Genomic DNA, 288,358 nt, shown 5'->3' on the forward strand with positions numbered 1-288,358 from the left:
TATTACACGTCAATCTTAACATTTGAGTTTCATGTAATTTTCCCAAAGTCACCTATACTTTGATCATGACTGTTTGACATACAAATCTTAGGAAATCTTAAAAATTAAACATGCTCCCATTATTCACTTTGAGCTTGTCATGAGTTCCTGGAACATTTAAACCTGGCAAATCAATAATTACAAACACTCTCTTTATGATATTCAATTAGCAGCCTGATCCCCCCCCCACACACAGCTATTCTTCTGCATTACTTTTTTAAGAGTCATTGTTTCTGGTTCACTTTAAAAAACAAAAAACAAAACAAACAAACAACAACAACAACAACAAAACAAAAAAATCTTCAAGTTTTCAATCTAGTGAAACATCTACAAATATTTACGGGTATCATTTCAAAAGGGGTACCTAACCTCATACAGCCGTGTGACTACTTTGAGATAGGTAAGGAAGGCAAAGAAAATGAACATAAGATTGAATGTTCCCAACATAAAGGCAGTCACAGACATGATACCAAAACTCTTCATAACGCACCCTCTCACCACCAGGTTCTCACAGGCTCTTCTTTCAAGACATGCAGAATGCATGCTAGATGAGCAATGTCTGCTATTCAGTTTTCTGAAAGGCTGCCTTCCATGTGAGGAAGTGACTAATTTTTCATTTCACACTAAAAAGGGCGTGAAGAGGCAAAACAAAAGAAGGCAAAGGGTTTTGCGTTCCAAGAAGGAAAGGTGAGTTCAGCTCCAACAGGCAGGAAACATACCATACGTCCGCAGAGGGAAAGTCAAATTGGAAACATTTGAAAGTGCTAACAAAATACGAAAAATGTTTATGTTAATGCTGTGAGTTCGGTTTCTTTACATGCATTAGGCTTATTTATTATTAAATTACTAAAACAATGCTACTTGAATTACAGCATACAATCTCAGGAAATGCAAAAAGATTGTGTGAAGAAAAGATGTCAAAGAGTTAATTTAACCCTTTCCGTTGTCAACATTTTTGCATTTGTTCTATTACTCAACAAATATATATCCCCGCTCCCCACCTCTGTTGTCTACCTAATTCTATCTCTCTATATATGTATATTCACTCAAATAAAATCCAATAATCCAATATTCAGGAGAGAATAAAGGCAGTAAATGGAAATAATTTACAGAGTATAATGAAATTTTAGAAAAAGAGAGAGGAAGTACTACTGAAGTCCCATTGGTTGTAAATAAATTTGTGTTCATTCTTCCCATGATCTTTTAGAAAATTTACTTTTCCTCAGACTTTCGCTAGCAGTTTGTTATAAGGTAGAATTTTTTTAACAGATGGATTACAAATTGGCAGCTACTCATACTCTAGTGAATAAAGCTACATAACATTTTGCCCAGTTTATTTGTGATCGTTCTTCCTTTTTATGGGGATCTGAGTTTTCCCCAAAGCCAGAATTTATGGCTGTCTTTCTTTCTGTCTCTTAACAAATTCCATCTGCATGCCTTCCCATCAGGACGCAGTATACATCATGGTGTTTCCCTTATTAAAATGTTTTCTCATATATTATTAAAATATTTATGAAACGTTCTGTCCCTGTAAAGCTCAGCGTATATTCTAAAAACACATAACCGAGTACCAACTTCTCTCTGTGAACCTGTTACTCTTGACAAGTCATAAGGAATCCTGGGAGGAGCATTTACATCCTTCAGTATATCACACCGCAGTACACCGAATGTAACCTCTGGGGTCTGAAATAATGCACCTCTCCAAATTCCTAAACCCTGCACCAAGAGTGAAGGGATCCCTGGGAAAGTTCCTGCTGATAGTGTGAGCTGTACGAATTTGTGTCTTCTCTCCAAATCCTACCACAAGGGAGCGAGTTCTAGAGTGGAATGATGTATCTGTTCCTAAGAACACATATATAGCACAACTGCATGGTCAAGTCTGTGCTTAATGGCCATACAAGGGAAATAAAGCACCTTATTGTAATATCAAATTGTAATATCAAATTTGATGCTCGCTCAGCTCAATTATTTACATGACATAATAAATTCAAAAACTCAGCACATCAAACATTTACAAATGTAAAGCCCCAATTTTGAGGATAATTCTGATACTTTGCAGGTACGTGTTTAGTTCTTGGAAAACTGGTCCAGATGAATTAGTTGCCCTTACTATGCCATATTCACCATATATAGTCTTAATCAGATCACTGTTCTTGTGTTCTTTGCCTTAGCAAAACTCCATGGAAAGCTCTTATGAGTTAGTATACGGGGTGTACAAAACAGAAGACGGTATTTTTGCAGGTAAAGAATTCCTTTCTTTAAATTAAACAGACAGCTACGTGTCCATGGCTTTAGGAAGCTCGTCCAGGTCTCTGTGATGTCTTCGATTTCGTTTCTTCTTCATTTCCTGCATGTGCTTCCACTTGGGGCCGCCCTTGTTTCGCTGTCTCCGCTTCTCCCGGTACCACATCTGTTCACAGTACTGGTCGAGGCTGAAGTTTGGGCTGCTAAGGATTTGGATGTAGTCTTTGTATCTCAACCGTGACTCTGCCAACAGATCCTTGACCTGCCCCTCCTCGTGCTCTGCCCTCTGGGTATTTGCCATCTGTTCATTCTCAATGACATTCAAAGTCAGCTTCACTATGGTGTGGATAAAAGTGTGTTCCTGTGCTTTGCAGTAATACATCCCAGCGTCCTTCTTCTGCAGACTTCGAATCAGTAGCCCGTACTCTGTTTTGATGATCCTTTCATCAGGTTTCAACTGCAGAATTGGAAAAATGTAGGTAATAAATGAAAAACAGAGAGGGCCGTGAGCAAATGAACAGAGGCCACATAGTTTTACTTAGATGAACCTAAGAGATCAATCCCCATCTCTGTCATCGAGCACAATATTATCAGCCATAGATGAAGAGAGTAAAAAAAAATTCCACTAAAGTAACAGCCCCCAAACATGCATGTTTGCCTCTCATTATTATCTAACTAAACCTTTGGAATATAGTTAATTTTTCTCCGAGTCTACAGATTGGAATGAAAAGCTAGAAAAACCACTGAAGTAAAACCAGAAACTATCAACTAAACGTCTTTACAGAGATTTCAGATACCAAGTAGTATACTAAGAACACCAACTGGTATTTAAATTTCAGAGCTAGAACTGGACATGGACAGCCTTTGTGCAGAAAGAGAGCTTTTAGGGCACGCTACTACCTGTAATGGAGAAATAGAACGATGATTGCAAAAGGAATTTACTCTCTTTTCTGGATATCTCCCAATAAGCGAGCTGAATAGCATATGGAGACTGTAAGTTGTGACTTTTTAAAAGTCTAATGGAAAAGCATGGATCCAGCTTTTTGGATGTTTGAGCTGTAACTGAGTAGGACCATAGTCAGAAGGTTAGCAACATTTAAAGCTGAATTTCCCTTTTTACTATGGATTGAATGTTGATACTGTGTGTACATGTGATACTTGAGATGATGTCATTTGTGGAAATATTTGCCATACCTTGGTATACTATAACGTAGTAATGTGATTTCAAGTGTGAGAAAACTCAATGAACAAAAAGAACCCCTCCTGAAATGTGATGCTCTTTACCCTTTGAAGCAAGAGTACTGAAAGACAATTCAAACATTTGAGCTTGCCTGGCCCACAGGCTGGTGTGAAGAGCAAACCTATCTTCCATAAAGCTGGAGGCCTGTTTAGCCACACCAGAGCCCTGTTTCATGTGGGATATTGTTGAGTGTCTCGGCATTAAGTAGAATAACAACAACAACAACAACAAAGAAGTCTGGAAGATTTCCCAGTTTACACATCTGCCCCTGTATTGTAGACTTTCAGTCGATGGAAATCAAGGAGGCATAAAGACAGCTAAATTCAATTTATTCACAGTGGGTGGACTCCGCATCTTTATGTGAAAAATATGTAGGAAAAAATCCCTCCAATTCTGGAAATATGAGAAAAGGAAAAGAAACATCTCTGGCTACTGGCCCAGTTAACTAACCACCCTCTATGCCAGAGAAATGCAGCTGGTGGGGTACCACTCTAGGCCAAAGGCAGGTCACAGCACAGATCCTTGGTTAATGAGGCTGAATGGTCTCCAGCCTGCCTTCCTCCTAGGCTGAATCCACACCATCGGGGTTTTGTTTGTTTGTTTCCCTTAACTTTCCCCATTTTTTTTTTTTTAGAATGGATTTATTCTAAAGGCCCAAGCATTTTAAAATGCTGTTGTAATACACGCTAATGTTGAATTCACTTACATTCTCAGAGATTTGGGGACCCTCGTGCCTAAAATAAATGTGAACTGGAATTGGAGGATTCTCAAGGGCCAATCTTAAACAGAAATGTCAAACTCAAATTTAACACACTACATATACCTTTTCTTTTACATAATTTTATTGTACGAATTATTCTTTAAATTTTAAATACATCTTAGATCACAAAACTCTGACTCCACAGACAAGGATCTGGTCTTTATCGGCAGACTCTGCTTCCTATGATTACTCATTTATCTTCCCTGATTGGTCTTCCATTTATCAAGTTGGTGACATAGCATATGGTGTATTTGGGGGGTTAAAAGTAAAGCTCTTTGAAGGTTAAAGTGTGAAGTATTATTAGCAACATTATAGACTACTGCGTGTTGCGGGAGAGCTGGAGAGGCGATGTTCTGAAGCCTCTAATTTTTATTTATTTTTTTCAGTTCTTTATTTTTTTATTTTATTTTTTATTTTATTTTATTTTATTATGTTATATTAATCACCATACATTACATCATTAGTTTTTGATGTAGTGTTCCATGATTCGTTGAAGCCCTTATTTATAAGTCTCCTAATAGAAAATGGCGCATGGTTATTAGCATGACAATCAAAGTGGGTGATTTCAGTTGCAGTTCATCTCTAGATTTCCTTTCCAACACTGGGACTCTTGCTAATGCTTAAACTGCACTTCATGTGGCTTTTAGAGATTGTCACTGCTCTGACTCACTACTTTTTATTGTTTTCTTTAATCTCCTGACAGGAAGAAATTATGACTTTGATTTCGCACACATTATGTAACACTTCATCATTATCTTTGCATTCTCTTTCTGTATCCTGTGTATCTGTTTTACTCTGAAGTCCGGCTCCCCTCCCCTCCTTCCCAGACTATGTCCATCGCTACAGGACTCAGAGTTTCATAAACACCTAGCATCTCCTTACTCCCCTGCAGTCCTTCCCTTTTCCTTTCTTCCATGGAACGCTTAGTTTTTCTTTGTCTTTGGACCCATAGATATAAAACTTGCTTTAATAAATTTCTTTCTGGATTTATCTAATGTTTATTTGATCACTTCAGTGTTTTTTCTTTCTGAATCTTCAAAAACAGGTGTTGATTGAAATCATACCTCTAATAAAATACAGTTGAGATTGATATATTTTCCTAGGATTTTTATTTTTGCGATTTAGAGACAAGAATCTGTGCCGCCCAAATTAAGCGGCTGATTAACGTTGGCCTGCTTTACATTCCCATTCTCTGTGCTGCTTTCATTCCACGCTGGGAGAGGATGCATTATGCAGACTGTATCTGGACAGTGACATCTCAGCACAGTCCATTTAGAAAATTCAGCTCCTTTACAAAGAGATAATGTAATCTCTGGCCACTGATTTAAACTCACGGAATTTTCTCCACTCTAAAAGTGATAAGTAAAAACCGTTCAGCTAAATCAAAACCACGCTTGAACTGGGGTCGACTATTCATTTGCCTAATGTGAACAAGGATAATATATTTGGCATTATTAAATGTAGATCTTCAGTGAAGGGCAATTCATTTAAAATGAAAAGAGTAACGTGGAGAGGGACAAAGGACATTTAGGTACTAAGCAGCAGGTAAAGGTCGGGGACTCTGCTCTCCGATAATAGCAGCCTAATGGTAATTCCTTTGCAGATAATTCACCTGTCAGATCTCTCATAGCTAAAGCATTGCATGCGTCTTGGAAGTGACTAGGCCTTCAAGAATATCTCTTCTCTGCAACAAACATAGAAGGAAGACTTATTTAAAAATAGTGCAGAGGCAACTCCTTATTTAAAAGAAAAGAAAAATTGAATTTATACATATTTAACCCCTAGATTAATTTGGTATCCTCGAGTAAGTGTAAAAATGTAAACTGCAATGGTAATAATAACACGAAATACCTAGAAAAATACACATTTGCTGTTTCATCAGGAAAGGAGTTTCTAAGCATAATGAGTGAGAAATCATAGGGATATAAATCTATAGATTTGTCCATATAAAATATAAAACGCTTTTTTGTGAGGAACACAAAAAAATTTAGAGACATAAAACATAATAAGTTACTTCTAATATGTATAACATTAGATTGTTGACATCGATAATATATAAAAGGCTTGTGAAAATCATTTTTAAATGAATACTTCAATGTAAACTAAGCGAACAATGGGTAAAGCACTTCACTAAACACAACTGAAATCAACAGCCAAGAAACATGACAAGGTAAATTCACATCCACTAATTTTCAAAGAAATAGATATTTACAGGGGCACTTGGGTGGCACAGTTGGTTAAGTGTCCATCTCTTGCTCCGGCTCAGGTCGTGATCTGAGAGTTGTGAGATCAAGCCCTGTGTCGGGCCCCACACTCAGCACGGAGTCTGCTTAAGACACTCTCTCTCCCTCTGCCTTTCCCCTCCCCCTGCTCAAATAAATAAATAGATCTTTAAAAAAAATATTTACATAACATGTTTACATAGTATGACATTTTTCATATCAAACTAGTAAGGATATTCTTAAATTGTAATACACCATTTTGCCTCAGGAGTTCAGAAAAAAATACTAATATGGTGATTTTGATGAGAAATTAGCAACATACAGTTGTTTATCAAAAGCCATAAAGATAGTTAAAGCCTTTCACTCAGTTATTTTATCTCAAAAGATTTGTCCTAAGAAAGCATGTAGGAAAGCAGAGGAAGATTTAGATATCAAGAAGTTCACTACTTGTTTTTAAGATGAAACCTGCTATTTAAATAACATGGACTAATCATGGATGACTGTGGCATCAAGGTAGCGAGTGTTAAGGGACAGGAAAAGTATGGTATTACAATTGAATGATAAGGAAAATGCTCACAGTGTAATCGTTAGGGGAAAAAAAGCTAGAGAATAGCCATCATTAGAGGCCTCATAATCCTTTATGTGTCACTATATTTTCCAAAACTATTTATATTGCTTTTATAATAGAAAGAACAACAATAAAACAAGGACCTACAGAGATTAAAATACAAATATTTGAAGATGTTTTAAAAATAATTGTTAAAAGCCACACACACACACAAATACTACCACAATGGTATAAGATATTGCCTCTTCTAGTCATTCAGACCCCAAAAGTACAACAGAAGCCCAGGGACTGCCAATTAACTCGCTACTTACAGCATAAGCACCATCAATTTCAAGAATAGCTTTATAAGGAAGTCAGCAGATAAGTGACTCATGACCTCTCCAATAGCACCCAACTGTGAAACAGCTCAGTAAGGAAATGATCTCCTCCTGGCAGAGAATAAGCTGGTGACAGGCTCTGTGCCACAGGAGATTCTAGTCCCTCCCACAGGCTTTTTTTCAGTGGGGTAAAGATTCCAAACTGTGACCTTCTTGGTAAGGAGCAGAAGGTAGCCTGCTGAGAAAAGTGCTTCAAATCTAGTCTGGATCTTGCCCCTTTCCTCAGCTCAGGAAGCAGGATCGCATATCCTGGACAATGTGTAACTACCTACTTACAAAGGTAGATGAAAATACCAGTTGGAATATTATAGCTAGGATGCTTTGAAGTAAAATACACTATTTCTGCTCCATTAAAATTCATGGAGCATGGTACCACCATGACTGGGTGATACACTCTTAAAAGGTACATTAAAGTAATTCATTGCCTTTTCAGGAAGATAAAAGATGTGAACACAAACATGAATAGGCAAATGTGTATACCTATAACTTGGGGTAAGAGATTACCCCAAGCAGAGTACCATATATTTTTTAAAAGTCATATTAAACTTGCCATGGAAGAAACATAATTATTAAAGAATAATGTTTAGCTGAGGAGAGGTTATCAAAATTTATTGACTATAAAATTAAAATAATAGTTTGGGGCGTTTAAATGTAAAATATTGCAATGTAACTAAATATTTGCATGTTAAAAAATTCAGAAAACATTCCTCCTGTATTTCTTTGATAAAAGGTTAATGCTTTATGTTTCAAAGTTACATAATTACTTCCAGGTCAGATAATACTTTAATATACACTGGGAACAACGGGGCCCGTAAAATAAATCCATATTTAGCATAAATATGGATATGCCATAATCTTAGAATTTATGGATGTTAGTAATGATGAAGAATCAAGTTTTATTGGAGAAATCTGACATAACAAACATTGGAGTATTCCCTTGGTATTAACTATGTAAACAGTCAATATTTTATTTTATTTTTTTAAGGCTTTATTTATTTATTTGACAGAGAGAGACACAGCGAGAGAGGGAACACAAGCAGGGGGAGTGGGAGAGGGAGAAGCAGGCCTCCCGCGGAGCAGGGAGCCCGATGCGGGGCTCGATCCCAGGACCCTGGGATCATGACCTGAGCCGAAGGCAGACGCTTAACTGGCTGAGCCACCCAGGTATCCCTTAAATGTTTATAGACTTATCAAGGAGGTTGTATTTTAGAGCATTTGGACGGCCTGTTTATATGACAGAGAAACTGAGTGTTAGAGAAGTTACAACCTGTTCATAAATCCTCAGAAATCAACTGAACACGTGATCAGTGCTAATTTGAATTTCACACATCTTCCTGATAGAGTATCTGCAATTTTATATACGTATTTTACATTTGTGAATAATCCTCTGCTTTGAAATTCACATTTTCATCTGTATTTTCTCATTTTATTTTCATAGTAACTTTTGTATTTATTTTGTTCACATTAGAAAATTCTGGCCCATGCGGACTCAGTGATATTATCGAAGGACCTAGGACTGGGATTCAGTTGAACATCTAATTCCGAATCCTGAGTTCATTGGATTACTCATTACAGTGTCCTCAGTTTAATACTGGGAATATTAGAACTCTATACTGAGTTTCGCTGGTTTCTCTTAGGCACCGAAAGAGAAAAATAAAAACCCTGCCAATTACCCTTTGTTTCATGGCAGTCAAATAATAAATACAGGATTTCTCAGGCTACCCAAAATTGTCCCATTAAGTTCAGTAACATACTTAACCTATCTACCTCACAAAATTTCTGATTGTTTCGACCCCTATGTATGTCCTAGAAAGACTGAAACAGAAAAAGTCAAAAGATGAAGGGAACATCTACGTTACTTTTCCCTCTGTTGATTTAATTTCAATACATAAGAGTGAAAAGGTACATGTCCAGCTAGTTATCCAACTTGTTCATATGATATGATAAAGATAGATCTTTCTGTTGATATACATATTCAACCTGTTTTATGATATAAGTTAAACACAATATGAGTTAAAATTTAGTCCTTATCCACTGTGGGGGAAAATATTGTGTTCTTATTTTTTGATCAGGGAATTGTTCTAAAATATAGACAATCTATGAGAATGAAAATTTGAAAAAAAAATGTAAATTTCCTTTAAAAATGCAATCTGCTTTTAAATATACTTTATTAATGTATCTGTAATAAGTTGTCCTATTTTTATCTCAAATGCATTAAGTTTCATGTTAGTGAGTATAAATTGTTATTTTCCTTTTTATCAGATAGTGATGAGAGCACTGTATGGCACTGAACATTGGACATCTCTCGCAACCAAAACTTGATTTAACTTTTACACTATTTCCCTCAAGGTGGTCGTTCTTTGATGACTATAACTCACCTCCTCTCGATGCTCATCTCCTGACCGCTGGATATACCACTTAATAGATGCTTGTTGGGATTTAGGTATACATTCCAGAAAGGTTGAATTAAATTCAATGCCAAAAATCACCTTTTCATCAGCAGTTTCATGACTAATGCCTGGAATGCAAACATGGGATAGAAGATTAACCTTGACCTTATTTTAAAAGCAATGGGAAAATAGACTGATTTAGAACAGATGCTATTGGGGAAAGATTCATTTTACATTATTAAAGAGAGAGGAAATTCATGATATGATATTGTTACCTAAGAGTCAAATATTATCTAATAGATTGATTTTTAAAACTCTATCCCTGCATTGCAATTTTTACCCTTTCATGATATATTAACTATTTGCAACTGTTTTTTTTTTTTTAATAAGAATTCATAAGACCTAACTCTAAACATTGAATCTCTTTCTCTGAGCTGAAATGAATAAAACTTTAGTGTCTTTTAATGCTTCACACGTTTTAATTTGTATAAAATATAATGAATTTAGTGGATAGTTCCAGAAGAGGAGTTTACTTCATCTTTTAAGAGAAATTCTATCATGAATCGATCCACAGAGTTGACCATATAACATTAAGACATTTTATACCCACAAAGTACAATGGTCTGTACTTGATAAAATTCTATAAAGATGATATTGAGCTAGATGCTCTAATACTCTAAATGTGGAACTTATCTGTATTATCTACCAAAAAACAGTTCTCTTTTATTCAAAGAGTGGTACTTAAGCCCAACATGCATTTGCTATAAGATAGTTAATGGGATGCTAAAGGAACAGTGTCTCAGACACCTTATTCTCGTAAATCAACTGCAGCATCTGAAATACATTCCATCCAGAGTAGCCAAAGGCTGTGTCCCATGTGTGATCTAAGATCTGTAGCTCAAATTTGATCAAATAAAAAATGTCGGCTGTTCAGCCTGGCCCGAACATGCACTTTTTCATCATATATTCAGATGTCTCAATTCTGCAGATGGGTCTACTTAGCATGTTAGGCATAAACGAAGAGTAAGGCTTAAGGGACCTTTGTGAATCCTAAATGTAAGCACACAAAATTATCAGCAAATGGCATGAATGCACATTTATCCAATAGTTAGACTTTCCTTTGAAGAAACTTCTTTTGAACTTGTTTGGGTCTTACCAGCAATGATTAAGTCAGGCGTGCTGACACCATTATGAATTAACCTCATCTAACTTTCAAAATGTGTGAATTCCATTTGAAACTTGTAAGATATCCACTATCCTTGCCAATTCAACAGATTATATCTGTGATTTTCACAGTTAATAAATTCCTAATACACAGAAAGATCACCAGTACCAATCATGGAAGAGAAAGACACACATTATTTCATAGTAACAGATGCCATTCTCCTGAGAAAAAGGAGTTCATGAACAAAGCAGGGAGCTTGCAGGCTGATTGTTAGGTGATGGGGCAAGGGCTGGGGAGAAGCTCAGTTAGACTGATTTAACCGAAGAATCGGTCAAGTTAGTAAAAGATAAATTAGCAAAATACACGAGAAAAGTGAAATAGCTTATTGTACAGAATCCTTTTTCAAATCAGTAAAAACAGTGACCTTTGACACAAAGTCATTCCTATGTCAGTTTGGCAGGAAATTAATTTATTGTTGTCACCAATAATTTTTGTTTCATTTCTGAGTTTTAAATTTCCCATTTTTTAACAATTTAATTTACAATTGTATCATAAAGAATGAATACCTAGGAATAAACTTAACTAAGGAGGCAAAACACCTGCACACTAAGAACTATAAGGAATTCATGAAAGAAACTGAATAAGGCACAAGTAAATGAAAAGGTATTTCATGCTCATGGATTAAAAGAATTAATATTGTCAAATGTCCATACTACTCAAAGCAATCTACAGATTCAATGCAATCACGATCAAAATTCCAATGACATTTTTCACCGAAAAATAAACAATCCTAAAATTTGTATGGAACCAAAAAAGACTCCAAATAGCCAAAGCCATCTTTAAGAAAGAAGAACAAAGTTGGAGGCATCACACTTCCTGATTTCAAACCATATTATAAAACTATAGTAATTAAAACAGTATGGTATTGGCATAAAAATAGACACAGATCAATGGAACATAACAGAGAGCCCAGGAATCAACCCACACATAGATAGTCAATTATTTCACAACAAAGGAGTCAAAAATATACAATAGGGAAAGGACAGTCTCTTTCACAAATGGTGTTGGGAAAACTGGACAGCCACATGTCAAAAAATGAAACTGGACCACTATCTTACACCATACACAAAAATTAACTCAAAATGGATTTTAGTCTTAAATGTAAGACTTGAAACCATAAAACTCCTAGAAGAAAACACAGGCAGTAAGCTCCTTGACATCGATCTTACTGACAATATTTTTAATTTGATGCCAGAGCACAAGCAACACAAACAAAAATAAACAAGTAGGACTACATCAAACTAAAAAGCTTTGGCACAACAAAGAATGCTATCAACAAAATGAAATGTAAACCTACTAAGTGGGAGAAGATACTTGCAAATCATATAAGGGCTTAATATCAAAAACATATAAACAATTCACACAACTCAATAGCAAAACTCCCTAAGTAATCTAATTAAAAAATGAGCAGGGGAACTGAATAAACATTTTTCCAAAGAACACATAACAGATGGCTAACAGGTACATGAAAAGATGCTCAATATCACTCGTCATCAGGGAAATGCAAATCAAAATCACAGTGAGATATGACCTTGTATCTGTCAGACTGGCTATTGTCTAAAAGATAAGAAATAACAAGTGTTGGCGAGGATGTAGAGAAAAGGAAACACTTGTGCACTGTTGGTGGGAATGTAAATTAGTGCACCCACTATGGAAAACAGTTTAGACGTTTCTCAAAAAATTATAAATGTAACTAACATATGATCTAGCAATTCCATTTCTAGGTATTTACCTGAAAAAAAAAATAAAAACACTAACTTGAAAAGCTATATCGCCCCATGTTCACTGCAGCGTTATTTACAATAGCCAAGATATGAAAACAATGGAAGGTGCCATCAAGGATGAATGGATAAAGAAGATGTGGTATATATCTACACAATGGAATATTTTTCGGTCATGAAAAAGAAGAAAATCTTGCTTTTTTTGTGACAACATGGATGGGTCTTGAGGACATTAGGCTAAGTGAAGTAAGTCACAGAGAGAAAAATACCACATGATTTCCCTTATATGCAGAATCTTAAAAAAAGCAAAAAAACAAGCTCAAAAATACAGAGAACAGATTGGTGGATACCCAAGGTGGGAGGTGGAAGGTGGGTAAAATGGGTGAAGGGGGTCAAAAAGTACAAACTTCCAGTTCTAAATAAGTCCCAGAGATGTAATATACAGCACGATGACTGTACTTAATTATACGGTATTGCACATATGAAAGATGCAAAGAGAGTACCTCTTAAAGGTTCTCATCACAAGAAAACATGTTTTTTTTGCAATTATGTGTTGTGATGTATGCTAATTATACCTACTGTGATTGTTTCACAATGTATACAAATATCGAATCATTATTGTTATGTACTTAAAACTAATATAATGTTACATGTCAATTATAACTTAACAAAAAAATTCCTTAAGATTGCAAATACTTTAGTTTGTAAATACCCTCATAACTTCTACTTGAATTCCCACAGTTGATTCTCTGTCTCTGGCTTTTCCTATACAGTGTGAATTCTATTTTTTTAAAAATGATTTGTCTTAGAAATACGAACTAACTCCTTATAACCTGCAGGACAAACACAAACTCACAAACTTAGCCCAATGTATGTGAGGTCTTTCTGATTTTAATTATTGGTGCTTCATCTACTTTTAAAAGTTGCCTTTCCCTCTTAGTGCAGCTCGAATGCTATCCAGCTAAGTATCCTTCCCTTTACCCATGCATTACACAAACATTCTTGTGTGCCTACAACACAGTATACATTCTAGTGACAGAGACAAAGTCATCAAGTGAATGAAATAGATAAAGAATATAGTATTTGGCATTGTTGTGCACTACAAATAAGAATAAAGCCGATTAGAAAGTAAGAGGTAGAACGGGGAGAAAGGTATTTCAGATAGGATGGTCAAAATAGGTGTCTCTGAGAAATTAACATGTTAAACATGAAATTAAATGGTGTGAAGATGGAACTACTTGCAGGAAAGAGTTTTTTAGGTACAGAGGAAACAAATGGAAACCTAACTGCCGCAGGAACCAGCCTGGGGCTTTTGAAAAAGAGAAAGCCAGTGAGTGAGCCATATGACTGTGACGAGAGAGAGGCTCAGGGCATGTACCAGATCAAGCAGTCTGTGGGCCATGGTAAATGCTGTGGATTTTTTTCTAACTGTTCTCAGAAGCTAGTGAGAGATTTTGAGTACGGGAATGATATGATCTAGCTGAAGTCTTTGAAAAGGTTATTCAGGCTACCAAGTGGGACAGAGATTGACCAGGGACAAGCATGGAAGCAGGAGAACCACATAAACAGCTCCCGGAGAGGTATGGTGGTGGCTTCAGTTAAGTGGACATGCACGGAGGGATAAGGAGTAGGTGCGGTTGTGGCCATAGAGCCATAAGGACTTATTGAGAGGTTGGTACTAGGATGTGAAAGGAAGAGAAAAATAAAAAAGATGACGCCTAGCTGTTTTTTTCCCCTAAACAGTTGGGTGAATAGGGGTGCTATTTATTAATATGGGAAAGGCTGCAGAACAATGAAGTCTGCAGGAAAAGACACCACAAATTCTTTCTCAGATATAATTTAGGATGCTTATTAGGCATTCTAAGAGAAGCCCTTGGCTTGGCATACAAGTCATACATATCTGGCACACTGGAGAAGGTTTGGAACTGGACTAAGAATTGGGGAGCGAATTGCCTCTGATTGTGTTGAAATTGATGGTGTTAGGCAGTGAAGAGGCAGAGGTTTTCTGTTTGGACGGCAGGATGGAAAGGACAGATGAAGAACGCTCAGAGGAGCAGCTGATAAAGTAAAGCCTGAAGGATGTGGGGCCATGAAGCCCACCGGTGCTGGGTCACCAACTCTTTGAAAACAAAAAGCCCTGATTTGTAGTGCTTGCTCATTTTCCTGGTGTAAAAACTCCCAATACAGCTGAAATCAAGCCACTGATGATTTAAAACCAGCTCACAAAATTTCTAAATAATAAGCAATCAGCTCTCATGGGGCCATAAGAACTGGGTCAAACAAATAATGTGTTTCAAGGAGGAGGGAGTTAGACATGAAGTAAAAAGGAGAACTGAAAATTGGCCATTGGATCCAGCAAGGAGGAAACTGCTGGAGACCTTAACAAAAAATGGATTGGGGGCAGTGATGCTGATGATGAGCAGAGCTGGGTGTGGTGGGTCAGAGCAGGAACAGGATATGGCGAGTAGCTGTCTCCACCCGAGGCAGGAATTGTTTTGTGTCACTTTCTTTACAACACTTATCACCATCTGACAGAGAATATATATATATTTTAATTAATTTTTTTGATGGAGTGTTCCGTGATTCATTGTTTGTGTATAACACCCAGTGCTCCATGCAGAACGTGCCCTCCTTAATACCCATCACCAGGCTAACCCATCCCCCCGCCCCCCTCCCCTCTAGAACCCTCAGTTTGTTTCTCAGAGTCCATAGTCTCTCATGGTTCATCTCCCCCTCCAATTCCCCCCTTCGTTTTTCCCTTTCTGCTATCTTCTTTTTTTTTTTTTAACCTATAATGTATTATTTGTTTCAGAGGTACAGGCCTGTGATTCAAAAGTCTTACACAATTCACAGCTTTCACCATAGCACATACCCTCCCCAATGTCTATCACCCAGCCGGCCCATCCCTCCCACCCCCCACCACTCATATCAGTGAGATCATATGATACATGTCTTTCTCTGATTGACCTATTTCGCTTAGCATAATAAAGAATCTATTTTTACTGGTTTTTAAGTTCACCGCTTGTTCCCTCCCCTAACACAACTTGAACAGAAGTTCCACGGATGCGTGGGTTTTCTTTCTTATTCACTTGTGTATCCTCAATACCTATAACGGTTTCTGATAAATCTCACGTGCACGAATGAAAAACCGTATCAGAGCACACGGTAACGATTGCTAAATAAAACCCTGGACGTGACAGGGAGTCTCCCACACATTTAGAACGGGAGTCAAACATACGATGTTGGACCCGAGCTTATTTTTCAGAAGAGTGAAATTATGAATGATAAATAATCGTTTTGTTTTTAAACTACAAAACTTTTAGGCCACCAGTTATAGACTATGAAGTTTGGGTTGTTTATTCAGTGTGGGGGCGGTCACTAATGGTGATAAGGCAGTTTCCTTCCTCCAGTTGTGTGCGCAAGCGCACAGGCATGCATATACACTTTCTGTCTGAAGGTAGAGCTTGGCAGTGGAACGCAAAAAAAGCTTTGGAATATATACTCTTACAGTTTCTTTTCTCTGTTATCAGACTCAACAGAAGTCCTCTCTATTCTCCACTCTGTCCCGTTCGTACTCAGGCTCCCAAGATCTTCCATGAAATTTTCTCTGAACAACACAGCCTCTGGTGATCACTCTCTTTGTTAAACTCCCATTTCACTAATTGTGCTTTATGACGTCTCCCCAAAGAATCATAAGCTCTCGAAGGAGTTGCTTCGTCCCAAAGTGTCCCCAGGACAATTATATGCACATGGAAGTCACTTATGAAACATTTACTGATTGAATGAAACCATGAATCAATACATGAATTCAAATAATGCATAGGCTAACTTTCTAACAAGTGCCTACTCGCTCATCAGACTTTTCTGGGAGGGTCTCCGAGTTTACCCTAAATGTCCAGATGTCTTGGACTATATCCTGTTTTATCTTTATTAGCATTTTTAAACTTTACAAGAATGGATAAGGCAGTAAAAAGTACCAAAAAAAGGACAGGAATTTTAAAAGACATATGAAACAAATAATGATATAACAAAGGATTATTCACTTAGGCATGTAGACAGGGGGTTGATTTATAAAATCTCCTGTTGCTTTTCCAGAACATACACATTATATAAAATAAGAGCTTCCTATATAATAGATATTTTAAGTCCTATAATAAAAAGACACACAAAGACTAGGCTTAAAATTTTAAATGGGAAAAAAACATATTAAAGCTATACTTACTGTCTTCTATGTCCCAGCATTGAGTGATTGGGTCTCCATACTTTACATCTTGCCGTCTAGCTCGCCTATGGAAAAGGGATTAAATGGTTTAGAACATCAAGCGTGAGAGCCGGATTATATAAAGTCTGCCTCTAACACTAATAACAGTGGCAGAAGCAGAACTGTTTGTCTTACTGCTTAGCTTAAATACAGGGCAATATTCCCATCACTCTAACTTAATTCAAATACTACTAACAACAGAGTCCTAACAGAGTGAATCCTGTTTTGGAAATAAGTTGACTTGAATTTTATTTAAGTCCTCTGACTCTTGACAAATTATTCAGTAGAACAGGTTGACTATAAATATAATCCGGGTTTCAGATCCATCCAACAGGGACAACTCTCCCTACCCTCTTTTTTTCAATCAGTCAGTGGCAAAGTAATAAGATGTAAGAGTGTTAGTTAGTGGGTAGGAAAGTAAACACAAACACACAACTCCTTACCATAGGAAGATTCATTATTAGATAGATTTGATTAAGCAACAAGCTAAATATTGTCACCACAAATGGAAGTACAAGTTTGATATGGCAGGAATGGCTCAAAGTCACTCCTGTCTGCTGAGAGCTTGTTCACATTGTTTTTCCGAGAGTAGAGATAATGATAATAATAAATAATGGTGTTGTGCATTATTGTCACATCTTTTCCTTAAGAGAAAACAGTAGCTATTGCTTAAAGAAAGAAAAAGCTGCCAGATCAAAATTGAAGAAGTTTTAAACTCTTATAGCATATTCTCATTCGCTTTGGCTATTTTATGTTGGCACTTCAGCAACTATAAAAGTCACAGTAAACTCTGCAATATCTAGGGTGTTCCTTAAGGGCAGTGCTGACCAGGTGATAACCCCAAACAAGATTCATCTATCATATACATTTTTTTGACCCACGTGCACGTTATGTTAAGGTAAGGGAAAATATCACAGTGGCATGTCTGCAAGATCAGAGATACAGTCTTGGGAAATATAAGAAAAAATTATGATGGTATAAGGTACATAAGGTCAAGAACGTTTTTAAATCGTGGCTTCTTAAGAAACAGGGTCAATTCATCAAACTGAAGGTTCATTACCAACTAATGAGCACTCTTGTTTTTTAGCTTCTAGAAAAGAAAAATATTCCCCAAGGACTCACTATCACAAGTATATCCTTAGCTAGAAACTATAATAAAAATATTGGGGTTTTTTTTACTTTCAACTTGTAATAATAGTATCTCTCCATTCATATCTAATGCAGGAATTTCAGGGAATATAAAATATCTCCTAATTTTAAGCAGTATCTGCTATTGTACTCTACGTTCAATCTGTGATTCCCGGATTTTGAAATTTGACTGATTTGTCAAACAAGAAACAAGTGTTGTATGCACTAGGGGGACTAAACTATATTCACCTGTTATCGTATTTTGTTAATACAGACCTAAAGATTAAAAAAAAAAAATACCATATACAATTTGCTGACATTTTACCTAGAGGAAAAATACACTTTAAACAGTACTACAGGAAAAAAAGTTACTTAAATACACATTTAAAATATTATCATTATAGATTTAGCCAGTATCAGTCATATTGATGGCATTCAGTTTCTTTCCAATTATTTCGCTATTGAAAACAGTGCTGAAACCGGATCAGTGCTTGAATGACTTTGTGGTGCTTTTGCCCATGTGTGTCTAGAAGAAATTTCTAGCTGGGTGTTGTTGGCTCAAAATAGGATGATTTTTAAGAGCACATAAAGCAATGAACAGCAAACAGCAGGGCAACATTTTGACATTTAAGTATATCTGAGTGGCAGAAGCTGACCAAGTTAGAGTTACTGTAGTAAAAATAAAATTTTACCAAGTCACTGGGATGTGCTGTGGGCTGTATATAATCCACACTTTTACAAACACATATATTCATACATTGTTTGCAAAACAGTAAGGCAAAGTATATACATATTTAAAAATAAGGGAAGAAGGGAGGAATGAAAGCAAGGGCAAAGTAGTCGAGGAAAACAAACCTGTAATAGTATTTAACATAGATAAGGGAAAAGAATATAAACAATTTATCCAAACTTTTAAAGTTCCCCATTTCAGAGCTTCAGAACACTCTATTTTAACCTCCTTCAACATTGAGTTTTATGTACACGTGTAAAACAACCCTGAATTGTAATAGTCTTACTGCAGACCATGGTTTGCAATCTATTTTCTCTTTAAACTCTGACAAGGTATTCGTGTGAGATATTCACTGTGTAGAAAAGAAGGCCCTTAACTCTGTGCCTCTTACCTCTTTGAAGTGGGTGCGTATCGAGAGCATGCATTTCCATCCCAGGCACAGTAGGGGTCTCTGGCCAGACAACAGTCTGCACAGGCTTTCCCATACGTGTCGCATCTGTGCAAGGAGAGTTGAACCAACCCATCGCGGGAGCCAACGTACAATTGTTGCTACAAATCAGGCAAGACAAATGAATTGGAAGCATCTTTCAGACTAGTCTTAAAAACTTCCCTTTCTTGAATACCACACCACAGACCTCAATCTGTCTAATCAAGTGTCCCTTATACAGAACATAAGCACTTGTGCAGAAACATAACAAAAAGTAATGTAAGTCAATCACTTCTACTCCTGGCAGGATGGTGGTTGGATGATGTTGACACTGAAATGGACAGTGCTCTAGAGCTAGAATAACCTTGGCCGTAATTTAAGAAGGTCAAAAACCAGCTGTTAGACTGAGGAATTAAGACATCAAATTCTTTCTCAATGGTTGAAAATATGCTTTGGTAGATTATATCAAGCACAGATGCTTTAGGCAACACTGATGGTCTTCCTCTGCTGTGGCTTCCTCCATCAGAGATGACTGAAAAAGGATTTATAAAACTTTCTTGTGGTTTGAACCATCTCACTTGCTAATGAAGTATTTACTGATCCCTGAAGGAAAATGGGTTATAAGAGGGAGAGAAAATATTTAGTATCGCTGTGAAAAAAGTATTAAGGAGGCTTGAAAGATGCCATATCACAAATGAAAGGCTGCAGGATAGCACATAAAATCCCGTTTTGAAAATGAGTCCTGAAAATAATGCACTGATCTTTAGATGCATTCACTGAAATGTATGTGCTGGAGGACGTAGGGAGAGGGATGATATAGTTGAAGAAGCCAGAGCCTGTGCCTTGGGGGAACTCATGGTTAACACTCCTGGACCATGTCAAACATTTAATGAAGGGGGAAAACTTGAGAAATAAATATTGACATAAACATCATACATGTACTCAGCCTACAGAAATCTGTCTTATACCTCTCTAGCCCATGACAACGTCAGTTAGGACTTCCCGGTTGCTAAATGCAATGTCCCCTGTTCAGTATTTGTTTTACTTAAATTCTCTGCGGTGTGTGATGCCAAGAATGACATCGTCTTTGAAACTCTCTTCACTTTTCCTCGTGCTCTGTCTTTATTCCTGCCTAAGACTTTGGTCTCCTTTGATGATTCCTTTCTTTGCATTAAATGTTAGGTGTCCCCTCTTTTCTATGCTCATTCCTTTGCCTTTCTTATTCTCCAAAGAGTCAGTGGCATCTTGAAAGCAGCACTGAGGTGGACATACTGAGTGCCCGCAATCTAGCCCTGCTACCCTGCCTCAGTGAGAGGCCCATCCCCAGTCACCCAGGACACAAAGGGGGCAGTTGTCCCTGAGTCCCCTCTCTCTCAGTTGGCCACCATATCTATTCCTTTCTCTTACACAGAGCTCTTGACTTCTTTCTCTTCCTCTCCACTGCTTCTGCCACTGTGACCACCTTAGTCTTAATCATTTCTGTCCTGGATTACTTGTAAGTGTCCTAATATTTCCGCTGGCTTCAGTCGTTTTCAACCCCAGGACTCAGCCCATTCTGCCACACTGCCACCACACGATATCGACCTTCCTAAGAGGAAAATCTTATCACAACACATTCCTGGTGAAAATATTTAAAAGTTTTCATTGTCCTCAGATAAAATTTTTAAACCCCTTAGGAGGACATAGAAGAACGCACCTAATCTTGCTCTGTCTTATAATCCCAGATTCGTTTCTAGCCTCCTTGTCTCCTGCATACACATATGCCCTTCGCTCTAAGTGTCCACAAACTTGTTAGAAGCAGCCATGGTCTCTCGCTCTTCACACCTTTCCAGATGTTCTCCTCCTCCCCTTGGCATAGGCTTCCTCATCCCACCCTCTTTGAATTTATCTGGTTAACTGAAACATCCTTCATAGTTTGGGTACATGGTCTTCTTTGTGCTGCTCTCCCTGGCTCCCTCTTAGACTCCCCTCTGTCCCCCAGTATGTGCTTCCATTATTGCTCTGCATTGTCACTGTGCTCCCTCTTCATCTCCTGGCTCCACTGTGAGCTTCTGGAAGTTAAGGGCTATGCCATTCATTCATTTCTGCACCCTCCAAGGGCAGTAGTAGGCCCTCAAGAACTAAATGTTGAGTGGACAAATTAATGGAAAAGACCAAAGAAGAAACCTGTTTAGATCTTTTCCCTAATAATCTCTGCATCATTACTAGGCATAGTAGATTAAGACAATGTTGGCAACACCTTACGGTTCAACACATTGTCCCATAACTTTCTTAGGCTAACGCAAGTCTGAACCTCTTGAATCAACTAGGATTTGGAGTATCATATCTGAGAACTGTGGAATCTAATAAATATTATTATTAGCTACCACTTAGTTTACACTCACAATGTACCAACTCTCTGTCTAGAATTTTGCATGCAGCATCCACTTATTAGGAGGTGGATTTTATTTCCCTAACTTCACTATTAAGGAAATTGATTCCAGGAGTCAGATACGAAGTGGAAGGATGGAGGTTGACTCTTGGGCTCTTCGCCACCACAGTCCGTAGTCTAACTTCTAGAGTCCCTGGTTAAAAATCATTTTTAGTGATTAGGGCTGGTATTCTACATGAATTTCTTATGGCCTTGACAGAAACACATCCTCAAGAGACAAAGAAAGTGAGCTCAGTTTTCAAGAGCCGAGGGAAGGGGAGAATATATCATTCACTTAATGGTACTTGGTTCTACTTCTCCTAAAACAAGACTGCCACAGTGGCCTCTAAGAGGTTATAAAAGAAACAAATAATCTAGAGCTTTTTATATTATTTATAGTTTAACTTCCAACTTCAATAGATTTTTCCTAAACTGAACTTGAATTCGAGGAACTTGTTGCTTCTGTAGCTAATATTTACACAAAAATTAGAAAGTACCTGCTTCAGAGACAACTCCATGTTCAAGATGATTGATGAGTGCTGAAAAAGGAAGTCAAATGTTAATAAAGATAATCATTAACAGTCTTTTATAGTAGCCGATATGTTGTTTTGTCATGTACCAAAGATCACTGAAGTAAACTTCAAGGGTCTGTTACACGGGGGAGGGGGAGAAAGGATATTAATGTTTGCTATTTCCTTCCAATGCGTTGTAATTCTACCTTAATAGAAATTATCAAAATAGTTATTTTAAAGTATCTTATTACAGAAAAATTACCTAAACGTATGAAGAAAGACTCTGCATTGAAAATCACTCCCAGTTACCCACAAGGCTTCTCCTTCTAAATCTGCTTATCTTAACTGCTTCCATATAATTCAAACTAGTGTTGACAAGAACATCTCCATAATTATTTATTACCTCGTTCTGCTCTTACTTAGATCAGTAGTTTAAAAACTTGTTCAAGTAGCAGAGTTCTGAAAAGTTATAGTGCTCCTTGTGGATGAGCATATTCTTTATGGGACACTGCAAGCTACTGATGCACATGATTTTGTGATGTGAACTAAGGCTAGCTTTATTTGTAGAAATTATGGCTTTGTGCATGCAATATAAAATTATAAATATGAACACAAAAGCTACCAAACTAAAGGATGGCATGCTTTAAAATTTTTTCATCTACTTATCATCTACCTATTTACTATTCATTCATTTCTCACTGGCCAATATTGTCAAACCAATGAACAGAAGCAGATATGAAAAGTTTAAGAAAATACATAAAAAATGAAAGGAAGATGTTAAAATGAGAAAGTTCTATCCAGTAACTTTTTTCTTAAATGAAGAAAACAGATTCATTATTTAATCTTAACAGTGGAATCCAAACAATTCCTCTTGATCACTAACAGTCAATAAGTAAACCTTATTCTAATGTGCCCTATGTATTGCGGGAGTTTTATTTTTGGCTTCTGGGTGCACACTTACATTTGACATCTACTTCTCCCTCAGGAACCACCCAAGACTGTTTTTGGTAGATGCCAGATAGCAGATCTTGTTCTAGTTAACTCCTTGACCACTATTATCATCACAATGTAAACAGGATCCTGTGGAACTCAGCATGTTAATTACCTTGCTTTCCTCCCCATGGAGGGCTCTACTCCATTTTAAGGCAATAGATGTTCACAGGGAAACAGCCCATTTTAATGAACCATCTCAACAAAAATGCTATGAAAGGAACAACATATTTTTTAAAGGCTCCTCTCAGAAATACAATTTTATTTCTAATGTTATTCTCAGAAAATAATTTTAAACTAAATGTCACTGAGCATCTACAAAGAACACCACAATTCAAATGTACTGTTAAAAGTCAGACATTCCCCAAATCCAGAAAACTATTATTTTAGATCTACTAACTCTTTAGGGGAATGTAGCATACATAAAGAATGAAGACTTACATATCATACAACCTTTAAAAAAAATTCCTTACAAAAAAGCAGGGACGTGTGATTTATATACTCTTCCAGTTTTCTCAAATTCAATTGAGGAAAAATTGAAAAGTAGAACTTATAAAGTAGAAAAGCATCTGGATAGTCAAAGAGACCCCAGGCTTTCATCTACTGTGGCGATTTGTCTGACCATATGCTTAGAGAATAAAGTAATGAGGGGCAATCCCAGGAGCCCTGAATTTAGTGGTATTCTACAGGGAAAGGGGAGTCCCATTCTCAGTTGCTTTTACAACTTTTTTTCCATTGCCTAAGGAGAAGGAAAGTAAAGAGCTAAGTGCACAGACATCTCCAGGAAAAGTGATGATGTGTTTCAACATACTGTTCTATACCAAGAGCTGTTAAGTTTCACCATTTCTTCTGGAACTATGGATTGTCTTACCTTGAATATCTGCAACTCCTCCAATACTACTTCTTCCATATTCCACTTCTCCTTTGAAATGCTGACCACTTTGAGGACTGTCCCAATGTCTGAAAAAATACATGACCTATGATCCTGCTCTTTCTACTTCAGTGTTTGGCTGTAAGTATATGCTTAGGAACATTGACATTGTTTCCCTCATTTTTCTTTCAATGCCTCTCAAGAAGTCAGATTAAATAAAGCATGCAAGAAGGGAAGCTTAGTGGATTGGATTCTCTCCTTCCAAAACATGACAGTTTTTAGCTCATAAAACATATTTATAAAGAAAATATTAAAAGACGTGTACTTGAAGTACATTGCTAGCAAAAGGAATATACATGTCTCATTTAAATATTGGTTGAAATTATAACTAAAGTGGAATGACCTTGTTGTAACTTAATTTGAAAGGTGAAAATATACTAAAATAAGTTTTTTTCTCTCTCAGTGTAAGAAGTATTTAGTTAGTACTTATATCCAACTTACCACGAAAAGTAGGATATATACATTTTTAAAGCATGTTAACAAATGATAGAGAAATCACTGAAGCCATCTACATGGGGAAAATTGTAGTGCACTCATCAAACATATTTTATTTACAGAAACCTTATTAATGGGCTAGAAACTGAAGTTTTGTTTAAAATTATTTTAGTTTAATTTAAAAGAGTAACCCAAATTTGAAAGACTATAAACCAAAAATTGACATTTAGTAAAGATGCCTTAAACACAGGATCTTCTACTGCAGTTTCCAAGGTGGCATGCTATTGCAGAAAGACAATCAAAAGAATGTTTTAGATAAAACAAAAAACAATAAAAGCCTCATTTGGAAATTAACTTATACAAAATAGATGCTTTTAAATTCTGGCACTGTGGTTGAAGAACATTCACATGTATGGTAATGATCCTATTTGCACAAAATAGTCTGAATTATTTAACTCTGTTTTTAAATGATTCTAGGATCTTTGAAAAATATTAAATATACATTTTCCAAATGTCATAATTGAAAATCTACCCATTTTATTTACCTTATAATTTTCTCAGCAAAAGTTAGGTAGTACCACCTAGTGGCTGAATGGCATTTACAACACTGGAAATGTTGACCTAGGAATGCTTTGGGTGGGTTCTGCAAATTAAGGGGCAAACTCCTTAGAATTCGTGAGAGATTCATTATTTCAAATTTTGTCACTTCAGTAGTAATCTCTACAGTCTTGAAAGCATCACTTCCTTTCCTGGGTCTTGGTATTGCCATCTGCAACATAATCAGGCTTGACAAATAGTATTCCAGAAAGCCCTCTAAGTGTGTGACACACACACTCCCTGACAAACACTACTTTTGTAAAACCACTATATTTAAAAAATAAATAAATAAAACTGTTCTGTAGTTCTGAAAACCTATTTCAATAAAAATGTCCATTTCTTGAAAACCCATTAATTTCTATTTTTTTATGCAAGGCCTGATTCACTAAATCATATAACATCCATGATGAAGTACTTTTGTCTAAATGATGCATGTTACCTTTACTGACATTTGAATTCACATGGTATTATTAAATGATACCTTTTTTTCTTTTTCTTTTTTTTTTTTTGAGACATACTAAATAAGCTATAATTTCTTTTTCTGGAAAAATATTTTTTAATCATTTTATAATTACTGAGTTGACAGACAAAAAAATTAAGTAAAATGGGCTCTAATAATGAAAGTTATACTTAATCCACAAAATTCAAAGACAGGAAAAATGATTTCCGAGTTTCTACTTAAAGACTTACAAACTGTTGCTTAATTTTTTGAAAAGCATCTTAACTCAGTCAGCGATTCTCAAAATTGGGTGAAGGGATCCTTTGAGGGGGCTTATCAAAAAGTCTCCCTAGAGAGAGGAAAATGTGAAGTTTGAAAAGAAACACTGCTTTGCCATACTTGTTTAATTTTAGTCCATAGTCAATCAACAAATATGTGTTGAGCACCTAATCTCAGCAGGTATTTTGTAGTCATAACATACAAATATATTTTGAAATCTCAAAAAATACCATAGGAGGTGGGGAGATATTTGTAACTGTCACTTAAAAGCATGTGTTATGTAATGGTAAGATATACTGACTAGATATTAGCTAATAATTGCTCAACTTGATTTTTACCAATAATCTTTTTGAAGTTTTGTTTTCTTTGTCTAATAGTGAAAAATTCTTTTGGAAGAAAGCATAATCTGGTTCTAGCATACCTGTTCCAAGGAACATTACATCGTATTGACCATCTTCTGCAACAACATGATCCACCACGATCTGCGTCAGTCTGTAATCCACATTGATCCTCTTGAATGTTGGTCCTCCCGCAACTGGGTATACTGATTTAAACATCACAGGGTGCCGCTTGATGAAACTGATGACATCATCTGGAAAATCTCGCGTGGATTTAATCAGTGGATCATAGGTTTTGCTTGGACACTGAAAAGAAATGTAGAGAGGAATAAAGACATTGTTCATGTACCTGAGGAATAAGGTTTTTAAGACTTACCATTGATAATATTAAAGGAATGATCAACAGGATCAATATGGAATCACATGTCCTTGTAAATAAAAGCAGTTTACCTTGAATATATTTTAATCCAGTTTCCTCTCTCAAAAATACTTAAATTTTTAAAATGGAATATTATTCAGCCATAAAAAAAAGAGCAGAATTTCGTCATTTGAGACAACAAGGATGGACCCAGGGGGCATTATGCTATGTGAGATGAGGCAGACAGAGAAAGGCAAATACTGTATGACCTCACTTACATGTGGCATCTTAAAAACAAAAACACCAAATTCAGATACAAAAAACAGATTGGTGGTTACCAGAGGCAGGGAGTGGGAGGACCAACAAAATGAGTGAAGGGGGTCAAAAGGTACAAATTTCCAGTTTTAAAATAATCACATGATGGGAATATAGTTGCTAGAATGGTGACTAGAGTTAATAACACTGTATTGCATATTTGAAAGTTGCTAAGAGAATATACTTAAAAGTCCTCATCACATGAAAAAGAATTCTGTAACTATGTATGGTGATGTATGTTAACTGAACTTACTGAATGTTTTTCAAGATATACAAATATCAAATCATCACTTTGCACATCTGAAACTAGTATGTCAATTATACCTCAATTCAAAATTGTATATATTTTAAGTCCTTTATGCCTATTTGGGATTTTGCTTTTGAAATACTCTTTTCAGTTACACTAGCACAAGTGAAAATTTATAATTTCAATCCCAAGGCAATTGTCTTTCCTTCCAAAAAGTCTGACCTCAGAAAGCTGACCATAAAACCCCATGCTACATGTTTCTGTTGTCTTTTGAACTGTTCTTTTCTTGAATTAACTTCGGATCCCAAAAGACAGCTGTCTCTGTTTGTTGGCAGGTGAAATGGCTAATGGTCATCAAAGAGAACCTAGTAAAACAGATTATCCTTGCTTATTCAGGCTTCCCAAGTTTCTCAAAAACTTTCTAAGTTATATATATTTTTCTGTATTTTCTAAAGTTCCCACAGTGAATTTGTTAGGAAGATTACTGTTTCCTAAAAAGATACATGAAATTTGAGTTGAAATAATTATGAAGAAAGTGATCTATAAACATAGGAATATATGAGAAGCCATTATTTTCAATTTCTTTTCATTCATTTATGACTGCAGTTTTAAATTAACCCATGATTATTAAAAATTAAATGGAACAAATCACCACATCATAAAAATTACTTTAAAAGAGCTTTAATAGTTTTACACTGTAATTAGTTTTTTTATAGCTGGTGTGAAAATTATGCTGTGAACAATTCAAAAGCTCTTTCCCTAAAGGATCTGTGCAGAAACCATTCAGGGAATTTTTCACTTCTGTCTGAAATTGCCTCTTGTGTGCTTTTTGTGTTCACTAATTCAATAGTTAGCATACCCTGCCCCCTGGTGGTAAAACACAAAAGTTCAAACTAGTACAAATTAAATGAATTTGATGTGCCTTTATCCAAAGAACAAGAATACAAAGAGAATTCTTTCATAATTTGATTTTGTTACCAAATATTTACCCTTCCACATACCAAATTTATTTTATTATTTCAAAATATTATAATTCAGAACGTTAAATTCAGAACAATTCTGTCATCACATTTGAATTCTTAATGGACTAATACATTCTTGTGGAATGGAAAACTTTGGCTCTATGTTGCAGGTGTAGAGAAGAAAATGAGTGACATCAAGGAAAGTCTATAAGAAAGCTCTGCTTTCTCCCTGTTTTCATATTTAGACAAGAAACATAATCTCCCCTGAACTGAGCCATTTATACCAGGCTCTAATTGGAATTTTGTCAAGGCTTCAAAGTATACTTCTCAGATCCTTGAACTCAAGAGGATCATTCTCAAGGAATTAAATATACTGGAATTAGTCGTAATATATGACCCTGACCTCCAATTTTATAGGAATAAAATCATAATGGGTCACTAAATTAGAAGAAATCTCAAAGAATTTGTACTAAAAACTGTTAATGATTTTCCATTTGTAATTTGAGAATATTTCTATCTTTTACAGAAATCTCACATGTCTGGTCTTAAAAAAAACTAAGGTTTTCCTGATATCTATTTATTTGTCCCAGGTCTGCACCAAAGAGGTATGGAATATTAGCCATTTGGTAATTACTTAGCATATTCTTAGCTGGCTGCTGGTCTAAAGATCTAAGTGTCTTTAGTCATTGTTTCTAGCACTTCGCCTCCAGCCAAGTGGAATCTGTCAACTCGATAATGGAAGGAACCCTATATTAAATAGATTAAGCTACAACTCAAAAGGATGTGGAGCTTAAATGATACAAAGCTCTTGCCCAATTACAGGCTGCACGTTTGAGGCTCCGTCAAAGGCGACTCAGAGTGGGCTTATGGCTTATACTGCCTGAGGTACAACCTGGTTGGTCTATCATTAAAATCAAAGCAAAAGCATGATTTTGCTTGCATTACATTTTTCAAATAGCCCTCCAGCTTAAGAAAATTTTTTTCTTTTGACCTTGCAGCTCTAGTTATGCAAGTAGCCAATTTCCAAAAGAAATATCATGACATTCAAGCCACAGTTTTTGATACCAAAGTTTTAAATAATTAGGAATTTTAATATGAGTAAAGTATAGAGGAATGAAGACATGAACAATTTAGCAAAGAAGCAAACATGACCATTTTCCTCCTTGCTCACCTCTGACAAGAAGGTTGAAGGGTAATAAAATCTAAGAAAAAAAGAAGAGAAGGAAAACCTGGTTTCTATTGACTATTATAAAATGATCTTTGGAAATGTATTTTTTTCTATGGCAGCTTTTCCATCTGGCATGCTGCCAGTGTTTGGATAAGATCTTTATCCTTTAGGTTGCTGTGCATGATCTCTGAGGTCCGCGTCTCCACTCTGCTTTCACAAACGAAAGTGATTTGGTAGAGTTGCTCCCTGAGGTTTAAGATAGTACAGTTTGAACTAAATATTGTTATTTTAGCACATTAAAAACAGTAGAATATTTCCTTTGATATCATACAGCTGTGTAGCACACAGATCTAAAAATAACGAGATGCCAAGCAACCTAAGCAGGTAAGACAGTAAAGAAGGAAAGAAAAATCCCATAAAGGAAAAAGAAAGTGTGGGCAAGGGGTGCCTGGGTGGCTCAGTCATGTGAGCATCCGACTCTTGGTTTCGGCTCAGGTTACCATCTCAGGGTCGAGAGATCGAGGCCTGCGTCGTGCTCTGTACTCAGTGAGGAGTCTGCTTGAGGGTCACTCTCTCCTTCTCCCTTTGCACCTCTCCCCACTTGTGCTCTCTCTAAATAAAATCTTTAAAAAAAAGAAGTGTGGGAAAATGTACATCTGAAGTAAATGATCCTATTAGTTTCCTCCAAAAACCCTAGGAAATGTTCCTACTGAAGCTCTACATCTCAGGTATTAAAAATCTCGTGAATTTTTGTCTGTGTGTATGTCCTCTTAATTTCTACCTAGTAACACAGTCCATCTGACTCTATGATAGAGAACCATTTATTTGCGGCGCCAGGTTTCTTAACATTTGCCTGAGTTCTACCACTTCAGTTCCTGTAGGAAATAAATCAGGGAACTTACCTGTGTCTCCACCTACTGTGTTGAAAAACTCTTAAGATAGTTTAAATTTTGAGGAGTAAAGAAAAAATCTATACCAAAATTTGAAAATGTGAGTATCTTGCTGGAAACAATAGCAGCACAAGAGCGTTCTAAAAAAGGGACCTGCCCAGGCGCACCATGAAAGGAAAGCGGGGAGCCCACCAGCAGCGAGCCCTGGTTCGGCACCTATCTTCCAGGGCTGGTTGCACGCACGGCTGGCGAGGTGTGACTGTGTTATGCTTGGCAGATCTGCCTGTTTGTATAGGGCCTTTAGCAGTGCAGTGGGAAGTGATGGATAAGAAGCGAAAAATAGGTTTTATCCAATGAGAGAACTTTGTCCCTTGGCAAGGCACCAGACAGCTGTTAAAAGTTTTCTCCCCCTGCTGCTTCAGGCTGTTCTCTACAGGTTGCACTTTCCTTTTAAACAGATCAGAGGATTGACTCGTGAGGGAAGAAAGGCGTGGCACAAGGGAAGACTAAACCCGGCTTTCATTTTTAGCAAGCTGAGAAAACTAAGCTACATATGTAAAGGAAGTCTGATTTTTATTTATATATATATAAAAAAAGGCGATTTCATAGGTGCCATCCTAACCCCTTGCTGATTCATCCAAAAGTCAGTTTATAACACGGATGGGGAAAGATCCTGTATTTAATGTCAGAGGCAGAAAGGCCAGGGGTGCAAATATACAGGTACATTCATCTCTTTCTCTATTTTTTTTTGCATTAAAAACCAGCTTTATTGTTGTTATATTTGAACCTTGAATATCCTGCTATGTTTAAAAGGTTAAAAAAAATCTCAAGTTTCCTCTTTATTGTTCAGTATCTAATAAAGCAATTATGTTTTCTAGCATTTGAAGAAATGAATTTCCTAGCTGCAAATATCCATTCAAAATTTTATTTAGTACTAGCAAATGAATTTTAACCTCTGGACCTAAAAATGTAATAGTAAGCTCCCCAGCTTGTACGAAGGTTGGATTCTGTCTACCCTAACTGGGTGGTAATTTAAAGACAACAATTAAGCCAACAATTTTGGACCATTTACTTTCTAAGTTAAATAGTTTTAAGCTGAATTTAATCTTGCAAGACATTTAACAAAATATGGCGGTAGCTCTCTCTCTTTTTTAAAGTTTCTTTTAGAGGAATTTCTATACAAGAAAAAGGAAAACACTACTGAACATAATAAGTGGCTTGGGATTTGGACAACTTCATTTTAAAAGAGAATGTTGGCCCCATGGAAAAGCTGAACGCTGGCTAAAAAGAGTAATTGAGAAATGTTAGAAATCGGTTGCCTCTCAGGGTTTCAGAGAAACACAGCCTGTTTACAGTTAATGGAAAATGAGTGTCATACGCCCTTGGTTAAGTATAGTCAAGATTTGGGAACTTAGAATCAGGAGGCCCAGATTGTACACCTGTCTTTGCTGCTCTCTTTTGGAATCAAAAAGCTGAAGGGATAGAATTAAAGATATCCCTGGTAATTTAGGGGTGGGGACATAGTAACAGTTTGTTATCCAATAAGAGGAAGGCTACACAGTGAACAGATGTTGGGAAGAAAATAAAACTGTGAATTTAATATAATTGAGGCCTCTACAAGCTAGTGGTGCATAAAATGAGATTTTCCCAAAGTTTCCCACAGATTTTTAATGAACTAGGAAAGTCTTACTTAAAACAAAAACAAACAACAACAAAATGTTAGCCATATTGTGCAGGTACCTAAATGGGAAGCTAGTGTGAGATGCTGTGAGGGAATTCTTCCACTATTTTTCAGTCCTGTTTGGTAAGACTATCACAGTCTAACACTGTACAAACCAAAAGGAAGTTTAGGATACTATTTTTTAATTAAGTTTGTAATTTTAATTCTAGTATAGTTAACATACAGTGTTATATTAGTTTCAGGTGTACAATATAGTGATTCAACAATTCTATAACTTACTCAGTGTTCATCATGATAAGTGTGCTCTTAATTCCCATCACCTAGTTCACCCATTCCCTACCCACCCTCGTAACCATCTGTTTGTTCTCTACAGTTAAGAGTCTGTTTTTTTTATTTGTCCCTATCTTTTTTTCCTTTGTTCGTTTGTTTTGTTTCTTAAATTCCACATAGGAGTGAAATCATATGGTATGTCTTTCTCTGATTTATTCTGCTTAGCATTATACTCTGTAGTTCCATCCTTGTTGTTGTAAATGGAAAGATTTCATTCTTTATTATGGCTGAATAATATTCCATTGTTTGTGTGTATATATATATATATTATATTATATATATATATATATATTATATATATATACATATATATATATATATCAATTATTATATAATATATATATAATGGAAGCACCCCAAGTGTCCATCAATAGATGAATGGATAAAGAACTTCTCCATTCATCTATTGATGGACACTTGGGCTGCTTCCATAGTTTGGCTATTGAAAATAATGCTGCAATAAACATAGGGGTCCATGTATCCAGTTGAATTCACATTTTTGTATTTTGGAGGGTAAATACCCAGTAGTGAGATTCCTGGATCATAGGGGTAGTTCTATTTTTAATTTTTTGAGGAACCTCCATACTGTTTTCCAGAGTGACTGCACCAGGTTGCATCCCACCAACAGTGCATGAGGGTTCCTTTTTCTCCACATCCTCACCAACCTTTGTTGTTTCTTGTGTTATTGATTTTAGCCATTCTGACAGGTATGAGGTGATAGAGGATACTATTTTTGAATTATGTATTTTTCTTTTTGCACACTATGTTTGAATTCAGCCTTCAAACATTTCTTTTCTACAAGAAGAAAATCCTTACTAACTTGCGCCAGCTTACATCACAACTCAGATCTAGTTTAGATTAATGAAGACATACAATTCTAACAATCATCAGCTGTATGAAAAAGAATGTATTACAAGAGTATGTCATTGCTCATGAGGGACAATTTTTGTAGATCAGGAAGATAAGATAGGGTGCCCACAGAGTTTTGAAACTTGTGGATTCCATGGTTATCACAGACCTCTTCTGTTGAGAACTTGGGCCAAAGTAAAAGTTGGAATGTCTAAGGAATCACTCTAGTTCTAGATGAAGTGCCATTGCATATACCCAGTCCGCTATATAGATCACGTTACTAAATATAGATCATTATTAACATTATGTGTTATTACTCTATGACAATTTCTCAGGGATTTGCTTTTCTCAAGCAAAATCACAAATCAATCTCAGTCAAGTCAGTGATGCTTTGACACATTAAAGTAAAAATGGCCTTCTTAGCCCAGGTGGATATGCCAGGACCCACAGCTGGTTCGTGGAAGCACATTTGATAAGACAGTGTTTCCAGCGGACCTGGAATCAAAAGAACTTTGTAACTTTTCAATGTCTTTTATAAGTTTAATAATTTGGTGGAAATAAATAAGGACTGTTAGACATATCCACACTCAATGGTGAGTGTAGGAGATTTTATCTGATAGCAGAGAAGAGAGCCAATAAGGGGCGTTGGGGTGGGAAACGTTTAGGCTTTACCTTTGATTTACTCTAGAGAAAAGCCCATATGAGGAGTTGTACACGTTGGGGCTTCTTGTTCAGACAAAGATTTGAAATGTTATAGAAAGGGAGAGGTTTCATTATTTTACATTTGGTGGTGGTAGTTGAAACATTACTTGACATTAAAACGTTAATGTTGGCATTTTGTAGTGGGTTGGTTAAATGAAATAGCTAGTTGATTAATCCATGCATACAAGGAAAAAAGGATGTTAAATTTTTCTAAAGATCTAAATGCCTAAAATAGAATTGAAGGGGGGGATGTTTACTCAGGGATTACTTGAGATTTAACAATTCTTAGTCAAGTTTTTACAGGTTATGAGGGCCAATAAATAGGAACAAGGAGGTTGGCTTAGTTGATTTGATATTTCACTTGACTTACATGCATCCATAGTATAATCAAATTATGGAATTAAAAGAGTGCCTATAACAACCTCTTTTTGCTCCCTAAGCAGTTGGGAAAATCATATGTAAATTTCGATCTCTGAAAGTAAAGCTAAAACATTTCATAGTAAAAGCAGTAGGTATTTAGGAGGAAATGGAATTTAAAAATGAAGTTAGTTTTACAAAATTAGAGGTTTAGAAATTGTCAAAATCTGTGGCAAAATGATTTGAGAATAGTGAAACACATTTCTTAAATATTTGAACTTCAAAAACAAGTCCTTTCCACATTTTGGCTACTGTCAATAGTGCTGCAGTGAACATGGGAATGCTAATCTCTTTTTAAGACCCTGATTTCAATTTGTGTGGATAAATTTCCAGAAGTGAGATTGCAGGATCATACGCCAGTTCTGTTTTTCACATTTTGAGTAACCTTCAGACTGTAGGTGGAAACAGTCTAAAGGTCCATCAACTGATGAATGGGTAAAAAAAATGTAATATGTACACACAAAAGAATATTACTCCATCTTAAAAAGGAGATCCTTCCATATGTGCCGTGTGGATGAATTTAGAGCACATTTTGATAAGTGAAGTAAGTTAGTCCAGAAGGTAAAAAAAAAAAACCCTGCATACTTCCGCTTACATACATAGTCAAACGCATAAAAGCAAAGGATAAAACTGGTTGCCTGGGGCTGCAGGGAGTGGAAAGTGGGATGTCATTCATGAATAGGTATACAATTTCAGTTACTCAACATGAATAAGTTCCAGAGATCTGTTGCACAACATTATCTACAGGCTACTGTGTATTGTGCACTCAAAAATCTGTTCAAAGTACAGATCTCACAGTAAGTGTTCTTACCACAATAAAAAAAAAAAAATTAAAGTACTCTCTTCTCACCTTTTTGATAAGAGAATGGTTTACAAACTGAAACTCACTCTCAAGCAAACATTTGTTAACATTTTACGCTCCAGCATAGATTACAAAATTCCTCATCAACAAAGAATAAAACCACCAAGTAAATCTTCTACAATAAATCAAATATCAAAAATGAAATTTTCTGTCTTTAAAAATCTTCCTGATTCTGAGTTTTCAAGCAGCCTGCTATTGTTGGCCTGACCTCAGTTTGGTTTCCATTTCTGACCTGTGCCGCTCATTGTGGATTCTTCCATATTTTATTTCACGTGGAACTTACTGTCAAGGCCTAAAATTCAATAATGATCGAAAAAGTCCATCTGAACAAAATACACTTTGTTCAGGGATTCAGTTTAGACACCAGAGGGCAGGAGAATCCCTGGAAGTGAAGGAATGGATCCTTGTCGTGGGTGAGTTTCCAGGCTGGTTGACGTTGTAATGATGTCATGGCAAGGCCAGGACTTTAGGTTAGACTTTTTGTCACAGGAAGTACAGAACTCTGTCAAAACTAGAAAACAAAAGTGGCACGTGGAGAGTCGTACTGTTTATTTCCCTCGGTGATAATGTCCGCAGAAGGCTCAGTGGGAGCACAACTTAAGAAGCAACCTTGATGAGAACATGAGTGGGGAAATGTAAATGCAAAGGAGGTTTTTAAAATAATCTATTTTAAAAATTTTAAGTTCAGTGTAAAATGGCTTTCAGTGGAGATTCGGACATTTAGTAGAAAGCAAATTAAAGTAAGACGTGTGCCCCAGAATTACAAGAAAAGAAATGACAAGCACAAGAAGTTTTCAAAACTGTGTTATTATTTGTGCAGAGAACAGATCAACCCCTGGGGAAACAATGTGGGGTTCTGTTTGGTTATTCACTTTGATCTCATTGAAGGTAGAGTGGTGCGGAGGTTAAGAGCATTTGATTTGGAGTCAAGTAGAGTTAAATTTAATCCCCGTTTTACCACTTCAGAACAAGAAAGAACCCTACCTTTAACCAAAAGTGTAAAGCAAAAATAAACAACTTCTGACGGTAACTAGGATTGTCATTTTTATGTCTCTAAATTCTATAAAAAGGACATAATCTTCCTGATCAAAGAGAGTGCTGTTCTGCTGGAGTTTTTCTGGAGTCTCTTTCTGTCTCCATTAGCAATACTGGCCCGAGTTCGGGCTATGAATAAAAGTTTACAGATCTTTCTCGACTTACAATGGGGTTACGTCCCAGTAGACAGTTGAAAATATCATAGGTCGAAGGTGCATTCACTACACCTAACCTGGTCAACATGATAGCTTAGCCTAGCCAAACTTAACCACGCTAGGAACACATACATTATTAGTCTATAGTTGGGCAAACTCCTGTAACACAAAGCCTGTTTTATAATAAACTGTTGAGTATCTCATGTAATGTATTGAATACTGTACTAAAGCGAAAAATACAGTGATTTTAAGTGCATGGATTGTTTACCCTTGTGATGGTGTGGCCGACTAAGAGCTACAGCTTGGTACCCTTCCCAGCTTCACCAGATTCTCGTACTACATATAACTAGCCCAGGAAAAGATCAAATTCAAAATTCTAGGTAAAGTTCCTACTGACTATGTATTGCTTTCTCACCATCATAAAGTCAAAAAATCAGAAGTCAAACCTTCAGCAACTGGGGACCATCTCTAGTAACAAGGCATAATTATCAAACTTTAGCTACAGATTTGAATGTGCTTACACATGTAAAAAAACATGGGAATTTCTTGAGAAATACTGATGTTTAGAAAGGATAAAGGAATAACTGTTAAATGACACTTTCTTATGCCTGATATTTTTCCTTTACTAAATTTTTAAAAAGAAAAAAAAAAGGCTAAGTATCTCTGTGATAGTGTGGATCCAGCCTATTCCCTGGATAATTTCAAACTCTAAGAAAATATGTACAGTGTAGACACTGTATATTTTGAGTACGAAGGAGCAAAAACTGGTGTGTTTACTGTGATGGGACGCTTCTTTTCTCATTGACGAAAAACTCTCCTCAGTGACTCTTATGCATGGCTCTTGGTGGGGAAAGGTCACCTATTCACATTTCAGAGAAGTGGCTGTGTTCTTATGAGGAGAGTACAGTGACATGTGATTTGTCTTTTTTTTTTAAGATTTTATTTATTTATGAGAGAAAGAGAGAGAGAGGCAGCAGGGAGGAACAAGGGACAAGCAGACTCCACACTGAGTGCAGAGCCCGACGCACCGCTCAATCTCACGACCCTGAGATCATGACCTGAGCCAAAACCGAGTCAGATGCTTAACCAACTGCGACACCCAGGCGCCCCAACACGTGATTAATCTTTAAGCCTCCTACGGCATTTCACAGCTCTTCAGGCAGGAGGAGGGAAGTGGTGACAACCCCCTCGGCGGCACCTCTAACCTACACTGTAATTGGAAAAAAATAGGTAATCTGGATGCACTGGCATGTGATCATTTCATGATTAATTTCAATTTTTTAGTATAAGAAAATTGTTTTCGGTAGGGGCGCCTGTGCGGCTCAGTTGGTCAAGCCACTCTTGATTTTGGCTCAGATCATGATCTCAGGGTCGTGAGATCGAGCCCTGCATGGAGCCTGCTTATGATTCTCTCCCTCTCCTTCTGCCCCTCCCCCCTCAAAAAAAATTTTTCTGCCGTTAAAATGTAGATGGTTTCAGTCCCAAATTCTCCAGTAACATCTAGATGATGGAAAATATTTTAATGGCCTCAATGGTCATAGTATTTTTAAAAATAAACTCATGTAGAAGCAGCTCCAAATGTGATAGTCCATGATACTTAACCCCATAATCCTAGTATGGTGAAATTTCCCCAACTAGAGTTCCCTCTGAATTTTAACTATCCTCCTCAAAAAAGCCCCAAATATATATAATGGAAGTTGAAATTCTACATATATTCATTATATATATATATGTACACTACAGTTCAGTATACACATATATAGAATATATATTCAGTAAAAGGTATTCTATCAAAGAGGAAAATAAACATAAATTAACATAAAATAATTTTAACATAGATAATAGTACAAAGACTAAAGGCTTGGATTTCCTTGGACTCTGCTGCCAGAGTATCTGGATTTAAAATGCAGGTGCACCACTCACTAGCTTTGTGACCTTGGGCAATTTACTGCACCTCTCTGTGCCGGAGATTGCTCACCTGTAAAATGGCGTTAATAACAATAGCACTTGCTTCTTAGAATCATTATGAAGCTAAGATTTGTAAAACCTTTAGAAGATTACCTGCACACCCTAACCTACACCTTACGTTACTGTTAAATAAATAAATAAGACAAGTAAGTACAACTTTGTTATTCAAAGAAAATGAAAAAGTGAATCCTGTAAAGAAGATGCCATACACACACACACACACACACACACACACACACACACACAATGGAATACTACTCAGCCATCAAAAAGAATGAAATCTTGCCATTCACAAGGACATGGATACAACTGGAGGGTATTTTGCTAAGCGAAATAGGTCAGTCAGAGAAAGACAAATACCATATGATTTCGCTCATATGTGGAATTCAAGAAACAAAACGGATGAACAAAGGGGAAGGGAAGGAAAAATAAAATAAGATGAAAACAGAGAGGGAAGCAAGCCATAAGAGACTCTTAACTATAGGAAACAAACTGAGGGCTGCTGGAGGGGAGGCAGGTGGGAGGGTGGGGTAACTGGGTGATGGGCATTAAGGGCACTTAAGGTAATGAGGAGAGGCTGTTGTATACAACTGATGAATCACAAAATTCTACCTCTGAAACTAATAATACAGTATATGTTAATAAAATATGTTAATAAAATTGAATTTAAATAAAAAAAATCTTTAAAAAGTGAATCCTGAAAGTCATATTATTGGCAATTGTTTTTCCACGGAAGTGTGATCACCTTATAGTCAGTCCAGAAAACATACCTGAAACGTATTTCTATTGAGGAGTTACGAAAGGGAAAATGGACATTGTTGTAAAGTGTGTCTCCCAAATTTAATTAGGTTATGTAACAGGAAGATGAAAAGAGAATTCAGAAAGCCTGGCTACCAACTGTTTCCTGTTTAAGAACAAACATATGAAAAGAAAAAATTCAGTAGAATTGGATGGATTAAGTTAATAGTTTTTCTCAGACATTTGGATGATTACTTTAGACCTCCTGGTAGAAATATTCATATTGAAACTTAAGTGAAAAAAAAGGCATTTATCCCTTTTTATTAGGTCAATTAGCCCATCCTAAAATATTTAAATAACTTAAACTGTTTTAATCACATCAACGAAAACAAAACACAAAAACTTTCTATTTAAAATGCAAATACAGATTTTACACAGCAAAGTGTTTTTTTTTTAACAGCTGCAATATAATAAAGAAATAAATGAACCATTGTAACTGATGTAGTCATTGAAAAGTAGAAATGAGGACCTGAAGACTCTAGTTATATACAGAGCTGTACGTGGGAAATAAATATTTATTTGGCATTTTCATTTAACTTGGAATATTTGTCATTCTAGATATCAAATCATCTTGATGTTTCTGTAGACTTACTGAAGATTGGCACGATATTTTCAGCATAGCCTGCTCCTTATTATATAATCCATTGTTTCCTGTAATACTTAAAGCTCTTACTCAAAAGAAAAAAAAATGTCAAGTTCCAGGAAAGTATGAAAATGCTAATACATCACCGTGAATAAATAATAGGTATTTTAAAAACCACAGTATATGTTGCTGTGGTGAACAGCATGGTTTATTATAATTGAATTAGGAAGAGGATATGGGCTTCAGAAAAGAATTTGATTATGAAATTGGATACATACTGTGCCAGGTCGGGGATAAGGAATTCTTCCATCATACTGCACCCAGCGATGGTCTGCACTTTCCTTATGAGCATATGGACCATTGAAAACTGCTCTGATGTCAGCCATGCTGTATACACAAACAGCTGAGCCTTTGAAGATGGAGCTGTAAAAAAGCAACATGATCCAATCATTCCCCATACAGCAGTCACTGTACATTTATTTATTGAGCACATATTATAACCAGGTGTGTGGACAAACTTGGGCAGCACATTCCATCCGATAGGTGCTGCAGATGAAATGTGTGGATGTCCTTAAGGAGCTTATAACCAAGTAATCCTGAAAAAGGTGTGACAACAGTTACATTACAGATAATTACAGTAACAAGCGAAGCAAGCACACAAATGGGTCCCCAGTACAGGGCTGTCTGGTAAGTTTTCAGAGAGTAGGTGGTGTCTACATTGACACCTGATGGATACATGGGAAATACCTAGAAAAACTGAAGGTCAGAAGGAAATATGCAGAAAAGAGTACCAAATTTATATACATGCTTTTGAATTTTATTTGAAGTTCTTACAGCATAATGCCTTCTAAAGAACTTATAAAAAAGTTACATTACCTATTTTTTTATAGAGGAACACTTTAGGTATATAAATAATAAATATCTCGTTTAGTTTTTTTTTTTAAGATTTTATTTATTTATTTGACAGAGAGAGACAGCAAGAGCAGGAACACAAGCAGGGGGAGTGGGAGAGGGAGAAGCAGGCTTCCCCGCTGAGCAGGGAGCCCGATGCGGGGCTCCATCCCAGGACCCCGGGATCACGACCTAAGCTGAAGGCAGACGCCTAACAACTGAGCCACCCAGGCACCCCTCATTTAGGTTTTCTTAAAGTGAGTGAATGTCCATAAACATTGACTATTAATAATTTCCTCATTCAATTTTTATTAACTCGAAAAAAATGTTGAAATTCTTTTGTGCTTCTCCCCAAATTTTCGAATTTCTTCTTGAATTTATGTATGTAACCTATGTGATACTTAAAATTAATCTTAATTGCACAGGACTGGAGGACACATAATCAAGAAGCAGAAAAGCTCCATGGGAATTTCACAAGTTTTTGCAAATTAGTGGTGAAAACTGTTAACACTATCATCAGATGTTTCATTTTTTTTTAATTTCTGGAAAATAAAAGACATTTTCTCTGCATCTAAAATTTTCAGTGATTTCTGTTCATAAAAACGAGATCACCCTTTATGATCTAAGAGACATATCATCTCAGTACTACACAAGTGAGCCAAGGATTCTCTAGTATGGGAAACTGAACCATTAATATTCTTGGAATGAGGGGAGCCTGGGTGGCACAGTCAGTTGGGTCTGCCTTAGGCTCAAGTCATGGTCCCGGAGTCCCAGAGTCCCAGGATCCAGCCCCGCATTGAGCTCCCTGCTCAGCGGGGAATCTGCTTCTCACCCTGCTCTCCTGCTCTCTCTCACTTTCTCTCCTTCTCAAATACATAAATAAAATCTTAAAAAAATATAATCTTGGAATGACATTAATGGGAGGCTGATGACAAACAGGCAGCTGGAAGAAAACTCTGCTAAGAAGGGAGGTGATGCTCCCATAAAGATCACATCCTCTGCCTAGGATATTTTAAAGGAATGATACATCACGCTTTACGGTGTTTCTATTGCTGCAGATTAATTACATCTTCTAAATGGACAACGGATGTGACACTGCTTCCCAGTATTACCTCAGTCCTCAGGGTGGCATTAAAAATAGAATAATAAAGTACACCAAGAACAAAGAGTTGACTTGTAACTTCACACTCTGGGTGGGCAGAGTACTTGGTAGGAGAAAAAAACATAACTATTTTGGGGCTGTATTTCCCTGGCACATGTCTATGCCTTGTGTTGGAACACACAGTGACTTCAAAGACAGTTCTGTGAATGGAAAGATGCCAAGAGAACTAGCTCTGAGATACTTAACTTGAGTAACTACAGGCACTCGCTTTTCTTGCATCTTTTTAGTTAAGATATAAATTAGCCAAAAAAATGGGGTCCAAATAGCAGCATTCTTAGGGAATCTTCTTTATTTTCACTGTAAATATTCACATTCTCTATCTTACAATGAACCAAGGAGCATTTTGTTTTCTGATATCGTCCGAACCACACTATTGGTACAAGGTGTAAGGTGAACTGAATGAAGGTAATTCCACATAAAACAAATTATAATTTGCCTACAGACTACTTTAATAATTTATTCAAAAGGAGGCAGTAAGATCATTTCTCTAATACCAATACTGCCAATTCTTCCAATACTAATATCAATATAAACAACGGTGATAGCAGAGCTGTGGAAAAAGTAAAAAAAGTAGTTCAAAGAAGGTGTTGCAGGGAGTAATATGTAACAGGAATAAAGCTGTCCCATGTTCAAATGTAAGTCTCTGAATTAAATGAAATTAATATTAGATAAAATTATGTAAGGTCCATATATTCTTTGAGAAAGCTTCATAGATGATAGGACAACTTTTAAGGAAGTCACGGAGTCTCGGTGACAAGTACAGGACAGTATTACACAGAATGAAGACAAAAACACAGGGGGGAAAATTAAGAAAACACCTTTGATTCTAGTCCCATTTTTACTACAACTTGGCCCATCTTCTTGGTGCAAGTCATACAAACCTCCTTTGCCTAAGTTAGCAGAGCAATAATGACATGCTGGTAACAGCCCAACTCCTATCTTTGTAGGGTAACGGAAGGGTATCTAAGATTGTACATGATGACACTTTAGAAGTCAAGAGTGTCGCATCTTATGACTGCAACCTAAGCAATGACTAAGGCATGTATTTCTTTCATACTACTTCTTTGTCATGCAGCTTAACCTATTTATTATGGTGAGTATATGCACACACCTTTGCATCCTGTAACTTTAGTCTGGGAATTTAACTCACAGAAGTACTTGCTTACTTGCTCACACAGAGAAACAGCCATATGTACAAGGTTAGTCGCTGAAGCGTTATGCGTACCACGGAAGACCTGGAAACAATGGAGATGTCTATGTATAGGAAACTGGCTAAATGAATTGTGGTAATTGATATAAGAGTACTCTGCTGGCATAAAAAGAACAAAGGACATTTTATGTCTTGATATTAAAAGAGTTCTAGGAAACACTATGTGAAAAAATAAAATGAAAAACGGGTATTTTTTTTTTTCACACAAAAGGAAGGGACCAAAAACATTTATTTCTTCTATAGAAGAATTACAAGCGTTGTTTTTGTTTTGTTTTGTTTTGTTTTTTAACTTACCTGGTTGTGGTAAAGACTCCATAGACTACAGGATTTCTTTCATCTCTTGTGGGGAGTAAGTAAATATCCTCTATTAATGGGAAAAAAAATAACAATTCAATATATTTTTATATTTCAGTATTACCTACTTGCCTTTTCTTTAAGAAACACAGTATTTCTGAGACTCTAATAGTATATAAAATTAACAATGAAAGTCATTACATTATGACATAAGAAATTAAGGGTAAAAGACTGGTTTTCTCACTAGTCATGTGACACTGAACTGGATATCTAACCTTTTAGGTGTCTACTTCAATCTGTAAATAGGATGATTCGCTTCATAATCTCCATGACTATTCCCAGTCAGAGGTATGTGATTCCTTACAGAATAGAAATTAAAAACACAGGGTGTTTTTACCTCCCAATGTAAAAAAATCTTGTCCTGTAATTGTGTCAACTTACTAATAATTCAATTATCTATTTGCTAACAATATAAAAATAGCTACACAATTAATTACTTGTGCAGTATTACTTGTGTAACTTGCTCAGTATTTTGTAACTACTTGAGCAGTATTGATACCAAAGTATGTGTAAATAATATTCATTAAAAGATTATTTAAGATGTGAGCATGCTTATATACAACATGAGGAATCACCCATGAATATTGAATATATACTTTAAATACTGTATGGCAAAATCGTTCAATGATAAAATCATTTTTACACTGTAAGGCAAAAAAAAATTCAAAAATAAGATTTGATGATGCTAACTTTATATTTAACTGAAAAAATTCCTTCTAGAATTAGCTTTGAGGGGGTAAAGAGGGGAAATGAAAGAGAATAATCCATCTAACACTTTTCTGAGTATTCTTTTTCTTAACAAGTCGGAGGGAGCGAGTTCACCCAATCTCTCGTGCTCTCCAGCAGAGGGCAGTCTCAGAATAAAGAACCCAAGTACTTGCTACTTCTAGACTGTTAACACATGTTTAGAGTTAATTTCTAATTTGCATACTTTGTTTAGAATTTGGGAGACATTTTTTGAAAGATAATTGTCAAATTATTGGAAATTTATTATAATGGATAAGACACTGTCATATAAAATTCATATTCACTTTTTACATCAGTTAGACACATTGTTGCACATGATTTGGCTTACGTTAATTTTGTTTCAATAATTAAAACAATGGTAAAACTTAAAAAAAGTAAAAGGCCACATGGAGAGTGGATGGGTTCTTGCTAGTAGCTTTTGGTCTCTTGCTGCAGCTTTGTTTCCTCATAACTATGAGGATGCTTACAAAGAGAGGAATTGCTTCGTTACAATATGCTCTGAAACCTAGAGCACCTCCATGTTCTTTGTGTGTGTGAATTAGTAATAATACTACTGCAAGCTGTCCTTGGTTATATTGGGGGCTAAAATAAAACAAATGCTGAATTTATTAGGCAGTAAGTAATTTTTAAGAAAAAAAGGAGCATGTGACTTACGAAGCTCATCAAAATGAGTATCTGCCCCATCATTTCCGGGAATGGAGCAAATCAATCTGGCTTTAAGAAAAGTCGTCCATTTGTTTATCAGGCTGCGTTGTCCTCCTACATCATTCTGGAAAAAGAAAAAAAAAAGGAAAATAACAAAGATACAGATTTAACGTAATTGTTTACAAAGACAGGAAACCTACATGTTTAAGGCCTTGAACTTTCAAATAAGGGAAAAGGCAGTTTGGTCCCTTAAGATTACATGCTTTTCTAATGGTTGAATGAATGCAATGTCTACAACATGGCTCTACTGAATGAGTAGATGCAGGCAGCGCTATCCAGTAAATGAGTGAGGCCTGGAATCAAATCTCACCTCTGCCACTTTTTGCTCCATGGCCTATAAAAGGCTATTTAACTCTCCAAGTCCCTGTTTCCTCGTTGAAAAAAATATGATTAATGCCTTGAAAGTGATTATTTTGCTAATTAAATGGAAAAATTTGTGTACAGTGCTTAGCACGGGGCAGACAACTTACGTTCAATAAATACTAGCACTGTCTTGTATATTATACACATGATGAAGATCGTGATTTACAGCCTTTAGAAATACGCTATAGACTTAAAAAACAGTCTTTTTCCAAAATCAGTGCCCTACTAATTAGGCAATAAGGCAACATAAACATAGATATAAAACCAATCTTGTTTTAAATGCTAATTGATGTTTTTCCATACTTTATTTGACTCTGAAATATTTTACTAAAATGTTCTTTAGACACTTACCAAACACAGGCATTTAAATCAATTCAGTAAAATAAATTCAAAAACTCACCATAAAAAGATCTGTTTCTTATTTTTAATTTAATATGTCCCTGTGAACACTAAATTCATACAATTTGTTATCTGACTGGACTAGATCAGCTATGTTTTAATAAGTAAGATGAGATTGTTTCATGGCATAAATACTGTAAGTACTTAAACCAAAGTTTCAAAAATTACTTTTGGAGTCACTATTTCCATTAATGTGCTTACATCTAAATGTAAATTATATGAAAATGCTTATCCTTCGTGCAATCTATGTTTTATAAAATTAATAAAGAGTTCACTATCAAATACTAACTCTGAATATTTAGGAACTGTATTCCCTGTGCTTCTTTTATCTCTGAAAATTAAATGAAATTAGAGAAAAGTATCTAAATGACTCCTCCAAAGAGGAGAATTCAAAGTCGGAGAAATAGCTGCTATTCTTCAAGAAAGGGGGGAGAAAGGAAGGGAAGGGGATGCAAGACAGAGATCCCTTTGAGTATTATCTTGGGTGATATGGAAACCCAAATTCCAGATGATATAATCTTAGTAACAGAGCAAAATCTCAGAAGGCTATAGATTTGTAGGAGAGCTCAGAAGGCAACGAGGTCCCTGAGACCAGGGACTGGAGCCATCTTATAGCCTTAGCACCTAGCACCAGGGGAGCACCAGGGCACCCAGAGTGATGAATCCCATTTTATTTTGCTTTGCTTAAAGATTTATTTATTTATTTGAGAGACAGAGAGAGAGCATTGAGAGGAGGGACAGAGGGAGAGGGAGAGAGAGAGTCTCAAGCAGACTCCCCACTGAGCACGGACCCAGATGCAGGGTTCGATGCCACGACACTGAGATCATGACCTGAGTCAAATTCAAGAGTCGGACGCTTAACCAACTGAGCCACGCAGGCGCCAGTGAATCCCATTTTATATACCCCTCTGCTAAACACCAGAATACTTTTCAGTAATAGCTCTGTATATATAAGTAATCATTTTTATTTTCTTGATTTGTTCTTTAGGTTTATAACAATGTAAAAAGAAAAATGTTGAAATTTAAAGACATTTAAATTCAATAAAATATTTCATATATGATTCACTTGAACAAAATATCGCACCTCACAGTTTGCACTACGTCTCGCTGTTTTAAATTTTAAATGATCCAAATCAGTGAATCAGTGTGCACTTAGTCTTGGAACACATGTGTAACTGAGTTCATGTGTGCTGGCAGATACAGAATATAAACTTCATGATAAGTACAGCAATTGTTTGGAAACTGGACCAACAGAAGACCTTTCTGGCAATAGTATTTTGACACTGATACTGTTTAGAATTGCTGACACATGGTGATAATACAAAGCAAAAAAACATTTAGTTGATTTTCTCATAATTTTTCATTCTTCCCAGAAAATGCACTCCCTATTCCTTTCATCCAACACCTACTGTATGTATGTCACTAATGCCCTGCTTATCAGGTGTTTAATAAGTAAATGTTTGATTATTAGTAGCTAAAAATACAAGATAAAATTGATAAATGTTCTTTGAAAGTATACCTCAATGCCGAAGAATTTAAGTCTCCTCTGAAATGTCCTTGTAGTGGAAAAAATGAGGACAGGCATTGCTGTAGAGTTAGATTCAATACGGTTCTTAAAATGAGAGGTGAGTTCAGACATGCAGAGATTGGAATACTCAGGAAATATCCTAGGTGCTAGAAATTAGAGGGAAAGGGCAATAGGTGGAACACTTCAGAACATGTATGGAGAACCAGGACAAATTTGGTTTAGATGAAGACTGAGATAAATGAAAATAGTGGAGGAAAATGTTATAAATTTGAGTACAATCCAGGAAGGCTTTAATACCAGACCAAAGCATTTATATGTCATTTAGTAATATGTTATTTAGTACAAAGAATTACTACAAAAACGTGAAAGAAAATGAATACATGATATCTTTCATATACTAACTCTCTAGAAACAAACGTGTTTATACTTGCTACAGAATTTATGTTTTGTATATGGTGCTTCTATAGTTGCAGTATCATTGCTCAATAATAAAAATAATATTTCAGCTAGCTATTGGATGATTAATGATGGCTGCAGCTGTGAAGACAGATTTATCTAGACATGACCTTTATTTTTACCACTAACATCCTCAGACCATTCAATAAATATAAATCCAGATGTTAATATGAATAGGCAAAAACACGGATACTTCCTTCTATTAATGATGAATTCTGTGCTAATGTTTAGTAGGATTCCAGTGAGAAAATATGTTATCTGGAATCACTCAGAAAGAAAGAGATTTTTAAATAAATTAAAAAAATAAAAATTAAGATATCTTCTCATCTTTCTCATGAACCCTGATTTATATCTTTTTAAATTCACATATGTGTTCTTTTATATTTTTATGATAGCAGAGCCTACTTGTACTAAGCCAAGCTCTAGTTAAAACCTTTCAATCTTAATGCACTCTTACATATTTATAATATTTAAAATTTTTCATTGCCCATATTCACATATTTTGAGTCAGCAATGAATACTAAAAATATTGTTAATTCAACATACGTGAGGAAATACATCAGCTATTGTGAATTTAATGCCAGGTACTATGTTTGGTTTACTGCTTTACTCCTAGCAGTGTAGGTGCTTAAATTATTTTGTGAATTGAATAAACAGATATATCAAATATTTGCTCCACGACATTCCTTTAACAGGTGTATACAACACTACTTCATAAAAATTAGCAATCACATTCCCTTTTAAACATTTTATGAGAAAAAATAACAATAAATGTCCCTTTTCAAACAGCATCCCCCTTTCTATTTGTGATTATCATCCATATTCAAGACAAACCATGAAACAATTCTAACTATTCTACTAGGTTCAAATTTGTTGGACAGGAAAGGGACTTACATTGTAGCCTGCATAATACATATATTTTAACCTGACAAATGGAAATTACAATCTTTTGAACAAAAGAATCCTTAAACGTTCTTGCGAATCCATCGAGCAGCCTTTCCTGGACCCTCAAGGAATCAAAAGATAAACAAGCAAAAAAACCCAAAATCCAGGTCAAAGATGAAAGCCATCTACTGTCAGCAGGGAAACAAGTATAATTTCTGGGATAATGGTTCTCAGGGCTAGATTATAAGCATTTAATGACTGGATAGTAACTCTTACAGACATCCAGAAGCATGACCTGGCATGGCAAAGTTCAATTCACAAGAAGTTGTATTTCTCCTGTAGGTAAGTGTCAGTTGACTGACTGTTGACCGGCTCTCAGTCCCTGGATTTGTTTGCAAATCCACAAAATCCCCCCTGAGAACTTTAAGCCCAGAGGAGGGCTGAAAGGGAGATAACCACACTAGTACTAAATTGTCACCTCCTTGCTTATTTTTGTGAAGTTCTAAAGAACACAACTATCTCACTAACACAATAGATTTATTATTGAGATGTCACAATCAGCAGCTTTTAGTCACCAGTCACTTCTATGCCTCCACTCTATCACAGCTTCTTTGTGGTCAGATTGCCAAAAGCCTTGACATTCTCTACACAAAGAAGCAGATGAAAGTAACAAAGAAATTAAATGTAAACAAGCGAGACTGCGTGGGTTCCATCTGGGTGGTGAACGCACAGGGTGACCGTTTCCTTATTCTCTGTAGCTTTGTATATGTTTGTGATAGTTCTTTTTTTTTTTAATTTTTTTATTGTTATGTTGTTTGTGATAGTTCTTAATTTTAAAAACAGAAAAGACAAAAGATGAAACAAAGCACAATTTAGAATCTTTCAGCAGCTTTAAAATAAACTCTCTCTGAGTCAGGTGGTTGAGTGATGGCTGCATATTATGAAATACTATGATTTCCACTCAGTCTTCTAATGGGTAGATCAGTCGGAAGGCAGGTTAATGGGGATTCCATTTTGCTTCTACTGTCCCAGCAGATTCAAGTCCTTATAAATCTTACACAGACATGTAGAGTAGCTACAAACTGTCACACATGAACTTTTATTGAGTATGTCTTTTGACCTTTGGGTCACTATGCTGGACTCATCTGCTAAACACAATTTTATCTGTACACATCGTCCTCTTCGAGGATCTCTTAGCACTTTATAAATACAGTCCTTTTCACCTATATCTTGGGAAAGAGAAACTCTTGGAAAATATAAGAATTGACTTTCAGCTCCTATGCTCTTAATGCCTGAAGACTTTATAAATCAATAAATCACCAAGACATCTTTGAACATGTTGTATTCCACTGAAATACGGATTTAAGTTGAAAGACACCAGGCTCTTTGAATCAACAAGCACTGAAGAATGACGCATCTTAAGCACTTAGAAAAAAGAAAAAGAAAAAAAAAAGGTTTGACGCAGGAGTCAGATTGGTTCATAAATTCTTCTTTGCTTAAAATCAGTTCTTTTGCCTAATGCTCTTCTGCATCCTCATGCAGGCAAAAGAATGGAATTCCCTGAAACACTTTGAAAACTATCGTCTGTGCATCTTTTATGCACACTTCTCCCCAGTTCTAGCCATTAATGACACTTAACCTCAGAGATTTTAGTTTGAATTAATACAACCTACTTCTTTTGAAGTGTAATCTAAACACCACAATATTGTAAATCAATAAACATATTTTTTTTTCCATAACTGAAACTGAGGCAAACACACAGGCTTCTCATTGACCCTTTTTACACAGTCAGTATAAGATTAGGGCAATTTAATACTTTGGCATTTTCAATGTAATGCCTGTTGTATTTCAATACATCATTCATATTCTTTATCTGATCTGTCATTTATGGTAACAGCTGTCCCTTGTGGGTTTTAAACAGTCTCGTGCTGAGATATGCCTCTGAATCGCTGAAGACCCATTACACCAGGAAATGCTGGAGATAGGACCCCAGCAACTGACCTTTCAGAGCAACTGTCCAACGTACTTCTCCCTGTGCTGCCTCAAGCTTCACACAGTTATTTCTAGGGATGGATTTTAGAATCTTTGTAAACTTAATACAGATGGTCTGTATGGGGCTGTGTAAGCAAATAAAAATGATAAGGATAATCCAAACAGAGAATGGCCTGTTTAGAAGCTGGAAACTATGATCATGATGTGATAGAAACAAAAAGTAAAATCTGGAATAAGAGGTTCCAAGAGCCTCACTAGGAAAGCATGCCATATACACCAAAATACAGTGTTATACTGAGAGCAAGAGCTTAAATGGGGACATTTTTAATACATTAAATAAACTAATGGAAGACAGTGAAGTTACATGGACTGAATCAAATGAGAGAACTATGTTGTACTTTCCATTTTAGCCTGGATCTTCCTTTGCAATGTGTTGTAACCACGTTTCATCTAACTGTTCCACTGAGATGAAAAAATAATAATAATAGTAATAAGGTTATGACCACTAAGAAATAAAAACAAAATAAGAAAATAAGGAGTCTTCTACTTCATCTACAAATAATCTTGAAATCCCTAATGGTAAAAGAAACAAAACTATACAAACTCAAACATCTCAGACAAAAAGGAGAGGAGAAGAACAAAATAAACAGAAAAACTTGTGTGGCAGGTGTTACACACAGTGATTTTTAAGGGATCTATTCTGAAGAGGCTTCCAAGACAACTAATATATATTTTTTTTTTCCTAAAAGGGACTCTCATGTTAGAGATAACTGTTTTCGATTTGCTATTGGAGAATCAAAATAGAGAACACGTTTTCCTAACTACTCCAAAAACTTGTAAAAATTATTAGAAACACAGGACCTGATAATACACTACACTAAAAAGTTCAGTTTCTAAGATTTAATAGGTTAAAATTAGGTAAATCTAGGCATGGTAAGCAGTTTTTTGTTTTTTCTTCTTTTTCTTTCAGGTAGGATCAGAGCTCAGCAAATTAAAAAAAAAAAAAAAGCTACAGCCAACAGTGTAAATCCTTGCTTAGGAATTTCGGACAGGAAAACAGATGGAAGTGAAGCAAAAGCACATCTGTAACTTGTGGCTCTAAATCTCTCATTTAGGTTGTAAGTGACACGTTGAAAGTAAGCAAAAAAAACCCACAACTGGGGGGAGATCAATAAACACGGAAGGTGTCATCGGCCTAAAAACACAAATCTTCAAAGGCAGTAATTGTCCAAATAGGACCATATATCAAGGTAGACAATGCAAGTGGAATCGAGGCAAAGGACTATTAATTAGACCCCCAGGCGAGTTATGTGAAAGGACCATCCAAACGGAATTCCTGGCATGGACCAAAGGAAATACTGCAAAACAAAAGGGAACTGGCACAACCTACAGCTGGAATCCAGAGGGGGCTAGCCTAAGGAGGCTAATGGACAATGCTTCCAAAAATGAATAGAATCCAAAAGTAATGGGAAACAGCCTTGAGGCGAAAAGTTGCAAGCCAGCCTCCCTGAAGTGACTGGTATTTCCACACTGTAACTTACAGGGTGGGTCTTGAAGGGACACACACACACACACACACACACACACACACACACACGTGCGGTAATAAACACCACACAGACATCAATAATAGCATCTGAAAGGACTATTCAGAAGGTTTATTTCAGGCTGTCTCACCTGTTCTTTCAGTTAGCATTCATTACCTCGCCATGGAGATCTGTGTAATTTACTATTTATGAGGGCAGCCTGGGGTGTGAGGTGCGCCATTTGGTGCTTGAAAATATTGACTGTACAACAGAATAAAGAATTATAAAGTCTGGCAAGGCTTTAGAAATCATCTAGGCTAAGCATCTTATTTTAAATATGAGAAAAATGGAGTAAGAAGTTTGACCGACAAGTAGGGATACCAATGAAAAATAATTCACGAGTAAATGTGCTCTGCCATATACAAAGATAAACATAACTGAGTGTGAAAGCGATTCTTTAGATGGAGGTACTTACTCTCCTGAGGCTGTTATTGAGCAATACTGTCCTATGAAATGATATGCTAATTCAGCTTCTTCACTACTTTTAGTGTCTCTCCCTGTCCACACCTCTTGTCTAAAGTTTGTATCGTTCAAATTGTTCACAAAATCTCCACCAGACATGTCTCCAAATTCTTTTGACTATGTCCAGAAATAAGATCCACCCTCCAAGTACAAATATTGCTAAAAATGAAGACAAAATAATAACCATCATTTCAAACATTAACACGAGTTAAGTATCATCTCTTCCCATTAACTTTTAGTAACTGACCTATTTCTAACCAGCCCCTGTCCCTAATACACACACATGACCACTCTTGCACTCCCAAGCACAGTTAGTTGATCTGGCTCCAAAAGTGTGAGTGTGTATGCATGATATGTTGTGTGTGTATGTGTGATTTTTGACATTTAATTTTCTGTTGTATGACAAGGAACTTATATTATTCACATGTCACTCTTCTACATTGTTGACTGCTTGAAAATAGAGACCCATCTAAGTCACTCTTATTTTCCAGTACCTTCCTCAGTATCTGCCACATCCAAATTCATATATCTCATTTAAATCTTTCATTTGCTTGGTAACATCGTCACGGGAGACAGGCACCCTCATTTCCTAAGTTAAGAAGCTGAGCTAGGGGGTGCCTGGGTGGCTCAGTTGGTTAAGCATCTGCCCTCTGCTCGGGTCATGATCCCAGGGTCCTGGGATCTAGCCCCGCATCAGGCTCCCTGGTCAGTGGGAAGTCTGCTTCTCCCTCTCCCTCCGTAGGTCCCCCTGCTTGTGCTCCCTGTGTGTCAAATAAATAAACAAAATCTTTTTTTTTTTAAAGATTTTATTTATTTATTTGAGAGAGCGAGAATGAGAGAGAGAGAGCACATGAGAGGGGGGAGGGTCAGAGGGAGAAGCAGACTCCCTGCTGAGCAGGGAGCCCGATGTGGGACTCGATCCCGGGACTCCAGGATCATGACCTGAGCCGAAGGCAGTCGCTTAACCAACTGAGCCACCCAGGCGCCCAATAAACAAAATCTTTAAAAAAAAGAAGCAGCTGAGCTAGAAAGGCGTAGGGCAGAGATGTAAGCCTAGATCTGCTTTCACATTGAATATTCCTATCATTTGAGCAAAAGTTATTGGTGATATCCTTACTGCCAAATCGAACACCTGATTTTTAATCATAATCTTATCTGACTTCCTTCTGGTGTGTGACATTACTAACAACTGTTTTCTTCTTGAAACAGCTTTTGTCCTTTGAGATGCCACTCTCATGCAGTTCCCCACCTATCAACCTCTTTCTTCTCAATTGCCTTTATAGTCATTTTCCTCTGTTTTTTTTTTCTTAAATAAATATCATTGTCCCTTGGGATTGTGTCCTTGCTCATTGATCTCACACTACCTATTTCCTTGGACGATTTCACACGCCTCCATGACTTCAAGAACCACCAATATATTGGTGATTTCCAAATTCATGGAACGGATCACTATCCTGTTAATTTTCCAGGTACTTGTTATGCTCCCATCAGAGCAAAGCTCTTTCGAGATCTTTTTTTCCTTTTTAAGATTTTATTTATTTGAGAGAGAGAAAGTGAGAGAGAGAGAGAGAGAGCATGAGTGGGGATGGGGGAGAGGGAGAAGCAGGCTTCCCACTGAGCAGGGAGCCCGATGCGGGGCTCGATCCCAGGACTCTGAGATCATGACCTGAGTGGAAGGCAGATGCTTAATCAACTGAACCACCCAGGCACCCCTTTGATTTCTTTTTTTTTTTAATATTTTATTTATTTATTTGACAGAGAGACAGTGAGAGAGGGACCACAAGCAGGGGGAGTGGGAGAGGGAGAAGCCCCCTTCGATTTCTTAAATGCTTTTCCCACCTCTGAGATTTCACATGTGCTTTTCTTTCTGCCTGGAATATTCTTCCCTATCCCTGTCATCTTTGCCCTGAAACTTCCTAAACATTTTCAATATCTGGTTCAAAAGTTACTTTTTCAGACAGATCTTCCACAGCCAATCTAAAACCCACCTATTTTTCCTAACCACATCCTGTGTTTTTTTTTCCCCATTTGAGCACTCACCACACCTTCCAATTATATATTAATCTGTGTGTTTTCTTGTTTAATGCATATATCATTTATTAGGCTGCAAGCTCAGTAAAACAAGAATCGCTTTTTTCCTTTCATTTTCTATAAAACTACTGTTTATTTATTTAGCATAGTGTTGTGCACATGGTTGTTAAGTAAATGAGTACTTTGATAGTCTATATTTATACTGTAGCCACTAGCCATGTGATACTACTTACTTATTTTTATTATTTTAAATTTTTATTTTAGTTCCAGTTAGTTAACAATACACATGATACTATTTAAATTAAAATTAAAATTAAATAACGTTAAAAATTCAGTTCCTCTGTCATACTCGTCAAATGTTAATACTAATAAGCTACATGGCTCTATGTTGGAGACTGTGCATATGGAACATTCCTATCTATCATCACATAAAATTCTATTGGACAGACTAGTCTACACTAAGCAATTAATAAAGGAGTAGTAATAGATTAAGGACTTACTAGACATCTACATCTAGATTCTATGCATTCTATTCTATTCATTCCTAGTTTCTTTAAGGAGCCACCTAACAGGTCCCTAGTCACAAATATTTCTCAATCCAGATGGTTCCTCAAATTATTGCTAAGTATAGCTACCCGTCAAGTCACTTCTTTTCTAAAAAACATTGATAACTTCTCATTGCCTACAGGATAGAGTTTGAACTCCTTAATATGGAAACAAGACTTCTTATCTTCCAATTTATCACCCCAATCTTGAATGACACTGCCCCCCATACACGCCCCTCCAGTTCCACTTACAACAAGATTTCGCCCTTCTGTAAACCAACTATACTGTCACAATGCTGCCTGAAAGGCCTATCTTTTCCTTTCCTTGATGTAGTCCTCCTCTCTCTGTAGGACTCAATTTTTGAGCTTCGCCAAATATGCAGCGTTCTCAGCTCCAACCTCTGTCACATTATATTGTGATTATCTGTTTCTATCTCTATTTCCGTCACTGTATTATGAGATTTCAAAGAAAAGGGACAGTGGTTTACTTACCTCCCAGTGTCTAGTATATTGCATTTTGTACAGAACTTATATTTTGTTATTATTGAAATAATGAAATGATATAATAGTTACAGAATTGAAAAGACTCACTCTTATTCTATAAACAATTCTTTACTAATTTTTGTGAATTTTTGCCTATTTCAAAAACCTTCTCCCCACCAATCATGATACACTTCTCAGTCTAATAGTATTATCTTTGACAGGTCAATAAAATGGCTTTTACTTTAGTTTAGTAGCTGAAGATGTAGGGAACTTTTAAATTCTCAGCAGTTTGGGGGCTGAGGGTCATCAATTACAAATGGAAACAAAAACAGCAAAACCAGAATATTTCTAAGTAAATGAGCCTGTAGGAATATCCTGGTGGAATAAAGACTATAAAGGACTCCCACACTATTAAAATGTTTTGTAAACTCAATAAAGTGTATACAGTTCACTCTTAATCTTCTCTAACATAATCTCTCACTTCTTGGTTGTATGTTTATATCTATCGAACTCAATTTTGTTTCATAGCATAGACATACATTCGTTATTATTTCTTGAAATTGAAAAACAATATTGTAATAATCCCAGGGGGGTAAAAAAAAAAAAAGAACCAACAGAGAGGAATATGCTCTGAATAATGTCAGAAGAACATGTTTATGTGAAAATAATACATAACAGTAACAATAATGCTGAACATTTGTTTTTTTTAAATTAAACTTGTTACTGTTTTGACATATTTTTTAAAAGATTTCAAGTCATTTTAAATCTTGCCAGTGAAATTTCCACTTATACGTGCTCACTTTTTGCCACACTTTAATCCTAAATTATTAAGTAAAGTTCAAAACTGTCAGGGCATGCTGCAATTAAGAAATTTTAAAGATGTATGCAGAATCAAGTATTGTAAACATTTGACTAATGGATCATATGTGTAGTGGGAAATTCTGAAGATGGTACTAACTAGAAATAGTGATTGAGTAAAGAGATGTAAGAAGGACCTCCATTATATCTTTTTTTTTTCCCCTTAAGGAAATTCATCCATCACATGTCCTTATTTGATCTCACAATTTGTTAGCTTTTTATCCAAACACAATGGCATGACAAAATCTTGCTGTGTGGCCTTCGAGTTTTTTGTGGTGGGAAGATTCCTGTACTACAATTCTCTCAGCCTTTTCAATTCTACAGGAGTTTATTCATAATTAAAACAAAATATCCCAGGGCTGATACTTAAGAGTCTACATCATATTTTTAATATATAAGTTTATAAATGGAGCAACTACATTTTTCTTTAATATATTCTTCCACCTCTAACTTAGCTTTCAGTATATTTAACAATAGGGTAAAAATAGTGTTTTGTAACAAATGATTTTCTATCAAATGCATTAGACCTATGAAGAAATGAGTATTGAAGTCGTTCACAAAACACTCACTTGTTATATGTGTTCATCAGAAAGTGACTTGTAAATTTTTTTCGACATATTTAATGTAGCTCATTTATGTAAATGATGTCAATCCACAGCCCAGCTTTTCAGGGTCGGGATACTCTTGTTATAAAGCATGCTTCAGTACTAACACACCACGACTACTCCAAGCAATGGCCATTCATCTCTAGGCAAAAGGCTTCAAGAGAAATTACTGTGAATTCTTGGACTCTGAAAGAATGAGGATGCTTTTGAGAGAATTCTGTCCCCTGGGGGTGAAGGGATCAGTGGGAGACAGCATCATTGGCAAGGACACTAGGTAAAGAATGATGTGTGCTCACAAGCCGGCCTCACTCAAAAGCCATGTTTTCATTAGCACTTTTAAGTGCTGTGATGGTTTGTATTTCTGTCCCTGGAAGTGTTCAAAAGCCTGAGGGTACAGAATGAGAAAAAAAGTGATAGGCTCAAATGGAAGAAAATGAAAAGTTTGTACAGGACCAAAAAAAAGTTTCCCCCTATTGAGAGTGTTTATTAACTTAACAGCAATTCTTCTTAATAACAGAGTTTATGCGGAAGGTGTCTGGCTATTTAATAAAAGTTATTTCAAGGATTTATTTTATAAATCCAACTAAAAAAAATAATATATTGAAGTCAAAAGTGTGATTCCAGAAACATTATTGTTCTATAAAGCTTGTATTCACTCAAATGAGAAGTTGAATGGAACAAAATGGAAGTGTTTCATAGAATTCTGTTTTCCTGTAACTTACATAAGATGGCAATCTTAAAAAATGAATTGCAATGTTCTTCAAAACAAATTTTTCACATTTTGGTTTACTTTTTTCTTCTTATCTCATTTATTCTCAAAACCTAATCTAGATAAATGCTGTAGAAAATATTTACTATAGTATTACCATAACCATATTTTCAACTTATTTGATTCCTATAAAGATAAATAATTTTACATGTGTGATGTGTTCTCATAAAAATACCAGATCTGATTCTGTTAGTGTTCAAGTTACTCCAGTGATAATGTTACTTTCAACTTCAAAGTCAAATTTAATGTACAAAAGCATTTTAATTTCCATGGACCAGGACAATGCAGGGATCTTACTGGGAATAGCGAACATGGGCAAAGGGATAACCCGTCAATATAAGGAGCAAGCTGCCAAAGAGATCTAACTCAAACCTGGGTAACAGTTCACACTGGGAAAAAAACAAAAAAAACACAAAAACAACCAAAAAACCCCTAATACTGGAAAAATTTGTATCTTTTTTCTTCTTTCACTTTTGGATCTTAAAAATTATTCATGTAAGATAGTGTGAATTTATCCTACCACTTATGAATGATGGACATTAATTTTTACTTCAACATTATATAATTGTTCATACATACACATACATGCCACTTAAGTAAGATAAATATATCTTGCCTTACAAACTCTTCCAACTCGAGAAAGGATGGTCTTATCAGAAGTAGTGCCTTCTTGAGATGATTCACGAAAGAAGAAATATATTTTGTCATCATCTGGATTATAGGTGTCTGGTATAGGGAAAGTTCCAATAAATTTTGCTCCTGTTTGAAAAAGAAGCTATAGATTAAAATACTGAGACAATTCAGCCAAGAGAGCATTGGTGTCTTTGAATGTGAAACAGTTATCAGCAGAATAAAAAAAAAAAAAAGAATCATTAATTGAATGTGTGAAATGAAACCTACACAAATAAACATGACACGATGTAGAAACATGTATTAGCATGCAGAAGTCTCACACAAGTTCAGTCTTCATTATCCCAGCCAGGCTGGGTCAACCAGGGTCTCCTATCCAACTTCTCTGCTTAAATGGGAAACTTTGAGAGGAAACGTGAGGGGGAATGAGGTGCATGAACTTTCTCCCTTTGTTCTTTATTATTTCCCTGTTCTTTCCCTGAAGTTTAGAACCCCAAGGGATTCTTATGCTCTTGATAATCTCACTTTGATATAGTCCTAGGTTACATAAAAAAAAAAAAAATTTTAGAAAACCATGTAGGGTTTTGGGGCGCCTGGGTGGCTCATTCCGTCAAGCGTCCGACTCTTGATTTTGGCTCATGATCTCAGGGTCCTGTAATTGAGCTCCAAAATGGCCTCTACACTCAGCAGGGAGTCTGCTTAAGGATTCTCTCCCTCTCCCTCTGCCCCTCCTGAGTAGAAGTAGGACACAAAAGGGATAAAACTGAAAATATATATGTTATAGGAATATGATTGGCTTGTTTTATCTTAACAAATATTTGAACTTAAAAAGGGGGTTCACACAAATAGAATTTATCATAACCCTCAAATATAATTTAAATAAAAGTTCTACATGAAGCATGTCACCCTTGTAACATTTAAATCCTATCACTTTAATGATTGAGTTGAATTTATAATTTAAAAAATAACAAACATTGTGGTACAAAATTTAGTCTTCTCTCTCTAGAGAGGACATGAGAATTCAGTGATGTGAAACTGATAATCATTACAGGTCAAAGGAATTCCAGGGTGAGAGACAGAGTGGCTTGTAAAGCTTTCCTCAGACACTTAGATGGGCGAAGTGGTCAGAGGAGCCAACTGTTAGGTTTTCACTTGTTTACCGAGTTCAACAACAACAAAAAAAAATCAATTTCACGACAATGCAGAATGTAGATGGTCTGCAAGGAGTCCAAATAAATATGACAATTCCTATTACCCTATTGCAGAAATACACAGAAAAACCTACTTTGGATATTGAAAATACTATCCAAGTGCAGGTATCACCATTTGAAATGGTCAAAGGTAGAATACGACACTAGTCTACATTTCAGGAATTTTATCTATGACATCAGTGGGGGAAAAGAGAGTAGATACTTTCCCAATTTATATTTCTTTCACCTTGCAATTAATATATAACACAGATGATCAACAGATCCTAGATGCTCATAGATGAACAATCACTTATATTCAGGGACTGTTGATTTTACTAGATTCTCTTTTAAATGTTGGTTCTCTTTTAAGTACTATAAGACAACCATTTTGGAGTACTATAAGAAAATTGAATGATAGGGGTTTTTAAGCCAAATGTTTATTATAGGAAGAAATCTAATTATGAAAAATGAGTTAGTATCAAATAGTACTCTATTGTGTGATTTAAATAATAAGCATACTCAAGAGGTAAAGATAAATACATTTCAAGAATACAAATTATCTTCCCTGCAGATTCAACTGAGGTCCTAAGAAAAATATTGATGCTACTATTTTAATATAGAAACTCCTTCCTGAGTTGCTGCCAAGTTTGAGTAAAAATAGTTATCATTTAATCAGTGTATGACATGCACAGTTGTTGCACTAAATAATTTAAGATCATAACAATAGACACCTGGGCTTTATTATAATAGCACATTTTTCTCCTTCAACATTTAAAAGACATGCTCTAATAGGGATAGAGTTTGAAATCATGCATTTTCACAAATGAGCTATTAGCATGACACTAAGAGGCACTGCCTAATGAAAATGGCATCAACCCACAGAGCCTGCAATATGCATCATGAACCTCTTTGCATCCGGATGAGCACACCTACACCATGATTTAGCAAATAGTTACTTCCTTACTTTTGTTCACTTCTTCTTGTGATATCTTCTCGTTACCACTTTTTAAAAATGTTACCCTTTCGAGTAGAAAGAGAATTTGGAGACAACAGAACTTTCCAAGAGAAACTTCAAATGAAAACTGCCTCCATATGTTAAAAATAAAAATTTAAAACAAAAAGTTCTCATCTACTCCAGGAAAGAAAACAAAAACATATGCATTTGAGGCTTCATTGTTTGTTTTCATTTTCCAAATGGTCATACTTCTAAGCTTTATCCTAAAATTCTCACAAAAACTCAACTGTATTTGAGTAACCACTCTGACTTCTATCTACATTCCTATTTCCTGATAGTTCTAAGATTAAGTTGATAAAGAAAAGTGAAAAAAAGAAGTGTGGAACCATCTAAGACTTCATCCAGAACTGCCCATAGTACTGCATCTTTGCAATTTTTCATCCTCCTGGTGAGGAGGATGGATTAGTCTCTCAAAGAAGGAGTCGGGATTCATACTTCTTAAGGCTACTGAACCTGGATTAGATAAAGTCCTGAGAAATTCTGACAAGGATCTTTGGACTTGTAAGTGAAGAGGATAGCTGATCCCGCTCTGGCTAATTCCAGGCAGGGCAAAGAACAAAATATGGCATACACACAAGCATCAAGGAATTTATGGACCTAAAAAAGATTCACATAGGATCATATTTTTTAAAAGGTTAATTATTTAAACACACTCAATTGCAAATTTAATTTAATTCTCATATTTCACTTATTCTAAATGTAATATCAATTTACATTTGTAAGAGTTTAATCACAAACATGTAAAAAATAGGATTTTAAACTAAAAGTGAAAGTATAGAGAGCAAAATTTAACAGGAAAAAACTTTCAAACTTGTCTAACCAGAAATAAATAACACAATGATGTTATAATATATAGAAGAAACTGATTAGACATTGACATCGACTCCATCATTTGAAATATCAAATATCTGTCAGTTCTTCCTTTTTTTTTAAGATTTTATTTATTTATTTGACAGAGAGAGACACAGTGAGAGAGGGAACACAAGCAGGGGGAGTGGGAGAGGGAGAAGCAGGCTTCCCGCTGAGCAGGGAGCCCGATGCGGGGCTCGATCCCAGGACCCTGGGACCATGACCTGAGATGCTTAATGACTGAGCCACCCAGGCGCCCTGTCAGTTCTTTCAACCTGGCAACAATTTTATGAAACCAAGGCATGAGTTTCACATCTAAATGCTAAGTGAACAGTAAAAAAAATTTAGACTTGGGTTGCATTATTTGATTGTGAGCTACTGCACATAATTAATAAATAAGTACACTTTAAACCAGCACTGTCTAATAGAAAACCCTGTGATGATGGACATGTTTTATATCTGTGCTGTTCAACAGTCCTTAGCCCATTGGCTAGTGAGCACTTGAACTATGCCCAGTATGACTAAGAAAACAAATTTTAAATGCATTTAATTTTAATAAATTTAAATGTACACGTGGCTAGTGTCTACCATATTAGTGCCGCTTTAGAGCAAATAGCCTATGTCAGTAACTGCTATATCAGGTCCAGTGTTAAGGCAGAAACAGCCTCTATTCCCATAACTGTCACCGAAAGGGCAGTCAAACTTGTGATTCCGGAGATAGGAGACACTATTGCTTTCAGAAGTTTGGTCCTGGAATGGAAGGACGGGCTTGGGGGCTAACAGACCTGGACACACCTTCTTCACGTCGTTGTAATTTATGGAATATGAGGTTGAATAAGATCATGTCTATTATAACCTTATTCACAGTAATCTTCACAGTTCCTCTATCACTGTATTTTGTTTCCCTGCCTTCCCGACTCCAGCCAGATGATCCACTGACCTCTGTCTTTGGACCCCAGGTTGATTCTATCTGGAAAATGGCCACTTCTCAGAATGGAAAACAGAAATGCTCCCGAAGCAAGTCAATCTTTGGCCGTAGCCAATCAAGTACTTCCTCATTACAAGAATCTCATATAGTTTCTATAATTTCTCCCTTGCTGTGCCCCAGTTTCCATGGGCTGAGAAGCTCCTCGGCTGAATGGGTCTCCTGAAGCATCGTGTTCTTCTAATTCTGGCCTACCTGTCCATCAGCAAACATCTTATCTGATGATCGCACTAACCCTGACTTCAGAGATTCTGCCGAGGTCTTCCACATCACTTACCTCACCACATGTTCTCTCTCTGCTCTAGTGCCTACGACCAAACCCACATCCTCAGTTTGCTATTGCACAACATAGCATGTAGGCATGGCCTCTGTCTGTAAATGAGGCTCCAAAAGCAGGGAATGTGCAGTCAGAAGAGCAGAATTTAGGTGGATCATAAAATACATTATGAATGTCAAGAAAAAAGTGTCTCGAGCAAGAAAGACATCCCTGAGTTTCAGTCTCCCATCTACTAGCTATCTATGAACAATATATCTGACTTCTAATCTAGCCCCCAATGTAAAGTGGGAATAGTAATTCTCTCAGGATTATATCAGTAAATAAAATAATACTTTAAAAGTGCCTAAAATAGTGACGCGCGTGGACGCTATATAAAATAAATTTGAAGCAGAAGAGATTAGCGATAGGAAAATGAATTAACAAACAATAAAATAGTGGCAAGAACCCAGAGATCAAGTGCTGAAGACCTATAGAAAGATGGCCATGGAAACAACAAGGTCGATAGATATTTTGACGGAAGTAAAGGCCCCTAGTGACAGATAAGATAAAGGGTGGGGGGGAGGAAGGAATCCAAGATAACTTCAAGGTAACTGGGTGGATAATGTTTAGAAAGTTAAGATAGATAGAACTCAGGAAACTGGTATTGAAGGGCAGGTTAGAAAGGGAAAACAAGATAATTTTAGATTTTAGATCCAATTAGTCTTTTATATATCTCTATCTGTAGCTGCATATACTTAAAGAAACTCAAGCAAAGGATCACGACTTAAACAACTTGTAAAAGAAATCAAAGCACTTAGTGGCACAACCAGGGTGAAGGCTTAGATATCTTTATTTGCATATAAAACAATCAGCTTCTTTCTTGTAATCTGGGATGAAAATGTAAGAGACCCAAATAACTATTCTTAAGGGCTCTGAGTGGCAGAAAAAAAGGCTTGGAAATGTAGTTTCGGGAAATACTGGAGCACAGGAAACAGTTGGAAATCTGAGAGTGGAGGAGCTCACAGAATTATGAAATGCAGAGAGAGAGAAAGAAAAGGTGGTCAATAGTTACAAATGCTAAATAGATGTCAGTGAACCACAGAGCCTTTGGTGTTTTAGTCCCACCTCCTGCCTTTTTCACCTTCAAGAATAAGGACAATGATGTGATGACAGCATTGACAACTGAACTGCTCTTAAAACTGTCTTCCATCAGTCTTCCCAATATGATCTTCCCTATATGATCTCATTTAATCCTTAGAACACCCTGCGAATAAATAACTATTATTATGTCGAATCTTTGACAAAAAAATGTAGACACACAGAAAGGTTTGACCAAGGTCACAAATAAGTGATATTCAGGATTTAAACCTACATAATTAAATTCCATAGAAACAGAGCTGTGATTCTTGTCTAAACTAGGACACATTTGAGAGGTACAGAACATTAGAGGTAGACTGGAAATGTCCAGGGCAAACCGGGTTTTATGGTCCCCTGGCCATTAATCAATAAGCATTCTGCCTTGAATGTCTTAGAACCATAAATATTAGTCCTAATTCATAGTCATTTGTCTGCATTCAGTCCATTGAGACTTTTCAACTGTGTATCCTTTCTCCTTTCTTCCTTTCCACTGACTTCTTTAATCACAAGGTTTTCTCAGTATCTAAAACCTTCTCTTGAATTCCATCCTCAGATCCTTGGATTCTTCCATTCTCAAATATCTTCTATTTCAAATATTTGTTGCTCTATATTCTCACATCCATCTCAGCTGCCAATACCTCTGTTCTTGTCCCACATTTTCCTGATTCCTTGTTATGGTTTCTTTCTCTAGCCTCATTCTCTTTTAGTCTTCTCTTCATACTACTGTCAGTTACTTTATAAAAAACAAAGATCCGATTCCCTAAGTAAGACCAGGTTATGGATGAAGGGGGTGAAAAGGCACAAACTTCCAGTTATAAAATAAGTTAAGTCCTGGGGATGTAATGTACAGCATGGTGACTACAGTTAATATACTGTATGGCACATTTGAAAGTTGCTAAGAGTAAATCTTAGAAGTTCTCATCACACACACAAAAATACTTCCAACTGTACGGTGACGGATGTTAACTAGACTTGTTATGATCATTTTGCAATATATGCAAATATTGAATCATGATATTATACCCTTGAAACTAATATAATGTTATGTGTCAATTATACCTAAAGAAAAAAAAAAGAACTAAACCATAGTTAACTTCCCTGTGATGTCAGGATAATATTTATAGCTTTCCAGCCCCAACTCCCACTCTCTTCTAATGCTTCCGGTAGTCATCCCTGAGGTCAGTAACCCTCCCATGTAATCTTTGCAAGCCCATGAGTAGAACAGCATTCAGTATGCCAAGGGTCCTCAAAAGTTGTTATTAAATGTTAAACCAATGCAAGGCTTCCTACTTTGTAATTCTCTTCACACAGCATTTAAGAAAAACATGCTAGTCAAATAATAGTTGAATAAAGATTTCCTACATTTATTAATTCAGCAATGCGGCAGACTTCTTAATGGACATGTCATTGTTAAGGAATAAATAGAATAATCTCCGAAAAGAGTGGCGATATGATGACATTTGCCATCCCAAGATTAAGAAATACAATCTATACTTCATTTTAAAGCCGTAAGTATATCTTGCTACCCAAACAGATGGGTAAGTTTTTCTATTTGGTAAAATCCATGGACTCACTCTCAAACCAAGTATTTCCACAAAAACCTCACAATGCTCAAGAAGATAGTCTTGCCTTGTCTGAGTGTAGAGAAATTAATGAGTAATCACATAGTTGGGAGATCTTCTAAGTTTGTCTTCCCCGTTAATAGGCTCTCTTTTGGTCAAGGGAGATCCCATTGTTGTGTAAACAAATGGATCTGGAGGTTCTGACTAAAGAAATGTTTTAAAGCGTTTTTCCCTTTTGTTTATGTTGTCACTGCTTGAATGATACTGAGAGATAGAGAGATAGCCCCTAGGAAACGTCTACCCAGGCCTCCTCCACTAAAACCCAGTATTTATGGTGGGAAAGAGAAATGTTTGTCTGCTTAAGTGGCAATGTTATGTTATTCTGCCACACTTTATAATAAAGTCCTATGATAATTAGAAAACATTAGACTATCATGATAAAACCTGATCTGCTATAAGGCAGGAGAACATAAACAAACTAATTAATTAATTAATCAATTAATTCATTAGTGGCTTTTTTAAAACTCAGAATACTGTAACACCTCCAAACAAAAAAGTAATCAGATAAACTTATGTCAATATTAATATGCTTAAAATTTTAGAAGGACATGTCAACCCAAGTATAAATAACCTTTTAACAAAAGAAGTTAGCATTACAACCTATCCCACTTGTTATTAGGCTCATAGACAGTATTTGGCTTAGTCATTAAAAAACAGACTTCAGGAGAAAGATTGCCGACTTGAACCCCAGGGTCTACAACTGACAAGTTATAAGAACTTGACCAAATTTCTCAACTTCATTCTATCTGTTTACTCATCTTAAAAAGGCACACAATAATAATAATAATGCATACCTCATATGTCATTGTGGACATTTAAAAGATCAGTTAGACCATGGAACAGTGTCAAGGGCAATAGCACACTTCCAGTAAGTGTCAGCTATTATTATTTTATACGCAACAGGTTCTGGAGATTTGTCTTAGTGGGGAAGTAATCAAATGTATTTTATAATGTTAAGCTAAACCACTTATTCCCAAACACATTTGAATGAGTAATAATGAGTTTCTTATCTGCCCAAAAGCCAAGGCAAAAAAACGAAAAGAGAAAATCACTAACCATTGAGCCAGTAGTGTTCCGAAATGTCGGTTCTGATGTAATGATGGTCATGAGTAGGCCCAAGGGACCGCGTGAATGCCGTGTCTTTGCCAAGGAAATCAGACGCTGTTCCAGAATAGAGGTACTCATCTGAGAGGGGGAAGACAATACACAGGACTTCTAAGAATACAGCAGCAAATACTATTTGCAATATACTAATTTCATTGCATGAAACCAAAGACGTTTCTTGCTTAACATGAGAAGATACTGTTTCATAAATTTCACATTCAAATTTTGAAAAATTTGTAGAGTCAAAGAAAGATAACCCAATGAACTTTGGTACGCTGGTGCTAGAGACCTGAAGATAAAAATGACCAAAGTCTTCTGAATTCATAATTGCGTATGCATTAGCTTCTCTTATGAATAAGCTCTTCCTCCTTTCCCCTCTCCCCACAAATAACTCAAGGATACATCATAATTAGGAATTTGTCTTCGTAGCAGCACAAAAAATACTAAAAAGTAAATGCCATAATGAGGAATGGATTGTGTAATTAGTATTTACTTAACCGACACAACCTCAATGACCACAACTTTTCTCTGCCTAACCTCTGCTGAAAGGGAGCTTTCGGCACTGAAGTCATTCTTGGTAATTATAACATGTTGCATTCCTTGTAGCTAATCACATCTCTAATGGTTCTGATAAACAGGAATTCCTGAAAAGGGAAAGATGTGGCTATCACTGCATACCGAACTTCTTTGTCCTGTTATTTATGTAAAATGCATCTCCATGTTTTACCAGAAAGAGAGAAGTGGTGGGGGGGGGGCACAAGGTGGGGATCGGGCAGAAGAGAAAGGAGAGGAGAAAGGGAGGGTGGTGTAAGAAGGGAAAGAGAAGTTTGAGAGGAAGGGGAGGGAGAAGGAAGAGATCAGGGAAGAAGGGGAAGACAAAAGGATTGGGGGAGAGAAAGGGGAGTGGGGGCCAGTGTTCCCTAACGCTAGTCAGCGTTTAGAGGGGGGAGAGACGAGAATGCTGTCCCTACAGTAGAATATATTGCCCCTTTGAAAGCTAAGCCTCTATTTCAAGAAATCTTTATAGTCAATAATGTTGAGTACACCTAATAGACCAAAATAAAAAAAGAAAAGGCTAATCTCTATAGAGCATTTAGATTTTTAAATGGCTAAGATCAGTGAAAGACACATTTTATCACTAAAATCCAATTTTCCTCAGAAACATTACCTTTAAAAATTCTGACTTTCTATAAGTGATTGAAATACTTCCTAAATCCTCTGATTACATCCATCTAAATAACCTTTTACTGAACTATTTGAGTCAACCAATCTAAATAATGACAAGAGTCAATTTCCAAAGGAAAACAAAACAAAACACAAGAGAGAAATCCAGTTAGGTAAAGTAAATGTAGATATGACACCACTTCCTTCTCTTAAAGCAATCCCCTAAGATAAATGGTAAATGACAATATTTCATTTGTGGAGCAAATTTTTAAAAAACAGAAGAAAAATAACAACATCAATAAAGACTCTTACTTGGTAAGAGTAAAGAAAACAAACTATTCGTTTGAAACATAAAAAAACACTGTGGATAATTGAACATATTGTTAAGAAAAAAAAAGGTGTGTTTCAACCTAAAAACTGTATCTGTATATCCAGGGTTTAAAACTGTCTTCTTTGTATTTAAATCACTTAGGGATTTGTAAGAGGGGTCACCGATATCCACAGTCCATTGTTTTTATTAAGGATATGTCAACCCCACTTGACAGATCAGAATCCCAAATCATCTATCTCCCTTTCTGAGGATAAAGACTGAACATCAGTCATACAATTTTCAAAACACACAAAAACGCGCACACTTTCACTTCAAAGGAAGATCACTAGTTCTCACTAAGTGAAAATTAAAATGTCATGGTGCTTCACTCTTATCGTCTATTCAAACATTTGATAGACAAGTTCAATAAAAAGAGAGTAAAGTCAGGAACCAAACCAAGACAAAAGGAGTCCTTATAATGGTTAAAATTCAGAGGTCATGGCAACATTCCTCAGAACAGACTTCAGACCACACAGCACTGCCTTCTTTAAACAGGATAATCACCTCACAAGTGAATTTAAGATGTAGACAAAGCAAGAGAAGACTGAATGTGCTAGCAAAAAATTCACATTTCCATTACTACAATCAGGTTAATGTGAAATTGAGGGGAAAAGGTGTTATAAAATTCTATTATCCGTATTCTATGTTATCTGTATTCTATCATTTGTTTTATTAGTTTATCCACTACATCTTACTATTAATCCTTCCACTCAAATCTTCAATATATTTTGTAACCTACTATGTTTAAGGAATTGCTAAATTTAACTTCTGTAGTAAGCCAAATAGGGACATGGCTTAGCATAAGAAAATCTGAGAAATCTAAATATGCAATTATAGAACAAGTAAGTATGTGTCATTTGCATTAAAAATAATTCAACCAGAAGTTCATTTAAAAACTGTGTAGAGGGGCACCTGGGTGGCTCAAGTCGGTTAAGCAACTGCCTTCGGCTCAGGTCATGATCTTGGGGTCCTGGGATCACCCCAGGCTGGCTCCCCTCTCATCGGGGAGTCCGCTTGTCCTTCTCCCTCTGCCCTTTCCCCTCCTTGTGCTCTCACTCTCTCTTTCTCAGATTAAAAAAAAAAAAAAAAAAAAAAACTGTGTAGAAATGAAGGATTTGCTTGGGCTTCCCCTGATGATAAGGATGCTAAATATAGAGATTTGGCACTAAAATACTATAATCAAATACCCAGTGAAAGAGTAATCCCAAATAATCTTGAACTCAATAAGAAAATGTGGTTGAGTCTACACATACCTTTTCAGAAAACCACCTAAAAGCAAGGCCATTGATCTTACCTGTCATTACTGAGGCAAAAGGCTGCTGAGGGTCAAAAGGACATTTCAGTCTGCCAGACTCCAAGTTATGTGTGTCTAGTTTGAATACAACTTCCTGTTAGGAGAGATATTAACATAAGTGAGATTTTTTTTAAAAATAGCACAATCAGCAAGGAGCTAGGAGATAAGAACTAAATTCTAACTCATTAATTCAACAAAAACTGATTGAGCATATAGCATGTGCATCATGCTGTGCTCCTTAACTCTTTAGCAAATATTATTTCTGGCAAGGCTCAATTCCCATGTTTTGGTCTGTGTTTGCCCAAAGTAGTAATGATAATACTGAATGAATTCTTCAATTGGAAGTAGTGTATAACCATCAATTCACTAAGTCTGGACCACTCTCATTATCAAAATCACCATCAAGCACACACATTTCTTAAGGCTAATAACAAATTTATTGAGCCTAATAAGCTAATTTCTTCATCTAAGAAATGAATTTATGGGGCACCTGGCTGGCTCAGTTCATTGACCATGTGACTGTTGATCTCAGGTTCATGAGTTTGAGCCCCACAATGCTTAAAAAAAAAAAAAAAAGAAATGAATTTACTAAAATAATCATACTTTCATTACTATTGTGGTTTATTTACTCACACATCTTCAACTAAACCAAAATAGGCCTTGTGACACTTTGTGATTTTAGAGACATAATAGCGTGCTAAGGCAGGCAGTCCATTTACAGAGCTGTTGATACATGTGGGCAAAAAAAAACCCCAAAAACAAACAAAAAAAAAAACCAACAACCAAAAGAAACCCTGTTGTAGTATTTTCACTATTATGAAAACACTATGCACATTAAAACCACATAGTTATTTTGGCTGAAATATCTATTTTTATAATAGTGGCCACAGACAGAATGACATTGGCAGACTTTTAATATTCAGGAAAGAAATAACATCTTAAGTTGAACTTTCCAAGAAAAATAGGAATGTATAATGAATATGGCCCCATGAGTTTGAGTGTTTCATAACAATGACAACACTACCATCCAGCAGAAAGGCTGATGACTCGCCCTGCATATGCACTAGTTAGAGAAATCTAGCATTTCAGACATTTTCTCTAGATGGTGTATCTACCAAGTTGCATCAGAACACATGAATATTAAGAAAGGAACATTCAGGGCTACTTATCTAGAAAGTAAGCAATGAAGCAAAAGGGATAGAGGCAACTGGATTGTTTGTTGTACTGTGTTGTCATTTCAGATTTGTTTCTTCTGAACACAACCAATAGTAATGACCACCTTATTAAAAAAAAAATAGTGGTAGCAATTTAAATAGCATGATTGACAATGGCTATTTCATAGTTTTAAGTAAATGCACTTTTATGCTAACAGGAATAGTCCCTGCCATTAATAGGTACTAACTGTAGGCCCAGGAAATTTATGTACATTGTCTCATTGAATCCTCACCATAAGCCTAAAGCTACAGCTGCTTTAAGAATTCCAGCTTCACAAGTGAAATATTGAGGACAGAAGGGGATAACTATCTTGTTCAGCAGCACATAGCTAGTAAGACGCAAAGCAGTAGCTTGAACTCTCAGGGCTGTCCCCAAAGTTCATGCTGTTAACTAATCTCACCTCAGAATTTCAAACTCATGGATTTAAAAATGTGTTAAAATCAATTTATAGACTCACCATGACCATGTAATATGATCAAATCCAAGTATGTTTAGTTGGAACAGGCCAGCTAATGACAAGCTGTGATAGTGGAACCTTGGCATGGAAAAGGTACAGTGAGAACCCATTTAGGGCATGCTTCCCAACTGCGAAGGGGGCTACAGAGATGTCAGGGAAAAAAAAAAACAAAACACCTGTAGAGAGTGGCATTCATGTGTGTTTAAATATCATTAAGGGCACATTATTTTCCACAGGTCAAACAGAACTGTTGACTCTAAGGCCTATAATAGGATATCATAATGGGAAAAAGTAAACTGAATCCCAGAAGATTACCGTAAAAAGTTAAAAAGGAAAGATCAAGAAAATAGGAGAGTGTCACAGTTGATGAAAAGTACTAGATAAACCCTCCTAATTGTACAGACTTCTGTTTTTAAGATGCAACATTTCATTACATTCTCAAGATAAGCCCATAACATTGATATCTTGAAGGCTTAGGACAAGGTCTCTCCTATAATCTCCTGGAGAAAGGAATTATCAGGAAAGAGAGTTTCCTTAAGCCAGAGTTAAGGACACCAAGAGGAATATTTTGTAAAAAATAACGGTCGACTGAGTGGACTTTGGGAGATAAACCGACTGAATTACAGGACACTAACTTTTGAGACAACTTCAGTTTTATAAGAAAATTCCTTCAGCGTAATTAAGTAAGCAAAACATACCAACGTATATTGTTGGAGTAAAGAGATGAGCATGATAGGAAAACATTTAGTCATCAGGGCAACTAGGCAGAGTTATTGTTAATACCACCCCCATTTAGAGATGAGATTTCTGGCAGCAGAGGGGAGATCCCAGAGGAAGAACATCCTTCCAGTGTAATTACTAAACAAATAACAGGCATTGCTAGTATCACAGCATAAATGTATATATATACACACCCAGAATATATGTATACATACACACAAACACATCTATACATACACACACATGTATACACACACGCATATACACACACATTTATACATACACATACATGCATACACACATTGCAGACATTATTTTTCCATGAAGTTTACATACACACTTTCCAAATCCTTGCCTTGCTGCCTTTCGTGTTCCTATTGCCTAGTACAGCTGAGTCGTAAGTGGTAAGTGACTGGAATGAAGCATGGGCTCTGCCAAAGCCCATACAAGCATTTTCTCATTTTATCCTTCAAATAACTCTGGGAGGTAGCTACTATTATTATCATCCTCATTTTGCTGAATAAACAGAAGCTTCAAGAGTTTATGCAGGATGCATAAGACTACAGAGCTGGTAAATGACTGAAGCCATAATTCAAACTCTGGCTGCCCAGGCTCCAACGATTAGCTGTTGACAACTGCCCTGACTCCTGTCCTGAAATCCGGATCCAACCGCCTGTTTGGCATGACCTAACTGAACATTTTGCAAATGCAGAACGTACAAGACTCACTCACCGTTTCCCTCGCAAACTTGTTACTATTCTCACCTCAGTAACACCATTCTCTAACTCACTGCCAAGGACAGAAATCTGGGATTCATTTGAGCTTTTTTCCTCTTTCCTCTCACTGTCCCAGGATTCCCCAGGAAGGGGACTTCCCACACTTCCCTTCTGCGTCCCTCTTACATATTGCCAGTCCCTCTTTCCAGCCCCCTCAGGAGAAACCTTATCTATTTGAAAATGGAAGAGGCTTCTAAATTCCCTCTGGAAGAGCAATGAATTCCTGGGAAAAAGTTAACAATCTTCAAGCAGTGTTGCCATACAATTACCTGTATTCCTGACCAGTGGAAAAATCACCAGGCTCACCTCCCAGCTCACCCATAATTCTCTGAGTCACAGACCTTATAAATCTGACTGTCCCAGGCCCTCTTGACAGCCCCAAGCTAAGTAATTAGCTCCATCTAAATTCCCTTTCAGCACTTGTGACTTTTAGGAGTTAAAGAACACTATTTGCACCCCTCAGCAAGTTGTGAGTTTGGCCTTCAGCCTCAGGCCTCAAAACACAACCAAGCTGTGGGGCTATCTAATATAATTACACCCTATGCTATGAGCTACTGTTATATATTACCCTTCATCAAAGCTAGGCAAGAGAACATTACACCAGCAACAAAGAATGATGGATTCAAGTTGCCAAGTCTCCTGGTGGTTCGGAGATTTAACTATGAGGGTTGCTTTATTTTCAAACAGTTGAGAATGGGCTGGTTAGACAAGTTGGTTAGAGAGGAAAATTAATCCAGCCACAGCTGTGGGTTTGATCTCTGCATGAATCAGTTAAATCAATGTAAAGAAACCTGTTCCATAAGCCCAGACTTTACTTTCAAACACACAGCGAATTATCCTGCAAATATGTGTGGTTATTCACAAGTAGTATATACATAAACATAAGGATGACAGTACAACCCATCAAACCCATACAAAGAAACAATTTAGAGTATGTACTCTAAAGCTCAGTTGGGCATGCTTGCTCTAGAGACAGACTGCTTTGGCTCAATTCCTTGCCAGACCACTTATTAGCTGGGTGATTTTAGGCATGTTATTTAATTCCACTGAGACTCAATTTTTACTAACTTGTAAGTTGGGACTTATAAAGGTACTAACTTCAATTAAGAGCATTGTGAAATTTCAGAGACAATCCATGTAAAGTGCCTGGCATAGTCCATGATACAAAGAAAGCACTTTAATGTATCAGTTATTAATTAAATTACAGAATTCTGCATGTTTCTCATTTATTAAAATGTTCATTGATAGCTGGAATATATTACTCTTAATTTAGTACATCTTTATTTGCACTATGGCAATTTGGCCCAGCAGAAATAATGAATTCAGTGTGCTAATGACTATGTATATAATTTTAAGAAAAAAAATAAAATTCTCTGTACTTAGTGTGCACCACTGTACTTAGTGTGTAACCGTATATAACAGGTCAAATTTGCTGGATGAGAAAAATGAAATTATTTATAAGATACAATTCCACTGCAAGGTCACATGGGATGTGGATTTTTACTAACAGCAACTAATACAGATCTAATTACAATGGAAACTCAAAAGAAAACAAGAACATACACAGAGTCTATAGAAAACAAACACTTTCAACATTTTACACTTTTAATTTTGATCATCTCATTAAAAAAACTTCTAATAAAAAAACTTTTTATTGGGTAGATAAAGTGTGTAATCAAAATGGCAATCTATAAGGTGGTTGGGAACATGAGTTCTTATGTGATTCATAAACTATATGGTTCAAACTTTATATTCAAATCTGCCTGTTTTATGTCAAAGACATTAAGTGACAAGATATTACAACTAATTGTTTTCATGCAATTTCATTATATTACCTCCTTGTAGACTCCAAGATCAATATAACCACATATTGGATGAAATGCTCCAGTTCCACACACATAAATGTGAGTTTTGTTATAGGGTTGAAGTACGCGGATGAAATTTGCACATTCTGTCTATTGGACATAAAAAAAAAATAAAGGCATTAGCACACAATTCATGTTGTTGAAAGATTATCATTCATACCACCTGTTTTCCAAGGAGATAAATCATCAAGAAAAACAGCAAAAATGAAAACGATTCATGAGACATGCTTAAACATCTGACTTAGCAAAGGAGGCAAAACAAACTAGAAACTGTGGCTTAAATGAGTGATTGAAGCTTTTTTGAAGTTTTACAGGTGTTGAACTAATCAGAATGCTAGAGTGCATATCTCTATAGGTATTCAGCACGGCCTAGAGAATGGATATCAACAGAATGAGATATCCATACCTTCTTTCAGGAATTACCTAAGAACAAAACCTGTCATGTTTTGATGTTCCCACATTGTCTATCACATTTTAGATCCACTGTTGACAACATCAACTGTCTCAACTGAACAAAACATGAACACACTTGTGTATAACCATATATGTATTCCATTTTTATTGGATGGAATGCACTACCACTTTATTCCCATCTATTTTTAATGTTACAGAGCCTTTAAAACTCAACTTAATTTCTCTTTATTCCAAGAATCTCTTCTTTCCCCATTTTCTAACACCAAGTCAAAATTTTGAAGAGATTTTTATATTTCTGCTTGTTTTGCATGTGCTTGGTCCTAAAGATATTTCTTTGCATTATTATCATTATAACATATATTATCTATCCCCTAGTTAGTTATAAGTAGTGACTCTTAATTTTTCAGAGTAGTCATTCCTGTTATTATACATTATTTTTGATTTATCTCCCATAAGTAATTCCTTATCTTTACCTGATTATTGGCTTCATGGTTCCTGGACCCCAAAATCCCTGAGAAAACACTGGGCTGGAGTATACTTTTATTCTGTATTGACTTTATCTAGGAGATGGGGAAGTGTTCACCAAGAAAGGTATAAACCTATGAAACCACTGGGATTCATAGAAAAAGTCTAGCTCTTCCCTACCTGAATGGCCATGCATTCCTCACCAGTCAGATGTTGACTTAATGGGTCACTCTTGTTGTAAGAGTTGTTAAGAAGGAATATATTACAAAAGAACCCAAAAGACAAAAAACAATGACCTAACTGGTAGAGTGGTTTTAAGAATTAAATACAATTTTCAGAAAGCAGACAGCAACTTAACTGACAGGATTAAGTTAAACAATATAATATTAATAATTATTATTTACCCTGATTTGGATCTATATAAAATATCAATATCCCAGTGGCTAGTCAGATTTTAGAGTGAAAAACAGCTTTATATATATTTCTGATAACTTATAATTGCTAATTTTAATTTATTTAGATTATATATGGAGAGACACTCATGATTTTAGAAATATAGTTTGTTTTTATTTTTAGTATATTTTGTAGAATAGAATGATCATCAAATATTTTTGGTCATCACCACAGACTTTTCACAGTGCTACAGTGCTAACAGACCTCAGAATAGAATCCAGTCTACAGGGTGTCTGAGTGGCTCAGTTGGTTAAAGGGCCCACTCTTGATTTAGGCTAAGGTCATGATCTCAGTGTCCTGGGATCAAGCCCAGCTTTGCTCTGTGATCAGCGAGGAGTCTGCTGGAAGATTCTCTCTCTCCCTATCCCTCTGCCCCTCCCTTGCTCACACACACATGCATTCTCTCTCTCAAAAAGAGATAAATCTTAAAAAAAAAATTCCAGTCTACACAGGTATCTGCTTAGGTCTTAGTGTTGAAAATATTTTAATGAGTTGTCCATACTTCAAAATAAGTACATGATAATCCCTACATTACATTTCTCTCTTAAAAATGGAAGATCTAAAGTAGAAATTTCTACAGAGCAAAAACTAGCTGTCATGGCAAGACAGAGGAAAATATTTTAAAGAAAAAAAAGAGAAGTATGCCTATTTAAATATGTAAAAGTGTATATATCAAATAACTGGGAAAAATATTTTTAAGTAAGTTGATCACAAAGTAATAATGTATTTTATACACATATATATCTTATATCTTATAATATGTATAAGATATAATATATCTTATATATATCTTAAAATATGTATACTAATATGATATTTTATATATATATATATATATATCTCTTGAAAATCTGTAAATAACCAGTTAGGAAAAGGCAAACACTAAAATTTAAAATTATAAATAATAGGGATATGATATTCCAAAAAATAAGCCCTAATTTTACAACTACATAAAATATTTAGTATTTATAGTAATGAAAGAATTTCAGGCAAAAATAACAAAAATAATTTTCATTTTGTTGGCAAAGATTAAATACATTTATTTTATTCATTTATGTATTAGCATTAAATATTAACCATATGTTGTACCCACTATTATTAGCAAGAGTATGGCAAAATATACCCTCTCATGAACATGCACTGTTGGTTAAACACAGAAAGCATAAACTTACTGGAGGGTAGTTTTGCAATATGTATAAAAAAATTTATGTCCAAAAAACCCCCCCAAAATTATATCCTTGACCAGTAATTCTACTCAATAATCAAAGATGTTCACAGTATTTACATATAAGATTTTTCATGTGAAGCATCACTTATAATAGCTAAAACCTGGATATAAACCAAATTTCTAACAATAGAGGATTGATGAAATAATATATAAAGGAATGCAGTGTGGCTATTAAAAGTAGTGTTATAAAAAGGAATTTAATGACATGGGAAAATGCTCATGGCAGTTTGCAAAATGAAAAAAAATGTTTTAGGGGACTATGTATACAATGATTTCATTCTGAAAAATAGTAAATAGATAAGATAGAAGAATAAACATCAAAATGTCACCAGCTATCTCTGGGTAATGTTCATGGGGGAGGAGATATTTACAGATGACTTCCATGTAATTTGCAAACTTTCTACAATGAGCACTTTGTTTTGCTTTTAGACGTTCTTTAAAAAAGAAGAAAGAAAGAATGTAATCATAGAACTTGGGCGATGGAAGATCCTTGAAGTCTACGTCATGTCTCCATTGACAAGGTTGTGTGCCTCTAGGGTTAAGATGACAAACACAACCCAGGCTGCCCACATCCTGTGCGTTCTTTTGCCTGGACTGAGCTGCTGTCTCCACTCTTTATAGTCAGGACTAAGGACACTTCTTTAGTGACTTTCTTTGAATAATATTCTAAGCAGAAACAAAGTACTATGAAATAGCTTCCTGTCACTATTTCCTTTCTTTGGACTAAACTGGAGACTGTGGTCAAAAAAGGGGAATAGTTCTCCTTTGTTTCCTCATCTTCCACTCCCTCTCCACCCCAATTAGCTAACTTTCATTATGGTAAATAATTCACTATTTTTCAGTTATATAGTACCTTTGTGTAAAGGGACAGTCTTTCCAAACACTTGTTAATCCTAAAAACACTCTTGGGAAGTAGGTAAAAATTACTAGAGAGAAGGGAGGAGAGAGGGGAATGCCAAAGGTAATAAAAGAGGTCAATAAAACCACACACTTGTCTCAGTTTTCTGTCGGCTGAAATCTATGCAACGCTGTAAACTGAGGATCTCTATTATGAGGATAGTGTAGAGAGAAGTGATTTGAGGGGTACAATTTGAGGGATAAGGTTTTCATTACTTATACGTAGAGACGATGGACTCTGAAAAACAAACTGAGGGTTCTAGAGGGGAGGGGGGTGGGGGGATGGGTTAGCCTGGTGATGGGTATTAAAGAGGGCACGTTCTGCATGGAGCACTGGGTGTTACACGCAAGCAATGAATCATGGAGCACTACATCAAAAACTAATGACGTAATGTATGGTGATTAACATAACAATAAAAATTAGTTAAAAAAGAAGAAGAACTCTAGGCAGTTCTTTCCAGAGTGTGAAGTACCAACAGGTGTTGGGGGGGGGGATGGGACTTTGACGTAATGAGGGATCAGGTTATAGAAAGCTTTGTGTGACAAGCCTGCCTGGGTGGCTCAGTCAGTTAAGTGTCTGACTTTTAGTTTCAGCTCAGGTCATGATCTCAGGGTCCTGAGAATGAGCCCCACATTGGGTTCCTCTCTCATTGCAGAGTCTGCTTGTCCCTCTCTCTCTGTGCCTCCCCCCACTCACGCTCTCTGTCTCTAAAATAAATAAATAAAATCTTAAAAAAAAAAGAACTTATACGTAGAGTTCAGACCTTTATGTGTAGATCACAGTGTTGTGTAAGAGCACCAATTATGGGGCAAGACTTCTGGATTCAATTTCTGGCTTCACTATTTACTAGATATGTGATATTGGGCAAGCCATTTAATTTTTCTGGCCTCAGTCTTCTCATCTACAAAATGAGGAATAATAATAAAATCTAGCCTATAATATTGTTATAAGGATTAAACGAGATTATAAAGCATTGGAAGCTGTTCCTGGAACAGGGTAAGTGCTATAAAAAGTGTTAGCCATTCTTAGTAATGTTAAAATATACTACTATTTTAAAGTGACAGATTAAAAAGAAGGAGGCGGAGAATTGTATTATCCCTACATGATTCAACATCAAACTTTACAGATTGCAGTAAAAAGAGAAAAGCTCCCCATATCTCTAATCCTGAGCTGGCAGTAGGTGTGCTTAAAGGTTAAAGCTGATTAGTAGCTCCCAAATACAAATGAATTGCAAGAATAGGTTCCAGACACTCGGTCCTACATGCTCCAGGATACCACCTCCAGAAAAGTTTATCACCCTTTGCTTTAACTTAATCATAGGGGCAACTGAGTTACTATATAACCAGATTTAGTAAACATACTGAAATGAGAACACCGTTACAATTAAAACCTCCACTGATGGTTTGACCTTGAGTGTTTATCCCTCATCTACTCCATGGGAACATGGACATTAGTTTATTGGATGAAATTTAAACCACCTTTTCCTACTTGCCTCCTTTTTAAACAGTGAATCCTGGTAAAACACAAAATATTAAAGTGTTCATGCTGTTTATGGCATGTTTGTACTGTTATTAAAATAATTTTGAAAACTCTCATAACCAATGCATCTTTTTTTTCCCCACAAGTTCAAAAATGTATCGAGGATTTGCAGACCTGAGCACCTGCTCAGTTAAGATACTGAACAGGGTGAAGAGATTAGAGGCATGGGAGGAAGAAGAATATATTATAGAATAGTTTGATCTTTTTCATTTCAAGTAAAATAAATGTAAAAACTGTTTTCTGTTGCTTTTGATGCTAATACCCTCTGATATATTTCTGTTAACATAAATGTGCTTGGAAAGATAACATTTAATACTGAAAGAAAACGAAATAGGGCATAATCAAAAGTTTCTTTTGTTTTGATCATTTTGTTACTATGTATTAAAAGCTCCATGATAGTAGAAATTGTATCCTTTCATACACATATTTATTTACATATTTAGGTTCTTAATAAATATTTGTTGAATAAATAAATACATGAACAAATGGGTAAGCAAACCAGCTGTCTCAAATTCTTAGTTTCCTAAACTTTCTCTCAATTATATGAGTCATCATGTGTCACATTGTTTTATTTTTATCACATTGATAAAGTGAGGATTTTTGTATCTAATTATGCTTTCCTATAACACACACTCTTTGTTGTTATTAAATATAAAGGCATTGCTCAGCTTAATACCCCTGTGTTACTGTGTTTACAGCAACGTTAGAGAATGTTGCAAAAGACGCCTCAAGATATCCATGTTTCTGAAAAGTTTTGAACCTCTTTTCATCTTCAGTAACATTCAGGAAATGATTTACTTTGCCAAAAAAAAATAAAGAGAGAGCAATTCTCCCTATCACCACAGTGCAAGAAGTCAGGGCAGAACACAGAGCATCTGGAGATGAAGAGAAGAGGCAGGAAGAACTACAACACTCTTCAGTCATTGTTGGAGATAAAACAGACAACACAATGTGGGGGAGAATGCAGGACAACTTGGACAATGTGAAAGCAATTCAGACAGGATGCCTCCAAAGCAATTAAGTTGGTTGCGTGTATCTATAGGTTTTCTCTGACCCTTAAGGCAGCTTAAACCAGAAGTTTATATTAGAACCCCATTATTTATCCTTTATAAGTTATTTCATGTAATTATGCTTAAGCGAATTTTAGAGTAAATTATTTCTAGTTCTTATTCCAGAATGTTATGTCATTCATTTGCACCCAATTGTTCTTACTATCTCTATGATGTCGACTCTTGAATTTTTTCTTCTGGATGCTATAAGTTTAATTTTAATCCAAATTAACTTAAATATCAATTATATGTTTGTGATGCTAAAATGCTCATGATTTCGTGTGCATTTGCAAAATACAGGCATATAAATGAAAAATAGACAATCCTGTAAGTATATTTTCTGATGATTTATTTTTAATATTTTAAGTGCATTTCTGAGATTTGTGTGAAGAAAATAATAATATCCAGAATTAACACTTTAGAAAGTCTAGTATTTCTAAATTTCTGAGGATAATGGCATTCCTTTTGGCAAGATAGAAATATTTTATATCTTCTTAATCTTTACACAGAATGTTTATGCAGTCTTAAAAATAATACATCAATGCCATTAATCCAATAAAAACCAATATAAATATTTATTATCATATCAGTACCAGTTTAACAAAGATATTTTTGAAGTCTCATACTTACATTGGCATCTTTCCCAGCTAATTTACATAATTCCACTCGTTCCTTTGCAGCGGGCCAATAAATCTGTAAAACATTTCAAAGTGTGTCAGAATCTGAATATCTAAAACACCCTACGATTCTAATTAGGAAAATGAGTGTGTTGAATTGAAGAGTGGGTATCAGGCTAAAACTATGTTAGATATGATGCAAGACTTTTGAGATATAGATATTTTCCAAAGCCACCCTAAAAAAATTTCTAAGAAAAACTATAGAACCATTCATTTGTATATTTCAGTCTTTTAATTTCTTTTTAAATGTATTTAATAATAGATAAATTATGTTGAGAGAAGGCCAAAAATTCTTATCGTGATGTTGATAGAATTTCAGAATAGCATTTGCTTAAGGAAGATTCTATTTATGCTCTTTTTCTGTACTTACTCAGAGTGGTGGGGCATTATAAATGTGTGCAGGGAAGTGTGTGAAACAGCACTTTGTTACAAGCATAAGTTATCACTCCAAGTCAAAGACCAGTGTGGATTTGCTGGCAAATTTAACATGTATAGAGCTCAGATGCATCTGTCACTTAAACATTTTTTTATGTATTATCTTATTTAAATCTCACAATGATCCCATGACATGGCTGTATTTACTCTCCCCATTTTCACATCAGAAAACTCATTCATACAGCCATTAAGTAACATGTCAAGTAACATGCCACATACATAGTCACCAGCAAAGCCAAAATATGACCCAAGTCTCTCTGAAGTAGGGGGTCTCAATCACCACATAGTAATTATTATTTGGGCAAATGATTAAGGAAGGAGGTGGCAAATCCCTTGGTTGGTAGCTTTTAATCATGTTTTAACTGTCTTGGAATTTATCACACAGGTTTTTCTTTTGTTTTTAACAAAGTTTAGCAACTCCGTCAAGAAGGTTTTGCAAAATAAGATTCAAACAGTTACTTTACTCCATTAGCTTAAAGAAAGAAACGCTTTCTGCTAAGCTACAGGCAAGAAGAAACAAGAGTTAGCTCTGAGTTGCTTATAATATATGTTCCAAGAGTTCCTGACAAACTTTGATTACATTTCTCACCAATGTTAGCAGAAAATGTCTTAATAGGGTGAGGAAAAAGGAAAATATCCTGAGGGAATGCACTGAAAGAGCCTTGTTAAACCTGGAATTCACAAATGACTTAGAAGTCACCAGAATGTATATGGATTATCTTCATAGTATAATTTTAGGGTTTTCTGTCTCTGAATAATAGAGACATAGAGAAGAATAGAGAATACCACTCAAACTCTCTTAATAGACAAATTCAATAAAATTACTAAGATTTTTAAATGAAGCAAGGTTGTTCATTTAGAGCACATTTTAACAGGCTGCAAATTATAGTCCAAAGGTGTATCTAGGCAGGTTGGTAGAGCCTGCAGTAGGCTCAAGTGATGAGCTAACCTTGATGTGGTTCGCAATAAGGACCTAAAGATGCCATTTATTCAAAAATGGCTTAAATCATGACAATTATACTTTCATACAATTTTGAAAATTAGCCAGCCATAGAATATACATAGACCACAGCAATAAAAAATAGTAGGGGTGGATCTTAGCAATTCGTTATTAGGTAAAAAAGTACAATCCCCCAAATTACAAACAGAACGATCCCCTCAGAATCATGTTAAAAAAAAATCTAAAATAAAATAGACACTTTTGAGGCATATGAGTAGATGGAATAAATAAGTAAAAAGAACAAGAGAGTAAGGAATATGGGATTCGGAATGATGGTTGCCCCAGATTGGAAAAAAGAAGGCTTAAATTGTGGTAAGAAACAGTTCTTACCAGATCTTAGCTTTTGTTATGGGTGGTGCCTTTTTCAGGTATTTGATGCATAATTTAAAACAACTGAGTAATGCAGATTAGTAAATAAATTAATCAAAATGGGCCATGCATAGGCTGATGGACAATAGTCAATCATCAACCCAGAATCACGAGGTCCTAAATAAATGAATGAAGAGTAAACATGGAACACCACAGCTGGTGAGAAAGTTGAAAGTTTCTTCCAGTTGCTTTTTTTTTTTTAAAGATTTTATTTATTTATTCATGAGAGACAGAGAGAGAGGCAGAGGCAGAGGGAGAAGCAGGCTCCCTGCCAATGCGGGACTCGATCCCAACCTGAGCCGAAGGCAGACGCTTAACCGACTGAGCCACCCAGGTGTCCCTCTTCCAGTTGTTTTTTAATTGTTTCTTTGTTTATTTTTAACCATTAGTAGCAAAAGCACTGAAGCCAGTGTTCTTTTTCTCTCCTATAAAAATGTCATCTTGAATTCATGGTAGTTTGCTTCTGATTTGGGTTTGTGAACTCAAGGCACCCTCTCTCAAGGTATCTTTTTTTCTTGATAATTCATTTTTATTATTATTTTTAATTGTGATAAAGTAGACATAAATAAAATTTACCATCTTAGGCATTTTTATAGTTCAATATTGTCAAGTATATTCACTTTGTGCAACCATCTCCAGAATTCTTTCATCATGCAAAACTGTAACTCTATACTTGCTGATTCTTGAATATTATAGTGATTTTACAAAGGACAACCTTGTATCATTGGACTGAAAATGAAGAGTATGCAGAATACATATCCATGATCTGTCAGTGGGTTTAACTTTTAGCTCATTTTACTTGGTCTCTAGTCTAGATTAATACTTCTTTGAGTCTTTTCAATATGTCAGATGCTATTCTTTTCTGTTTTTTTATGATGATAAGTTTCAATCACATTTCAGAAATAAATTTAGAACAAATAGTCATAGACATTTGTTCTGATCTAAATATCTTATTCGTATGAATTCTATAAAAAAAGAAAAGGAAAATACAGAATTCTTCTATATTAAGTAAATAAGATTTAAAGAGGAGGAAGATTATCACAGGGTTCTAGTTTTTTTTTTACCTTTAACCAGCTTATTGGGTGATGAGTTAAAAAGCAAATCATGAGCTAAATGTTTCTAAAACTGATTTTCAATGTATTTGTAGAGGCTTCAGAAAAGAGGGAGTTAAAGAGTGATGAGACGTGGAAGCACTTTTTATGTCTTCTTTGAAATCTAAATGAAAGTTCCAAAGTTAGCACAGAGTAGGTATTGTTCATTAGTTATTTGTTCATTACACACATAATTTACAAAGGGCTCTCTGTATGTCTGGCAAGGTGTGGCTGAGTCAGGAAGGTAGTTCTGTAAAGAGATAAGGTAACTGCATATCTCCGGGAGATAGAACTGAGGAGAGAGCTCAGAGGACAGAGCCACCGTGCTCTGGGAGCACTAAAGGGCTCGGAGCGGCTGACCAACATACAGCGCCCGACTTTCCATTGTTTTCAATTACTTGCTCTTGACAGTTTCGACTCTAATTTTTTCTGAAGGACTTAATACTAAAAATAGTAGTTGCAGATTCCTTTCTTCTCTTTGCAAAGGAATACAAATCTCTAAAAGATGTTTTAATGGTTTTGTTGTACATTTTCAGCTATTAATTGTAAGTCATAGAATTGTAAGTTGAATTGATTGTTGAGTCACATAATTGTAAATTGAAGCGTGTCATCCTAAGTTAATGAAGCAATAAAACTAAAATTACAAGCATCAGAGAATCAGGTTTTTGATTAGCGGGTAAATGTTCTGCAAAGATACCCAAGCACTGAGAATTTGTTGAGCGCCAGAAACCAATTTTAATAAATCTTCTAATCTCTGCTTATAAAGGATATTTTTTCCCAAAATGTTATCTCACTTTTCATCATTTATCTTCAATCCCACAATGTCTAGACCCTGTTAAAAATAGAAAGTATCCTTTAATCATTATTATCGTACAGTAATTCTAAGATAGTATCACAAAGATAATTTAACTTCTTAAGATAACATAAGCCTCCAAAATAAAGATTCACTAAGATTATACACTGGCTTATTTTGACACAATGCTGTCAAGAATTCAGGAATCACAAATAGAATTACCTTAATAACAACAACCTAGGAGATACCTGATTATCTTCCAAACCCGAAACATTTACTTAAAAGGGGGAAAAAAAGAATCATTGTAGTTGTGCCAATATTTAAAAGTATCATTTTAATTATGATTTATAGTGGGATTTTCTTTTACTTACGATCTAGTCATTAGAATAAAGGGTCTTTTAAAAAATACTCCTTTTAATTCTTCGTTGATAAAGAATTTAAAGAAGCAAAATTTCACTTAATTCAATCTAAAAATATAATCAAGCAAAACAATAAGTAAAAACAACAAAAAACCTCATACTTATATGGGGTTGGCAGAAATATGTTCAAGCGATAGTTTTGTTTTTCAATAATGTTTTGAGGTGGCATATATGTGACATATAAATCACTATCTCTATCTCTCTATCTATATAAGAGTTCTCCACCATTTTCACATTTTTCTACTCAAATTGTGTGTGCACATGTGCATGGTGTGTATGCATGTGCATATATATGTGCATGTGTTTGTAGGTGGATAGAGAGGGAGAACAGAGAGATGTACACAGAGACACGTCTAGAGAGAGATATTAACTCCAACTGAGTATAGAACAACAGAATTCGTGAATATTCCCAAGTTTCAGCATGGTTTACACAAAAGCCCAAGAAGGACTGGAGATCCTCAGATTATTCCAGTACTGTATATTATTATATTCAGTAGCCCAGATTGTTTCAGTAAAAATACAACGTCCACAAAATCTATAAAAAGCCCTTTTGATCATTAGGTAATGTGGACAGTTTTGAAGCAGTGGTTATTAACACTCTCATTACTTCTGTATTTATTGGCAATAAAATGACATGTACATTTCCTTGCAATTTAGAGTGTGGTACATGCAGGGTCACGCTGCATTAAAGGCTGCACGAGCAGGACAAACAAGACACATATCTCTAAAGTTGATGCAGCGTACTACTCCCTTAGAAAGTTACCCATGGACATTTTTCTTTCACTTATCAAAAGGAGACATACCAGAGGCAGAGATGCTACTTGCATAACTGCCATATTAATTGTCCTGAAATATTCCCATGGAACACTGGTTCTTAACCAATATTGTATGATGTGCCAGAGATAGCTTGTAAGGCTATCATTTTGGCGGGGAGTAATCTTTGGAAGCTTGGTGCTTAGATACAAAGGATCTCAAATATGTACAAAGCTTACCACTGCTCTCTACCCACATGGAGGACAGACGTCAGAAATCAAACATATCTTTTCTGTGGATCCAGATGAGCGAGAATTTCTCTCAACATAATTATCCAGGGTGTAACTACTAATTGAACCACTACTAAATAATTAGGGGTTGCAAATTAATTTTAATTTGAGTGCTAATCTTATAGATCAAGTTAATAACAGAAAACTACCCTGGTAAACGAGTAAATAAATTTATAAAATTTCTCTACTTGGAAGTAACAATTTATTGGTTAATGTTTCAAAACAAGTATGTCTGATAAGTCTGCCTCCATGTTCTATAATTTACTGATTTAACTGTGCTACCATATTTATGTTGTTTTCGTAACATTTTACAACTGAAATAGAACATTTCCAAAGGATTCATTTGTGTAAATTACACTTGGAAAGATCAAATATTAACATCTAAAAATATATATGTAGGTCTCACTTTGGTAGCACATTTACTAAATGGAATGATACACAGAGTAATCGATTAGCATGGTACCTTTGCAAGGATGATACAAATATTCAATCCATATTATTAGGGTTTTTAAATTTTTTTTAAGCTTTTATTTATTTATTTGGAAAAAGAGAGAGAGAGAGAGATGGAGAGAGAGAGCATAAACTGGGGGAGGAGCAGAGGGACAAGCAGACTCCCTGCTCAGCAGGGAGCCCATTGTGGGGTTTGATCCCAGGGCCCTGAGATCATGACCTAAGCCAAAGACAGATGCTTAACTGACCGAGCCACCCAAGTGCCCTCCATAGTGTTTTTTAAAAAAATAGTAAGGGTAAAAATACATGCATGTGTATATATATATATGTTTTTTTCTTTCAGAGTTATAGAATATAGATTACCAGTGTAGTAAGAGATAATTCTAATGAAATGAAAATTGTCCTCAGTGTCACTTTACATATGCTCAGCTGTTATAAAGTTATATTTTAAACACATTTTAAAAAGAGATTTAATATGAATTTCCTTATGAAAATATAATGGGAGCTGCATGCATTTAAAAATAGAACCTGTGACCTGATTATCTTATATTGATTTTATTTGCTTATTTCTATCCAAAATCCAAAATATCTTTTGTTTGTTTGTTCTTTGAAGCAATTGTACTTCCCTCTGAATACAAACAGGTTAGAAAAACTCACAAGTAAATACTGCAATGTCTCTAACAATTATTGTTTCATTCATAATTTATAAAACTCATTAGCAGTTATCACTCAGTAAGGTGAAAATGTCAGGCACTTTATTTTTAATTATTTAATCTTAGGCAAGTTACAGAAACATTCAAATAATGATAAGGTCTATAATGAATTCTTAAGGAAATTCTAATTATATCTGCTCTTTGTTACATTTTTGGAGAAGCAATTTAATTGACTCAAGTTAGCCAGTGAAGGTCAGTCAAATGGCCCTTGGCCTAATTCAGAGATGCCAAAACTGAAAGGAATACACAGAAGGGAAATGTACAACTTGTTCATAAAACCTAATTAAGGACAAAAATTCAGAGCCCTAAAAATGCAGATGGACATCTCTATCAAATAACAGGATTCAAGTATTTGAATGGTTGTGAAAAAAAAGCTGGGGAAATGTTGGTCTAAATGCCATATGGTAGAGGATTTGAATAACCAAGGGAGCAAAGACTGCCCTGGGTTCCAGGAATAGAGAAGGGAAGGAGATCTGAGCTCAAAGAATGAAGTACTAAAAAATAAGGGTAACAGCACCAAAAATAGAGCTTGTATGATTGAAACTGGCTGGTGGGGGCAGGGGAAGGGCGAAGAGGGTGGTAGGGGAAGAGTGTTATGGATGGGAGTTTGAACTCTTAAGTTTGGGTATGATCTGCCCATGTAGCTTCCTGCATGAAGTCTTGGGTGAGAACTGTCTCTCCCTTTCCTTTTTTCAGGACTCAGCTCAAAGCCTCTTTCACATTTAGCCTTCTTCCACCAATGTCTCTGAATGCTAATCCACTTGTGTTTATCATACCCATCTGCTACTTTCCTTTTGCAAGTAAATTTAGTTTGGGACCCTTTCCTGGGTGTAAAGATCAATGAAATGCAATGGAATTAGAATGCTAAATTTGAGTCCCTACTTCACTGCTCATGAGCAGCTAATGCTGTGCTTTCAAATATTATCTCAATACTATCCTCAGAATGAATCTGTTCTACTTGGAATATATCTGACCTCCTCTGGATGGTCCTTTCTTATAAAAGTCTATTTTAATACCACTTCCCCAGAAAAGCCTTCTCTGAAGACCAGCTAAAGTAGTGTTTTCCATCTTGCCATTTGCAGTGATGCAGATGGAGCTAGAAAAGTATTACGCTAAGCAAAACAAGTCAGTCAAAGACAAATACCATATAATTCCACTCATATGTGGATTTTAAGAAACAAAACAAACAAGCATACGGGAAAAAAGAGAGAGAGGCAAACAAAGAAACAGTGTTCACGATAGAGAACAAACTGATGGTTATCAGAGGGGGGGTGGGCAGGGGATGGGTGATATAGGTGGTGGGGATTAAGGAGGGCACTTGCTATGATGAGCACTGGGTACTGTATGGAAGTGTTGAATTAGCATATCATACACCTGAAACTAATATTACACTCTATGTTAACTAACTGGAATTTAAATAGAAACTTAAAATGAATGAGTGAATGAATGAATGAATGAACGAAGATGGGTTTTTTCCCCCCAGGATTACCACCACAGTTTTTAACAACACTTAAGTGATACTTTCTTTTTTGTTTCCTTTTTTCTTCTCCATCAAACACTCCATTTAGAAACTGGAGGCACCATGAGAACAGAGACCTAACCAGTTTTATTCTCCCCTGGATGCCCAGCATCTGGAAGAGTGCTAGAGATATCGTAGGAGCTCAATTATCCCATATTGCACGAAAGTGAGAGGAATGCTAGTGTATCGTGATACCTAAAAGCAGTTTTAAGAAATCCACAGAGGGATTGGTAATTTTGAATTTGTGGTGCAGTCACATGTGAATAGGAGTGCAATTACGCTTGTGGATAGATTTTATCATTCTGTACAACATATAGGTCACAGTGTTCATTATCTTCCTAAGCGTACGACTTAAATATATGACTCACTGAAGCCTCATGACTACCGATCTTGAGTGACAAGGAGCATTGCTTCTACTTCCTCCCCTCTTTAGTACCTGGCTCAGTATCACATGCGTAGTAAGCACTCAATAATTATTGAAAAGTGATCTGCAAAGTTTCGCTTAAAATTAGATACAGAAAAGGAGTTCTTGTCAGAGTTCTGACAACATCCCGACACTCTGTTACAGGGACCAGATGGGACCTGCACATCAGCACCCAGGCTGGGGGGCCAGCACACCCATGAACGAGGCGATTGTTTTACCTCTGTGGTTACTAGACAGCATGTGCCCCACAGGAACAGATTAATCACCAGCACACTAAGCAGGGTGCCGTATCACAAAAGTTAATTTATTGGGATGTTCACGGGGTTTCCAATGTTTGTATTTTCTTAATTTCAAATATTCACTAAGAATAAAAAAGGTAGCAATTCTCTTTTATCAATAACTTTGATTTTAAATGAGAAGTTATTTATTCTGAGACTTTCTTCCTAAATAATTGATTTACAGGGTAAAGCATTGGAGGGGAATGTCTTATGCAGCCATGATGTGAGTTAACAGAACTGGAGTCAGAAGGTCATTCAGACATTGTATAAAAGCATTTCTGCTTATACTCAGTATAAAGCAGGCAAGTACAGGATCCTCATGTATGAAAACCCTCTTGTTTTAGATTTCCTTGAGGAAAGGGAAATAACAAAGCGCTTTTCAGGCATGCTATGCAGAGAAGGGTGTTTAAATATTCCACTAAAAAATTATTGCATTTAAAATTACAAACTTATTTAGCTTGGTTATTTTCTTAATATAAGTGCTTAAAAATAGGGGCACAGTGATGAATATTAAGTAACCTAATCTTCATAATCACATACTGAGTTGATGTTAAATAAGGAGAAAAATAGTACAAAAATTGCATTATGATTTTTAAGTGGAACAAAAATAACTGTCACATTTATAAACATGGAATTACTTTACTAACATTCTGCTAAAAATAAAACAAAACAAAAAACAATCTTCTTGAAGTGTCCACGTTCTAGCTTAAGTGTGTTATGTTTATGTTTGTCATGTTTTTTTTTTTAAATAATTCCGATTATTTTGTAGTTAAATAACCAGCAGAGTCAAGTTCTCAAGCAAATGTGGGGACCTAAGTTTTAGCAAGGCAAAACCAAGTTGTGTCAACTTATTCCACAAAACTATGGGGTTATCTTAGGGAGGCTATGTAATGTATATACTGCTTTTGTACAATGCTTTTTCATTTTAAAATCCATAGGAAAACTTCCTTCCCCCGAAAGATATTTAGTATTTTTTAAATTAAAAACAAACATGAATTACTTTAAACAGAATAATTTTAAGTATTATACTGCCTTTTCCTTGAACACTATAAGGTTAACTAATAGATTTTAAGTTTTTGGTGGGGCTCATTAAAAGATCTTACCTAACAGCAATGCTTTGAACATTTTATTTTATTTTTTAATATTTTAAAAAAGATTTTTATTTATTTATTTATTTGAGGGAGAGAAAGAGGGAGACAGCACAAGCAGGGGGAAGGGGCAGAGGGAGAGGGAGAAGCAGGCTCCGGAGAGCAGGGTCTTGGGATCACGACCTGAGCCGAAGGCAGACCCTTAACCAACTGAGCCACCCAGGCGTCCCTGAACATTTCATATATAATATTTAATTTTGACACAAATGAGTTTCAAGGGAAATGATTTTTAATTAATTAAAAAGGAACAAAGATGTTAAATATTATCTCAAAATGAAAGTAAACTATTTGAAGATCAATTTCAAAGATCATTGAAAAATGGAATCAGATTCTAACAGAAATCTATGGAAAAGCATGAGAAATAAGATGTAAAACAGCATATGTTTTGTTTGAGGCTATCAATAGTCAAAAGGTAAATAATACTACTAAGAACATTAACATTTTTCTTTTGGTTGCCTCCATGGTTCTAATTTGTATACTTCAGGAATGATATATAATGAGGATGCCCATTAAATTTGGAGGTAAAACAACATCCTTTTGAGGTCTCATTTTATGGCTTTGGTAGTAAGGCATAATGTTAAAGGAGAAGTTTTAGCTGAGTAAAAATTCAAAAATGAGATGCTAGGTCAAGAAGCAAAAACTTTCTATTAGGTGGCCAAGAATCCTAAGGATAATTTCACCCATGTTCAGCTATAAATACATGGAAACTGGAGATTAGAAAGTTTTTTCCTTTCCCTAGAGAAGGATATTTCACCTGAGATAGTTCTATAATGTGTCCTACAACCCCCAAGGTGAGGAGTAGGTGCCAGGAAGGGACCTTTGACGGGACCTCAAGAAGCACCTGCTGCTGAACATGCAGTTGGTGGAACATTTTAGACTAATGTCTAAAGGTGAGAGAGAGACTGACAAGCTTCAGGGAAAACAGAGACCAGACTCAGTGGCTATACTGACATCAGCCTGAACTTCTAGAGTGTGTCCAAGAAAAGACACATGATGGTTTTCCATGGAACAGATGGAAGCCATGCTCGCTCAAAAATGGGATGGCATGAGGTCACCTTAGGTCCTGTTCAAGAATGTTGAGTGAAAAGACTTCATAATATCTAGTCAAAGTGCAATCCACCACAGGGTAAAAAATGGGAACATACCAGTAGAGAAGAAATGTAGTCACACTTATCCAGAAAACTGCAAGGGAAAGAACTCCAGAAAGAGGAAATTCCCCCCAAAACTCACTAAGATAACTTTGAAAGAAAAGTCACCTTTAAACATCTGACAAGGCCAGAAAGTTGAGAAGTGAGGTCCCTCTGACAATGACAGTAGAGTAGACACTTGTCCGAACCCCTCTCCTCCTCCCTTCTCCTGATTTGACTAGAGGGGTCATAAACTATGTTTAATAAGCTTCAGGAAGAGAAGGAGTGCTAGATAGGAACAAAGAACATCTCTCTGCCCAGAGCCTTTCCTCACATGGCTTGTCCAAAAGGGGACAGGTAGAAGGAACAGAGGTTGAAAGTTTTATTACATCAGACCAGACCTTGTAACTGTTGGATGACAACTGCCTGTACTGCCTAAGAGTGACCTCGAAAACCATGGTTGCCTGCTGAAGTTACCGAACAGGTCCAGAGAAGAGTTCCACAGAATAGACTGAAAGGAATTGTGGGAAGTAAAATAAAGTTGTTTATTATTACACTCCATTAGTTGACATAACAGTCGCCATTAGGTTGGTAGGTAAAATAAATAATAACTGTAGTCTCAGAGTAAATTTATTTCTCATTAATCTACTTGTCTGCCTTTATAGCCCACTTGAAAAAGAAAAAAAAAGAGAGAGGGGAAAAAAAGCAAAGGAAACCAAGAAACAAATCCTTGAATAATATGAATACAAAAGCAGTACTTAGTTTAATAAATCAACCCCTTTGTGGCCTATTTGCTTACATCCTGGTTTAGAGACTCACTCCACCCATGCATGGTTTGAACTGCTTCCAAAGTGAGTAACATTTTCAGATGGAAGGATCCCAACAATTCATTAACTCAGAAGTCCAACTAACTAACATAACCAAACAGAGTACTGGACACACACACACACATATATATATATATATATGTGTGTGTGTGTATATATGTGTGTGTGTATATATATATATATATATACATATATATTTACTGTTAACTATGACTACATTAAAAAAATGAGAGAGAGACAGAAGGAGGAGAGAGGGAGAGACTTTCAGCTTATATATATAACTCCTGGAGTTTACATAGAGAGGGCTCTGGATTTTATATGGATTATTACTAGGACAGCTTAAGCCTGGTTGGGGTAGAGAATGTTCATTTGTAGTCAAAGTGCCAGATGGCACGTAGTTTAGAATCATTTGTTTAGAAACCATAGGCCCTTAAATTATCTAGTACAAATGTCAAAAACTCATTATTATTATGGGCACATGAACAGGTTTCTGATGCATCACTTATAAATTAATGATAAATGGATGTAAATGTCCGTCCACCACTGACCATCTTTCTTGAGGACTATTAAAATTATTTTTTCATTACTTCCTCTGACTCTAGAGATGGTGTAAGATGTTAAGGGCTAGGCCAGGGAAATCTAGTGTCTTTACCTTGAACTGTGAGAAATATACACATGGAAATATATACAGGGAAAACAACTTTACTCAGTTTCTCAAACATGTTTTTCCTCCATCCTAACTGAACAAGGAAACAATGAACTGCAAGTTCCAAATATAAATGCAAACTATTTTTAATTAACCAGTTAACAACAACCCAAATTTTACCCACTCATCTTGAACTAGTTCAAATCCTATGCACATGTGACAACAGTAGACACTCAACTGATTTTTTTTAATGAAAAAATGAAAAAGAAACGCTGACTAAAGTAGAACAAAAGAAGAAAAATATACAAAGTTCAGTCACTATAAAGTATCCCTGGGGGTGCCTGGATGGCACAGTCTGTTAAGTGTCCCACTCTTGGTTTTGACTCAGGACTGATCTCAGGGTCGTGGTTTTGAGCCCCGCGTCGGGCGCTGTGCTTAGTGTGGAGTCGGCTTGAGTTTCTCTCTCCCTCTCTCTGACCCCCCCTACTCTCACTCTCTCTCTCTCTAAAATAAATAAATCTTAAAAAAAAAAAAAAAAGCCTTCCAAGTTTTACTTCTACAAATGCATATAATTGGTTTCAACCCCAAAGACTGACAAAGGAGCATTATTTTGGGTATAGTTCTGCTAAGATATATATTCAGTGATGCTTAAGAGATATTTAGTTATTTGATTTTAAAAATATATTCTCTGTACATTATTTAGTGGATAATGTTAATTACTGTACTACAGAATAATTACGTAGTCTTTAATTCTTTGAGTTCAATTCTAATCTTACTCTCTCCCAACAATGTCACCCCTCCAATTCTTACAATATTGAAAGAAGAAAACTTACAGAGTCTCAGAAAATCTGAAGAGATCTGCAGCAGACCAGAGTTCATAAAGCTTACATACATTAGAGAGTCACAGAGAACTTTTATAGTGACAAATGAACTCTTACATAAGCAAGAAAAGTAAAGGTCAGCCGATTTTTTGATTTTCACCATGTAAGGTGGAGAAAAATAAATTACCTCAAGGATGTTTACTTGTAATGAATACTTTCTAAGGCTATCTCCTGAAAGAAAAATAAATCCTCCCAGGTAAGTTCCTTGCAGAACTAGCTAATCCTTATAATTCTCTCCAAATAGACAACATATACTCTTCTTATTGACTGCCTAAGGAAACGTTTATGTTTGCCTCAGGTAGCCTAAGTTAATGAGAAAAAAGTGAGTCCCCTAAATAATTTTTTTTCCAGAAAATTTGTTTTCTATTCCCTCTCCGTAAGTGTAGTGATCAATGTGAATGATTCCTGAACATTTCTTCTGCCTAAGGTAATTGATTGATGGGAGCAAATCATGGTTACATCACCCCTATTTTGAGTTCAAGAATTGGAATTGACATTTTCTGGCCAATGAGATGTGAGGGTTCTAGAAAGGTTTTCTTGCTGCTAGGAAAGAGACATAATAAATGATGATCCTTAATCCCTTTATATTTTCTTGTCTGAATGTGACCCCTGAAATTGTCACAGTCATCTTGCTACCAGCCTAAGGATAATGCCAACAAAGAATGGCAGACAGAAGAGACAGAAATAACTGGGTCCTTGATAATGTCATTAAGCAGATGATATTCCATCTCTGTATCCACCCAAACTCTGGACATTATTATTATTATAAAATATAATAAATTTCCTTAAATTTTAGGTGTCTTTTATTCTAAGCATAATACATTGGTCTCACAATCAAGAGAGAAAAAAATAACAAAATTGCCAATTCAAAAAAAAAATGAAGAAACGTATTCTATAGTATCTTTTGCCAATTCAAAAAAAATGAAGAAATGTATTCTGTAGTGTCTTTTATGTGTAAGACACTGTACTATGTGCTAAAGGAGAATCAGAAGTGCATGGAAAATAGCTCACTCCCCATTCAAAGACGGTATAATTTGGATGGGGGATAAATTTATTTATGCCAATGAATAATGATAATTCTACCAAGTAGGACAACTGACATTGATATTAAAATATATAATGTTCTAGTAAACAAAAAGAATTATCACATCCCCTAACATAACAGGGAGCCTTGGGGAGCAAAAGGCAATAAAAGGGTAAAATTTGGTAACTGCCTTCGAGAATTCAGAGAGTGAGATGAGCAAGAAAGTGAATGGCAATTTCAGGACGCTTTAGCAAAGGCACAAAGCTTGAACAGAATTTATTTTGAAAGGAACTAACAGAGCAGACTGAGTAAAAGAATGAGAGAGAGGAAGGGAGGGAAGCAGAAAATAAAGTGCAAGTGAGGGAATAAAAGAACAGTGGATAAAAATAAGACCGGAAACGGGGAGAGCCTTAGAAGTTAGTTCATTCAACTTCATTGGAAATCAAGAACTCCAGAAGTGTATAAACAGAGAAGAAATATGGTCAGATTTTTATTTGTTTAAGAGATAACACTGATGGTCATGGTGAATGGATTAGTAGGGAGAAAAATGGAGATTCACTTTTATAAGATAAACTCAGTTGAATAATGGTATTATCACTCACACTACAGGGAAATATTGAAATGCTTGCCACCTTATCAGTTTGGCCTGTCAGCTGAGGCTTTACTAGGTCTGCATCACAGCTCAGTTCTTTCTTTATCTAATATTACTTCCCCAGTGGCCCTCTCACACGTGTTGATCCCAAGAACACTCCCTTACAAATACCCTATAAACGAATCTCCCTCTCCCGGTTGGCTTCTGGGGGAATTCAACCTACAGCACAACAGTAAGAATGGTTCCAGATCCACATCCTTCTCTTGGAATGGGATCACGTTGGGCTGGATCTGATTATTCCATTTTGGTCTAATGTTGGGAGAAGGAAATGTCCAATCAATATGCATGTCTATCCTGAACCTGTCCCACAGAGGGATCCACAGAGTATTCCCTAGCTGAAGAGAGAGGCCTTATGGACCAAGAGCGGAAAAGCCTACTTGAAGTGAGAGGTATCCCATCCCATGTGTGCTTACCCTTGCCCCTAAGTCTTTTAAATCCCTATAGAAATAGTCCTTTCCTTCAAGAAAAGATCAGAATCTTATCCCTCTAATATAAACAGTAAAACAAAACAAAACAAAACAAAAACACTCCCCAAATACAAAACAAACCAGTTGGTGTACTTAAATTTTACTTTCTAGAGAGTAGAAATGTTCTGAAAGGTCTAATTTTTACTCTCTTCCTCTACATTTACTCATCAAAGCTTAGTGAGCATATAACTGTACCATTCATTGTAGAAGAGTCAAAATTTCATTCAAACAGAGTAAAGATAATACGAAGGATATCTGCAAATATTTGTTACTGAATTTGTTTGGTTAAAGATGTTGCTATAATCCCGGTGATTCCACACTAAAGGCCTGTGGCAAATATGAAGTAATGATGGCCATTTTTCAACAGGCACATCCTTGTTTGTACAAACACTTTTAAATAAACACATATCCTAAATTTTGACACTTCAATTGAATACTTTCTACAGATTTTTTTTTTAACTTGCCAGAGGAAAATATCCCCAACCAGTCACTCCTAACTCAATTATGTGTTGTAGATTGCTTTAAGTCTAGAGCATACAAAGGACATCCTTCAGCCCCACAGAGTCCCAACATGTGTGGTTTCTTCCACAGACAAGTTTGGATTTTTGCCGAAGGGCATAGAGCCAATGCAAACCACATAGGTCTAAACACTGCTAAAGCACTCCATTTTGACACTTAAACTTGCTACTGTGGAGTACCTTTTAACACTAGAGTGATTTAGATAAATTTTCAATGTGGATACCTACATAAATATAAGTTATTTCCTTTGTATACATAACCTCTTCTTGAATTATACATTTTATAAAGACAAAGGAATATCAGTCGGGCAGAAAATCTCTAGCATAGACCTTAATTTTACAATGTGTTCAAATAACCATTTATTTCAATAGTATCATGAGGGAAATCAATATTTCATAAACATTTATTTTATTAAATATTAGCACATTTCAAGGATGGAATGCAGCCAAAGAGAGATTTGCTTAAAATAGTCACAGAAGGAAGTTATGTTATCAGAATTTATTTTAAGCAATGATCTAATACACTCATTTCAGATAAATGAACTTTTTCTTCTAATCCCTGAAGGCAGAGAATTGCACAAGGACAAATTCCCTTGAAAGTATGAATTGCTTTTTTCTATTACACTAAAACTGAGACATATTTGGAAAAATGCTTTGTTAGTTATGTAGCAGCTCTTAAAGCAAAACTGTGAATCTGACTAGGATTTTCTTTGGTGGCTTTCATAAAAGGAGTTTTCCCTTGATATATTTACTGATGATTGAGATATTAGTTGATACCATCAATAGGCTGTCCAATACAAATTTTTTTTTTAAATTACTAAGGATAAAATATACCCTTAAAAATAAATGAAATGGAGCATGGAATGTTTTTCCATCTTTTTGTGTCTTCTTCAATTTCTTTCGTGAGTGTTTTGTAGTTCCTAGAGTGTAGATCCTTTACCTCTTTGGTTAGGTTTATTCCAAGTATCTTATGGTTTTTGGTGCTATTGTAAATGGAATCATTTCTCTAATTTCTTTTTCTACAGCTGCATTGTTAGTGTATAAGAAAGCAACTGATTTCTGTGCATTGATTTTCTATCCTGCAACATTACTGAATTGCTGTATAAATTCTAGTAATTTGGGGGTGGAGTCTTTGGGTTTTCCACATCTGTGAAAAGAGAGAGTTCGACTTCTTCTTTGCCAATTTGAATACCTTTTATTTCTTTTTGTTGTCTGATTGCTGTTGCTAGGACTTCCAGTACTATGTTGAACAAGTGGCAAGAGTGGGCATCCTTGATGTGTTCCTGATCTTAAGGCAAAGGCTCTCAGCTTTTCCCCTTGAGGACGATATTTGCTGTGGGTTTTTCATAGATGGATTTTATGAACTTGAGGAATGTTCCCTCTATCCCTATACTCTGAAGAGTTTTAATCAGGAAAGGATGCTGTATTTTGTCAAATGCTTTTTCTGCATCAATTGAGAGGACCATATGTTTCTTCTCTCTCCTCTTATTAATGTGTTCTATCACATTGACTGATTTGCGAATGTTGAACCACCCTTGCATCCAGGGGATAAATCCCACTTGGTCGTGGTGGATGAGCCTTTTAATGTATTGTTGGATCCTATTAGCTAGGATTTTGTTGAGCATTTTGGAATCCATATTCATCAGGGATATCAGTCTGAAAATCTTCTTTTTGATGGGGTCTTTGCCTGGTTTGGAGATGAAAGCAATGCTGGCCTCATAGAATGAGTCTGGAAGCTTTCCTTAGGTTTCTATTTTCTGAAACAGCTTCAGGAGAATAGGTATTATTTCTTCTTTGAATGTTTGGTAGAATTCCCCAGGGAATCCATCAGACCCAGGACTCTTGTTTTTTGGGAGGTTTTTGATCACTGCTTCAATCTCGTTACTGGTTATTGGCCTATTCAGGTTGTCAATTTCTTCCTGTTTCAGTCTTGGGAGTTTATAGGTTTCCAGGAAGACATCCATTTCTTCCAGGTTGCTCAATTTATTGGCATACAGTTGTTGATAATGATTTCTAATAATTGTTTCTATTTCCTTGGTGTTAGTCATGATCTCTTCCCTTTCATTCATAATTTTATTAATTTGGGTCCTTTGCCTTTTCTTTTGGATAAGTCTGGCCAGTGGTTTATCGATCTTATTAATTCTTTCAAGGAATCAGCTTCTAGTTTTGTTGATCTGATCTACTGTGTTTCTGGTTTCTAATTCATTGATCTCTGCTCTAATCTTAATTATTTCTCTTCTAATGCATGGCTTCAGCATCATTTGTTGCTTTTTCTCTAGTTCTTTAAGGTGTGGTTATTTGGTGAATTCGGGATTTTTCTATTTTTTTAAGTGAGGCTTGGATGGCTATGTATTTCCCCCTTAGGACCGCCTTTGCAGTATCCCATAGATTTTGGACTGATGTGTTTTCGTTCTCATTGGTTTCCATGAATTGTTTAAGTTCTTCTTTGATTTTCTGGTTGACCCAAACATTCTTGAGCAGAGTGGTCTTTAGCTTCCAAGTGTTTGAATTTCTGCCAATTTTTTTCTTGTGATTGAGTTCCAGTTTTAAAGCATGATGGTCTGAGAATATGCAGGGAACAATCTCAGTCTTTTGGTATCAGTTGAGACGTGATTTGTGACCCAGTATGTGGTCTATTCTGGAGAAAGTTCCATGTGCGCTCAAGAAGAATGAGTATTCTGTTGTTTTAGGGTAGAATGTTCTGTATGTATCTATGAGGTCCATCTGGTCCAGTGTGTCCTTCAAAGCTCTTGTTTCTTTGTTGATTTTCTGCTTAGATGATCTGTCTATTGCTGAGACTGGAGTATTGAGGTCTCCTACAATTAATGTATTATTATCAATATGACTCTTTATTTTGGTTAACAGTTGGCTTATGTAGATGGCTGCTCCCATGTTGGGGGCATAGATATTTACAATTGTTAGATCTTGTTGGATAGACCCTTTAAGAATAATATAGTGTCCTTCTGTGTCTCTAACTACAGTCTTTAGTTTAAAATCTAATTTGTCTGATATAAGAATTGCTACCCCAGCTTTCTTTTGAGGTCCATTGGCATGGAAGATGGATCTCCATCCCTTCACTTTCAGTGTGGATGTATCTTTAGGTTCAGAATGAGTCTCTTGTAGACAGCATATGGATGGGTCCTGTCTTTTTATCCAATCTGCAACCCTGTGCCATTTTATGGGAGCGTTTAGGCCGTTCACATTGAGAGTGATTATTGAAAGATAAGAATTTATTGTCATCATGTTGCCTGTGAAGAACTTGTTTTTATAGATTGTCCCTATAAATTTCTTTTCTATATCACTCTTGGGGTCTTTCTCTTTTTGTAGAACCCCGTTAATAATTCTTGCAGGGCTGGCATAGAGGTCACATATTCTTTCAGTTTCTGCCCATCTTGGAAGCTCTGCATCTCTCTGTCCATTCTAAATGACAGCCTTGCCAGATAAAGTATTCTTGGCTGCATGTTCTTCTCGTTCAGCACCCTGAATATGTCTTTCCAGGCCTTTCTGGCTTGCCAGGTCTCTGTGGATAGTTCTGACGTTATTCTGATGTTCCTCCATCGGAACAATAAATATTGTTAAAATGTCTGTGCTACCCAGCGCAATCTACACCTTCAATGCCATCCCGATCAAAATTCCAATGACATTTTTCAAAGTGCTAGAACAATCTTAAAATTTGTATGGAATCAGAAAAGACCCCAAATCGCCAAGGGAATGTTGAAAGAGAAAAACAAAGCGGGGGCCATTACGTTGCCTGATTTCAAGCTATATTACAAAGCAGTGATCACCAAGACAGTGTGGCACTTGCACAAAAACAGACATATAGACCAATGGAACAGAATAGAGAGCCCAGATATGGACCCTCAACTCTATGGTCAAATAATCTTTGACAAAGCAGGAAAAAATATGCAATGGAAAAAAGACAGTCTTTCCAATAAATGGTGCTGGGAAAATTGGACAGCTATATACAGAAGAATGAAACTGGACCATTCTCTAACACATACACAAAGATAAACTCAAAATGGATGAAAGACCTCAATGTGAGATAGGAATCCATCAAAACCCTAGAGAAGAACATAGTCAGTAACCTCTTTGACATTGGCCACAGCAACTTCTTTCAAGATACATCTCCAAAGGCTAGAGAAACAACAGCAAAATTGAACTTTTGGGACTTCATCAAGATAAAACTCTTCTGCACAGCAAAGGAAACAGTCAACAAAACAAAGAGGCAACCCACAGAATGGGAAAAGATATTTGCAAATGACACTACAGAGAAAGGGCTGGTATCCGAGATCTATAAAGAATTTCTCAAACTCAACACCCAAAAAACATATAATCAAGTCAAAAAATGGGCAGAAGACATGAAGAGACACTTCTCCAAAGAAGACATATAAATGGCTAACAGACACATGAAAAAATGTTCATTATCATTAGCCATCAGGAAAATTCAAATCAAAACCACATTGAAATACCATCTTACACCATTTAGAATGGCAAAAATTGACAAGGCAAGAAACAACAAATGTTGGAGAGGTTGTGGAGAAAGGGGAACCCTCTTACACTGTTGGTGGGAATGCAACTTGGTACAGCCACTTTGGAAAACAGTGTGGTGATTCCTCAAAAAGTTAAAAATAGAGCTACCCTATGAACCAGCAATTGCACTACTAGGTATTTACCGCAAAGACACAGATGTAGTGAAAAGAAGGGCCATAATGCACCCCAATGTTCATAGCAGCAAGTCCGCAATAGCCAGACTGCAGAAAGAGTTGAGATGTCCTTCAACAGATGAATGGATAAAGAAGATGTGGTCCATATATACGATGGAATATTACTCAGCCATCAGAAAGGATGAATACCCCACTTTTACATCAACATGGATGGGACTGGAGGAGATTATGCTAAGTAAAATAAATCAAGCCGAGAAAGTCCATTATCATATGGTTTCACTTATTTGTGGAACATAAGGAACAGCATGGAGGACATTAGGAGAAGGAAGGGAAAAATGAAGGGGGGGAATCAGAAGGAGAGACGAACCATGAGAGACTATGGACTCTGAGAAATAAACTGAGGGTTTTAGAGGGGAGGGGGGTGGGGGAATGGGTTAGCCCGGTGGTGGGTATTAAGGAGGGCACGTACTGCAGGGAGCACTGGGTGTTGTATGAAAACAATGAATCGTGGATCGAAACAATGCATCGAAAACTGGTGATGTATTGTATGGTGACTAACATAACATAATAAAATAAAATTAAAAAAAAATAAATGAAATGGAACTATAATGGCAGAATGAAGGTAAGCTTTTCAAATTCTAGCACATAACTCACTGCTTATCAAACTACAGAATAATATTTTTTTAAGAAGATAATCTTATGAGTTTCTAAGTGTATTTGGATTATCACAAGTCAAGAACAACTACTGGCAACATTTTACCCTCACACTTTCTTTTAGAATCATCTAATACATGCATATACATTTGCATTTAAAGACTATTTTTTTTTTTATCAAGCCTGAGCATTCATAACAGATATCACCTTCTTTTGGTGGACTTCAAAAATGGACAGAAGAACTACTTAAAAATTAAATTATTAAAAGGCAAAAAACATTGTTTCTGATGCAGGCATTAATTAAGCAATATTAACACATATGGAGATAAATATTTTGCCTATGTAGACTAAAGCCCTTAGTCCTGAATGATATTCAAATAACTGAGCAATGAATAGTTATTAAATGTATTTCAAAAATTAGAGGTTTAAGTTAAAGTGGTCATTGTAGGTGAAAGCTATTTGAAGCTTCAAAGTCCTATGATGACTTATAAACAGCTCCTTTTTGAATGGAAAGAATCCTCTATTAATTCAATATTGGAGATTATTGACCTGAAATCTTGTAATGGCTCCTAGCATTTTTTTTTTTGGGCAATACTTCTGAAAAAGGAGAGAAAAAAAAAAAACAATCTAAGATGTCTTGTAGATGCAGAATGGGTCATGCATTATGTCTTCTCATCATTCAATCCCTTTCAGTCTTGGCATCCATCTTGGCTTGCACAGATATTGGCATTTGCTACAGTACCACTTGATCATAATTTATAAGGTCTAAAGTGTGGCACTCTTTCCTTTGGGCAAAAGGAAATTTTCAGTTTGCTAACTTAAAATGTAAAGCACAACAGCAGCTGCCTTTTGTTTTTTCTATAACTAGCATATATTTTCTTTTAGTGGTAGATTGTTCTTCATGAGCCCATAGTTGGGGGTATTATTAATCTTCACCCTCTCAGTGTGATATGGGCCATAGGAGAAAACTATTGAATTAAAAAATAAACGCGTGGAAAAAAAAAACAGTGTGGTGTTAAAATGCCACCATAGTCACACTGCCAATTTAAAGTATGGTTATTTGTTCATTGAAAGTTAATAAAAATTTAATTCTACAATAATTGCTATAGATATAAATGTTAATTATTGATGAATAACTCATTTGCCAGCTTTTCAATCTAAACCATTGCTTTTCTCTTGTATAATCTCTTTCATTCATATCTTCAAAGGCTTTATTATGATGCTTATTCACTCTTAACAGAGAACATGTATATGTACTTAAATCCACAAAAATCCAAAATGTGTATCTGAAGCAAGGTGTTCTTTTAATGTGTTCTTTTTGGACATGTAAAAGACCTAGTGCATTTGACACTGAGTCACTTAAAACAAAAGAAAGGCATGGATGAAGATAAATGCATATTCAGTCAACTACAAATAAATAAACTAACCTTCTTAAAATTTTTGTTTAAGTCAACCAGACTGAGCAGGAAGATGTGGTCCTTGGCTCCTACAAGCAGCCTGCCCCTCTCCTCATCCAACAGGATGGTTTGGAAATCTAGTCCTTCTGATGAACCCAAAAAGGGAATGCAGCTATTTGAAAGCAGCAAGTCTATGGGAAAGTAAAAGAGAAATAGAAAGAAAGAAAAAATTAATTAGAAAAATACTTATTTGCCTCAATACATACATTTTTGCACTCTGTAAATGAATATATACAGCACAAATGCTCCAATTTAGATATAAGCAAACAATATACAGTTTTAAGCACACATTCATTTAGAAATCAGTGTGATTTATGACATTTGTATTTTACTGATACAATATTGATCTTACACATGAAAAAATGCAAGATACTAAAATGAGTATCAAAGCAATTAAATGCAAAATATTTCACAACTCTGGTCATCTTCTTAAGTTATAAATTAAAACATCAATCTACAGTACATTTGCACACTGGTTAAATCAATCAATATATGCAAAATAAGCATCAAACTAAGGGTGTGATAAACCTCAGAGCATTTCTCTGCCCTCTACTTTTGATAATGTTAAGATTCATGACTGTGTTTGGAGGATTATACTGTTCCTATTTTATGTATTCACGAAGTAAACAGAGAAACCCAAATGTAAGAAAATGGATTCTGAAAGATATATGATCCTGAACCAATAATGGGATCAAAATTGTAAAGCAGGAAGGGACCTTGAAAATCAATTAATACAAATTCATGATTTTATAAACGAAGGTGTTTAATTCCTCCAAGGTGAAGCCACATGCCCTAAAGTTACAACATCACATGGTGGTAAAACTGATGCTATAACCTCAGTCCCAGTCCCCATTTCTCTTTGACACTTGTCTGTAAGTTCTAATTCTTTTTTTCATTCACAGTTGTGATATGGACCGACTCTTATTTAAACTTAGGTCTGGGTTTACAGAAATCCAAATCTTTTCAATAGATTTTGCCTCAAGTACTTGTCATACCTTCTCATTTTCTACAACTGTATAATACTAAATACCAATAAAGTAATAATATCACTCATTACTTATTAAGGTCCATTAGATACTTCTGGACTTTAAAACTAAAACATTATTTTCAAGTAAGTCATTATTAATTGATGAGAAAAATATAAAGAGACAATGTCTCAGAAATAGGTATCAAGATACTGCTTAAAATGTATTATGGCAGTTTTCAACCCCTAATAAAATGTATCTTTGGTCTTTGAAATTTAAAGCCTATATGTTCCACACATCAACTGTGGGCTTTATTATTTCATATTTTTGAGAATTCCCTTCACTCTTTCCTAATTTACAATGGTTAAATGTTACTTCCCTTATTGAGCAAGACAGATTTTGATCTTAGTTTTGACAAACCAAAAGGCTGTATGCTCAAGAATATATGATACTATATATCAATTTCTCAGGTCAGGGTGGTCTTATTAATGTTTATGAATCATGCTTTATGTACACTGGATACAAGTCTGAACTCTACACTAATTATTTTCTATTAAGCTAGATATAACTTTAATAGTTTTTCAGACCAGAGGCACATGGAATAATATTTTCTAGCATCTCCAAATACAGTAAGCTTATTTTTGTAGGACTCATATCCAATAAACATTCCATACTAACTATAAAGCAGAGCTGAGGAAAGAATAATATAAGCTATTAATAAATCATGGAGTGTGAAGAATAAAGGACTTAATATACGATCAGCATTATAATGGTGCCTGGTACACAGTAAGTGCTATATATCAGCTATTACAATCATGATGATGTATTTTTTAAACTTTCTACAAAATCTATAAAAAGGAAGTCATTATATTTCCCAACTCATATAAGTGTTAGGATGATTAAAGGAGATAATTATATAAGGTTCTTAAAACAATAGCTTGAAGATAGGAAAAGTTCAATAAATATTAACTGTTACTTTGAGTATGATTACTAAATTCCAGTTTGGGAAAAGTAAGTTCTATCAAAGAAGAATGTTATCTTGTCTTCCATTAAACCTGAGTCGTGAAGATGAGAACTTCTCTGTATTTTTTTTTATAATAGCGGACTAATATTAAAAAACTATTCAGGGGGCGCCTGGGTGGCTCAGTTAAGTGTCCAACTCTTGATCTCAGCTTATGTCTTGATCTCCGGGTTATGAGTTCAAGCCCCACACTGGGCTCCACACTGGGCATGGAGCCTACTTAAAAAAAAAAAAAAAAAAAAAAAACTATCCAGTCCACAAATATTTATAAGAATCTATTACATGTTAGGTATTGAGCATGTAGTTAAGGGTGTAGTCCTGACCAAGCCCTGCCTTCAAGGGGCTCACAGAACAATCCATAAATAGATACATACACAAAATACAATATAAGTGAAATAAATTCTAATACAAGTATACACAAAAGAAATCTTTCAAGTAATTGTGCATCACCATATAAAAGAAGATGATAATTGACAATAGTGTTGAAAGACAAATGGAAGCTTTACAGGAAAGATATAAATAAAAGTTTATTCAAGGCAGAAGAACACGGGAATGTACTAGGGCATATATCATCATATATCACATTCACACACAGCATTTTAAAAATTTTTTTTTTAAATTTTATTTATTTGAGAGAGAGAAAACAAGCAGGGGGAGGGGCAGAGGGAGAGGGAGAAGCACGCTCCCCGCTAAGCAGGTAGCCCAATGTGGGGCTCAATCCCAGGACCCTGGGATCATGACCTGAGCCAAAAGCAGACACTTAACCGACTGAGCCACCCAGGTGCCCTCACACACTGCATTTTTCATATGTCTCCTACTCTGCAGTGTGAGCTCCTTCAGCACAAAAACTATGTCTAACTTATCTTCGAATCCACAGCACTAGCTCAGTGTCTTGGAGACAAATTAAGTACTTACTAATATTTGTGGAATTGAAGTATAGTTTGGTATGCTAGAACATACAGAATATGTAAGGCTGGACATCAAGGCAGCCTCCAGATAATCAAGCCCAAAATGGCACGCTGGGGAGTTTTGTTATCATCTAGGTAACAAGAAGCCACTAAAACATATTACACAGAAAAGTGACAAAGACTTTAACTGAGTGTTGGAAAAAAAGTCTGGCTGCAGTGTTCAGGATGGATGAGAATTGGAAAAGTGGGAGCAAGGGGACTACCCAGAAGTTTCTGAAAGATGTTAAGTCCCTGGATTATAGCAATGCCAATGAGGGGAGCAAGATGTTTAAGAATCTTGCATCTCATTTGTTGTTTCTACTGGTACCGCCAGGAAAATAAACTTGAGGTAGTCACTTGCTTTCTTTTCTTTTACTATAGCCAATTCTATTGGGTTTAGTTTCAAATGTGACAAGGAAAAACAGCTGCGAAAATAGTGACTAACGTAAAGTATTATCATTTCAAAATGATTTAATGTTGCCTTGTGACAATGTTAGCATCAAAACGATTAAAAGCATGCTTCGCCAATCCTTTGTAGCCAAACTAAATAATTAGACTTAGGCATTACATATGAAAATTTCTCAGGCTGACACATACATTTTGAAAAGACCTTGGGACAGGGATTGGAACAGGTTCCCTCTTCCCCAAGCAGCTTATCTTTCTTGCATTTCTGCCAAACCAAGCAAAGTCATTTTTGTTTCCACAGTATCATCAACTAAAGCCCGGGAAAAAAAAAAAAAAAAAAAAAAACACCAGAGGTGGTGGTATTTAAGTCCAGAGCCCGCATCTTCACACCTAAAGCTAATACACTCCCAGGATTTCTGGAATCAGAAATGGATGCTGGCTCTACAGGCTGAAAACTCATGAACGTTAAAGACTAAAATTTGGCAATATATTTCAGAGCTTTATTTTTTTCTTCTCCTAAACTGGCAACTCTCAGACATGTAATTTTAAATTTAAGACTGTCCACAGTTTATAATCCTTTGAACAGAAACTCTGCATGGTGGGGTGAGCATGTTGCTTCACACGTGCCATTCAGAGAAGGCCTGCTCTGTACAAACTCAACCAGCCTCACATCTCCTCAGATGACAGCAGCATTTGCCTCTAGGTCCTAACTGCTTTCTTTGTTCTACCTAAACCTTTGACCTAATCCACCATAATCACTCCTTCTAACTGTTCTTTTAGCAATTCATTGTCCTATCACCTTATTCTCAGTTTGTAGTGTCACTCAATGTCCCAGGCCCTCAAATTCCCACTCTTGGTCTAGCAATATTCTTTTGGAAAAGCTACAAGCTGGTTATTTCTGAAATAAATGAAACAAGGATTGTTAATTTATTCCACTAGGGTAAACATGGAAATTATTTCCATGATGGATTTTAATCAAATGATGACACAAAGTGTTCATGCTCCATGATCAATAAGCCACTGCAGAGCAACAGGATGGTTCTGAGGATCAAAAACCCTATAAATAACATGATTTTTCCTATGTCTATATGTGCATGTGCATTTTTCTGAAGGTTATGTCCAGAGTCTTCATCAACATCTCCTAATACCTCTCCAAAAGTCACAGAAACTGTATTTCCCACCTATAGTTAATAACCATATTTAGAATAATTTCTCATTTCTAGCATTAAAAAAAAATGAGTCACTACCTTTATAAAACTTGACCTTGAAGGCAAACAACTGACTCACCTAAGACCACCAGGTACTCTGCACATGTTGCAAAGACTCTGATAGCAAGTTCCACTCTCATGGATCTGACAGCCTAGTGCAGAGGAAATGCTCATCCAGAACAAAAATGAAATATGCTTGTGATGGAGGACAAGAGTACTTAAAGTCGTAGACTGTTAAATCTTTAATAGTAAAATGGAAAGAAATTCCCATCTGCATTTCTTTTAGCAAGACAAATAATGCTACTTCAGTTCTCTCATCATTATGTGTGGGTGGAGACACGGAATGGTCTCTAAGCTCCTTCCAATAATCGAGTTCTATGGCATTAGAACCTTATGCCTGACTTTGTTAAAATTAAGGAGGTATGAAGTAAACTCTCATCCACACCTATTCCTGGGCATTGCTCTGTCCCTTGGAGCAGATCGCCTCTACCTTTGGGAAAAACAGAAATATAACATAAAGAAATTCCAACTAAAAGGAAATTCATTCTATCAGTGATCCTTGTTGGACTCACGTGTTACCAATGCAGTGAGGTCCAGAATGGTTAAGTGGGCTTCACAAAACCAATTTGCTCTTAATGGTGAAGCTCAGCAACAATGAAACTCCTCACTCACAGCCAGATGCCCCTCTATGTGAGGGGAAGGCTACAGATCCCATAATCCCGGCTCCTATTTGAAATAAACATCTGTTCTGAAAAGAATTCTTTGTATCTCCCTTTTAGTGTCCCTTAATACAATTGTTCATTCAGCCTGAAGAACATTTGACCTGATGGTCTACATTCTTCCTCTTCACCCCAGAAAGGAAGGGAGTGGTTAGTCACTTTGAATCTAATAAATTTAGGATTAAGCAACACAGACTTCCTCAATGTTTGACTTAAGTGTACAAGATCCCATACCCTTGAAATCACATTTATTGCTAGAAATCCTGAACTGGGTGGAGATGACAGTCTCTCTCACAAGAAGACTACATAGCTAAAAAATGGCTTCCCACATCCTTTAAAGAAGAACACTTAACATTTTTTTTTAAGAAGATAAAGTTACTAAAGGCAGAACTTTGTGGGGTAAAAAGAAAATCACCTTGGAGGAAAGTCAATTGTTAATCTACTCCAATGTAAGGAATAGAATTCCTCAGCAGAGAAAGCTTCCAACACAAAATGGACCCAGATGAAAACCCGATTGCTTTTCCCTACCATCTAAAGATATTTAGCACAAATCCTTGCCACATCCACTCTTATTTTTCCTGAAAGGAAATGACCATTATATCAGTAAGGCAGTTCTGAGGTTTCTTGAAATATGGTCACCTCTCCAGTGTGTTCTTTGAAAAGCTAAGTAAAGAAGTAAAGAAGTTTTTATTATTGTCTTCCCCATAAATTCAGCTTTCCTTCCTTGATCTCTGAATCCCCAGGGCTTTCATGCTGACTGTTAGTATCTAAAGATTCCTTCTGTGGAATTCCTTATTCCCATAGTTTCCAGAAATGTTTTGGCTACCAAACCATTCCCCCCCAAAAAAGCCTGTTTTCGGTTTGGGTCAGGAGTGGAGTAATGGGAGCTAGCTATTCATTCCAAAATGAAAATTAGTCCCTAATGTTGTGGCTCATTGAGTTCCTTTGGCTCTCTGTGAACTTGTATTTGCTTCCTCAGTGTTTGGTCCAAGCAAAGGCATGGATTCTGTCTTGGAATCAAACTTTGGAAATTTAACTCATCTTAATTGGCCCCACCTGACTTTCAGTTGGTTTTCTGAGGCTTGAGATCATATGAAAAGATTTTGGTTACCAAGATAGCTCACTTCCACCTATCAAAAACACAAATTATTCTCTGTTTATGTACACTCAGTCTCCATAACTAGCTGCTCAAACAATATCAAATATATAAAAAAAATTATTTAAATGTAAAATCCTTACAAAAGACTACTTCAGAATGGTAGGTATTTGATTATCTGTACACTTTCCTAAGTAAGAAGTCCAGCCCTGTTTTCTTCCTTCAAAAAAAAAAAAAAAAATCAGATTATCATTTGCTCTTTTGCAATGGAATGTTGAAGATCATTCTGCTCGTTAGGTATTAGAACATTATCTATGTCAATAATAAATCAGACGGTACCATGTAAGGAAACATAAATTAGAAACAAATAAAGGCTATTATATCATTAGAGGTTTGTTCTTGCCAGGACAGGATGTACAGGAGAGTGTGGCAATTTTATACTGTCACATTTCCATCAACATCTATGCTTTTGAAACACAGGTTTATTCTTAATTGGCTAGCTTTCAACAGCAGATGCCTTATATAATCCATCACACATGAGAGTCATAATTTATGATTATGAGTCCTTTTACATTCTTACTTTGAATTAGTTCTTTTAAATTCTCAGAAGCTTTGCTACGATAATTTTTCCCACTGACCTATAAAAAAAGACTAACATTATAAGTACCTAGTATATTTCCAGAAAAACAAGGTTATAATAGAACAAACTTCCTCAGAAGTGGTTGACAGGATAATTCCGGGAAGGCTGATTCTACTGTGACAATTATTTTCTTAACTCCCTTCATAGCCTTGAGATTTTCTCACTGTTCAAATTTTAAGGAATGTTTAAAATCAAGACACCATGTCACAAATGAATATGGACTGGTTTTCAATCAAGTATGTAAATTTAATTTTTACAAAATCAGAGGGACATACCATAAAACACCACCTACTATGGATTCTAAATAGCAAGGCAAAAATATGATAGGAACAAATAATTCCTCAAGCTAAGATCACGACAAATTAATGTACAGAGCAAAGAGCTATGAGAATAATTTTTAAAAGGACAATATTCTCTAACATTAGTTTTTTAAATTAATTATATTCATCAAAATTAAGTATATGCATACCAAAAAGTAACATTAAAAGGCATAGGTAAGGCATCTGTCTCCTCCTCTGTCGACCTCTAATCTAGTCCTCATAATAAAACATTTAATAGTTTACTTTCTATTCCTTTTTATATTTCTTTTTTTTTGAGATTTTATTTATTTGTCAGAGAGAGAGAGAGAGAGAGGCAAGCAGAGGGAGAAGCAGCCTCCTTGCTGAGCAAGAAGCCCGATGCAGGACTCGATCCCATGACCCTGGGTTCATGACCTGAGTCGAAGGCAGACGTTTAAGCGACTGAACCACCCAGGTGTCCCTCCTTTTTATGTTTCTAAATAATATGAATATACTACTATCTTTTAAAACATTATTTCAGACATTTTCATTGAATTCCCATTTACAGAAGCTGAGAATTTTAGCTTTCTGATGCCAACTCTTGCCTTCCAACCAAGCTCCTGACATAATAACATGCCCATTTTCATGAAAGCTGTATTCAATGATTCCATTATTATCGCAATGTAAATATTCTTCCCTACTGAGAAAAGTAGTTTTCTGATTATACTTTCTTTCTTGAAAAATACTGTTGCTTTAATTAATAATTTCCCGGTTTGTGACATTTGCTTAGTTTTAAAATCATGATCAAATCTTTCCACACTTTCTGAACAGTGCCTCCCTAAAATTTTCATATGATATTCTATCAGATTATTTTTTGTTTTTCTCCTGGAGACATCTCTACCAGGCCCTTTCTTCTTCTCCCTACAAACTGGATTGGTTGTTCTCTCACCTGAGAGACAGCTTTCTCAAACTTCCTTCTACCTCTCTCCTATTATGAATCCCATCTTTCCTAGATCCTGTGTCTTCCTCCTTGATTTATTTTCTTAACTTCGGTGAGCACATCTCCAGAAGCTTCCTAAGAGAGGGTGACTGAAACTTAAATTTTTGAAACTTTCCATGTGTAAAAATGCCTCTAATTTACCCTTATTAACAGGTGGGCTAACTACAGAATTCTGGGTTGAATAGCATTCACCCTCAGTGATCTGAGGCATGTGAACACGACGTTCTGGGTTTCAAAGTCATGATTGAGAAGTCTCATGTCATCGTATCCCCAGCCTTTGAATATGTCTTTATTGTTTCTGGAAGTTATCTGAATCACCTCTTCACTCTTGCTATTATGAAGTTTAAAATAATTGGACTGAATATGTCTTAGGTTTTGTTTGTTTTTGTTCCTGTTTTTCATTTACCATGCTGGGCACTCAGTGTGACATCTGATCTAAAATTTAATTTCCAGTGATTCAGGAAAATTTTAGTTTGGTTTTTCATTCCCAGCAAACAGATGTCAGTTACTGGTAGAATTTTTCTCTAGATTTTCTACAGAAAATGTCCTCTATTTACATGCTCAAGGAAGATATTCCTGGTAGAGGCGTGCAGAGACTATGCATTAAAATACGCACATAGACTTCCAAGAGGGAGATTAAAAATACAGTCATAGAATAATGTTTTCCTGAATTTCAAGCCATATTCATAGGGCACAAGCAATGAAATTATGTTTTCCATTTATAGTTTCCTATAATTGTTTTTGTCTTACAAATTGCTAGATCTCTGCTGATGAATTTGAAATGGACACCTAAAACCACACTGCCTCTCTCAAATCACAGTTCAGAATTTCCAATAGACTGCTTCATACTGTCCTTTTCCCCTAATCAACTGATCTTACTGAGTTTAATGACTTAATGACATGACTTAGCTCCCAGGCTGAAAAAATCAAAATCCTTTTTAGTTTTCCTTCCTTGTTCCCTTAACTCTTTTTTCCTGTATTTAAATAATTGGTACTTCTAATTCTATTTCACTTCCCTCACACCAACATCCAGCTAAATTTAGTCTTACATATTTGATCATGCAAATTTTCTATTCTTCCTTCTCAAATATTTACTCCTATTGTCAGCCAAGCCAAGATCCCTATTACTCCTTCTCTAAATTACTATAACTAACTTATAAACAACTTTGTTCTATGCCCTCCTTCTTCACCAATCTCTACCACATGATGCTGTCTATTCTGTTTTTTCCTCCTAAATCACAATTAAGTTAGGTCAATTTCATGACCAAAATCCTCCAACGCCAATATATACTTCATTCAATAAAGTCCGAGTTTTGTCCAATGTTCAAAGTTCCATTTCATACCCAATCTTATTCAAAATTCTTCAATGGCATTCATTTCAAAAAATGTCCTAATCCTATGGCATTAATACATTTGCAATTATTTTGTCCCTTAAAAAAAAACTAGAAGCCCTTGCAGATAAGAATAATGTCTAAATCAATGCTGTAATTCATCACCACTTCTTGCACATAAGAAGTCTAATAAACACTTAACTAACAATTTTTCAAACTAGTGATTCTTATGTGTGTTGGTTTACCTACCTTCCATCTAAATCAGAATTTATTACAGGCTTATTAATAATTTAGAGAGGTTAATGTGCCATTAGGAGACCCAACTGTGGCTCTAATGCTTTGCAGTCATGAAACGTTCCTATTGTTATCTCCAAATGCTTGGGGGTGGGGAGTGGGGAAAGAGAAGGAGGTCTAAAACAGAACACTCTAGAACAGAGCTTCTTAGGATTTAACATGCTTTCAAATCAGCTGGGATTCTTCTTTCTCATTTACAAGAGGGTGAGGGGCTGAGTTTGTTCACTTCTAACAAGCTCCCAGATTATGCTGATGCTATGGATCCTCGAACCAAAGTTGGAGTAGAAAAGCTAAAGTGCAAAGTGACCCCACTGCACTGAAGAGAAGAGCTGGAACCCCCTCTTTTCCACACTAGATAGAGTTCCTTGCAAATACTTAAAACATGGCATGTGTTAATTTATGCAAGATGGCCAGATTGTTGTTTTTTTTTTTCCTTTACAATTCTACAGTGGTCAAATCTGCACATCCCTAATTTATTCTAAATTAACCTAACTTAAATTATAACTAACTTAATTGCTATAAGTGATAAATGACCTGCTTAGTTTAAATCAATGACATGTGAACTATTCGCCTTCAGTTTTCTCTTACAAAGAAGGACGTATACTTAATATGCATTAACCTGGAAGGAAGACACAAAATGACAATGATTTATTCTTGACTTTCAAGTAAATTTCCTGTTACTTGCACCAGCAGAAATTCTACCAGAGTTGCCCAAAAATAACTGTATTTGTTAAGATCTTCCATTTTTACTTCAATTAATTCAATAACCTATTGTTTGGACTCTCTTTGAAACCTGTCATAATATTCATTTTGTGCTTTATAACATTCAAGGAGCTTTCCCTCTTTTATTTAATTTGATCCTCAAGGAAAACCAGAGGATTACCACTATTTTCCAGATGAGAAAACCTAGACTCGGAAAGAGCAAATCATCGTTCTAATGAACAGTACATGCCAGAGAAAGAGCTAACATCTAGGTCTTCTGACTTGAAGCCCCATCAACTATTACAGCTATATTTCATATATGAAAATTTAGCATTTACTTAGAAAAGCAAGATTCTTCTTCAAAACACTCTACTTACATTTTTACGTAATGTACCCACAGACAAGTTCTATTGCTTCTTCTAGTTCATCATGCCATTGGGATTACTGAAATATTTATCTTATTTTCTAGACTGTGTCTGGTTCACTGTGACTTCAAACAAATCTCTTTATGAGTATCTTTCTTTGGAAGTAAAAAAGCACTTAGTTCTAATTTATGCCTCTTTTTAATTAATAGGATTAAATCAGCATGTTTAAAGGACTCTTACAAAAGTGCAAAATATATATTACTAGTTCTTGAGAAGCAGAGAGGCAATTTGTCAAATTTTCTATGAAAAACAAAAGATATTCATTTTTTAAAAAGACCTTAAATTTTTATTTTTACACATGTGTTGAAAGAATCTCATTGTAAAAATTCCTTTAATAAGATCCAAGGAATTAGAGTCAAATTTTAGGTAAGTGAAGTCCTAAAACAAGCAGTTGCATATACAAAATTTTATCTTCTTAATAATTTATGGAATAGTAAACAACCACATATAACATCTGTTTAAAAGGAACTTTTTTAACTGAAAAAGAGATGACTGGGTTTAATCCCAGAAAAAAAAATTGCCTTTACTTAAGCAATGACCATCCTAATGTGCCTTCCAGGTTTATGCATAGCCAAAGACACAACCAAAGTGTTTCATGATGTTGCTTCTCTTTCACCCTGCCCAGAGGACATCGCTGAACTTTGTAGACCTCAGTGATTTTTATATTATCTTCTTAATTCCAAGAACGTTTTTTTGTGTGGTATTTCTATGGTAATATTACATCGTATGTTGTATCTTACATTATTGTGTAACTTCCATCACTTTGTGAACCTCCACAATCGATGTTTAGGACAGTGCTCAAATACAGTGTTAAATAGATTTTAATTATTATGAATTAATAGGGTTAGATGCAGACAAACTGTAGTATAAATACCATTGACCTGAAAAGCAGGAGACTTGGATCAGTTTTGTTTTTTGTTTTTTTTTTAATTACCTCTTATAGGAACTTGGGATTATTATTTCACCTTTCTGGAGTTTTCTTTCCAAATCTTTCTTTATCAACTTCCTTAACATATATACCACTTAAAAACTGTATCGCTCGGGGCGCCTGGGTGGCTCAGTCCGTTAAGCAATCTGCCTTGGGCTCAGGTCCTGATCCCAGGGTCCTGGGATTGAACCTCACATCAGACTCCCTACTCAGCGGGGAGCCTGCTTCTCCCTCTCCCTCTGTTGCTCCCCCTGCTTGTGCTCTCTCTCTTTCTGTCAAATAAATAAATAAAATGTTTATTAAAAAATAAAACTGTATCACTCTATCAAACTGAACACTTTCCTCCTAAAACATAGTTTTTTATCTGTTTGACCTCTCTTTCCATCTAGACAATAGCTGACACTGACAATGACCCAGATAATAGTTCAATATGCAAAACAAGCCAGTTTCATTAATATTTGTTCTAAAAGTAGCCTGGGGCGCCTGGGTGGCTCAGTCAGTTAAGCATCAGACTTCAGTTCAAGCTCCACACTGGGCTCTCTGCTGGACAAGGAACCTACCTAAAAAATATGAAATAAAATAAAATAAAATACATAAAAGTAGCCTGTTTTTAGAGAAAAGAATGGAATTTCATCAATATTTTCTTCAGTAAGATATGGATTATCCCACATCTCTTCTGAATCGTGGATTATTTCTCTCCTAGATTATTTTAACTAAAATATAAATATGGTGTAATTTAGTTCATAAAAAAAAACAAATCTCTTGATTTTATTTTCCTCCCAACTACTACTGCCCATGTCTCCATTACAGGAAAAACCCTTGAAAGAATTATCTATAATTGTCTACAGCCCCTGAGCCCATGCTCTTAAGTATCCAACCTAATTGTGCCATGGCTCCCACACTCAAAGACACTGCCTTTATCAAGGTCAACAGTGAACTTTTGTTGTTGAATTTAATGTTAATTTTTACTTATCTTTGAAGACACATTAGCTGAATATGACACTGCTGATAATCTCTTTTCCTTTACTTTCTTCATTGACTTCTTGGGCACCTCAACTCCTGATTTTTCTCCTACATTATTTTTCTGGGCACTTCTTTTCAGTTCACCCTGATGCTCATCCTTCTTTTCTCTACTTTCCTTGCTTGAGAGAATCCCAGAACTCAATCCTTCAAATTCTTCTACATCCCTTAGTTATCTTATAGAGTCTCATGGATTTAAAAATTTCTATAGGCTAACTGCCAAATTCATATCTCCAATGATATGTTGCATAAACTCTAGCAATTATATACTCAAATGCCTTCCTGGCATCTCACTTAGACATCCAATAGTCTTGTCTTCTCAAACAAATATGTCCACTTGATTTTCCCCCCCAAATCTATTTCTTTCACAGTCTTCACCATCTCAATTAATGGTATCTCCATCCTTAAGTTAAAAACAAAAAAGAACAAAAGATGGAGTCAGATTTGACCCTTCTATCTTTTACTTCATATCCTACCCATCAAAAAATCCTATTGGCTCTACCTACATATAATCCTCTTCTCCTACCTCCACTGCAACTGGTCTGGCCCACAGACCATCATTTCTCACCTGCATTATTACAACATGTCAGTTTCCCTGAATTCTCCCTTTCAGCGTATGTACAACCAGAAACCAAAATGATCCTATAACAGTGAGTCAGATTATGTCACCTCTGTGCCAAAATTCTCCAGTAGGATTTCCATAACACTCAGACTAAAAGCCAATGTTTTAACAATGACAACAGGGGAAGGATCTAATCTTTTCTCCCCCCTTCTATTAACTCTCTGATTTAGTCGAACTTCTTTCCCCCATCCAACTGTTTTTCAGCCATACTGTCTTCCTTAGGATCCTTAAACATGGCAGACCATTTTCACCTTATAACCTTTGCATTTGATGTTCCTTTTGCCAAAAAATGTTGCTTTCCCAAGTATCTGCACGATTTGCAACAGCAATTTCTTTAAGTATTTGTAAAAACATCACTCTCAGTGAGTTATTTTCCTTACCACCATACTTGACTACCATACCCCCACCATTCTCTAGCTAACTTCCATGATTCATTTCTCTCCATAGCACTTTTCACCTCCTATTTTGCTATGCAATGTACTTATGTATGATCTGCCTTTCTATATCAGCATATAAACCACATGATGATAGGGAGTTTTGCCTCTTCTATTTGCTGATATATCCCCCTGTTGCCAGAACAAGGCCAGAAATGTAATGGGCACTCAGAAACTATTGTTATTAACTGTTTATAGTTAAATATCTCATCCACAATAAGATTATCCTTGAACTCTTAAAACCACAGAAGCCCAACTGAACAGCCTCAGTTTAGAGAAAATACATCTGGGAAAACAAGTGACTCCATTCAAATGTGGCACATTTTCCAAAATTAAACCATCAATGACTTGCTTTATAGAAAAATACATATATTACATGAGAGTGCTTACTATAAGATTGATAATGCTTCTTCACTAAGTACTTAGGGAGAGGTATTCAGAGCAAGCCAGTTTCTTTTCCCATGAATTTGACAACAAAAATGTCCACTTTAGATTGCATCATGTGGTCTGAAACCCTGAGTGATTTTACGATACACTTTAACCCACTCTGAGGGCTACCAACCAATCAAAGACACTACTCTTATCAAGGCCAACAATGATCTTTTAAACTGTAAGGGCTTATTAACTACTAGAAGACCACAACAGTAAAAATACTGGAAAGTACCTTTAATAAATTCACAATCTGTGGGTGGTACTTAACTGCAGGAAACTAACTCCAGTAGAAAATGCTTTGGGAGTACGTGGAAGCAATTTTAATATGTGTTATAAACAAGAGGGAGCTACATAATATTTTTCAAATTGTTTCCAGAAGGAAACCTTTGGTCTGCAACTATTCACATGGAGCAAGATAATAACGTTTCACAAAAAATAATAATTGATAGCATTTATTACATGCTTACTATGCCAAACACGGTTAGAGGTGCTTTACATGGGTCAACACACCTTAACAATATCCTGACTGGAATTGAATAAATTAATGCATTTAGATTTACTGTTACACTTCCTGTGTTACGAATAAGAAAAGGGCAGCACAGAAAATAAACATCCAGATATCTCAAAACTAGTAGGAACAGTTAAAACCTACGCAGTTTGGTTTTCTTCACTTTTATATCATGCTGATCAAGATAATAGAACTAATGTTAGACTAGTCAAATCAAACAAGTTACATGAGTCAAATAACCATGAATCTCTTCCTGAGACACATGCTGCATTGCATAGCTAAATAATTTATAAATAAAGAAAAATATACAGATTAATCCACTTATTTCTCAGAAGATTCCAACAAAACAAAGAACCATTCTATTAAATATATTGTTTTAGTTATACAATAGAAGAAAAAATTTTAAAGGTGATTTCAAGTTTTTCTTGTCTATGAAAATACATATAATTTTTGGAGGATCAAAAAATAGTACTTCGATAGTTATTGAGAAGAACATATTGCCAAAAAAGTAATGTGAAAACTTATATATATATATTTTTTGTATCTTGATATCTGTGTTCCTGAATAATGGTTCCCTCAGGGACACCAGGTGGCAAAAGCATGGCCTTGAACTACGGAGATAAAAACACACAACTTAATTTTGCCACTTAATATATGCTTCTTGTTTTGGGGCAAGGCCTTCAGGCTCTGAGTCTCAGAGGTTCTTATCTAAAAATAGGTACAAAAACAATGGTTTTCAGGGTATCCTCAAACAGATATAATAAAGTCCAAGCAGAGTCCTTGGAGCCTGTCACTCTCTTATTTTATATTCTTTTTTTTTTTTAAGATTTTATTTATTTGACAGAGAGAGACACAGCGAGAGAGGAAACACAAGCAGGGGGAGTGGGAGAGGGAGAAGCAGGCCCCACTGAGCATGGAGCCCGATGTGGGACTTGATCCCAGGACCCTGGGACCATGACCTGAGCCAAAGGCAGATGCTTAATGGCTGAGTCACCCAGGTGCCCACTTGTTTTATATTCTTCATAGCACTTCCCACTATTTGAGATGATATTCATTTATTTATTTACCTGCTCTTTGTCTCTTTATCTGGAAAAGAAATTCAAAGAGAACAGTGACTTTTCTCGGGCCTAATGAACAGGTGGTTACTCCATATATATTTGCAGGATGGGTGAATATATGGTAACTACTAAGTGGGTTAGTTTTCTTCCTCATGTCTAATATGTGGGAGTTCAGTGTTGACTAGCTCGTGTTTTGTGGGTTTACTGTGATTCTTTGAGATAGCAAGAGTTTTAGGTTGAAAATATTCAAATGGAATTGATAGCTGACTTCTCTTTATGCCAGGTTCAAAAGGATGTGATAAGAAAAATACTGTATGTATGAGATATATGCATATGCATGTATCCTATATATACATATGTGTAATATATATATAATAAGTCATTCACATGTAAATTAGTATTAAAATCTAAAATTAGGAAAGGAAAAAGAAAGGCTAAAGGGACTATGCAAAAAAAATATGAAAAAAAACCCCTACAATTCATCATAAGAAATGAGACTTTGTATATTAACTTTCATTTTTCTTCTCCTGTTCCAAAGTTTTTGTCCATTTCCTCTTTGTGTTATCAACGTCATTTTCTGGTTTTCCAAACAAATAATCTTGCAGACATTAATGATCCCTGGGTATAAATATCCTTAACCCATATGATTTCCTTTGTGATGATTATGAAATACAGAATGTTTACATTATTACGGGACCGAAATAGGTCATCTCTCAAAAGTTATTTTTATTACATCTGAAGTATAAACTGTACACATGACTATGAGAAGCCCACCTTGTAGGGCAAAATATATATAATAAACTTAAAACATGAAATCCAGAAATATAGAACATCCTGATCTTCAAGGTTCCTTACTTGTTATTCAAGAAACAGATTTAGTATGCACACATGTGCAAGAATTCAAAATATGCAACTGAAGGGAAATCTCTTTACAAAACAATAGAACCAAACAAGTTCCTGTGGATTCAGAGGTTCAACGCTAAGTCTTTATCAAAGAGCATTCTTTGGATAAGATGGTTATTATATTTTCTGTTGGCCTTTAAGAAATCCCTCAAAATAATCTTGCAGCTGTTCAAAGTAGCTAACTCTACTGATACTGGCTGCATCTCTGGTCAGCATCTAAGGAAGCGTGAACCATGGAAAGCAAAGAAAACAAAGCTAAGTCTGTGACCATAAAAATTATTTTTGAAAACAAAATAATTTTTCACTTTAGCTGATTTTTCTAACCTCACATTCTGGCAGTATTTTAATGCCCAAAGCACAGACTTTAAGACTCTTCCAAAGCTATCCAAGCAATGGGTGGTACTGGCTGATCTCAATTCATTAGTCAGGATCAGGAAAGAAGGAAGATGCCAAGAGAGACTTACAATCATTATCTCAGAAGTAGGAATGTGGTATACAGGCACTTTTTGTCACCATAACCCCAAACTGGTAGGAATTCTGTATGTCATAACTATATATTCTGGAATAGCCCACTTAAAAATAGTAGGATTTGACCTACTTTAGTCCAAAACTCTCAGATATGATACAGACAAGGTGGACAGGGAAGCTGTTCACATGCTTGGAAGTGGATGGGAAATGTGGACGTGGTAGGGCTGAACAGATGATTTCCAAAGAGAAGATGCCGTATTCTTTAAAGTGTAAAGAGGAGTGCTCTGTAAGCGTTGTGAATACTTCTCCTAGCAAAGATGACTACTCTATTATTAGCATACAATCTGGAAATGAATGGCTAATGGTAGCTATGGGGAACTCATAGGTGGGTGTGTGTGTATCTTTTGAGGGTGGGTCAGGAGATATCCGTAATTCCTATCCTGCATCCAATCTTTGCTACTGCTTACCAGACTTTGACATGTAAATTACCTAAATGTAGAGAAAAACCTTAAAAATACAATACTTAGAAAGTATAATATAAGGGTGCCTGGGTGGCTCAGTTGGTTAGGCGACTGCCTTCAGGTCAGGTCATGATCCTGGAGTCCCGGGATCGAGTCCCACATCAGGCTCCCTGCTCAGCAGGGAGTCTGCTTCTCCTTCTGACCCTCTTCCCTCTCGTGCTCTCTATCTCTCATTCTCTCTCTCTCAAATAAATGCATAAAATCTTTAAAAAAAAAAGTATAATATAAGAACCATCAAAAGAGTAGTTCTTACTGCATTTAATCCAACACTTAATTAACCAGTTCCCTTTTTATAAAAACACTAGGTGCTGAGAGAAGTGACAGTCGATACAGAGATAACTAAAACAAGATTTTGAACTCATAGGGTTGATTCCAAGTCCAAAAACACATTCATACAAAAACAAAACAAAACAAAAAAAACTTTAACTAGATGAACTAACTAGTAACAGGCTGTACAGAATTCACTAATGATGTTTTTCTATCTGTAGAGATTGATTTATTTTTCCAATGATCAACTTACCACATTGGGGTTAATATTTTACAGTCACTTGTATGAAATTGTGATTATGAACTCAAATGATCACAATGACAATCTACCTTTTTCCATACATTTATCAAAAGGCACAACATCTTACAAGTCTATAGATCTCTTTTGGCCACCCAGTGATCTTAAACAGAGCATGTGTCCCTCTTCAACTCTTAACTCTGTTAATTTTGACAAATGAAAATTATATCATCAGTCAAATACAAGCATGGTGCTTCTGTAAATGTTAAAGTTCACTCTGGTCGTTAAGTGCATCAGGGAAGAACTGCTAATGACCAGGACCTAAGAAACAGGATCAGGCACCTGGGCTCTATGCAGCATGAGGCTGACTCAAGAGCTGAGCCATGACGCAATCTGAGACCCTTGGCAAATTTCTCAGTTTCTCGGTACCTCCGCATCTTCACATAAGGGAAGGGGATGATAATAATCCCCACCATACCGGGTGGTGGTGAGAATGAAAGGACAACACACAGTCCTTATACCAATGCTTTGCTCATAATGAATCATCAGTGAATGGTAACTATTAAAGTGTCTTTGCAAGCCCGCTTTATTTTGCATTGTTCACACAAATCAGTGCAATGTTCTAATTCATTGTATCATAGGAACCAGAGAGCGTTCCCTTTTTTCTTCCTTCAACATCTTTATTTTCAAAATTGCTGCATCTCTCTTTATCTCTCTTTTTTTCATTGTTTGGAGTTTAATATTTGTTTTCTGTTCCTTTTCTTAAGGTGAATTTTGAATACAGGCAAATGAACAAATCAGACTTTTGCATATGATGGGTTGTGAAAAATCCACATAATTGAGTAATCACATCCCTTATCAGGATAGAGAACTCTTCCATAATCCCAGAAATTTCTCCCTCATATGTCTTCCCTGTTAATCCTCCCCTCAACCACACAGAGGCAACATTCTGTTTTTTCTTTTTCAGCTGTTTTAAAAATCCTAGAAAAATATAAGAACTCAAAAATAATATGTTGCCTTAACTCTTTAATTCATGAGATATAAATTCCAAACAAATGCCAGCATATGAAATGTGTAATGGACTGTATAATGCTAATCCCATTTCCACTTACATTCGATATCAAGTTAGGTTTTATTATTGATATTTCATTTGAGTTCAGAAAGTAACTTGTCTTAAAGATCAGAGGATATTAAAACTGTAGGCATAATTTTTTCCTCCCAAGTTCAGAATAGAGGAGTATAAGTCTCCTACATTCCTCTCATTACTTGAAGTATTAAAGAAGCCAAGAAAAGAAAAGAAAGGAAAAGAAAAGAAAAGAAAATATCTTTAAGCATAAAACTTGGCCGGTTCTCTCTCTCTGTGAATATGTCTATCTACACAAACATACCCATACATAAGTTGACTAAATATAACTCATATAAACTTTACTTTCATATTAATTTAAACATTTAAAAACAATTAGCTTAGCAGATTTCATTTCTTAGTTTTTAATCTCTATATTTCAAGCCTTTCACAGGGTCTTTTTAAAATAATAAATACGTATACGTTTGAGATCTTAAAGGTATCTTAGTGTGATAATTTTTTTTAAGATATCTTACTGTTTTTAAATATAAATTGCCTTGAACTAGGGATAAAATAATTAGTATAAGTCATATGAAATTAATGTATTTCTATTTTTAGGGATTGATTTTTTTTTAATACAAAACTGATTATAACCAACAGACCAAAATCTCCTAATTATGCTAATCAGTTGTTGATCATTGTAAATAATGAGCTGAAAAGTGTACATGAACACCTTTGGCACCATTTTCCTCACAAAAATAAGAAATAATTGGGCTTTGTGTTCTATAATAATATTTTTATTAACTGATGCCAATACTATAAACATTTCACTGAAGTCAGTATGCATTTCTAAATAAAAGAAATACAGTAATTAAAAAGACAATCTGAAAAACATTTACACACTTACCTTTGTAAGTCAGCTTGAGTCGTGGAATATTTTGCTTAGAAGTTCCAATGACTGGAAGAAATAGCATGGTCATGCATAATATCATCAAGGCATGAAAAAGGTGAAAGTCGTGGCTCCTGAACTTTGGTCTCTCATTTTTATTAGCAGTCATTTTGAAAACAATGTCCTCTTTCAAAGGGTGTTAATCTAAAAAATAAGAAAATAGCTATTAATATAGCAGTTTGTAGATTTTCCTAGATTTACTAAATCATAATTTTCTGAATGTGTATAGATTTTTAAAAAATAATTGCTCCTTCTCGCTTGTTTATCTTGCAAATTGCTACAAAGGAAAGAAATCAGAGTTGAATAATAAAATTCAGGTCTGCCTTTACACAGATGCAGAGATCAAGCCATAACTAAATTTCAACTACTTATGATGATTAGCATTTCTTCCTCTATTAAAGTTTGCTTGTTCTAACACAAATGCAGAAGGAACCAACTCTTTCTAACTTGATGAGTTCTTTACTCAGATAAGAATACTAGTAGAAGCCCATTCTTTCCCCATATCATCCCTGAGGAAAAAGATCCGTAGGCAAAAGCAAATAAAAGCTGTTATTTTCAGGGAGTTAATTTCTTGTTTCTGATATAAAGATGTTTTAAAAGTCTACTTAAGGGGCGCCTGGGTGGCTCATTGGTTAAGCGTCTGCCTTCGGCTCAGGTCATGATTCCAGGGTCCTGGGATCAAGCCCCGCATCGGGGTCCCCGCTCCGCGGGAAGCCTGCTTCTCTCTCTCCCACTCCCCCTGCTTGTGTTCCCTCTCTTGCTGTGTCTCTCTCTGTCAAAAAAAAAAAAAAAAAAAAAAGAAAAAATAGTGTACTTAAGGGGAGCCTGGGTGGCTCAGTCAGTTAAGTGTCTGCCTTCGGCTCAGGTCATGATCCCAGGGTCCTGAGATCAAACCCTGTGTCAGGCTCCCTGCTCCGTGGGGATCCTGCTTCTCCCTCTCCCTCTGCTGCTCCCCGCTGCTTGTGCTGTCCTTCTCTCTCTCAAATAAGTAAATAAAATCTTTAAAAAAATAAAAATAAAAGTCTACTTAAAATTGGAAAAATTAGGTATGATTAGGTCAGGGCCACCACTACAAATTTTAGGCCTGGGATGATGCAAGTTTGGTTGTCTGTTTTTGTTTTGTTTAAGATTTTATTTATTTGAGAGAGAGCACAAGAAGGGAGAGTGGCAGAAGGAGAGGGGGAAACAGGCTCCCCGCTGAGCAGAGAGCCCAACGTGGGGCTCGATCCCAGGACCCTGAGATCATGACCTGAGCCGAAGTCGGACACAACCGACTGAGCCACTCAGGTGCCCCAGTTGTCTTTGTTAAGACATGGAATAAATTAAAACACATATTTCAAACTAAGCCATATAATAATAATTACAAATAATAGTCATTGAATATTTATATGTACCAGATACTTTTTGTTTTAAAGTGCTTTCCATAAATGAAATGACTTAATGCTTTTAAATTAACAAGGAGGCCATTAGACTCTGGCAGCTCTGATGAGGTGGTGGCCTCCTTAAGCAAATGGAAATCTAAGTCTATAAATGCCTCAAAGTCACAAAATCAAAACATTAGGGATAACCAATCACAACCAACCAACTAGGCCTTAGGCTGTAGCTAATTCTTTCTTTGCTTCAGCACTTTCTCCACACAAGTCTCTCCCTGACTCCTGAAGGCAAAGCACTGCTAACCACTTCCAGTTTGGCACTACATGACTGGAACCAATTTTTGCACAAAAAAACTTAAAATTTTAATATGTCTATCTTTTAATAATGCTACTATAGTCATAAAGGATGGATAATTATTTACCTCATTTTACAGATGAGGAAACTGAGGTATAGAGTTAAATGGTTCTCCCAAGGTCACGTGGCAGATAAAAAGTAGATAAAAATATGTGGTCAGGACTTTAGCTAGAGTTGGCCTCTTAAAACCCTGTCTTTGGGTGCTTTTCAAGATGGTAGAATCACGTGATCTTCAACTCTTGCAGTCTTCAACCTCTCTTCTTTCTCCACAAAGTTATGACTGTCTTTCTAAGAAATAGACCACAGAAAGGATCTTGCTATGCTTACTTCCAGGCAAGATTCCAGATGTAGTACCTGCTTTAAATTCTGTCCAAATAATTTCTGTGCTTTCTTGGTAATAGTTGTAGCCAAAATAAAAAAGTCTTATCCTTTAAATAATTTTCTAATTATTTAATATCAAAATATTCTATGTTTATATGGGTTAGTTCTTTTCTTTTAAGATTTTACTTATTTGACAGACAGAGAGGGAACACAAGTAGGGGGAGTGCGAGAGAGAGAAGCAGGCTTTCTGCTGAGCAGGGAGCCCGATGTGGGGTTCGATCCCAGGACCCTGGGATCATGCTCTGAGCTAAAGGCAGACGCTTAACCTACTGAGCCACCCAGGAGCCCCTGTTTGGTTTAGTTTTAAGAGAAGGTCTAATATGAGTGAACTTTCTTATGAAAGATCAACCCTTTAGTAAATGCTTATGCATATCAAGGATCTAGTTACTCTGAATCTCAGAACTTAAGATCAATCTGGGAAAATGAAGTAAAATAAAATTTAGGGATGTATTGATTTATTGTTATACTTGGCAAACATTTTAAGGATACTACAAATTTTATGTTTCTTCATGAAATGTTTACTATGAATCTTATTAAATTATATTTTTATATATATTTTTTTAAAAATAAATATTTTTATATTATAATAATTTACTTTAATTATCTCCAAAGATACCTATAGGATGTACCTAACTATTCTGTCTTGTGTGTAATCCATGCATATTTAATTCTTTGATTTAGAAAATTACTGCATATGTAAATAATCAAGGTAATTTAGATACTCATTTAAGTGTGACGCCTGGGTGGCTCAGTTGGTTGAGCGTCCGACACTTGATTTCTGTTCAGGTCGTGATCTCAGGGTCCTGGGATCCAGCATGGAGTTGGGCTCCACACAGTGGGGAGTCTGCTTGAGGATTCTCTTCCTCTGCCTTTCCCTCTGCCCGTCCCAACCCTCTCCCACCCCACCCCCACGCTTGCTTGCTCACTCTAAAACAAATAAATCTTTAAAAAAAGAATATTGTACTAAATATGCCACATATTACATATTTTCACATTTACTTGACATTCCTTGAGCAGTATTAATTAGATATAATTTGAGAGAAAACAAGAATGTCCTTCTGACCAAAAAGATCTATTCCATCAGTAGCACTTTATGAAAATTTTAGTTTTTAAAATTTCATTAATGCGTAAAATAAAACACTAACAAAGTTCTTCTTTAAATAATATATCTAAAATAAATTCTTAAAAAATAAAAAACTGTATTATTTTAAAGCTAGTAGGACAAAATGTTTGTTACTGCCACAAAAGAGTCACTTTAGCTGGTCCACAGGAAAATTTATCAGGACTAGTTTTAAATTATGTGAGTTTTAAGTTTCAATCTCTTAAGAAATGAATCTTGTAAGTTTTGAATTTGTCAATTATGCCAGTAAAAAATAGATACATTCTTTGACTTACAGGTTCTCCTTAAAAACTTACTACTGTCATGCAAATAAGAACATATGTACAAGAATATATATGTTAACAGTCATTAACATCACAGCTAGTCCCCAACCATTTGTTACGATGAGGAAAAAGATAAGACTCTTTTCGGAAAGAAGGGGTTGATTACAATAATTAAAGCACTATGAAATGATTTCTAAAATCAAGATATTTTGGGGATGCTATGGAAGATAGCTCAAAGGAGTACCAAATAGATTTAAGCAGGACAAGGAGAGTTTCATGGAGGACAGTGAAAGGAGAACGGAAAGCAAAGAGAGATAGTTTCAGAAGGCAGTGATAACTCATTAAGGGTTCTTGAAAAGCCAGAAGCATTTTAGACTTGGTTAGACTGCTAAGCGGAGGAGGGATATAATAGCATCATCCAGAAAGGTGCAAGAGAGAGGAGATGAACTTGACCTAACTGCTAACTGTGCCTCATGCCCGTTCTGGTACCTAATATATTATGACTCGGATAATGCCATTACTCCACACTGCCTTTGATATTAGATCATATGTGCTGATCCTATTCGTATGCATCAGTGACTCTAATCCCATTTGCCTGTTCCTTTCATTTTTCCCTCTATCCACATGTTAGCAGAATATAGGTATCTGATTGCAGATCCATAGCCTTGGCATACACACGTGTATTCCTCCACTTATCCTTCCTCCCACTTCCCACTCCCCTCCCCCCAAAAATGAGAGGTAAATTGAATATAGAGTTTACGTGTATTAAACTTCTCATTAGGCTTAGTTTTTCTGAGCTTCTGCACATGTGAAATACTACCTTTTTCTTCATGACATGCAACAATGCTTGTAACATGAATGTATGTTTAGGTACACAGGCAAAAAGAGAGGGAACTTTCCATGTGTGCATTTTATTAGCAATAATGACCTCAGTACAGGACCTTTCTTGGGAATTAATGACCAGTTGGGGTTAATGGCCCTTGGCTATGTATTGAGATATCTACTCCTCCAACTGATCATTAATCGCTAAGACATGCCCTGTGCCTCCAACGCTATAACTTAAGATGATTGATGTTTTGGTTTTCAGTGAACAGTAGTCATACTGTTCCTTGTAACCCAATGCATTAATACTGTTAAATAAGTTAAAAATCAAAGTGCTGTTTTCCTTGCTACATGACATTCCGATAAGTGCATGCACGTGCTGTTACATATGCTAAGGGTGAGAGACAAAATAAAACAAAAATCCTGAAACTGCCGGAACTTTTTTTTTAACTTTAAATATTTTTCTACTATAAAACAGTCACTCTCCATAATCTGCTGTTCCTGATTCATTGTTTTTCTTCCCAACAATCCTCTGAATTCAATAGTTAATCTTTTAATTGAGGTAATTTATGGGTTAAGTGTATAGCCAACAATCTCTCCACTAATCTATTGATATTTTGCCATCTTCCTTCCAGTGGATGTGGATGTGTGTGTGTGTGTGTGTGTGTGTGTGTGTGTGTGTGTGTGTGTGTGTTGTGTACGCACACGTGTGGGTCCTGCATCTGGGAGGAATTACAGAGAGAAGTAGGTGTGATTTAACCTAAAGTGGGTGGATTTAGTGAATTGCATAGGTTATACTGCAAGCTACTGTCTGTAACAAGCTCGACCTGGAGCCAATTAACTGAATGTAATCTATTCCAGATGTTCACTGGAACAAACAGCACTCTCGGGAATCTTCAGATGTGGAGCCAATGGAGAGTGTTCCGATTATGAGAGATTTTTATACACTGTTCCACTAAATCAGAGATCCAAATGCATAATCTAACATTCAAGAAGGCCTTGTGCTATTTCCCAAAGGAATACAAAGAGTCCAGGACTTACTGAATGGATAGTAACTCGTCAAAAATATTATTTGAGGAGTAGGGGTTATCAAATTTTGTATGTGAACTTTATTGATTTGCTTAATTTATTTATATTCATCTATTCCAAATGTCATTAAGATAATGTATAATTATGGTGGAAAATATATGCATAGGACAAGAATTAAAATATACAAGTCTTGACACATAAAAACCTGAACACTTAGATTTAGGATTTTTTCTCAGGTGTGTGTGTGTGTGTGTGTGTGTGTGTGTGTGTATGTGTGTGCTGGGAAAGGAGGCAAAGAATCCTTGATTTTTTAATTTATAAAGAGTTATTTGTTCCTCATACCTTCATGGTACACATAATGTCAGTTGAGACTTTTTTACTCATTCAGGAGACATGAGGAATGATGACTACACCCAAATTAATAGTATTATCTGTATAAGCTTACTTTGGCTTAACTGTAGCTCATATTTTTGAATCACTGTTTGATTAGATGGTTTTTCTGTAGGATACACAAAACTGATAAATTATTAGTAACATGACTTCATGGTAAGGATATGGACAAGAAACCAGATAGAAATTATAGAAGAAACTTGAGAGTCAAAGAGACAATACAGGCAAAAAAGAGAAGCTTTTTGTTTGCAGAGGGCTATCTTATATTCCATGGATCGAGTACAGTGATAACAAAGCAGAATGCAAGTGGTATGTATAAAGATCCACCAGGATGGAGCTTGGAATGCTAAAACTTTTTTTTTATTCAATTATCTTTATTAACCTATAAATGTTACATTTTATACATAATATCTAGTTGTTTTCTCAAAGGGATCTATCTTTTAGTACATCATGGTAATAATAAAAAGCCGAGTTAAGATGGCTAAACTTCAACCTAGCATTTTAATATCCTCCGGACAAGGCAAGCTAGAAAGTCAATCACTTTATGCACATCAGAGTAGTGTTCCAAAATAACTAGGCAGCTACTACACTTTCAAGCAAGGGAAGAAAAAAACTTCCATTTTGATCTTTTTGTGTTCCAGCAAATTATACTTTCAATTAACAGCAACAAGGATATCATAAAAAATGCTGTGCTTTTCAAATCTCTGAACTTCAATACAAATTAAAATAGTAGTACCGGAGTCTTTTGGGAGGCAAACCACTATCAGTTAAATTCATCAGTGTAGCTGAGCCTCTTTATCGATATTTTATCTCATCCATTCTAAATTTCTCTTTGCATGTTTTCTAATATATTTAATATCCTACTACTTTAGCACAGTCAGGGATATGCAATCACTGCCCAAATGTACAGGACTATCACCAGTGAGTAGAATTTATGGGGCAGCAAATTTTCACTGAAAAATTTTAACTGTCCATTAATGGACTTCATTGTTTTAAGATATCATGACTTCCTCAACAATTAATATATTCCCATGGAGTCTGAAAGACCATCTGATTTTTTTAGAGATCATGAAAAACAGACTTAACATTTAATTAAATGTTAATTTACTTCCTTACATCCTTATGGATATTTCACTACATACCAAACTAAACATGAATATCATCAGGAATCAGCTGTAAAGTTGAGCCGAATTCTTTGTAAGTAAAGATGTATTACAGTAGTTACATTTTTATTTTGCAGGGGTTTAAGCACAATGTCTACATTTCTAAAATACACTGAAAATATATTGTATAAATACCTGCTCAACAAAGCCCCATTGTTGCAGGTTACTTGGGTTCGCATGTCTTATAGCCTTATACTTATGGCCACATCAAATTATTCAGGATCTCAGCCCTAATGAATCCAGTTCAATAGAAAACAACAGTAAGACTTTAGCACATACAAGTGTTACCTGTTAGGATTACTATCGTGGGTGGCACTTTTTCCTGAACATAACAGTAATAACAAAACAATGCTTATAAAGGGGTCCTAAAGAAATCAAGTGTCCCTAAGGTCCAAATTGCTCAAATAATTAACACATTTACCAAAAAAAAAAAATACAACACTACTGTAAGTGCCTTTATGTTAATCATCTTCCTTATCCTAAATTTCATATTATTTTGCTACTCAAGGAAGCACAGTTACCATCTCGTAGGGTCAGAAAAAATACCAATAGCATATCTTAGTTGGTCTCTCCTTAAATCTGATTAATCTACAATTCAAAGATTTAAGATTTTTCTTTCCAAATTCTCATACTCTAGAGAGTGTTTTAATCGATGTACCTTCTCATGACCAAGATCATCTTATTTCTCACCTTTTAGGATTCTGATATACACTTTGAGAATTATAGAATATTTATATTCTATGGAAATATTTATAGAAATTATAGAATACTTGGCAAATTTCAATGTCTGCCTTTTTTATTCAAAATATAAATGTATAAAACGGGGTGGTGAGTGACTCAGTTGGTTAAGTGTCTGCCATCTGCTCAGGTCATGATCCCAGGGTCCTGGGATCTAGCCTTGCATTGGGCTCCCTGCTCAGCGGGGACTCTGCTTCTCCCTCTCCCTCTGCTCCTCCCCCTGCACACGCTCTCTCCCTCACTCTCTCTCAAATAAATTAAAAAGATCTTAAAAAAATATAAATGTATAATTATTTAATCTGTTTTTTAAAATTTAACACCTCCACCTCAAATTTTCTGATATTTGACTCTCATGGTTTAAAAAAAATTGTTTTTTTAATAAATAGAATGTTAAATAAAGCAGAGTAGGAATTATTACAATTAAGATGGCAAAACAATTGTATTCTCTTGGAATAATAAAATAAGAATTAGCCATGTGTTTATTATCAAGAGGATCTTCTAATTTATTTTACTGCTTTTAACTTTAAGGAATGTCATTATTATCAAAACTGAGCAATATTTTGGTAAAGATCCAAAAATTTTAACTTCCTTTCCTGAAATACATTATCTAGTTTTTAGTGTAGACATTGAGCTATATGTCCAATAAAGATTTTCCCAGACTTTATATTTATCTAATACTTCTGCTAATGTGATCAGTAAATGGATTTAAATCTTAAACTGACTCTTTAATGATAAAACGTACAAAATATTCTATATACCAACTAATGTAGTATCCGGATGGTCTCTGTGTCATCCGAAATAACCAAGCACTAGGAAACTTGTCTTTCAAGGCAACATAGGTATTTTATTATATTAAAAAAATATTATCATGGTGCTTGCTTCAGTAGTGCTTATATACTAGTGTTGGAACAATGCAAAGATGAATAAAGAGAAGAGCATGGTACCAGCATAATAATGACAGACAAATGTGTAGTTAAGACCTTTTTGTTTCCTGACCTGCGTGGTGGTCCTGGTCTTTACAATTTTCACACGTACATAACATTTTCCAATTAAAAATATTTGTTGAAATAATTAGTTATGTTAAAAAAAGGAAATGTAAAGAAATTTCTTTATCACTTAATGCATACTTTCTAATAAGACTGTGAAACAGGAAATTCACCATACCCTCAAAAACAATATACAGAGGTTATTAATTGCCAACCTATAAAAATTATATAAATCTTATACAAAATCATTTATGTACAGCAAATAGTACTTAAGTAATTTCCTACAGTGAGTCTAAATTAAAACATGGGTTTGCACTATAGTTAATTTAGAAGCTCAAGGCTGTAACTATTGGAAACTAGTAAATATTTACAAATGAATTAAGTCATGTTTTAAGACATATAATACAGGATAAATATAAGGATTCTCTGTAAAACTCCTCACTTTTAAATAAACAGACCAAGAAATCCAATCAAATCTACCAGTAATTCCAATATTTAACAGCAAACCTTTTAAGCAAAAAAAAGGCTTATGGCAAGAAAAATGTGACATTGAACTTCATATTCACATAAATTCTCCAGGAATGCATGTAGTTTTAAGATCAAAACACTTAAAATAAGTTAAATGACTCCTCTACAGCCTTTTTTTTTTAAGATTTTATTTATTTATTTGACAGAGAGAGACACAGCGAGAGAGGGAACACAAGCAGGGGGAGTGGGAGAGGGAGAAGCAGGCTTCCCGCTGAACAGAGAGCCTTACGTGGGGCTCGATCCCAGGATCATGACCCCAGCCAAAGGCTGATGCTTAACGACTGAGCAATCCAGGTGCCCCACAGCCCCCTTTTTTTTAAGTAAAAAAGATGTACTAAACACATTAACACTACTTGTTTCATCACTATTTAATGAAACACCTTAGGGAAATAAACTTTTCTAGCACCATGAGGCATTCATTCCATCTGCATAGAGAGGAGAGTTTAAATAATTCACTTCATAAACAGCACTACCTGGGAATAAAAATAGGCAGTGTGTGAAAGGAAACTTAGTGTCATACACAGACTTTAGTCCCAGTCTTCAAAGTAGATTTGAATTTCATGATATTGGAAATTTCATGACTCAACTGAGCTATATGGGTGATGCGCATTAAGGAGAGCACTTGTGATGAGCACCAGGTTTTATATGTAAGTGATGAGTTACTAAATTCCACTCCTGAAACTAATTTTACTCTGTATGTTAAACTAGAATTTAAATAAAAACTTGAAACAAACAAAATAAATAAAATAATTTTAATGTGATCAATGTTATTTAACTTATTTTTAGCACATTGAATTCAAAACAACTGATTATGCAAACAAGGCAGCCTTTCAACAAATAAAAAATTTTCCAGCACTTTTGGCAGTAATAGTTTTTTTAATGATTATTGTTTATATTTATAGTGATGACAGATGTTCCATGGATTTCATCTTGGTTTAAAAGGTTTCATGTGCAATTGTTCCAATCCACGTATTTTTATTTTCACTCAACAGTTTTGAGCTTGGCAGATGAGGAAACTGAGGCAAAGAGACAGTACATCAGCGGCCAAGGCTTCTCAGCCAGAATCAGATGCAGGGTCAAGTTACCACACACACAGAGCTCCTCCAGGAATGCAGGTGAAGTGGATCGGGGGTGGGGAGGAGAGCCTATCCTGGGGTCCACACTGTCTAGAGAATGTGTCTGGAGATGGACAAGGGGTCTCAACCCAGGGGTTGTAACTGCTGGCATGCCCCCAGTCTCTCTTTGGCAACATCCAAAAGAACATTTGCGATGAGGACAATGCTCTGTATCTCGTCCAATATAGTGCTATGATCCCCACATGGCAAGCGAACACTTGAAAGGCAGGCGATCTAGAAACTGGATTTTAAATTTTATTAAGTTTTAATGAGCTTAGCTCCTTTTTTTTTTCTTCTCTTGCTGATGTGTAGGTCAGGGGCTAGTCTATCTAATCTAGAGTAGTAAAAGTAGTATTTACTGGGTAATAATAGTAACCTTAGTTCTGGGATATTAAATGTAAGCACAGAACAAGAGAGGGCAGAAACATTTTTTTTTTCTTTTTTTCTTTTTTTTTTCCTGGTAAGAAAATCTACGCATTGACTGAAAGAATTTATAGGCACAATTTATCTGTTTTTTAGTTCTGAATGGAAAACTAATAGAGATTAACCTTAAAAATGTCCATTTTCTTTCCCTTAAACTTGTTTGAGTATGAAGATGACAAAGGTACTTTCTCATCTTTTTAATTCAGTGGCATTGGAAATTATTTTTTACAAACTAAATAGGACTAATTCTTGTTTATAGAAGAGCTACTTCTTTTTCACTATTTGCATTTCTAATTGTGTCTTTCTTAAGTGTCTACTTTAAAATAAATTTGCACATGTTCATCATAGGGGGGCTGCTAGTCCAGAAAAGGGCTAGGTGTCTGGAAGATGGTTATCCATAATAGAAGTCTGTGAAATTTGTCACAGATTCTTTACCAGCTACTACCAGAATTCAAGAACTCCCCAAATCCTGACCTACTCAATATTCTCACATTTGGTTTAGTTCTACTATTAAAACACTAAAAATAATCTTAAAAAAAGTTACAACTTTTATAAATAAACTGACATTATAATTTCTATTTTTCTACACTTAGAGGGTTGCACTGTTAAATTTCTTTTATTTACATTTCTAAATGGCCCCAGGTATAGCTATAACTCCTATGGGACATGTCACAAGTAGAGAAGAGGTAATTAAGCACTCAGGCACAAAGCCCAAATCTGCCATTTGCCTCCTGTTTATCAATAAAGTTACTTAACCTTATTGTGTCTCACTTACCACATCTGAAATAGTAAATAATAAGAGTATTTAACTCATGTGCTGTAAAGATTAAAAAACCATGCTGTAAATCACTATACCATGCCCAGTACATAGTAAGTGATCAATGAGTATTAGACTTTTTAAAATCATTATATTCAATTTGTCTTAATTTTCCACTAACATTCTTCTTAAGTACAAATGCAAATTATGGCATTAAAGACATTTAACAATGACCTGAATGTATGTCTACAAAGTTTAAGGCCTGTAAAATAAAGATGTTTTAAGAAAATAACATATAACCTCCAGGAATATGAAGACAAATGAAGAAAATGATTAGAAGAGATCACCAAAAAGGACAAATGAACATGCCAGCAAATAAACAAATTCCATTTCTATGGTTTAAGAGGGGGTTATCAGTGATGGTTTGAATTTTGTTATGAAGGTTAAGGCATTGTATCTCGAGTGCTTCAAGTGCTATTCATTTAAATTAAATCATGTAATTTATCAAGAAAGGGAAAATAAATAAATACCCAATAAGATAATAATTCATATAAATCTTAAAATCAAAGTAGAACAAGCTTTGGTGAGTATGTTTAATACTAAACTTTAAGATTATCACTTGTATTAAAAAGATTAAAAGGATTAGGCTTCTTTTGGTGTTTTTCCAGAAAGTACACTAGCTTCAAAGGGGAAAAATAGGGAATTTAAATAACTTTGTGGGCTATGCAGATTTGAAGGATATAGTATATTCAATGGTATATTCAAAGTATAGCAATAATATATGTCCATAATTCAATATATCCTTTTTTATTGGATCTTAATACATTATATATTTTTGGATTTTTAATGCAGCTATCCAGCCTGTTTCACTCAGTGTACTATTTTCCATTCCAAACACTAGCCTTTATTTTTAAAATGGGTATAAAGATCTTTCATGAACTTAGTTCTTTGCTTTTCACATTCTTTAAACAATTTACTCTGCCTAATGATGATGCCATTTTAGAAATTTACATACCTTATATTTGATAAATTATGATATCCTTTGACATGTGTACGGGATTATTTTAAAAAGTTAATTTAAATAATTTTCCTGCATCAAAAAAAATAACTACATTTAAATGCAGCTATATTTTATCCAAGATCAATTTTTATAAGTATTTTTATTTACAAATTACTAATTTACTGTGGCTCAGTCATTAAGCGTCTGCCTTAAGCTCAGGTCATGATCCCAGGGTCCTGGGATTGAGCCCCATATCCCGGCTTCCTACTCAGTGGGGAGTCTGCTTCTCCCTTTACCTTTCCCCACTCCTTGTGATCTGTCTGTCTCTCTCTCTTTCTCACGCGCTCTAATAAATAATTTTTTTTTTAAAGTAACATACAAGTGTCTAGTGCATGAGCAATATGCCTGTGTAAAGAATGAACTAGGTGCAAGGCGCCTGGGTGGCGCAGTTGGTTAAGCAGATGGCTCTTGATTTCAGCCCAGGCCATGATCTCAGGGTCCTGGGATAGAGCACTGCCTCAGGCTCCACGCTCAGTGGGGAGTCTGCTTGAGGATTCTCTCTGCCTCTCCCTCTGCCCCTCCCCTTGCTGGTGCTCTCTCTCACTCTCTCTCTCTCTCTCAAATAAATAAATCTTAAAAAAAAAAAAAAGAATGGACTGGGTGCTACCTTATGAATTTCCTTATCAGGGAGCCCCGTATTTCTATACATCCTCTGGTGTTTCTCATGTAAGCTTATTTTGCCCCCCCCCCCTTTTTTTTTGGCATTTCTCTTTTGAAGCCCGTTCTGAATTTTTGGCTACCGAGTTTCCCTCCACCCTCACCACCACCCTTACCTAGTTCCCTATTAACCAATATCAGTTTTTTTTCTTCCTTCTTTTTGAGATATAACTGACATATAATGTTAGATAAATTTAGTATCAGTTTCTAATCTGTGTTGAATTCCATCTTAACACTCTCTGCTATATTTGAAGAGCTGGATTTAAATGGCCATCCCAGATCTTTCTGCCTCATTTAGGATAAGCAAGGAATTCCTGTGTTTAGCACTCAGCTACAGATGGACATTTCCCCATTTTTATTTTTTACATATTTCTCTACTAGAGAAAATGTTTTATCTATATGACCTCTGAAGTTTCCCTAAAAAATGAAACTAGTACTGTAGTCTGGCTTTTTAAATGCAGAATTCACTTTAGGTAATCTATCAAAATCCTCAATAATTCATTTATTTTTACCACGTGTTATAGCAACTGAGATAAAATTCCTGAGGCTGCCAGAGGCGACACAGCTTGAGAAATCTGCGATGGTTCAGGTTGCAAATCCCTTTTCACTTCTTATCAGCTTTACACCCTAAGAGAATTCACTTAATTTTTCCAAGTCCAGTTTCCTCATCTATATAACTGGATTTTCAGTTCTTATCAAATATGATTGTTGCAAGAATAAAATGAGATATGCAAGGAAAGCACTTAGTACCTTGTCTGGCACATAGCTAACTCTCAAAAAATATTAGCATAAAGGTCTTTCATTTTTGCATGGACTGTGATAGCAGCTATTTTTCTAAAGATGGTAAGTGAATATAAAACTTAAAAGGAAGCCTGAAAACTCCCATGGACTCCTATTATGCTTGCAAATGTGTTTGTATAACTTGGCATTAATGTTCCCAACCTTCATTCCACAATGTAAATTTTTTCAATGCATAATCAGATAAAATCCCTATTAAAGTAATAATAATACATTATTTTCTCTAAGCTTCCAATTTGTTGAGCCATATGCACTGCCAAAATGAAATCCTAACCAAAAGAACACACTTAATTGCTTTATTAGATATAGAAATGGTTAGAAAATTAAAATAAAGGCAAAGAAAAACAGAAATATTTTTGTTTGAGAACATTCAACTTGGAGTTACCAAATACGTTTGCAGAAAAAGTCTATGGAAGAAGTCTTAGAAGTGAGATTAATATTTATAAACAGTTTTGACAGTAAGCCAATCTAAAGTTACTCCCAAAAGCTTATTTGGATATTGTGAAGAGCCAAAAGAGTTTATATACATAAAGAAATTTAGCTTTAATTATAACTGCTGCACTTTGTTTCAAGTATTCAAACACTGAACTGTTATAGTAGAGTAAAACAACAGTTTAAAGACCTTTCCAAATAATATTTAGGCCATTCCATACATCTCACAAGATTTGTATTTGTACTTTCCAGAACAAGTGTAATTTCCATCTATGGACACTTGTAGTTTTTTCAGCCACATGAAGGCAAGGACATCAATCACATTCCATTCACCACTCTATCACCAAAGCCTAGCACAGTGCCTCTCAGAAAGTAGGAGACATGCATATATCTGTTTAACAAATGAAAGAAGCAGTCAATCTCTTCTTTCCTTTATCAGTCCACTTCTATGACATATGGTAATAAGCAGCTGAAATCTGTATATCATTCCTGTGTGTGATATCATGACAACTCAAAAAATCTGGGGAGCCTCAAGAGTCCTAGAATAATATGGGAACTTTTGGACCAAATTAGAATGACCCACAGCTGCTACAAAGATTCATATCAGAAAGAAAAGAAAAGAAAGAAAGAAAAGAAAGAAAGAAAGAAAGAAAGAAAGAAAGAAAGAAAGAAAGAAAGGAAGGAAGAAAGAAAGAAAGAAAGAAAGAAAGAAAGAAAGAAAGAAAGAAAGAAAGGAAAGAAAGAAAGAAAAGGAAGGAAGGAAGGAAGGAAGGAAGGAAGGAAGGAAGGAAGGAAGGAAGGAGAGGAAGGAAGGAAGGAAGAAGAAGAAAGAAAGAAAGAAAGAAAGAAAGAAAGAAAGAAAGAAAGAAAGAAGAAAGAAAGAAAGAGAAAGAAAGAAAGAAAGAAAGAAAGGAAGGAAGGAAGGAAGGAAGGAAGGAAGGAAGGAAGGAAGGAAGGAAGGAAGAAAGAAAGAAAGAAAGAAAGAAAGAAAGAAAGAAAGAAAGAAAGAAAGAAAGAAAGAAAGAAAGAAAGAAAAAGGAAGAAAGAAGGAGAAGAAGGAAGGAAGGAAGGAAGGAAGGAAGGAAGGAAGGAAGGAAGGGAGGGAGGGAGGGAGGAAGAAAAACTAGGAGGAATGACTGAGTGAGTCAGAGACATTCGTGGTTATTTCTGGGTATCTTTTATTTCAAGAGTGTTCAGAATCACATTTTTCTTTAACCTCACTTGAGGATGTTACAGAAAACCCCTGTATGGAGAAAGAGACCATGAAATGTGAAGAATTTGAAATTTGGAGTCAGATAAGCTTACATATGAATTCCAGTTTTACCACTTTCTGGACAAGGTTTTCTTTGAAATTTAGGAAATGTCACTGTGTTATGTTATTCAATTTGAAATAATACATATTAAAATCCCTATCCACACAATAGGTGTAAAGTAAACATTAACCATTATGAGGATTATTCTTTATTACAGATTATGATAGCTCCATTCTCCCAGTTGAGTGTGGTTTGTCCGTGAACCCTGATGGTACTTAAGATGTGGAAGTAAGCAAATGCTCATTAACTATTTGGCAAATTCTAAGACTCACCTCCTTCCCCCATCCCCATGGTCTCACTGGAGAAACTTTCATAACAAAATGCTATTTTAATGTGATTCTTTCTTTACTATCACCTTTATACTTCCTGTTTCTATCTTTCTGTCAGTTACTGAGCTTTATCTAGAAGACAAAGCATAAAATTGAACATAGGCAGAAATTAAACACATATTCAGAATTATCCATTAAGGGGCACCTGGGTGGCTCGGTCAGTTAAGCGTCTGCCTTAGGCTCAGGTCTCCATCCCAGGGCTCCCTGCTCAGCGGGGAGTCTGCTTCTCCCTCTCCTGCCCATCCTCCACTCATGCTCTTTCTCAATCTCTCTCTCTCAGATAAATAAATAAAATCTTTAAAAAAAAGAATTATCTGTCAAGCATTCATTCTGTCTTTACAATGTCTACATTCCTTGAACATTCACAGCACAAACCTTTTCCCAAGTAAATGCACATCCAGATTAAAAGAGGATGGGAGAGCTGTGTCTAAGTGGTAAAATATGCAAACCACTTAGAGAAAAAAGTAGAGAAGTAAAAATTATTGCTGTCTTAGGCAAGAAAGAATGTGAAATTCAATTACAATACCACATGCATGTGTCTTTTGGAATGTCAAAGAATAGCAAAGAATTCTTGATCATAAAACAAGGAGAAAAGATATCTTCCTATCCTTGGCACCCCAAAAATTCAGTTTTTCAGAAATCTCTTCAATAAAACTCTTGTATTACATTACTCTGATAAAATTAAGAATTATCTTTTCAAAAGTTACCTTGTGTACTATTTTCCTTATTCACTCAAAAAGGGCTGACTGCTATGGACTATGATAAGCATCAGTATTAAGCAGTCATACAACTTTGATTTTTCAAATAATGCATTTGATTCATTTAAACAAGCATATATATCATCTATCTGGTGCAGATTTGTAAATTCATACACTTCAGGAAAAACTGTCACAATCTATAAAGGGTATTTCAACACTAAGAGTAGAGCAATTAAATTATACATTTGTCTAATACTGTCTTACTTCAAAGACTATAAAAAGGGTAAAATCATTACCATCAGAAGGCAAATTATGCCTTACTGTTGCTAAAAATAAATGTACATCAACTATAAGAAAGACACTTTCAGTATTTTGCTCTTTACAGATTTTTGTCACCCAACTTCAACTATTAAAATCTGACTTTTAAAATATATGTCAGCTTCTCTGGTTAGAATTTTATAAAAGATACAGAGAACATGAGCAATGATGAATCACATTATAGCAGAAAGAGCACTGAGTTAAGAGCCTAAAGACCTGACTAAAATCCTGGCTTTATCTTACACAGGACATCTTATCCTTAAGAATTTAGTCAACCACTCAGAGACGCCTTTTACATAAAGTTAGGCTGACATGTCATTGACCTAACATCGATACAGTTTTCATAAAGTGCACATAAATATTTCAAAAATGGTTAACAGACAACATATATAAACCTAACAGCTTCTTTAAAGGGATTAACTTTTTCCACTTAATTTCAGAAAGCCTGTTTTTAGATCTATTCTAGTTTTTCTCTTTATCAAATAGACAAGAATACACACACACACACACAAACCCCAAGAGGGAAAGGTGAGGAAATCTCTGTTAACATCTGTTCTTTAATTACCAAACACGTTGTCATCTGTGACAGTGATGCCATTTCATAATGTACGTGCTATTTAACCTCTAGGATTAATTTTTTCCACTCCGTTTTCAAGGCCACTAATGGAGCCTGAGTTGCTATGACCGTAAGCCTGAGTTACTACAATTGGTATTCGGGACTCTGCCTGTACTCCAATCCAGGCAGTGCCTGATGTTTCCAGATTTGTTTTCTTAAAGTGTTTGCTTTCAAAATGCCATTTTTAATTTAAAATATAAACTCCATAGTTTGGCATGCCAGTTCCTTCTTTACATAAATCTGTTCCTCAGTGTGCACTCCCTGTTCCAAGCAAGATGGTCAACAAATACATGCCATCCAAGTCATGTTCATTTCCTTCTCCCTGTGCATGATGCCCTGCCTTCCCAGATCCAATCTCATCCAAAAAGCATTTCTGGATAAATTCCAGGTCAAAACATTCACTCCCTATCAGGATCACTATAGTACATTTTTCTCTACCACATTAACTTACAGTCAAATTATCTTGTATATGGTTTGAATTGTGCACACCTCTCATCTCTCCAAAAATGCTGAAAGATACTTAAACACAGAAAATGTATATATTTCTTAATCTGCCTCAAATAGCCCTTAGAACCTGATGAGGCTCTAAGCCTAGTAAGGAAGCCTAGTAAATATTATTAGATAAGACATCAACCAATTATAAAGGGAAAACATAATAAAAATACCTTCTCTTCTGGCCAACACTAAATGAATTTAGGAGATAGAAAACTTTATAAATTTTTTAAGAAAAAAGATAACCTTTAAAAACCTGAGAATCACATGTAAATTTGTGATAGAGAAACTGACAAAATATAGTAATTATTATAAGGAATTGGAGTGAGAGATAGGTTATGCTTTACTGAGAAAAGAAAACACTGAGGTGTGAATAAAGAGACATCACACTGTTTCTCAGGTGCTTGGGGGATGGCTGCACCATTCTTCACTTTAGGTCTGACAGTATCCATTTCTTTAAGATCTTTAAGCCATCCATGGGATGATCTGATTCTAAAACAAACTCTCATGTAAATTGTTTTCCTAAAATCTTCCAATGGATTTACAATTCAGCCTAAAATAGCTGCATTTCAGATAATATATCCGAAGTCATGGTTATGATTTACATGTATAGCCACATAACAACTTGTGTGATTTTTAGTAAGGTGTGGTTTCATTGAAAACCTATGATGAAATCATACTAAAAGATACAAATTAGCTTGTAAGTTTACAAATGGTGTTTTCTTTGAAAAAATGTTTTTTTTTTTTTTTTAATAATCTCTATTTTATGGCAGAAATGGGCATATGGGTATGGCAGGACCAACTGTTCCCAGCATAAAGACTCCTCTTTCCTGTTAGGGATACAAATGTAACCAGCCCTGAAGTTGAGCAAGGCACATGGTAGAAGTTACATTTCGCAACCTTTCTCAGAGCTGGTGAGACAGAGTAAATAAATTCTCACTAATTCAAAGTGATGTGTATATCGTCCTTGACATTTCTTTAAAATAAATTGCTTACCTCCATTCCCTTTCACGCCCTATTCAAACAAGCTAGAATGTGGGCCAGGTGCTTGTAAACCAGCTGTGGTCACGCTGCACCTGAGGGCAACACTCGGAGGAACTCAGGGCAAGAAGACAGAAAGAATCTGAGGGCAAAGTAGAGCCACTTACTCACCCTTTATTTGTCCTGCACAACAGAGAAACATGCTACTATCTCATTTGAGCACTGTATTGGGGGGTCTTTTTGTAGCAGGAAAACAGTGCATGTTCACTTTATTAATAGTTTTTAAAAGCTAGTTTATGGGGTGCTTGGGTGACTCATGGTTAACTGTCTGCCTTTGGCTCAGGTCATAATCTCAGGGTCCTGGGATCGAGGCCCACATCCCCAGCAGGGAATCTGTTTCTGCCTCTCCTTCTCCCTCTGCCCCTCTCCCCAACTCCTGTGTGCTAGCATGCGTGCTCTCTCTCTCAAATAAAATCTCTTAAAAAATAAATAAGTAAAATAAAAGCTGGTCTAAGGATAGGTTTAAAACCTATAGATATAAAATCTCTGATAGGATTTGTATCCTCTATTACTTATAACACATTTCATAATACAATTATTTTAAAACAACATAAATGTAAAATATTTGCCCTAAAATCATTAGCAAGTTTTAATATATCTGCCATGTGATCAGAAGATAAGAATTTACAGATGAGATTCTCTTTCGTCTTTGTAAAATTCCATCTCTCTCAGCCATACATAGTTGTACTTTGTGTCTTTCTTTGTCAATACAGAAGCTCTTCCTTCTTTCTCTATTCATTTTTGCTATGGAATCTCATGGACATGTTTACTAGCAACTACAAAAATAATGCTACTGCTGAAACACTAGTTCATAAGCTGTTAGTAAATGTGGATCAAAAGTCTGAAATGATAACTGACATGGAATTGATAAGAAGTTAAAAAAAGAAAGAATGGGAAAATAGAAGGCATGGCCTCATTTTATGGCTAACAGACAGTGTACGTGCCACCTGTAAACATGATAAATGCAGCCTAACCCTACTCAATGAGAAGAAAAGTACACTGTGGAATTATTTTATAAGTTGACCTTGGAAAATACTACTCTTGTTCATAAAAATACAGGATGCACTATAACTAAACATCTCCTATACCTAAATATCACAATAGTTATAATACCTTTCGTTTGTGTTTATTTATTTATACATATAACATTATGGTAGGATACCTATGTAATATATAAAAAACTTTTAGTAAATATGTAAATTGACATTCAACATTAAAATATATGGGAAACTAATATTGGACTAAGTAGTAACACTCACACTCTCTGAATACCTCTACTTCAAAACATATTTAGTGTAATCAGCAGTCCTCACACAAGGGAAAACCCAAGAAACTTCATTTTCAGCCTCTTATAATTTTTCATTATTTTTAATAGCAACCATAACTGACAAACATCTGGTCTTTAATTGAAAACATCATGGTATAAACAAACATTTGACTATCATCCTGAAGAAAGCAGTATCATCATGGATTCCTGAAATTAATTCGAGGCCAGATCCTGCCACCAGCAAGCTTTTTCTTTCTTTTTTTTAAGATTTTATTTATTTATTTGACAGACAGAGACACAAGCGAGGGAGGGAACACAAGCAGGGGCAGTGAGAGAGGGAGAAGCAGGCTTCCCGCCGAGCAGGGAGCCCAACGCGGGGCTTGATTCCAGGACCCCAGGATCATGACCTGAGCCGAAGGCAGACGCTTACTGATTGAGCCACCCAGGCGCCCCTGAGCTTTTTCTCCTTAGATAATTAATGTGAACTTACTATGGTCTGAATGTTCATGTCTCCCCAAAATTCATATGTTGAAATCCTAACTGCCCGTGGGTGACGGTATAGTAGATGGGGTCTGGGAAGTCATGAGGCTCTTAAAAAAGAGGCTCTAGAGAGATCCTTAGCCCCTTCTACCAAGTGAGGACACAGGGAGAAGATACCAACTAAATCGGGAAGAAGGCCCTCAGGTAAAGGCAACCATGTTGGAGCCTTGATATTGGACTTCCAGCCACCAGAACTGCGAGCAATTAATTTTTGTTATTTATAAACTATGCAGTTGGTGGTACTTTGCAGAGCAGCCCAAACAGACTAACACAGACCTCTCTAAGTTTTACTGTCCTTTTCTTTAAAATAAGGAATTCTTTAAAATAAGGAAGCTGGAACCATTCGAATGCTAGGGTCTCTTTTAAACCTAAAATCCCAGAATGGCAGATCTGGTCATGTTGGAGTGTCTCCCATTTCCTCAAATTAAAAAAAACATACAGTCTGAAAGAAAAGTTTATTGGTAACAACAGTGCTTACCTTTATATATAGATTCTGCCCCCATAATCATGACATTTACTAAGTAGTGTTGAATATGATTTTGTCAAAATGTTTGAGTGATTTAAAAATTTCAGGTTTACTCAAGAAAAACAAAGTATATCATAGACACAATCAATCAAGAACTCCAAGACAGAAACAAAGCCCAATGATAAGTTTCAATAAGCATGAAAATAAAAAAAAACAACTGCTTTTCAAATAAACCACTTTTCTGTACACCTTTAAAAAATGAAAACATTTTACTTTGCCAGTGTTTTAAACTTAAAGCCAGAACAACATGACATGTAACAAGATGTAACAAGATACCTATTCTGTTTGTATTTTGAGGGTATTTTTGTTTTTCCCACACGAGAAAGCCTACAGGAGGCAAAGTTAAAATATAGTAATTCATTTTTATAATTATTATTGTCAGCATAATCTCCAATCATATTTGGAATGGTTGGGTATTTATAGCAAAGAAAGCAAGGGGGCATCTCTAAATAGCTAGGCGGGCTATAACAAGGGTTACAGAAGGGAGGGGGTGGGGGGATGGGGTAACCGGGTGATGGGTTTTAAGGAGGGCACGTGTGGTGATGAGCACTGGGTGTTATACGCAATTAATGAATCGTTGAACACAACATCAAAAACTAATGATGTACTATATGCTGGCTACTTGAACATAATAATAAAAAAATATTAAAAAAAGAAAAAAAAGAGTTGTGCAGTAAATAAAAAATCAACTGCCATTCAAACTGATAGCTATTTTTACATGCTTTTAACAATGGAAGTACCATTTTACATCAGCAAATGCCTTGTAACAGGACGTAGTTCTACTTTTCTCACAGTCTAAAGAATAATGCTTAAATACATTGTGAAAGCATTTCTAAGAAAGTAAATTAATATTACTTACTATAACTTACTTAATCCAATCTAAGACACTATGATAATATATGTCATTATGTTAGGTCTCACCAAGACAAAAATGTTGCCAAACCATGACATGCCATTGATTATATGAGGCATCCCATTTTCAGAATTGTTAAATGAGAAAAAATACCCATCTAGAATTCATGAAATACTATAGAATTATCTCTTTTTTGTGGCTAGACTAAGATCTATATTCTATTTCTTTACTAAAAAAATGAGACAAATGATAAACACTATAATTTATAGTACTTTGGCAGGATAAGGCATTAATCTCATCACACAACAATAGCAATAAAAACACTAATCATCACCTTTTTTTCCCCTGGGTGAAAATCAACTCTGTAGAGTTAAACTATCAATACAGCAGAAGAAGTAAGAATGATCAAAACAGGTAATATTAAATAAACGGGTTGTATGCTGTAACTAATTATTGAGCAGTTAACATATTATAGGCTACTATTAGTAAGTGTCCTATAAATTTTAAATGCATATATATGAAAAATATTTCATAACCTATTAGTAAAATTGTTTGTAAGGTATGTTTTATAAGAGATGACAGAATGTTACTACACCTGAAATCAATTTTACCATATACATTAACTAACTAGAATTTAAATAAAAACTTGAGGGGTGCCTGGGTGGCTCAGTCGGTTAAGTGGCTGATTCTTGATTTTAGCTCAGGTCATGATCTCAGGGTCTGGAGGTAGAGCCTGCATTGTGCTCCATGCTCAGCAGGGAGTCTGCTTGAGGATTCTCTCTCTTCCTCTCCCTCTGTCACTTACCCTGCTCATGTTCTCTCTCTCTCTTTCTCTCTTTCAAATAAATAAATTCATCTTAAAAAAAAAAACTTGAAAAGAAAAAAAAGAAATTACAGAATTTTACAAATACAATACTAACATATGGAGAAAAAATATTCTATTTTATCTGATTTAAAATAATCATTGAACCACTACAGTGAATGACTATTAATTAATTTATTCAGTCAAGAAAGTATTTATTGAGCACCTTCTAAGTATCAAGCACCCTTCCAGGCACTGCAGATTCTAAATGAACACAGAAAAAAGAATCTCTATTTAAGCAGCTTATATTTTAGAAGAAAGAATAGAAAAAAAAAAACAGAAACAAAAACAAAAAGGAAATGACATATGTATCAGAATGTGGTAAATGCTAAGGAGAAAAACAAAAGCAATACAAAGGTGGGATGGAGAAGTTGCCATCTAAATAGGGTAACTTATTTAAGTGACATTAAGTAGGCTTATTGTGAACATTTCAAACATTTCCACTCTTTTAAACAGAGTAATGACATTAAAAGCAAAGACTTAATTCTCATTTGGAGCATTCTACTTACTGGGCATGTAAGGTTAGAACAAAGTCTTATTTCCTCCACTTTAATTAGAAAGAGAGTGATGCTTTTTTTTAAGTGAAAAGAAACTGCCTCTGAACTCTCTTTTTTACTTGGTATTGCTACTCTCGGAATATACCAGGTAGGATGGTTAAAATGTCAAATTTATTTTCATATAATGGTTACAAACCATAATATCTCAGTTGACAGGACGATTGAAAAGAGAAATGCAAAACAAGTTTTTGCAGAAGAGAGCAAAGAGTTGGTTCCTTTTGAAATCCAAATTAGAGTGAAAATATAATCAGCCTATTCATATTCAATCAATCTTGAACGAGTAATAAGTGACTACTGGGACTTGTAATTCTTACAAGAGTTATATGTTGTCTGAACACGGTAGCTAATTGAATTAAATGGCATTATATAATGCCATATGTTATATAAAGGGCTAAAGTAAACTCATAGCATCAGTGGAAATGAATTGATGTATCTTACTGTTCTAATGTGTGCAAGATCACTATGTTAAAAAAAAAACACAAAAACCTTGAGGCATTCTTCATCATGATGTCACTTCAAATATCAACACACAATTTTGTTCAACTCTCCTGTTACAGCTAAATTCTTATTTCCTGACTGTCATATATCATTTATTGTATATAATCAACAGTCTAAAACTTGCAAGACACAAACACATTATTAAGAGTTTCTGATTAGCACAGAGTCCTTATTAAGGGCCAAATCTATATAATCCAAGTTTCAAGAAGTTTTCCTTGGGTAAGAGCCTAGTGTTAAATGAATGAATGTGCAATCTGACTAGGGATAGGAGGGAGGGAAGTTTTTCACACTTTTATTGAGTGCAATGTTTTGGTTTTATTACACAAAAATGATAAAATTAAAAATACATTTAGAATTCTCAAGAAGAAAAAAATCTGCTTTAATCTATCTCTTGTTGTAAAGAAAGAAACTTGATACTTTTTAGCAAAGTCTGAGTATTGTTCTTTGTATCAACTAGTTTACTCTCAAGAAAAACAAATTGTATATCATTAAAACAATCTCTTGGGGGCACCTGGGTGGCTCAGTTGGTTAAGCGACTGCCTTCGGCTCAGGTCATGATCCTGGAGTTCCGGAATCGAGTCCCGCATCGGGCTCCCTGCTCAGCAGGGAGTCTGCTTCTCCCTCTGACCCTCCCTCCTCTCATGTGCTCTCTCTCTCTCATTCTCTCTCTCAAATAAATAAATAAAATCTTCAAAAATAAATAAATAAAACTACTTTCCCCTTAAAAATTAAAAACAAAACAAAACAATCTCTTGGACTCTACACCACAAAACAAAGACAGAAGCCCCTGGCACTGACTAAAGTCAAAGGGTTCTTTACATTCTCTCCCAATACACAATATCTTAGTGTAAAATTCAAGGTAAATTTTACTGCTGCTTATTTTATTAATAATAGATTATAGTTATTACAAAAGTAGTATCTTTGCATCCTACACAGTTAAACCACAGATGAGCAGGAAGAAGAACATAAAAACACCATATCTCTATTCATACTCCACTCAGAGACTGTCACTGTTAAAATTGTATCTTTCCATATTTTTCTATGCATGTACACAAATATACTTTATCACAATGAGATTACATCAAATATTCTATTTTGTAACCTACTTAGAAGTTAATTATCTTCATTTTGCCTGTCAGTAACTTTTTATTCCATTTAATATCTATTACACATTAAAATTTTCAGGGTTGTCCCCAAATCGTTCTTTATATCTCGTTTGTCCAATTTAAGATCCAATTCCATGTGACACACTGTAACTAGTTGCTATGTCTCCATCATTTTCAACCTAGCACACAAATCATCCCCCTTTTCTTTTCATGACATTAACTTGTTAATGAGAGATAGGTTCAAGTTATCTTTCTAAAAATGCTTTAAAGTCTTCATAAATATCCATGTTATCAAGAGTTAATAAGTTATTTGAAAACCATGTGTTAACTAGCTGCACAGTATGCCTATTTCTCAAAGCTTTTGTTGGAATCCACAGAAAATTAATCACTGTGCTATATTGGGGATACTGTGCTCATTTTTAAAAGATTGAATGTTCTCTTGATCTTTCTCCACTGGGAGAAGGACATGATGCATGCCTCCCTGACAGAGCGGTACTGCCCTTAATGAATGAGCATGAAGGTTCTAAAGACAGAATCTTAACTATTACCTAAATGCACCTTCTTTGTGGTCTGTACAAAGCAATTTCCCCCATGTACTTCTTCACCCATCAGAGGAAATCTAAATAAGAGCGTATTCGTGTTGGGCTGAGTAGTACCAGTTTACCTAAATTAATGTTTATTTAGTATTAATAATGTTTTCTATACAGAGAAGCTGGGCTCTGTTTTCTCAAGGTTTTTGCCAAGTCTCATAAATCTGGGAAAAAGTGGTCAGTGTAACCCCTCCTAATAACCAAAGTGGCCACACACAGAATAAACAAGGGCCTAGTTTATAAAGTCGTCACTGAGAGACCCTGTTGGAGTAAATTTGGATTTCTCAGTATTAATTTATGATGTGTGCAATGCACTTTGCACTCAAAGAAAGAGAATAGGAAAAGAGTTTAAAAATGCATTTAAACAGAGCTTTAATATATTAATGCACTATTTAAATTTAACAGCCACCCTACCCTCCAAAAAAAGAAAAGAAAGAGAAAAAATGTTTTTCTGTGAATTACTTGGAGGTTGGCAATGCATTTGAGTTGACCTGATTGTGTAAGAATTTCTAAACAATGATATACAACATCACTAAAAACAGACAATTTGCTGGGTATTTCTCCCCTGGTTTTTAAATTATTCGAGTACTTACTTAAAACTTGAGATGCCATTTATTTACCAATATAACTGATTTTTGAACCAAAAATGCCTCCTAAAATGTTGAGAAAGTTCTTAGTTTTATCTACAATTTCAGTATCAGCTAGAATTAATACTATATGAATTTTGTTGTTTTAAAAGTCAAAATTTATTTGTCTGGACACGAAATTATAACACGATTTAAAACGCCATAATAAAAACTTTCTGAAGATGTTAATAACTTATAAAAGACAGAGACCACATTAGGGAAAATAGGAATCTGTCTCACGGTGGTCCTATTTTTATGTAATCGTTCTCCATAGGAATACAACATTTTCCCCAATTTGCATTCATCATGGATCTCAGAGAGCAGGATGTAGACAAGTTTTAGAAAGAATAAAGGCTTTTGGTATTTGTTTGGTTTCAGAGATCCCAGAAAGAGGTTCTTCATAAGAAAGGAAAGCGGGATGGCATTTCTTAGTGTCTGAAAATCCTGTCAATGTTTTCTTTAATTTTATGGCTCCTTTTGTTTTCTCACTAGAAAGATTCCCAGACAAGCAATATGATGTGAACGTAATAACCTTTTCTCTTCTGGCTGAGTGATGGTTTCTCAAAATAAATATAACCCATCTTATATATCTTTTTTTCCTGAGTATTTCTCTCTTGAACTATACCCACAAATTGAAAAGACTTTCTCTGCGAATGCCAAGTGCTAAGACATCTCCCCCTAAATTAGGAAAAGTAAAGTCAAGGGCAAGTCTACATCAAGATAATTTGCTAAATTTTTCAAAAGGTACCTTACTGGAAACTTGGGAGTACTGAAAATACAACTTATAGAAGAGAACTTCCATAAAAGGAACAGGACATTATCAGGAGTCAATCTCCTCACGGAACAAGATAATAGAGTATATTTAATAACTACCACAACAAAAAATCTGTTGGGGAGAAGGCCCTATGTTGGGGGAAAAATGTAATGTATTTGCAAAGAGAAGTTATTTTTGATGACTTGAATACAAAACTTTGAGAGATTCAAAACACATACACATAAAGAAAGAGCACTTGGTATAAAAGGATAATTCAATCTACCTTATATTTATATAGTATTTTGTAGTTTTGTTGTATATACATACAACATTGTATTTCACATGTTACACTATTTTAAATCCTTTACTTAATTCCGCATTTAAGATAGCATCTCAGGGTACTGATAAAAAAAAAAGAAGTAGTCATATTTTTTTTAAAGATTTCATTTATTTATTTGAGAGAGAGAATGAGAGAGACAGAGCATGAGAGGGGGGACGGTCAGAGGAAGAAGCAGACTCCCTGCTGAGCAGGGACCCCCGATGCGGGACTCGATCCCGGGACTCTAGGATCATGACCCAAGCCGAAGGCAGTTGCTTAACCAACTGAGCCACCCAGCCGCCCAGAAGTAGTCATATTTTCAAAATGAAAAACCCAGCGTAGTAGCAGATACCATGGATGAAAGAAATGGAGGAATGGGTTGCAAACACCAGTCTTCTCATATATTTACAAATTTATATAGGTGGAGAAATGCAAAGCAAAATTTTCAGATGCTTTTGATAACATGGCAGCAGACTTTCGAAGCAGGCTACAAAGGGATGTTGATACATCTGTGTGGGTGCTCAGAGGAGTAGCAAACTTCACAGGGGCAATTCAAGGGAAGAGCCTCAGGAATAGAAAGGCCAAAAGAAGACATTTTTAGTATACCAATTAGGATGAAGTAAGTGAACCAGGAAAACATTCATCCCTCCAGGGAAGGGCTTTGTCATGTGCAATATTGTTAACCACAATATTAACATGATTTGTTCATGGGCACAGGGTTTCTGTCCATCTTTTTAATCATCCTTATTTCTAACTATCTGTAAATATGCCTCTAACTACAGACCTGTTACAAGCTACCTAGCTAGAAAACAATTCAGTACCAATCACAAAAAAAAAAGTAATGCCACCATAATTTAGAGGCAAAAAATGGATACACACTCACATATAGGTATACACATACCATATACAGAGAAACACGTACTTGTATTTCTGATATTTAGGTGGTGGGATGTCATGAAATGAAAACAATCAAATCATTTTTCTTCCACTGTCTTATTTTTACATGTTATTTCTTTCTCCTAATATTTTACTTACCTAGATATTGCACATCACAGTATCAGCTAATTTATTGCTTTCTGCCCATGTAGTTGGATCTGAAATAATCAGAGTCAGTCCTGGACATATAACATAGGTGACGTGTCCTTCCCATTACCTTCAAAAATCTTTCAACCATATGACCAACTCCCTGCTACATCTCCCTCTAGATTTTTAGAACTCTTTGAGCTGAGATAATTTAGAAGGTCCCAGACAAACCAGCCTGCTGAACACTATTTCTGGTTTTTATTTCCTTAAACACCTACTATCTAGTAGATGGAAAATGATTTCAACCAGTGGATAAAAATTAAAGAAATTATCCCTACTACTAAAGCCTGCTACTAATCTGTTACCACAGCAAAACATTATGATGATCTATTTTTTAAAAGTATGGAAACTTTATTGACAAAGTGTGTAGTAGGAAATTAGAATTGAAAATGAACAGGTGGGGAAAAAATTAAATCAAATTTTGATTTCAAAATCATAAGAATTTCAGTGACAAGAACTAGTATCAACATTAGCCTTAGCCCTGTCCTAGATAAGTAAGAGCTCTATGCTATTACATTTTCTGTTTTTCTTTTCAATTAGAAATTGATTTATATTCTTCATGATTCACTTGATTATAACTTGCTTTAGTTTTCTGTTCTGAGCCTTCAGTTGGGGACACTGATAGCTCTCATGGTTGACTGTGAAGGAAACAAGTATGTACTTTAAAAATTCTCATATGTGATTTCTTCTAATAATCCAGATAAGATCCGCTGAGTTCCTTAGCTGAGGGTAAATACACATTTCTATAAGATATTTGTTTTTAAAAGGAAACAATGTTTATATAGTTAACTGGGTTACTTAAATGCAAAAATGAGATAAAATGGAAAATTAGTTCAAATCCTCTGACTCAGAGCAAACCAGGGTTTATGTGCAGTTAAGATATACACTTTAGAACATAGAAACTTTCACTCAGTAAAATACATCTCATATGGATTGTTAAAAAAAAAAAGTAGTGCTTTTGAGTGAAAAGTATCACTAGAAATGTTGAAAAACATTTAGTCCAACTCTTAAAATGCCACACCAACATTTTAAATGTCCTAGCAGACACTGATAACATTATATTCTTAAAAATACACAAGTAACCTCTGCCTCAAGCCATGAGGATGGTACCATACATCATAACTGTGTATTCTAACATCAAATTTCCAAAGCCACGGAAAATTATACTGTGAATCCTGAGAAATAGTCTAAGTAAGCTGAGAAAATGAGAAAATACTGAGATGAAAGAATAAGATATGAGATTTTAGAGTTGGTTTACAGTGCTTTCTATTCGCTTTCACTATGGCAGAAGCTTTTTGACTTTTCAAGTTTAAGATTCAGGGGCTATGATTCATATTAGCAATAAATAGTTTAAATTCATGATTCCCAAAGCATGTGCCAAGACACCCAGGAGCACTATAGTGAACTCGCCCAGGATGCTGGGGGTGGTATTTGGAAATTTCAGGGTAAACACAACATTTGACATCTGTCAGACACTACACAAACTACCACGCAAGGTATTTCACAGTTTCGACATTGGAGAGTGCAACATTCCTTTCAAGGATGTCAAAGCTGTGTGAAACTGGGTTTCCAGCAGGTGATGTGATGAAAAGCGAGTCCCTCCTGAAAATCTACGTGGAACAGGTAATGAAGTTGGCAGCATTCTGTTCCTAAGGTTTGAGAAGTCGCCCAACACACATATGCATACACACACACACACCCATTAATAAGTAATTGTGGTTATTTGCAAATGAAATAAAAATATTAATTTTATTTTTTTTCAATTTAGCTTAACAGGACACAAATAACTTACTAAGTTGTGGCCTTAACTAATAAGCCATTTGGCTGCAATTATTTAATAAACAGAATTTTTGGTTTTTGTCTGTTGGCCTAGTGGCGCCTTAAAAATATTACTGAGCTGCTAAGGTACCATGAACTGAAAAACTGAAAAACTCTGGAAACGTCTATGTGCTTTTCTAGAAAATTAAAAAAAAAAAAGTTTTGCTGCAAGTAGGATCACCTACAAAATCATCCTGAAAAAGAATCTGTGCGTGCTACCGACTCATCAGTTCACCACTTAGATCTTCAAGTTTCATTGTGGTATCTCCTTTACTCTATTCCACACTTTCCAGCTTCTGCTAGATTTAAAGCCAGAAGATCATAGTCATTGAAGCTTTTCTATATTGCTGTTTTCTGAGTTTATGTCTGAGTTCACTCGGTAGGTAGAAGCCTGGTATAACAATGTCCTCATTGTAGCACCACAATTAAGCCCTGCTGGAAAGAGTCCAAAGCTGACTTTCTTCACACCAACTTCCCTCTGTGGTAATGATGTTATTTGTGTTTCCTGTGAATTCCTTTCATTGTAAAGGTGGAATAAACAAAGCAACATTTCAAAATAATGTTCCTAAGGTTTAAAAAATAATCTAACCCAGTCATAACATAAAAGTTTAATATTTGAAGGCTTCTTCAAATGTTAAGCGAAATAAATGTTTAAAAAGTAGTGTTACCTGCAACAAATACACACACACACACACACACACACACACACACACACACACACACACACACACTCCTATGGAATTAGAGAGGTGATCTGATATTACTGAGACTAAAAGGCAAGTAAACCTACATAAAAAGGAAACTGCCGCAGAAACACTGTTTAAAAATTGAGTACAGGAAATAAATTGTTATCTGTGAAGTTTGTTGATTTTTCTCATTCCCTCTGTTCATCCTGCACAGTCTGTCTTTGTTCCTTACTTTGGAAATCTCCAATAAAACCAGGTAAACTTCCCCGTGTTTATGCATATATAAAAAAATTCCTGGAAATCTTTTCCAATCCCAAGTTAAAACAAAGCAAACACACAAGCAAACAAAAACAGTGTGACATGCTTAATGAACAGTAACAGATTATTTTCAAAATCAGTTCCAAAAAGCATATAGTTCTTCATTAGAAGAGTTAATAATTAGATAAGAATATATTTCAATATCAGTTAAAATTGAGCTTCATAATGGATTTGTGTGTATATGTGATGATCATACAGGCATGCAGTTTTTAATTATTATAGTTTGTCTAGATACTATTCTTCTACATCCTCAAAGCATCTTGCATAATGCTTTTTGCATTAACATTCTATATTCAGTTTATTTTATTGAATTGAAGGTTCTAGGACATCTTAAGCTTTTATATTAACCTTTTCCTAAAAGATATCAAATAATTCTTAATTCATACTATAAATTCACAAATTTTAGATCCTCCCTAAAAAAATGAAGTTTTCTGGACTTACTTTGATCAAAATAATGAAAAAGCCCACAAAACTAATTTGCAAAGAAAACCTCTTACAAATATGGTACACACCCCAAGTGCTTTTCTTTACTTCTAATTATATCAAATGTTCATTTTCATATATATACTATGGCCTGATAACAAAATATAGGAAAATATCATCACTGTACAACTTTCTGCTTCCTTCTGACTTATTAACCAGTATTATCATCATTTGATCCCTTCCTTGTTTTGTTTTTATGTTTTATTTTACACCTATACTTACTTGTAGGAAAGTATTCGTTTATCCAAAGAGTGCTTTTTGATCTTAGGTTTTTATCATTTCAACTACCTGTTGGACAAAAACTTTACTGAAATGTGCAAATAAGTAATGACAGAATTGACCTCCTACTGATTTTTTGGCTAGCCCAAAGCTGTATATGAAAGGATCACTGTTATCCATAAGCAAGTAAAAGGGGTATCAGTATATGGAACTAAATTTGATCTCAGATAAAAAAAAATAAGTAAATGATTTGGTAGCCAAAAGACATCCCTGTCCTTGCCCCAAAAAGAATAGTTTATAATATGAGGACCACATAAACCTATGTCAGGTTTGTGGAGAAGACAAGTTGGCAAGCACGAAAATTATCTCTGGCAGAGCAAATGTTTAAAAGGTTAGTTAAATCTTATAGTGAAAGAAAACTAGGAGCTATTGAAAACAGTGACACTGTTGGAAAACAGTAAAACTCTAGAACATTAACAGCATATGATAATTAGGAATAATTTAATAATAGAAGAGCATTGCTTACATTATACAGCAGTGATATGCCTTCAAATATGTATTGATAATCTCCTTATCAAAATAATTTCTATAAAAAAGTGTGTTATAGAAAACAAACACAACTACAGATCCCCATGAGAAACTGACCAATTGCTTGTAGCTAAGATAGCAAATTTTATTATTCTGTGAAACTAACAAGGTAGCAGAAAGCCCTGGCACAGTTTTTAGTCTTTTGCTCTGGTTCCCATGCAAATCAGTCAAGTAACCTCAGAAATTGGGATTGCAACTGCAATTGTTCATACTGAGCAAATATCGGAAAGCTACGGCTGCTAATTCAGAGAGAGCTAAGTAACTATTTACAGGTCATTTCTAACCTAGCGACAACATTAGAAAGTACGTGACAAATAAGACCCAAGGCATCCTAATGAGTTCACACTATTTGTTTCAGTGCAAAACAGCAGTAAAAAGTTAGACAGCAGACACTCAAACATCATTGGCAATCCAAGATTTTTTTGAACTGATTAGTTCTATAAAGAATATTGCAAGTGGTATAGACATAGATTATCCAAAGACAGCTAACCTTGGTAAAGTATCATGTAAGACTCTCCTCTCCTTCCAACACCTCAGTCCAAAGAGACCCTTCCCTTGCTTCTCCTTTTCAGCACGGAGTACCTACTGCTTGGTCCTGACTGCCTGGCCTCTCACCCGCAATCTGCCCTGTAACCTGCTTAATCAAGAAATGTTCAGACATTGTCGACATCAGAGAATTTCTGAGCTCCAAACCCTCCTCATGCCCCATTTTCTTAGGACTACCTAGGATACACATTAATTACAGCTCAGATAGCAAAAGCCCGTGATGGTTGATAACATTTACCTTTTAATAAGACACCTTGAATATTTTATTTTTAAAAAGGTGGAACAAGACCTGAAAGAAGAGAGAGGACTGGGCAGGGAGGTACACTCTTGATATCCCATCAAACCTCACACAAATATCACCATGTGGGGGGTCTGCCACTTCCTCTGTGCCAAGACTGAACAGACTTTTACTTCTTAACACTGTAGAAATGAGCATGTATGAAACGCACTTGCCCAATTTATTTGTGCTTTTTATTGCAGATGAAGTAATGGTCAGTGTGGCAATGATTTGAAATACAGTAGTGCAGACTGTTTCCTTGTTTATAGGGAACTAGAAAGGCAATATAAAGTGCACTTTGTAAATGTACCAGAGAGAACCATAAAACTGAATAAGCCCGTTGACAAGAATACAACACAAGGTGATAACTTTAGGTTAGACCTAAATAATAGACAACCATAAAAAATAATTAGGTTTAAACACATAATCTAGAAAAAAGACTAAAAACTTTTTTTCAAAAAAATGCATACATCTAAAGGGAATTTAAAGTTTAGATTTACTTAAAAATACACTTCTCATTTTAAAATACGGCATAGCTTGTCTTTCTACTTATAAGGACTTAATTACATCATGTTATTATTGGCATCTCCCTCCATGTTTTATCACACTGATTGCTTTAAAATGATGTAATAGCCTTTCTTATTCTGCAAATGTTTTTCCAAAATTTTATTATAAAAGTTGTCAAACACACATAAAAGTGTACAACAAACATCCATATCCTGACACCTGGATGCTATAAGTAACATTTTTCTGTACTTGATTTAATGCATAGCTATCCATCCTGCCAATCCATCTCATTTTTTAAATGTTTTTCAAAGTGAGGTGAAAATGTTGGTACACTTCACCCCTAAACATGTTAGCATTATAGAAATACTTTAATTTTCTCTTATAATTTAACAAATATGTTGCTAAGAGATAATGATAATTAACAAAATATATTTCTTACTGTGCACTATATCACTAGGAGGCTAGTTAACTGGTCCATTAGAGCTTAGTGCTTATGAGGCTATGGTCTTAGTTTTAACCTCCCTAATGGGTCAATTAGCTATTTTCTTTTCCATGGGTACATATTAAACCTCTAATAACACTTAGCCAAACTGAAACTTAATATATTTTCAACAAGGGAGTAACATGCAAGAATACAGGAATCTTTAGTTACACGCAAATTGGTGAGCAGCCCCTATTGATGATGTTAATTAAAGACATTTTGTGAATGATTCATTTGTGTATTTTAGTGACTGTGAAACATTTACTATTTGACAAAGTATAATAAAATAATTATAGCTTTTTTACATTGGAAGTATATCATATTCAGATATGAATGCTTTATTTTATTTCTGAAAGAGAGTGAGAGAGAGCATAAGGGGGGGGCAGGGGCAGAGGGACAGAGAGAAGCAGATTCCCTGCTGAGCAGGGAGCCCAACCTGGGGCTGGATCCCAGAATCCTGAGATCAGAACCCTGAGATCATGACCTAAGCCTAAGCCAAAGGCAGCTGCTTAACCGACTGAGCCACCCAGGGGCCCTGATATTTATTTATTTCTAATACAGATTAGATCTTCAATAGAATGCAAATTATTGAAGAGTCTAATATTACCAGGCTGATCTTTGAACCTATCATAGGACAACAAGTAAACAGTTCTTGATTTTTCATTGAAAAGCAGAGGCACCTTAATGAATAATTTAATGTTGAGCTATTGAAAATAATGAATAGTATAACTCATGACACTTATATAATTCCCTTTATTTTACCTAATGTGCTTTTAAGTCCAAATTTATCTAGGTTTATTCAGTTATTTTGATCTCTCTTCTTAAGATCAGTTGTTTTTATCACCTATTGCTGATATATATATATATATATATATATATATGCTTAGAACTGCTACATGTAGACAAAATAAGGTATTACTATACTTATATTTCATATTATGCCATAAGAGAAGTAATTCTTAAAATAATAAAGCAGACTTCGACTTCCATGTATTTCATAGAATACATTTGATTCAACAAATGAAGGAATAAGTACATTTTCAAGAATGTAAAGTTCCAAAATTATCTCTTGAGAAAAACAAATCTCTCTTTAAGACTTAGGATCTTGATAACATTCTAATTCCATATGGAAAAATTGTAAGATGCTTACCAATTTAGAAGCAAATTCCATCCCTATGGTTGTTTACATGTCCCTCAAAAGTTACCACCTATATGTCATCCATATTCATTTAGTATAAAGAATTCATAAAAAAAATAACAAGCAAAAGTTCAGAAATTGACATCTCTTTATAAAAAAGACTAACGTGTCTACCAAGAAAAATCATTAGCATCAGAGATAGTAAATGCCATGTGGCTATCTTACAGACTACAAACCATTCATGGAAATTCCCACAGGAAACCTATCACATATAGCAATCGTTCTAACACATTTTGTTTGGAATAATGATGCCATTAACACTTAGTACCACAGTTCCCAAATGTAAGTAAGTTTGCATAATAGCTTGCTCTTTATAAAGATAAAGATAGTGAGTCACTGTGCAGAGAGGCTGACATGCTTTAGGAATAAATGCCACTTTAACATATAGAAAATCTCACTATCCCTGACACAAGCCTTTTTATTTAATTAAAAAAAATCTGAGTTTTGATTCTGTTTCTTTATTTTATAAGAATAAACACTGATTCTTATTTGCTTAGAAGTATAAAGAAAGTCAATACTAAAAATATGACAGTAAATAAATCATGTTAATCTCAAACAAGGTAATAATTTTGATGTTAATGTTAAAATACTGATGTGGTTTGAACAAAAATAACTTGAATGAAAGATTAATACTTTCAAAATACTAATAGAAAGATTTTTAGTTTATTTCCTCACAACTGAGACTAAGTTCCTAAAAAGATGCTTCTATGAATAAATTAACAATTTGGTACAGTTTACGTGTCTTCCCTCCAACATTTGGCTCTTGCCCCATACTTTACGTATGTTACCTAAAGTGCTCACTCTAATATTCTCATGCTGGGTCTTTTGCACTGTGATCCAAAATGATCTGCCATTTACTTTTTTTATTTTTCTTTCCCAATACTTGTACGTAAATGAAAAGCATCCATTCACAGCTGTACCTGCATCACCATTAGTTGGGAAATGAAAACCAAACTGGTAAGACAGCAAAATCTCTGCTGACCAGAGGTGTAGTTCCTTTCCCCAACAATATTCTGTCCTCAGCTTTCACTTCAGTTGCAAAGTACACTGATTTGCAACATCACTCAGAAATTTTTCTCTTCTCCTAAAAGCAAAAGCTCAGACTTCCTCGGTCTCTCACAAATTCCTTTCACTTACTTCTTTCACCCATTCCCACCACCTGTGTCCACTGTGTCTACCTGCTCTGTTAACTACGACACTCCCCCATTGCAGCCATCGGATTTTCCCGGGTTGATCCTCATCTCTATGAACACCCTTTGGCTATCCCTTTTTTTCCTACTCACACTAGGCCCTAAGATTACCTTATTTTGACAATGACTGCTCTTTCACCTTTTGTTACAATTGAGGGGATTGTTAATGATTAATTTCCACACTGCCAGCACCAACAATTCATACCAGCAGGTGCCAGAAGGGGGTTCAGGAGTCTAGATTAGCCACGAAAACACTCCAAGTGGTAAAACTCAATACGAACAATTTTGACCAGCCAATCATTTTAAAGTTAGCTCCCAAATCCATGGGACTACACTCAAATTTCCTTCGCGCTCCAATCCTTATTGTCTTTATTCTCTAATTCCTGGACTATTGCAACATTTCCCTAACTTGCTTTCCATCCTTCCTCCCCACTTCTCCACTTGTATACAAACCATATTCATACTCTGAAGGTGTTTTGATAAGATTCATTGGGCAGGCAACGAGAAGACTTTCACTGTTTTTACACACAGCTTTTCGAGTTTTCAACATCCTCCTCAATGATCCAAAACTTTATTTGGGATTTATCTCTCACTCTTCCTATAAGCTGTGAATAAAATGTTATCTTATTCTCACTTAGTCATCATATTTTTGAAACCTACTCTTGTTAGGTACGAGGACACAAGTGACAGTGTAAGTGATTTGATGTAGCTACAAAGTAATCACTGTTAGAGCAGGGTCTAGAATACAGGTGCTGTGTCCCCTCCCTCACACTAGCCTGCAGATGGTAGGATTTCAGTAACTATCATGCGACTGGAGGGAAAAAGGAGAAAAGGCAGGAAAGAATGGAGTGAAGGGAGAAAGAAAGAAGACTAGTATTTAAGAAACACAAGGCATAATTTATATTGTAACTATTCCAGAGATATCATACCTATCACATGGTTCCCCAAAATATATAATTTATGGATAAAAAACTGAACCGAATGCTATTTTATTAAGTTGCAAACAGTAGTATTAAAAATAATTTATAGCTCTATTCCCTGAGCAAATGTGGTAAAATTAAATTTGCAAGACTAACAGAATAATGCCAAACCACTTATCGATTTGATTTCAAAAAACAAACAAAACAACAAAAACAAAAAGTTAAGATATTAGATAAACATAAGGGAATAAGTGTATTCTTTCCCATGGATGTGTGAAAGAAGTTGATGTGGTTGAGAGATGGATGCATATGCAGTCGGAGTGGCAGAGATTGCTATTAGCACCAAGTATGAAACCGTGGAACTGGGAAGACTTTAGGTTAATCAAGAAAAAGAGAGATAGAGGGAAATAAACAGACAATTAGATCATGAGTCTGGCAGGATGAGTAAAATAAAAACAGTAAGAATAACAGAGAGCTAAATAGTTATGGTGAGAACTAAAGAGCAAGAAAATGAGAGAAATTGAGATTTCACTCTGGAAAAAGGATTAGCCAGAAGGGAGTTGCAGGAGAATGGGGGAGATGGAGAGTGCTGACTTTGCTTGTAGAGACAGGCATCATCTCTCTAATGAGTACCTCAGGGAATGAGAAGGCATAATAGCAGTACTGGAGGCAATGGGACCCTCCTAGACAGGACTGGTGGGGCTGCACCTGGTGCTCAGACTCAGGCACCTCATTATCCAAAAGGTGCAGAGAAGCTGGAAGGAGTTCAGAGACATGATGGAAGAATGATTAAGATGCAGAGAAAAAATGATTTATGATGCAAGATTAAAGCACTAAACAAACACTAAGTTTGGCTGAGCAACAAGTTGATGGGCAGAGTAACTATCTACAAACAGACAAAGATATAAATAATCTGGAGGAAAAACATTATTACTTAACCTGGTACCAGGAGGAGAGGTTTATAGAGAACAATTGCTATAAGGAAGAAAAGAAGGCAGCCCTAAGATTAGGAAGGGAAGTATAAACATGCAAGTGATAAATCTGTTTGCCTGATAATGGAACAAGGCACTGTCCTGGGAAATAGCTGGTATCAGTCTGTATGTATAAGATACGAGCAACTTGACCACACAGATGTTGCCATGATTCTAGAAAATACAATCAACAGAATAAAATGTTAGAAGCATACAAACAATTCAAGCTCAATTCTCAAAAGGACTTAAAAATAAGCTTTTATTTGTTCATACAATGGTCTTATTAATGAATGACTTGAAATGTACAGTAGTTCAGCAGTTTCCAGAGAGGAGTAAAATAAGTCCTTTCAATATTGCTTCCAGTGATTCTATGTGTTGGTTTGCAATATGGTCTTTTTAAAGATTAAAATGTAAATGAATCACTTATATAATTAGACATGTGGGTAGATATAAAACCTTGAAATCACCACCCTTGTGGGAGTGAGATGGCTCCTCACAGAAGGAAGCAAAGGATTCCCAGGTGGAACTTCATCCATAATAACAAATGTTGCTGCATGTTCGTGGAGGCCATCTGTGTCTTCCCTATGAATCATACTGGCATACCCATCCTATCACAGGAAGAAACTGTGAACTATCCACAAGGTATTATTTTTGGACTACGATCTTCAGGTCAGCAGAACAAGTATGGTACCCACCCACCACCTCACACACGCCAATATTCACAGTGCTACCTAGAAATTTTCTTTTATTAAATAAAATCCAAGGTACAGATTTCAATATTTTAGGAAAACTGATGCTCAAGAACTAAATCAAGTAAAATTCTCAGACTGATCTAGTCATATTTTCCATTTGTTTTCATTAAAATTTTTATGTGCCTGACAAACTTTCATCTCTGCACTTTAAGAATCAATATTAGGGGCGCCTGGGTGGCTCAGTTGGTTAGGCGGCTGCCTTTGGCTCGGGTCGTGATCCCGGGGTCCTGGGATTGGGCCCCGTGTCGGGCTCCCTGCTCAGCGGGGAGCCTGCTTCTCCCTCTCCCTCTGCCTGCCTCTCTGCCTACTTGTGCTCTCTCTCTCTGTCAAATAAATAAATAAAATCTTTAAAAAAATCAATATTAATCATCTGTACCTGTTGGGTAGCAATTTCAAATTTGTAACACGTGTGAACTTCTTATCTCATTTGAACTTCACCTTTGTAGTTAGGTATTATTAAACCTCCATTTTATAAATGACAAAGCTGAGAATTAGAGGAGTTACTGGAAAGCCAAAGTCAGGATGACAAGAACAATCACCAACAGCAAAGACGAGCATTTTCTGACTGCATGCCCTATAATCTTTCCACTACACTCTTATTTCTGACGTGATTCGTGTCCTCAATTACAGCACCAATTAACATTTAGAGTTCTCACAACAGCAATTATTGTGTAAAGCCACAACATCATGAGTTTCTGGGGAGTCATTATAGCAATTTCCTTAAAAGTATTACTATAAAAGAGGAACGAAAGAAACAGATGAAATAGATCAGGTAAAAAATAAGAACAAAACTTAGTCGCTTAAGTTTCCAGAAGGTGTAGCCATTTGTTTTTACAGAAGGGCATATCATAGTTGATTAAATATAGCTCTTGGGGCGCCTGGGTGGCTCAGTCATTAAGCATCTGCCTTCGGCTCAGGTCATGTTCTCAGGGTCCTGGGATCGAGTCCCACGTCGGGCTCCCTGCTCGGCGGGAAACCTGCTTCTCCCTCTCCCACTCCCCCTGCTTGTGTTCCCTCTCTCACTGTGTCTCTCTCTGTCAAATAAATAAATAAAATCTTTAAAAAAATAAAATAAAATATAGCTCTTGCCACAATGGAAAAAGACAGTAGAAGGTTCAGGTAGCTTTACGCATTCGGAACAAGAAGATATTCTGATATGAACTGGGGTGGAGAGAAAACAGTGTGGCAGAGGTGTACTAGGAGGGTGAGGTGAAACTTGAGGAAGAAGAATGTGGAAAAATAGGGGAAGCTCTGACAAGTTTCCAGGAACTGAAAAACAAGCATATGCACAAAAAGAAACTTGGCAACTTCTTCCCAAATGCACCAAGGAGCAATCTGCACAACAGAAGGTTCCAGTAGCTGAGAGGAAATACACTTAGCAGAGGCAAACATCATCTTGGAACTGACTGAAAGGAAAATAACATTTAAAATGTTCAGATTCCTTGGAAGACAGAAGTAAAGGAACTGAGTCAACTATGGAATATCACAGGGCAGAAGTTTAGAGGCTGAGGACATCCCAAGCAGTGAGCTAATGACCTGGAAAGAAGAGGGATGAGGTATGAAAGGCGATGGACAAGAGAGGGAAAATCAGTACGTTCTAAAAGGTAATTTACATTTTGAAGGGAACAACTCCTAAGAGTAATGTGCAAAAATTAAAATACAGAGAGAAAACAAAGAAGAAATTAAAAGGCAGCCTTTGAAAGTGCCTCTCCAGGGCGCCTGGGTGGCTCAGTCGGCGAAGTGTCTGCCTTTGGCTCAGGTCATGATCCCAGGGTCCTGGGATGGAGCCCCACATCGGGCTCCCTGCTCAGTGTGGAGCCCGCTTCTCCCTCTCCCGCTCCCCCTGCTTGTACTCTCTCTCCCTCTGTCAAATAAATAAAATCTTAAAAAAAAAAAAAGTGCCTGTCCATGAAAGTTAATATTTGTGCATTTGAGAACATGAAATCAAGAAACAAACTGCCTGGGTCCACACCCCATCTCTGTAGTAGAAGGGAACTTAGGCAAGTTATTTATTCTCTTTGTGCCTCACTTCCCTCACCTGTAAAAAGTAGAAAATATTATCACTCACCATCCAGTAGAGTAATAACTCAGTAAGAGAATTACTGCAAAGAACACAGTGCTTATGAGACAGCTAAGAGTAAAATAAAGCTAAATTTCAAAAAAAATTATGAGTATTTAGAATAGTTGAAAAATAAGAAGCGGAATCTAAAAAAAAAACCAAAAACCCAGCAACAACAACAACAACAACACACACACACACACACACACACACACAAACCCAAAAGTTATAAAAATGGTAAGCCTAAGTGGAAAATAGGAAAGAATCAAGTGTGCAACAAAAATAATATAAAGAGAGTGAGAAAGATTAAGATTAAGGCTGCTCTTTTTTAAAGTAATGAAAAAAATGAAAGATATTACTTAAAATTTATCTGATCCAAGGCAATTTACTATGAAAAATGTAAATTCATGGAAAATGGGCAAAGCAGCCCCTTATTTCTGAAAGAATCAATTCAGAAATCCAGCTTCAATCATCCAGAGGCGCCCTTATTCTCATTCCCAGAATTGCCTTTAACTAGACAAGTGTTTCAATTCTGATTCAAGTAAATAATCAAGCATTTCATGTTGGAATGCCCTCTCAAAAATACTAAAGGAAAGTAATTCCTGCCTATCTTTCAAATATAAATTGAATCAAGTCATAGATGCCTGTTCTAACAAAGAAGTTTTAAGCTTTCATGATGTTATAAATATTTATTTTTAAAATGGATCAATAATAGCAATAATAACCAACTTTTTAAAATGCTCATTATGTGCTAAACCCAACATATTTCATTTCAAGCTCCTACTGGTAGACATTATTTTTAACCCAAAATAGGTTGTGATAAAACTGATAATCAGAGCAGTTTAAACTAGTACTTCATTCAGGTTGTAGAATCATCAGTAGTACAGTATGGATTTCAATAAAGGTCTATCTAAGTAAAAGTCTGCTCTTTTAATAATGTTTCTATACTGAAGTCTTTTTTGAATAATAACTTGAACTGAACCACTACATCACATAATACCAATCATCCTAGATTTAAAGTAGTTATTTAAACCAGTATTTTTAAAATCATTTTTAATTTTGGTAAAACAAATGTAACATGAAATTTACTATCTTAGCCATTTTTAAGTATATAACTAACTCAGTATTAGCATGTCTATTCACTTTGTTGTGCAAGAAATCTCCAGAATTTTTTCATCCTCTACAACTGAAACTCTATACCCATTGAACAAGTTCCCATTTCATCTTCACCCCAGTCCTGGAAATCACCATTCTACTTTGTATTTCTATGAGTTTGACTACTTCAGATACCTCATATAAGTGGAATCATACAGAACTTATCTTTTTGTGACTAGATTATTTCACTTTAGTATAATATTCTCAAAGTTTATCCATGTCATAGCATGCAACAGGATTTCCTTTTTTTTTTTTTTTTTAAGGCTGAATAGTTTTTCATTGAATATACATGATACTGTGTTTGGTTTGGCCATTTATCCATTGATGGACAATTGGGCTGTTTCCACCTCTTGACTAATATGAATAATGCTACAATGAACATGGACATGCAAGTATCTCTTTGAGATTCTGTTTTCAAGTCTTTGGACATATACCCAAAAGTGGGATTGCTGGATCATGTTATAATTATATTTTCATTTTTTTTTATGGAAACTCCATTCTGTTATCCTAAGCTGCAGGATCATTTTACATTTCCACTATTAGTGCACAAGGTTCCAATTTCTCCACATTCTCACCAACACTTGCTATCTTTTTGTTGTTTGGATTGTAGCCACCCCATTGGGTATGAAGTGATATCTCATTGTGGTTTTGATTTGAATTTCTCTAATGGTCAGTGATGTTGAGCATCTTTTCATATGCTTATTAACCATTTCTCTATCTTCTTTGGAGAAACGTCTATTCAAGTTTTTGCCCTTTTTTCAAGCAGGTTTTATTTTCTACTGTTATTATTGAGTTATAGAGGTCCTTTATATATTCTGAGTATTAACCCTTTTCAGATATGTGATTTGTTATTATTTTCTCCAATTCCACAGGCTGCCTTTTCACTCTGTCATCTCCTTTGACAGACAGAAGTGTTTAAGTTTAATATAACCAGAACCAGCATATTTTTACCCCAACCTGTATCTATCTATCTATCTATCTATCTATCTATCTATCTATCTATCCATCCATCCATCCAAACTCTTGTGAATATGAGCAACCACATGTCATGAAAACCAAGAGGATAGAGAGACTTTTTGAACCATTTAGCTTTTAAAACATAATGTCAAGGAAAAAAAATGAAATGCCCTTAGTCATTTTCATTTCTCATAGTCTGAGCATCTAACAAAACTGTATTTGATTTTCATGTTTAAAGATGCACAGCTTTTTTTCATACAAATATAAATATAAGCCTCTAATTATAAGCCAACTACTTCATCTGTTCTGAAGTAAAGGAACAGTGACTTGATCCAATGCAGAAGGAAATTTTCAGTGTTACATGTTGTTGAGAGACTGAACATCGGCCTCTGATGTGGCACATAAACTCTGTATAATACATTTTATATCTTTTTTTTTGTGAAGATTGTAGCTTTTATTTTTTTTCTTTAAATTTTATTGTTATGTTAATCACCATACATTACATCATTAGTTTTTGATGTAGTGTTCCATGATTCATTGCTTGTGCATAACACCCAGTGCTCCACGCAGAATGTGCCCTCTTTAATACCCATCACCGGGCTAACCCATCCTCCCACACCCCTTCCCTCTAGAACCCTCAGTTTGTTTTTCAGAGTCCATCATCTCTCACGGTTCGTCTCCCCCTTTGATTTCCCCCCCTTCATTCTTCCACTCCTGCTATCCTCTTTTTTTTTTTTCTTAACATATATTGCATTATTTGTTTCAGAGTTACAGATCTGTGATTCAACAGTCTTGCACAATTCACAGCACTCCCCATAGCACATACCCTCCCCAGTGTCTATCACCCAGCCACCCCCTCCCTCCCACCCCCCACCACATACATTTTATATCTTACTTTTACAAATTTTCAGGAGAATATTGACAGTACATAATAAATACTGACTTTGGAATGTAGAACCTATGTAAGATTCAACTCTATTGTATTTTGTTTATAGCTGGCCAATAAAATGTAGCCCTTTACTCAAGGAGATAACAATGTAATTAAAAAAGGTATACAAACAGCTATATTTTAAGCAGAATGTAAAGATATACAATGTAAATAAAATAGTTAAAAATCACGTCCTGATTGAGATGGGAGGGAAATGGAGTGGAATAGATGAAAATTTCATAGTAGGGATGTTATTTAAGCTGGAATTTTAGAGTGAGTAAAATTTTAAGAGACATAAGATATGACATAAGAAAAGAGGTGATATCATAGTTTTCTGTGGCTAAAATCAGCATGATCTCAGCTGCAAAATGAGATTACAGCCAAAGACATTTAGACTGGATTCTGCTGTCACTTAGGGCAAGGATTGGATGACAACAGTGACATCCGAGCATAATAATGAGGGGACCAAATTAGCAGGAGAAAATCATGCCTTACCCAGAATGGTGTCATTACTTGTGGTTTTTCAGTAAACTGATGCACATGTACATCAGTGTCTAAAAACTCACAACACTTTAAGTCCACTTCAGGCCATTCTCTTTTAACAAAAGAAGGGCCTCAGCTATTCCTGATCTCTCTCATATAAAATAAAAACAAATGTATGGTGTAGGAATTGTAAATTATGAAGATAATATGTGGTAGAAAAAAATAGAGCGATATAGAGATATGTGGATATATGTCAAGGAAAAACACAAACTGATTCACAAGTTTTTTTAAAAAAAATTACATCTCCATAACATAAAATTATATAAATACATCAAAAATTATATAATTACATAAATACATAAATATATAAATACATATAAATACATGAGCATATTACATGTGTCAGTAGTTTTTAATCAACAGAAGAAGGTGCCAAGAAAATGGTTAACAACATAAGCAGATTTAATAACTTTGAGTATCTAACTTGGTTAGAATGAGGTTGCTTTTGCTTTTATATACAACATTTCATTTACATAAACACATATACATACCCATACACACACACCTATACATATATACACATAATACTTAATGTTTTAGTTTTGCTTAAATTTTGTATTTTTCTATAAGACCTTGATCTGTCAAATACCATGTTCCTAACAAAGATAAAGATTTTGGAATGCAACATCCTACATTTATTAGGACTTATGATTAAATGAGAACAGGAATATAGTTAGAACAGGAATATGAGTTAGTTCTATTAAAATAATTCAGGCAAAAGATCATGAAGCTCTGAATCATGGTGTTGGCAGTGAGAATGGAAAGGAGGGAAATTTTAAGAAAACTTGATGAACTAAGTGGAAACAGAGAGCAGAGGAAAGTGATAATAGCAGCTAACATTTATGCAGGGATAACTAAGGAACAGACACTATCCTAAAATGTGAATTCATTGATTTATTTAATCCTCACAGTAACCTATTAAATATTCTTATTACCCCATTTTATAGATGTGGAAACTAAGAGAGATAAAATAAGGTGTCCAAAGCTATAAGCCAATAAAGTGACAGAGTCAGGATGGGAACCCATGTTGACTAAGCCCAAGATACATGTTCTGCATTGCATTAGAGATGACTATTGCACAAAATTTAGGTTATTCACTGGATGATGGTAACAGAAATAAAGAAAAGAGGTTAAGAAGTTCAGTAAAGAAAATAAAATACTAAAAACCCATGTTTTACTTCACACATTTGTGTTAAATATGCAAAAGGCCAGAAGGATATGTAGATATGTAGAAAACAAAAGAAGGAGGTTTTGTCCAAGAGGATATAACAGATTATGACCAAAGCAACTGATTATATCACCGTCTGAATAATGGTGTACCGGTGTTGTGAACACTGAGTATAAATTACCAAAATTTCAAAAGTTGGATGAAAAAATATCCTGAAACACAACACAAATGAATTGGCCCTAGAAAAATATCTACCAAAGGTGGCTGGTGAACCAGAAGTATTTCGTTTGCTACAGGTAAATAGAAACCACTGTGGCGATCATGGACACAAACCAGATTATGCACCACTGCACAGGAAACGACATCAACTACATCAAAGCATCAGCATATGAGATGTACAATAGGCTGATTTTGTTTTGTTTTGTTTAAAATGCCTGACCTAGAGATCTAGGCTGGATACATGGACAAATGAAACTAAGAGTCTCTGGAAATACAGACTATAGTCAAGGGTAGAGGAGGCACAAAAAATTTCAGTAGAAGTAAAGAAAAGATATAAAAGAGCTAGAATAATGAGTTTCAATTTTTGTAAGTTTTCACCTTTAGACGATAGTATATTTTTTAAAAGATTTTATTTATTTATTTGAGAGAGTGAGAGAGCATGAGCGGGTGAGGGGCAGAGGTTAGAGGAAGAAGCAATGGGAAGCCCTAGGCAGAACTGGATCCCAGAACTCCTGGGATTATGACCCAAGCCCAGGACACATACCTAACTGACTGAGCCACCCAGGCACGCCAACAGTAAACTTTTCTATGAAGCTGATAATACTGTTGGAGATCCATTGATTATATTTTAGTAGGGAAATGATTATTTCCCCCTAAAATTCCCTAGATTTGTTTTTATACCACCACAGAAATATCCTCAGGAAGAGTTATAAGCACTCAAGCTCTACCTGTATACAGATACAATCAAAAGACCAATACATATAAGAAGGGAGAATGTATTTTCACATCTATTCGCCAGTTTAAAAAATATATATATATATATAACTCAGGGAATTATTATTCCAGGAAGGTTGGAATTTCCCTCTACAGGAAAATATCCACAACTGAAAGATGTAATGCAATAAATAAATACATGATTAAGAGAAAAATAAGACCGCACATCTGCTTCCTGGTAGAATTATGATGAATACATTGGGAAATGTTGCTTTTGGTTTCTATTATTAAAGGTGACCACATCAAGAAAGCATGATATTGTGTAAAAATGTTATCTTTCTTTGTTCACATCCACATGATAAATGGACAGTGGCAACACTTTATGGTAAGTCTATACCTCCTAGAAAGAGCTATAAACAACAAACCCATAGCTTCGCTGCAGAATGTTAACATGAATATTTTTGATGAGGACATTTATTTTGGATTAAAGTCTACACTATAGTTGAACAGCTTGACAGCATTTTGTGCCAGAGCTGCTTATTTAACAAATGTGGAAAAGGATGCATGTCTGCTCACATAATCTATCCATTACTTAGCATTTTGGGGTGGGGGATGAGTACAGTTAGACACCAGTCCCACAAGAGCTTCATCCTTTCTACAAGCTACTCAGAACAAATTGTACAAAGAATAATCAACAGCAAATACTACTTAACAACTTCTAATGATATTTAAGTATGATCTATTTTTTTTATTTTAAAATAGTAGAGATACTACTAAAAGTCTCTCTTTACATGTGAGTTATAGAATGTGCATGAGCATGAGTTGCCTTCAAATAAATCCCCAAATAAATCTATCTCTTCTTTAAACCTAAAGAAGTTATCCTAAAACTGATAGAAAACAACAAAAGTCGAGGGTAAACTCAAAAAGAAAAAGAAAGCAAATCAAAGACTCACACTTTTCAAGTTGTCTGGAAGAATCTTCCTGAAATGTCTGAAACCAGTGAGAGCACTGCAAGAACACTTCAGACACTCATCCTGTACAAGAATCATTCATTCACTTAATACTTAGTGAGCATCTTCCATGTATTTATTAGCACCATAGTGATAACATGGTGATCAAGACCTATTCCAGCCCTCATCAAGTTTACATTAAGAGGACACAGACTAGAAAACAAGCAATTTCAAGGGAAGAGCATTTCAACTGGGAGAGTTTGACTCTGCATGGGCTTTCATGTTATTTACTGTTGTAAAAACTCTATGGGACACTAAGATTTCCCTCTTTTGCCTCAGTGCTTTGATTCTTTCATAATAATTTTTTGAAAATTTATTTAATAAGTTTCCAAGACTTTATTATCACCTTATCTCTACCATCCAACATATTAGTCTTATAGATACCCACATATATAAAAGGCATCCTATGTATAATATAAAGTATATGTAATCATACACAGAATACATGTAATATATAAGTAATATATATATAATAAAGGAGTAACATGTTGCATGACATATATATGCACATATATAGAGATTTTAGAGAAGGAAAAATAATTTTCCCTTTATCCTTCTAGGTCCTTGTCTGAGACCACCCTGTAATAAAATGACGCATTAACAGGAGAAAAACCAACAAAAGTTTAATAACTTGTGTACCTCCTGTATAGAGAGGAGATACCCAGGAAAATGGAGTAACTCCCCAAAGGACCCACGCCACCACCTTAAATATTATCTCCCCATAAAGATAAAAGAAAGATGTTGCCAAAGGGGGCAGGTAAGGGAGGTTACCAGGAAAAGCACAGTGAATAAGGGTATGGTTGTTATGCAGATTTAAGTCTAAGCCTTTTCCATTGATAAGAAGTTCCCTAGAGATTTAGTCATTGTCTCTTCAGTACAGAGAGGGAGACACCTGCAGAAATAGAGATTTCCCTTTTAAAAATAAATTTCTCAGTCGCCTGGGGTGGCTCAGTTGGCTGGGCAACTGCCTTTGGCTCAGGTCATGATCCTGGAGTCCCAGGATTGAGTCCGGCATCGGACTCCCTGCTCAACGGGGAGTCTGCTTCTCCCTCTGACCTTCCCCCCTCTCATGCTCTCTATCATTCTCTCTCTCTCTCTCAATCAATCAATCAATAAATTACTCTTACAAAAGGATAACTTCCAGATTTTCAGAGCTTCTCCTGAATCTGCTATTTCTTAAAAATAATCAAGTCAGGATAATCTTTACACCAAAGAGGCATATTCTGGGTGATATATTTTGCTCCCCTTCAGATATATACACATACATATGTATATGTAGGGTTGTGTATACATAGATATATAGATAGAAAATTCTATAATGTTAATAAAAGGTACATATTTATAATTATACTCTTTTATTTTTTGATAATGAAAAGTAGCTAGGTAGAGACTAGATCAAGGGCAGCACTATAGCTTTGGAGATCATAAGCAGAATAAGAGTCTTAGGTTATCAGGTAAGAAAATGATTTGTTCTCTTTTGGAAATGGTCATCATTATGTGACTACTAATCATCACCTTGGCTAGGTCTAATTGTCAGTTCTGGTAGAACACATTATATTTCTTCTCTAAATTATTTGTCAATTATTTGTAAGAAGTAGGATGCTTTCCCTGATAGGAGTGAAGAGACTTCAATTATAATCTCAGCTTTGTAACTACTCAGTTGTATGCATCCAAGCACACTACAATTACAATTACAGACATGGAATATGAATTTCTCAAGCCAGGGGCTATCCTCCCCAAACATTCAACACTGATCTTAGAATACAGAAGTTGTTCTTTCATGTTTAAGGAAGGAAAGAAAGGAGTGAGAAGGGGAAGGAAGAAGAGAAGATAAAGAGGAAGGGGAGAGAGAATTCATATTACTTCATCCTTAGTCTTCCCGATAAAATTAAGAAATTGGACTAGACATTCTCTGTTTTTTTTTAATTCTGAAATATCATGAATCTATGAGATAAATGAGACAAAAAAGTATTTTATTATTTATTATTGTTATTTTTTTAATAGAGAGATTTCCAATTAAACATTCTGAGATTAACCATTTATCAGGGTTACACCCTGATTATTTCCAAGGCTGGAATTAAAACAAACAAACAAACAAACAAAATCCCTCAGGTACTAGTTTGGTTAAATAAGTTTTAACAAAACACACCATGTTGGAGAAAATGCAAAATTCTGTACTGGATATGCACAAATTCAATACATTTAGACTGTAATACAGAATTTTAGGAATACTATTTTCTGAACACTAATAGGTTGCCTGTTACTCTCACACAGTATTTTTTGTTGTTAATATTATTCTGAATGCAGATAATTAAAGCCAAAATGAACTGATAGTAAAGAGGCAAATAGTGTATTTAGCACATTTTCCTAGCTTATTAACTTAACAGTCCATAAGGCTATAAAAACCTCATCCTAGCATCTAACATTTTTTTAATTAAATAACTACTGCTATCTTATGAGACTTAGTTTAGATTCTTTGATTGAGAAGGGACAATCAAAGACTTCCTGATACTTTCTAACTAAAACAGAAAAAGAACAGCTTAAGTATGGAATTTCATTATTTAAACAAAATACTATTTTGCTGATGCTACATTTATGACTTAGGATCTTATTTTGGGCTCTCTCAACTCTACTTTGATTTTTTCTTTCATTTGCAATTAAAAATCAACAAAGATCGATTACTAAGCTAGATGTCACAGATGTGGACAAAGTCTCTATCTACCGTAGGAGCTGCTAGTTGGCTAGGCAAATAAAATGTATCCATAGAAATTAATATTAAATTAAAATAATCTATTATAAAATGTGAATCTGTGTGACAGTGAAAATAAGGTTAATGAACTTATTTATGTTTTGTGAATTGTTACCCTGATAAAGAAGGTGAGATTTGAATTAGCTTTTGAAAAATGGACAGGATACTAAGAGATTAAGAAAAAAGAAAAAAAGACAAAGGGAAGGAACTCTATTCAGGATGATTAGCATGAGCAACACTGGACACCAAATGTTAAACATATGTGACAACAAAATAAGGATTTACTATTTTACTTCACAAACTATTTAGGTAAGAATCGTCATAGGTTCTACTACCAGTTTCATGATATCTGCTTTAAAGTTGCTCTCTACACAAGCTCTCCATCCTCTGTTATCTAAAGATTATTTTAGTGGGGCACCTGGGTGGCTCAGTCTGTTAAGTGTCCGACTCTTGATTTTTGGTCAGGTCATGATCTCACAGTTGTGAGATCGAGTCCCATGTTGGGCTGTGCACTGGGCACGGAGCCTGCTTAAGATTCTATCACTCTCCCTCTGCCCCTCCTCACTGCCCTGGCTCTTACTCGCTCGCTCTCTCTTTCTCTAAAATAAATAAATAAGTAAATAAAAATAAAATAATGTTTAAAAATTATTTCAGTAACCTAAAATATCCAGCTTCCTTTAGCAGGAAAAAATTCATTAGGTATTCTATATCCTGTTGGAATCAAGTCTGACCTCAGACCTTCTATGTGGGAAGATATTACTTGTTCCTTTGTTAATTCTGGAAATAACACACATTCATTTCAAAAAGTGTAACATCAATGACAAAGTTTGAAGGTTAACACATCTAGGTCCTGAGAAAAAATATAAAACAGTTCTAAGTCATACTGAGTGCCACATTCTTGTTATAATAAAATGCTTTGAATAAACAATAGGGCAAAATCATGAAATATACAAATAACAAACAAAATACACAAATTGCAAAAAGTAAGAGTCTGATATAATAGTCTCATATTTCTCTGGTACCCTTATTTTCTCTTCTCATCACCACTGTATTAGTTCTATGAAGAGTCTCTTAATTGGTCTCCTCGAAAACTATTCCTAGGTTTATCTTCCTAAAACACCAAATCTTGGGTTATTTCATAGTTCAAAAACTTTCTGGGGCTCCCGATTGCCTATGAAATAAAATCCAAGACTTTTGCAACCAATAGAATAGCTTACTGTATATTGGTGAGAAGAAATCAAACTATTAGTGTTGTTTTTTAAAATAACGATGGTGTCAGGCACTGGGAGAGGTTCTTTATCTACTTTTTCTCATTTAATACTCCCATGTGTTTTGAACGCAAAACTCAGTGTGTTTACTCCAATTCAATATTAGTACACCAAAGCTGATCTAGTTAAATAACCAAATTTTCCCAAATAATAAATTGTGACTTCCAAGTATACTTCTTTTCCACCACAATATAGCATAAACACTTGTGTGTACAAAATCACAACCACAGTGGAAGAAAGCACATAGTGACATCATAATAAGAGTTTAAACTGTTTGCTAAGTAGATGGTCAATAGACTTAAATTAGGACCTACTGGAAAAAGCACTAACTAGCAGAGTGACCAAGACCAGGATGGAGTTCAGGCTTAATAATTTATGTGTCTTTCCCATTTAAATAATAACTGAAATGAGGAAAGTGGATGGATCAGTGAGAAGAGTCTGCAGAAAGAAAAGACAGAACTTTAGGCAAAGTGCAATTAGTGGGAGAAAAAGAAAGGGGAACCATGACCTAGTGGAAGAAGGAGCGGTCAGATACAATCCAGGAATTAGAAGGGCCCCCAAATAACAAGCTGCAGAGTAGCTCAAGGGTTTTCCCACCTTCCTTACCTGTCTTCAATCCTGGGCTACAGTCCTAGAAAAAAAAATCATTACCTTAACTCAGATCCCTCTTTTTGTAGTGACCCTGGAACTACCTAGAAAACCCACTGCTAGCCTGGCTGGTCCCTATGAATGGTGCCTAAAAGTAATCATCTGAAAAAGAAACATTTCTTGCCCCAGCAAAACATACAGAAAAATAATGTAAATTATTGCCTTTATTTAAAATTCCATCAAGAGACAAACCAGCAGATTTGTAAATATTTACTCGCTAAAGTAATTAAAAAACACTAGGAATAAGAGTAAAGTTAAAAAATAAAACAAAGTAAACTGACTCGCGAATCTATTCTTTAAAATTGTTCCTTCTCTTGATTTGCTCTAACAAATTATCCTTAAGAAGTCATAGAATAGAAAATGCCACATTCTAAAGGTATATGTACTGAGAGAGTGATAGATATAGAGAGAAAGTGATTAGCTTTATGATTATTTAGCAAATATTTAGAAATTATTTCAAATAAATTTGAAATTTATCTGATCTCTAAAACATTTTATTTCTTGTGAAATAGAATATGGTTTTATAAGTTATTACTGATATAAGATATATAATTAACATAAGATAACATAATTTATAAATTATTATTAATATATCGATGAAGATTCCTATGCAAAAGTGACAATTAAGGGAATAGACTAATATGAAACAGTACCAAGAAAGGCATTAGACAAGTATTTTCCCATAAAACATATTCAGTTTCACTTCCACTTGTGCAGAAGCTGAAGTGACCTTTAAGTTCAATTTCTGGAAACCATCATTGATTAACACACTTGCTGCTCCTATTAGTTGTATTCCAGAGAGCTGCCAAGTAGATGAGGCAACATGAGACAAAGATGCTCTTTGCATGTTAGATTGCTTACAGCGAGATGCGGGAGTTACGTACTTATCTCTCGGCTCTTCCTAAACTTCCCCCTTGAGAGAGATAAGGGCTTAGCTTCCCTTAGTGAACTTCATCCCTAAGTGCTGTACCGCAGGTTTCTGCAAGGTCCCCTGGAGTCCAAAATTTAGGGAGTAGGGATCCCAGGCTCTCTTAGTAGTTAGATAGCTCAAGTAGGGCAAGTTCAGCACCGGTATGTGGTCTGGAAAAGCCTGGTCCCTGGGCATGAGACTGAAATTCAGGAGAATGTTGCAGGGCCGATTTCCAGCCCCTCTAGTGGTGGACAGTGAATTAGGTCACTTTGTTTCCCTTCACTCCTTACAAAGGGGACTAAAATAGGATATTCTGAAACTGGAGCATAGTGAGAGCATTCATTGAAACATTTCAAGAGCAATACCTCATTAGGAGAAATACAGGGATAAGCTAGTGGAAGTAAACTGTGAGCAAGGGGATCAAATCGGCAGCAGGCCCATATTAGAGGGCTAAAGGAATACCTACGCATTGGGTAAAAGAAAGGAAGAAGGGGGAGGAAAGCTGTGTTGAGCAAATCTGTATTGCTTACTTGGGGGATGGGGCACAGCAAGGATATATGAAATGTTACAAATCCAGCAGTAGACAGCTAAATGAGAAAGGGGGGATGCTAAGAAATAAGTCTGCAAATTTAGATGGGGTGCCTACGGATTTTATTACTTGCTGCTTAACCTCTATAACTAGCTGTTTCTTCTGTGACAAAACTAGTACTGATGGGATCCTTTGCCCTGGATTCTTTGCATCCTTGTATCATGGTCTGTTGCAATTGCTGACAAACTACAGTTTGCCCTTGAACAATGCAGGGGTTGAGGTGCTGATTTCCACACAGTTGAAAATCCTCATATAACTTTTGACTCTCCAAAAACTTACTGGCTAACAGCCTACTGTTGACTGGAGGTTTTGCCAATACCATAAACAGTCCATTAGCACACATTTTGTATGTTGTATGTATTATATACTGTATTCTTATAATACAGTTAGCTAGAGGAAAGAAAATGTTAAGAAAGTCATAAGGAAGAGAGAATACAGTTACAGTACTATACTATACTTATCAATACTGTAAGTTACATCATCTTTTTCTAAGATGAATCGTCTGTTAGCAGCTGCATCAATATTCTCTCATATGGTACAAAACACTGTAGATATTACAGTATTACTAACATTAGACATCAAAAATGAAAAGGTAATGTGAAAAAAATTCATATTTATTTACCGGCATAACAACTGATGCGCTGATAATGAAGTAGCATCTATATGATTGCTTTATGGCAGTCTAGTGTAATCAATATAATTATTCCATAGTAGCCTAGCCTATACACTAATGAATGAATTGTTATAAAATTTTTATGGCATACAGTATTACAGTCATTCATAATACAGTATTGGAAATATTGTTACATTTTTTAAACCACTTACCTGTGATGATTGGTGAATACACAATTCCTCCATTTACCAGAGAGAGAGGCATACTGTATGGTAATATAATTCTTTGAAAGCAAAGTTATAAAACAGCAAGACAACTGACACATTAACTTTGTATTAAATATTACTCACTTTATGCACACAATGTTCTACGATGACTACAGTGATGATGATGACACAGAAACATCTCCTACAGTTTTTGCCATGCAGTTACTAGATTTTCAATAAAGATACACATGTCCACAACAGATAGGTTTATTAACTATACAGCATGATGATTATTTGCTGTTCATTAAGTGGAAGTGGATCATCATAAAGTTTTCATCCTTGGATCCTTATATTGGGTAGGCTAAAGAGGAGGAGGAGGGGCAGTTGGTCTTGCTGTCTTAGGGTTGGTGGAGGTGGAAGAGGTAGAGGAGGTAGAAAGGGAGGCATGAAAGGCAGGCCGACTTGGTGTAACTCTATGGAAATACATCAGAATTTCTGTCTGATTTTTTTTTTTTTTTTGCTTTTTCATTTCTGTAAAAAAATTCTGTTTCTATATAGTATCAATCCTTCTTCTGCTATTTGCCTTAGTTTCAGTGTCCTTATCATAGAAGAGTCCATGCTGTAAAAGAAGTCAAAGGCAGTCTTGAATAATTGGACCTCTTTTGCCAGATTGCCTAATGTCAGCTTGTTTTCTGCACTACTTCTTCTGTGTCTTTTTTCCTCACAGGTCTGGCACTGGTACAAAAATACTCATCTTCATCATGTTGTCTTCTGTTACTCTTCTGGTATAGTGTCTACTAGCTCTTCAGTTTCTCCAAGATCCAAACATATCTTGAAGCCCTTCATCTCCCCCCTGACACCTTTTTTTTTTTTTGCCATATCCACAATGTCTTTCATGATTTCCTTGATTGGCTTTGTCATAAATCCTGTGAAGTCATGCACAACATCTGGACAGTTTTTTCCAGCAGGGATTTATTGTTTCAGGCTTGATGCCTTTCACAGTTCTTTTCTATAAGGATGACATCTTCAATGGTATAATCCTCCCAGACTTTCATGATGTTCTCTATTGGGGTTCTCTTCCATAATGCTGACAATCCCTTCATTAGGGTACCATGTGTAATGAACCTAAAAGTCCTTAAGACCCCCTAATCTATAGGCTGAATTAGAGACATTATGTTTGGGGTCAAGTAGACCCCTTTGATGCCTTTGGTGTTAATTAAGTTCATGGGGTGCTGGGTAGCTAGGGGAATTGTCCAATATCAAAAGAACCTTAAAAGGCAGTCCCTTACTGACAAGGTACTTCCTGACTTCAGGGACAAAGCATGGATAGAACCAATCCAGAGAAAGGGTTCTTGTTGTCCAGGCCTTGTTATACAACCAAAGACTGGCAGCTGGTGTTTATCTTCTCCCTTTGAAGGTTCAGGGGTGAGCAGCTTTATAGATAAGGACAGTCTTGATCATAATTCCAACGGCATTTGCACAAAACAGTAGAGTTAGTTTATCCTTTCTTGCCTTTAATCCTGGTGCTCACTTCTCTTCCTTACTAACAAATGTCCTTTATGGCACTTTTTCCTGGAATAAGCACTTTCATCTGCATTAAAAACCTGTTCAGGCAGATATCCATTCTCCTCAATTTTTGTAATGGCATATGAGAACTCAAGTGCTGCCTCTTGGTTGGCAGAAGCTGCTTCTCTTCTTATCTTGACATTTTTTAAGCCGAACCTCTTTCTGAAATTATGAAATCATCCTCTGTGGCATTACGTTTTCCAGCTTTAGATCCTTCACCTTCTTTTTGCTTTAAGTTGTAATATAATGACTACTTTTTCTCAAATCCTATTAGAGTCTATCGGTAAGCCTTTCTTATAGCAACTCTGCACCTACATAAAAGCTACATTTTCTTTTCTCTTTTTTTGCTACATTTTCAATAAGAGTTAAAAAAAACACTGTTCTGCAAAAAGTGGAAGGTTTTTTTGCACTTGTTGGTATGGCTGCAATGATGGCCTCAATTACCTTCCTTTTCTTTTTCCTACAATGGTCCTACACTGGATTCATTGATCTTGAAATGGTGGCAACCACAGCTACAGACCTCAATCTATGGTACATATCCAGCATTTCAACTTTTTCTTGTAACATCATGACTTTTCTCTGCTTCCCGTGGGTACTTCCAGCATCACTAAACTTCAAATGTTTCCCATGGTTTTATTTAAGGTTTACGGTATTGCACTAAACACAGTGAATACGTGAGAACCCCAAGAGGTCATTTTTACTATGATACGAAATTTACTGAAGAGACAAACTGTTCACATGGAGATGATTAGTGTCACACCGTGTTTTTAGTGGATACTCCCAACACTTGAGCTCACTGCAATAGCAACAGGATGTGGCTACAAAACTGTTTCAGTAGTACAGTATATATTACAGTTCATTTTATGCAGTTATGATTTAATACTGCATCTTTACGTTTGTTTACATTTCTCTCGACTGTGAACGGCACCATGATACATTGATATATTTTAACTTTTCTAGTAGATTTGTGTATATTTTATGGTAAATGAAAAAATAAACTAGTATCTACATATATTTTATGCATTCACAACATAACTTCTTAATTTTTTTGATTATTCTATGCTATATAAGCTTTTTCAAATTGTTGTAAACCTCTGAAAAATGTTCTGATATAACTTGTTGAAAAGAAATGTGCATATAAGCAGACCTGTGCCGTTCAAACCCATGTTGTTCAAGGGTCAATTGTATGTCTCTTTAAACGCACTTCTGTGCAAAATAAGGAGGTGGTAATAGTCAATCCTAAAATGTCTTTCTATTATGCAAGAAAGAAACAGTGAGGTCACCAAAGGACTGTACTTTGAATGAGATGAAGGGAATTCAGCAGATAAAGAACAAGAAGGTAACTGGAACAGTTTGTAGATGGTATGAGAATCTGACCTGATGTGCAATTTGCATAACCTGAGTAAGGATAAAGAAGAGATAATACTCACAGATATTGCAATGTACTGTACAGCATTTGATTTTCCTACATTAACCCATTTAATCCTCACAATGCTCCTATGAGGTTAGCACTTTCACGAACCCCCAGGTGAAATTCGGGAAACAGGTATAGAAAGGTCGAGTCACTTGTCTGAATCACACTGCTCAGATGTGACAGAACTCAGACCTGAACCCAGGCTGTCTGCTTTCACAGGGCAGAGTCTCAACGACGGCACCACATTCCCTCCCACACTTTAAAGCCCCAGTTTCAAGTTACACTAATCAAAGACTCTGAAAGTTTCAGCTAACAGAGAAACCTCCTTTATAAGTGGCATACTGAGCAATGAAGGCCAACCCACAAGCACTGAAGTGGTATGGTGCAATCTTTGAGACCCAAGAGAAAACTCAGGACTTGAGATGACACTTGGGCCATAAGCACCACAGAGAGAAAAACAGAAGTTAAGAAGAAGATGGCATACTTTTTAAAAAGGCCAGGCTCTAGACCAACAGTATGAATAGAACTTTTGTTTATTGTATTTAAGATCCTAAAGAGATTTGATGTGACCCATAATGATCATGAATTCTTTTATGATTGGCCACTTGAGGGGAGCCATGTTTTTCATCTTTCATCAGTGACTCTCACGATGCCCAGTGCAGGCGCTGGATAAATACTTTGCAAGAGATGGAAAGGGAAGGAGAGTTAGGATGGCTCAAAAATAATATGGATACGTGTGAAATAACCTTTGTGATGAAGGAAGGTACACGTGAAATGAACTTTATGATGAACTGCACATCTAAAGCAGTGACAAGAGGAAAAAACAGAGGCATGGGTTCTGAATGGAATAATTTCAAGTATCAGAGACGGTGTACCTATTACATACAAAACTTGGTGATATGCTATGGGAACATGAACGATGTCACAGTAACCATTTGATTCTTATCCTTGAGAAACTTAGTCTTGTGATCCTAGAAGTAAGAGAGAGGGTAATAATTACTGGGGACTGGAAAAGATCTTAAGGACAAGGGGATGGAATTTGAATGAAAAGCACTTTCTCAGGCAAGAGTTAGGGAATGCATGTGAAGGTGGTAAGAAGAATGGGCAACAGTGAGGGGCCAGGAGAGGTGGTGGCAGTAAAAGGCAAAATTATTCCAAGTGAAAGGAGAAATCAGTGCAGCCAAAGCCCCAGGAGGAAGGAGTAGAGAGAATGTACGCCCATGGGGTTGAGGCTGTCTTGTCCTGCTTATTGATTTGGGGCAATTACAACACTTTTTGGTTTTGCTTGTCCTAATACATTAGGTACTTAAAGCACAAACATTTTCAACACTGCATGTACACAATAAAGGAAAAAAGGGAAATTCTACATCTTCATTTTTGATTATTGGACATAATCAAGGGTCACAAACATATAGAAAGGACAAATGTTGGCTGTCATGGAGGTGATGGTTGTGTGACTGATAAATATTAGGGAAAAGCAGATCTGATTGCAATTGTTATTTTTAATACATTTCAAGTGAAAGTGCACAGGATATGAAATGACTACTCACTATACTCTAATAACCTTAGAAATATGAGTCCAAAGTACCATTTCTTGGAATATGATAGGCCTCTATGATAGTGACACAACAAAAGGGCTCTAAACAGTCAACATCTCAAGACAGGGGGTAGGGTGGAGTGAGGAATCCATAATATCTTAGCCCAAGTTCTCTGAAGGGTTTATTGAGTGCACATGTGTATGCAGAGCATTTCTCTTCTATGCAAGTTACTCCTGCCAAAAACTTGCCCTTTTTAAAACCTGAACAATGAACAGTCCCTGCCAAACCTCATCACAGTACAGTCTAAGACAACAATCCCCACAGCTCTGTGAAATAAAATGTTATTCTCTCATCTGTATATCCAGCACAAATGCTTTTGAACAGCTACTTTACAGGTGATAAAAGTCTTAACTTCAAAAGTTGATTTGTATTAACTTCCCCCTTCAACATCATAAATAATATCTTACATGATTTCATCATGCAAATACTTCTGCACACAGACTAGTCTGGCTTTAACTTTCTACCATCCAGCTTGGAGAGCAACTTGTAACACTAATTCAATTATAATAAGGGAAATACATGAAACTGTAAGACAGACGCTAGTGGGGCCAAAAGAGTGAATTCTGAATCAGAATATATGTCAATGATAAAATTAATAAGCACACAATTGAACTATTTAAAGATTTTGTCATCTGACACTGAGTCAAATCTCAAAATCGATAAGGTTTGAGATGATTATTTTCATTTACGAAGATTTTTAAAAAGGTACTCTAGTTATAATTAGGTATTCACAAGTCATCGATTACTTGAAAATACATTGATAGGAAGTAAAAAAGGAGACGACAGGATAGTCTCTGGTATGCATTTTAAAAGATTTTGGTCAGAGTATTAGATTTCTCCATTCCTCTTTCTGACTAGGTTAAATTACCATAGGCAGGATCTCTCTTTCTAAAAAAATGTATTCAATTATTTTGTGTAACAAAAATGAAAACCCTTTATCTAAGATTCTACTGAGAACCCAGATCATATTAGTCATATTGATCTGGGTCTTTCTCAGATGCTTTCATTATTTCAGGAAATCCAGTGGGGTCATACCAAAAAAGAGGGCTTTTAGTCACATATTCTGGGATTGGTTTCCATGACTTTTCCTGAACAAGTTCTTCAAATGTGTTTTTTATGCTATGACTCATACAAACTAGAAACAGAAAAAAAAAAAAAAAGCATAGCTAAACTTTTCAACAATTGCCACAGTAGAACACAAATTCAGCAGAAACTATAGTTAACTATAAAGCACAGTCAGATAACTCTTAAATAATTATAAATATGAGGTAACACTCAAAAATTAGATACCAGTATAAAAACTTAGCTAAGAAAGGCAACATGACAGGACTTTCAGTCCAACTGTAAGAAGAGCTTACTCCAAGAGAGTGAAACTGCGATTTTTTTAAAAACAGAAACAACTTGGAACACAGGGAAGAGAAGGAATAACGTGTGATCTATAGAGAGGGAAAAATGAGAAACACTACACACACACACACACACACACACACACACACACACTAATAATATTTAACATACTTAATGCAGTAGATGAACTTGAGATTCAAAGAGGGGTAAAAAGAATAAATAGTCATTGAGTTATTCTGGCAAGAATTTTGGAAGCATAATCATCATCTAGAACTAAAGACATCTGGCACGGGTGATGGATCTCGTCAATATCAATAAAATAGCAAGGGCAGAAGTAGAAAAAAGTTTGCCTTCTCTTTTAATATCTAAGATTGATTTATAGGACATGACTAAGACACACACTTTCTTTTCACTAAAACCTATAATAATGGTAATCTGAATCTTTTTTAGTAATCAAAATACTACATTTCCTTTCTAAAAAGTAATTATAAGAAGAGCAGCTCATTCAAAATATGTGTTTACCATAATAAGATGTATAATATTTAGTATTTAAAAAAAGGCAAAATAGTAGTGCTTTGAACTAGGGGACTAAATTAAGCATTTAACTGAATGACATTAGCCTTGCTAACCAGAGAATGGTTCGCTTCTTATACAGTTTCTCACCACGCTTAATCTATATGCTTTCAAATACGAGTTTTAAAAATAGACTTTATTTTTAGAACAGTCTTAGATGTACAAAAACATTGAGAAGATAGTACAGAGTCCCCCTAAACCCACACCCTACAATAGTTTCCACTATTATTTTTATATCTTATGGACATTTGTTATAATGAACCAATACTGATACATTATTATTAACTAAAGCCCATAGTTTATTCTGATTTCCTTAATGTTTACCTCTTTTTCTTTTCATGGATCCCATCCAGGATATCACACTACATTTAGTCCCTGTCTCTTTGGCTTCCTTCCTCCTGCCTGTGACAAATTCTCGGACTTTCTTTGGTTTTGATGATCATGACAGGTTTGAGGAGTACCGGTTAGGTATACTGTAGGTTGCCCCCCTCCGTTGGAATTTGTCTGATGTTTTTCTCGTGGTTCTATTGGGGTTATGGGGTTTTGGGAGAGAGACTGCAAAAGTGTCCTTTTTATCCCATCCTATCAAGAGCACATTCTATCAACATGCTTTGTGACTGATGTTGACCTTGATCAGCTGGCTGAGATAGTGTTTGTCAGGCTTGCTCACCCACTACAAAATACCATTTTCCCCCTTTCCATACTGTACTGTTTGGAGGAAGAGACCATTCTCAGCTTACACTTCAGAAGTAGGGAGTTATGCTTCCCTTCCTTGAGAACAGAGTATTTCCATAAATTATTTGAAATTCCGCATGGGAGATTTGTCCCTTCTCCATTTATTAATGTATTCGATCATTTATTGATATTAGCATCGTCTCATGGATACTTATTTTACATTTTGGGTTATACTCAGTACAACTTTACTTTTTTTTGCTCAAATTGTTCCAGCTTTGGCCACTGGGAGCTCTCTCATTTGGCTCTGTCTCTGACATCTCCCATCATTGTGTGTTAAGTGGTAGTGGTGGTCGTGGTGGTGGTGGTGTGTGTATGTGTGTATTGAGCACTTCTTTATTTTTTGGCACTACAAGAAGCTCTAGGCTCACGATATATATTTCCTGCCCCAGTCCTTGAATCAGCCATTTCTCCAAGAATCTCTGGTTCCTTTTATTGGAGAATATCATTAGAAAACAAGACCTAGGCACTAAGTGGCACATATAAAATTTATTTTTCAAATCAATTTCATGTTTAGTAAGTAAATAAATTTCATTTTTAAGCTAAGAATTAACATACATCTGTAAGTTTATGAATGAAGTTTTACTAACACTTCTCTATGCTTATCTATTATTTTCCAGTTTTTCAGTAAGGATCAGGAACTATATCTGGGATGAAAGTTATTACTATAAAAATATGATTTACAAAAAAAAATGTGCCCATTTCAACAAGAAAACTCAAATTAGTATCAATTTCTATAGACCCAGTATTTAGCATTACAAGTAAACAAAGAATTCTGGGTTTTCCAAATATCTATCTTTGAAATGAAGTGTTATATTTCAAAATTGAGAGTGTTTCTCCAAATAAGAATAGTATTCATTTTAGAAAACACTTCTTTCTTTCACAGAACAATCAATTCAGATATGAAGAGCAAACATTTATCCAAAAGCAACAATAATAACAAATGCCAAAACCCAAGAATGCCTGAATTTCACGTGGTACAGACTGGCCTTTACGATAAGGGTGAGAAACAAAAAGTGGGAGTAAGAGTCTCACTGATTTTGTATGTTCTATCACAGAAAACCAGACTATTTAAATACAATTTGAGATTATACATCATCAGGCATGGGTTCAACTGTCAACATAATATGTAAAAAAAGGCCTCTGTGGAACTATTTAAGCAACTCAAGAGGGCACTTTGAACTTTATTTTCAAGCAGTTCATACATGCTGATAATGAATGTATGGATTATACTACTTCTCTATCTCTTCATCACTAAGGTTACTCTTGACAATATCTCTACTGAACAATTCTAGTAGTCTAATTTCTGCTAATGTAGTATGTTTGCAACTACTGATGTTTAAAACTCAGTAATTAGGTGCCAGTCATGCAGGCTCATTTCTGAACCAAATATGACATCAAAATACTTAAAAGCTGTTTAAGATATGCAAAAGATTAACTGAAAAGGAGACCTAGTAAAATGCATAATTAATATAGAAAAAATAAATCAGACATTTATCTGATGGTAGATTAATAATGTCACCTTCATATACCTACACCATTTATTTTCCATGAAAGAGTACTATATTTCTTTTAAGACTCTCAGTACTTTAGACATTTTTGCTTATTTTATTGACTTCGTTCTTAGTAGTAATAGTACCATTTAATGATGCTTAATTCTATCTAATTAGAAAAATATAGCAAATGTTTCCATTTTTCCTGTGATTTGCTAGTCAAACCCACTAATAGAAAAATTATTAACCACCAGTTTTAAAAATATAAAATTTGAAGTTATTACATTAAATGACCTATAGAAGAAAAAAAGAACATAAAGTAAATTATTCCTAATTTCTGAAGAAGACACCACATCTTAAAAAGATGATAGATTCAGACTCTGAATCTATCGGACTCTTCTAGGTCACTTAATTCTCAGTTTATTTTATGCATTTCTGTCTGAGGGTAATACTTGTATTTTATTGAGCTTTGCAAAAGAATGAGCAAACTGTCTAAATTCACCAGTGAAAGATTAGTCAATTTGTTAAAGATACCCTGGTCTGTGACTATTAGAAATTATTAAATATTATTAACATGGAAATAAAGATATTAATGAAAGATAGGTTAAAAGTCATTAAAATCACTTAAAGTCTAAGTATGAATAGTATGCTTCATTACATATGTTAGCTTCTTTAAGTACTTAACTTTATGTTTTAATAACTTATATTTATAATTGTCTATTATTTAAGTATATCTCATTATTATGAAATTTCAAAATCATTTCAAAGTCATTGCATTTGCTTATCAGTGTATTTCCTGTTTATAGTGAATTTTGCTTTAGTTATATCCTTTCTAATTATTACTTAGGTACTTAAAGTTAAGGTGAACTAATATGGACACAGATGATGTAGATTCTCATGTGTTAACTGGGTCCTTTTAAAAAACAGAAATTTAAAAGAGAAAGAATTACTTCTTTGTAGCATGCAACAATTTACAAAATTCTTATATACCTATTTCACACGATTATTACACCATTTCTGTATAATATGCATTACGATAAAACACTCAGCATTTCACCACTTTTTTCTATGAAAGGGTAAAACGCAACTATAAGAGAAAACTTCCCTTCCTAAAATCTCAGAAAAAGTAAGGTATAAAACCAAAGATCTTTAATCTGATATTTCATAGGCAAAAAGTGATTCAGAATCACTGTATTAAATGTTTAGTTAATGAATTAGACTTCAGTATGTGTTAAGCATCTAGAATATGTTTAGCATTGTACTAACCTGAAGGTATAAAAAGTTAAAGACCAATTCTTTCCTTCAAGGTTCTTATGATCTAGTCAGGGATCATAAACAACAAAAGTAAAGAAAAAATAAATTATTGGAAACTCAGAATATTGGCTTGAAAGGTATGATGTGATATAAAAAGAAAGGGATTTTGGCCAAGGTATCCTAGGTTAGTAGAGTATTTTTTTAACCAAAATTTGAGGTCGGAAGAAATGTGATTAACAAGTTTGGCCCATGGTCAATCATTATTATTGCTATTACTACTTATTTCACAAATGTGGATATTTCTTTTTCTTTCAAGGAATATGTTACTCACTGTTGAAAAACTTACTATTTTATTGGGGTAATCTGTATAGCTCCAGGTATTTATGGAAAGAATAATAATTTTTCAAAATAGAGCTATGGTTACTCTTATTCATTAAATAAATCATTTATTAATTGACAAGAGCACTTCCCAAAGAACATATATCAGCACACCATTATATTTTCCAGACAGAACAGTAAAGTTGAGAGTCACATTTGTTTTTCTCAAAATAATGAACCTGTAACTAACAACTTGAAGACATACTAATATTTATTCCAATTGTTCCAATTGGAATGTTTTCCTCTTGAAACTGAAAATCTGATATTCCAAATACTTAATAAAAATGGGGATGAGGCTTAATCCACTAACTCTGCACAAGCAGTATACAAACATTGGTGGACAGAGATACTTGCCAATTCGTCAGAAACATCTTCAGGTCTGCGGTAAACCTTTCTTTGGTTAACAAATGCCCATGTAGAATGAGAACACAGTATGAAAAATAAAAAGGAGGTACCCTGAAACTTCCTGCCTCAGTTTAACCCCAGCCCCAAACAATGTATTTCCTACTTTTGGAAAAGAGACGATGTGAGAGTAATTCAGCTTCATGACTCAAGTTCAAACCTATAGTTGATCTGTTAGCCTGTCTTTGGAAACAGTACATGTGCTTCCTCTGCCTTGTAATTGTTTATATTCCTGACCTTCCTTGCCACCAAAAATAATTCCCACCCCCACGCTTACCAGCCCTACACACACGCACAGAGATTAAAAATTCAATTTATCTTTGTGCATTTTTCCATGCAAAAATATATAAAGCAAATTCATTAACTAAGATGTACCTATAAAGGCAATTCTGCAAGAAGGCAAAATAAAATCCACATAATTATGGCTCTGCCTTTTTTTTCTCTTTTTTTTTTAAAGATTTTATTTATTTATTTGACAGAGAGAGACATAGTGAGAGAGGGAACACAAGCAGGGGGAGCGGGAGAGGGAGAAGCAGGCTTCCCGCGGAGCAGGGAGCCGGATGCGGGGCTCATCCCAGGACCCCGGGATCACGACCTGAGACGAAGGGCAGACGTTTAACAGCTGAGCCACCCAGGCGCCCCTATGTCTCTACCTTTGACCCTTAGTTTCTGCTGCTATTGATTATGGTTTCTTGATAATTCCAAAACATTTTGCACTGCCAGGTACTTTTCCTTGACCTCTCTCTCTCGGAGAGTCATTGCGAAGGTAAAAGGAGTCACACTATTAGTTCTCCTAAATGGGTGGACAACGGATTTTACAAAGGTGAACCAGTGGTGCCAAAACATGAAGTGAGTTTTTAGGTCATGAAGACAATAAATAGACTAAGGAAAACTCCATTAACTTCAGGAAATTTTCTCAATATAGCCATGGGGTTACTATTTGACAAAAGCCACTTGATGTGGCTTGTACCAATCCTCAATCATGGATTCCATTTAAATTCTTGGATGTTCTTCCCTGGTAACTATAATATACAGATGCAGTATCAAACTAACCTTAGAAAGGGCCTCTCTTTAAGTGGAGTCACGGAAAGCTTCCTGAAGTCCCTGAAGGGTGAGCCACCTTAAGGTAAAACAGTTCCAGTCTCAGCTCTGCCCCTTACTAGTTTATATTTGGACATATCAATTAACACTTTTACATCTCACTATTCTCATTTCTAAAATGAGAATAACTGCTTTGTCTACTCCCCTAATCATCAATTCCATTTTTAAGGATGACCATTTGTTGTTAGTATTGCAAAAACCAAAATGGGACACCACCCATTTCTAACTCTGTGTGTCTTTGCTTTTTTCCATCTAAAAAATAAGGAGAATAATGACACTTTGTGTAGAACTGTTGGGAATCTTCATCGTGATAACGGATAAAGCACCTAGGATGCAGTGGAGTGTTTGATAAATGTCCCTTCCCTTCTACACCAATTTTCCATTTCATAAATGGGCAAATTCCATTTGAAATGTTGGCAGTCCAAAGCAGTACCGTTTTATTGTCTCTCAGCTACCTCTTGACCCTATTCTTATCTCTTCCCACATCACCTTCCTGTTTTTCCTGGCCTTTCTCTTCCAAGGGCCAAGGTCTTTACCCATCTCCCTGACCTGGGCCGTCACTTTGGAGCTTGTCAGCGATGCCTCCTCTGGCCAGTTCTAGCTGCTGGGAGGAGTCTCCACGATTCCAAGGCTGAACAGACTTAAAGCAACTCCTGCCTGGGACTGCTCACTTCCAACCCCAACCCTTCCTGCTCGTCTTTTCGATGTCTGGCCTCGGAACTGCGGAAGAAGCGAAGGCATCACTGGAGTGATGACATGCGGCTCTCTCCCTTCCCACCCTTCACATTTTTCCTTCCACGTGCGGAACCCATAAGGCTCTGACCGCTCCCGCCCCGGCGGTTGCCATGGTTACACAACAGCAGCGCCAGACCCAGGAGGGGGTCTCATCCCTTCTCTACTTCCCCATAACCCTTTCCTCTCCTCCCCGTTCGGGCCTCCCCCACAAACCCAGTCAGGAAGAGAAGCCTTTGCGGCTAAACTTGAGACTTTTAAGCCCCCCTTCCTTCGCCAGTGCAAACAGCCCTGACAAGCTAAGGAAGGGTGGGAGGGGCTTTGGTGGAGAAGAGTCCTCGCTTCACTCCCGGCTAAAGGGCGAAAAGTTCGCGGACTTAACTCGGATCTCCGTAAGCAGGAATTTGGGGCCTCACTGGCCCCGGCTGCTGGGCGCGCGGCTCGCGTCCAGCCCCTTGGATCCTAGCTCGCCGGCGACAGCGTAGCGTCTCCTCCTCCTCCTGTCAAGTCCCTTCAGCGCTGGGACGGAAGCAGAGCAACTCAGCCCACGAGGCTGAACACAAGTCACCAGGGAAGGAGAATCTGCCAGTGCCGAAAACAGCCCTCGCACTGCCAGGGCAGCCCGATAACGCTTCGACTCCAGGAGGGCAGGGAAGGGGTCGGGAGTGGACACCGGGGCCGGGGGTCGGGGAGGGCGTAGATCCACTGCGTTAAATTCCCAGCAATAGTCAAATCCGGGCCTTTCCCGCGCGACCCAAGCCGAGGCTACCAAGGGATGCCCCGCTCCAGCAGGAGTGCGTTTTGCAATAACCGCATTTCCCAGACAGCCGGTTTCGTGGCTGGCGTCTGACTCTTAACACTACCTTCAGGGTCTAGAAGGATGCACGCTTCCATCAGAGGAGCGTCGCGATTCCTTCGCGAGGAAAAAAGGCGTCGCCCATCCCGCCCCCAAGGCACCACAACAAAAACAACCGCTACGGTCTCCTTGTCCCCTCCCCCAGCCCGCGGGAAAAGGAGGGAGCGAAGGGCGCAGATGCCCCTGGTCAAGTCCTCCCCAGAAGGTCCCCCACCATCGCGTCTCCCAATGAACCTGCAGCCGGCGGAAGCCACAGAGCACGTTCAAACGCACTCTCCTGCCGCCCAGGCGACGGAGGGAGCGAGGAACAGAGTGAAGTTCCCCGGCGCGTCTCAAGAGGAAAACTTTGGTCGGTGTTGGCCGCGGGCGGCTTGGGCTGAGGAGCCGCCCGCGGCGGCAGCGGGGAGGTGGGACTGCGCCCCCGCCGCCACGCTGTCCCCGGCGCGGCGAGCACAGGCCGTCTGCTCCTAAGCGCACTGATTCCTAGCCTGTTCCCCCGCACGCCCACCCCGCGGGCGCTCCGCTCCGGGGTGTTTTCTGCGTCCCAGGACGGTTCCTTATCTCCTAGGGCTGCGCATCCTCACTTCGGACCCACAGCCACCCCCCCAGATCCAGTCACCCCTGCTTAACTCTGCGGTCCCCAGCGCGCCCTCCCACTGGGGTAGCAGGTGACCAGAAGCAAGCCTTACCTGCCGCGAACTCTTCTCCCCCTCTCTCTGGGCCAGAAGTCCTTTCAGGAAAAGAGGAAGGGGTTGCAGGCTGTGGGCGTGCGCGGCGGCGACCCGGGCACCGGCGCGAGCTCCTCTGAGACGCAGCCCTGGCTGAGCCGCTGAGCCGCCGGCGGCCCTGACGGAGCGCGGAGGCTGCGGCCGCAGAGGCCAGACGCGGAGGCAGGGGGCGCTGCTGGCTCCGGAGCGCCGAGACGGGACAGGCGGGGAGCCAGGCACCAGCTGGAGCTTTGGGGAGGCGAGTGTGGCGAGGAAAGGCACGCTCCGAGCGGGAGGGTGGCTTTTAAGTTTGTGGTGTGACCGCAGCAGCTGTCCTGGGAGAGACTCAGTCTTTCTAAAAAGGGGATGCTCAAAACGCCGGGGATTACCTCTCCCCTTCCGATCTCCTCCCCCAGCCCTCGGCCCCCCTTTCCTCTGCGCACGCCAGTCCTCCCCCAGCGTGCCGAACGAAGTCCATCCCTGCCGGCGCGCAGGCTGTCAGCAGCGTGGATTAAATGTAGCTCCGGCCACGCTGAGGCATGTTTTTCCGGGCTGGCCACCCTGTGCACTCCGTCTGTGCGGCAGCCTCGGACGTTTGAGCCCGGCCGCGCGCGGCTGATTTTGGGACCTATGTATTCTATACCATAAAGTCTGTAAGGACCCCCCGCAGAAGAAACCGGACAAATAATGTCCAAAACACTAAGCCTCAAAAAGAGGACCTGTGTTCCAGTATGTAAAACCCCGGGCCACTGGCCTTGAAAGAGCAGGCATTAGGATGAGCCATGGAAAACAAACCTCCAGTAAGGGGCTAGCACGAGGAAGGACCAAGTGGGGGGGGGGGGAAGCAGAAAAAACCCCAGGATGTAAATCTTCTTTCCTCTTTACCTTATACCAAGCCAACAGGGATATGTCATATGTTTCTGTCAGGAGTTTTCCTTTATAGATTTGTACACACCTTGGTCGTGCAATAGGAAACTGAAGTTATGGGGACCAGGGATGAATCCACATTTTGTGGAGCCTGGAACTTAGAGAGTTTGAAGGTGGGATCCCCTTTAAGAAAAACAATGCAGAAATAGCTTAATTTCTACAGATCTTACAAAAACGACTATGTGAATTTATTGTCAGGCAGCCCTCAGGGTCATGGAAAGGGCAAGTGATGAGTCCCGAAGCTTGGGCCTCATTGGCTGCACGGTAAATCCTTCTGTGATTGGTACTCTAGGTCTGGAGTCACACACCTTGCACTTATTAGTCCCAAACATAAAGCTGACTTGAAGGTAGAGCCAGAGGGGAAAAAAAGCAGCCACAGGGTTCTGCATTTGTCAGCTTGATTTAAGGGCACAGCTTGTAAGGTCCCAGGGTTCCTTTGGCAAATGACAAGTGGTGTTTTAGTTTGGTGGTAGTGAGCAGTCAGTGGCAACAAAGGGAGAACTGGAAGGTGGGAGGAGACTCTTCATTCAGTGTGTCCTCTGCTGCAGAGAGCTGAGGGCCACCAAAGCTAAATGAGTCATTTCAAGTTGCAGATGGTTAGTGGCAGAGCCAGGATCAGGAGGGACTCAAGTTTCCTAACTCTGACCAAGGTTGTTTCCTGTGTCTCATGCTGCCCCATTTCTGTAACCTTGGTTTTGACTTTCCACTAACCAACCCCATAATTTTCCTCTTTAGATGCAGGAAAATTTAAGTCCCTACAGACTATCCTGACCTATAGCAACTTTTTTTTTTGAATGGTTTGTATTTAATGTTATAACACTCGTTTTGTAATTAACCGTATCCTTGGTGTGTTTATTGCATTTTTCTATATATTTTATATTATTTTTTCTCTTTATGCCATTGCCCCTAGATCCAAATTCCAACCTCATTGTAAGGACAATATACCTCTTTTTCTCCCACAGTGCAACTTAGGGCTTTGCACATAGGAGGTTCATGATAAGTAGTTTTTGACTTTTAAAAACTCTTTACTTATTGTCTAATAATTTCGTCAGTTTATTGGCCAGAATATTGTGTTTAACTAGAATTGCAGTTAACTGGATTTTCCCTTTTTCCCTCCTGTCAAAATCCTATCTTAGTATACTCAAGCCAAAGAGCATCTCCCTTTGCTACTATTTCCACATTTTCCATGAAGCCCCTACAGAATTAATCATCCCTTCCTGTTTTCCCAAAGGACTTTGATTTCGCTACTGTTATAAGCCTTTTTCATGTTATGTCATAATTAGTTAGGCGTGTGTCCTCATCTGCTGTTGGCTGTTTTTTATCTTTCTTTCCCAAGCCCCTAAAACAATGTCTATGAATTTGTATTGAACTGCTTTAGTTTGAAATATCCTGACTTAACATTTAGGCTGCATTTACTAGGGCATCCTGAATGTACCATGGGAAGACAACATCTGGAAACTGGGTTCTGTGCTTTCCTTCCTTTTAATTGCTCTGAGCACGCAGCAGGCAGAATCAGCTGCACAGCGCAAAGTTGTGATGAATGGCCTCAGCTGTGTCCATGGCTTTGTAAGCCTTAGGGTACTTCTCTAAGTGTCTTGCATACGGTAGGTGTTTAACAAATATTTAGGGGTAAAAAAAAATTTAGGGGTTAAATTAGGTACTGAAAACAGTGGATAGGATGATGATAATCAGTCACTGCATTTATTTCTGAATTTCTACTAAGATACAGGATCCCATCAGTATTTCTAAGAGTTTGAGATTCACTGTCATCAAAAGCAGTTTGGTAATCTGTCCTGTACGACTGATAATCTATCTAAATCCTTGCAATAATACTGAGTGGGGAAAATCTTTTTTACATTAAGTTTTGTTAAAATGTAAGGTGTATTATACAGTTTAGCATATCTCCAAGGGTGGCTATTCAAGATTCAACAAGTGGTCCTTAATTACACTGAAAGAGATGTGTATATCATCAGTTAGGACTACCTAATTGCTGTTCTATGCCTGTTTCCTTCTTAGGGGAAAAAAAAACAAAAAACAGAAAGAAGGGAAAGGAAAAAAAGAACAAAGTACTGTCTCGTTTCCAGGTGCTTGGAAAAATATTTGGATAAGTGAATTTGTCTTGAGGGTCAGCCTCTTACTCTGTGACGTAGTACACCTCACCCATCTCCCTTAGGGCTCAGATGGAATCTGAGTAAGTCATTCTTTTTTTTTTTTTTTTTAGATTTTTTATTTATTTGACAGAGAGAGACACAGCGAGAGAAGGAACACAAGCGGGGGGATGGGAGAGGGAGAAGCAGGCTTCCCGCTGAGCAGGGAGCCCGATGTGGGGCTCGATCCCAGGACCCCGGGATCACGACCTGAGCCCAAGGCAGACGCTTAACGACTGAGCCACCCAGGTGCCCCCTGAGTAAGTCATTCTTACTGCATGGTAGTAGATCTGTGTTAGATTATGTGAAATACACGATCTCTCATAGAATTACATTTTAATACTTAATGAAGCCAAGGAATAAATTTCTAATTGTACAATTTCAAGAATCATCAATCTATGTTGGGAACCATAAGGGAAGGCAGCAGGGATGGCTAAGAGTGGACTAGGTATATTCTAGGCCTCTCCAATTCCACATATAGCTACCTTTGCCAAGAAGACAGGAGAAAGATAATTACTGGATCCAGAATTTAAATGTAGCAGGATCTCAGAGGATTTGGCTGCACTTTCAGCCAGGAGGTAGTAGCTTGTTGTTCTTTTCCAACAAAAAGCTACAGTCTTAGTTCTCTCTGTTCTATTCACAAAAAAAGGAAGGAAGGAAGGATAGAAGGAAGAAAGAAGAGAGAGAGAGAGAATTTGGTGAATTTAAAAGAAAAAAAGGAGATCCATAAACTGCAAACTTCTATGTACAGAGACAAGGAAAATGGAGATAAAACTCAAGTATTTAATGTTCACATCTATAAAACTAGTCATATATAAAACCTCTCCACCTTATAATAAATACTACTTTTTCCCACTTACTAACATATCAGTACTGACAGATAAACGTTGTTATACTCATTAGAGAAAACTGGAGTATATATTAGTTTGTGTCTAATTGGAACAAGTGATGGCATGAGTTGAAAGGAGGCTCACCCGCCTCCTAATCTTCTATCAGGTGTTTTCCCCTTATAAACTTCAGATATTTTTTTTTCCATTTGTTTCATTTGATCATGGCAATCCACTTATCACTGGATCATTGGGTAGTTACATATTAAGATCATTAGGTCATGCTTAGTGATGGAAAAGAACACACCTTTCATCTTTATTTCAGTATTAATTATACATAGAACTCTCAGAAGTAAAAGGAATCTCTGTTTCTCATCTTTAAGTAATGGCAGAAGATAGTTTATGGTGAGTTAATCAGAATGTAAAACTGTCAGAACTTTGCTTAATGTCTTTGAGTTTTAAACTCTTTTAACATCGTAAATAATCATAAACATTCAGAGTTAGGAGAAGCCTCAGAGACCTAGTCCTCATGTTATATATGAGGGAACCAAGGCCAAGAGGATGGAATAATCACCCAGCTCCTTTTGACTCCTGCCCTATACCCTCTATAATACAATACCCTGCTATAGAGCCTTTACTTAGAAGAAGAAGAAGGAGGAGGAGGAGGAGGAGGAGGAGGAGGAGGAGGAGGAGGAGGAAGAAGAAGAAGAAGAAGAAGAAGAAGAAGAAGAAGAAGAAGAAGAAGAAGAAAAAAAATCAGCTATTTTTCAAAACCTATCCAAGCCAGAATCTTAAGGTTATATTTACTTAGCTGGTTTGGGGTGTGGTGAATAATTAAATTCAGCAGGAATGCGCTTCAAAATAAAAATAAAAACACAACCCAACCCCTTTGGCCCAAGTCCTGAGACCTCAGAAAAGAAAACCTCCTTGACTATGAACATTTGCTAGAGGTTGGAAAGCCTTTCTGAGCCTGATATAGGAGTCCACATAGCTAGTGCAGGATGGAGGAGTTTATAGTCAAATAAATGACTCTTTGTGTTTTTTGTTTTGTTTTGTTTTGTTTTTCTTTTTTTAATAGTGTTCTTAGATCAACAAATAATCCCCAAGGAAGGATTTTAAGGAAAAATAAACACCTTTCTTATATATCACATAAGAAAAAAAATCGTCTTTGAATTTGCTTTCCTTAATACCTCATGCCACCAACACTCCACCCTTAGAGCATACTTTAGAAATAGTGTATTCTTCTAAGAAAATGGGGGAGGGGAGGGATTCCTGTGATACCTAATCGACGCAAGCCTTATTTGTATGAGTGATGAAACCAAGAAAAATATGCCCTCTTGTGGCTTCTTTGTTCTAGTTCACAACTAATCAACAGTACTCTATTACTTCCTGAAACTCAAACATACCTATATTCCAAGTGGAATCAAACTATTCCTTTGTGCAGTAACTGGAGAGAACAGGTCCATGCAGACAGCATGGAGGCATTCCAAGATTTCTGCTTTGTTCAAGGTCATATGCAGCTACTTAGCCACAACGAAATCAGTATCCCTAAAAATGGGGGAACATTTTCCAAAATAACCCACAGATTCTTACAGATCTTATACAAGTACTTTTCAAATAAATGCATTGATAGAATTTCTTTCCTAAATAGTGAGGTTTGTTTTGGACAGACTAAAACTATGAGTTTCCACAAATAGGAGAAAATTCATAATTTCCTGCCCTACTGTATTTGTGTTTCTAATATTTCTTTAGCTGTAGGATGATGCTTATTTTTCCACTGAAAAAAGTAAAATATGCAGCAGTTAAGAGAACTGATTTTCATTCTGTGCGTACTTTTTTCTCTTCTTTCCTCTTGCTTTACTCAGAAACGAAGCTGTAACAAATGTGTTACATCCCGTGATTTACAGAAACATTTAATTTCATTTTATGACAAAGAAATGCCCACCATGTTTTCCTGAAACCTCAAAGTGGAGATGGGTTTAGTGGAAAGTGATCTCTGGTGAGCAAGAGAAAGACTTTCCCATAACTGTGACTTAAATAATTTAGTAACTAAGTGAGTGTCAAAGGTTTCAAACAGGCCAGATTGTTAATGTCTTAGCCTAATCCTATAATAATAATTATTATTATTATAATAATTATGATTAACATTATCATTATCATTTTACATACAGAGAAACTTTAAGTGACTTAAATAACACATTTTTCATTTGCCTGGATCTACTTGCGTATGAAGGGGACCAGTGAGCTATCTCCTTACCTCAACACCTTGCTGCAGAAGTAAACCTCATTGAATCTTACTTATCAGAAAAATGTAACTTTCCAATTTAATACATGGAACTATTATTTTTCTAAGTTAGAAGCTAACATGGGATCCTGTTCTTTCAAGTTTATGATCATTCTGACCCCTGAAGCACAGATACGCTTTCATTTGTATTACCACTTGAAAAAACAATTATAAAACAGTTCAAGATTTTAAATTTTATTGACTATAAATTTAATGAAGAAAAATGAATCACTATAATATACTGCTAACAAATTGCATTCTCTTTCTACTCGGTACCTCAGTAAAATTATCTTTCCTTATGTATAAAAAGTTTTACTTCCCAAATTTTATTCACGTTTGCCAATAATGTCTACATTAAAAGTCTATGATTATACATATATTTAAAAAATTATGTCTAATTTTATTGTACTTAAAACTTCTAGTTCTAAGAATAGAGCCAGTTTTAAAAGACAAAAACATGGCCATTTTAAAAATGTATTAAGAAACTAACATTTAACTAATTAGAATAAAAGACAAGCTGTCCATAATAATGAGTCAATATTTTAAGTATGTTATTGATAGCATGCCCAATGTTAAAAATGATGACCTGCCAATATTAGCTATTAAAACATTATAAATTTATGGTATTAAAACAGTGAGGTACTGTTTACTGAATACATAACCAACCAAAGCAATTAGAAGTCCAGAAAACAGATGTAGGTATATTATAATTCACACATGTAATGGGAATTTTGTTTTCTGGCTCCAAACTTGAGGAGACAATAAATGCTTTCCTTTTTAAAAATTACTTTTGTTATGTAGCATTTCAAATACAAAAAAATAGCACACACACACCCTCATAATAAAATAGAACTCACACTCAAGAATATGTCACCCAGCTTAAGAATTAGAATATTACAAGTATCTTCACAATTATCTGTGTGATCCTCCATGATTCCCTTTGCCTACCACACAGAAATAAACAATATTCTAAATTTAATGCTTATTTTCTCTTCCTTTTTCCCCACATATGTATATGGCTCTAAGTAATGTATTCCGTGATGTGCTATAAAGCTATAGCTTTATAGAAATAGTATCAGCTTCATAAAAATGGCAACTTTCTGTGATTTTCTGTGATTTTCTTTGCTCAGCTCTAAGATTCATCTTCTCTATTGTGTATGCTCTTGTTTTTGTTCTCTTTCATTGCTTTTAATTATACTATTGTGTGAACATGTCATGTGTTATCCATTCTTATTTTGAGGACCAGTTGAATCATTTCCAATATTTTGCTATTACAACAATGCTTCATGAACATGCTTGTATATGTCACTTTATTTTTTTGCTGCCCAACTTGAAGTCTGTCTCAAACTCTGTGTGAGCCAGTTATGAATGCAGAAATCAGTCCAAGTATGTCAAACCAAAAGGATTTAATATAGGGAATTGAGTGATAAGATGTTGCAAAGAGCCACAAAAGAGAGAAGGAGGGGGTCTGAAGAGTAAAAGGAAAGGAAGAATGTACTGGACACTGCTAATGCCCCAACGTAGAAAGCTGGAAGTCCAACACTGCTGGGCATGAGGTTCCAGTATATACTAGATCTGCTGACATGTGTTGCTTGACCAGGCCAGATGGCTGGAAGCTGTCATCTCTGCAACGCTGGACTCGGAACACCTCAACCCTGTTACCTCTCCATCTGCAACTACCAGAAACCACCAGCACCTGCCTCATCCCGAGAGCCAGAAGTGTAAAGCATTTGTGTTTCTTTTGCCTGCTGATCTTCTGCAAATTTCGTCTCTGGACAGAATCTAACCAAGGGCCAGATGGCAATGTAGTACAAAATGAAGTTTTCAGGTTCCCAGGCCCAGATGGTATATAAAGAACAGACGTGGCATTGAGAGAGAACAGGTAATACAAGCAGCACAAACCTCGCTTCTTCCTGAAAGCAGAAAACTTGACTTCGTGGTTTTCAGGTAAACTCAGTCACCGATTTCCAGTTACTAACATTTTAGTAACATTTCATTCCAGAGTTCTGCAATTTTTTACTTTCTCTCAATTCTAGTGTTTAAGTTCTAAATTCTAAATCCAGTAGCTGAGAAGTGGACCAGTTTGCTAGCACAACCATAACATGTGCCACAGCCTGGGGTGGGTTAAACAACAGAAATTTATTTGCTTGTAGTTCTGGAGGTTAGAAGTTTGAGATCAATGCGTTAGCGGGGATGGTTTCGGCTAAGGCCTCTCTCTCCTTGTCTCGTTGGCTTGTATGTTGAATACAAAGTCCCCTCCTGGAATTCATCCTCTTTTCTTCTATGTCTGTTGAAAACCCATCACCCAATCCTAAATTCCTCTCAAACTGTTCTTTGTTCAAAACGCTAGGCTCTTTTGAGATCACCAGTCCCCTTACAGATACTCACATGCCATGTTCTTCCTTGATACTCCAACATCTGTGAAAAATAGGGGTTTGGGAGTGATGGTTACTTTCTTGGGTCCCCCTGTGGCCAAACATGTTAGTCTCTCATTCTACTTACTGACTCTGCACCGTTGTATAATGGGACAAAACTGTGAGGCTGCCAGCTCCAGAGGTTCAGAAGCAAGGTACTAATCCCGTTTACTATCATTTTACCGAATATATAGAATATTCGGTCATCCCTGGACTTTGTCCAACATTAGCAAGCTGGAAGAAACCCATATTCCCATCTAATTGTTTTGCTTCTTCACCTCAGTGACAACTTCCCATAATTGTCAAAACTTTATACAGTCCCTGAGGGATAATCTGGTTTTGTTTTATTTTGTTTTGTTTTGTCAATTCTCTTTCTTCTCTCTTAGGGATGGCATATAGTTTATTACTTAGGATTTACAAAGTTGAAAACAAACAGAATTTTTTTGTGCAAATGCAAAGCCTTGCTTTTTGAGATCCTGTTAGGAGTTTCAAGAAATCTGTTTGGAAATCTTAAAGCTGAGAGTGGACTCTTTATTTCCCCTTGAATTCTTTTGGGTCTTCCTTTCAATTAGTGATCCCATAAGGACATAAAATACTAGTGACTCAATGAATGGTGGATCCTGAGGTAACCAGGAACTGCTGAAATAAAAATATTGTACCCCGAGTTGTTATCTCCAAAATATATTCTTCATATAACCAAAGATGGTCTTTCAAATCAGTGAAACAAAGAAAAACAATCAGTAATTATTAGAATGTAATAATTAAATATTGAGATAATTTAGCACTTTTTTTTGCAACATTCTCTCAAATAGAATGCATTTATGAATGTTTTGAGTGTAAAAATGAACCAACAGATTCTCCAGAAATTGAAGATTCAGAATGAAAATAAAAATGAATCTAGAATCCTCCTTCATACGTATACAAAAGAATTACAGGTTAGTTTCAGATCTCAAAGTGAAAGGTAAAATAATAAATTTCTTAGAAGACAACATGGGAGAACATCTTCATATTTTGGAGTAAATAAAGAGAGCTTAAACAGTCCTCAAAACTGGTAACCATAAGGGAGCACCTTATAAATTGGACAATATTAGGTTAAGAGTTTCTGATCATCAAAGACACCATTAATAAAGTAAAATGCCAGGCCATAAGGCCAGAGAAAATATATGCAATCCATACATTTCACAAAATCTCATATCTAGAATACATAAAGGACTTACTTAAATGAATACAAAAAAATAGACAATCCAAGTGGTCTAAAGATTTGGGCAGACTTTTCACAAAAGAGGATATTCAAAGGGCCAATAACTTCTGTAGTAATCAAGGAAATGCACATTAAAACCACTGTGTCTCCTACATACCCACCAGAATGACTAAAATGAAAAAGACAAAATATCAATAGTTGCTAAGGATGTAAAGATCAGAACTCTTACACACCTCGGGCAGAATTGTCAATTGTACAACCTCTTTGGAAAACTCTTTAGCATTATCCACTAAGCCCTAAATATATGCATACCCTATGACAAGCAATTTTATGCACAGATTGTGCCTGAGAAAAATGTATAGGTATGTTCACCAAAATAAATGTATGCTAAAGTTCATGGCAAAATTATTTGAAATAGTCTCACACTGGAAACCATGAAAACTATCCTCAACAAGACAATGGATAATATATTGTGGGCAATTCACATAATGGAAAGTTATACAGCAATAAAAATAAACAACTGTACCAACAATGTAAATTAATTTTAGAAAAGAAATAGTGAAAGAAGATAGACAAACATAGTATGATTGATTCATAGTTAATCTTTTTTTTTTTCCTGGAGGTAAACAAGTCGATTCTAAGATTCATATAGAAAATAATCATGCAAGATTGGAAGATTTGACTCTTTATGGTCTTGACTCTTCCAAACCAATAACAAAAAAAAAAATCATTGCATCTGTTCATGTTTATTTCTGTAACTTTCCATAGTGTCTTAAAGCTTTTTCATATAGGTTTTACACATTTCTTAGTAACATTACTCCTAAATATTTTACTTTATTGCTAATATTGTAAATGAAGTTTTTTTATTATATCTTCTAACCAGATATTGTTTTTATATGTAAACAATTGCTTTTAAATATTAATTTTATACTCAGCTAATTTTCTTAATTCTCTTCTTGTTTCTTTACTTTTATCATGGATTCTTTTTTTCATGAATACTGTCATATAATTATCATCTGGTCTATGACGTTTTGGTGAAAATTGTTCTGTTTTGTTTTGGTGAAAATTCTTAACAACTTCTTCCTTCTATAGAAATTTAACCTTTCTATCACTGATGGGAAAATATAGGTAAATTTTATTTTCCTAGAATATTATCTATTTCATTTAGGTTTACAAATTTATTTGCTTAGAATCAGACTAATAGTCACTTTTCATTTTTTTGTTTCAATGACTCTTACCAGTTGTAATTTCTTATTATGTTCATGTTTTCTTTCTTTTATGTTTTTCTTATTTAGAGTTCATTAATTTTTAGCATTACATTTTGTATTTTCCTCTTTTTTTAGGGTGTCTTTTTTTAAACTTGGTTTAGGGAGTTTAAGTAAATCATGTTCTTTCTGATTTTTATTAATATAAATATGTGAAGCTATACATTTTCTTCTAATTATCATTTAATTAGAGACAATAGTATCTGATATGTAGGGTTGAATTATTATTTTTCAGAAATTCTGTGTATTTTTTATTTCATCTTTCTCTGGTGAACAGGAACTTATCTTTTTTTTTTTTTTTTTTTTTAGTTCCAGGAGAAAGAAATATTGTTATTGTTTAGTTTTAAATTGTGCTATATTCTAAATCTATTGTATCCCTGTAACAAAATGTGGATTTATGCTTTATAGAAATATGGAGGATTTGAGGGATAAAGTACATGGTCAATTTTCATGCCTATTTTTTATGCACTTGAGATAGAAGGCTTATTATTCTATATATTTCCATAAAGTCTGTCCTCTAGATTATGTTGCTTAATTCTTTAACTTTTTTTTCATCCACTTGATTTCTGTCACACTGAGTGATAGTTTCCTGCTTTTAGTAGTTCCCTATTTCTTTTGTATCACATGTACGTTCTACTTTATAAAGTTAGTTGTTCTGATATTTGGTCCATAGATAACCAAACATCTCCATTGTGTTTTGTGGTTCTTAGTATTGTAAACTGTCTCTTTGTATGCTTTTTCACCTACTCTACCTTAATCATTATCAGGATTACAACCAGTACTTTCTTATAATATTTACTTTTCCTGACACATCTTTGCCCATTCTTTTTTTAGTTTTCTAAATAACATCATTTGAGTTTGTCTCATGAAACAGCACATGATTGACTTTTACTTTGCGAGCCAATTTGAAAATGTTTATCTTTTAATTGGTAGGTTAAACCCATTTATTTAGTGTGACTAATTTATTCTGACAAAACTTAATCATATTATTGTGTGCACTATGTACTATATATATATATAATGTTATAGTTTTGTAATTTTTTTTCTTTATGTTGTCTGGTTTCCTTTTATTTTGCCTTTTTTTTAAAATATTGTTTATTTTGAATAGGAGTGACTTTCATCAGCTGAAATGTTTTGATTTTCATTTTCTGTTTTCTTTTCAGAATATATATATACACATATATATAAAACAGTGAAATATATATATATATATATTTGCTAACTTCTCTTCCTTTTGAAAGAACAGACTTTCCTAAACCAGTTAAAACAGGCAATTCTCTATGAGGAGTTTGGGTGTGGTGATTTTTAAGTTTTTTAGTTCTAAAATATACTCTTCTTTGGTTCAGTCAAAGGCAGTTTTATTCATAGATGGCTCCTTTTATTTCAAGGGTGAAGAGGATGGGTAATTCTTCTGATTTTGTAATTCTCCTCTGCTCCATAGGATGCTTAATTTATACCTTCATTCCCTTCTGTCCCGCCGGCACCAATCCCTCTCCCCCAGAAGTTGTGCCTTTCCAAAACTACTAGTTTTGGTCCTGAACTTTTAAATCCCTTCCATAATTCCCCAGCCTCCATGCTGTGACCCATCCTCAGTGTCCAAGCATGAAACTCTTTCTCTCATGGGTCATTCATGTTTCCTGCTATTGCTTGCCCCACCACCCTCTGTTTCTGTTCAGTCTGCTCCTCACTGTCAGCTCCAATGTGGGCTCCAGATCAAGTCTTACTCATTTGGAGATGTTTATTTCCTTCCTTATATGTAAATTAAAGATTGTGGTATTTTCTGTCTCCTAGTTAAGATCGAGGAATGAGTTAAGGGTGGTTTCATGTATGTTCCTTCTTGCTCTATAATGGATTTTTAGAGGCTGGGGAGAGAGATTCTGATGAGGTGGTTGCCATTATTCTACAGAAACCTAGAAGGTTTTCCTTTTTTCCATAAAAAACAATTACAGTATGGTTTTATACTGATGGAAATTATATAGTAGAGATAGAAAGATATATGATTCTGTAGAATTAGAAGAGAACTTCTGGACGGGGCGCCTGGGTGGCTCAGTTGGTTAAGCATCTGCCTTCAGCTCAGGTCATGATCCCAGGGTCCTGGGATCCAGCCCCTCACTGGGCTCCCTGCTCAGAATTGGGGAGCCTGCTTTTCCCTCTCCCTCTGCCTGCCACTCCCCCTGCTTGTGCTCTCTCTCTTTCTATCAAATAAATAAATAAATAAAATCTTTAACAAAAAGAAGAAGAAAACTTCTGGAATGATATCCTTGCATAGGCAAGAGAGAAAAAGGTCTAGTACCCAAGTAAAAAAGTTAGTATTAATAAGAACAAGGAGAATTTGTGATAAAATGAAGGAGGGCAGAGTTATGTGTATTGAAAAGCAGGATCACTTGGTGCGAGCTTGTGGAAGTTCTCTTCTTATTGCTTATTTTTTCTTAGTAATGTAGGATTAAGACCAGTAGCTGAAGTGAAGACCAGAGTGGGTCTAAGAAGAAGAGACTGAAAGTATGCAACAGGGATCCAGAAGACCGTGGGTGTGCTAGAAAGAAAATCAGCATAGTTGTATGTTTTTATTCTAGTTCATTTTGGAAATATGAATATATTCATAAAGCATATGTTTTCATGAGATGATTAAATGAAGTGTTAGATTTAACCAGGACTGTAGTTTTGCCATCCTTGTTGAAAATAGAAAGGGATATTTCAAAAAAGACTAAATGTAAAGCTCTGTTGGAGTTGATAGGAAAAAAAGACCTAACTTAAGGTTGTGCAGAAGAGATTATAAAGTTAAGTGTTTGGATAGACTGTAGTAGAATGGCTTTCGAGCAGGACGAGCAGAATATAAGCATCTGGGAAGTGTGGGGGTGTATGTGGGAGAGGTTGCAAGGTAAGGCTCTTTCATGAGAAAACCATGTGAACAGAGTCCTGATGTGGGAATATGGACAGTGTGTAAAGGGGAAAATGAAAATGCCCAGTGTTCCTGGAATGAGGATGGATAAAAGTGCAGAGTAGAAAACAAGACTTGAAAAAGTAGATGTGCAAGATATATAGCAGATTTTAGAGGCCTGTCTAAGAAAGCTAGGACTATACAAATTGAACAGGAGAAAGAGATTGAAAAAAGCAAACCAAAACAAAGCAAAAAACCAAACTTTGAACACAGTAGTGATGTCAACGCTCTTCACTTTAAGAAGTGGCTGCCCATAACATGTGTCAGGGAGAAATTAGAAGCAAGAAGTCCTTCTAAGAGATTATTACAATATTCTAAGGTAATGAGGATCTGAATTCAAGGAAGGACCAGAGAATCAGGGCAGGGTTCAAGTTTGAGAAATAGTTGAAAATTATCTGTTTTATGTAATCTAGATTAAACAGAGAAAGTAGCTTTAAAAATAAACACACCTTTCTGTATAACTAATTCATAATAAAGAAGACTTTTTACAACCTTTGAGCTCTTAAAAGATAAATTCATATTTTGGCATTGGCTTAAGAGGCTTGGTAGACTAGAATAGACTATTACTTAATTGACCTTTTCCACTTTAGTCATCTGAGGGCAGTGACTTTTCCAACTTGCTAACGGCATCTGAAATTGACTGAGCATCACTCCAGAGCACTTGAATGAATAGACCTTTGAAATGGCAGCTATTGATCCAATATGGCAAAAAAAAAAAAAAAAAAAGACTGTCAGCCACTTAAAAATAGTCTCCCAAAGTCATTTAATTGATTTGGTTAGACTTAGAAATTAATTTTTCCTAGAAACAGCCCTCAGACCTAGGCCAGTGCAATACAACCTAAAGTGGCTAAAGAATAGCTCACATTTCTATGGAGAAGGCATATTTAGTTCTTTCAGTGGGGGATGATGAGAGGACTTCTAGCAATGGAGGGGTTAGGTGCTTGTTTCCTCCACAGAGTAGACTTAACATGATAATGGAGAAGAGGCTTCTTGCACAGGAGAGGAGGCTGGATGTCCTGAAGACTGGGTTTTGGAAGTAAGGAGATCACTGGAAACAGGGCTGGGTTTCCAGTCTTGCTTGATATCTGCTTCCTGTAACCTCAGACCTCGAGATTAACCTGAAGATATTTTAAAATTTTCTAATGAATTGTAACATCAGTAATCAGAGGGAAATTAAAACAAACAAACAAAAAATGTCCCTGTTATCTTTCCGTTCTTCCCATCTCTTTCACCCTGTCTGGCCCTCCCCCCTTGATCTTCAATTATCTTAGCTAAATAAATAAATTTAAACTTTCCTTTTAAGTTGTTTTCAGTCTCTGGATAAAACAGCAATCAAACTCGGGGACAATTTGTCTCTGCCTTCACTTCTTTTCCTAAAATCATGGCCTGGTGCTTGTGTAGCCTCAAGGCAGCAGGAAAGTGCCAAAGCCTTGGGATGTAGCGTCTGTCTCTGGCTTTTTCTGTCCTACAGAGCATCCCCCTTACCCACATGGGTGAGGCTTGTCCTGATGGCTTCTTCACTCAAGCCCATGATCGGAGCAGCTAGTGATGTTTTGATTTCATCAGGCCCAGGAACTTTTCCTGACTGTGCCAGACGTACCTCAGCCCTCCCCAGCTCTGTAGGCACTCTGAGATCTTCTTCCTTTATCCTGTAGCCACAACTAAAGCAGTCTCCTCCACAGCAATCAGTGTGGAGTTTCTCCCTACACATCTTGACTTTCCTCAGTCTCACCAAACTCTTACCTACATCTCTTTACCCGGTTCCCATGAGGAATAGAGATCCTGAGGAAAATGACATCTCAGGGCCTCCCTCAGAAAGACCACCAGGCTGATGTGAATGTGCCCCGGTCGGTGCATGACTGGAGGCATAGCCTCCTTCTACACTGACTTATCCAATAAACGTTCCCCTCTCCAGGCCTACATTGGAATGTACTTGAGTGCTTCCTGACTCGGCTTTCATTTTGTCTTCTCCTCTCTAATCCCCATGGCCTGAAAATCACCAATATTTTCCTTCCTCTCTTCTTTGCTCCAAATATGTATAACTTATTTTATGTAATGCTCTTCGGTTCAGCAAGCCAAGCTTGGCTCTGAACATGTTAAAGGGTGAGGGAAAAAAAATAGACAACTCTATTTCTGGAAAATCCAGCATCCAAAACTATTGTTCACTGCAAAGTCTTATCATTGAACATCAGATGTGGAATGTTGTTCTTTTTCTATGCATGATTTCTGAAACAAATTATAGGGCTCCAGGAAAAAGACACTGTGGGTAGACCAGGAGAAGCCCAAGGGCTCAGAGAGGTAAAAGGGAAACACATGAAGAGCTTTGAAAGTTTTCCTTTTGTTACATATACCTTAGCATAGATGCTGATGAGGTATCTTTCAGATCTAAAGAGTAAATCTGAATACGCATATGCTTAAAACAATATCACTAATTTGGGAGAAGATGAACAGAATATCATCTAAATGGCATTTTCTCCTCAGAATGTGGGTAAACCCTGACACTGGCCAGGAGTGGGAGAGGGAAAGACGCTGTACAATATGTGGTCATTCAAGTTTAACTTCGGACTCCATGTTTGATGCAAACATACTATTTGCTAAATACCTACTTCCACCTGATTTTTGTTGTATCTGAACTTTTGCATGATCAGTGACTCTATGATTAATAGATTGTCACCATATCAAATAAATTCTGTTTCTGCTTCACCCACAGATTTCTGATCTCACAAAAGTAACAATACCTATAGGGTGGAAATTTAGTATTCATTATACAATTGTCATAGATAATAGAACAGACACAGTGAAGTTATTATTAATTGTGAAATCATGACCTTAATTTTTTTTCACAGTCTTTAGTTATGTGTTTAGAATGTGGTTGAAGTGACCTGTGACAGGAGTACTGGTCATAAGCAGAAAGACAGTGAGATGTTTTCATCATTTTCCTTCAGCGAAACTCCATAAAAGAAGAGAGGTTTTATAACTGCCTTGGCATTTATTTGTGCAGGATGTTCCAGGAGACAGAATAGCAACTCTCATATAGAAAAGAATGCTCAACAAATGTTTTAATATAGTGCGTTTCAGATAACATATACGAAATAACCTCCAATGTTGCTTGCAGAGAAACTAGTCTGCTGAAACTAGCTATAGTAGAAATCAAAATGATATTCTTTCAGAGTGCAAATGTTTCTGATGCTCCCTGCCATTATGATTCTACCCATCATCCCAGCCCAGGAAAGATGCTGAATAAAGTTTACATTCAATGAAAGTGGAGATCCAGGTGGAAGTTCAGAAATGTTATTTATTTTTATCTTGCATGCTGATTGCTTTGATGTGTTACTAGATATACAGATCCAAGAATTAAGGATTTCTTTTTAAGTGATTTTGTGGAAGAAGCAGGTACATGCAAATATGAATAAAAATATAAGCTAGGTCAGTCATGTTAACTTTGTGAAAATATTCAGTAAGTATTTTTTGATCTTTGAAAAATTTTTTAATCTGTGCATTGTCTCAATGAAATGTCTTTATCATTTCATTTTTTTTATCTTTAATAAAATATTTAATAAAATAAAAATAAAGAATCTTTATCCAGATTCTGGAGGTAACGTGGAGACAGGTCTTTATCTTGGCCATATACTTTAGGAAGAAAAATACTTTAATAAATTAGTCACAGCACCACCATTTACAGTGCCCACTGAGAGAGCTAGATGAAAATATGTTGTTTCTTTTACTGACCTCAGAAGAAAGTGAACATCTACCTTTCAAAGTTTCAATTTAATTTATTTAAAGAATATGCTAAATGTATCCTAATTTACTCAGATTCAATTTTCAAAATTACACACACTAATTTATAAAAGAAAGTTCAGTAACTTTGTCAATTACAAAACATCGTAAACATTTGACTTACATAATTACATTTATCAAGTAACTACATCAATTGTCAAACATTGCGTCAAAACAAGTTGAGCCGGGGTGCCTGGGTGGCTCAGTCCTTAAGCATCTGCCTTCAGCTGAGGTCATGGTCCCAGGGTCTTGGGATCGAGTCCCACATCGAGCTCCCCGCCAGGCTGGAAGCCTGCTTCTCCCTCTCCCACTCCCCGTGCTTGTGTTCCGTCTCTCGCTGTGTCTTTCTCTGTCAAAATAAATAAAATGTTAAAAAAAAAAAAGTTGAGCCACTCCTTGCCTTATTTAATCATTATATTATGATCATCACACAAGCAGCAAGTATCCTATTTGAGCATCCATATGAGACTGCAAAATTATAGTAGGGTGACTGCACAAAGAAACGAGGGGCAGTGCTAATAAACTGGCACATTATAATGTCCAACTTAAAAAAAATTAACCATTAGAGTTTTTTGGAAAATAATTTTTAAATAGTGTTTCCACTTTTTTTTTTCTTCTTTTTTAAGAGTTGCTTCTATGCTGATGAGATTTGGATTTGGCCTAATTTTGATTTTGCTACTTGTTCATTTGGCACTTCCCCAAATAATAGTTCAGCATATCCTTATCACAAAATCAACACATTGGAAATCTGAGCCTGGAGAAGCCACAGTGGGGACTGAGAAGATGACAAGCTGTCCTTCTGTCTCACCTGCTTCATTGGGTCTCGCCCACACCGCCCCTGGGAAATGTGAGAAGAGAGGCAGGCTAAGTGATAAGTAAACGAAGGCACACATAAGCTCTATCCTTCTCTGGCACACATTTATAGATAGCTTTAAACATCAAAGACAATCCACATGTCACTACCAATCATCGAGGTATGTTAATCGGAAGGAAGAGATTCTGTTTCTGACTGGGAGTGACAGGCACCTCTGAGGAAGGACATGTCTGAGGTGTGTGAACATCTCAGCCAAATGTAGCCAAGGACAGTTGGCCCTTTTACACCCCCTTTGGCTTATTTAACTCCAGATTCATACAGTATATGGTCAACTTTCCAATTTAATAGGTAGTAATAACAAAAATATAGTAATCAAAATTAGAGTATGGAGTAGTCTGAGCGTGAAATTTCTTTAACAGAACAAACTCAAAGTAGATCTACTGATATGATTGATGGCTAAACAATCTGTGAGAGGACCATTTATTTTTATAGTGTATAAAAGTATATATTTTAAACAGAACACACACACACATGCACACACACAGAAATACACCTGGTACAATAGTGCCAAAGCTTTGTGCAAATTATAGTCATCCACAGCTTACATGCACCATCTGGTCCCCTGGGTAGATGCTCCTTAGGCATTTGTGAATCAGGAGGAGACGTCAGAAAGAATAAGGGAGAGACAACACATCACAATGCCTCACTGCTGAGTAGATGCTCTGTTTCTCACCAACCAATTACCTAAAAGCTTTTAAGGGCAAAAATAATTATTATTCTTTATTGATCATCTCCTTTTCCTTGGTCTTAGCCCCTTCACCCCCACCTTTTTGTGATATTTTCTAATGATTCATTTATTTTTCCCCAAATAAATTTTTGTATCTACTGCCAACCAGTACAAACTCTAAAACTCAGGTGGTTCAGTTCAATATAGTAAGATTTTTCAATAATAAACGATCAACTAGTGTTTGAGCTCTTAGGCTCTAAACATTTTATATTTCGTGTCTACATATTTAATTCTCAAGGTCAACTAAAATATGTTTTCTTTAAAACAAAACCCAAAACTACTCTTTGCTGCAATTCTCACTCTTTGTCTGGGTTATTATTATTGACAGTGTGTTCAAATTCTCCATTCAAAAATTTGCAAGAATATCAGAACTGGAATGATAACCCCTGGGGCTGCCATAGAAAACTGTGAAAATTTAGGTTTGGAATGTATTGATTCAAACTGCTTATTTGCAGTTGAATAAAATGAGAGTCAGAATGATTTGCCCAAGGTTACACCATTAGCTAATTGAGAGATCTTGAACTAGATCTCTAATTAAGTAATATCATAAACCTTCCTTTTGATAACAAAACATACATTTCTACACCTGAGAAGATAATCTATTGATTAATCTTGCCTTTGTTTCTCCTATCAAAATATTGATTACCATTATGTAGTCATAACACAAATGATTTTTAAAATGAAGTTATTTTTAAACTACTTTAACTCTACAAGATCGGTGTACTCCTTTTTATGTGGTTTATGTTTTTAGTGATTTCCTCAAATCACAATCACTTGACACTCTAAAGTTAACTGGAAATCATTCATATGTGCACAAATATTTAGGATCATTTACAGTTCACATAGGAAAGGTACAATGAAAGATTCTGCATAACTAGATGCAAAGCAGAAGTCTGAAATGAATAAAATTATATCACGGACTGTACTTTTTACATTAGTAACCAGTTCAAAGAACTAAGTAGCATATTCACAATAGACATAAAACAAATGTTCAATAAAAGTAAAGCGTTTCTTGAAAGAGACCCTATTTAGAGATGGAAATTATTGTATCTATTCTAGAACAACAGAGGGCAAAAAATCAAAAGCTGTTATGCTAACTCATGGCGAGCATTACTCCACCAATTTGTTTGATCTGTAAATACTATAAGATATGAATCAATACATGATCTGCAGGGCTATTAGACTTACTGCTTACTCTCGTTTTCAAGAGGATTAAGCCAAAGGATTTTAGCACAGGCACCTCAGCATTCATTTATTTCTTCATTAATCAAAAATTACATGAATGCTTATTGTGAGTCAGACAGTGCTGCTGATGCTACAGATTAAGTGGTGAGCAAAAACAGTCTCAACTCATGGTTTCGTTGTGGTGCATACGGGAAACTATCGATATACTAATTAGTAAATAGCTTCCTGGAAATACAGAATTTAAAGGGTGACTTTTTAAAAGGCAAACACGTGTTCTAGAATTATAATAATAATACTCTCATCTGAAACTTATGGGAAAGCAGGGATCTGTAAATACTATAAGATATGAATCAATATATGATCTGCAGGGCTATTAGACTTAATGCTTACTCTGGTTTTCAAGAGGATTAAGCCAATGGATTTTAGCACAGATACTATCAAATTAATTCCCAAATGAGTGTAAATTGGAACCATGATAAGTGTTGGGAAACACGGTGCACGTTGCTATGAGAGATTAAGTAGGGAATTCCCTGGTTCTCTACCGTCCTAACTCTGTCTCCCACACAGCACTCGTCAATACTGCTTACCAAAGGCGGGATTTAGTAAACCAAAGTTTAAGGAATTTCTGAAAAACTGAGCCACTGAGGTCCTAAACTGGGTGAAAATATAAAGAGAAGTAGGACCGTTTCTAAATATGTGTTAACTTTGTTTTGCTTCTCTGAATCTCTTCCTCCGCTTTCTGATGTCTGCTGAAAGCCTTTTCCAGGTTGAATGCACCCCTCCCTTCTTTTTCTTTACCCATATATTTTAGAAATGATTCGTGCAGCCCACATCTTTAGGTGAAGATAGAGAGACCAAGCATTTTCTTTTGTAGGATTCTTGGATTCTTAACGTCAAAGCACTTCCACAGAGCAAAAATTGTTTGCTGGAAAACCCTCAGCCTCAGAACAGCAGGGCCTACCTGTTAAACTAGTATTTTTCCTGAAGCAGACCACAGGGCTAATCGGTTCCAAAGTCCGGGAAATAAGGAACCTGTGTGATCTCTCCCATTTTTCAGCTTTGATATGGGCTTAGGTTTTTTAAAAAATTACTCTGCCTGTGAATTGTGTGCCCGTACGTGTATGTGTGGGTGTGTTTCTGTAATTAGACATTTGAAAAATATAAAAATCTTATACAGTTGGATTAAGTTAATCATTATTCAATGATTTATCAAAGATAACATGCTTGATATTGAAACTTCACTTTGGTAACAAGGTTTTCTTCCAAAATCTAATTTACAAATTTATATCATTATTTTCAAAATATGCACTATTTATTATCCAATTTTAGGTATTTTTCATTTTCATTCAATTTATAGAAACTTTTTATCGTGTGATTACATTTCAGGCAACATATCTGTTAAGTAAAACCTCATGTAATAATGGTTTGTACAGTGCAGAATCATAGACTTGCCAAAATTTTGCCCATAAGGAAGCTCATTTTGTCAAATATTGGGACAACCATTTCATATTCTTGCAGATTTATTGTAGAGGTTATAAATTATCAGTTCACAATAAAATATATTAGAATGAATTTAGGGGTTTTAATACCAATATTATTACAAAATCAGTTTTTCCAAGATGTTAAGCAATGTATAGTACTGATTTTTTTATAAAAAATTACAATTATCATATTGTAAGATATGGTCATTGTCTTTCTTGTAACCTATTTTATCAGTAAGCAGTTTATTAAATCTAGTGTGTTTAGTTTCTAAACACACATATAAAGAATTAAAAACTCTATTTAAAATAATAACATGTAAAAACACTTTATCAGACTTCTGAATAATTTCTACAAATGCTAAAATCACCCACGGAGATCCTAAGCTTTAACAGTTGGAATTGCTTTGAAAATGTAGTCTCCTAAATTCCAGTATGACATTTTTCACTTCATTTATATGTTACCAGTGAGTAACATATAATCGCAAGGGGAAAAAAAAATCCCTGCTTTCCCATAAGTTTCAGATGAGAGTATTATTATTATAATTCTAGAACACGTGTTTGCCTTTTAAAAAGTCACCCTTTAAATTCTGTATTTCCAGGAAACTATTCACTAATTAGTATATCGATAGTTCCCTGTATGTACCACAATCTATACTTCTTCACCGTTGGATAAAGGATGTTCTTCACTTTAGTGCTGTCTTACCCTTTAAGAACATAAGAGAGGACAATATTCTGCGCCACTGAACAAAAGCTGCTCTCTTTAATACACTTAATATAAGTGCATGATGTTTTTAACCTTTGTGACCTGTACTGTCTGATCAGTCCCCAAATTGCATTTGATACATGTGTTTTATTTTCGATTTTTATTTTGTTTGCACAACATTCTGCTAAACTTAATTTAGTTGGCATCAGCAACATTTCTAGATGTGGCTCTCTTTGGCTGCCTTTCAGTCTCATGGGCTATATAAAAAATACATAAATTATTAAGTTTAGCATCATTGAAAACATGTGCATCTATGTAAAAATGTCATACATTCAGTGGCTCCCATCTGTGGCTATGGTAATACAAACCCATAAACGTGCACAATCTTGTACATTGATTCAAATAAACAAAATCCGGTTGGATACATAACCTGATATTGTGGTTTGGGTAGGTACCATTTTATTTTGTCGAACATCAAATGGGAAGAGTAATAGAATACACATATTGTTTGGGTTAGTTGGCACTTCCTTGCTCTAACAAATGTGACCCACCCTTTAAAGTCAAATTACTAATTCAGGGTTTTGGATTGGTAACAACAGGACTTTTCCACATTCCAACATCTGTCATCATTAGAAAGTAGGCTCTAGATGTATGCATTTTGTAATAATAAAATGTTTGCATTTTTTTTAATTGTTCCTAGGGTGACCTCTCTAGTATCATTTGTTAGGGAAGGGAAGAAATAAATGACAAAAAGAGAAAGATGTTATTTAACTTTAATCTGGTGAGAGTGAGATGATTGTTGCCCTATTAAATTCTTTTAATTTAACCTCTGTTTTTTATAATCACAATTTAAATGGTTATTTCTATGTATAACCCTAAGTCAAGCATTCTAAGGACTGGCCAGACTATGCACAAACACACATTTTCCTATGATTCCTTTTTTGACCTGTTTCTATGAAAATAACCTAAATATTTTTTCTATAGAGAGAATAGGGAAAAACCAGTCTTTTCTCTAGCAAATTATTTTAAATTTGTATTTCATAATTGATAATTTAGGAAAGGTTCCTTCAGTCTTATAACTTGCTATAGCTAAGGTCATATAAATGTTTAGGATTGTTATCCAATTGGAGGAAATTCTACTAAGTTTCTTTTTTTTTTTCCATATAAAAGCTATAAAGTTTCAGGACATTTCAGATTTTCCTTAACAGTGAAGATACACTGCTCTCCTTTGTCCTGCACTCATTAACTAGGGCCTTGAAAGGTGCTTGTACAGATCCCAGGACTTTAAGCATAAGCTTTATTACTTTCATGTTACATCTACCTCTGTGAAGACCCTATGAAATAGATGTTATTGTTATTTGCATGCCAGAAATAAGGATGCCAAGGCTTAGAAACATCAACAGATTGCCCGCTAAGATCACAGATTAAGTGATCTGGAGCTTCTTGGGTTCAGGTCCAATTTGTTTAATCTGACATATGTACCTTTTTATTCTCCAGTTGCCTACACTTCCTTAGCTCTAGTGCTGTGATTTCTATTTATTTCAAGGTCTTCAAAACTTAGAATAAACTAGAATTTATTTTTACTCTGTCTAGATATCACTAAGTGATAGTGGCATATGCCTGTTATCTCACCAGACTAATATATTCAGTCGTTTATTCATCAAATATTTATTTGGTAACTGTCAAATGTTTACATACTCCTAGGCTCTGGAAAGATAAAGATGAGTGAGAAAGATATGGTCCTTGCTCTCACACATCTTTTAATCTAGTGAAAATAATGATGAGAGATTACAGGCAAATGAGAAACTAAGATACGTGTTCTGGGACACTTAATTCAATAGACAAGGAAGACCGATAAGTGGAAAAAGTCAGTATCATAAAGAAGTGTAAGACTTAGCCAGTAAAATAGAGGGTAAATAAATCAGTGTGTTCCAACTCCCAGGGATCAATATGTGAGGACCCTTTCTGTTGTGGTGTTTGTTTGCCTGGGAATGTCCTTTGCCAAGAGGTGCTTAAGCAAACACCTATTTATTTGCCAAGGACCAGTAAATATGTTATCTGTTAAAAGGCCTTTTATGACCCTGCCAAGCTATTAGTTTCCTTGATGTAGGTGTTTTCTCATTTATATATGGAGAAAACAATTGCTTTTAATGAACTTTTAGCACAGTGTTTGCTATAAAGCTGTCATTAAATTATTGTTATCAGTTATTGCTACTACTCTGTGGTCTCACCATTTTGGGGATTAAATCGTAGCACTCATAGCCTCATATGCTTTAATTATAATCATTAGTTAGCTAATTATTTTGCCATTTACAGATTTGCCCACAAAACAGGAAGTCATTCTTGGGCATGACTGAGTACCTGAATAGTGCCACCTGGGTAGGAGTTTCAAAGAAACAAAAATTGTTCATTTGAAATAAAAGGGTATTCAGTTATTCTTCTTTGAATGAGTTTCCTGCATAAAAAAAATGAAGACTTTTTGAAGGAATATATCCTTTAATTGGAAAAAAGAAGAGGTCTCTAGACTTCTCTGGTTATACATCTCTTCGAGTGAAAACTACCTGAATACATCCTAGCACATTTATATTTATTTATAAATGAGGTGCATTTATGATTGTACTAACACTTTATGCACATTATAAACATTCATGAAATAGGAATTAGGAATAAAATAATTTTTTTTAAGTTTTTAAAAGATTTTATTTATTTATTTGAGAGAAAGAGGGAGAGATAGCAAGCAAGCACCAGTGGGGGAAGGGAGACGGAGAAGCAAACTCCCCGCTGAGCAGGCAGCCTGATGAGGGACTCGATCCCAGGACCCCGGGATTACGACCTGGGCCGAAGGCAGATGCTTAACCAACTGAGCCACCCAGGCACGCCAGGAATAAAATAATTATCAAATAAATAATATTTCCATGTACTTCCAGTATATCATTAACTCTCTTTGAGGTGACTCCATATTTTAAATAGTCTTAAATTTTTTTTATCTTTTTATATGGTTTCTTGGCATATCTGAGGACATCATCATTGATTTTTTACTTTATGATGCATGGGACAAAGAATTTATACTTATGGAAGACAAGTCAGCTCTGCCTCTCTTTTGCGTTTGTTTGTTTTTTTTTGTATTTCATTTGTGTTTGTATTTGTAGTATAATCTGCAGTCTGGGCCTTAACATGAGCTAAATTAACTCTCCACTTATTTTAGATAAAGATTAATATTCATAAAATAGGAAATATTGTATTTCTGACATGACCAAGCCAGGATTGTTTATCTATTTGGAGATCAATGTCCCAGAATTATAATCACAAGCTATAATTTATGACTATATGATAAGATTTTGAAGCAGTTTTTATCACTTAGGAGGGTTTCTTAAAATATGGAAATTCCCAGGTCCCAACTACCATTAAACTCAATTTTAACATACTCCCTGAGTGATTCTAAAACACACTTGAGATTGAGAAGTAGAGGATATAAATTCCGGAATTGTCTGTGCACTTAAAAAAAAAACCTCCCTCTTTCTTAATCATGGCTAATTGTAGAACTGTTAAGTAGAATATGGCCCATGTTTACATTCTGAGTGGTAGCAAGCTTACAGCTTATAAGCCCACATCCTCTATAAACCCAGGCTTATGTGGTGAAGAAGTTTGCAGGGCGAGCTGCCAGAGAAAAATAGTGTAGATTTTTTTCTAGAGTCCAGAAAGAAAAGGAAAAGAAGAAAAATCTAGGAGCCCTGTGGGGCATGAAGAGATTCCTATTAATGAGTGGCAGAAGTGGTTATGTTTGCTTCTCTGACAATGTCCTCAATGAATTAGAGCTCAGAGTGTGCACTGATCGTATTTTATTCATGTTTATATTTCAAGTGCTTTATTCATACATGGTACATGTTAATAGTAATTTAAGATGGAGGACATTTTGGTTTGCTCAGCAATGTGCTACTAATTCTGTAGTTATTCTCTATCATACGGTAATTATCCGTAAGTTTGATTTCTCTCATAGATGCAGTATTATCCAGTAAAAGTAGTTAGATAGTTACATTTAAATATTTATTTTTAAGTAAGATTCCTAATATAAGTATGCAGAGTCATAACTCTTGCACCCAAATACAGCATGTACTCACAGGAAAACTGTTCCAGAATGTAGAAGTCTTTCAATGATGTGAGTATAATCAAAATATATGCTTATTATTGGAGATACAGTAATACTGGTAGAAGATTTGCATAATTCTATAATTATACATGCAGGTATCATCATATTACACCTAGCAATATGGTTTAACCATCTCAAAAGAAATAGGTAGAAATTACTATAAATAAATAAAAATAAATATTGTTGTAATAAATATAAATTATTATTAATATTTTTAAAGGTTTTATTTATTTATTTGACACAGAGAGAGAGAGCACAAGCAGGGGGAGCAGCAGGCAGAGGGAGAAGAGGGTCCCTGCCGAGCAGAGAGCCTGACACAAGGCTCCATCCTCCGACAGAGGCAGACGCTTAACTGACTGAGCCACACGGGCACCCCAATAAATACAAATTATTGAATGAGCAAGTATTTATATAGAAATAAACACCACACGTAAAGTCTCCCATAATTGACTCATAAGATTTTCATCAATATTATTCCAATTTCGTCAATAGGAAATTTCAGATCAGCAAGGCTTAACTGTGCACTCTGATATATCATTAGCAAATTATCATTAAACTCCTCCACAATATATTTGTTTGCTTCTGACTTTAATAATACAAAATCAGTACTTTATTTGATTTTTTTTTTTAGTACTTTATTTTTTGAATTTATTTTATGTCCTCTTTTTCTTTCAGGTATTATATTCTTTTTTTTTTAAGATTTTATTTTTTTGAGGGAGTGAGCAAGAGAGAGAGAGAGCACAGGCAGGGGCAGAGGGAGAAGCAGACTCCCCGCTGAGCAGGGAGCCCGATGCAGGGCTCGATCCCAGGACTCCGGGATCGTGACCTGAGCGAAAGGCAGACACTTAACCAACTGAGCCACCCAGGCGCTCCTCAGGTGTTACATTCTTTATATTAACAATCGGTAATATATCCTAGATGTTCTGAGTCTGATGTGGACACTGTGTGTTGTGCCTACCCTATGTACCTAAACAATTCACTTTTCTACTGACGCTTTGGTTTCTTGGGCTATTATCAATAAGTAACCTAGAAATATTTTGATAAGAATAAATATGAGTGACGGATTCAGAGTCTTTTTAAATTTTTTTTCTCTCCAGGAAAAGTTCTATTAATAAATTTATGTTCAATTTATCATTTTGTTATTTCTGACCACAATTTCTCCCCAAAGAGAAAAGAAAAATGTTTATTGGTACTGTCTTCCTTCATTTTGATTCACATTTTATTAATGGCTCAAGTCATTAATTTATATGATTGAGTCATATGATTATTGGGAGAAAAAATATTCATGGTTTCTGATTCAAAAAAAGTGAGATTTTATCTCACTTCTTTACCCTGCCTACTGTGCAACTTTGGGCAACTCATTTAACCTCTCTGGGTTTTAGTTTTCTTGTGTATAAAATTAGAATAACAGTAACACTGCCTTATCTGCATTATCTTATTGGTAGAAGGGACTAAAAAGATAATAGCTATACATGGACTTTGTAATGCTTAAAGGTAACTACAGATTTAAAATTAGTGCTTCACTTTTGCCTGAAAAAGATACAATGCTGCTTGAAAGACAACTACTGAGATAGTGTTTACACAGAATGAAAGGAGCTCTCTGGTTCTTTGATCTGAATATAGTGATCATTTAAACCCATGGTACAATCAGTTGGTTCAGGTCAGAGGGGCCAGGACCTGATTATAGAGAATCACGTTGCACAAACTGTAGGACAAAGAATTCAACAGAAAACTGCATCAGGGCAGTAAAGAAGTTGAAGCAGCAAACTGCACTTTTTTTTATATGTAAGGGTCAGGGTCAGGTAAAAAAGCGATGGGGAAGTCCAGAAGGCCTTGGCCTGAGGTCTTTTCAAGCAGACCTGTGCTCCAATATTGTGACCCTAGCTGAGAAACAGGCAGAATTAGCATGGAGCCCATTGAACCATTAGAGAAGACATGATGAGTCCGCATTTGAACTGTCCTTTGTTCCACCAGCCGATTTCATTTTGGGAAGAGAGCAAAATATGAGTAAAAAGCAACTTAAAAAAAATGTGATTAAAATGGAAACAAACAGGGAAAAGGAGACAAAAGAGAAAGCTAGATAACAGTCCATTGTTTGAAGTAGCACCCTCACTTTGCAGCTGAGAAAACCAGGCCTTGAGAAGGTAGGTCATATGCCATGGTTCACACGGACCCGGATTTGGATATAGTTCTGTTTGGTGTCAAACCCTGTGTTCTTGAACCCTACATCATCAACTACAAGATGATTGTGAAGATGTTCTCACTTGGTGGTCCCTAATAACAATTTATTATGCTTAGTGCTCTCAAAATATAAGTGAATGTAAAACAGATAGCTGAGTATGCAATAGCTCACTTTTCTCGTATTGTCATCACTCACATGAAATGTATACACAAACACACACAGACAAATAAGATGTCTCATGGAAAATGTCAAAGAAGGTTATGGGTATCTTTAGGAGAGAGCAGAAGGGAAGATCTATATTAAAATAAACTTCATAATCAATATTATATATAACACCAAAAGAGTGAAGGAATAATAGCATTGACTTAAATGTCACATTCTCTTTTCATAAAGCCCACCTTCTATCATTAAAGAATTCCAACCTGGATTATTTTGTGCCACTCAGATTCATCACATGTAGGTTAACAGCCATCAAACAAGTCTTTCCTGCCTGAAGGCAAGACACAGAGGCAAACATAATAATCACTGCAGATAATAAGACTGCCCAGGGTTGCAGCGAGGTTTAGAAACCCCAAATTTAACTGTCTGTTCTCAAGATGTGTCCATTACCAGTCCAATTATCCTAATGTGTATTCTCATTTATAGAATACACACCCTTAAGACTAAAACAAAATGAAACAAAACAAAACAAAAAAAACAACACACATCTGAAAGTCTTTATCTCTCAAATTTATTTTGCTACCGCTTTCACCCCCTGAAAAGCTAAACATTTCCTGGTGTTTAGTCTTTTGACAGTGAGTTGACATTTTATTTAAACAAAGTCCTTTTCTAAGTAGCGAGAGATACAATTGGAATTTTGTATTTCAATGTCAAATTACTTTAATGGAAAAAAATACCTAAGGTGGGTGTTGGCAGATAGATTAGAAACTAATAATTCCAGTGCAATACACATATTAATTTAAAAAAAAGTCCCTCTCTCTTCTCTGTCACACATGTGTGTGTGGTGTGTGTATCTACTAATGGCTAATGTTTAAATTGACATATCATTTTCCATTTTTTGTTAAAGATGAATTCCGGTGATTCACTTTTTTGTATATGGAGAATCTGAGATGTTATAAGGCTATAGACAAAACTAAATGATGCTTCAGAGCTTAATCTGAGAAAATTTTCATCTTCCCGCCCTTGACTAGCCACGGTATAAGCATCCCTTCTGTCTCTCAGAAAGGAAGGCATTGCACTCTATTTCAGTCTCTAGTGGAGCTCCTGTGCTGGGAGTACATCATCCAGGAGGAATGTGACTCTGACCTTGGGGCTAGGAGCTAACTATAAATTTGCACTTCTGTTCCCTCTGCCTCATTGTTCACACAGAGTTTCCTGATACTACAATGATAAGTGAGGAAAAGGTTGGCAACAATGTCATGGTCTCTTAAAAATTATTTATGAGTCAACAGATTTTTGCCTAACTTCTTGATAACACTTTATAAAGGAAGTTTTATATAGAGAGTTTGTTTATGCCCTTTACGTAGAAGCACACTAGTGATATTGCTTTCTATTTCTATAAAATGTATGCAAACTGGACTGTTGATAGAATTGCTGAATATTAGGGCTTAATGGAAAGCTAGAAATAATTTTGCCTTTGTTTTTACCTTATCGGTGAGGCAACTGAAGTCCAGAGAATTTAAATAACTTTGCTGAATACCTTCCACCATCTAGAATTAGAGCAAACCCTGGAGGACTGTCAGTGCTGGGTTCTTTACTCTAAGATAAACTTCTCAGATACATTAGTGCGCCTTGTAACTTAAAGCGCCTGACTTCATGCATTAGTGAAAATACGGAATGGGAATATTCTAGCTGAATGTAATTACAGAGTTCATCTAGTGGAATTTCTTCTTTTGCAAATAAGCAAAGCGGGCCCACCAAACTTGCATCAAGTAAGAGCAAACTTGCCTACAGCAAGAACGATAGATGTGGATCTGGAATCTGCATGTTTTAACTACTAGTCTGGCGTTATGATAGCATAGCTAAGTATATCATTTTGTTCACACACTAGCAAAGTCCAGTTACATCTATGCTCATCCCTTTTCCTATTTTTTTCCTGTGCTCTATATTTTCCTTTGCTCAAAATCATTATTTTTGAGTATTATAAAGAACTCTATTGTTACAGTATGATAATTTCTTAAATAATCCCCAAATTTCCGTGCCTTAATACAGAAAGTAGGAGTAGCAGCAACAATACCTACGTTTGTATGTGAATCTTTGTAAGCCAGCCTGCTGTAGGGAATATAGAAAGCGAGGTGAAAGAGGCTCTTTGTTCTCTGCAGATGGGAGGGGGAGACGTGAAACTTGCCGTGGTCAAACTGTAGGATCGCAGATATTAGAACCATCTCACTCTAACATGATTTACTGTTGGTGTGGGGCAACACTTCACAAACAGACCTCATGTTTTTGAGAGATGCACAGCATCCTACTTGAAAATTTCATGGTTATAATTCATAACATAGAGAAGTGCTTACAAAATTGAGCTTTTCATAATTCAAAAGCAGTAATTCAGGAGAATGTTTACGTTACTAAAAGTTCAAAGACATACAATGTACATTAGAGAAAATAATGGTTTACATCTCACCTGATGCTTACTGACTGTTTTCCAAATTTAGAGCAAAAGAAGAAGGTAAGCGATACAATATTGTTTTGGTCTGTTGAAGCATCTTCGTATTCTGGATCTAACATAAAGAGGGTGTACCTACTTTCATGAAGTCACACTCCTTTGTATGTAAGTTACAACCGCACCCTTAACTCCTCTTGATAATGTGTTGTTATTTATGACACAAACACTTAAGCCAATTTATAGAAACTAAATGGTACAGAATGTAGCTACTAATGTTGAAATTGTCTGTGCTCACAAGAAACATCAAAATAAAAAAAAATATTTTCCTGTAATTTGTCATCACCCCCCTATTTAGTAAGCATTAAATTAATATTTCAAATTAATCTACTTGATCATACAAAAAATTTAGGATGTACTGTGATTCAAATTGGTCTAGATAGGTAGAATAACATTTTTCTAATAATCACAGTTTTTTTATGCTAGAAATCAGGATCCAGAATTTTTATTTCTTTGGTTTTATTGCAATGGGTAGAGAGAGATATCAATTTGCTAAGTTATCCACTGTGTACCTACGGCTCAAACTAATACATGTCACAGTTTCTTTCCTTTTCCTTTTTTTTTTAAGATTTTATTTATTTGAGAGAGCGAGGGCAAAGGCCAGAGAGCACGAATGGAGTGAGAGAGCACAAGCAGGTTGAAGGGCCGAGGGAGAAATAGACTCCCCGCTGAGCAAGGAGTCCAATGTGGGGCTCCAATCTCGGGAGTCCAGGATCATGACCTGAGCCAAAGGCAGAAGCTTAACGACTGAGCCACCCAGGAGCCTCATTTGCCACAATTTCTTGTACAGAGAATTTTATATATGCTCAGAGATAAAGTTTCTCCCTTTACTTTCCCTAAGTTTTCTGATTTTTAAAGGTGAAATTCAAAGGATTCACTTAGTGCTTAGTTTGATTTTAATCTTTTCCAAGACTTAAATCACTCAGCATATAAATTGAGGTGTTCTAGGATGCTTTTTCAGATGTCTTTTTGGGTAATTATAAATAAGAAGAGAGGGCACTTATGTACTTAGCTAGAAAGAATATTAAGGTATACTATATTTAAAGAAAAGAAATAAAATTTTCTCTTTGAGCCTGGAATAAGAGAGAGTTAATAAATATTTGTTGAAGAAATGGAGAAAGAAAATGAACAAAAAGATGATTTGGAGAAAAACAACAAAAAATAAACATAAAACCAATTCTAACCCCAGAACATAATGATATTTTAATCTATACCCAATCAGACCTTTTCCTATATACATATGCTCAAATATATAGATACATTCATTTGTTTTTTAAATATAAAATCATGTTCAGGTATACTGGCATATACTAGGTTTTTATTCAAAAAGATAAAAAGCAGTTATCAATATCCCAAATTGTTTTTAAGATCATATATTATCCCATTTTATGACTGGGAAATAATTATTCATTAGTCTTGCATTATTGGACAATACAAAAACAAGAAAATGACTTTCTAAATAACCAATCATAGATTTTCCCACAAGTATCCAGATACCTTCATTGTAAAAGAAGTTTTATATTAAACATATATGTAGATATATGTAATGATATTAAACATTTATATACAGTGATGTTAAATATATATATATAGATAGATAGATAGATATAGAAAGAGAGAGATTAAAAGAGAGAGAGAGAGTTAAAATTTAAGGCCATTGAGGATTTCCTGCTGTTGTGTTATTTAGGGTCATCTAATGATCTTTCACTCTGTAATGCTAATAAATATTGAGTGGAATAAATCCAGTAAACGGTTATTCCCTAAAAATTGAGATGTCTGTCTTCTCTGGTGATATTTTAAAATCCAAGCTTCGTTTGGATAAATACAAAAATCTCACTTTTTCCTCCTCACCGCAGGATCTTAACCTTATCCAAGAAGATTTTGTCTGGCTTCATTTTGACTAGTTTGTATTTTGAAAACAATATATTTATTTCCTACTCCAAGTACAGAGTTATATATTGGCTATGGTTGTCAAACCACAGAATCTGTGACGTTTCCTTTTTGAGAATGGCCGCTGTCGACTTTCCAGTGGAAAAAGAGCAAGCTGTGTTCTTATGATTTGTGAGCCTTTCTCTTCCCTCTTCTCCTTTCCCTTTCCCCTTCCATCTCCTCTTCCTGAGCAATTCCGCCTTTAGGTGGGGCAAAGCACAATAAGCACCTTGGGGTGGGCCTGGGGAGCAATGTTAGTAATCAAAGCGGGGTGAGGAAGTCATCCCTATGGAAAGGCTGGGATAGCCTAATGTGGGACATCCCTGTGGAGGGTTGGCCTGCTGTGGGGTTCAGAGTCCAAGGAGGGTGGGAGGGTATCTATATGTGGGGTGGATGAGTGTGAGATATTAAACCCTGAATGAGGTGAAGGTGGTGTTTATCCTGGTGCAAGAGCTGCTAAACAAGGTGTCCACACAAGGGATGGGGGGCTGTGGTTAGTGAGAGATTGGTTAGTATAGAGGGTGAAAGAAATGTTAGTAAATTAAGAATAATGGGACCTATGTTTCTCACTGTCCAAGAAGGAAGTTACAAATATGGAAAGGGAGCAAACTGGAATGGACCTTGAGATGTGAGTGGAAGTGGGGTGTGAACTCATGGATTCCAGTAACTATAGATGTAGAACTAAATTTAAATGCAAATATGTGGGACACCTGGGTGGCTCAGTCAGTTAAGTGTCTGCCTTTGGCTCAGGCCATGATCCCAGGGTCCTGGGATCGAGTTCCATATTAGGGCTCCTTGCTCAGCAGGGAGCCTGCTTCTCCCTCTGCTCTCCCTGCTTGTGCTCGCTTGCTCACTCTCTCTCTGACAAAGAAATAAAATAATAAATGCACATATGTAATATATGTACATATAAATGTAATTATGGCTATAATGACTATAAGTATGTAAATATCAATGTAGTTTAAATGTATACAGTATTTATTCATACACATACTGTGTCTTCTCATGAACAAGACCTTGGAGCAGTAAGCTAGCTTGCATCTTCCATATTACAGGAAACTGAAGTCTGACAGCAGATGTTTTAGACTTCTCATTCCCTTGTTGATCTGGATAATTCTCATGGGTCTTCTAAAACCATTCCAAGCCTCACCCTCTCTGGGAGCCTTCTTTGATATTCTCCAGACTGTCAGCTGTCTATTTCCATGCTCCCTGGGCCTGCTTCTGTCAGAGCATCTATTGCTTTGCTTACTCTGTCCATTTCTTCTCGATCCCACACCACTGTGCTCCTCCCTTGTTTATTTTCTAACCAGAGCTAATGTAGAATAGACACTCATCAGAGTTTGTTCATCACAAATTTGAGGGTATATGAGAGAAAGAACACATTTCAGGTGAAAGAACACAAGCTTTGATACTCATAAAATCTTGGTTAGCATCTTTATGCTGTAACTTACTGGTTTTGGAAACTTGGAGGCATTTCCCAATTTCTCTGAGCCTGAGTTTCTTCATCTGTGAAGTTTCAATAATAATACTTCTTTTATCTTGCAATGTGTGCTTTTTATTTTCAGGGATGTAGAAGAGTAAGTATATAATAAATGGATACATGAAATTTACTTCTAAATGTTAATTGAGTGTTATGTGAGTAAGGATTTCTATTCCATACTGATTTCTATTCCATGCATGAAACAATAACTTGCTTATGAATAGACATTCAATGAAATGGTTGCTGGTTGACTATAGACACACATTCAAAAATTCTCCCTTTACACTGTGGCTTTATTTTCATTTACTCTTTTCATATTTTGAGAAATATCTCATTTCTTAGTTTTTATAAGCACTCTTTGGAGTATGAGTATCTTTCTAAAAAGGTATTTTCTAAGAAAGAAAGTGAAACATTTTGTGAATTACATTTCTCAAGACATGAGTCTGTTTTTCACCCTTTATGTCATCTTTATATATACACACATACTTTTTACTTGAAAATGCATTGAATTGGCTATCAACAAGTCATATCTAGCCAAATGGAAAGTGTAAAAGCTGTTCTAGATAACTATCAGCATTTTTGATTTAGATAATTATTCCCTCTAATTAACTGAAAATTGTGTTAACAACATCAGTTGTCTAAGTCGGCTTGGGCTGTCATAAGAAAATACCAAAGACTGGGTTGCTTAAACAACAGAAATTTATTTTCTCACAGTGCTGGTGGCTGAGGAATTCTGAGATCAATGTGTCAGCAAGGCTGTTTTCTGGTGAAGGCACACTTCCTTGATTATAGATGGTCACCTTCTTGCTATGTCCACATATGGCCTTTCTTCTGTCTGTGTGGGAGGAGAGAAAGCAAACAAACTTCTAGTGTCTCTTCTTGTAAGGATACTAATCCTATTGGAATAGGGTCCCACCCTTATGACCTCTTTGAACCTCAGTTACTTTAGAGGTTCCATCTCCAAATAAAGCTAGCTTAGTGTTTAGGCCTTCAACATATGAATTTTAGAGGGGGGACAAATTCAGTCTGTAACATCAGTATTAATAGGAATTAAATTATTCTTTAGTTGTGCTTATTAAAAAAAATCTATCAATCTCAGAAATTTGCAGGCAATGGATTGAATAAATCTGATATATGGACATCTTTAGTCAAATTTATTTTCACAGCCAGTATTTGCCAAAGATTTTATTTCTAAAAATTTATCTGACTAATATATTCTAAGAAGTTATAACGATACACATGTTCAAGGATTTCCATTTCATGTGGGAATGTGGGAGATCTGTATGAATTGGTATGGAAATATGGCTAATTTATATTTTTACTGCAAACAACATAGTTGAGGAGAGTTATTTGTTTAAAACAAATGATGTATGTATGTACAGTGGCAATACTAAATATTAGCAAGAAAATGTATGTAAATATAATAAATATCTTAGAAGGAGACCCTGGAAGGAAGGAGTTAAGTGAGAGATATTTTGCTTTTTAGCCTATACTCTTCTTTAATTTTTAAATTATGTTTACCATGAGTATATATTACCTTTCAAATAATTTTTCAAAAGATTTTCTATAACTGGCTAGAGGAGTAAATAGAAGGGAGTGGGCCATGAGGCCTGTTCTATAAAACCTACTCTATTCAGTGGCTTATTTAGGTCAAACATACAGATCTATTATTAAACACATATTTAAAAGCTACTTCTTTTTTAAAACTCTACTTTGTCTAAAAGGTAGAACTGTAAAGTTATCATAAGATTTGTAAAATAAAAAAAATTGTAAAAAACAAGAATACTATTAAGGGCACAGAGAAATATTGGTAAGCCATACATTTATGTTACATCAAATTTCTCAGTGTAGACTGAGTCTTGAATTTTACTAGAGCACGTTGCTTCAGCATATTTTGAGCTCTGGATGTTAGCATGTGTTTTTAAACAAGCAAAAATGGATTTATGATTTCATGTTACAAACATAATTTCTTAGGAAATATATTAACAATATTGCCTTAAAAGTTTTACTTACTATACTATACAAATGCAATACATATATAAAATTATAAAAATATGTTTGTGAAACTTCCACATTGTACTAATTTTGATTTAAAAGTAGGGGAAATTTTCTTTAAATTACATTTCTCTTTTACCAATTCATCATTAAATTGTCAAAACCCTGGGCACCCGGGTGGCTCAGTTGGTTAAGTGTCTGCCTTCGGCTCAGGTCATGATCCCAGGGTCCTGGGATCGAGCCCCACATCGGGCTCCCTGCTCAGCAGAGAACCCTCTCCCTCAGCCCCTTCCCCTGCTTACTCTCTCTCTCAAATAAATAAAATCTTTTTAAAAAATTGTCAAAATCCTTATTTAGCCCTTCCCCATCAAATACCCATATTTTTCTACAAGCATTAATAATACATTTCCCTACAGTATTAACTCTGTTTAAAATTCCATGGTTTTCATGTTTTATTCACTCTCTTCTATAAATATTCTTTCTCAGCTTGAATTTGAATTTACATGACAGTCTATTAAACATAAAGTTTTTTTTTTTGAGAGATGAGCTCAAGAGTTCAGTTTCGAAAAAATCTAAAATATACCCATTCTATTCTTTTTTTTTTTTCTTTTTTTTTTTTAGGTTTGACAGATTAAAACAGCCACTTCATGTTGCAGGTGAAAATTGTAATCACTGGGAATTTTTTCAATTTCAATCCAGAGACAGTTCAGTACCCTTATTTTTATAGAACTAGTTCACATTCTCCCCTCTCTCCCCTAATATGGAATGCATCATGAATTTACAGGTCATCCTTGCACAGAGGATCATGCTAGCCTTCTCTGTATCATTTCTTTTTTTTTATTATTTTTTTAAGTATATGTGCTGCTGAAGCGAGCACTCACATTCTTATTAAATGACACACTTGTATACTTGGTGACCTCTCTCTCGTTACTTAAAGATGGAATTAAACTATAAATGATAGCAAATATTCCTTCAGTTTCTGTGGTTGTGGAAGAACACCAGATAGCATATTTGCGGGCTTTGTGGTATAGTTTTGGTATCAAAAACGATTTTGAGCTCATAGTTTGCTTTGATGAAATGACTACACGAAGGGAAAGGCAGTTTTCCAGTTTTCACATTAAAAGCCTAAGATACTGATTTTTTTCCTGTTCCTATCCAAGAGAAATCTTTGTACCATAATCCAAAGACTTGCATCAAATTAGTTAGTATTGTTTAAAGGAAAGGTTGAACACAATCTCTTTTTTGGTATAGAAATATTATAGATGGCAAGTGCAGATGTTTTCAGAGGGCATGCCATGTAGCCTTTTATTGAGTTTATATTGTGGAAATTTATGGTACTGTAAAGATTTATCTAGACATCAGTGAGTAACTGATAGTAAATGAAAAAACCTTATAGTTCCTTATGAGGCCTGTGCATTAAGCACAATGACCTTTGTCCTCTTTTAAATAAAAATAAAATATAATCATAAAAACAATAATTGAGATCCTTTCTTACAGTCCATTTTTTTGAAAAATGATATCGAGCTAATTGACTCTTTATCCTTTGTATTTATCTTTTACTGTAAAGTATTTATCCTGCTGGAAAATATTGTTTTAAAATTGTAAGTGTTCTCTCTATGAAGTGTGAGGATTAGAGCTGAAAACGTTGAACAGGATAAAAATATCCATATCACTATCTTTGAAGCATTGTCAATTTATATGACATATAATTTGAAACATGTAGTATCTGTATGAATACATGTAATGTAAAGTCTACAGATTAAAAACTGTATTTTTTTAGCAGAGCGTAAACATGATGATTTCATAAATTAGAGTTGTGTACCATTTTGTAGTGAAGAAATTTTCTAAAGTAAGACCTCATTACTTGTAAGTGCAATCTCTTTCGGATTCTTTGTACAATAATACAAAAGTCTTCCATTTGCTTGTGATCATTAATATAGTTTTCCAAGACAAATCAGATTAAAAATAATGATTAACATTGGCAATAAATATGTGAATCAAATAATTTATAAATTAAGAAATTGTTCTTGTCCACCTGTTAATTTTCCTATAATCAACTTGGCATAGAGACATAGGAAACCATTAGTTTCTAAATTTTTATTATATGTATTAAATTTGTAGTAGGCACAATGTTTTACTGTACTTTTTATATATTTAGTACAGGACAAACTAAATGGAGTCAGTGTCCTGTGACCTATTTGTTTATAATGTTGTTAATCCTTGAGGACCCCCGAATTGTCCAGTTTCTACAAAGCCTCATAACATAGTGGCCATAATATACTCTGTAAGTTTTCCATAAAGTAAAAAAAAAAAAAAAAAAGCACCTGGACTTGTTTCAATGTTTTGGGTTTTGTTTTTAATTTGGTTTACTCCCAAATAAAATGAAACCTCGATTTTTCAACATTTCTTTACAAACTGCATTTCTTATCTCCATTGTATTTATTTGTTTTCTTATCCAAGCATTGTTCACTATAAAAATGAGGAAATATTTGGTTATAAAATAGAGTCTCTCTATTTTTAATAGAAAGAAAATATGTATTGTCATATTCTAGAAATCCTGAAATTACATATAATCTTAAACCTTCAGAAGATAAACATCTGTAAAAAAAAAACACACTAGTTTGTGAGATAATCCTTTTGTCTTAGAAATTTCACTTTCAGAGTACGCACAATACTTTTCAAAATATGCTTGAAATACTGCACTGCTCAATAAGTGTCTTGATTCATTGCTAATTTAAAAATTTTTTTTAAAGATTTTATTTATTTATTTGACAGTGAGAGGGGGAACACAAGCAGGCTTCCCACTGAGCAGGGAGCCCAATGCGGGGCTTGATTCCAGGACCATGGGATCATGACCTGAGCCGAAGGCAGACGCTTAACTGACTGAGCCACCCAGGCGCCCCTAAAAATTTTTTTTTTTTTAATTTAAGTAAACTACATCCAACGTGAGGCTTGAACTCACAGAGACCAACAGTCGCATGCTCCTCCGACTGAGCCAGCCAGGCGCCTCAATTCATTGCTAATTTTAAAAATGTCTTCCAATAACTGGATATTTTGGTTCAATAAAATCATATGAAAATATTTCCCATATTTAATAAGAATATTCGATAGAAATAGGATTTACTGCATTGGATCTTGTCCACAAAAATAGTCATTATTTTTAATAAAATAATTATTTGTAATAAAAAGTATTATTGCTGAACTCCAAATATTGCATATTCTTGTTTGGTAAATATGTCTAATATGAGCACATCTTTAAGTGTCTTTGATGAAAAATCAAAATAAAGTGAGTAAAATTTTATAGTTCTATTTTCTCCTGCTAACATTCCCAATGGAACAGTGGAAATAATACAAAAACTCTTCCAATAACAGAATTTTACATATTTAACATATTTAGGACTTGCCCTCTAACATGTCTCATCAAGCCTATTTCTCAATCTTTTAGTCCCTTATTCCTTTTGATCGTTCTTTCCCAACTATGTACCTTTCCAGACTACTACTTATTTTCAACCCCATCCTTTGGATCCCGATTTTAAATATAAGCAAACTCCAGTATACATTTCCTTTCCAAACAAAACAAAACAATAAAACAAACCTCTTAACTGCTTTAAATAAAGCCTAGTTATCTTGAGTGGCAAAACTGGGACATCTTCTGTTTCCGTAGTTCGTTTATTGACATCCAATCAGTATATTTTTCTTTTCCCACCACCACCTGCAGATCATTGCACAATAGCTTTGACTATTGTATCTGTGCATCTGTGCATCTGTGCACTTCTTTTCACATTGCTTACTCCTTTCATTCTCTTAAACCTATTTTTGCCACTGTGAGGCTCCTCTGTGTCTCATTCAGTCTCTCTTCAGTAAACTTTTTAGAGCCCTTAGCAGAATCACATGCCTCTACTACGGCCAGCAATTTCAACAATGATATTGCTCAAACTCTAAAAATCTCTTATTTCCTTCACTTACTTTACCAAAATCAAACCTAGGGTATCTCTACACAACACTTTCTGTGTCATTAGTTTTGGGTTGCTCTTTGGGCTCAATGAACATGCGTGGAATCAATCCTACAAGGATCCTCGATTGTGAAGATCTACCGAATTACCAAGAGCGTTGCAGATCACTTGTATATTCTGTAATTATGCCCCACCCTTGCTACGGCTGTCAACATATCTTATTATCTACACTGTAGAAACTGAAGTAATCCGATGTGAGGTGTTTTAATATCTCTCCTCCTCAATATCCATTTTCTAGTTTTTCTTATTAAGATTAAAGTCCCATTAATGTGCTGGTTCCCCCTTTGCTTATTTAATTTGAATTTCATTCATAAATGATCACACTTCTTCCAGGTATTCAGATTTTCTCTCTTCCTTGGCTGTTTGCTTGTCATGCATGCTTAATTCACCCCTACATCAAAATGGCTTCCTTCAAACCTTCTACTTTCTCAGGTAGTCATTAAACCACTCATCTTCCTCTCAATGTCAAAGGGCACAAAGGAGTAATCCCTACTTGCCTCTTGAACTTTCCTATCCCCACTCAGCTTTACTTTCATCTCCTGTTGCCCATTGCAAAAATCTCAATAAGAACACCAGCTTCCCCCTCATAGTGTGTTTTGGTCCCAGCCTTTGAGCACTTTGAGCTCAGTTTCTGTGATATTTTACACCTTACCCTCAATGAGGAGTGTTCTTTCATTGACATATTGGTTGTTGCTCTTATAAATCTTTTCTAATTCTCTCACTGTGACTTTTTTTTTTCCTTTCATGCCTTCATAGGTTTCTTTCCTTTCTCTGCCCAAATGTACACATTCCCAGGATTCTATCCCCTGCTTTTTCTCTCCAACCCTTTTACTAAGTTACAATATTTACTCCATTGTCTATATCCATCACTTCTGTGTAGATTTGTTCCAAATCTTCCGGTATACTTCTCTCCTAAACCCCAGAAATGTATTTCCAAATGGCTGCTAGAATTATCCATCTGGGTGTGTTGTGAGTCCTGAGAACTCAAACTCTGTAATTCCAAGTTAATCATTAATTTCCATTTTTGTTTTTTTAAAAAATACTATAACTTTCCTAAATATTTAAGACTTGTACTCTCCATCATTGAATTCTTTCAACCCTCACATCAAAACTAGCAGTAAAATCCCCTGGTATCAATCTTCACTGAGTTTCCAATGTCACAATATAATATGTTGAGATTTTATTTTTCATACTTTTTCTGTCTCTTATTTTATTACATATGATCCTTCCTCAAGTTATTCAGAGGCTTCACGTTGGGCTGAGGGGAAAGTGGCACTGTTACACACAGAGTAATAAGAGGAAAAACAAAATTCCTCTCTTTCTTAAAAAATGAGATCTCTGTGTATCAAAAGGAACAGTAGAAGAAAACAGAAAATAGATTAGAAAATAGTTGATTTGGGAGGCGCCTGGCTGGTGCAGTTGGTTAAGCATCCAACCCTTGGTCTTACTCACAGGGAGCCCCCGTGTCAGGCTCTGTGCTCAGCGAGGAGTCCACTTAGGACTCTCTCTGTCCCTCTCCCTCTACCCCTCCCCCCCCACTCTCTCTCTCTCTAAAATAAACAGATCTTAAAAAAAGAAAAAGAAATAGAAAATAGTCAAATTGGAAATGAAGATTCTTCCATTCCACCTGGTGGACTAGGAAATGATTAGAAGATTATGTGGCCTGGGTCAGGGAAGAGAAATAGAGTTGGGAAAATGACCTACAAGAAGGATTGTCAGAGACAAGAGAAGGGAGCAGTGAGCATGGAGAAGGGAAGTAGGTTAGCATCAGACATTGTCCCTCATACTCAGTACTGGTGAATCATGTGGAAGCTAGGCCAATATCTGCTGAACACATGTCACTGTTTGTAACCTCAGCAAGGTTAGTTGTGGAGTATGAGCTCAAATCACCATTACATCATCTAGCAGAGCAACCAACCACGCAAATACTTGGCTAACCCTCATCTGAATTTTCCTTTTTTTTCTAATGACTCAGGATATTTCTAAGAACCTCTAACAAAAGATGGAGGCAGATGCACTTTTCCCCCAGAGGAGTGGTGACAATATGGGAAGGAAAAGCTTGGTATTTATGCTTGAGTAAAGGGAAACATCCTCCTACAAATGGGCCATGATACAAACACCATTAACTTTTGAATCTTCTGGCACTGAAGTTGCCTCACCCATAAATTCTTACCAGAAGACAAAGACAAAGTCTGTACATAAATGATGTGGTTGGTTGATCTGATAAGGGTGCACAGTCCAGAGGATTAATAGATAAATACTCTGGGAGTAGGTTAAATCTGGGCTCCACACTGTTTACCTGGACAGAGCATCCCCCTCTGCAACTTTCACACTTACTAATCTTGTTCAGTTATTGATTTTGATGTGGAGAGGGAAGATAGGAAAGATATCTGTAGTAATCTTGCTAGGGTGGCAGCCTGGGAGCAGGGAGCTAGTTCTACGAGTCCTGATGGCTGACATAGAGGAAGAGATATCAGTAAGAGCAATAAGAATAAAGAAAACAATAATAAAATTTCTACTCCTGCAAAACGGTAGGCCTGGGCTTGATACCAAGATACCATGGTTGTGAAAGACTAGGAAAGGTTGCATTAAGTCTTCTAGATCAAAGGAGACTAAAAGAACATGGCAACCAAAGGCAGTGAAAGGGTCTGAACTGGATCCAGATCAGGAAAATGTCATAAACAGTATCATGGAGCATCTGTCAAGAAACTGAATGAAGGACGTGTAATAGGTAATAATATGTCATCAATGTCAAGTTCCTTAATTTGATCATTTTACATTGTCAACTGTAAAAAAATGTTGTTGTTCTTAGATATTACAGACTGAGATTTTCAGAGAGGAAGGGCAATGCCATCTACAACTTTTCTCTTAAATGTTTCAGAAAAAAAAAAAAAAAAAAGGCTTCAAGGGAAGCTTTTCAAGCTTTTGAAAGTAGAGTAAGTGTAGTTTGCCGAGAGACCCCTGAAGGGCCACCTGGGAAGATGAAGGACTTGGTATCTAACTCTTTTCTGTTATCTTTGTAATGGCCCTGGGCCTACCCGGAAGATTATGATAAAGAAGAGAAAGCTGGAAGCTTCAGTAAAGTGTTGGAAAAGGGCAAAGAGATATAAGCCTAAACCTTCTGTGAGATGAACCAGAGTAGATTCGTATCATGCTGTCCACCGGGATATTTTCCTTTAGGGCTGTGGGGCCTCAAAAAGAGGCAAGTGTGAAGCAGAAAACATTGGAAGATAAATAAGAGACTGTGCAGAGATCAGCAGATCAGCGGTCCTATTGCCAATGACCACGTCACTGGAATTGCTCACTAGCAAAAATTTGAACCGTCTCCAAAGACAAATGCTTGAGGGCTGTGCCTATGGAGCTTAAGCCTAAAAGAGCTTAAGAAAGGCTCAGAAAAATTCCTGAAAGGCTTATAAGTTAACACTTTTCCCTCTTAATCATGGAGAGACAGAAATAGATATCTAACATAAAATTTATTTTCACAGAAATCATGTTGAAAGATAAAATAGTTATTCTTAAAAAAACTAAAATTGTTTGGCAGTTCTAAGAAATAACGAGGTAAATTGTATTATTCATTTTGATTCTCCAATTTATAGATTGGCAAACAAAATCTGAAAAATAAGGGGAAAAGTGTCGGGGGGAGGAGGGTCCCTTTGCATCACTGTCCAATTCTGTCTAGATCTGTCTGGGCAGAGACTCCCTCATCCAGCAATGGCTAGCAGCCCTCAGGGGCTCAGATAAATACTAATTCCTAAGAAATTTCTCAGCTGTTTAGGGAGTGAGCTGAGCTTGATAGGAGCTGACACAGGTGTGCATTTCATTAACCTCAGCAAGGTCAGGCCATAACTGCCCTAGGGCTGCTCAATAGCACCTTTGGGCTTAGTAAGGAAGAGAGAACTAATAGTGGTGGTGGAAGGTGTTATTTTTTTTCTGTAGAAAAATTCCCTGAGATCATCCACAATTTATCATCACTATATATATAAAATGTAGCAATAAATGCATAATTTAATTAATAAATAAAATAAAATGTATTAAATATATATACTTCTTTTCCAAATTTACTTATTGTTAGCCCTTTTGGGTGTGTGAAATTATTCTTCTCTAGCAGAATTTGAGTTTCCTACTAAATGTGTTAGAATAGGGTATTTTATAAACCAAAGAATGCTCCAATCATCACATAAAAATCCATTTTTTTCTGAAAACAAATCTAAATACCTGAATGGACATTATAAAAAGGTAAGTCTAATCATAGGGGAAGGGAGGGAAAAATGAAACAAGATGAAACCAGAGAGGGAGATGAACCATAAGAAACTCTTAATCTCAGGAAACAAACTGAGGGTTGCTGGAGTGGTGGGGGGTGGGAGGGATGGGGTGGCTGGGTGATGGACATTGGGGAGGGTATGTGCTGTGGTGAGCGCTATGAATTGTGCAAGACTGTTGAATCACAGACCTGTACCTGTGAAACAAATAATACATTATATATTCAAGGGAAGGATTTTTTTTGCTTTTTTTTGTTTTGATGAAAGAGATCTGAGCAGGCATCAGCTAAGGATAAAGAGTTGAGAGGGTTAATTCTATAATATGAACGAAAGAGAAAATAATTAATACTCACAAAGTTTTTCAAAAGAAATAGAGTTTGTGATCTTGAAGCTCAAGTCTGGAATAATGAGACACATCTTTTAAAAAGATTTATTTATTTATTTTAGAGGGGGGAGAGAGAGCACGCAAGAGAGCGTGCGAGTGGGGGGAGGGGCAGAGGTTGACTCTCTGGCAGACTCCCCTCTGAGCATGGAGCCTGTCTCAGGGCTCCATCTCATTCCCCTGAGATCATGGCTCCACCTCATGCTCCTGAGATCATGACCTGAGCTGAAATCAAGAGTCCCACCCTTAACCGACTGAACCACTCAGGCGCCCCAAGACACATTTTTAATTGTGCACCAGAAGATGAAAATGGTGACGATGTAGGCACAGTTCTATGTGAGATGTGTTTTCTTTGGGAGTAGCAAGGAAGGCTGTCGCACCAGGCTGATGAGAGCAGCAGGTGAGGCAAAGTCAAAGTTAAATGTTTGTATTTTGTTATAGGGGCATTATAACTCCTTCAATCTCTAAACTTTAGAATGATTTATCCTTATTTAAAAACTCTTAGATTAGGAGTTTCTTTTGTACAACTAAGATTTTGTGAGTTTCAGGCCATTCTGCAATATTTATCTTAGATTTTCATATATGGCTTCTGATACCCCACCTGTTTGCAGCTGCAAGTTGGCACCTCAAACTGGCTTTCGTATGCCAAATTCAAACTCCTGTGAGCAAATTCGTCACATTTCAAGCGACTTCTCAATGACACTCTGCAGACCAAGAGCTTATCACCATATCAGCATCTCTATCAGAACATTTTGCATTTGTGCCTAGTGATTTAAATCTTTTAATTTTTCAGTGCTTTCTCGAGTTTTTACAAAATAAATGGAATATAGAAAATAAAAGTGATAGCACTAGTAATAAAAACAGGGTCTCATTAAATGAATATAATGAGATAAAGGTGGAAATAATTAGGCATTTTGAAAAGAGCAAACTTTTGACCAACAATTGTATTCTAATTTGACTTAAACCAGTCAACTTATCAATTTTGAGTAAAGTACTGAAGAGAAATAAAAAGGCACAAAATACTGGAGATAAGTAATTAAAAATTGTCTAAAGAAGAAGTTAGAGTTAATGGATTTGTATCTTGAGATAATTTTTTAAAAGACTTTATTTTTGAGAGAGGGAGGGGTGAGCGTGAGGGGGGTGGAGGAGGGGCAGAGGGAGAAGCTGACTCCCCGCTGAGCAGGGAACCTGATGCAGGACTTGATCCTGGGACCCTAGGATCATGACCTGAGCCAAAGGCAGACATTCAACTCTCTGAGCCACCAGGGCACCCATGTATTTTGAGATAATTTTATATTCATACGCAGTTGCAGGACATAGTAGAGATACCCAGTACATTCTTCACCCAGTTTCCCACAGTGGTAAATTTTGCTGTACTCTACTACAAAATTAAACCAGGAAATGGTCGCTGGTACAATTCACTAGCATTCTTTAGATTTCACCAGTTTTATATGCACTCACAGTTACTGGATTTTATAATTTTTTAACTAAATAAAAATGCAATCTTTCAAATGAAACATGTAAGTCTATGGTAAGTTTTAAATATTTGACTTGTAGCTCTTTTCAGGAATGCATTATATCTGAAAAAGTATGATACGGCTTTATCTTGAATTTATTCTAACATCCTCTACTGTGGACTTTGCCATTTCAGAATTACTTATTTTATAAATCACATCTGAGTAATCTCTTACTGGCAATAAGAATAGTCAGCAACATTAATGTTCTTTATAGGTATTCCTTTTAAGAAAGTGATTTATTAATAGATAAATTATGGAGATGTAACAAGCTTAGAATATAATTTATTTTATTAACTAATGTACTTTTAATGTATAGTTTCTCCATTCTTTGTAATAATTTTGTGTTTATATGTTTATGCTTATAAAACATTCTTTACCTTGGTGCAAGTCACATATAAATGAGTAGAAAATAAACCGCAAAACTCTCCTTAGGAATAGTCCAGGGTAATATCTGGGTGTCTGAAGTAGGAAGTAACAAACAGTGAATGGTGGGGGAGGGGTACATTTCAGGTAACATTCAAACCTAGACCAATAATCTTCCAGGAGAAATCCTGGGTGATCCACACAATCTCTTCTATTACTAAAGCGAAGCATGAGTGACAAACCTTCCTTTTTAAGGAGTGTAGCAGCAATTCATGGTTTACACAGTCCGTTGAAAATGTATATATGACAGTTGGAGACACGGAACCTAAAGTGTGAACTTTGGAAAAGTAAAAACCCCTGATTCAAAAGCATTATGATTCAAAACCACACGGTTGGAATAAGGAGTGGTATGAAGCCACAGAGAAGATTCACTGCGTAATGTAGAAGCAGAATGACTACGAGACAAACAGATCTGCTGAGGCTGAGCATAGAGATTTAGTGCCTACACTGTGACATAAAAAATAGAAGAAAAATCTCCTACAGAACAGTGCCTGAAAAAGCACTGGTAGAAATGTGAATATCGGTTTCCATGCAGTCAGTTCAGGTATCTGTATGTCTATTTTTTTTTTTAAGATTTTATTTATTTATTTGACAGAGAGAGCGTGAGAGCACAAGCCAGGAGACAGAGGGAGAGGGAGAAGCAGGCTCTCCGCTGAACAGGGAGCCTAGGAGCCTAATGTGGGGCTCGATCCCAGCACCCTGGGATCATGACCTGAGCCTAAGGCAGCCACTTAACTGGCTGAGCCACTCGGGCGCACCTCGGTATGCCTATTTTTAACAAATAGCACCAAGAAAGAAAAAGATTCTAAAAGCTTTAATCAGCTATAATGTTTGACTTTCTCAAAAAATTTTTTTTCTCAGTGCTAGTTGAATACCTTGATTGTGTTTACTTCACATTAAACCAAATTGAAATTGCTGTAACCTTTGGTTTCCCATCTTTAGTACACACATGAAACTTAAACATTTGTCTTACTTAGGACACAGTTAAGCTTTGAACTGACTAGAACTCAAAGAGGTGGGCTGATTAATTATGTCAGCGATTATCATTCTTTTACATAACATGCTTTTGTTTTGTAAGAAATAAAGGACTAAAACAAAAATACTATTTTAAAAGCTATAGATTATTTCTCAGTAGGTCTTCTCTTAAAAAAGATTTCTTAAGTTACAATTAAATATTTCTCACAGAATAACCAAACATGTTTATACTGTCTAGACTTGTTATCTTGCCTTTGGCTATGTCATAATTTGAAACAACTAGGTGACATTGGAAGAATAAAAGATAAACCAGTAAATCTGCTGAAATTTAAGAATTAGTAACATAATATAAGTAAGTATCTAAGATACAGAACCTATGGGTAAAAACCACTAAAACTGGAATAGATGTTAATAAGTACATTCATTACTTGTTCCCATCACAATACACAAAATTCAGGATCAACTTTGTATGTTATAAATACATTCATTTGTGCTGTAACATTTTGGTTTTGGTAAAGCCTACATAGGAGCCTTCTTCACATTTCCAATTTGTGGTGGGAGCTTGGGGAAATCTTCTCCAGGAGTATATATTTTAAGACAGCAGAAATAAGATTATTTAAGGCGGATTGAATTACACTTCATTCTCATGAATTGTTATATTCAATAAGTGAGAACAAGAGTGCAGTTGGAACTATTTCACAGGGGAACTTCATCCTCCTTCAGTGTTTCTTCCTGGAGATTGTGAACCATTTTCTTCAACAGATAATGTAAACGTACCATTGTAATAAATGGCGATCCCCCCCAATATTGAAAAATGAATGACCCACAAATGCATAAAACTATAATAAGCCTCATTAGTAATTAGGGAAATAAAAATTAAAACCATAATGTTTGCATATGTAGATATATAGGATATATATAGATATATCTTAGTAGATACATATCTGCCAGTTGGTGTAAGTTAAAAGTCTGAAAATACTAAGTGCTGGTGAGGATGCGTAATAATAGAAATGCTCATAAAATGAAGACAGGAGAGTGCATTTTATAAGCGCTATAGAAAACAATCTAATAATACCTGCTAAATTTGGAGATAATTATTCCCTATAGCCTGGAATTCTACTCCTAGGTAAACACATCCATCAATGTGTCAATGATTTTAAAACTTTGCAAACCAGATCATGACAAGTATGGAGAGCAGAGTATATCCTTATAGACTATTGTTTTTATAAAGCATAAATGTATACAACCACCCTGGAAGGAAAAAGTGGCAAAGATAAAAGTGCACATACTCTATGACCCAGCGAATTCTATTTTTACATGTATTCGTTGGAGGGCTCTCACACATGTACACAAAGGGACATTGAAACATTGTCTACAAAAATAAATAAATAAATAAATATAAAAGTTACATAAAAAATTTTAAAAAAGAAGCATTGTCTACAATTTTGAAATTTTAGAAGTAACCTCACTATCCATCAATAGTCTAGAAGAGTTAAATACATTTTAGAGTATTCATATACAAATATAATAGAAGTTGAAACCCATGAACTAGAGAGGTACACATTTTCAACTTGGATAAATCTTAAAAATGTGTTGAATGATGTGATGAGAATGGCACTTTACCTCTGTGGTCTTCCTCCCAAAACTCATAACCCCAGCTGAATCATGAGGATAACATCAGGGAAATGCCAAAGGGGGAACATTCTATAAAATATCTGATTAATAATCCTCAAGATTGTCAAGGTCATTAAAAAAAAAAGGGAAAGTCTGGGAAACTGCTTCAGCCACGAGGATCCTAATTAGACGTGACTACTAAATGTATGTGGTATTCTGGATGGGATCCTGGGATAGAAGAGAAAATTAGGTTAAAAACTAAGGAAACCTGTAGAAAGTATGGTCTTTAGTTAATAATAATGTATCAATATGGGCTCATTAATGATAACAAATGAACCTATTAATGTAATGTAATGTAAGGTAATGTAAGATGTTAATAATAGGCATTTTCTAAATACTTGCTTCAACCACCACCAACCCCATTTCTTGAAAACATCACACTTCTGGGGCACCTGGGTGGCGCAGTCGGTTGAGGGTCCTACTCTTGTTTTGTTTGGCTCAGGTAATGATCTCAGGTTCCTGGGATTGAGTCAGGTTTTGCAGTCAGTGGGGATTCTGCTTGAGGATTCCCTCTCTCCCACTCCTTCCGCCTCTCTCTCTCAAATAAGTAAATAAATCTTTTTTTTTAAAACAAGAAAGAAAAGAAAACATCACACATTCTTTAACTTCTGATTTTGAAAAGCAACAGCAGATTTACCAATTTTCTATTTAAAATGATTCTGTGTCCTCAGATGAGTGAACATGTATTAGTACGTGGTTTTAGGGAGAACCCAGAAATAGCTTTATAGCTGAAAGACATGAAAGTCAAAAATATAATTTTCCCTATTGGGTTCTTAAGATTAAAGACTCCCTTCTCCTTCCCAGAAAAGTTCTCTCAAATAACACCTAGAAGACATCAGGCTTTAGTAAATTAAATAAAAATTAAATTCTCCAAGGGATTATATAAAGAAATAATTAATTTAGTTGGTGTGAAGGCCTAGCAAACTTGGTTAGCTCTCTTAGAGTTATAACTTTTTTACATAACTTGTATAATTGAGTATAAAGCCATAGGCAAATAGGAGGATTATTAATGACTTAATGCTGTCAACGTGTACCCATAGGTGACCCAGAGGCCCATATGAACTTCTGTATCAGAGAAGGGGTAAGCTCTTAGACCTTGGGTTTAAGCATAGGGTAGGATAGAACTCTGTGATTTGAGGCTACTTAGGTTTAGGTAGTATTATGTTGTGGCTGGTATTACAGGAGTTATACATTGGAAATTAGACTCCAAATCAATTTATAGTACCTTTCCTTCCACCTGCTTGGTGGTTATACCTTTATCCAAGATGTAAAAAGCTAAGAGGTAGCTAGGTAAAGAAAGTTTCATATGTTGCTAAGTGTCTCACCAACCCCTTCACTTTTTAATACAGTATCAGTAACTTCTAAGAAATATGTAATCCAAATGAAGTTTGGGTAGGCCTCACCACTAATGTCTTAATTAATAAATTTTATATTTTTCAGAGAAGTTTTGGGTTCACAGCAAAATTAAGCAGAAAGTACAGAGAGGTCCTATGTATCCCTAGTTCCCCCCAAACACACAACATTTCCCACTATCAACATCTCTAGTCAAAATGGTACATTTGTTACAATTGATGAATCTACACTGATACATGGTTATCAATCAAAACCTAAAGCTTATACTAGGGTTCACTCTTAGAGTCGTATATTCTATGGGATTGGCAAATACGTGACGGTATGTATCTACCATTATAGTATCATATAGAATAGTTTAACTTCCCTAAAAATCCTCCATGTTCTGCCTACTCATTGCTCTCTTCCCTCTAATTCTTGGCAACTACTGATCTTTTTACTGTCTCCCTATTTTTGCCTTTTCCAGAAAGTTGGAATCATAAACCTTTTCAGATTAGCTTTCACTTAGTTATATGCATTTAAGCTTCCTTCATGTCTTGTCTTGTAATTTTTGAAAGATTTTGAGAAAAAAAAATATGTAGTATGAGAGAAGCAAGGTAAAGGAATGCATTTTACAACTTTTACTCAAGACTATCTCCACTTTGATGTAGAATCTGCACAGCAATCCTCTCTTGCTACTTTATTTATTATTTTAAGATTTTATTTATTTATTTGAGAGAGAGAATGAGAGAGACAGAGCATGAGAGGGGGGAGGGGCAGAGGGAGAAGCAGACTCCGTGCCGAGCAGGGAGCCCGATGCAAGACACAATCCCGGGACTCCAGGATCATGACCCAAGCCGAAGGCAGTCGCTTAACCAACTGAGCCACCTAGGTGCCCCCTCTCTTGCTACTTTAAACAGAGCTCACAAAACAAGAGTCAGAGCATAGTAATGTGAAGTTTGAAGAAAGATCAGTTCACACTTCATGTTTGTTTACTTGTTCTAGATATCCAAATAAATCAGATTGTGCTAACTCTGAAAATAGCAACATGTACATACATCAAACCTTGCCGTGAAATCTACTCTTATTGTATTCCCTCCTTCTGTTAGTAACATCACCAGTCGCCAATATCAGACACCTGATATTCATCTTTGACCCTTCTGCTCCCACCCTTCCCATGTCAAATGGTCACCAAATCCTGTCTCTTCTATTTATTACCTATTATCTAACCTGTCACTGTCTCTGTAGCCCAAATGCCCCTCCCATCGTTCAGTTTCTCATCCTTCCTTAGCTTACTGGGAACATAGTAATAACACCTTAGCTGCTCTTCCTCTTGGCAGTGCATTGCTCCTTTGACACTGCTTCTAAAACTAGCTAGCTAGGGTCCTCTAAGCAAAGAGAGAGCCTAAAAGCAGCATGGACCAGAAAGGAATACAGACAATATACAGTAACAGTCACTTTACAGGCAATACAAAGGGCACTAAATTCATATCTTTCAATACTTACCCTAAATGTAAATGGGCTAAATGCCCCAATCAAAAGACACAGGCTATCAGATTGGATGAAAAAACAAGACCCATCGATATGCTGTCTGCAAGAGACTCATTTTAGACCCAAAGACACCCTCACATTGAAAGTGAAGGGGTGGAAAACCATTTACCATGCTAATGGACACCAAAAGAAAGCTGGGGTGGCAATCCTTATATCAGACAAATTAGATTTTAAACCAAAGACTGTAATAAGAGATGAGGAAGGACACTATATCCTACTTAAAGGGTCTATCCAACAAGAAGATCTAACAATTGTAAATATCTATGCCCCGAACATGGGAGCAGCCAATTATATAAGGCAATTAATAACAAGAGCAAAGAAACACATTGACAACAATACAATAATAGTGGGGGACTTTAACACCCCCCTGACTGAAATGGACAGATCATCTAAGCAAAAGGTCAACAAGGAAATAAAGACTTTAAATGACACACTGGACCAAATGGACTTCACAGAACATTCCATCCCAAAGCAACGGAATACACATTCTTCTCTAGTGCCCATGGAACATTCTCCAGAATAGATCACATCCTAAGGCACAAGTCAGGTCTCAACTGGTACCAAAAGATTGGGATTATTCCCTGCATATTTTCAGACCACAATGCTTTGAAACTAGAACTCAATCACAAGAGGAAAGTCAGAAAGAACTCAAATACATGGAGGCTAAAGAGCATCCTACTAAAGAATGAATGGGTCAACCAGGAAATTAAAGAATAATTTAAAAAAATCACAGAAACCAATGAAAATGAAAACACAACTGTTCAAAATCTTTGGGATGCAGCAAAGGCAGTCCCGAGAGGAAAGTATATAGCAATACAAGCCTTTCTCAAGAAACAAGAAAGGTCTCAAATACACAACCTAACCCTACACCTAAAGGAGCTGGAGAAAGAACAGCAAATAAAGCCTAAACCCAGCAGGAGAAGAGAAATCATAAAGATCAGAGCAGAAATCAATGAACTAGAAACCAAAAGAACAGTAGAACAGATCAACAAAACTAGGAGCTGGTTCTTTTTTTTTTTTTTTTTTAAAGATTTTATTTATTTATTTGAGAGAGAGAGAGAGAGAATGAGAGAGAAAGCACATGAGATGGGGGGAGGGTCAGAGGGAGAAGCAGACTCCCTGCTGAGCAGGGAGCCCGATGCGGGACTCGATCCAGGCACTCCAGGATCATGACCTGAGCCGAAGGCAGTTGCTTAACCAACTGAGCCACCCAGGCGCCCCAACTAGGAGCTGGTTCTTTGAAAGAACTAACAAGATTGATAAACCGCTGGCCAGACTGATCCAAAAGAAAAAAGAAATGACCCAAATCAACAAAATCATGAATGAAAGAGGAGAGATCAAAACCAACACCAAAGAAATACAAACAATTATAAGAACATATTATGAGCAACTCTATGCCAGCAAATTAGATAACCTGGAAGAAATGGGTGCATTCCTAGAGATGTATCAACTACCAGAATTGAACCAGGAAGAAATAGAAAACCTGAACAGACCTATAACCACTAAGGAAATTGAAGCCGTCATCAAAAATCTCCCAACAAACAAAAGCCCAGGGCCAGATGGCTTCCCAGGAGAATTCTACCAAACATTTCAAGAAGAATTAATACCTATTCTCCTGAAACTGTTCCAAAAAATAGAAATGGAAGGAAAACTTCCAAACTCGTTTTATGAGGCCACCATTGCCTTGATCCCAAAACCAGACAAAGACCCCATCAAAAAGGAGAATAATAGACCAATATCCGTGATGAACATGGATGCAAAAATTCTCACCAAAATACTAGCCAATAGGATCCAACAGTACATTAAAAGGATTATTCACCCTGACCAAGTGGGATTTATCCCTGGGCTGCAAGGCTAGTTCAACATCTGCAAATCAATCAATGTGATACAATATATTAACAAAAGAAAGAACAAGAATCATATGATCCTCTCAATAGATGCAGAGAAAGCATTTGACAAAGTACAGCATCCTTTCTTGATCAAAACTCTTCAGAGTATAGGGATAGAGGGTACCTACCTCAATATCATAAAAGCCATCTGTGGAAAACCTACAACGAATATCATTCTCAATGGGGAAAAACTGAGAGCTTTCCCCCTAAGGTCAGGAACGCGGCAGGGATGTCCACTCTCACCACTGCTATTCAACATAGTATTAGAAGTTCTAGCCACAGCAATCAGACAAAAAAAAAGAAATCAAAGGCATCCAAATCAGCAAGGAGGAAGTCAAACTCTCACTCTTTGCAGATGATATGATACTTTATGTGGAAAACCCAAAAGACTCCACCCCAAAACTGCTAGAACTCATACAGGAATTCAGTAAAGTGGCAGGATATAAAATCAATGCACAGAAATCAGTGGCATTCCTATACACCACCAACAAGACAGAAGAGAGACAAATTAAGGAGTCGATCCCATTTACAATTGCACCCAAAACCATAAAATACCTAGGAATAACTCTAACCGAAGAGGCAAAGGATCTGTACTCAGAAAACTATAAAATATTCATGAAAGAAATTGAGGAAAACACAAAGAAATGGAAAAACGTTCCATGCTCATGGATTGGAAGAACAAACATTGGAAGATGTCAATGTTACCTAGAGCAATCTTCACATTCAATGCAATCCCCATCAAAATACCATCCACTTTTTTCGAAGAAATGGAACAAATAATCCTAACATTTGTATGGAACCAGAAGAGACCCCGAATAGCCAGAGGAATGTTGAAAAATAAAAGCAAGGCTGGCGGCATCACAATTCCGGACTTCCAGCTCTATTACAAAGCTGTCATCATCAAGACAGTATGGTACTGGCACAAAAACAGACACATAGATCAATGGAACAGAATCGAGAGCCCAGAAATGGACCCTCAACTCTATGGTCAACTCATTTTTGACAAAGCAGGAAAGAACGTCCAATGGAAAAAAGACAGTCTCTTCAACAAATGGTGTTGGGAAAATTGGACAGCCACATGCAGAAGAATGAAACTGGACCATTTCCTTACACCACACACAAAAATAGACTCCAAATGGTTGAAAGACCTAGATGTGAGACAGGAGTCCATCAAAATCCTAAAGGAAAACACAGGCAACAACCTCTTCGACCTCAGCTGCAGCAACTTCTTCCTAGAAACATCGCCAAAGGCAAGGGAAGCAAGGGCAAAAATGAACTATTGGGACTCATCAAGATAAAAAGCTTTTGCACAGCAAAAGAAACAGTCCACAAAAACAAAAGACAACCGACAGAATGGGAGAAAATATTTGCAAATGACATATCAGATAAAGGGCTAGTATCCAAAATCTATAAAGAACTTCTCAAACTCAACACCCAAAGAACAAATAATCCAATCAAGAAATGGGCAGAAGACATGAGCAGACATTTTTCCAAAGAAGACATCCAAATGGCCAACAGACACATGAAAAAGTGCTCAACATCCCTCGGCATCAGGGAAATCCAAAACAAAACCTCAATAAGATACCACCTCACACCAGTCAGAATGGCTAAAATTAACAAGTCAGGAAATGACAGATGTTGGCGGGGATGTGGAGAAAGGGGAACCCTCCTACACTGTTGGTGGGAATGCAAGCTGGTGCAACCACTCTGGAAAACAGTATGGAGGTTCCTCAAACAGTTGAAAATAGAGCTACCATACGATCCAGCAATTGCACTACTGGGTATTTACCACAAAGATACAAATGTAGGGATCCGAAGGGGTACGTGCACCCCAATGTTTATAGCAGCAATGTCCACAATAGCCAAACTGTGGAAAGAGCCAAGATGTCCATCGACAGATGAATGGATAAAGAAGAAGTGGTATATACACACACACACACACACACACACACACACACACACAATGGAATATTATGCAGCCATCAAAAGGAATGAGATCTTGCCATTTGCAACGACGTGGATGGAACTGGAGGGTGTTATGCTGAGTGAAATAAGTCAATCACAGAAAGACATGTATCATATGACCTCACTGATATGAGGAATTCTTAATCTCAGGAAACAAACTGAGGGTTGCTGGAGTGGTGGGGGGGTGGGAGGGAGGGGGTGGCTGGGTGATAGACATTGGGTAGGGTATGTGCTATGGTGAGCGCTGTGAATTGTGCAAGACTGTTGAATCACAGATCTGTACCTCTGAAACAAATAATGCAATATATGTTTAGAAAAAAAAGAAGAAGAAGAAGATAGCAGGAGGGGAAGAATGAAGGAGGGGAAATCAGAGGGGGGAGATGAACCATCAGAGATGACGGACTCTGAAAAACAAACTGAGGGTTCTAGAGGGGAGGGGAGTGGGGAATGGTTAGCCTGGTGATGGGTATTAAAGAGGGCACGTTCTGCTTGGAGCACTGGGTATTATGCACAAACAATGAATCATGGAACACTACATTAAAAACTAATGATGTAATGTATGGTGATTAACGTAACAATTAAAATTAAAAAAATAAAACTAGCTAGCTAAAAATAAAATCCAATATTATCACCAACTTGAAGAAAATACTTCAAATATTTAGTATGATGCACAATGTTTCTAATGATTTAACTTTTTGCCTTTCATTTTTTTGTGCCCAACATTCACTATAGACATATACCAAACTGCCTTGCAGTTCTGGGGATATTTGATGGTCCTTCCATATCCATTTACTTTTACAATGTGAATTTTGTTCCCCATTTTCCGGTTAGTGAACTCTTATTTGTAAAAATACACTCATTCAATTAGTCAACAAATACGGAAAACTTACTCTGTGCCAACCACGGTTCTTACCCTGGGACTATCAATATAGAACAAAATTGAGAACACAAGGTAGAAAAAAAAACATCATAATCATGGTGCTTACATTCTAGTGTGGGAGACCAAGAACAAATAATCATATAATTATACAGTTTTAAATGATGCTAAAATAGAAAGTCAATGAATTCTGTGATAGAAAATATCTCTGGGCATCTGAGGGCCTAGATTTGATATAATGGTCGGGGAAGATCTTACTGTTAATTGAGCTTAAAAGTAAATGATAAGAAAAAGGAGTCGTGCAGAACTTAGGGGCAAACTCTCCAGGTAAAGAGAAATGTAGAGCGAACTGCAATACACAGGCATTGATGCAGGAGGGGCTCTACCTGGTGCTAGGAACTAATGGCAGGCTAGTGTGTCTTGGTGCAGTAATTAAGAGGGAGTGGCATGGGATGACGTGGTAAAGGAAACCAAGAGACAGATCACACAATCTTGTGAGTTATAGTAAGGAATTTATACTTTATTCCAAGTGTAGATGAAAGCCATTAGAGGTTCACAGAGACAATATGATCTGATTTACATGTTAGTGGATATTCCAATTTCTATATGGGGAATGAATGGGAAGGGAAAATGACATAGAAATGAGGTATCAGTTTGAAAGTAATTAAGTGTAGTCTAAGTGAAATGGCAGGAAATGGCAGGAACTAAGCTAGTAGCAGCAAAAATAGAATGTATAGATACAAAGTATTTTACAAAGGTAGACACACACTTATGGTGGGAAATAGGGAGAAGGTAAATGGTGGCAAAAAAAAAAAAGGAAAAAGAAAAAGAAAAAATGACTCAGTTTAGGGACATTGTAAATAGGGGACTATATGTAACACCATTTACTAAAATGAGGAAGAATAGGGAAGAATCAGATTGAGGCCTAATCAAGGGTTCTATTTTGGATAACTTTGAGCTTCCCTTAAGATATTCCATTCAAAATATCAAAGGGTCAGTTAGTTATAAAAATTCGGATCTCTGAAGTGAAGTCTTCATCAGAGAAGTAAAACTGTAAGTTACTAGCATGTAAATATTATTTAAATCTGTGGGAACAGAGTCATCTTGCAGGTAAAGAAAGTAAATAGACATGCCAGGAGGTCAAGACCACACTATGAGGAACTCCAATATGTGTAATTTGAGAAAAGGAGATTTAGCCAGCAAATAAGCATCCTGGAAAATTGGAGGCAAATCCAAAGAGCACGATATGAGAGACAAGAGAATTTCAAAAAGGAGCAAAAAGTCAAACTGTTACATACCACACTGAGAGTCAAGTATGATGATAACCAAATAATGTCACTTGAATTTTGCAGGATGGTATGCAAGTCACTGGAGATTGTGACACCCATGGAGTTGTAAAGACTGAACTTATACTGCATTGTGTTAAAGAACAAATGAGAATTTGTGAAATGGGGTCAAGATGTATAAACAATTTTTAAGAGGTTTTTTTTTTTTAGAATGAGAGCCAAAGAATTGAGAAGTATCTGAAGGGTGATATGGATGGGAAGGAAGACTTATGGTAAGTACTAGAGCAAATAGAGTATGTTGATGGTAATATGCCATTGGAAAGGATGAATTTGAAGATTCTGGGAAAAGTTTGAACATATATTTTGAGAAGTTTGCAGGAAATGGAGTCTAGAGTAAAAATGCATGGTCTGGACTTCCCTTTGATGGATGAAGGGACATTTTCTCATTGGAAAACCTTTGCAGGTGCAGTTTGACTTGCAAATTTGGTTTTGAAAAGATGAAGGAATTCATGTTTGAAGTATGAGGTCAGCAGCAACAAGGTTGGGTGATGAAAGAAAGACTTCAAGGTTGGAGAACATCGTTTGCGTTATAAATGAAGCTCTTGAAATTGCTCATGGTGGGGGCCCTGATGGGGCAAGAGGTTTGAGGGGAGAAGTATAACTTATTCTTTTGAAGCATAGGAATATAAAAGCTCATGAAGAGACTATAGCAGGATCTCCCTCTGGCTGGTATTGTTCCCATGCATGAAATTTGTGATAATTTAAAGTGAAGTCAGTCATCTCAATTTCTTAATTTTTCTCTGGAAACATTTAAAAGCCAATATGTAGGCCCAGAGGAGGTGGATAATTGGGTTCAGGTCCAGGTGGATTTTTGTTACATAATTATGATACAATTAGAAGAAGACAAGTGTGCTAAGATTATCTTCAGTGTTGTGATTATAGTAACAGATCATAGAATTCTAAACTGGACAAGACAAAGAGGAGGAGCTGATGGTGAAAAAAAAATGGTGAACTCATGGTCATGAATAATCTGCAGGAATGGAGTGGGCAGTGCCAGAGCATGTGAACTGAAAGAATAAAATTACTAGGCCAGAGAATAGGATGAAAAACTTGAGATCATAAATGTGACATGATTTCTGGTAATAATGATTCTATTAGGTATGATGATAATGAAACTAAGTGATTATGGCAGAGAAGGTAATATAACCTTTCATTAGCGATTTGTCCTTCCTTCCTTGTGATAATAAAACTCCCATGAGTCTTCACAACACATAGCAGCCCAGCTAGAAACCTGTTTCTCTGTCTCCCTTTTATCTTACTTTAGTCTGGAGAATAAATCTGTGCAAGGGACTACAAATAGAAGTTATAAGTGGACCACTTCAGAGTAACATCTTCCAAAAAAATATTGTCTGCCCTGTACTTTCCATCTTCCCCCTCCCTGTGGATTAGCATGGGGACTAGGTACTAGGGAATGTGCTTTGATCATGATGAGTTGGACAAGACCTAAGGGATGGGAGAACAAAATTCAAAGCAATTGGGGTCCACATCTGATATTGTGGAAGTGAGCCATAGTGTCAGCTATAGCTGTTAATGCATTTGTTTGGGGGTGGGGGTGGGGAATAAGCTCTGTGTTCTTTGAGCTGTTATGTGATATGGAGGAATGAGGTAGCTTATTAAAGGTAGCTTATTAAGGTAGCTTATGTAAACCCAGGCTTTACATTTTGTAGTGAAAGTGGCAACTTGAGGCAGCAGACCTATATGACCTTGCATAGTAAATTCAACTCAAAAATCCCCACCTACCCCTACCGTCTGCAAAATTCAGCTCAATGGGCTACTTCTTCCTTTGCCTTTGTAGCCTCTCCAATATTACAGGTATCAAGACTAGTAATCATGTGTTCACTTGTTTGTACAGTAATGCTCTGTGCCATTTGAGGGCAGGGACTGTGCCTGCTTGTCACCTTTATAACCTCAATGGCTAGCAAATGAAAGGAGTAATTTAATATTTTTTTGAGCACCAAAAAGAACACAAAATTGTGCTAATTGTTGGAAGAAACATGAATAAGACACGGTTTCTATTCTCACAGATTTTATAGGGCAACTGCAAAACCCTAAGAAGGGCAGTCAGGAAAATGGTAACAAGAACCAGCTCAGAAAAAGCCTTCTAATTCTGCACAGTGGAAGAAGGAAACAGATATCAATACCGAGGAACCCTGAGATCCAGATTCACAGAATCCGTTGCCTAATGTATATGTATTTGGAGTTCCTATGACACCTCACATGCAACATGTCACTCCCAGTTCAGCATGCCCTGTTTTGGACGGTGTTTTCAGCACCCAATTTTCTGTAAAAATAAGAACTTGGCAATCACCCTGTATTCTTCCAACTCTCTCATCTGTAGCCACTTAATGGGCTACTGAGTTCTGTGAATTATACTTTCCATATATTTAAAAATCTGTCCTTTCACTTTCTTTCCCCAATACCATTTGCACAATTCAGGCCCCTGATCATTTTCCTGTGGATCATTTCACATTTCTAGTTTCCCAGCCTCTGTTCTTTGCCCTCCAAACGCCTCCGCAAATTTATTTCTGACACTATCCCAGAGTGTCATTTCTAAAATGTAAATAAGACCACGTTCCTTTGGTTGGTAACTCTCACTAATACTTGGCCATGAAGACATACAGATGTGTAAGACTCTTTGTAATTTAGCCCTTGAATTTGGCTTCACACACTCTAAGAATCCCAGTCCAATTTTTCCATTTCAGCATTACTGGATTACCTCTAATTATGCATCATGTCCATGTGATTATAACTTTAGTTCTATCTCCACCTGAAACTCATAGTCTGAAGCTGACTTCCCCACCACTCCCATTCGTGCACAACCTTACTCTTCGTTGTTTCCCGTATTCCCGAAAGACTTCAATGTGCTTCTTCCATAGTATCCTATGCATCTCAGTACTTACTAAAATGTAACTGAAATTATTTGATTACTTGTATGCCCTTTCTTCTAGATAAGCTCTGTAAAGCAGGGACCAAGGCTATTCATTGTTTAAATATACCAAACAAGAATCATGGCTGTTCAAGTATTTGCCAAATCATTACAAAATAGTATGAAGAGTCATCAATGAGAAGAAAAGGAAGAGATCTGGTATCCAGAAACTTTCTTCTAGGAAAAATTTGATGACTTTAATATTGATTAACAGTGAGATATTTACTTGCTATATAAAATACTCAAAAGTCCACCTAAAAATGTATTCCTCAGTGCTAGTTTTTGATAAACTATTATTTTAATACCTTAAAAATTCATCCAGTTTAAAGGTATATGCATTTTAAAAGTAGGCTTTTGATTGTGAAACTATTTCAATAAAGAGTGCAAGTTTTACTTTCAAAGAGTGATGTTAGTTGCCAGGAAATTCAGAAGACTCATCAAGTCAAATCACTTACTTGATTTACTTTTCTATCCTTCTAATATTTATAAATAAAAAGCTAGCAGTTTATGATGGCTAATTAGCCCAATTTTTTAATCTGCTTAATTTTTGAAAAGCAGAAAAAAAACCAAGATCAAAACACACAATCATAAAATAAAATAGGGAGAAAAAAGGTATCAAGAAGGTGAAATAGGAAAGGTGTAATTCTCATGCTTTAACAATGACTCATATTTTCCATGACTTGAATAAAAATATTTAAAAGTTCTTCATATAAAAATGGAAACATTTTGCGATTATTAAATGCAACATTAGGTGTGAATTTGTGTAGGTTAATTAAATTTCAATGAAAACTTGCTTATAAGACATTATCTGATTAGACTTCAGAAAATCTTGTTAGGAATGTTTCCAGGCATGTTTCTTCATTAAGTTCTACATTAGGTCAGATTTTGTTTAGACTTTTTAAATCATGTAGCTTTATTATACTAGAAGGGAAGAACGTTAAGCAGTGATTTCTAACATGAAAATCCCCACAGAACTTCTGTAACTCTTCTAGGAAATTTTGAGAATGTTTGTGTCTCAGTATCCGATAAAGTAGCCAGTGTGATTCCTGAGCAGCGCGAAAATGTAGTCATTTTTTTTTTAAATGAAGCGAGACAAATCCATAAGAGTGCGGAAACGGGTTTTCCCCTTTATCTTAATGGAGGGCGATGAGCTAAGACTTTCAGGGTATGGGATCAGCTCAGGGCCACACCTTGCATACCAGAAATTACTTCACAACTAAATCTTTATTCATGCTTCACCCTTAGGAATATAAAATGCTCTGTACCTTTTGGGTGCAGAATGACACACCAGCAGAACTCGTATGACACCATTAAAAACATATTAGTAAAACAAGCTGTTGCGTGTTATGCTGATAAAATAACAACTTAGAGTGAGTGATGACTAAATGCTTCATTTTTCTTTCAGATTATCTTGCCACCCAACACACCCTTCTCTGAACTGTGCCAGAATGCAATCAGCACCCCACAGTTATAACAGCACACTTACATGTCTCTTAAAGGGGAGCGCAACCCCTCCTCCTTGTCAGAAAATCAGCGGGTAATTTCCTATTGAAGATTCTTTACCCCTGGCAGACCAATGTTTCTTCCTACAAACCTACCCCCTTCCAAGTTGCATAAAACAGCATATGCGTACTTTTCTGCTTATCTCATGTCCCTGTTGGGTGAAGCTTGCTTTATTTGAAACAAATTCAAATATGAGACCAAATGTAAAGAACTATCCTCACAAGTGTGGTTCATATTTGCGTATATAATCATTAATTCCCAGTGATTAAATCTGAAATGGAATTATGATTTACATCCCTCTCTGTATTTAGGACAAGTTAAAACTATACATATTTTTTACGGAGACTGCTAATATCACTGAGATAGTCAAATAATAATTTGGGAAAATTGTTTACCTTATAGATCTTTAAGTGCCTCCAAATTAGCAAAAGTATTCCTTATATAAACAAGAAGAGGTAATAAAGCAGTCATTCACAAGATAGAGAGACAGCAATCAGTAACAAATAGCAAAAATATAGGGAGCAAAGGACTTCACAGAAATATCCAAAACAATGATGATTAAAAGAACCATGAAGTATCAATTTTTTCATTAACTAGCTCGTCAAAGGAAGAGGAAGTTCCATATTGATTGTGGGGCTATACTCAGACAGCCTTTCCAGGAAGCAACTTGCTAATGTAAAACCAGAAATATAGCTCTATTCATATTCTTTACCAAAATTGTTACGTGTATCCTTCGGAAATATGGGGAAAATATACTAATGTAATTTTCCTTACAAAGAAAATGGAAATTGGCTTTAAGTCCAAGATTGGTGGTGGCTAAATAGATTTGGAGAGATCTGATTAATGACAGCATATTACCTTGCCACTAAATATTATAGCTATTACTTCTATTCTTACAACATAAAAATATTTATTTGTAGTATTCAGTGAGAGAGTAGCATTCCAAAAAGTTCTCATTCTTAATTATGAGCTACATCTATATGGTGAGGACAAGCCAGAGGGAAGTGAACTCATATACTATTAATAGACAATATAATGAGGGATTTCAATTTCTTTTTCATTCTATTTTCTTAAAGTTAAGAGAAGGTGGTTATGGTATTCTTATAATAACAAAAAATAATTAAACAAATAGAAGAAAATAAAAGTATAGTAAATAGATTCCAAACGTAAGAAAGAATTGACTAATGCTGCATTAACACAGTGTGAAATTGAACTTACTCACTAGTAAATGCATAATGATGACAATGTTTCCATGCTGATTTGATAGGATTTAATCATCAGTTATTTGGTTTAACACATTTTAGATTCTTTCATCACATACTGTAAATAGTTTATTTAAAAATGCATTCCTTTGCTGTGGGGCACCTGAGTGGCTCAGTTGGTTAAACATCCAAGTCTTGATCTCAGGGTCCTGGGATCGAGCCCGGCATCGGGCTCCCTGCTCTGCGGGAAGCCTGCTTCTCCTCCCACTCCCCCTGCTTGTGTTCCCTCTCTCGCTGTGTCTCTCTCTGTCAAATAGATAAATAAAATCTTTAAAAAAAAAAACAAAACTTCAAAGCACACAGGCCAAAAAAAACTGGTATTAGACTTCTGGTAAGAATGCCACCAATATTGACAATAAAAATATTATTTAAAAGTTTATCACAAAGTATATTTCTATCTTTTTTTTTTTTTATCACAGTTTCTTTGTTTTGTCGTCCAGCTGGAAATTTTGGCTTCCTTGCAAGAGTTGCAACAATAGAAATCAAGGACATGCTCTACTAAAATATGTCTTCTAAACCATAATTATCATGCATTAAATGTTCTAGTATATTTTCACTTAGAGGATTTGACATCGTACAAACAAGCATGAGGAAATGTTCCCACCAAAAAAATGCTTGCTTGCTTAATACCTGCTAAGAAATATAATGGGCTATCTCTTGTTAATGTTTCTATTTTAATTTTGAGGATGTCTATCAGATCCCCATTTTTCATTCATACTCTAAAGTAAGGACTGGGAATCTCTAGCAAGAGGAAAAAAAACAGTAGCTAAAATCAGATCACCTCAACTGTGTTTATATTCACAAATTTCAAGGTATCTAATTGTACTTAACTCCAGAAAGTTCACCATTTTGCTCTTATGAACTGTGGCAGGCTACTAAATTAATACAGATCCTAGATAGACATCAGGGATTTAGTCATAATTTCAAGAAGGACGTTTCATACTGAGACTTACTTCCCTTAGCCCACCCACTCTGGATCAAAGCCAAAGTATCAAAAGGTGAATTTTAGTTTCTAAACATCTCTGAAAAATATTTTTCACTTTGAGGCTGTGGGTCATCCCCATCTTCAGAGATTTGAAGGTTGTAGGAGTTGGAGCTTATCTATTCATAATCTCTCATTTCACAAACAAGGAAATTAAAACTAAGGGGGAGTGAAGCTTGCTGTTTTTTTCTTTTTTTATTAAAAGCTATAAATCTTTATTTGAAAGTAAGCAACTTTTTAATTTTCCAAATGAACTCATCAAGTGGTGCCTGGTTGGCTCGGTTGGTAGAGCATGCTACTCTTGATCTCGGGGTCATGAATTCGAGCTCCACATTGGGGGTAGAGTTTACTTAAAAAAACAAAACCAAGACGAATGCATCAATATTGCTCTTTGAATACTTATTTTTCCAAAATATATATATGTATCTAAGGAATAATAAAATCTAACTGAGAAATTATGATTATTTCACATAAAAATTAAAAATATAGCACTAGGATCATATTTTCTGAATTTTCCAGATAAATGACTTAATGCATTTATGGCTATAGTCAGTTTCTTTTTTTGTTTGTTTGTTTTTCTCTTTGCGTATTTATTATCCATGCCCAAACTTTTTCACCGTAAATAGATTTCCTCTTGGGATGATGAACCAAAGCACCCCTGTTTTCCTGGCAAAGGATTTGTCATACGTCTAAAGCTAAGTCAATCAGACTCACTTTGGAATTTGATTCTTGAGCAGTGTCTCAAGGAAAGAAAACACTTGCAGAAGATTTATTCGGAGGGTGGTGGCCTGATGACATTGCCTTTTAAATCACAAGAGCTTCCCTGGTTTTGATGTTTTGAAAGCCTGTTGTTCAGCTTGTTTACCCTCCAGTAAATCCTTGTGTTGCTTAAGTTAGCTAGAATTAGTTTCTGTTACTTGCAACCGAGGAATTCTTTATAATTCATTTTCATTCACCCTTCTCACTTTCCTAGGTCTATTTGAAATACGGGACAGGTATGGCCTAGCAAAACTCTTCTTGCCCTTACCTGAGATAATCAGAATAGAAGTATAAATAAGAGAAAATATATAGCAACCATAAAGTAAGTGCTACAGACTGAACGTTTGTGTCCACCACCACCCCAACAAACTCATATGTTGCAACCTAGCTTCCAGTGTAATGGTATTTGGAGGTGATTTGGTCATAAGAGCAGAGCCCTCCTCTTATGAAAAGAGCCCCCAGAAAGCTCCCTTACCCCTTTGGCCATGTGAGGACACAGCTCGAAAATGGCAGTCTGTTTGTGAATTAGGGCCTCACCAAATGCTCTAACTACTGATGTCTTGATCTTGGACTTTCCAGCCTCCAGAATGGTAGAAATAAATGTTTACCGCTTATAAGCAACCCAGTATATATTTTCTTACAGTAGCCCAAATAAACTAAAACAGTAAGTATTAAGTGATGTATGATAACTGAACATCCACAGACTCCCCAGATTCCATGTTTTCTAAGTCCTTTATCTTACTTGTGGTGACTGAAGTGGTGTAAAGATTTTGCTCACTGTGTTGCCTACTGCATGCTACCATCTTCTTTTATTTTTTTTAGAATTTTTTTAATTTTTAATTTTTTTGGAGGACAGGTTTTTTTTGTTTTTTTGTTTTTGTTTTACTTTAAATTTTTATTGTTATGTTAATCACTATACATTACATCATTAGTTTTTGATGTAGTGTTCCATGATTCATTGTTTGCGTATAACACTCAGTGCTCTGCGCACAACGTTCCCTCCTTAATACCCATCACCAGGCTGACCCATCCCCCACCCCCTCCCCTCTAGAACCCTCCATCTGTTTCTCAGGTGCATGCTACCATCTTCTTCCTCATGTCTTAGCTGTGAATATTCTCCTGTTGGATGAAACAGGAATCCTCTGTTTTGTGAATGATTTGTGAAATTATTTGAAACTACTTTGCACAAAGGAAATGTTCTGTAATTATCTTGGTAAAACATCATTTTTTTTCTCCTTGGGTGCTGTTTTTTTTTTTTTTTTTTTTTTACCTCCCCTTGGCTTTCTATTGAGTACTGTTACTGCTTAGTCCTATGGAGTGTCACTTGTGATTTCACTAACAGGTCCCTCTTTCCTATGGTACCATTGTATATGTATGTGTTTTTATCTTCCCATATTACAGAGAGGGAAACTAAAGTTTAAGAACGCTTCTAGAGTGGTGCTTGGGTGGGTCAGCTGGTTGGGTAACCAACTTGATCTCAGCTCAGGTCTTGATCTCAGGGTCATGAGTTCAAGCCCCATGTTGGGCTCTATGCTGGGTCCAGAGCCTACTTGAAAACAAAAACAAAAACAAAAACCCTTCTAGAGATCAGTAGTGATTCCAAAGTTTTAGCCTACATCTACCCAACTGCAAAGTCCATGGCTTTATCTATAGTCAAAAAAGTCAGAAACGAGTTAAGGGAAGTAGGATGATCTTCAGATTATTAAACTTAGAAAAGATTCCCATAAGATTCATGTGATTAGACCTCTGAAATAGTAAGCAAACCAATCTCTGAAAACTCGAATTAAGGTCATTGAGGAGTCAAGATTTGCATGAATATATTTAGTTAACCCTAATCATTCTTATTTTGAAAGGGATAGTATGGGGAAAGAAAAAGAGGTAGTTAGCTAAGAATAATAAAAAGAAACCCTAAGGGGACTAATTGGTAACGTCCAAAGAAGGAATGACCAGAGCATAGGGTGTTCAGGGCAAATATACAGCCCACAGGGAGGGATACGTTAAGTTATTGAAATCTGGTGCCATTACACATGTGAATCACAAAATGGATTCCAATTATTCTGATTCCAGGCTCATCTAAGTACTTTTTATTTTAATTTGGCTTTGCATGTATCATGACAAAAAACCAAAATGGTCAGATGAGGTAAGCATTCTGGACTGTTAGCCAGAACTACTGTTACAGATGACTGAAATATAATTGAAATTATCTCAGAGAAAAAGAGATTAACAGAATCATGGAACAACAACAAAAAAATCTAAGTAGATAGATTAGCTATAAATCTGGGTCAGAAGAAGTCATCAGGACCTGATCTCTCTACTTCTAGGCTCTTCTTTGATCTATATTGGTCTCTCTCAGGCAGCTTTCCCCCTGTGGTGGCAAGTATGTCCTCTGATAGATGCACTTTATATCCCACCCGCTAGCGTCTGTTTCCTGATAGTTTCGGAAAGTCACAGGGGTGAAGACACATTTGCCTGTCTTTGGTCATGTGTCCAATTATGGAGCGAGGCTTTGGCTTTGGCTTTGGCTTTGGCTTTGTCTCATCTAAAGGACTTTTTAGGAGGTTGAGTTCTCCAGAGGAAAATTGAATTGTTTTTGTAGCTGGCACGTGGGGGAGTAAGAGCACATGGCTCCGGGGGTCCCAAACAGACCAGGTTTGGCCACTTGTTGCTGACAAAATCCGAAGGCAGAGAAAAGAGTGGTGGTCAAACAAGAGAGGAATTCATTTCAGTGAGGCCAGCCAGGAAGACATCAGACTAGAGTGTCAAGGCTGTCTCCAAAGTGCTGAAAACATTTCCAGGTCTGTATAAGGAAAATGTGGGGCAAACGTGGATGGGTATGAGCAGGTGGGCCAAAGGTCAAATTAATCATTGTCTTAGACTCAATCATGGGTGAGGTCTTGTTGCTCAGGGCATTCCTTATTGCTTGAGGGGTTAGTTTTGGTTTACCTCATGGGCTATTTTGCCTGAGCCTAGAGACAAGCTGGAAAGAAGAACCCACATAGAAAGTATGAGGTCAAAATGGAAGCAGCCGAAGTCCTCTTTCATTTTTACCACAACATGGGTGAAAGTGACAGAGTGTAGGCAAAGACAGCAAACGTCCCCTATAGCATGACAATTTAATTTTTCATTATAATTAAAAATATTCTGCATTATAAATAGCAGTCTCTATGAGCTTGATTAACATGGTTATATATCTGAAAAATGAAAGGATATTTTACAAGTTGGGTACAGTAATGAATGCCTCTTATACTCCAATTTTCTCAGCTCCACCCCCCCCCCCCCCCCCGCCAACCCACCCTATCTCCTATCATTGTTCCCTCAGCTGAATGCTGTATATCTTGCTTTATGTCCTGTGGCTTCTCTGAGATAAGGCCTCAGTGAATTCCCACTCATCACTTAATGTACATGAACCTGGAACCTGAAAGTTCTTGGACCCTACTCCAATGTATGTGTACAGGCTCCAAAACCAAGCAGCAATTCTTGGGCACTGCAGGGTGTCTCAGTTGAAACCAATTCTGCCACTATCTACCCAGAGATAGAATCAGATTCCACAGGTAAAGTGCTCAGTCTCATAAGACCACCCTCCACTTCAAATGTCAGTTGCAAGCCCACATTGTTATCTGTGCTTCTGACTGACTGGCTATACATCAGCACCTACCCCTCAGGTTCCATTAATTTGCTAGAGTAGCTCACAGAATTCAAAAAACATTTTACTTACTAGATCACCGTGTAGAGGCCACTTTTAGGCAAACAGGCTTGAGCAATGGAATGTAGAAAGGGCCCAGGGCAACCACCTGGCTGAATACACAAGCCCCATCAGGTGACCCACCTCAAAATATCCATAGACCCTAACTGAGGAAAGGGCTACTTACAACCAGGCACAGTAACAAAAAAGGGAGAATTCTATATGTTGCCATACCTCCCCATCTTTCCCCTTTAAAAATGGCCCCCACCCACTGCCTTGTTGCAGACAGCCTCTCTACTGTCCTGCCTGATGTGAGAAACAAGGGCAGAAGAAAAATTATTCAATTTCCTTCCTACCTAGAGACCACTGACAAGTCCTTGAAACAGGCAGAGTGACATTCCTCTAGGGACTCAACTGCTTTGATGTTAACACTTCGCTAAGGGCAAAAGGCAATTCTAGCCCAGCCGCTCCCCTTCCTCAGGATCCTATAAGTCTACTTTAACATATAAAAATTCCTTTGGAAACTTCCTTTATCTCTAACCACCCCCCCCAAGATACGGGTTGGCACTCATCCCCCAAGCATATGGCCCACCGATATACATCTGAAGGGGCTCATGACTAAGGTTTTATTAGACAGTAATAAGTGACCTTTTCCCAACGATAGCTAGCCCCCTCAAGGCCCTGGAAACCTTGCTTCCAAAATTTTTTAGAGACGTACGTTATCCCTAACTCCCTCTAACTTGAAAGTATATAATGGGCCACTCCTCATGACCCAGGTGCAGCTCTTTCTGCCCGTGGGTCCTGTCTCCGTGCTTCAATAAAATCACCTTTTTGCACCAAAGACATCTCAAGAATTCTTTCTTGGCCTTTGGCTTCGAACCCTAATGTCTTCCTACATCACTGCCCACGCCTTCCTTGTGGTGTATTCAGTAAACCTTGATCTCCTTTGTTCTGCCTCAAGTGAATTCTTTCACTGCCTGTACCAACGCCTTCCACTCAATCATCGCCCCCACCCCACATGTGGGGGGCCCCCATCGTATCGGGAGAGACACTACACACCAATTTATTATAAAAGGATTAATTCAGGACCAGCCAATTGGAAGATAAGCATAGGGCAAGGTATGCGGGAAGGATACAGAGATTCCGGACCCTCTCAGAGAACACCATTCTCTCCAAATCATATGTTCACAAACCAGAATCTCTCCTAACCCAGTCCTCTTCGTTTTAAAGGGAGGCTTCACAATAGCACCATTGATTAAAACATTGCCCCCTGACGACCAAACTCAATCCCCAGCCCCTCTCCCTTCCCTGGAGCTGGGGGAATAGGAGGTGCAGACCCTTCCAACCCTCTAATCACACAGTGGGTTCTCCTAGCAACCAGCCCTCATCCTTAGGTTACCTCAGGGCTTTCTCAAAGTCATTCATAAACATAACAAAAGACACCTTTATTGTCCTTATCACAGGAAATTCCAAGAGCTCTAGTAGCGAGCCAGAAACCAGGGGAAAACCAAATAAATATGAGATAAATTTCATCCGAACCATGAAATAAGTACTACTTATAAATCACAGTGTTACAAGGTGTAAAAGACAGTGCATGGGGCAATCCTTGATCAATGAAGCAGACAAGTCTGTGGCTAAATGCTCTTCTGTCCCCGAATTCTTAGGATTCCTGTAGGACTCAGCCTCAGTTGCCAACAGAATGACAAGCTTGTTAACACATCTTCCATTGACTTGGCCATCTCCTCTCCAGTTAGTCCTTGGGATGCTTCCTTAAAAAAACACCTGTACAAAAGCCCTTGTTTCAACTTGTGTTCTCTGGGGGAAACAGGCCAAGATAGCCACTGTGCTAAATTCTGCAAGGATTAACAGAAACTAAATGAGAGGCAGCTTTTAGGCCACAGACTTGAGCAGTGGAAACTTGAACAAGGCAACAGGGCCCATAGTGACCACGGAGCTGAGGAACGCAAATGCGCTCATTAAGCCATAGGTCCTAACCTACCAATGGGCTACTTACAACCTAAGATTACCAAAAGAGGGAAAATTCCATACATCCCCACACTCCTTCACTCTGCCCTATAACTATAGCCCCTCACCACTGCCTCCTGGCTGACAGTCTCTTCTTTGCTCTGTTGTCTGCGGCTCCCTTGCAGTGTATTCAATAAACTTTTATCTCCTTCATTCCGACTTGGGTGAATGCTTTCATGGCCGGCGCCGCTGGCCCCCACCCAATTGGGATGCCCCACACTAAATAGAGCTAACTTTTGTTTAGCGCATACATGGTGCCAGACTCTTCCCAAGCACTTTGCATGATATAAACTGACAGTTCCCAGTGAATAATGTTTAGACCTTACAATGTTGCAAAAACAATATACATTCACTAGAAACTACTTCAAATTTTGAATTTTGATCTTTTCCTGGACGAGCGGTATGCTCTACCATAGTCTCTTGTGATGCTGAGCAGCAGCATTGAGACTCAGCTCCCATTTGGCCAGGTGATCACAAGGGCAAACAGCTGATATACACAATCGTTCTGTACCCATACAACCATTCTGTTCTTCCCTTTCAATACAGTGTTCAAGAAATCAATCATATTTAAAATTCAAAACAATCCTTCAAAACAGTTGTTGTCATTATTTCCATGGTAAAGATGGGGCATTACAGTTTAGGGAGTATTGTATTCCCTGGTGCTGTTATTAAAATATCTGTTTTTTCCTAATTCCACACTGTCTAAAATTGGTTCTAATCTTTTGAAGTTCAGCACAAGTATATTCTCTATCCTCAGCTACTTCCACAGGTTTTCCTTGTTCATTACTATGATTTAGTACTTTCTTCCTGATAATTATAGGTCTGCCGTGATAATCCCCCTCAGAGGTTATAGTCTCCTGGATCCTCAGGATGGGGGCCCCCGGGTCCAAAGCATTTATCATCCCTTAAATTTAAATTATTCATTGATTTGGCCTTCCTTATCACTTTATTAGCTAGCTCGTTGCCCCCCATCTGTCCTGGTCTAACTGCAAGATGGTTTCCATCAGTAAGATGGGACCTTCTGCAGTGGGTCCCCGGGACACTAAAGGCTTTACATTTTTAGGATCCTTCAGATCTATGATTACATCTCCTGGGTCCTGGTTGTGAGCTTCTTTCTAACTTCTAACTCCGGGGGGTACCACGGGTCTTCTACACAAAGTATGGTGTTGGGCCTCTTGGCCCTTTTCACCATCTTTTTTTTTTAATTTTAATTTTTTATTGTTATGTTAATCACCATATATTACATCATCAGTTTTTGATGAAGTGTTCCATGATTCATTGTTTGTGCATAACACCCAGTGCTCCATGCAGAACATGCCCCCTTGAATACCCATCACCAGGCTAACCCATCCCCCCACCCCTTTTCACCATCTTTTTTAGGCATTTACCCAGTGCCCACATCTTTCTTCTGTTTTTGTAACCTAGCAGCTGCTATATACAATTTCCTAACCATGTAGAGCTCTATTTCTAACTAGGATATTTGTACAGATTTTTCCACAATTTTTGTTCAAGTCTTTCTGCCAAGTTATAGATTAATATCCCCAGTAGTGGCATGTATCTTTGCAATGTCTCCAAATGGTTTAATTTTGCTTAGCCCTCCAAGTGCCTGTCTGAGGTAACCTCCCTTGGTCTTGGCTTTGGCTAGTTCCATTTCATGGCTGGCATGCAAAGGGTAAGCTCCAGATGTGCTTCCGTTGCCCACGGCTCCCTGCATAGAGCTGGTCTCCATTTCACCTGCCTGTCCCGATACCTTAGGATTCCACTCTCAGTGACATGCCTGGAAAGTTCACATTCACATAAATTTATTTCCCAATTTATTATTTTTAGTTCAGCTGTAGTCAATTCAAGCAAGACTTTAGGAGTCTTTTCTGATTCTTCTAAATTTTCTAACACATGATGAGTCAAGGACATGGAATCCTGCCGACTACGCCAACTGTCATGAGCACGCTAGGAGGGCGCACACACGAGCTGTGTCTTTCCACAATGTCAGCTTTAGTCAATCATAAAGCAAAGTTAAATCACAATTATAAAGCAGGTTCAGGATTCCAGACTCAATGACATCTCACCATGGGATTAAACTTGGCTTCTCACACAGCACACGGAGCAGAGGACAAGCCACACAACAAACAAGATAACAGAAGGGTGCAGGAAGTGAACGAACCAAATGCGAAGTCAGTCTGCGGGCACGCAGCTGAGATCAGACCTCGGTCAGGTCCCGGTCAGCTCTCTGCACTTACTGCTTCTGATGTTCCAGCAGGGAAGGATCTCAGTTCTGTTCAGAGATCCGTGGGCAGAGCATTTGGCAACAGTTGCCTTTTTTATGAGGTCAGACGTAGAGGGGTCATGTCTGAAGAGTATGGCAGTTTGCTGCCAAAATCCTTCCCCTTTTAAAGGGATTTAATTGGTTTGGGGTCCCTGCAGACCTCCTCTGGTTCTGCTCATTATCAAATTCTGGGGTGTTAGCTGACGTTGGTCCCGGGGATATCTCCTAAATGCAGTACCTTAACTGCTTGCGTCATTGCCTGACAGAGACTCCTGCTTGACATGAAAGACTCCATTTTGCTCTCTACACACACTCATGGTAGGATTCATTTCCCTGTACCTTCTGGAGCTGGACATGGCTATAGAAAGGGTGGGAGACTTTAAAAGTCAGTTTCTTGTTATTCACGTACTCTTCTCCCTGCCACATTGCAAATGGTAGAGACTCCAGTAGTCTGTCTTTGACAATGAAAGAAATGAATTTGAAACCCTAGCCAATCTGGTAAGGGCTTATAGTATGAGAGAATAAACCTTTACGTTTTAAAGCCACTAGATTTGTGAGCTGTTTGTCACTTTGGCTTAACTTAAACTCTCATGACTGGGGTGTGGATTTGTACCCAGTCTGAATTTAGAAATTACTCTTTGAACAGCTATATAACTCTTATAGGCCTTGAAATGCACACTGCAACATAAATCAAATGTAAATAGTTGAAAAGGGGTTGAAAATTTTCCGAAACAAAGGAAGAGTAAGTATATCACTAGACCAAACTTAGGCATGTGGCTGGCAAGAGTAGAGTTCAGGAGGTTGGTGAAATAGGTGGAACCAAAGATTTGTTGAGGGGGGGACCCTAAGTTATGCTTGGTGAGATAGGATTGGAGCCAAAATAGAGAGAGCGTTGGATGTCACCCTACAAATTATATTTAAAAGTTAATGTGAAGCTATTAAAGTTGTTTAAGTAAGAAAAATTACAGGTATTATGAAATTATTGAATCTATTTGTATAAGGCATGTTTCAAGAATTGTTTGGTTCTAGGGTAAAAGACAGACAAAAAGGTCAGTGAGGAAGCCTGGGAATGAAATCTGAAATATGGTCATTGTAACCGGAACAGAACCATTTTGAGAGGAAAGGAGACAGCATTTTTCTACTGCCTATGGGGGAAGAAAGGAGCCAGAAATTACAGATGATTCAAGAATTAAGTCTGGATGTCTAGAAGGAAGTTAAGGGTAGTATTACAAAAATCAGGAATCCAAAAGAATGATAATTGGGTATTAAAAAAGAATGTCTTGAAAATTTTGAATTGGAGCTCAGGACAAAAGTCAACACTAGAATATAGAATTGTTATTTCTTTTGACATGGTGCCTGGTTTTTGTAAGCCATGTATAAAAAGTGATTTGAACGAATGGACAAAGAATAAATCAAAGGAAGTAGGCAACTTCTTCAAGGCAAGAACAATCCTGCCCCCCAAACTCTAAGCGTATGACATATGATATATGTTGTTAATCATTAAAGAGAAAGAGTTAAATTTATATGACTTGGTTATGTCTGTCTGATTCCTAATATTAGGTGAGCATGTATCCTAAGTCTAAATCAGTGAAAAAGGGAAACCCAAAAAGCAGCTCTATTGTTTTTTCTAGCTCTGTGTCAACTAGAATACCATCTAAAACTCTGAGAATACTTTGTATTAAAAACTATCTTTTAATTATATGAATCTCAAATTTTATTTCCCAGTTATTTTATATTTAAACACCATTTTCCTCTTCAGGTTTTGTATAAGGCAAGAATTCTGTTTATATTTAAGTTCTTTGTCAGGTAGAGTCAGTCTTAAAGATCTGAAAGTTACAGTGGTGAAAAGGACAGGGTAGCAAAGAATGTCAGCATTATTATACTGGGGATTCGGGAGTGAGATTAAAACAAGAACCCCTGTTGGCAACATCAACTGAAGCTCAATATACACCCCTTTGTTTTCTCATTGTTGTCCCAAAGGCCAGCAACCTTACCTCCCATTAATCAAACGTGTTGCGCAAGTCTGGAAACAGCTTTCATAGATCCCTCCAGGCTCCTTTCACATTTGTCCTCAGGGGAAAAAAATAATTATGCTCTGCTCCTGTCCAAACAGGTAGCCATTAACCTTTGCTGGAAAATAGCAATTTGCAATCAGATGCATGCAGAGATCTAAGATAAGCAGCTTTAAAAAATATTTCTGGGATCCTTGGTAAAAACCTTTATCTGTTGGATCTTCCATACTCTCAGTAGGTATGTACTTCAGTAGTCATTTAAAACAGGTGGAGCACAGTGTAAAGGGAGCTGCATTTGGAAAATGTATGGGACAATTGCAATGTTGTAAAATTATCCAGTTGTATCTAAAAAGCAAGAGCGAGAATTCTATCTTTGATCTTTCAGATCCCAAATCATAGAGACATTTGACCAAGAGTTTCTACCAAAAGAAAAATACGCGATAATTGTGCAAGGTGCTGAGAATCCTAAAATGAGAGAGAATGATGTTCTTTAACGGTGGGACACCACATGGTGAAGTAATACAAGGTCAGGGCTGAGATAATGTCAAGGCTCACTTAGGGGAGTTTAGGTCACTATTCCCACATTTCGCATACTGAATTTTACGATGGAGTTGAAGGAAGGTAAGAGGCATTGAACATTCTTTTATGCTTTGTTAATCTATAAAGCAGTACCTACAGTTTAAATCTAACGCAAGGTAAACAAGTGGAAACGTACTGTCCTGGAGTCCTGAGATGTAGATTCTAGATTTCTCTCTGCCATATCTCATTAGGTTACCTTAGACAGACCACTTAAAACCATCTCACCTTTCCAGGAGTGAATTTCTTCACTTGAAAATTTAGAGGTTTGCATGAAGGGATCTCATATATCACCTCCTATTCAAAGGACCGAAGGTGGTGGTGGTGGTGGTTGTTTTTAAGAACAAGAGAGAGGATCATAGGGGAAGGGAGGGAAAAATGGAACAAGATGAAACCAGAGAGGGAGACAAACCATAAGAGACTCTTAACCTCAGGAAACAAACTGAGGGTTGCTGGAGTGGAGGGGGGTGGGAGGGATGGGGTGGCTGGGTGATGGACATTGGGGAGGGTATGTGCTATGGTGAGCGCTGTGAATTGTGTAAGACCGATAAATCACAGACCTATGCCCCTGAAACAAATAATGCATTATATGTTAATAAAAAGAAAATTAAGGGGCGCCTGGGTGGCTCAGTTGTTAAGCGTCTGCCTTCGGCTCAGGTCATGATCCCAGGGTCCTGGGATCGAGCCCCGCATCGGGCTCCCTGCTCAGCGGGAAGCCTGCTTCTCCCTCTCCCGCTCCCCTTGCTTGTGTTCCTGCTCTCGCTGTGTCTTTCTCTCTCTGTCAAATAAATAAATAAAATCTTTAAAAAGAATTAAAAAAAAGAAAAGAAATGTATTGACAATTACATCATTTATCAGCAAATTAATTTTGAGTGCCACAGGTGCATAAATTGTTCTCATGGTTGGGGTATTGAGTCCAGAAGAAATATGGACTACACTCTCAGTAAACTTATAATATATGGGTTTCCAAAAAAAAAAAAAAAAGAAAAGAAAGTGATGAAAAATGTCAATAATGCCTGTTGGGCACAGATAAATGTTGTCTACTGCATTTTATGGGTGTACTAGCTAGTAAACCTCAGGAAAATATAAAATTAGACAAATAAATTCTGGCTTGCAAACCCATAAAAAAAAGATTATTTTAGATCATTGACTTTGGTCAATGTGTAAGATCTGGGGTGGATTTTGAGTACCTGTTCAAGGTGCAAAGTCTTAAAGACTATAAAATAGGAAAAAAATGAAACTAACCACTTCTAGAGTTACAAAATGGAAATCTTTTCTGAAATAGCGACATGGAGAAAAAAGATAATTCCAGTAGTTGTTATTGAATATTTCACAGATAAGGTAATACTTACCTGCAACATCGGAACTACAGACAATAATCAAGGGAATTATTTGATGTTCTCTTGTCCTAGTATGAAGAAAGTGACACATTAGCAAGGACAGAAAGAGCCTTCCCATAGGGAAAAAGGAGAGATGTTTGTCAGACCTACTTGTATGTGAAAGATTTGATGGGTTTCTTCCTAAGCTAAACCACAGGCAGAAAAAAGAAAGTACAGTAGTCCCCCCTTATCTGCAGTTTCACGTTCCTGTGGTCAGTGCGGTATGGAAGCAGATGATCCTCCTTCTCATGTATGGTCAGAAGAAGCCTAGTGCTATGTCACAGTCATTTCCCTCACTTCTCCTCCATAACTGTTCTTTTTTACTAATCTCTTAACGTGCCTAATTTGTGAATTAAATGTACCTAAGGTGTAAATTATTATGGGTGTGTGTGTATAGGAAAAAAACATATATACAGGGGTCGGTACTGTCAGCGATTTCAGGTATCCACTGGGGTCTTGGAATGTATCCCCCGTGGATAAGGGGGGACTACTATATCAAAGAAATGAATTCATTGCTCACTCTATCCACCTAGTGTTTCCATTTATGTAGACAAATCTACTGTGAAATGTAGAACCGAATACATTTCCAAGTTTAATGCAGAATTTTAGATAGCAATGCAAAATTTGATAGGAATGAAAAGTTAATGTAAATGTTTTCAAGAGTCTGATTTGCTGTGATAGTCATGGTACCCCTCAGTGAGGTTTATCTTATTAAAATTCTGCATTTGCCATTTGAATTTTGACATGTTACTAAAATATCATGATACCATTATGACTACAATTCTCATCACTTCTGGGTATTTTAACCTTGTATTTCACCATTTCTAATGACATGGGTGGTTATGTAAACCAGAAACAGATGAGAGCTGTGAGGTCCAAAAGAAACTACAAATCTTAACACAGAGTTATTTACTTCTATTGGGACTAAGTTATAAGCAAACTTTAGCTTGGTGGTCTCCAAAGGAAGGTTTTGGAGCCATGCATTTCTTTTGTAGAACTCATATGGAATGTCAGCCAAAATTACCATGCTAAAATCTTAAACTCTCTAAGCAGAAGGTAAAGTTCCAGAAGGCTAATTTGGAAATTAGCGTCTAATGGGACTGGCTATACAGTCAGGTCTTTTTCCCCCTAGTTACAAAGGCTCATAGAAAAGGGACTCACCAGTGTATCCAAACACAGAAAGCAAACTTCAATAGAATATTTCTTAGACGATGCATTGCAATTTACTCATTGCAAAATAAGATACGTAGGGGAAAAACTTTACCAAATAAATAGAGAGAGATTGTATTTAGGCTTACTAGAGAAGTTTCTTCAGCGTGTCACCTTATTAAAATAACATATATTAACTAACATTTTTGACTTCTTAATATTGTAGAGCTACTTGTAAGATGGAACTCAGTTATATGGCAGTTATAGTTCAAGTTATGGTTTAATTTTTTTTTTAAAATAAATTAATGCTAGACTAATATCCACATAGCTACGATGAAATTGTACAGGGAAAATTGTTCAGATTGTAGAGCAACAACTCCAAAGTGTCAGTATGACCACCTGAATATTTTACAATGAGACTGATACCTGATTTTTAAATTCCAATCAGATTTTATTTAGCTGGCTGAACAATAAGTGAAAATAGATTACTATTTTCTAGATGGTTTATACTCCTTTTAAAAGTATAATAAGCTCAAAGATAAAATGCCTATCCTTATGAAGTTATATATTGACCAAGATAAGTAAAATGAAATAAATCATGACTACTACCCTGTGGATTATTTTATCTTCATGCATTTATTATTTATTCAACAAATGGTCATTGAATCCCTCCTACATGTCAGACACTGGGTAGGCTCTGCAGATAGGATGATGAACAAAATATTTGTCCTTTGGAGTTTATGATTTATGCTGGTAAGTGATTCTGTCAGAAAAACTCCAGCCTTTGTAAGGAGATCCCGATCTTTCTATGGGAGTAGGACTGGTCTGACATAAAGGCACTAATCATAAAGTGGAGCACGGTTACAAGCCAACAGCTTATCCAGTAAAGTAACAAATCATCTTCCCAAAATACTAACAGTACTGGATGGTCCTTCATACCTATCTATGAACACTGACATTTCATAATTTTTAAGTTCCAGTCTTATAGCAACTTGAAAAGTAATATAGAAAAGGCTCTGGGTGAATGAATGCTGCAGGCAAGACGCTATATTGTCCATCCCAGTAAGGTACAACCACTGTTGGCCTTGATTTACTTTTCTGTTTCTGAAATGAAAATGAGAATGAGCAGGAGAAGGAAAAGTGGTAGACTGGACAAAAACAGTAGAATATGAGGAAGCTTGTCTGCGCTAGCACAAAAGTGAAATACTTGGTTCCAAATTAATTATACGTATATTACCTGCATATATCATTGCATACGTGTATATTTTCAACTCCTGAAATTCATATCAATTCTATTCAAAACTGAAATAATTACATTACTCTTTCTTTTCCACATAAGGACGACAAACTGATGGTTTATTGACATGATCCTATCTGATGTACTTTCTTTCTAGATTTCTATGGATGTATAAACAAGATATAAATTGAAGAAGTCCTCAACCAAACAGAACAGTAAATCAAACGCCTTTCTTGCAGAAGACACAACTATGGTGTGTTTCACTGAAACCCTCAGTATATTTTCCTTAAATCAAAATTCTTTGCTTATTGATAACAACTTCTTTTCAAAAATATTTTTTCCTTGCTATGTCATTTCTAATGCTTTGTTATGGTCAAGGGTCATTCAAGCATGTGCTGGGCCATGAAATGTACTGAATAACATGGTTTTTTGTTTTTTGTTTTAATGTTGAAGATACCTGTGTTGTTATAAAGAAGACTGATCCCTTTCAAAGGTCAGTTCTATATCCCATCTCCTGTCACCCCACGACTCTAAAGAACTCACTGGAAATATTGTATAAAGCACTGAAATCTTGTTGAAAATAGAAACTTGGTCTATAATGAGAAGAAAAAGTATTCATTGAAAGTCAGAAATTTTTATAGTGGAGGAATGAAAAAGTGATTATTTTACTGGAGTGTTTTATTGGATTGCCAGAAAGACGCCTTTGATACTTATTTTTCTGGTAGTCAAATCCACTGAAGTCAAGGTTCTTATTTACAAGCTCATTGCTATTGCTGAGACCAAACATAAATAATGAAGAGAAAGTACAGCCTATCAGAAAACCCTTGTTCTCTTCTCACAATCCAGTCCTTTGTCACCATTTCTGACTGTGGAAAATGAAGTAATTAAAGGCAAAACGCTTCGATAGCTTCAATGATAGGCCCTGGAATCCAGAGGAACTTATGACAGAGCCAGTTTTCTAAATTCTTGTGCCTTATTTCTATCCGTCATTATGCTGTGCTGATTTATTTAGGATTAGAGACTAATTCAAGTCCCCCCACCCCCGCGCAAAATATGTGATCTAATGCACGTGATAGGAAATGGCCATTGGCAAAATCTATTGTTCCAACTCGCCCAGACACCACCACAAGGTCTGACTTTTGTCTTATAAATTGTGAAAGATTTGTATTAAAAAAAACTTCATAAAAAAGACTTGCAACACGTTTCATGCAGAAAATTCTGGTGCAAGGCTGGAGCTGGAGTTTAGGTATGGATATATACACCGGACGAAAATTCTAAGTCTGATTTTCTAAGAAAACATCCTAACAAATTGACCATACACCCCTTTAAAAAATTATTTAACTATGTTCTTATTAGCCGCTGGTTAAGAACATCACAGAGAATGGAAAACCTGACATTCCCTCTTGTTCTTTGCTTCAAATTCTAGCAGTAAAATGAAGGGAGTCAATGTATCTTTTATTAGGGAGAAAATAGACAATATAGTCAATAGTGTCCAAAGGACCTGAAACACACAGAAACTACCTCATTTAAGAGTAGGAAAAAAGAAAAGCTAAGCCTGGCATATTGTAAGGCTAAACAACTTGAATTGGGCCATATATCAAGGTTGGTTTAAACTGGTGTGACTGAATTCACTCATAAACACCTTGGTGTCTGAGGCTTATTTGTGAACTTAAAATGTGCTGATTGATTTATAAACCCAATTTCAAAACCAGTATAGATGTGTGTGTTATTAGAATATATTGTCTATGCTGTGTATACTATGTAACACATTCGATGTATTATGCATAATATATATTTATAATGTGTATCATATATTAGTGTTTTTATAATATATAATAGTGTTTATATGTATCTGTGTAAACAATATGCTAGTAATAACATGATGTCTAAAATACAAAGAAAAATGATTCTTTTTTATCAATATAAGGAAAATCTTTTTTTTTTTAAAGATTTCATTTATTTGAGAGAGAGAATGAGAGCAAGCGCACAAGTGGGGTGAGGGCAAGAGGGAGAAGCAGACTCCCCGCGGAGCAGGGAGCCCCCATGCGGGACTCGATCCCGGGACTCCAGGATCATGACTTGAGCCGAAGGCAGTCGCTTAACCAACTGAGCCACCCAGGGGCCCCGAGATATGAAAGTTTTAGCAAAGAAAAGAAATGGTATGAAATTCATAAATATGGTGATTAAAAGTGTTTGTGTATACTTAATACATGTTAAATTATTTAGTAAATGTAAAAGTACCCCAAATAATTTTGACTGCTCTTTTGTTGTTATAGTCATGCTCATAAAAATATTCATATCACACATATCAACATTTTTTTCCTCCAATATATGGACAGATTTTAAAAAGATAAATAATTCTGTCAAAATAGTCCATTAAATATAGATTAAAAAAAATTCTCTCTCTTAAAATATTCTCCTAAGAGTACATGTGAAAATATCTTTAGAAGACAGACAGGGGTAACTCTCTTCCTAAGATACAGTTATTCATGGATGAAAATCTTAATGTGTAAGTGATATGGGAAATACTTCTTTTGTCAGGGAAATCCTTTCTCTTCCCAGCTCCACAGTCCTCCCATAAACAAACAAACAAAAAACTAAAGTCCATCAGTTATAAAAACTGTGGCAGTGGATAAATTTCAGGCAGGAGGAGAGCCTAATCCTCTGTATTAATTGGATACTCTTAGTTGCTTTAATGTTCTTGTCTTCAGGTCTCCGTATCTGAGCATATAAAGCAAGAGGTGACGAGTCAATTAGTCTCTGCTCTCAAGAGAACTTGCTTCAAGCCATGCACACAATAAAAGGACTCTATTAACTTAATTCTATCTGCAATTTTGTACATGACCCAAATCACCTCAGAGTAAATTATGATTAGTTGTCGGAACCCATGAAAGAACAAGAATGAGAATCAGACTGAAAGCCCCCCAGGGGATGGGAGAGCTGGAGGGAAATGTGTGCAGCACCTGCCCACACTGTGCCCTGCTTAGTCAACTGCATCTCCATGGGGCACTGGAAAGAAGGCTGGAAGATCACCAAGAGCTGTTTACACAACTGGAACCATTCCATCTCAACTCAAGTGAAGCAAACAACAGTGAAAGGGTTCTCTATTCCAATCATCCAGCAAAAACAATGTGAAGTGGACATCTTGGGAAGTAAATCACCAGGAACATGAAGACATCAGGAACAGGAAAAATTAGAAAAAAAAAAAGTAGTTTAATTAAGCAGTTTTTACTAAGTTTATCTCCAGTGTTTGCTGAGAGATCTATTACTCTCTCTATGTTAGAGCAAGGCAAGGGATGGGATATTAATGCGCTGTGCACAAGAAAGTGAGAAAAAAGTCATATATGAGTTATAACAAAGAAAATCTTTCTCTTTTCTCACTACATGGTTCATTGAACAGATTCTTGAATTATTCTCATAGCTTTTTGTAGCCTTGTGTATCTAAAATTCCCCCCAAACACAGAAGCTCCTTTAAAAAAAAAATGTTTATTTGAGAGAGGGAGAGAGAGAGAGCAGGGGCGGGGTGGGGGTATGGGCAGGGGAAGAGGGAGAGAGAATCCAAGCAGACTCCACACTGAGCACTGAGCCTGTCGCCAGGCTCATCCCATGAGCCTGAGATCGTGACCAGAGCCGAAAATAAGAGTCAGATGCTTAACCAAATGTGCCACGCAGGTACCCCTTCAAATACAGAAGCTCCTTAACCTGTATTTCCTACAAACAACTTGACATGAAATCTGGCATGGGTATCCTTATCAAGTAAAAATTTAGTTAAAATGAAGATACTGGATTTTTTTTCCAGTTCTACTCCTAACTTTAAAATCCATGATATTTTTCTCTTTTGGATCTTTATAATTCTTATTAGAAGCATATATTTTGTTACTGATTCTTTTTTTAAGAAAATCTTAAAAAAAACTGGGCTGAGAATAATTGAAAGCTTTCATGTTCGAGGTTATCTGTTTTGGTAGAATTGTACGCTCATGAACAGAAAACAAAGGCAAACAAATGCTGCATTACACGTCAAACTTTAGATCCATCACTACTTTAAAAATGGAAAATAGGGGTGCCTGGGTGACTCAGTCGTTAAGCGTCTGCCTTCGGCTCAGGTCATGATCCCAGGGTCCTGGGATCAAGTCCCACATCGGGCTCCCTGCTCGGCAGGAAGCCTGCTTCTCCCCCTCCCACTCCCCCTGCTTGTGTTCCCTCTCTTGCTGTGTCTCTCTCTGTCAAATAAATAAATGAAATCTTTAAAAAAAAAAAACATTATCTCATTTAAATGTCACATCATGAAGTAAATATACAAATATAAACAAAAAACAATATACTATTCCTCCTAATTAGGCAGGTGAAAAGTAAGGCTTAGGTAATAAGAAATAGTAACATCTTTGCCTGAGGTTTCACCAACACTGAGTGTTGGACTGGAAATTTGAAACTGGTGATTTGAAATTTAGAATTCAGTCTCTTAACCATGACTCTATATTGCCAATTCTATATAATTCTGGATATGCTTTCTAATTTGTAGAATAAATGTGATTAAACTGTAAAAGGAAAAATCTAGGGAAAAAAATATATCATCAAAAGAGGCCGGACATTGTGGAAGATAAGGAAATATTATAAGGCCAAGTGCCTGATAATGCAAATGATAATATAAAATATCCTAATGATTAAAAGGAGACTCTTGGGGTGCCTGGGTGGCTCGGTCAGTTAAGTGTCTGACTCTTGATTTCAGCTCAGGTCACAGAGCCCGTGTTGGGCTCTATGCTCAGCGCGGGCTCTGCTTTTCCCTCTCCCTCTGCTCCTCCCCTTGCTCGAGTGCTCTCTCTCTCTCTCTCTCTCAAATAAGTAAATAAAATATTTTAAAAAAGAAAAGGAAAGGAGACTCTCTAATTAAGAACTTCTCTAAAATCCTCATTTAAAAACATGTAAACCTACAGTTGTGTGAGTGTACCAGCTACTATTGTATTTTCAGATTATACTGGAGAAGCAACAAAACTTAGTGGTCAAAACTTTTAGGTTTTGGAGTCAGACTGCCTGGGCTCACAGTCCATGTCTTTTCCTATTAGTTTTCTCATTATGAGTAAATTAATTAACCTTTTAGGCCTTGATTTCTTCATTAGTAAAATGAGGGAAATAATTACAACCTACTTCTTGAGTTGTGAGAATTAAATACCTCAGTTCTCATAAAGCATTTAGAATATTTCTGGCATATATTAAGCGCTACATAAACATTAGCCATTTTCTTATTTAGCTTTTGGGAAGTCCCTTCCCTCCTTCCTTCCTTCCTTCCTGCCTTCCTGCCTTCTTCCCTCCCTCCTTCCCTTCCTTCCTCCCTTCCTTCCTTCCTTCCTTCCTTCCTTCCTTCCCTCCTTTGGTCTCTGCTTCCCTCCCACCTTCCTTCCTTTTCTTCCTTTCACTAGTTCACATAGCACGCCATGTTGGTAGAACAATGAGCTGATTTGAATGAATGAATCTGGTTAATATGGAGTTCTTGATTGCCTTAGGATATCTACATTGTGTTGTGTCTCTTTAATATTTGGAGAGTTTCTAGCTAGTTTGAATACTCTGATTTCTAATAGTAATGATAAAGTATTAACTCTGTCAAAACAGTTGATTGGGATGGAACTCAGCTATGGTAATGATGTAAGCTCATGACCTAGATATAAGAGTAAGCTAATTTTATTGATACTCAAAAATAGCTGAAGTGAGCAAGCGTGGGGTATCAGTATGGGTGGCTTGAGATAAAATTTATTCACAATTATCAGCACCATATTCCTTTTTTCTCAGACCAGTTAATAGTCTTGAGAAATGAATTGAGTTCTTAAAATACGATAATGAAATTTTTTGGTGTATAAACACTAGGCAGATTATCTACCCCCAGGATGAAGAAAGCACATTTGGAAACAGTGAAACATCAAAACACTGGTGTGATTAGCAAGAAAACACAGCAACAAAAGGCTCGCATGGGCATACATCAAGCAGTGACCCAGAACAAACACCTCATGATGATCAGATTTTTAGGTATTTCCACAGGCAGACCCAGTAAATACAGAAGAGTGAAACTCTGCAGAGACAGACCATAAATCCCTGTATGTGGCATTCAGTCATTTAATTCTCTGTGCTTGTCAGACTGTTTTACCAGATTTTTCTTTCCTTATTAGGGGAAGCTGTAAGTGATACATCTCTGAAAAATACCACAGTTGTTTGAAATGTGCAAAGGTAATCTGTGATACCCTTCCACCACAAGAGAAAGCATGGATTTTAAATATATGGAAACAAAAATTTCCAGTTGTGTATGAAACTTTTCACCCAGGCATTGACCTTTCTTTCCTTCTTATTCCTCTCACATACGTACAGAAATAACATCATAAAGATTCTTTTTAATGACAGACCTATACCCTATGATTGTTTTAATAACTTCTTCCGCAAAGCATGCTTTTTAGTATCATATAGCGGCCATCTATGAAATGATACAAGGAGGGATATTAGGAAATCTTAGCATAACATAGATTGTTGCCAAATTGTCAGCTGTTGCCAGATGAATAGTGAGACCAAGACTTATTTTTACCCCCTGGGCTAACCATTTTAGATGATACATCTGTATACAGTTGTCCAGTTAATATTAGTATAAATCCTTGCTGTTGACATAAATTATAAAACTTACGAAACTGAGGGTGCAGTGATGATTTTCCTCTGGAATGTAACGTGAGGATTATAAGCAAGACAGTTACCCCTGTTGATCAATCACAAGGGCCTACGCTAGTCCACGGGGGCTGTTGAAAGCATTGCTAATTCTTCATGCCTTAAGTATGTAATCACATCCTAGGGGCTTGAGTTACGTACCGATAACAATTGCTTCTCTTCTAGAAGACAAACCACACCAGCCATAGAAGAGAATTAAAATACCTCTCCGTAAATTTCACGTGGACACGCACAACAATGTTTGTATTGAGGGATGTCATCTGCTGCCATTGTCAATGGTGTCCTCATCCAGAGACAACTGCTAGCCTTGCACCCCAGAGGTCTTTTAACTTTAAATTTATGATTTCACACTTGAGGCAAGTCTGTTGTCATTTAAAAAGACAAATGCAGATTCCAGAGAATTAATTTCCCTTTAAATACAACTGAAGAGGCACCTCATGATCTTTTGTAGTCTTTTAAAGAGGATCTCCCAAGATTAGCAGAAAATTTCAAGTAAATACGACAGTAGGACACATTAAAAATTCCAGCCTTTTGTGAAATAAATTAAAGGCAGAAGATACGGTTTTATAAATTATATTTTATAATGCCTATTTGCAAATGCCACTGTGTGATATTTTCACTCACGTACACTTCTTTTTAAACAAAATTGAGAGCCTAGCTCTCAGTACAAAATTGAAGTGAATATGTGAGTCTATTATCAGAAGAATGAGTTAGGTAAGTAGTTTAGGTAATTGTAGTTTGTTTCTGGCTGATTTCTGTACTTGTCTCAGTTTTTTTTCTTTTTATTGAAAATGCACATATAACCATTTATTATAAAAAATCAGCTGTCTGGGGTAAAATAATTCATCATAAAGACAAATTTTCTAGTAAAGTACATATGACTTTGTAAACCTATTTAAAACTTATTTAATACTAGTGGGAACAAAACAAAACAATACATTTATCAGCACCACGCTCTAACCAACTGAGCTAACCGGCCTCTACAAAACAATACATTTCATAAGAGTTTCTGAATAGTTTACTCTATTTAAGGAAACGTCATTAAATTATCCTATCATTATTATATTTGAACAAGGTTTTTAGAGATCCCATACTCTATTTTAAGCTTAGAAAGAAAGAAGATAGAATTATTCTGTACAGTAGTCACATTTTGAAAACATAGGGGTTAGGAATTCTAATCTCATCCCTCCTTTAAAAATCTCCCTTTATTATTGTTTACCTCAGTTTCTACATCAGTACTTCGTTAAGGGGGATTAATAATTTAACTCGCGATTTTTAGGGTTTTCCCTTGTGATTCAGGGAAACATTTTAAATATACAATTTCTTTATAATGATCTATACACTACCCTTGCACTAATAACCAACACACACAAAAATACTGAGATTCATGAAGAACAATTCCTATTTGAACTGTCACACTACAACAAATGCAGTAACAATCTTCAAGTTCTTGAATGTATGCAGATATATTAGCACTTAAAAAGGCTAAGGAGAGAACGAAATTCTTTTTCCAGATAGACCTTGTTTTTATTTATTGCTCCTTTCTTCTCCTCAATTCCTTTAACCCATCACCCCTCTAATGTCGTCACTGCCATGGGACCTACTTTCCTATTTCTTACTTTGCTCCAAGCTTGGTGGAGGAGGCCTGTAGCCAAAGTTGTGGGGAAAGTAGGGAAGGGGCTCCATAAGGTGCGTGCCATTGTCCCAGGATCAGGGGTGTCCTTAGCCCTGAATCTCTCCCGTTCTCACTATCCATCCCCCGAACCCCCCACAGCCTTTCCTGATTTTGCACATCAAGACTTCTGATAAAGTGAATTCCAATATAGGGATCCATGAAATGGAGGCTGGTTCATGTCACAAAAGTAAACCTGCACTTATGGGAAACACCTGTCAATCCTCTACCTCAGCTTTAGCTAATTTACCATACTCTAGTAATAGGACTTGTTGGCTTTATTAGGAAATCCTGACCTCCCAGCCCATCATGCCCCATTTCCATGTTGCCTCTTCAACTCTAGAACTCTTTTACCCACCATCCTTTGCAAAGAGTGTCTTACTCTTGTGAGGTATTATGTTCTCTCACTTCATGGATGGTTTCTGCTTGAATAAAGGACATCAAACTTGTTACCAAATTGTTTTCCTTTTGCCATCTGAAAGTTTTGGCAATGAGATGGGACCCAAAGGGAGCTGCTGAAATTCTGGGGACTGCTCGTAGACACAGGTGAAGGTACCACAGAGCTCCTTCGGTTTGCTGTCTCTTCGGCTGCTTTCCAGGATCTCTGGTAAGCTTCTGTCGGTTTGAGCTCCACTTATTTTGTGTTCTGAGTTCTTCGAGTTTGTCTCGATCCTTTTGGGTGGAAAATTGGAGCATGAGAGACTATAAATTTTCACATTGAGTCTTAGTGGGCCACAGCATTTGGGTTTGTAGCCAACCTCGCTTACAAGGTAAGTGCATCTGGGAGGTTCTGACAAGTCTCAGGAACTGTGACTAGGCAGCCAGAAACAGTAAATCTGTTGGAATTAGGGAGGATTATTTCAATAAGGGAAAATAATGGATATCCCTCAATCTAAAAGTAAGATGGCAGTCATTAGGGGACTCACGAAAAACCTCAAGATAAGTCCACAACATAAACCACTGGGAGATTTGAGAAAATAAATTAGGACGAGAAATTCACACTGTTTTGATCACTGGCACATAAAAATCTAAGTGGGCACAAGTCAGACTATTAAAAGCTATTAGATGACATACAGATGGCTACAAAGTACATGAGTAGGTGTTCACATCACTAATCATCAGGGAAATGCAAATCAAAATCACAATGAGAAATCATTTCACACTCTGAGTGAGTGTGTAATTATCGAAAAGACAGGAATAATCAGTGTTGGCGAGGATGTGGAGAAAAGGGAACCCTCTTGCAATGTTGGTGGGAATGTAAATTGGTGCAGCCACTGTGGGAAACAGTATGGAGTTTCCTCAAAAAATTAAAAATAGAAATACCATAGGATCCAGCAATTCCTAAAATGATTGTTCCAAAATGAAAGGGGGAAAATGGGACAAAACTTGAAAGGGATTAAAAAAAAAGTTGTAGAATGTTTATAAAAAAGGAATCTTGAAAGGAATTTTATGTGTGGTCAAGCAGGCTAAGATTGGAACAGATTTATTTAAATTAAAAAAATGAGTTGTAATATCAAAAGTGCACTGGTGCAAAATTAGAGTTTGGTTTTCTCTCTACAGAACAAAGTTTTCTTCAATTGTTGGTCTGCTCTTAATAAATTATAAACAAAGGTTTTCCTGTATCTTTTAAGTAATCTGCGAAGATTTTATGTTTTACGAATTAATTTACTCTGCTTCACGTTGGGTTTATCAGGTCTGTGTTTACTTAAGAAAACCCAGTCTTCTCCATATTATAAGAGCTAACTTTTGTTCACAAACATGTAACCTTCTGTATTTGCCTTAGAAATCTTCTGCTGTCACTTTGGTTACGTATTATTTCATAATGATCTGTGATACTGTTTAGTCAAATGTTCAAATCTTTTGATGTTTTGACAACTTCCCCCAAATCAAATTCTACATGGAGTCTTGCTGACCTCAAGGTAAGTGAGATTTCCTAGAGTGTTCCTGGAAAATTTCAAAGGATTTGTGTCTCACCTAATAAAAGAGAGATGTGAAACTACTTTTAAACTACTTTGGTTTATTTGGTATGATAAATTACGTGGGAAGCATTGTCAAGTAAGAAATGATGCTAGACCTTCTTAGATTATTTCTGTATGGATACGTTACTAATAGAGGTATTCCAGAAATTGCCGGAAGTTTCTAGAAGCTTATCAATACTCTTGTCCAATTATTATTCTAAATTACTGTATTACACAGGAATAACTGAGCATAAGGTAACAGTTGGAATGAGAAATAGAAATCCTATTATTTTTCCTTTTTTCACCTGAGTTTTGAAGACTAAGGGATCATTCAAAGAAAGGAAGTGTCTTGTGATCTAACATTTTTAAGTAAGAAAGCAAAAGAAGAAATGGAGAAGTTTCTTCTAGAGAACAAGGATGTTTTTCCTTAATATTGCATTACACATAGACGGGTTCTCTGGTGCCTGAAGACCACACAGCTGTGTACATTTGTGTGCAAGATTAGGTGTATTCTGTTGAGCTTGCTGCTGCTTTGACGATTACTCTGCCTCAGCTGTCTATCTTCCCGTCTCGCTTCCACATTTAAACTCTCAGAGAAATGCAGAACGTCATTAAATGACCTTGGAATTTCTTCAGCATAAGGATTTTAAGTACTAGAAGGAATAGATGTGCTCTGCTGGATGTTGTCTTTCCTAACATGATCTGAAACCCGAAAATAGGCATCAGGTTAATTGCTGAGAAGACCTTGTTTAAAAACATTTTAGGGGAAGTCAAAGAATAAGGAGCATAGGTGGGATTAAAATGCAAAACACTGTTAGTGAGGCTAATTGGGTTTTAATTTTGAGCATGGGCTATCTCTTAAAAGAAACTAAACTTTTTCCCTCCTGTCACTAACTTCCGTGTGTTTTGAACTCAGTGCATACGACAAAAAAATCCTCTGATTTTCACCCTTGGTGTACGATCCCTTGTTACCTGATTAAGTTGAATTTTTCTTTGGCTCACTTTGTATTAATAAAAATACATAAATTTATAGGAATGTGCACATTATAATATGTATTTAATATCTGTATTAGATTTTAAAGTAATAAAAAAGACATCCTTTCAGATCTTGACCTTTTTTTCTGATTTTAGCCCCTTTTTCAGCCTTTCTCCCCCTCTGTGTTCCTTCCACCTGGTTGCTTACAGATGCTCAGAATCTACATGTTCCTTATTTTAACACAAATCACGTTTTCTGCAGGCAAGGACATACTATAAAGTCATTCTTCTCAGGCAAAGTTACAAAATTAATATGGTCTGTTTCCCAGGAATATTTTTTTTCTTATCAGACATAATTACTAATAGAATTCTAAGCATTTGAAAGCTAAGGTTAAAAGTTACTTCTAAGAGATCAAGAACCACCCTGTGCCTGGAAACCAGAGTGAGGTGGAGGATAGCACAGCCCAGAAGCAAAAGGTCTTGCTATCATCTTCCACTTGGGTGTGACTGATGGCTTAGTGTAAAGGAATGAACTTGGAGATTGGTCATCTTCCAAAATCAGCTCTAACCTGACATTTCAAGTTTTGGATCTATAGATGCCTTGGCTAATGGCTCTTTCATTGCTATTCCTTTTTGCTTTTTTAAAACCAAACTTTATGGTTCTTTTCCATTTTATTTGCTCATCGCCGAGGCTGAAGACCTCACATGTAATGACTGAAAAATGGAACACTTCACAGATAATTCTTACTGTAGATTTCATTAACATAACTACTTACCTAAAATACTTAGGATTTTGAAAATACAGTATGTAGTTTTGATTATTCCATAATAAGGAGTTTAGTTTGGTTGGGGAAAAAAATAGCTAAATGTTGAAAATTAATAGAGCTGCCACAGTCTATCGAGTTTAAAGAGATTATCTATTGGTTTTTTGAAGTTCAAAGGATTTGTAGCTACTTGAGATCTTGTAAATACTGCATTGTGAATGATAAATGTGTTAAGGGCTGAATTATGCCCCCCCTCAAAAAAATTGAGGTCCTCTAACTCTCAGTACCTCAGAATGTAACCATATTTGGAGATAAGTTTTTTTGCGAGGTGATTAAGTTAAAATGAGGTCATTAGGATGGGCCCTAATCCAATTTCCCTGCTATTCTTATAAGAAGAAATTTGGCACAGTCATGTACTTAGGGAAGATAGTGTGAAGATGGGGGGGCGGGGAAGATGGCTAATCTATACACCAAGCAGAGAGGCTGGGAACGGATCCTTCCCTTACACCCCCAGAAGGAACTGACCTTATTGACACCTTAATCTCAGTCTTCAAGCCTCTAGGACTGTGAGAAAATAAATTCCTGTTGTTTAATCCACCCAGTCTATGGTACTTGGTTGGGTCAGCCCTAGCAAACTAATATGGTATGGAAACTACCAATTTTTTATGAAGGGAAAAATAATTTGCAAATGAATTTAAGTTAGGTAATGAATGTACAAAATTTTCTGAAGGTTTTCATTGAATTGCTTTGCAAATTTTAGGGAAGAATCTGATTTTAAGAACTTATCAGCAAAAAAATTGTAAATACTGATTTTTTTGAGGAGAGTTTCAAGATACCACATTTGGATATGTTTGAAAGATGCCTCGATCACATTATTTTCAAGTGCCACATCCTCCAGTTAATGTTAATTGAGTATTGGTGTGGTACTATACTTAAAATCTTGGCAGATGTACATTAAATATGTATAATGTTCCAACAAATAAAGTAGAGAGGTAAAATAAACAGTGCTTGATTAATGTATGTGTTTAAGGCTGGTTTACCAAGGCACTTAGTACCATTTAGTTCAATCAGCTAAGGCTTTTACCTAATAAGATCCATCAGTATCTCTCAACAATATATTCAAATTGTTAGGAAAAGCTTTTGGCCAAAAATTACTTAAAAGGTGTATTTCCAATAAGAGTTTACACTACTTAAAAAACTAAGAAAAACAAAATTGCTTCTCTAACTTTGATTTTTGTGTGTGTGTTTATACTACTTTATTTTTCCTCTAATTTTGATTTTATATACTAAGGTAGAACAGAAATATGAGAGATGATGGACTCTGAAAAACAAACTGAGGGTTCTAGAGGGGAGGGGGGTGGGGGGATGGGTTAGCCTGGTGATGGGTATTAAAGAGGGCACGTTCTGCATGGAGCACTGGGTATTATGCACAAAGAATGAATCATGGAACACTGCATCAAAAACTAATGATGTAATGTATGGTGATTAACATAACAATAAAAAATTTAAAAAAAAGAACAGAAATAGATTTATTTCTATCAGTTT

At 36.2% G+C, this 288,358-nt stretch overlaps 1 protein-coding gene and 1 non-coding gene across 2 annotated transcripts; both read right to left on the reverse strand.

The window, feature by feature from the left end:
* Positions 1–2,314: 2,314 nt before the first annotated feature.
* Positions 2,315–124,136, reverse strand: SEMA3D (semaphorin 3D). The gene is made up of 17 exons (XM_028119411.1): positions 123,986–124,136; positions 103,556–103,716; positions 80,940–81,002; positions 74,234–74,353; positions 69,231–69,324; positions 66,355–66,483; positions 58,231–58,373; positions 44,602–44,716; positions 43,141–43,210; positions 39,862–40,006; positions 26,347–26,569; positions 24,116–24,204; positions 22,240–22,281; positions 19,297–19,454; positions 17,009–17,073; positions 9,829–9,968; positions 2,315–2,740 (listed from the first exon to the last, which is right to left on the reverse strand). The coding sequence occupies exons 1-17, from the start codon at positions 124,134–124,136 to the stop codon at positions 2,315–2,317; spliced, it is 2,334 nt and encodes a 777-aa protein (XP_027975212.1).
* A 107,411-nt stretch (positions 124,137–231,547) lies between these two features.
* LOC114222477 (U6 spliceosomal RNA) lies at positions 231,548–231,651 on the reverse strand. The gene has a single exon (XR_003611955.1). It is a non-coding gene; the product is annotated as a U6 spliceosomal RNA (small nuclear RNA).
* Positions 231,652–288,358: the final 56,707 nt, after the last annotated feature.

The sequence above is a fragment of the Eumetopias jubatus genome, unplaced genomic scaffold, assembly GCF_037043125.1.
Source record: "Eumetopias jubatus isolate StellerSeaLion01/CBP00866 unplaced genomic scaffold, mEumJub1_p1.0 scaffold_14, whole genome shotgun sequence".
Taxonomy (NCBI): Eukaryota; Metazoa; Chordata; class Mammalia; order Carnivora; family Otariidae; genus Eumetopias; species Eumetopias jubatus.

Coding starts and splice junctions, on each gene's coding strand:
- SEMA3D (XM_028119411.1), bottom strand. CDS start 124,136: ATGACTGCTAATAAAAATGAGAGACCAAAGTTCAGGAGCCACGACTTT. Junction 40,007..43,140: donor GGAGTCTTTACCACAACCAG/GTAAGTTAAAAA, acceptor GCTTTTTTACAG/CTCCATCTTCAAAGGCTCAG. Junction 9,969..17,008: donor ATGCTGGGACATAGAAGACA/GTAAGTATAGCT, acceptor TTTGCATTCCAG/GCATTAGTCATGAAACTGCT.